The 255,502-nt window shown below is 53.3% G+C and overlaps 4 protein-coding genes across 8 annotated transcripts; 1 reads left to right on the top strand and 3 right to left on the bottom strand.

Moving 5' to 3' along the window:
* The first annotated feature begins 92,364 nt into the window (after positions 1 to 92,364).
* On the top strand, positions 92,365 to 128,009 carry LOC141978234 (glycerol-3-phosphate acyltransferase 2, mitochondrial-like). Its single transcript, XM_074940178.1, has 22 exons — positions 92,365 to 92,374; positions 94,421 to 94,575; positions 95,296 to 95,409; positions 95,786 to 95,859; positions 98,345 to 98,455; positions 103,245 to 103,385; positions 106,895 to 106,994; positions 108,736 to 108,872; positions 109,163 to 109,262; positions 110,753 to 110,962; positions 111,891 to 112,001; positions 115,758 to 115,843; positions 116,668 to 116,786; positions 121,767 to 121,837; positions 122,690 to 122,951; positions 123,338 to 123,486; positions 123,678 to 123,755; positions 124,355 to 124,486; positions 126,104 to 126,224; positions 126,878 to 126,943; positions 127,435 to 127,490; positions 127,703 to 128,009. Exons 2-22 carry the CDS (start codon positions 94,507 to 94,509, stop codon positions 127,817 to 127,819), a joined length of 2,424 nt encoding a protein of 807 aa, XP_074796279.1. The 5' UTR covers positions 92,365 to 92,374; positions 94,421 to 94,506; the 3' UTR covers positions 127,820 to 128,009.
* A 13-nt stretch (positions 128,010 to 128,022) lies between these two features.
* Positions 128,023 to 134,913, bottom strand: LOC141978237 (oxaloacetate tautomerase fahd2, mitochondrial-like). 2 transcript variants are annotated; one of them, XM_074940183.1, is made up of 8 exons: positions 134,803 to 134,913; positions 133,301 to 133,578; positions 131,661 to 131,877; positions 131,027 to 131,086; positions 130,498 to 130,660; positions 129,657 to 129,765; positions 129,270 to 129,357; positions 128,023 to 128,659 (listed from the first exon to the last, which is right to left on the bottom strand). In XM_074940183.1, exons 2-8 carry the CDS (start codon positions 133,462 to 133,464, stop codon positions 128,597 to 128,599), a joined length of 864 nt encoding a protein of 287 aa, XP_074796284.1. In that variant the 5' UTR covers positions 133,465 to 133,578; positions 134,803 to 134,913; the 3' UTR covers positions 128,023 to 128,596. The 2 variants fall into 2 exon arrangements, with proteins under 2 accessions (XP_074796284.1, XP_074796285.1); XM_074940184.1 differs by lacking the exon at positions 134,803 to 134,913 and adding an exon at positions 133,842 to 133,861.
* Positions 134,914 to 136,365: 1,452 nt separating this feature from the next.
* On the bottom strand, positions 136,366 to 216,289 carry LOC141978325 (calsenilin-like). Of its 4 annotated transcripts, none has more exons than XM_074940347.1 (9): positions 215,899 to 216,289; positions 198,997 to 199,162; positions 147,184 to 147,308; positions 145,684 to 145,753; positions 144,810 to 144,880; positions 142,909 to 143,016; positions 140,964 to 141,068; positions 139,902 to 139,964; positions 136,367 to 138,989 (listed from the first exon to the last, which is right to left on the bottom strand). In XM_074940347.1, the coding sequence occupies exons 1-9, from the start codon at positions 215,911 to 215,913 to the stop codon at positions 138,942 to 138,944; spliced, it is 771 nt and encodes a 256-aa protein (XP_074796448.1). In that variant the 5' UTR covers positions 215,914 to 216,289; the 3' UTR covers positions 136,367 to 138,941. The 4 variants fall into 4 exon arrangements, with proteins under 4 accessions (XP_074796447.1, XP_074796448.1, XP_074796450.1 ...); XM_074940349.1 differs by lacking the exon at positions 215,899 to 216,289 and adding an exon at positions 209,869 to 209,988; XM_074940350.1 differs by lacking the exon at positions 215,899 to 216,289 and adding an exon at positions 206,741 to 206,845.
* A 9,270-nt stretch (positions 216,290 to 225,559) lies between these two features.
* Positions 225,560 to 255,183, bottom strand: PROM2 (prominin 2). The gene is made up of 24 exons (XM_074940057.1): positions 254,919 to 255,183; positions 254,597 to 254,646; positions 253,149 to 253,351; positions 252,232 to 252,352; positions 246,781 to 246,844; positions 245,600 to 245,689; positions 244,922 to 245,121; positions 244,637 to 244,711; positions 244,484 to 244,547; positions 243,014 to 243,173; positions 242,089 to 242,241; positions 240,105 to 240,228; positions 237,364 to 237,455; positions 236,032 to 236,116; positions 234,712 to 234,858; positions 233,586 to 233,657; positions 233,319 to 233,411; positions 232,639 to 232,692; positions 230,821 to 230,901; positions 230,383 to 230,451; positions 228,910 to 228,999; positions 227,537 to 227,643; positions 226,213 to 226,299; positions 225,560 to 226,028 (listed from the first exon to the last, which is right to left on the bottom strand). Exons 1-23 carry the CDS (start codon positions 255,181 to 255,183, stop codon positions 226,236 to 226,238), a joined length of 2,523 nt encoding a protein of 840 aa, XP_074796158.1. The 3' UTR covers positions 225,560 to 226,028; positions 226,213 to 226,235.
* Positions 255,184 to 255,502: the final 319 nt, after the last annotated feature.

Raw genomic sequence — 255,502 nt, 5'->3', positions numbered from 1 at the left:
GGACAGGGTATTGTGTGGAGGAACTGGAAGGTTAGATTAGGATTTCAGGCCTGATTTCAGTGCCGATGTTCAGGTGATGTTCGTCTCTCTTTGGGGATGACCTGGGGAGACAGGCGGGGTGGAGGGTCTGGCCGGATCCCCAAAGCACTGGATGAAGACAGAAAACAAGACTTAAGCCAGCCCCCAGCCTCCCCAGCTCCCAGCCGCCCAAGGCCCTGGAGGTAATGCCGTTATCTCTGCATTTGCCTCACACAAGTTTCTGGCAGATATAAATATCCCAGGAGCGTCCTGGTTAATTTCAGGATTTATCAGCAGCGCTGCTACCGTCAAAAGCAAAATAAGCTGGGGAGGGTGGGGGGTGGCGAGGAGGTGTATCCTATCCCCCATCTGCACAGAAGCCACCCCTCTGTGCTCCCCCATGATAATAATACCTAGCTCTTTCCGTCCCTAGACTGCAAAGGAGCTAAGCATCATTTTCCCGATCTTTACCCATCACAGGGAGGTGACATGACTTGGCCGATGTCCCCCAGCAACGCAGTGGCAGAGACGCAAATAGAACTGAGGTCTCTTGTATCTAAGGCCTGGTCTACACATAGAGATGAGATAGACTCAGCTACGATTCTCAGAGCTGTGAAAAACATCATGCCCTGTGCAACGTAGTTAGGTTGTCCTAACCCGCGGTGTTAGGATTCGGCTTGGTCTCTGGGAGAATTCTTCTGTCAATGTATCTGCCACCTCTTGGAGAGATGGATTAATGACATTGATGGATAAACCCCTTCTGTCAATGTAGGAAGCATCTCTGCTACAGCCCCACGGCACCATAGCTGGGCTGCCGTACCTGCTGTGCTATAGACAGACTCTAGGGTATCCTTTATGAATGGGGAAACTGAGGCATCAAGCGGGGAGGTGGCTTGCAGAAAGTCACGCAGCACGGCAGTGGAATAGAACCTAGGTGTCCTGACTCCACCTCCAGTGCCCGGCCTACCCAGCCGCGCAGACTCTGATGGTGGTGGCTGGAATACACTCCTAGTTATTTTATTTGTATTAAGTAAAGGAGTACTTGTGGCACCTTAGAGACTAACCAATTTATTTGAGCATAAGCTTTCGTGAGCTACAGCTCACTTCACCGGATGCATACTGTGGAAAGACTGAAACCTGTCTTTATTTGTATTAGCATCCAAGCTGCTCTTGCTTTCTTGTAGCTAAAGACTGGCTCGCTGGAAGGGCTGGGCCTTATCAGATAAAAGAGAATCGCAGGCAACAGAGAAGGGACCTGGCAGTTTTTTTTTATTGCTGCTTGGCTTCCACCGACACCCTCCAGGGCCCAGGACATTGCAGGCAACTCATTCTCCAGCACTGTCAGCCCCCATCCTGGGGGTCTCCACCACTGTCAGTCCCTCTGTTCTCCCCAGCACTTCACCCATCGGTACTGGCCCAGTCCTGGGGGCTTCAGACCTGAGCACTGTCCAAACCGCCTTTCCCCTAAGCAAGCCCATGCTGTCTCTGTCCTGGGAACACAGTGAGCTCTGGGGGGCTCTCAGCCACTCCACTAGCCCCATCTGCCAGCCCCTACACTCTCCAACGGTATTAGGGCTGCTCCTTTCCCCAGCCCTGCGTAATCCCCCTGTTCTGCAGCTCCACTGAGCTCTGTTGTTCCCAAGCCTGCACCCAGCAGCCCCTCGGCCCTGGGCAAACACGGAGGGCTGTAGCCTCAGGCAGCGCCAATCCCTGTGCTCTTCCAGTAAAAATTAAACTCATTACAGCCGCGGGCACAGATGATAAAGGAAGCAAAGCTTTGTAAATGAAACCTGTATTGGTCTTTTGTCCTGGCCAGAGTTTAATATCCGCGGGTGTGTTTGGGCTAGATAGACATCAGCTGCTGGCTTCCACGCCTCCCGCCAGCTGGGGCTTTGAGTGCAACCTCATTTCCCCCTTCTCTACCAGGCTAGGGTCTCTGTGTGGCCCCTTTCCCCCCCATACCAGGGTCCCCCAATTCTACTCACCAGGGGTTCTGTGTGCTCCATTCCCCACTTCCTCCACACCAGGGTCCCCCATTTTCCCCTTCATGACGGGCGGGGGCTCTGTGCATGGCCCATTCCCTGCTTCCCTGCATTCCCCGCCCCAAGCTCTTCTTTCTGTCTGGGAGATAAGTAGCGTGTCAGCATGTTAAACTCTATTGGGAGGATAAGCAGAGATGAGATACAGAGGTATTGTTATGCCTGGACATATTAATTGGTGCCATCACCTCGCAGTTTGATCTAAAGATAATTGCGGAGGTGCTTGAAGTTGTAGCTCTGCTAATCAGATGGCAGGGGCTCCATCTGGTCCCCATTTCTCCCCTTTTGGTTTTCCAATTTCCCCCAAAGTCAATAGGGTTCTGGTCACTGACGCCTAGACCATACCCTGAAATTTTGGAATTGATCAGATGCGGCGTTCAAAAGTTATCGTATTACCTATGCCAAGATGCCGCTGAGCACAAGGTCTTTGCAAGCTCAGCCGACCACAGGATTACATTTGTGGTATCTGAATTAATGGGGGTCTCACTGTTCCTTATGTACCTCCAAGCCTGCTCTGTAAAGACCCCCAGGACTCAGAAGTGTGTGTGTGCGGGCGGTATTCAGGCTTTAAGTTCTCTGCTGAATCTGCTGCCAAAGGCTGTGACCACGGTGAGGTGCCCGTTGTGATATGGACACTCATCCACAAGAAAAACAGTGAACGTAACAACCTCACAAGTGGGAATCGAACCCACGGCCCATTCCGCTAACAGGCCCAGCTGCATTAGCCAAGAGGCAGTGGAGCCTTCCCACGCCAATGCTGGTGCACAGGGTGGGAACCTGTCTCTTCCTTTCCTCTCTGTCATGTGCTGCTGTTCCCACCTGCTCTATGGGGCTGAGATCCACTATTCTCCCCTCCCTGCTAAGGGCTCCTAAGGTTGCTCTCGGGCACCCTGGTTTCCTCAAACCCGTTGGTTTCCACGTGGCAGCTTCATGTTGGAGGCCATGTGGTGGCATCCAGAGTATGTGTCTCACATCTGGCCAGCGCTTCCTTCTGATTCTGGTGCCAATGAGCTGCCAGTTGGCAGCTTCTCAGCTATCTGTGCTGGGGAAGACGTCTGTCCAGCCCATGATCAGAATCTTTCGTAGGCACATATTTTCCAAGACACTTCGTTTTCTGTCTAACATAGAGGCAAGTAGCAGACATACAAACCTCCAGCCACTAGAGGGGGACAGAGAGCCACATTGGTATTAACGTGAATTACAAACAAGCCACCTAAAGTGTTGGACAGTAATCAAATGACATCACTATGAATCTGGGTTGGACGGGGACCAGAACTAAAATGTTCCATGGACTTTCATCACTCCTGATCTCCACGTCTCCTCATTGCCGGTGGTTTGGAGCTCCTGCATGCTTGGAGTACTGCCTAGCGGCTCCATACCTCCTATTATCCTTCCATGCAGGAATCTCCATCTATTATCCTATCCATGCCCCCACACCAGGTGCCTGATTCTTGGCTATTCCATTCCTGCCTTGGAGCAGGGACAGAATGAGAGGGGCTTTAAAGCCAATTTTGCATTCCCTGTATTCTAGGGCTGTGCAGAGCCCTTGCATTCCCCAAGTGTAAGATAGAGCAGCCTCGGGGTTGCTCTAATTTATACTCTGCTTTCCATGACCCCTGTGGGTCTTGGGAAGCAGAGAATAGTGCTCATGCAGTCCAGCCACACCGTGGACACACTCCCAATCCACCCCCTACAGGAGTATCTGGAAGCAGGGCCAACACAGAGGTAGTGACATTGGGGCCACACAGGTTTCAGCTCATGCCATACAAATTCACCCAGGACCCTGGGTAATTACCCGGCAGCTATTCTGTGCTGAAGTCTATGCTGCTGCAGCTTCACTTCTATTTGTACCTAGCTAGCTTAAAGTGAGCTTGGGTACATCTACAAGTGCTGCAACGCTCCTTTTTGCTAAGGATACTGGGCAAGGTTTTCAAAAGCCCCCAAGTGACTCGGGCATTTCTGAAAATCTCACTTGCTGACCTTTCTTTGCAAAGTGCGGTGAGATGTAGGGATGAAATGTAATGTGGCACAGGGGACATGTTCAACACTGTTCTTTGCCATTTTGAAAAAACCTCTTTTTCTCACTCAGCTCATAGGGTACCTGAAGACTTACAAACATTCAAGGATAAATGACAAAGCAGGCGACGGGACCTCTGTGACGTTGCACTCCATGTGTTTTATGGAAATATGCTTATGAGTGTGAATATGATGTAACTGGAATATGCTTCATGCAAAAGGTCTCTTCTAAGGCACCATTACGAAGCTTATGATCTACTGAGTGCATTCATCCCATTTGTTTGCCTGTATTATTTCTGTCTGGAGTTAGGGGATTAAGATATAAACCTGTATCACTGAAGTTAACATATTAAGTGGAAGCCATTAAGGGTGCTTCAAAATCAGTGACCTGTGAATGGCTGTTTACCTGCAAGCCTGCCTGTGTATGTACCAGCCCCTGGGTAATGAAGAATAAGGTTTTACGGTGACATGTGACCATGTCACCTAATGCTGGAATCCATCTTAAACCTGGTACTTTCCCATTTAGAAGGAGGGGTGGGGACCCAGAGAGAGACAAAGGATTCCTGTCTTGTGCCAAAGAGATAAAAGGGGCTGGAGCAGGACAATAAGGGGCAGCCATGAGGAAGCCCCTGTTTAACACCTAAGATGTCTGCTGGAACTAACAAGGTCTGTATCAGGGGAAAGGATGGGCCCAGACTAGGAAGGAGTCTAGTCTGTTAAAGAAGCTTATTGGAACATCTCTGAGGGTGAGATATTATCTGTAATCAGTTTCTTAATGTGTTAGGTTTAGACTTGCGTGTTTTGTTTTATTTTGCTTGGTAACTTACTTAGTTCTGTCTGGTTTCAGAGCAGCAGCCGTGTTAGTCTGTATTCGCAAAAAGAAAAGGAGGACTAGTACTACTTCTCTGAGTAATTACTGCGTCTCCTGAGGAAGCTCATAGTAGGAGGGTAATATGGGTGGGGAGTGTTCAACTGTTGTGACCTGCACTGGATGTGCCATGTTTGTCTTTCTTCCAGAGGACAGAAACGACTTTGTGTGTACAAAGTGCAAGCTGGTCTCCATATTGGAAGAGAAGGTTCAAGGTCTGGAGCAACAGGTATCGACCCTGCGTTGCATAAGAGAAACTGAAGATTTCCTGGACAGACGTCAGGATATGCTTCTACAGGCACAAGGTTCTGAAGATTCAGAGTAGGCTGCGCAGCGCGGACAGGAGGAGGGTGAAGAAATCTGGCAACATGTGACCTCCAGAAGAAGAAGGGGGAACGTCCATGTACCAGCAATGCGGATACAGGTAAGTAACCGTTTTCATGTTCTCTCCACAGGTACCATTGCGGGGAGTGGCCCAGATGATACGTCTGGGGGAAGGGAGCAGAAGGAGACTCCACCAGTTGAAAGGCATGAGATGCACTGTCCTAAGGTTGGGGGTTCCACGACCACCACTCCCAAGAGAAGGAGGCGGGTGGTGGTGGTTGGGGACTCTCTCCTCAGGGGGACTGAGTCATCTGTCTGCCGCCCTGACCGGGAAAACAGAGTAGTCTGCTGCTTGCCAGGGGCTAAGATTCGCGATGTGACGGAGAGTCTGCCAAGACTCATCAAGCCCTCGGACTGCTACCCCTTCCTGCTTTTCCACGTGGGCACCAGTGATACTGCCAAGAATGACCTTGAGTGGATCACTGCAGACTACGTGGCTCTGGGAAGGAGGATAAAGGAGTATGAGGCGCAAGTGGTCTTCTCGTCCATCCTCCCCGTGGAAGGAAAAGGCCGGGGTAGGGATCGTCGAATCTTGGAAGTCAATGAATGGCTATGCAGGTGGTGTCGGAGAGAAGGCTTTGGATTCTTCGACCATGGGATGGTGTTCCAAGAAGGAGGAGTGCTAGGCAGAGACGGGCTCCACTTAACGAAGAGAGGGAAGAGCATCTTCGTGAGCAGGCTGGCTAACCTAGTAAGGAGGGCTTTAAACTAGGTTCACTGGGGGAAGGAGACCAAAGCCCTGAGGTAAGTGGGGAAGCGGGATACCGGGAGGAAGCACGAGCAGAAGTGTGTGAGAGGGGAGGGCTCCTGCCTCATACTGAGAACAAGGGGCGATCAGCGGGTTATCTCAAGTGCCTATATACAAATGCACAAAGCCTGGGAAACAAGCAGGGAGAACTGGAGGTCCTGGCAAAGTCAGGGAATTATGATGTGATTGGAATAACGGAGACTTGGTGGGATAACTCGCATGACTGGAGTACTGTCATGGATGGGTATAAACTGTTCAGGAAGGACAGGGAGGCCAGAAATGGTCGGGGAGTTGCACCGTATGTAAGGGAGTATGACTGCTCAGAGCTCAAGTATGAAACTGCAGAAAAACCTGAGAGTCTCTGGATTAAGTTTAGAAGCATGTCGTGGTGGGAGTCTGCTATAGACCACCGGACCAGGGGGATGAGGTGGACGAGGCTTTCTTCCGGCAACTCGCAGAAGCTACTAGATCGCACGCCCTGGTTCTCATGGGTGACTTCAATCATCCTGATATCTGCTGGGAGAGCAATACAGCGGTGCACAGACAATCCAGGAAGTTTTTGGAAAGTGTAGGGGACAATTTCCTGGTGCAAGTGCTGGAGGAACCAACTAGGGGCGGAGCTCTTTTTGACCTGCTGCTCACAAACCGGGAAGAATTAGTAGGGGAAGCAAAAGTGGATGGGAACCTGGGAGGCAGTGACCATGAGATGGTCAAGTTCAGGATCCTGACACAAGGAAGAAAGGAAAGCAGCAGAATACGGACCCTGGACTTCAGAAAATCAGACTTTGACTCCCTCAGGGAACTGATGGGCAAGATCCCCTGGGAGAATAACATGAGGGGGAAAGGAGTCCTGGAGAGCTGGCTGTATTTTAAAGAATCCTTATTGAGGTTACAGGGACAAACCATCCCAACGTGTAGAAAGAATAGTAAATATGGCAGGTGACCAGCTTGGCTTAACAGTGAAATCCTTGCTGATCTTAAACACAAAAAAGAGGCTTACAAGAAGTGGAAGATTGGACAAATGACCAGGGATGAGTATATAAATATTGCTCGGGCATGTAGGAATGGAATCAGGAAGGCTAAATCACACCTGGAGTTGCAGCTAGCGAGGGATGTTGAGAGTAACAAGAAGGGTTTCTTCAGGTATGTTGGCAATAAGAAGAAAGCCAAGGAAAGTGTGGGCCCCTTACTGAATGAGGGAGGCAACCTAGTGACAGAGGATGTGGAAAAAGCTAATGTACTCAATGCTTTTTTTGCCTCTGTCTTCACGAACAAGGTCAGCTCCCAGACTACTGCACTGGGCAGCACAGCATGGGGAGGAGGTGGCCAGCCCCCTGTGGAAAAAGAAGTGGTTCGGGACTATGTAGAAAAACTGGACTTGCACAAGTCCATGGGGCCGGATGCGTTGCATCCGAGAGTGCTAAAGGAATTGGCGGATGTGATTGCAGAGCCATTGGCCATTATTTTTGAAAACTCATGGTGATCGGGGGAAGTCCCGGAAGATTGGAAAAAGGCTAATGTAGTGCCCATCTTTAAAAAAGGGAAGAAGGATGATCCTGGGAACTGCAGGCCGGTCAGCCTCACCTCAGTCCCCGGAAAAATCATGGAGCATGTCCTCAAGGAATCAATTCTGAAGCACTTAGAGGAGAGGAAAGTGATCAGGAACAGTCAGCATGGATTCACCAAGGGCAAGTCATGCCTGACTAATCTAATTGCCTTCTATGATGAGATAACTGGTTCTGTGGATGAAGGGAAAGCAGTGGACGTGTTATTCCTCGACTTTAGCAAAGCTTTTGACATGGTCTCTCACAGTATTCTTGTCAGCAAGTTAAAGAAGTCTGGGCTGGATGGATGCACTACAAGGTGGGTAGAAAGTTGGCTAGATTGTCGGGCTCAACGGGTAGTGATCAATGGCTCCATGTCTAGTTGGCAGCCGGTATCAAGTGGAGTGCCCCAAGGGTCGGTCCTGGGGCCGGTTTTGTTCAATATCTTCATTAATGATCTGGAGGATGGTGTGGATTGCACCCTCAGCAAGTTTGCGGTTGACACTAAACTGGGAGGAGTGGTAGATACGCTGGAGCATAGGGATAGGATACAGAGGGACCTAGACAAATTGGAGGATTGGGCCAAAAGAAATCTGATGAGGTTCAACAAGGACAAGTGCAGAGTCCTGCACTTAGGACGGAAGAATCCAATGCACCGCTACAGACTAGGGACCGAATGGCTAGGCAGCAGTTCTGCAGAGAAGGACCTAGGGGTTACAGTGGACGAGAAGCTGGATATGAGTCAACAGTGTGCCCTTGTTGCCAAGAAGGCCAATGGCATTTTGGGATGTATAAGTAGGGGCATTGCCAGCAGATCGAGGGACGTGATCGTTCCCCTCTATTCGACATTGGTGAGGCCTCATCTGGAGTACTGCGTCCAGTTTTGGGCCCCACACTACAAGAAGGATGTGGAGAAATTGGAGAGAGTCCAGCGAAGGGCAACAAAAATGATTAGGGGTCTGGAACACATGAACACATGGGGGCTGGGGCTGACTGGCACAGCTCAATCGCACGGAGCCTAGGGCACACAGGGCCCCTCGAGGTTAGCCGTAGGCTGGGCTGAGTCTCAGCTCCATTCTGGGCCTTGCAGCAGCCAGGATGTGTAATGGTGAGAGGCGATGGAGATGGGTGGGGATCCAGGGGCCAGGCTGGGAGATCGCCTCACCACTGAGGCTATGTCTACACGGCAACCCAAGGTGTGATTGCAGCTCGGGTGGGTGTCGCTGTGCCAGCTTTGAGATAGCTAGCCTGGGAACGATAGGAAAGCAATGCAGATGTGGCAGGGTGGGCTCGCTGCCTCTGTGCCTACCCGCCCACCAACTGGGGAGCCTGGATACACACCCTGGTCGCTAGCCTGTGCTGAAGTCTGACGGGAAAAGGGTTAAAATCCTCTCCCTGCCCCAGCCAGGTGGAGCCCAGCTGGAGATGATCAGCCATTAGGAGGGAATATAAAAAGGAGAGGTTGGGCTGCCTAGCTTTTCCCTGAGACAACTGAATGGCCCCTGCTTCCTAGGAGAAGACTGGGTATGTGTTCCTAGTCCCTGGCAGTTGCTGGCCTTGCTCTGGGCTCAGAGGGCACTAGGCATGGAAGGTTTCACTGATGTCAGTGGATATTTTGGCAGGCTCCTGGGCTGGGCTGGGCTGAAGCATTTGGTTTGCACGCTGTTGCTGAACTCTGGGCCCAGGGCTATAGCATCCCCCTGCTTCTATTAGTGCTGGGCCAGGATTGCCAGCTTGTGGGTGGGGAGGAGTGCTCTGCCTTGGAGTGACAAGGGGTCCCCCTCCTTGGGAGCAATGCTGTAGTCCCCCACCCTTGGGAGCAGCAGGGGCCCCTCCCTCCCTTAAGGTAGTGAGGTGTTGCTGGCCCCCCCCAACTTTTCCTAGCTACTGGGGCTACCTGCGTGGGTGGGCCGGGCTTTCTGTACTCTTGACCTCCTACTGGACACAATAGTCTCTTGGGCAGCGTCAGTGGGGCCTTCTCTGAGCACTGGGCCTGGGAACCTCTCCCCAGTGAACTGTGTGGGGCAGTTTGCCCCTCTCCGGGCTATTGTTTTGGGCTCCCTGCCGACTCAGACAGATGTAACGAGGTGGGTTATTGTTGAGTCCCGTTTTCATGCTCCTCTCCCAACTGTGAGGGCTAGAGCCCTATTTTTTTAAAACCGCTGCCGAGTTTCTAATGCTGTCACGTGACTCCAGGAGGTAGGGCCTTAAGCAGGAGCCTATAGTGCCTCAGTCTTTATCTGGCCCTGAGTATCGTATGTGTAGCTCTTCTTGTGTCCCCTGTTGTCAGTCTGTAAGTTATAGCATCTTTGGGGCAGGGATCAGCTGTGCAATGGGGTCCTGAGTGGCCTTTGGATGCTATTGTAATAGCAGGTGACTGTCTTCTGCAGCTTAGGAAGTGTGTATGGGAAAACCTAGATCCCCAAGCTCCAGAGAGCTCAGTAAAAGAGCGCCAGGGACAGCAATGCGCTCTCTGAGAGCAGAGTGCTGGGGGCTGGAGGAAGCCAGTAAGCAGCCTGTAACCTCAGGTTTCCAGGAACTCTGGGAGAGCATCCAAATTCCTTGAGCTCCTAGATGAGCAAGTGGGGCAAGGCTGGGGTACCTTGGCCTCTGCCAACAGCCCCCAGGTGCAGGGCTAGGCAGTGGAAGGTATTTTCTATGCTGGCTGGCAGGGAGCCAGAAGCTAAGGGCTGTACCGCCCCCTCTAAGTAGGGCTGGTTCAGACCCATGTTGGCTCTCTGGTCCCAGGTCTCTGTGGTTCCCTGCAGCATGTGTGATTAGCTACCCCAGGCCAAGGGGGTGCAGAGCATCCCCCTTCTTTGTTTGCTGTAGTGTCCATAAGGGCATGATGCAGGGCAGTTGGGACTCCCCCAGCCTCTAGGTAGTGTGGGGGTTCAGCTCTCCAGCTGGGATGAGATGGGGACTCCGGGGTGTTTGTAGTTGGTGTGTGTGGAGGGAGATAAGTGGGGCTCTACCAAATTCATGGACCATCTTGGTCAATTTCACAGCCATAGAATTGTATAAATCATAAATGTCATGCTTTCAGCTATTTAACTCTGAAATGTCAGTGTTGTAATTGTAAGGGCCCTGACCCAAAAAAGAGGTGGGTATGGGGGAGTTGCAAGGTTATTGTAGGGGGGGTTGCAGTACTGCTACCCTTGCTTCTGCAGTTCTGCCCGATGCAGTGCTCCCTTCAGAGCTGGAGAGCAGTGGCTGCTGGCCGGGAGCCCAGCTCTGAAGGCAGAGCCACCTCCAGCAGCAGTGCAGAAGTAAGGGTGGCAGGGTATGGTATTGCCCCCCTTACTTCAGTGCTGCTGCTTGTGGGGTGCTGCCTTCAGAGCTCGGTGCTTGGCTCTCTGGCCGCCTCGCTCTGAAGTCAGCACAGAAGTAAGAGGCGAATACCATGACCTCCTCCCCAAATAACTTTGCAACCCCTCCTGCAACTCCCTTTTGGGTCAGGACCCCAATTTGAGAAACGCTGGTCTCCCCTGTGAAATCTCTACAGTATGGCGTAAAAGCCACACACAAGACCAGATTTCATGGTCCGTTATGTGTTTTTCGTGGCCGTGAATTTGGTAGAGCCCTAGAGATGAGGGAATTCTGGATGGAGGCTTCCGATTAACCAGGAAGGGGAGGGGAATCGTTGATCTCACTCCAGCGAAGGGAGACAGCGTGAGCCCCTCTGAGGCGCTGAGCAGCGCACACCAGGCTGTGCCCCCTGCGGTACTGGGACAGGGTGGGTTGGGATCCTCTGGCCGGAAGGGAATAAGGTGGTGACTGTGTTTGCAGCCACTGGCTGAATCAGCCCTAGCTCTCCGATTACAGAAGGTGGCAGTATGAATGGGGGAAGGCAACTGCTCCCCCCACCTTCCCCTAGTAGCGGCCGTGCTGGAAACCAGGACAGCCCACGAGCTATGAGGTAGAGGGCTGCCCAGAGCTTGTGATGGGCGCCACTTACGCTGCTCCTATGGGTCCTGAGATGTTCTGCCTCACTACATAACCTCTGAGACCGGGCTCCCCACCTGAGAGCTGGCTGCCTCTTCTGCTCCACGTGGAGCAGGTTCTGCTGAAGAGCCGTATGGGAGATCGGTGGCACTAATTGCACTGCATTCCCGTCCCCGGGAGGCAGCCTGCCTTAGCCCCACTGTGCTAAGTACTGTCAAACTGGGCTAGATTTGAACTGGTTACCTAGAGGGAGAGGGTTATCTAGAGTTATCTAGGAGTTGTCCGAGCCACTGAAATCCCATAGCAAAATACCAGGATGTCCATGGTTGGTTCTGTGCCTGAGCCAGAAACCACTTCAGTCAGTTGGGATAGAGGCAGCTGGCATATGGAGCCAAAAGAAGCATCAGACAGAGGTATTGGTTCACTGTGGCATGCGAGTGGATGGACACTAAGGATAGACCCAGTGAAGGGTAGAAATGGGACCTTTGGGCTAATTCCTCTCCCTTCGCTAGAGGGGGAAAAAGCATTCACTATCTGGACACAGCCTGTGTGGCGTGAAATTCTCTCCATGCTGCTTTGTTCTAGGTCTGTGGCTCTCGGCCTTTCCAGACGACTGTACCCCCTTCAGGAGTCTGATTTGTCTTGCGTACCCCCAAGTTTCTCCTCACTTAAAAATGACTTGCTTACAAAAATCAGACCTAAAAATACAGACGTGGCACAGCACACTATTACTGAAAAAATTTCTTACCTTCTCATTTTGTCTATTACAGTTTAGTTTGTACTGAATTCACTAGTGTTTTTTTATGTAGCCTGTTGAACTTGGCAAATAGCTAGCTGAGATGATGTATGCCCTGGAGGACTTCTGTGTACCCCCAAGGGTAGGCATACATACCCCTGGTTGAGAACCAGGTTTCTAGGTGTATATGACCCCGCTTATGCCAGATCTTGGCAGGCGGATCAGAACTAGAGGTGGTTGATAATATTTTTGGTCTGGATATGCCATTTTGACATGACAGACCTGTTCTGCAAAATCACGTTGGGTTTGACAAAATTTTGTGTAGGGGGAAAAAGTAAACCCCAGGATGTCTTGATGCTTTCAACATGTTTCTTCGGACTTTTTAGAACAAAAAGGGGTTGGCTTTGTAAATGACTTTCTTTTCAGATGCCCCCTTATTTTATACTTTTGTTTTAAAATTCAAGGGTCAACATTGAAACCAACAGTGTGCCCCAGTTCAGGCTGAAAAAAAATCCCAATCTTGAAGCTTCTCTGGGATTTAAAAAAAAAATAAAAAATTCTGTTCTACCTGCTCTAGTCAGACCCGAGTCCCCAGATCCAAACAACCCGACTCCTTTTGCAGAAGTAGAAAATGTCCGGTCCGGGTGGCCACTTACTCTTTGTGGCTCAAGCTGATTTTCCCTAGTAAAAAGCTTCTCCATTCACCTTTCTGAAGAGAAGATAATTGCTGACAGACCGGTCACCAATCGAATGGCAATGATTTTATTACTCTTGTGAACTCCTGGACTCGTTAATCTTGTTGAGACCAAATGTTTTTGTTGTTTGATTTCTCATAAAATGACTTCAGTCTTAATTAACTTGTTGTACAGAAGAAATGAGGGAAGGAGTTGAATAGGGTTGTCAGTTTTCTAATTGCGCAAAACTGAACACCCTTCCCTTTCCCAAGGCCCCACCCCTTCCCTCCATTGCTCGTTCTCCTCCACCCTCAGTCAGTTTCACTGGGATGGGGCAGGGGGTTGAGGTGCAGGCTCTGGGGTGAGGCCAGAAAGGAGGGGGCTCTGGGCTGGGGCAGAGGGTGCAGGCTTTGAGGTGGGTCTGGGGATGAGGTGTTTGGGGTGCAGGAGGGGGCTCCAGGCTGTGGCTAAGGGGTTTGGAGTGGGAGCAGGCTCCAGTTGGGGTGGGGATGAGGGGTTGGGAGTGCAGGAGGGGGCTCAGGGCTGGAGCAGGGGGTTAGGGTGCAGAGTGCAGGCTCTGGGCAGGAGTAGGGGGTTGAGGTGTGGGAGGGGGTTCTGACCTGGGGCAGCTGGTTTCCCCATGTATAAAATGAGGGGTAATTGTACTGACCACCTTTGTAAAATGACTTAATCTCCAGCTAGAGCTACCTAGATATTAAAATAGCCCCTTTTTGAGTCACTGCCCCACTCACAAAGACAAGCCAGTGGTGAACTTCTCTGTGGCAGCGCTTTTACCTTTGTCTCTTAAACGATCGTGCCTACCTAATACCATTAGGTCGAAAACAACCAGTCGTGCCCTCAAGCAGCATATCAGCCCAGCCCAAGTAAGAGCAGTGCAGCAAAAGGTTGGTGCTAAAAGTTCAGTGACTCACTCTATTTCTGTCTGCAGAGGCCTGATCGGGCCCTGGCGGCTGCAAATGGAGTGGAGGTGGCTCAGATCCAGTCTCAGAATAACTGTGGCTTTGCTCCTAAAGCCAAGCCCCCTCCAGAGAGTGGGCTTTGAGTTCTCTCTTCCCACCCCTGCAGGCACAGTTAAACAGCACAGTAATAGCTCCTTGGGTTTGACCTAAGTAACATCCCTGATGTCTGGGAGCTGTGAAATGTCATTATCTTTGCAGGTAATTTCCCGTTTTTCCTAGGCAGCTTTGCTCTCCCAGACAGCAGAGACCAGAGAATCAAATTAGCCTGCTTCTTATGCTCCCCTTGTCTAGGTTTTGAGGACCTGCTCTAGTCTTGGTTTTCAAATATGAGGCAGTTTGTTAGAGGAGAGAGGGTACAGATAATGGGTGGAGGAGTTGGGGAGGAACCTCTCCCATGGGTAGTAGGTTACTCCATAAGGGTCAGACTGTCACAGGAGGACAATCTCCAGGAGAACCCTGGCAGCTACTGGGGATTGAGCCTGTGTGGAAAATCTGACCTATTGGGGCTGCTGGCACTGTCCTCCGATGCATCTGCTGCTGGCCTCTGCCCAGCACTGGGGTACTGGGCTACATGGACCTATCAGACCGCATATCCTTGTTCCTGACAGGCTCTGGCTGACTGGGCTACAGAGCCTATGTCAGGATAGTCCCTAGTGTAGACACCGCATATGATGACTGGAGTTCTGCCGTGTAGGCTCAACACCTCCCTTGAAAGACAATGGCTATGCCAGAGATGACTGGTACCTGCTGATAGTGCAGGGGTGGGGTGCAATGTAAAGGTTCCCCCAGAACAGCTTGAGTCATGCCCCCACTCAGGCGTGTCCCCCCTCTTACCCTCAGCAGCCTCTCCCTGCAGCTCCTAGCTGTTTGCTGCTTCTCCCCACAGCTGCAGCTCACCAGCTCCAGGAGCTGAGCACAAGGGAGGGGGTCTGGCTAGCAAACGCTGGCAGAAATCGGGGGTGGCAGCATGTGACCCTGCATGCCCCCCCACATCTGTTCTGGGCTACACCAACAGAAGCCCTGTTCTACTTCCCTAGCTGTGTCTACACTGGGAGTCTTGTTGGCATAGTTGTGTCACCAGGGTGTGGTTTTTCACACACCTCTGACTCTCACAGCTATGCTGATGCAAGTTTTTAAAGAGCTGGTTGACATGTAAAATGTACATCAGCCAAGCTACATGGCTCAAGAAGAAGCTTGCCCTCATCTAGTGCCCCAGAAAGGCTGACACTTCATGACCATGGCTCTTCCATAGAGTCTTGAACTCAGATCCTAGTCATGCCACTGTTTCCTTATGTCAAATAGGGATGATACGTGGTTACCTTTGCCAAGTGTTTTGAGAGCTCTGTGTCTGTTGCAAACACTGCAATTTTCCTTTGCACGAGAAATCTTCCAGACACGAATATTTCAGGGGTGTTTCCAGCAAGCCTCAAGTTTTCTCCCCTTTTGTTGCAGTTAGGTTCTCTTGTTGCTAAATTGTATTGCTCTTTGGAGGATCAACAGTGTTTCCTCGTGGCTTGGGTGTGAAACAGAAGGTGGGATACAGTCAGAGGATTCAGCCCTCCAGAAGGTCTGTTTCCTTCTCTTTCCAAGCAGAGAATCTGCTGCTTTTCTAGCAATTAATCTTGGGAACCAGAATCTCTGCCCAGGCAGCCTGATGGTGCCTTGTAGGCACATCACAGTTCAATAACAAGTGGGCTCTGTGCCCAACACAGAGTGGAGTGTGTGTGTGTGACTGCACTGCTTGGAACCAGAACTGTTCAGCTGTGTGTCATGAGCCCTATACTGCTAATGGAGATTCTTATCAGTGGTGCAAACAGTGTTCTGTTGAGTCACATGCCTTGGAACCTTCTGTGTTTGGACCTGCCCCAGGCAATGTGGAAGGGGGACTTAGCTGACTCGGGAGCACCATCCTCCCCTCCCCTACTCCCCAGCTTGCAGATAGCCCTGTTTGGCCCATGCAAGTGTAGGGGGTGGGCCATAGGGCCGTGGCATCCTCCTGGGGAATACGTTGAAAAGGAGTACAGCCCGAGGCTCTACTTAGCCTCCTGGAATCCTCTCAGCACTGGGGAACACCATTAAGGAGCCTGCCGGGGCAGCAGCAGGTAGGAGAACCCCAGGCCGCATAACTCTGGAGCTGGCCTGCCAGGGTGCCAGAGACACTTCAGAGCTTGGTGTAGAGGCACCAGGTCTCTAGTGGATCTGAGCTCCGTGGGCCCCGGGGGTGGGGGTGCCACACTAGCTGTGCCAGAGATCCTCACTCTCCCAACAGAAGGAATAGGGGGAGCCCTTCTGAGTTTGCCCCCCAGGACCCTCCTCCTGTTAGATTTTTTTTTACTTGAGCCTGGGATGTTCTGGGCTAGAGTAACCTACACTGGGTCCAGCTTTAAGCACCCCAAATCTTGTGGCAAGTTCAGCATCTGTACCTGACACCCCACCGTACTGGTATGGCCGTGTCAAGATTCCTTCCCCATTCTGAACTCTAGGGTACAGATGTGGGGACCTGCATGAAAGACCCCCAAAGCTTATTCTTACCAGATTAGGTTAACAGCTGCCACCACCAAAGTGTTACACAAAGAACAGGGAAAGAGCCCACTTGGAAGACTCTTTCCCCCCAAAATCCCCCCAAGCCCTACACCCCCTTTCCTGGGGAAGGCTTGATTAAAAATCCTCACCAATTTGCATAGGTGAACACCGACCCAAACCCTTGAATCTTAAGAACAATGGGGAAAAAAAACAATCCAGTTCTTAAAAGAAGAATTTTAATTAAAGAAAAAGTAAGAGAATCACCTTTGTAAAATCAGGATGGTAAATACCTTACAGGGTAATCAGATTCAAACCATAGAGAATCCCTCTAGGCAAAACCTTAAGTAACAAAAAGACAAACAGGAATATCCATTCCATTCAGCACAACTTATTTTATCAGCCATTTAAACAAAACCGAATCTAAAGCGTATCTAACTAGATTGCTTACTAACTCTTTACAGGAGTTCTGACCTGCATTCCTGCTCTGGTCCTGGCAAAAGCATCACACAGACAGAGGGGACCCTTTTCCCCCCCTCCAGCTTTGAAAGTATCTTGTCTCCTCATTGGTCATTTTGGTCAGGTGCCAGCGAGGTTCTTAGCTTCTTAACCCTTTATAGGTGAAAGGGTTTTTCCTCTGGCCAGGAGGGATTTAAAGATGTTTACCCTTCCCTTTATATTTATGACCGGCCGGGACCCACTTCGGCTTCCTCGTGACCCCTAAACGCCCCATCCTTCCTGTGCAGCTCACACCACATTTTCTTCTGCCTTTGCAGGTGTATTTTGTTCCTCTAGCCGTGACCCAGCTGGGGCACTGGAGGTCCTGATCGCAAGAAGTGTCTGAATCAGCCAATCGCACGTGGAGGTGGCAGTTCTCCCATGTGCTCTGAGGTACAAACCCTTTCCATTGCATCTGATTTTTCAAAGACATCTAAAGATGTTTGTGATTCTGCAAAGTCTTAAATCCCCATAGATCCTTCCCAGGATTTGTTTCTCAGCATCAGCAAAACAGCTCTGCGTTTGCTCTTTTCAGAAACACCTCGCTCTTCAGAGATGCTCAACAAAGCACTCTTTGTGCTAAGAGTTAGCATTCACACTGCCATTCCCAGCTGGCTATCTGCTGCCCTAATTAGAGAGGGGGCCAGAGCCTCTAAGCTTGGGGGCCAGATCTGAGCATTCCCAAAGTTCAGAGCACCTAGTCACAACTTTACAGACACTGGGACTGAATCAAGTCCGGGATCTCTAGCACCAAGGCTGTTAAGAGTGGTCCCTCAGTCTGATCTTTAAACATTAGATCAACCTAGCTACCTGGCTTTTTAAAAAAAATTCACACCCTGCATGACTGAGTTAGGTCGACCTAACCCCCAGTGTCGACGTAGCGAGGGTGACCTCCAGCTGGAGAGGTGGGTTAGCTAGGTTGATGAGAGGTTTTTCCAGTGTAAGAAGTGCCCACTCTATGGTGTTAGGGTGGCACAGACCAGGGGGGCCCAGGGGCCATGGCCCCATCATTTTTAAAAGGGGGAGGGCTCTGCCCTTACAGTCAGTAAAAAGTGGAAGGATGAGCAACAGGGGAGGTTGTCAGAGAGGAGTAAGTGGGGGTGGGGCCTCAGGGAAGGGGGAGGGGCCCTGGTTTGGGCCCCAGTGGTCCCCCACTTTTAGGGGGCTTCCATTGCTCCTGGCACAGACATACCCTAACTCTGGGTGACTCTGTTCTGGGTGTCTGCAGTTAGTCTCTCAGAGGCTTGTTTTCAGACAGCGTCAAGCTCCCACCACTCCAGCCTGAATCAAATGTCCTTTCTGTGATTTGCCAAGTGCCCAGTGCTGACCAGAGGGCAGGGCAGGGGTGTCTGGTTTTGTGCAGTTAGAAAGTTGGCAACCCTCGTGTACACATGCTGGTCATCAATTAGAATTGAACCCGGGCCTTTTCACAGCCAAAAGCAGCTGCTGAACAGAAGGTCTCCCCTTGAGCTGGGAGATGGTTGGTTGCTGGGACCAACCACTAGACAGAGGTGTGATTATGTGCCCTGAAGGCCTGATCCAAAACCCAGCGAAGTCCCATGGGTGTCTTTCCATTGAATGCACTGGGGTTTGGGCCAGGCCCTAGAGCCACAGTGCGTCTGAATCCTTGCACACGATAGGCCTTGGGAATCTGGCTCTAAAGCACGTATAGCTTTTCCTCATACTGCTGAGAGTCCCCAGGCCAGGGTGGTGCCAGGGACCCATGTTAATAAGTTATTAACCTGCAGGAACAGGTGGGTGCTGACCCAGGCTCAGTGCCATAAGTCTTGTTCTATCACCTGCCAATCCCCTCTGTTACCAGGGGGAGCTATGTCCTCTCAAACTGCAGCTGGCCAGAACATCGATACTGATCAATAGCAGGAGGGTAATGGAAACTCAATTAACTTTTAAGACTCTTTACAATTGGGGCAACACACAGCCCTGGTCTGATCCCTACCACAGGATCAAAATTAAGCCTGCTTAATGCAAACCAGCTCAGTTCTCTCACTGAAATCCAGAGGGAACAGCAGCCTTTTAAACTTCTCTATAGTGCCCAACTTAAACACTTTATTTTTTTTATTTTTTGTTGTTGTGCCACTTGAGACCCCTTACAGATGCCTGACTTGTCAGAGGATCAATTCTCAGCCCTTTCTAAAAGTTGGGCCCCTTTGGAGGGGGGAGAGTGGTCCTCAGGCATCTAAAATCACTAGGTGGCTTTGACAATTTAGACCCTAGTCTTTCAGTCCAGTCACTGTCTGAAAGTTTTATTCCCCCCATGACTCAAGCTGAGGGGATGGCTTTCATGGTAGGACCCTTCTTCAGAAGCGATTTGAAATCTGCTCCGGTTTCTGCTCTTGGATGAGACCATCTGCCTCACTGCTTGCCTGAAGCAGATGTGCTTGCTCACTGGGTTTAATTTTTCTATTGCGTTTTTTGCCTTGGGTGGCCCTGGGAGTTCGCAATTCTTGGAAGAGACACATGCAGAGTATTATAACAAAGTGCTTTGCAAACCTTTGTTAAACCTCACGGTGCCCCAATGAGTCAGGGAGCCGAGGCTGGCTTTAAATGGCTTTCCCTAAAGTCATCTAGCAAATTAGACCGGGTCGGAAACTGAACCCTCAGCTCCTGTGTGTGTGATCTAACTTGAGGATGCTAATTCACTAATTTAATTGTAGCTTGTTTCTGAGTGGTTAATGCTCAAATGCAGCCAGCTCTGGGGAGGGACGGGGCTATGGGTGGTAGAGTGAGATAAGGGAGGATTTGGGGGCTAATGAGGAAGCAGAGCAGGGGAGAACTCCTGAGGTCTACAACCCACTCTGACCTACTGCTGAGTTCTGGGCTGCATTCCTTATGTAGCCTGTCTCTGTTAGGAGTACTCAGCCTGGCCAGCAGAGAGCCTGCAAGGGCAGGGGTATATGTTGGTAGTGGGGTGGCTGCAGTAGAGAGATGAGGGGGCTTGGAGTTCTGTGTGGCATCGTGGGAGGTCCTGCCACTCCCAGTGGTCAAAAATCCTAAGACCGGGCCCCTGAGATCATTAGAAGCATCCAAGCTCTGTTTTTAATGTGCTTTCTCTCGTTTTGAGCTTTTTAGGGAGTGCTTGAGTTTTGTTCGCAAGCTTGTCTCCATAACCACAAGGCCAGAAATGTCTTTAAAATGAAAGCTGAGATTCTCTCAATCACATGGCTCCAGGAGCTGGGGCTTTAAGAAAAATCCCCAAATAGCAGAAGGCTTGTGAGAAAGCAGCAGCCCTGGGGTCAGGAGATGTGGAAGCTCTTTTCTGTTGGAACGAACATTGGAAAGCTGCCATGCTGCTAAGGGTTACCTGGATCACACCTTTACTAGGTGTTCATGTTGAGCTAGAGATGCCAAGCTAAGCCCTCAACTTCCTAGAACTCTATTGGTGAGGGGAATGTGGGTCAAAGGATGAGCTAAGATTGGGGTGTCTAGTCAGGCCCTGCTGATGACAGATTTGGGTTGTGGTGGATAATCTGCTGATCAAGTGCTCCCAATGTGATGCTGTAGCCAAAAACTTAAAAGGCTACTGAGATTCATTGGCTGAATAAACAGCGGAATCTGGAGTTGGAGTAGATGGGATTCCAGTCACAAGTGACTAGGACAAAGGGAATAGCCTGTCTCCTGTCCTGGTGTCAACAACTAAAGGATGTCGATAAATCAGAGAGGAGTCAAAAAGAGCCATGAGAATGATTAAAGGATTGGCGCAAGCCTGATTTCTAGTGACTGAGTTCCTGGAGTCTCTTTAGCTTAACAAAAGGTTAAAGGGTAGCTTGATCTGTTTAAGTACCTACATGAGGAAGAAATATTTTATAATCGGCTCTGCAGTCTAGCAGACCAAGGTATAACAAGATCCAATGGCTGGTAGATGACATTAGGCACGTTCAGACTGGAAATAAGTGCACATTTTAAAAAACTACTTATTTTGGAAGCTTGAACAAGTTTACAAATCCCTGCAAATGATTGTTTTGTTTGATATTACAATCCTTTAAAACAAAATCTGTTGTAAGATGTATTTTGTACACAAATATGGTTGTCGGAGCTTCCTGTTTAACAGGGTGTTACCATATTAGAGTGATCATCCTTACAACACCTATGTTGTCACTAGTGACTTTATTAAGTTGAGTGAAATCACTATATACATTTTTAACAGACCAGGTAGGTCTGAAAAATGTTAGTCTTAAATATATATAACTGGACAGGTGTACTGGTTCTTTGGCAGGTGAATGTACTTTGAGTACCGAATAAAAGGGAACAAAGTATCTACCTGTCCTCTGTCTATTTTGCTTGGTACATAAATGGTGTTAATTTTTCCATAATCTCCCATAACTTTTTTGAGCTATTTCTCGACGGTTGGGCTCTTTTTTCCGATGAGAGGCTACCAGTACCTGAGCAGCTACTAGCAGATGAGAAATGAATTCTTTGTTGTAAGGCCACTTTTACCAGGAAGGCCCAAGAGGATTACCAAAGGATTATTTTGGTAATAAAATCCAACAATTTGTGCTCTTTGGTTACAGACTGCCTTCCAATACACTCTGACTGGACATGTCCACCATATATGCATAGTCTCCCCTCTCAGCATAGCTTATCCCCCATTCAGTCTCTCTGGTTTTTAACTTGACTGGTGCAAGGTACCATTTAAAACTGTATCTTTTAAGAAATGTTTTTATTGTGCTTTAGGCGGTGGTTTCTGATCCTTTTTGTAGCTCAAACCAGGGTGTTATATATGGGCGCTTTTTTATTAGGAAAGCAGTCTTCAAGGATTGATATAAACTTGTTTGTTTCCTAAATGACCAGATGCTGTTGTTTCCATTAAAGTTAGCTTTCTGTATGGAGCAGGTTTCTGGGAAGTTGAGGAACAAAATGCCTGACTTGAGAGTACTAGTACCAGGGCATGTTGGGCCAGGTCAAGTTAGTTTTGATCTCTAAGTTAAAATTTCTTTACTGAATAGCTGGCAATAAGGTGCACATTTTAACTGGGAGGGTTATTAAGCATTGGAACAATTCACCAAGGGTTGCAGTGACTTCTCCATCACTGGCAGTCTTGAAATTCAGATTGAACTACTAAAGCATATCTCTTAGAAAAACATCCACTCAGGAATTAATCCAGGGAAGTTCTCTGGCCTGTGTTATTCAGGAGGTCAGACTAGATGATCACTAGTCTTTTCTGGCCTTGGAATCTATCAAGAGAAACAGACTTTGCTCTGTCTTTTGATTGGTACCTGGAGGGGAAAACTCCTTCAGCAGGTGGCTTCTTGTTCTTAAAGTAGAATACACAATCTGCTAAAGGCAGGATGACCCAGAGGCTTGAGACTATGGTGTTAAACTAGATAACAGCTGTCTGTTTTCTGGGCACCTTAAGGCCTCAGTTACCTCTCTGGTGGTATAAATTGCCTCTTATGTTAGTGTAACTTGGGTGTAAGGGCCCTTATGCTGCCAGAGTGGTGAGAACCAGGCCCTGAATCTCCAAGATTTCTATCTGCAGAGAAAGGCAGCCATTTTGTATCCTGCTCCCTGTGGACTGTTGCAGAGGAGACATGCTCCCTGTGCTCACTCATGGAGACTTTTCTGAGGCCCTGTTCTAAAATAAAAGGCAAAATACCTGGCTGCTTTAAGTGGAGGGAGAAGAGCAGAAATTATAGCCATGAGGACAGGCTGGCATTAATGAAAAGGTGATGGGTTAAAGAGAACTCTCCACTTATGGAAACAGAAGGATTCTGATGCAATGAAAATGAACAGAGGATGTGGAAAAAGCTAATGTACTCAATGCTTTTTTGCCTCTGTCTTCACGAACAAGGTCAGCTCCCAGACTGCTGCACTGGGCAGCACAGCATGGGGAGGGGGTGACCAGCCCTCTGTGGAGAAAGAAGTGGTTCGGGACTATTTAGAAAAGCTGGACGAGCACAAATCCATGGGGCCGGATGCGCTGCATCCGAGAGTGCTAAAGGAGTTGGGGGATGTGATTGCAGAGCCATTGGCCATTATCTTTGAAAACTCATGGCGATCGGGGGAGGTCCCAGACAACTGGAAAAAGGCTAAAGTAGTGCCCATCTTCAAAAAAGGGAAGGAGGAGGATCTGGGGAACTACAGGCCAGTCAGCCTCACCTCAGTCCCTGGAAAAATCATGGAGCAGGTCCTCAAGGAATCAATTCTGAAGCACTTAGACGAGAGGAAAGCAATCAGGAACAGTCAGCATGGATTCACCAAGGGCAAGTCATGCCTGACTAATCTAATTGCTTTCTATGATGAGATAACTGGCTCTGTGGATGAGGGGAAAGCAGTGGACGTGTTGTTCCTTGACTTTAGTAAAGCTTTTGATACAGACTTGCACGATATTCTTGCCAGCAAGTTAAAGAAGTCTGGGCTGGATGAATGGACTATGAGGTGGATAGAAAGCTGGCTAGATCAGGCTCAACGGGTAGTGATCAATGGCTCCATGTCTAGTTGGCAGCCGGTATCAAGCAGAGTGCCCCAAGGGTCGGTGCTGGGGCCGGTTTTGTTCAATATCTTCATTAATGATCTGGAGGATAGTGTGGATTGCACCCTCAGCAAGTTTGCAGATGACACTAAACTGGGAGGAGTGGTAGATACACTGGAGGGTAGGGATAGGATACAGAGGGACCTAGACAAATTGGAGGATTGGGCCAAAAGAAAACTGATGAGGTTCAACAAGGACAAGTGCAGAGTCCTGCACTTAGGACAGAAGAATCCAATGCACCGCTACAGACCAGGGACCGAATGGCTCAGCAGCAGTTCTGCAGAAAAGGACCTAGGGGTTACAGTGGACGAGAAGCTGGATGAGAGTCAACAGTGTGCCCTTGTTGCCAAGAAGGCCAATGGCATTTTGGGATGTATAAGTAGGGGCATTGCCAGCAGATCGAGGGATGTGATCGTTCCCCTCTATTCGACATTGGTGAGGCCTCATCTGGAGTACTGTCCAGTTTTGGGCCCCACACTACAAGAAGGATGTGGAAAAATTGGAAAGAGTCCAGCAGAGGGCAACAAAAATGATTAGGGGACTGGAACACATGAGTTATGAGGAGAGGCTGAGGGAACTGGGATTGTTTAGTCTGCGGAAGAGAAGAATGAGGGGGGATTTGATAGCTGCTTTCAACTACCTGAAGAGGGATTCCAAAGAGGATGGATCTAGACTGTTCTCAGTGGTAGCTGATGACAGAACAAGGAGTAATGGTCTCAAGTTGCAGTGGGGGAGGTTTAGGTTAGATATTAGGAAAAACTTTTTCACTAAGAGGGTGGTGAAACTCTGGAATGCATTACCTAGGGAGGTGGTGGAATCTCCTTCCTTAGAAGTTTTTAAGGTCAGGCTTGACGAAGTCCTGGCTGGGATGATTTAATTGGGGACCGGTCCTGCTTTGAGCAGGGGGTTGGACTAGACCTCCTGAAGTCTCTTCCAACCCTGATATTCTGATTCTGTGAAGGTGAATTAAGTGTGTCAAAGCAGGACAGTCTGGCTACTAAATTCACTGCAGCCAAGTCTTTCAGGAGCTCTTGGGACTCTGGCTTTGCATCTGGCTTTTGCTTTGGAAGGATGGTCCAGTGGTTAGGGTGTTACCCTGCGTTGTGGGGAACCTGGGTTTGATTCCCTGCTCTTCCATATACTCCTTGTGACCTTGGGTCTCTCTGTGCTTGTTTGTTACCTGTACAACAGGGCTGAGAGCACTGGTGTGAGGGTACATACACTAATGCTTATGCAGTGCTCAGGTACTGAAGTACTTCAGATGAATAGCCAGGATATTATCTTTTCAGTGTTGGGGAGGGAGGGGATGGTCCCAGGTTGGGGCTTGATGCAGGAATCAGTGGCTGAAATCCTCTGGCCTGTGTCAGACTAGATGATCCCAATGGTCCTTTCCTGGCCTTAGTCTGTGAAATCTGCCCTGGGCACTAACCCTATCCAGCTCCCTACAAGATCTGACCACAGTTCTATAGCCTGGGTGTGGTCTGCTGAACGTGGATGAAGTCTGCTCTGGTCTCCTGTGCTGATACATCGCATCTTGGCCGGCAGAGCAGCTGGGCTAAGCAGCTCCCCTCCCTCTGCCGCTCATTCCTGCAGTAGAGGAGCCGAACAGCAAGTCTAAGCTCTCACCAGCTGAAGCCCTCCACTGCTGTGAACCCCTGGGATTTTCGATCTTGTGATTGTCTGGAATGCAGGAGGAGGGGGTTGCACTGGTGCATCCTCTACTTTAACCCAGCACCGAGGAGGGGGCCAAGCAGCATTTGGGTACCACGGGGATGAGAGATTACAGGGGGGCGGGGTAGGTGAGGGCCTAGCTACAGCATTGTTTCCTCTTTGCTCACAGCCCCTGCTGGGTCACCAAGTGCCTGGGGAGTGGGTGGCTGGGAATAACCAGGCCTATCTGGTGAGATCTCCCTGCCTTTGCTTCTTTTCTACCCCTGGTCTTCGACATTCTCAGCTGGAAGGCAGCTGACCAGTCACAGGGTGGGGCTGGGTCAACCCCTCCCCCCCATTTAAAGGGCAAGCCACCCCCCCAGACACCATGCTGCTGACCTTCTATGACATATCCATCCTCCCCTTTGCAGCCCTGGTCCCTCTTACTCAGCCATATTCCTGCCCCCCATTCTCCTTCCTGTGCACCTCATTTCATGGCCCCTCTCCTAAAAACAACCCTCCTCTCCCACCTGCCTTGGATTAATGTGCCTATATTCTGCTGAAGGCTAAAGGGTGCAAGCACCCACTGTTAAATCCCATATGGATAGGGTATGGATCTGGTCCCGTCTTCAGTCTCTGGGCCTTCATGCTCTCTCATGCGTGTTGCCTCTCTGAGGTGAGGTACAATCATCCCCGTTTGCAGCTGAACCGCAGAAATACTAGGCAACTTGCTCAAGGCCACATAAAGTCTGTGGCAGGGCTGGGATTTGAACCCTTGTCTCCGGGTAGTGCCCTAGCCACCGGGCCATCCATCCGGTCTGTCTTGATGTGGGGGGTAGCGTGGCACTAGCAGATGGTGCTCTGATCTGAGAACAGGTTTATAAATGCATGGGAATGGCCTGGCGAACCCCCTTTCGCTCCCTAGCATGGAGGAAGGCTTGAAATGGCTTCCATTGTGTTACTGGACCAGGCCAGAGGTGGGGTGCTAGAGCAATGGGAGAGGTTCCCTTCCCTCCCACCCCCCCATGAGTTGCTTTGCTATTGCTTTCCAAGCAAGGGGGGACCCTGCCTCTCATCCCTCGCTTTGTAGTGTGCAGACCTCTGACAGCTGTGTCCCTGGGTGCCCAGCCACTGGAGAAAAGGGCACTCCAGGGCACAGACTGGTGAGCAGGATTGTGGGGTGGGGAACAGGTCAGGAAGGCCGGAGACAAACCCAGGGTTCAGCAGTGCAGCCAGTGTTAATGTAGCCAGAGTAGATAGAAAATATCCTGCCTGTATGGTGCACCATCTTATCTCCTCCGGCCTGGGGGCCGTCTGCTCACTCTGGCATGCTTGCTTTGCCTCTGTCCTTCAGTAGTTTCCTGCTCCCATCTATGGGACAGCAAGGTGGCCTGACCTGTCATTCAGCCAGGATCTCCTGCATTTAAGCCAAAGTCCATGCTACATTCTCCAGGTCACCCTGCCTCAGTTTCCCCATCCATGAAAGGGGAATAGGGCTTGCCTCTGTCCCAGGGGAGGGAAGGAGGAAGAGCTAGTTCAGGGGTCAAACGTGTTCTGCTGGATGGGCACAGCCAGATTGTGCAGGACCCTCCGCTTTTCTTTTTTCCCCCCTTATCTTCCTTAAATGACAGTTTCTAGTTTCCTGGTCCTGGAACAGACTCTGCTTTGCCTTCCTGAGTCTGCTGCCAGCTTGAAATGCTGGCTTGCACAGATGGGAATACCCACCTCCGTATCCATCTCATTGGAGAGCCAACTAAACTGGGAACATCATCTGTGCCCATCGCATTGCTGATCATTTTAGCAGATGGGAAGGGAGTGGGAATTGGGGGGGGGGGGGGGCGTTGTGAGGAGAGAAGATGGGGAAGGGAGACACAGGACAGAAATCTCCCAGTTGGAGGGGGTCGTACTTTTCCACTGAGTTGCACTGAAGGTGACAGTAAGGTGCTTGATACCTAATAGTAACCAGGGGGTTAATTACAGCGTAAAGGCTGGATTCTACTCCTGACCTTTGTGCTAACTTCCTCGGGCATTTTGCTGGGGATGGAGGGCGAGGAGCATGGACTCCTAAATGTATGCCCCGCCTCATCACTAAAAGTGAAATTGTCCCTCTATCCCTGAATGAATTTGGCCCCCTTTAGCTAATGGATCGTTGATTAAGCACATGGCTGAGTGAAAGCCCGGTGGTGGTGGTGTAACTGGAGATCTGTGACTCATGGGATCATTACAGTGACAGCTGGGAAAGGACCACAGGGTCAGCTAACTCCATCCTGCTATCAGGGGCCGGCCTACAGGATGTTCCCTAGGGCTTTGTCCTGCAATAATCCGACCAACAACACTTCCGCCCCTTCCCTTGGGCGAATCCTCTCCCCTCTAGTAGATGCTGCAATGGAGAAGCTTGGCTGGATACTCCGCCTGAGCTTCCCTTAATTTAATTTCCTACCCTCCCCCACTTTGTCTCACCCTAAATTCCTCTTCCCCCTCTACAGCGGCCCCCCCCCTCTGCTGGAGGAAGGTGGTTGTATCCCCACCGTAGGCGTTGCACCCACCGTACGCCGCTGGAGTTGGCGTTGTGTGACTTTGGCGCAGATGATGGAGCACAGATCAGGGCACAGAACACGGACCGCCTGATACCAAAGGGATCAGCTTGAACCCTGGTGTTATGCCCAGGTGCATTCAGCCCAGCGAGATTCGTGGGGCAGCGGTTAGAACGGGCCCTGCTGCTGCTTGTCCTGTTTTCCCATGGGCTGAGTACGGCTGCCCGGGCAGGCCCGAGTCCCGGGTCTAGCTCTGCCAGAGGCCGGGCGCTCCTGGGTAAGGCTGGGGCACAGGCGGGAATGTGACACAGGGGGGGTAAGGTGCCTGCGTTGCCCCTGCTCTCGGGATGAGTAGATCTAGCTGTCAATGGGGTGTCTGAGAACAAAGGCTCGGTGCGCCTTTCCCTTCCATCAATGTGCCAGCTCCGGGATCTCGGCAGCCAGTGAGATCAGAATCCAGCCCTCAATGTTACAGGGTGGAAGGCGTGGGTGGGCTGAAATAAGATGGCTGTGGAAATTCCTCCCTCTGCTGGAGTCTTTCCTGGACGAGCGTCCACCTGAGGAGTGAGCAGGGTAATTTTATCCCTCTGTAGTGAGCCTGGGCAATTGATCCATGCATCTGGAGTGAGCTCAGCTCCTGCTCTCCTGGGTGAGAGGGCGTTGCTTCTGGGGCCAGACCTTGGGTGAAACTGGCACCACAGTCTCCCCTTCCCCATCCTGTGGGGATAAACCGAATTCAATCCAGCACCTTCCCAAACTCTACATTCCCAGCTGGGCCGCCTGCCCGCTTAGCTCCGGCTGAACGGGAGCTGTGCAATTCTCGTTCCGTGGTCTGTCCCTTGGTGGTTGATTTCCCCGCCGTACCCACGCAGGCAATGACGGTAGGAGGGAGTAGAAGCTGCTTGACTGCATCTTCCACCAACGCAAGCTGTAAAATGCAAGTGAACAGGCCGCTGCATCGTTTAAGGCCCCATTTGCACACCCCTCCCTGGCTTCCCTTTTTCAACCACTGTTCCCGTTGCCCTGCCACCTGGTAGCTGATCTGGGTGAAACTCCAACTTGGCTATGCCACGTCAGGAGGTTTAAGCTCTTTGCATCTTTAACACTGGCCTGGATCTGAGACCTTACTTGTGCATGTGGTTTTTGGGGGGGAGTCCACCTGTTTTATATTACAGTAGCACCTAGCAGCGCCCTGATCCTGGAGCAGGGCCCCATTGCCCTCCGTGTGGGACAAAGACACAGTCACTGCCCCCAAAGAGTTTACAGTCCAAGTACAAAACAAGAGACAGCAGGTGGGTACAGACAGGGAAAGCGCAAGGAAACAAGGTAAGGCTGGTCAGTAGGATAGACAGTGGGCTCAGCGCAACAGCTGCCCGTGGCTGAGATTTTTTTCCCCCAGTCCTGGGGCTAGAAGAACCTGAAGAAGCAGGGGATTTGGGGGCAGAGGGGAGAGTAAGGGAGGAAACTTTGTAACCTTTCCTTTGCAGACACTTGTGTAAATCCTTTGCTTTGGGAACCATGGACCCAGGCCAACTGGCCTCCCCAGTGCTCTTGTGTCGAACCACCAGCTGCCGTTCCCTCATGAGCATGTGGACTAGCAAGACCCCCAGCTCTTTCAAAGAGGGGGCTCAACCTGGCCTTAACGGTGGTGCCGCCACTTGCTCCTCCATAATGCCTCGCTCTCCTATCATGCTTCTCCTCTTGACTTCTTTTCACGACTGCAGGGCCTCGGACGCCTGGTTAGGGAGCAGGATCTCTATGTGCTTTGCAGAGGAGGTCCGAATCCCCCATCTGTAAAACAGGGAGGGGGAGCTTGAGGCACCCAGAGGTACAGTGACTTGCCCAAGGTCACCCACTAGGCCAGTGCCAGAGCCAGGAGTTAAACCCAGGTCTCCTGAGTCCTATCTCGTCCCTTTCCACTCTGAGGAGTGAGGCGAAGCCTTCACCCATGCTCCACCCCCCTCACCCTGGCAGCTTCGGCAGCTGTCCATGCTGTTCCCCTTTCCACTATTTTCCGCTTTAAGGGAGGAGGGGTTATCATAGAAGATTAGGGTTGGAAGAGACCTCAGGAGGTCATCTAGTCCAAACCCCTGCTCAAAGTAGGACCAACACCAACTAAATCATCCCAACCAGGGCTTTATCAAGCCAGGCCTTAAAAACCTCTAAGGATGACAGATGTTCTGACAGAACAAGGAGTAATGGTCTCAAGTTGCAGTGGGGGAGGTTTAGGTTGGATATTAGGAAACACTGTTTCACTAGGAAGGTGGTGAAACACTGGAATGCGTTACCTAGGGAGGTGGTGGAATCTCCTTCCTTAGATGTTTTTAAGGTCAGGCTTGACAAAGCCCTGGCTGGGATGATTTAGTTGGGGATAGGTCCTGCTTTGAGCAGGGGGTTGGACTAGATGACCTCCTGAGGTCCCTTCCAACCCTGATATTCTATGGCGATTCCACTACCTCCCTAGGTAACCCATTCCAGTGCTTCACCACCCTCCTAGTGAAACAGTGTTTCCTAATATCCAACCTAGACCTCCCCCACTGTAACTTGAGACCATTGCTCCTTGTTCTGTCATCTGCCACCACTGAACAGCCGAGCTCCATCCTCTTTGGAACCCCCTTTCAGATAGTTGAAGGCTGCTATCAAATCCCTCCTCACTCTTCTCTTCTGCAGACTAAATAACCCCAGTTCCCTCAGCCTCTCCTAGTAAGTCATGTGCCCCAGCCCCCTAATTATTTCCATTGCCCTCCACGGGACTCTCCCCAATTTGTTCACATCCCTTCTGTAACAGGGGGCCCAAAACTGGATGCAATACTCCAGATGAGGCCTCACCAGTGCCAAATAGAGGGGAACAATCACGTCCCTCGATCTGCTGGCAGTGCTTCTACTTATACAGCCCAATATGCTGTTGGCCTTCGTGGCATCGAGGCCACACTGCTGACTCATATCCAGCTTCTCATCCTCTGTAATCCCCTGTGAAGAACTGCTGTTCAGCCAGTCAGTCCCCAGTCTGTAGCGGTGCATGGGATTCTTCCATCCTAAGTGCAGGACTCTGCATTTGTCCTTGTTGAACCTCATCAGATTTCTTTTGGTCCAATCCTCCAATTTGTCTAGGTCCCTCTGGACCCTATCCCTATCCTCCAGCATATCTACCTCTTTCCTCCCCCCCCCCCCCCGCAGTTTAGTATCATCTGTGAACTTGCTGAGGGTGCAATTAATCCCATCATCCAGATCCTTGATAAAGATGTTGCACAAAACCAGCCCCAGGACCAACCCCTGGGGCACTCCACTTGATACTGGCTGCTAACTAGACATCGGTTCACCCCTGTGCTGACCCAGGAAGGCAGTTTGTACCTTCCCAATGCAGGGGCTGGCTCAGCCAGGGTAGCCCTAGGCTAGGCCTCTGCTTCAAAGATCCCCATGGGGCTTTACAGCAGTGCAGAATAGGCAGGCTGTAAGAATACCCCACCCTACTCTGTTGTGGGCTCCTGCAGCAGAGCTGGGCATGCAGGGGCCACAGTTTCTTGGCTAGGGTCATTTCCCATGGCTGCCATGACCTTCACTGCGGCCATATCGTACTGATGCAGCATGGAAAGCAAACAAGCAAGCGCCAGCTGGGTGCTGAGTTGAGTTACTGGAGTTCAGCCCTTTTAAGGCCACAGTTTCTGCCCATGCCTGCTCAGCTGGAGCCAAAGGCTGCTGAAGTCTCTCCCTGCTCTGTTTCTTTCCTGGGTCCGGCTCATTGCTGGAGCTGGGGCAGTTTCCAGTGTGATTCATCATTGCAGAGCTGTCTGTGCTAAGTGTGGCCAAATCTCCGGCTATGGGAGCGCTTGTATGCGGGGAGACAGGTCTCATTAGTGAGAGACAAGCTGAGAATTTATTTCTTTTTCTCTGTGGCTTTGGCCAGAGCTGCCTGGGAATGAAAGGCTGGCCCAATCCCGGGGCTCGAATTCAGCAACGCTCTCATTACGAATCCAAATTGACTCCTGACCCATCCAGACCCGGAGTTATCTCAGTCTGCCTTTTGTGTAAATTGTTTACATCTGGACATAGGCACTGGGGAGGCAGAGGGGAGAGATTAATTGAGAAGAAATATTAATTGCTAGTTTTGAATCGAGGGCCCCTTCCCACTCCCATCAAAGGCAGGGGCAGTTGACCAAGTCCAAGGCTTTGTCTATACAGAAACTTGACCTGTTTAGTTAAACTGGTGTAACTGCTGCAGTGGAGGCTCTTAAACTGGTTTGGGACTGGCTTGCATTGAGCTGGGAAACTCTGGGGGTGGGCAACTCGCTAGATTCCTAAATCGCTGATTCAAATTCTGCCCTGGGCCTAGAAGCTGAACAACCATCAGGTGCTCTTAGCGGAGATGAAATTTTTGCCAGTTCTCAGCCTTCATCCCATTGGGCAGGTCCAGACTCAGGCAAGCCCCTGCTGCAGCCGGCAGTAACTTGCTCCAGTCTCAGCAGGGAGACCAAGGTTGAATGGGGCCTGGAGACCGAGCAGCTTTCTCTCGGTTAGCGGCCTAGTCTCCTGTTCGGGGCTGGAAGGGAAGATGCAGCAGAAGCTTGCCCTGCTGCTGTGGGAGCTGAGGCTCCAGAACTGCCACTTAATGGGAGGCTGGGTATTGCGCTGGCACGCCGGAGATGCAAGTTCTAGCCCTGGTACTGCCTTGGACACATCTCTGCCTCTACTTCTGTCTATTTCGGTGGTAAATAGATTCCTGGCAGGCACTGTCTCTTGCTGGGCAGCACCCAATACAGTGGGGCCAGATCTCAGCGGGGGTGGCTAGCTGCCGCCAATGCAATCACTGGCACTTTCCCCGCCCTAAAAGTCACACTGCAGTGTTAAAATCTCCAGCACTGAAATTACGCTGGGAGTTTTTTGTTTCATGCACAGATCTGATACCATAATGAGTGTGGCTATAAACACCTAGACCTTGCCATGGTGCAGTAGACACTTCTTCAAGACACCGCTGCAGCCTCTGAGTGCTTGTGGCTGATATTAAAGGACTGGGAATATTCTCCAGTCCCCTGACAGGGTCTTTTATTTGCTTTGGTCCCAGCTGCTGCAACATCGCTGTTCTATTCTGCTGCCGGGGAAGTGTAGCCAGATGCGAGCGTCTGACTCAGCAAAAAGCAGGTATGGTATTGGGGGTTTGACAGTGTCAAATTAAATTTCCTTAGGCAAATACAGTATGCAGCAAAATCAAGTGAAGTGCAGGGAGAAATTGAATTAGCTAATTCGGTTAAGGCTGGGTGCAGGTGTAATACAGAGGATGGGCAATGAGGCAGCAGGGATGGGGTGCATGGTCCATGGGGCTCCCAGCAAGCCTTTGAAGTCCAGGGAGCTCAGTCACTTCACACCAGCTGTGTGTAGGGCCAGGCTGCTGGATCCCGTATGACCTCACACATGCAGCTGTACTGGCTGGGATGTGGAACCTTCTGCCACCTGCTCCCGGGTTTACAGCTGTCTGAGCGTCAGCTGCGGCCAGGTTTGCTGCTGCTTGTTCGGCTTGTGTGAAGTGAGTCTGTGGGCTCTCAGCCTGGAGGAGGAAGCCTCATGATCCACTCCCCCATTTAATAGCTTAGAGGCTCGGAGGGACCGTTCAGTTCTGCAGGGTGCCCAGTAACTTGGGGCTGAGCATGACTCGAGTCAGGCCACAAGCTGCACATCAGTTGCCCATCTCAACAGCGGGGCTAAGGGTGAAATGCCCAGGCTTTCATCCCGGACGAGAGCCTCTCCAAAGCAAAGGCAGGCTAGTTGGTAGGTGCAGGAAGCAGGGGAACCCCTGATCTTGGGAGGGAGACCCGTGTCCTTGCTGCCTACTGTCAAGGGTTTCACAGCTGCAGGCACCATCACCAAGGGCCTAACCAAAAGGACACATCCAGTGTTCATAAAGCAGGACTGGATAGTATATGCCACTCGTTTGGCTCCAGCTTGGGAGTAGACCCTCTAGGAGGCTCATTGGGTGGGTTTATTAGGAACTGGATTAAGACCCTCCAGGGATAGCCACCAGGAAAGCCATGGGGTGGCAGTAGCTGCACTGGTACCAATTAGACCCCACTCCTGCTCTTGTTGGCCAGTTCTGGGGTGGTGGCAGCTTCTAGCCCCGTATGGAAAAGAATGTTGCTGTCAGCTGCTGGAGGAAGCTGAATAGCAGCTGGGGCTCTGTGGCCTGGGTGTGAATCCCAGGCTCAAAGGGAGGAAAATTGCATTCCCTGGGTTCCCCCTAGGTTCCCTCCTCCCCCAGGACTTTCTCTCCACTGCCAGGCAGTCAAAGACAAGAGCAAAGTACTTCCCTTAGGAAGGAGGGAAAAAAAAATCAAATGCCCAACTACGCCATGAGAATAATAGGGTAGGCGGCAGTACGGCAGGAAAGGGTCTAGGCTGATCATGGCTCATAAAGGGAATGAGTTGGAAATGTGAGGCCGTTGCTAAAAAAAAAAAAAAAAAAAAAAAAAAAAAGACTAATCTCGTTCTGGGGTGGGTTAACGGCAGCCTTGTCTGTGAGACGCGGGAGGTAATCGTCCCTCTGTGCTCGGCGCTGGTGGGACCTCGCTTGGGGTATTGTGTCTAATTCCGGGTGCCGTGTTTTAGGAAAGACGTGGATAACTTGGAGGGAGCAACAAAATGAGAGAACCTGGGCTGTGAGGGAAAGGTGAACAGTGGGCCTGTGCGGTCTTGAGGAAAGCAGACAGACAGGGAACCTAAGACGTCTTCCGATCTGTGAAGGGCTGTTAAAGAGAATAGGGGTCAGTTGTTCTCCGAGTGCACTGACAGCAGGACAAGAAGCAATGGGCTTCATCTGCAGCAAGGGAGATTTAGGTTAGATAGTAGGAAAAACTTTTGACCTCTAAGGAGAGTTGAGCACTGGAATAGCTTCTAAGGGCAGAAGCTCCCTAGTAGTGGGGGACCCACTGGTGCCCAAACCATAGCCCCAACCTTTTGATCTCCCCTTCCCCCTTGTTCCAGCACCCCTGTCCAAGGGCGGTTGTGGAATCCCAGAACGGGAGCTTTTAGGAACAGGTTGGACAAACGCCTGTCCAGGCTGGTGCAGGTTTACTTGGTCCTGTCTCAGTGCAGGGAGGTGGACGGAGATGACCTCTCAAGGTCCAGCCCTACGTTCCTAGGCTTCTGGGCACTCCAGCCCCACATGCACTCACTTCCAAACACTCTCCCACTTTGAATCCCCTTTGATCTGGATTCTGAAAGGGTACTTAGCGGTGGGAGTGCTCGCGTTCCCTGCTGCAGAAGGGGTCGTGCTTTCAGCTCCTAGCTCTCCCGTTGTCTTCAGAGCAGCTACGTGGGTAGGAGTCGGCCCTTGGGCCCCCAGCAGTTTTGTTCTGTTTTCTCTGCTTTACTTTATCTGTTGGTCTCGTTCTCGTTTGATCTTTCCCTCCCTACTCTCCTGTCTCTTTCTCTCCTCTTGTCTGAGCCGGCCTCTCTGGGCCAGATCCAAGCCGCCGCCTCCTCCTGGCCATTCGGTGGGCTCGGCCAGTTGAATGGGAGTTTGCTGCTCAGGAGTGGGCCCCCGCTATCGTCTGTGCTCCCGGTTTGTCTTGTCCCCCCCGCCTCTTGGCTTGTGTGAGCCTGGCATTGATTTTAAATAGATCAAACTGACAGCCCTGGCTCCAGCAGCTCTGCTCCATCTGCCCCCTGGCCAAGCCTGCCTTCATCTACCGTAACAGCATCTCCTGCTGCACCTGAGTGAGGTCCCAGGCAAGCCATGCACTGTGGTGGGGGGACAGGGATGCTCCCTCTCCCCCCAAATTCAGCGTTCTGGGCCTTGCTGGATCGTGGACAGCACGGGTGTGCCAATGCACTGCACCTATCCCCGCTCCTGCCGCAGTGGTCCTCTGGCGTGATTCAGCATTAGTGGATTGCAGCTCCCGACCACCAGCCTGCCTCACGTACGCTGAAGAGGCTCACTTCTCTCCCAGAGCCCGTCTGTGCCACCTGAGTGCCTCAGCCTCTAGGGTATTTATCCTCACGCACCCCTGGGGGCAGGGCAGGGCTGGTTTCTGTCTCCACCCAATGGGGCGATGAGGCAAGCAGAGGCTAAGTGACTTGCCCAGGATCATGTAGGAAGTCTGTGGCAGAGCAGGAATTGCTCCTTGGCCTTTCTTCTGCAGCCCAGGCTAATGCCCTGACTGCCCTCCTGTCCCTTCCAACAGCTGCCCATGCAGACTCCCAGGGAGAAGCAATGTGGCTTTGGGATAGAAAATAATGAAGACCTGGGTTCTAATCCCAGCTGCACCTTTTGGTGCCTCTTTCTCCCCCAGGCCTCCTTTTGTCTTGTCTGTTTAGAATGTCAGCTGTTGGGGGCAGGGACTGTCTCGCCCTGTGGCTGTACAGCACCCTGGGGGCCTGGTCTCCCTTGGAGCTATAACGAGGCTCACGGAACCCAGTGGGATAATCCATGTGCTCAAAAACTCTGCAGGATGTAGGCCACCCCCTGCACAGTCAGACACCCTGACAAATGCACACTTTGGGGGTGTGTGTGGGTGTGGGTGTGTGTGTGTGCACGCACCCCCCCCCATGTTTCTATGATACACAATCCAGCAGGCACTCCAAGCAACTCATGCTCACAGGTACACAACACAGCACCCACACCCTACTTACTTGTATGTCCTTTGTCTTTCTCTAGCCTTTCCTTCGCTCTCCTGTAGCTCTGTCTTTCTCACCTCTTTAACCACCCCTGCCCCCCATCCACATTTCACTTGGAAACCCTGTCAGGATAAAGCTGTGACGCCAGAAATCAAACTCTGGGTGAACATAAGGGGAAATCTCAGAAATTGAATTATAACAGCAGAACTAATAATGAATTTGGGCTTTCAGGCAGTGCCTCCTCATCCAATTAGAGCCTGAGTTTGGACGAAATGGTTGTGCAAACTATATAGGTGCACTGTACTGCAGCAGGGTTACCGTGCTTGTCCCTGAAATGCGCCTACTTCTGGGGTGGAATGTGGAGGGTGAACAACTTAGTGTGGGAAGGAAATTTCATCAGCCTGCAAGCGGGGGGGCAGAACGCAGGTCCCCCAGCGGGAATTTAGCTGGGTCACAGGAGAACATCACTTTAGGGGCTCTTTAAATAACCACAGCTGGCCACGCCCTTGCTTTGAAGTCTCAGCCCAAGGACGGCATCTCAAAAGCACAGCACCACCCTTGGAGATTGATTCAGCACCAGGAGAGCATCACCTGCGGAGTCCCCCGTGCTGGTCCCTGCAGCACTGCCCTGCGAGGACCGTGGCCCTCACCAGTGCCGGGGGGCCTCTCCCCCTGAGAGACTGCTGGAATGTCTACGTGGTGCTAAGAAACCTGCAGCCCCGAGTCTCCGGGTATGGATCAGCTGGCTTGGGCTGTGGGGGCTGGGACCATAAAACTGCCTGGTAGATGTTCAAGCTGGAACCTGGGCTCTCCAACCTCCCTTCCCCCCCCTAGAATCTTAGAATATTAGGATTGGAAGAGATCTCAGGAGGTCATCTAGTCCAACCCCCTGCTCAAAGCAGGACCAATCCCCAATTTTTATTTTTTTTTTTTTAACCCGGCAGTTTTATAGCCCTGCAATCTGAGCCCTGTGGCCTAAGTCAGCTGACCTGGGGCCATGCAGTGTAGACAAACCCTCAGACTATGAGGTCTTGCTCCTGCTTAGAGCATGGCTGTGAGATCGGACCCAGGCGGAAGGAGTGTAAGACCCTGATTTCTCCCATCTGACAAACCAGAGGGTTTCCGTCCTAAACGGCCATGGCTGTTTTTAAAACCGCTGTTAGGCGCCACCCTTGAAGTAGCTACATTTCAGTGGTGGGCAAAGTGATCCCTGTGCAGAACGATATAGGAAGTTGGTCTTGGATGATAAACTTGATCCAGTCCTCTCCTTAACCCTTCTCCAGCCTTTCAGCTCACTGCCCTCTCTCCACATCCCCTCCCCTAGCCAGGCTTAACCGGACTTCTACTTGGTGCCCAAGTGAATTGCATAGCAAAGCTTGGCTCTAGGAGAGAGGTGGGTTGAGGCAGGCACTGAACTGAACCCAGGACTGCCAGTCCCAGTCCAAATTCCCTATCCCTTTCCTACTCCATTTGACCTGCAGCGGAGGCAGGAGTAGGTGTTACATTTGGGGTTAGCCTGAATATAAAGGGGGTTACCTCTGGAATAGGAGGTCGGGGTCACGCTGCCTGCAGGGGGCTGCAGGCTAGAGTTTTGGCTTTGCAGCAGATCCCTTGTATTATTTAAAATGGGGGTTTTCTGCATTATTTTTCCCTCTGCTGACGGGGCAGGAATATTTAAAAGCCTATTAGCGCGTGTCCTAGTTTCCTGGAGATATGGAACGATTCTGAGTGGTTCACGCCTTCTGTATTGCTGTGCAAACACATCGGAGCTGGGGCCGAGGGCAGGCATGCATGGCGGGGGATTTATCCGGAGCAAGGAGACATTGGTGTGTCTCTCATTAGTTGCGTCACCGAATGCAGCTTCCTTCCTGCTTATGGGTTCCGTTGTTTGCTTTGCACGGAGCTGCTGCAGTGATTTGCCGGGGTGAGGAGTTAATTTGGCATCGGCTGATGATCTAACCACATAACCTGGAGATCAGAAGTGCTACTTCCCATGTGGGGCTAGATGGCTCCAATCTTTTCACCTCCTAAATTGCTGGGTCTAACCCAAGGCTGAAATCTATTCCCCTGAGGGGCCTGTGTGAAATGGTTTTGTTGGTCTCCATCCATATACCAGTGGGCAGGATTGGTTCAAATCATGGCCATAGTTTGGGAATGAGGTCAAGCACTGAAAGGATCATGGGGACTCAATGCCCCTCCTACTGCCTTGGGTTGGTTTCTCCTGGGCAATGTTGAGCACGTGGGTGGGACGAATTCCGTCGCAGTCCTTGCTTTGTGAGTAATAAGAAACTGACAAAGGGCACCCTTCCTGAGCCTGAAATTCTTGCATGGAGCATGGGCCAAGACTTAGCTTTGAGCTGTCTGTGAGGACAGCCCTTTTGGATGTAAAGTAAGCGAGAAGGAGAAGTTGACTGAGCAAGTCCAAGCCCTCCCTACGCTGCATACATCAAGGTGTAAATTCACAGGAGCAAACTCTTGATTGGAGCTTCTTTTGCACCCAGTTGAAATGAAAAGGAATTCAGGCAGCCACGGTCCCACCTAGCTGGCGCAAACAGCTTTGTGCAGGGCCCTGTGCAATCTTTCTTTCCTGTAGCCGTTTGCCGTGCTTTAAAAGCTACTTGTTTGCGAATGCTCCACTGTTTCATCTCCCATCATCTGGTGCAGAAGAACAGTGTCACTGAACGCACCAGCCGTGTCTTGTACTCCACCTGCTCGAAAGCCTTGGAACACACAATCAATCAGCGTTGACAGAACAGCACTTCAGAGGAGCTGTGATCTCATGCAGCAGGTATATTTTGATGGCTGGTGATTAGCTGTAGCTGTCTGCACCATCTCCAGGGAAGGGAATGAGTCTTTTGCAGTTGGGCTTTGGGCATTTTGCCCACTGCTCAAGAGCAAGGAGAAGCGTGCTAGTCTGTGAACTAACTCCCTGACGGATGGCGCGTGTAGTACTCCAGGAGCATGGCGAAGAACTCAAAGTTGGGGAGGTTGATGGGGCCGGGGGGGGGAAGCAGGGGGCTGATGCAAAGCTGCTAGCCAGCTGGGACATGCGAAACCTTGATCTGGATTTCTGTGGCATGAAAAATAACTTCATTATCTTAAGAGCTAAATCAGGGCTATTTTAACCCTCTTCCACATCTGCTTTCTAGAAAAGCGCCTCTCCTGGACTCCACTTCCTTTCCAGTGCCCCAGTGGTTACCCCTTTTTAGTCCCCAAAATGTCTCGCCCAGAAGGGTTGAGAGCCGCAGAGCTAAATTCAGGGGCGCTTAGCGGAAACTACACGGGCGAGGTGGAAATCAAATTGCAGTTCAGGCAGATGCTGGAGAAGCCCTGGCCTTAGCAGGTTGCTGTGTTACTTGCGCTCGCGCTCTCTCTCTCGAGTGGAACCCCCCCACCCCACGCACCCGGTGTGACGTTGAACCCTGGTCTTCAGCACCCCATGAACAGGCTGCTACTATTTGAGCCAAAGGAATAGCTCCCTTAGCTAGTAGCAGTTGTAGGCTATTATCCCTTAAGTGTCCCAAATGCTAGAGGGAGACAGGATGTGCTTTAGCCAGCATAGCAGTTGCACTGAGTGAACATAGGAGGGCAGGACATTATTACCTATGAACCTAGGCAAGGGTGTCATGGCTGCAGGCGTGTCTAGATTCTTCCTCGCCATGGTCTGTGAGCGCCTGTTACCTATGCAGGGCTGATTGGCCTAGTTCTGCCCCCCCCCCCAGCCCCCATCAAACCTTGAGGCTGCTAATCCCGCCCAGTGGTGTGATGGGGCCAGCAAATGCGTCTTCGGCCTCTGATCTGTTCAGACGTGGCACCAGGGATAGTGCCAGAATGCAGCGCTTGGCTTTTCGAACAGTCCCACCTCTGCCCGGGGCGGGGGCTCAGCTCGCTTAGGTGGAGCACAAGTGAATTGAGCTGAGTGGAAATCCCCATTTTTGGGGAAGTAGGGGCAGGCATGCGGTGGTGGGGGGAGATACCAAGGGAAAGGGACTTTGACTATGCGACCCTCTCGCAGCCACAGCAAAGATGAAACCCAAGGGGGTCTTGGCTCCTAGCGCTGGGTTCCAGTCAGAACAGCTGCGGCAAGGCCGTATCTGTGCCCCCGATTCACACAGGGCTTGATATTCAGGCTAACCCCCAATGTAGCACCGCCTCCCACCTCCGCTGCAGTCAGTGGCAAAGGGCTCTCACTACTGCTTTTCAGCACCTCCGGCAGCCTCTGATAGACCTGCTGCCCCTTGGGTCTTGTCTACACGCAGAGCTGCGCCGGTTTAATGTGAGGGTGTGATTTTAAAACGGATTCAGTGAAACTGGTGCCAAAGGCTGTGTGGGTGCTCTTGGGTGTTTAGTTTAAACCAGGCGTGTTCCGGCTTAGTTCACATTATGTGGGAACGGGCTTAATTGGATTAAGCAGCTCACACACCAAAATAATAACCCCTTCGCTCGTATCCAGCGCTCTTCCTTGGCAGATCTCAAAGGCTCATTAGCCTCATTTTACAAAGGGGGAAACTGAGGCACAGAGTGGGGAAGGAGCGTGCCCAAAGTCTCCTAGGAATAGAACTCCGGTCTCCAGAAGCTCTGTGCTGTACCCACTAGGCTGCACTGCCACCCCTGGCTATAGGCCAGGGCAGAGAGACACCCTAATTTCCTGTCACCCACTGTTTCTGGATCATAGGGGGGGTGCCACGAGCCCTAGCCCTTCCTGCCCTCCCCCTGTGTGTCAGTGTCTCTCGCACTTGTATTTCTCTGACGCCTTCACGTGTCACAGCAGAGGAGACCAAGCGCGATGCAAAACCCTCGCAATAATCCACCGTCGCTCTCGGTGGCCCGCAAGGCATCGCCCGCACAAAGCTATGGTGCAGGCAGCGGTCAGAGCCCGATTGCAGCTGATTTCTCCCCCCTCTCCCCTCCCATCCGTGATGGTGGTGTGTCACTGGGGTAGAGAATATCCAGGGGTGCGGGCGGGGGGGGGACAAGGCAGGGGCTGTGAGCACCCCCACACTCAGTTCTCTACGTGCCGTTTTGCACTGGTTTAGCTAAACTCTTTTTCTAACCCGTGCTTCAGGGCTTGAGTGTCAATTTCTGAGTATTAGGGGTCAAGGGGAGACCTACATGGGGGGGGCAGATTATCCCCCAACTGCTACTGTAGGGCTCTTACGCCTTCCTCTGAAGCATTTGGTGCTGCTGCTGTCCTGCACAGGAGACTGGATGAGATGGGGCTCGGGTCGGGTCCAGCCTGGCTGTTCCTGTCCCCACCCCACACACTGCTATAGGCTGAGGCAGTGTGGTCTAGTGGCTAGCGCTCTGGACTGGGATGCAGGAGAGCTGGCTTCTATTCCTGGCTCTGTTGCCAGCCTGCTGGGTGACCGGGGGCCTGTTGCTTTTGCCTCAGTTTCCCCCTGTTACATTAGTGCTTGAGTAGCCAGGCAGCAGGCGGAGTGGTAGGAAACTGGCTGAGAGGCCAGTGTTACACGCTGGGGCTTTGTTTGTCTAGCAGTAACCCAGCCCTGGTTTGCATGTCTGCGACCCCGTTCTCTCACCAATCTAGCTCCCTCCTGAACCCTGGGTCTTAGGTACTAATGTGGACCCATCACCCTAGGATCAGGGCACCTCACCATCCTCACACCACCCCTGTAGGGCAGGGCAGGGCTATGGTCCCCTTGTATGGGGGGAACAGCGGCAAACAGAGAGGCTAAGTGACTTGGCCACAGGAAGTCTGTGGCAGAAGCAGGAAACTGAATCTGGGTCCCAAGCTTGTGTCTAACTGTTAGACTGTCCTTCCTCTCACTTCCGCTCATCGTAGTACGGTAGGTGGGAAATGGCAGGCCTGGGTCTACTGTAGCTGTAGCCTGTGCAGGGATTTCTTTAACCAACCCCAGTGTCCCTGGGCCATCCCGGGGCTAGAACATGGCATACGTCAATGCTCCAAGGAGATGTGATTGCAAATCATGTAGATGTAGGCGAGTTAGATCAGAGCTAGCTGGGGTATGTTGACCCGGGCTGCAGCCACACCCCCTATTACAGTGGAGACGTCGCACCAAGCAGGGCTCCATGCAGTGGGTGACGGCTTCACGCCTCTGGCTGGGAGTGGCTGTGTTGGCAGCCTTAGGTAGGACGAGGCCTGTGAGCATGACGTACCCTTGGACTCCATCGCAAAGCTTTTATTTTGGACACAACTTAATGCAACTCTTCACTGGGGATCTGCAGAGCCAAAAGCAAGAGCTGCTCTAGCTTGAGCTAAAGAACCGAGCCGTGCAGCTGGGGGGCTAGGACACGCTTGCAGCCGCTGTGGCTCGGGCGCAGGGTGGGACCGGTAACACATGCTGACCGGTGGAGTACAGAGGCCATCTGCAGCAGTGTCAATTCCAGCACCTCTTCCGGCTAAAAACTGATGTGGTTTCCGAGCCCCGGTGAAGACCCAACCTTGTGGCTGTGGGATGGGCCTGTTTGAAGCGTGGTTGAAAAGGGGGGCCTTCTTTTTTTTTTTTAAGTGGCTGCTGGCTCTGGGGTGCCTCCCTTTTCAAACAGAGGTCGTGGTTTTGAAAAGTTGGTGTTCGTTACGATAAACGTGGTGAACATTTCGACGAGGCCCTCGTATTGTAGGGGGATGCTGCAGGTTGGAATGGAGGAGCACTGGCAGAGGTTGGGGGTGGGGCTCAGGACTGCGATAGCAAGGGGTATTTGCAATTGCAGGGCAGGACGGGGGGCAGTGGCAGAGCAGAGGGAGGCAGCCCAGGGCTGGATCAGCAGGCAGGGTCCAGCTCAGGATTTGGAAGGCATAGGGTGTGGTCAGGAGCAAAATGTGTGTGCCCACCCTGGGCCATGTGCCAGCCAATGCCAGCGGATCCCTCTCACTTGCCAAAGGCCAAATTTAACACTTGATTTTATAATCCTGGGATGCAATAAAAAGAGAAGGGGGCGGGGAAAAAGGAAAGGGATACGGTTCGGCCCCGTGTGATTGTGGAGCCCTCCCCCCCAGGTCTGCTGCACCCCACAGGTGGCAACTTCACCCCATCAGCCCTGCAGCCAGGTGTCTGCAGCAGCTGTCTGAGTGAGCAGGTCCCTCTCCTCCCGCGTGGGATTACTATGGCAACACCGCTCTGGGGAAAACAAACCTGCCCTGAGCCGGTCGAAACCCGGCTCACGTTCCCCGTTAGCTGGTGAACAAGCCAACGCTTGATGAGCTCTGCCTCGCAGGGAGAGGAAAAGCTGACACCGACGGATCCAGAGTGTTGCTGATGGGAACGCTTCCCCCCACTTCTCCCCTGTACCTGAGCCTGTTAAAAACCTGTCCACGCAGAGAGCCCCTCGTTCCTCCACCACAGCGGGCTGGGCTCTGGCTCTGTTGCTGGTTCTGCTGCGGGGTGACCTTGGGCAAATTGCGCATCGCCCCGGGCCTCAGTTTCCCCTGTCTGTTCTCAGCGGGGCCTGCCTGCTGCATCGCTTATCGCTTCTGACAGGCTCTCATGGTTCTGGTTGTACACTGCGACAGAGACAACCGTGCATGTTGCATCCACACCCGATGCCCAGAATAATCTAGGCCTTCTCTAGATGGGGCGAGGGCCCTAATTCAGCAGTGAGGGCTGATGCCTTGCGTAGACAAGGTAATGCCAAGGTTTGCACTGATTAACTCACTCAACACCCACCCTGGCTTCCCCTTGTCTATGCTCGGGAGGCCACCTAGGCTCGGCTAACGCTGAGTTCAAACTGCTGCAACCCCTCGTGCTATTTGCAGCTCTGGGAGAGGCAGGTCTAGGCCCACCCGGAATTAAAGGCTCCTCAGCTAAGGAGGAGGAACCGCTAAGGCCAGGCTCCATGAGTGAGCTCAAAGGTTGAAAATCCAGGGACCCAGAAGGAGACACTGAGCAGAGACCCCCCAGGCAGCGCCCACCACTCCTCAAAGGCATCTCAGGAGGATGCTGCCCAGAGGGACTCTGCCGAGATTGAACAAGGAAACAGAAATAGGCCCTCCAGTCCAGCTTCCTCCTCCTGGAGCCATCTCGGCCAGCATCAGGAGAAGATGTGCAACCCTCCCCTATGTGGACACACGTCTATTGGTTTAAAGCTGGTTTACGATCCAGATCCAGATTTGGGCTGGGCTGGGCTGGGGATTCGATTCCAAACTCAAACAGAGCTAGGGCCTGTAGTTAGATGGTGCCATGTTCCCAGGAGCTGTTCCCTTGGGATCTGGTCCTAAAAAGTCTCCTCTTGTGAGTTCACTCCTTGCAAGCCCCATGTGGGTCAGGTCTGTATTATTCCTTCCTTTTCATGGAGCGGTAGAGAGGAAACTGATCTGGCCAAAGTCACAGTGTGGGTCAGTGGCAGAATGGCAGGGTGGGGGCAGAACGCCACATCCTACTTGGAAATCCTCTGCTCTGACCCATAGATTGGGTGTCCCCTCTAAGCATTAATCTACTGTCCCTTTTGGGAAGAGGAGGGGAGGGAGATGGAGCTGAATGACAAGGGAGGGGATTGTGTTGCGGCCATGGAAGGAAAAGGTTGGGTGCTCAGATACCACAGTGATGGGCGGCAGTGGGAAACCCGAAGGTGGCTGGAGATAAAATCTCCACCTCTGCCACCTGCTAGGTGATGAACAAGTTTAGACAGTAAAATTGATTTGACTCGCTCGGAGGACACTAGCACTGGGCTCTCATCTCCCACACTCCTGCTGGTTGAAGTCACCCAAGGATGTAATCGCCTGTGTGTGTATCCAATGTAGATAACTTGGCTTCAGTGCTATTGACTCCTCGACTCATGGACCAGAACGGGCCCGGTTTTGGCCCCATCTAGCAGCTCTTTATCCTCCTCCTGCCGGCAGGCCGCTTTCAAGAGTCTGTGACAGTGCAGGGTGTTTGTTCCTCTTGCTGGCTACGGTGGTGCTCTCCCTTTCACGTGAGGGTTTGATTGCTCATCGGACATCTGTTGTTTTCCTCTGCAAACAAGGGGAGGCTTTGAAATTCAGAAGTGTCTGAACTGGAAGTCATGCTTAGCAGTTTGAACTAGATTTAAGCAGCAGAGATGAGTTACGAGGAGAGGCTGAGGGAACTGGGGTTATTTAGTCTGCAGAAGAGAAGAGTGAGGGGGGATTTGATAGCAGACTTCAACTACCTGAAAGGGGGTTCCAGAGAGGATGGAGCTCGGCTGTTCTCAGTGGTGGCAGATGACAGAACAAGGAGCAATGGTCTCAAGTTGCAGTGGGGGAGGTCTAGGCTGGATATTAGGAAACACTATTTCACTAGGAGGGTGGTGAAGCACTGGAATGGGTTACCTAGAGAGGTGGTGGAATCTCCATCCTTAGAGGTTTTTAAGGCCCAGCTTGACAAAGCCCTGGCTGGGATGATTTAGTTGGGGATTGGTCCTGCTTTGAGCAGGGGGTTGGACTAGATGACCTCCTGAGGTCCCTTCCAACCCTAATCTTCTATGGGATGGCGTGTTGGGGCATTTGCTTTGGCTGTTAAAGTCCTGTGTGCTCCTGTATTTCTTGCTCTCCTTTATAATCTGTAGCACAGGGGTTCTCAAACTGGGGTTGTGAGGGGGTGGGAGTTTGGGAGCTGTCAGCCCCCGTGCCTGCCGGGGCTCCGGTTAACAGCCATGTGTGGGGGCTGATAGCCCAAGCTCCTCAGCAGCAGCGCAGAAGTAAGGGTAGCATGGTATGGTGGGGCATCACTTTTGGGGGGGTCATCACAGCCTGAAATATTTTCAAAGGAGGTCCCAGCAAAAAAAGTTTGAGTACCCCTGATTTAACACTTTACATTGTCAAAGCCCTGGACAGACACTGACTCACTAATTCCTATGATGCTCCTGGGGGGCTGGTGATATTAACCCTCTACCGCAGGCAGGGAAACTGAGGCAGGGAGGTTGAGGCCAATATTCTCACAAGTGGGTACTGATTTTGGGGTGCTTTGCATGATGGTGCATTCCCTGGGAAAGGCCATGACTTTTAGAAAGTGTTGAGTACCCGTACCCTGGAAAGCCAACTCCACAGAAAATGGCTAGCCACTCCTGAAACCCTCGGGCCTGATTTTCAGAGCGGCCAAGCACCCACAAATCTGGGTGACCTCGATGGGAGCTGTTGGGTGCCCAGCATCCCTGAAATTTGTGCCCAACGTGGCTCAAGTAAGGCAGCCGAAATCAGTAGCCACTCTTGAAAATCTTGGCTTAAGTGGCTTGCCTTAGGGTTAATGAGAGAGATCCAGGAATAGAACGCGAGGTTCTAGTCCTCTGCTCAGAACATACCAGTCCGGCCTCTCTCTGGGCTGGGATCTACTAATGCGATAAGAGGGGCCTAAGACACAAAGTTCCCATATGGATGAGAACTTTCCCCGCTTTTTGGGCAGATCCACATCTTGTGCACGTCTGTTTGAAGCCCGTCATGAATACAGGAGAAAATGCTGAGCAAAAATTATCTGAGGGGTTAAAACTTCATTGGGTGTAGGGCACTGTTGTGGGCTGATAAGCGCCTTTCTCCAACAGGTGACATCATGTAGGGGTTAGAGCAGGGGAGCTGGGTCTCAGGACTACCGGGTTCTAATTCCCAGTGTTGGGAGGGGAATGTTATCTAGTGGTTTGAGTGTCAGGTCACCTGCACTTAGACAGGCCCAATCAACTTATCTGATGAGTCTTGCAATATTTTATTTTGGAGGTTATTTTCATGTTAATACACCCGGACCTCAAAGAGGAGTATTTGCGCCATGCGAAGCCTCTGAGTTAAGTTTTATTGAGCAGTCCAAGAGGGGAAACTGAGGCAAGGGGCTGTTTGCAGGGCTCTCCTGGGGCCACCAGAAGGCACTGAGGTGACCACTTGTTCATAAAAGGTTTGAAGTAACAAAATGTGTTACATTTGCTGAAAGCCAAAAAGCCTTGCTAGCTTTTTAAAGTGAAAAAACTTCCAGTTTGCAGTGACAATCTGAAAAGCTTCATCAAAAGTGGGAACAAATTGTGATGCCAAAATCTTTCGTAGTGAAGAAACATTTTCCTGGCCAGCTCTGGGCATGGATTACAGTTTAAGGGAGATAACCATCTCTTTCTCTGGTTGGAGGCTGAAGGAACTTTTCTGCGAAGATGCAGTCTGTTGCGGTCCATGGAAACCTGCTATGTATTAGGTTAGGGCTCAGCAGTGTCTTTTAAACTGACATTTCCTTGCCTTTTAAGAGTTTGCATTGAGGGATGTTACACCTTTCCAATAAAGTTCCTTGTTCAGGGTTTGAAAGAAAGAAACACTTCTCTGATCCTTGACTAATCTCACATGTCAATGCGGTTCCATAGATCTGAATCAAGCAAAAAGTAGAATTTGTAACCGTGGGGGGCTTGTAAGATTTTTGCGTTCGCCTTTATCTTTCTCTGTAGCAAAATTTTCCATCAATGAACAGATCTGGCTGGCTTTTCTGTGTGTAATGCCTCCCCCCCGCACCCCCATCTCTTAAAGCCTAGGATTGGCCAGTCAGGTTAACAAACATATTTAATGACAGGTTTCAGAGTAACAGCCGTGTTAGTCTGTATTCGTAAAAAGAAAAAAGAAAAGGAGTACTTGTGGCACCTTAGAGACTAACCAGTTTATTTGAGCATGAGCTTTCGTGAGCTACAGCTCACTTCATCGGATGCATAGCATATCGTGGAAACTGCAGAAGACATTATATACACACAGAGACCATGAAACAAAACTTCCTCCCACCCCACTGTCCTGCTGCTAACAGCTTATCTAAAGTGATCATCAAGTGATCATCAAGGAAGGCCATTTCCAGAGAAAACCTTGATTTGTGCTGGAAATGGCCTTCCTTGATGATCACTTGATGATCACTTTAGATAAGCTGTTAGCAGCAGGACAGTGGGGTGGGAGGAAGTTTTGTTTCATGGTCTCTGTGTGTATATAATGTCTTCTGCAGTTTCCACGATATGCTATGCATCCGATGAAGTGAGCTGTAGCTCACGAAAGCTCATGCTCAAATAAACTGGTTAAACATATTTAAGCGTATTCCCTCCTGTAGGCATGTTATCCGAAAGGGACCCAGTCTATTACGAGCACAGAAATTCTGATCTGATTAGCGGGACTAACAGGGGTGTTTGGATTGTCCCATGAAGCCTAGCGGAAACTCCTGTCTCCGTCCCAGAGAAGCCAAGGAGACTGTACCATTGGGGTGCAATCCTGGGTGCGTGTTAAAGGCTCTTGGGGATGAGCACTATAAGGGATTTAGATAATACCTACTGAAGTCAATGGAAGAGTCCCATTGACTTCACTGGGCTTTTGATCAAGTCCTATATGCATATGGTACAACTGAGGCTCCTGCAAGAAAAGATTGAGTTTGGCCTAATGGAGAGGTCCTTTGACTGGGTCTTCAGAATACTGGGTTCTGTTCCTGGCCCCGGCCTGTTGGGTAAATCACTTTTATGTCAGGACTCTCTGCAAACTTTGCCTGCCTGCCTGCCTGTTTTTTGTGCTCCTTATTTGGGGTCATTGCCCCATGTTTGAGCCTTGGCAGGCCAAGAAGTACAAAACACGAACAGGATTGTTAAAGCTTTAGGGCCTTCTTTATCCGTCATACAGAAGCAAAACCAAGGGCCCGAGCCCGGTACGTTTTTTGTCCTTCGGAGATTGCCTTTCAAACGCTTTTGGAAGAAGCTTGTCTCTGTGAAGGAGGTTTGACTGGCAGAGTGTCTTGTAGAACATCGGAGCCCATTCTACGAAACGGTGAATCCCAGGCTAGGGAAACATGGCCTGCCATTGTTTGTTCGCTGACATTTTGAACAGATATCTTGTGTGTTTGATTGAATTGCAGATTACAGAAGTAATTGCAGACAGGAAAAGTTTGTAACTCTTTCTGAGACAGATTCCTACCTTCCTGGTGAATTAAAAAACAAAAAGTTCTGATCAGGGATGGATTAAGGCAAAGGCACCATACGTCCATGCTTCGACTCCAGAAGCTGGGGGTCAGGTAATGAATGCAGAAAATTACCTTTAAAGAAGGTTTCTAGCTTTTATGATCGCAAAGAAAAGCTTGAAAATGTGACCTGGGTATATCCGATGCAGAAATGCCTACCTGAGTTTGAAGAAAGCCTGGACCAATAGCTCTCAGAGGTGTGAACTGCCCCATGCATCTCTAAGGTGTGTGAGCTCTGTAACCCACAGCTGTAGGGGGCCCCAGCAGGGAGCTCTAAGTGGCAGGAGGGGAGAAGTATGACAGGCCTGGACCACCAACTCATCCAATAGTTGGGGCTAATATTAGGGTGCGTCTCTACTGCTCCTCCTGCCTCTCATGGTAAGGGAGGGTACTAGAACCCTGCTGCCATCCCAGCTGCTCCCTGGGGGAGGAAGGTACCTATAGCTGCTTCAGGGGCGTGCGGGGAGGAGGCCCCATGTATCTCTGGGGGGGTAGAGCCACTTGAGGCAGGGTGCAGGTCCCTGGGCTCCCCAAAGCCAGATTGCTTTAATCCAGCCCTGTTTCCATTTGGGGGAGTTATGGGGAAGAGTTGTCAGCTCCTCACCAGTGTGCCGCACATCACGCTGAGCCGATTTCTTTGCCTCCTTTGTTGGAGCAGGACGCCATCAGCCTTGCGTTTAAACGGGCAGTGAGCGGTTTCTGCCAGGAGCACCTCCCACCTGTTCCTTTATAATCCATTAAATTGAGTTCCTATAGGGTTAGTAATGGACGGAGCCCATAAATCATTGAGAATCTGTTACGTCGCCAGTCATAGGTAGGCACGCGGGGTGGGCTCCTTGTTTTTTAAATAATTTGCCTTTCTATAGCAATTTTTGTCTGAAGATCAACTATGCTTTATGATGTTACACCTCAGTTCTCCAGTGGGAGCCTCGTGTGACGATGGGGAAAGGAGAGACTGGGTTACAAAACCCTACTGTGTTGAGATGCATCAATTGTGTTCCTCATCATTTCAGAGGTTCCTAGGTCTTTCAAGGCCCATTGTGATCACTTTCTCTGACCCCCTGTATGACACACAGTGGAGAATTGTACCTGCTATCCTGCACAGAGCCCAATACCTAGTGGTAGAACAAGAATGCATCTTGTGGGAAGGATTCCGGCCTTGATGGGCAGACTCCAAGTGATGGAAAATCCAGCACGCCCTTTGTTACGTCATTCCCATGGTAAATTACCATCGCTGTTTGGAAATAAGCTGCAGAGTTTTTTGGGCTGTGTTTTAGTTTGAACTGGTCCAGTTTGGACTGCCAACCGTTGGCCTTGTCTTGCCTCTGCTAGATGAAAGAGCCCGTCGTCAGAAATATTGTCCCCCTAACGGGTACTTCCTCTCGGGTCACTGTCTGTAAAATGGGTATTGACAGCCTTCCTGTCTCCCAGCTTTTTGTCTGCTTGGATTGCAAGTGGTTTGAGGCAGCGACTTTCTGCGTCTGTGCAGCGCCGGGCACAATGGGGCCCTCATCTCAGCTGGGGGCTCTAGGTGCTACTGTGATACAAATAATAACTACTGATGGCAAAGCAATGCTAATTGACATCTGGGGAAAATCATAGAAAAGGGTTGGAAGGGACCTCAGGAGGTCATCTAGTCAAAACCCCTGCTCAAAGCAGGACCAACACCAACTAAATCATCCCAGCCAGGGCTTTGTCAAGCTGGGCCTTATAAACCTCTAAGGATGGAGATTCCACCACCTCCCTAGGTAACCCATTCCAGTGCTTCACCACCCTCCTAGTGAAATAGTGTTTCCTAATATCCAGCCAAGACCTCCCCCACTGCAACTTGAGACCATTGCTCCTTGTTCTGTCATCTGCCACCTCTGAGAACAGCCGAGCTCCATCCTCTTTGGAACCCCCCTTCAGGTAGTTGAAGGCTGCTATCAAATCCCCCCTCACTCTTCTCTTCTGCAGACTAAACAACCCCAATTCCCTCAGCCTCTCCTCGTAAGTCATGTGCCCCGGCCCCCTGATCATTTTCTTTGCCCTCCGCTGGACTCTCTCCAATTTGTCCACGTCCCTTCTGTAAGTGGGGGGACCAAAACTGGACGCAATATTCCAGATGTGGCCTCACCACCGAATAGAGGGGAATAATCACTTCCCTCGATCTGCTGGCAGTGTTCCTGCTAACGCAGCCCAATGTGCACTTGGCCTTCTTGGCAACAAGGGCACACTGCTGACTCATATCCAGCTTCTTGTCCACTGTAATCCCCAGGTCCTTTTCTGCAGAACTGCTGCTTAGCAGCAGGGAGGATCTGGCCCATTAACTCATTGGCTCTGAGTATCTCTTTTTTTCTTCTTTTTCTTTCTGTAGCCTCTTTGCAAGTCTCCCTCTTTCTCCGCCCGCCCCATCTCTTGCTCTCTTAAGCACAGGTTATTCCCAGGTGATCTTCCCTCTCGTAATGAACCTGTTTCGCGCCCAGGAGCTGCCAAATTACGGCACTGACCCTCTGCGGCTTCACGGCATTATCAGCCGCAGCTGCCCCATGGCGTTGGCTCCTGCTCCATAAAAGGAATAGGCGTGGCCACCGGCCTCCGCCCCCTCCAACCTTGCGTGGAGCTGCAAAGTCAAGTGTGTGCAGGGTGGTGGGGACTGTCAGGTCCCGCCACTCACGGCCCCTGTGTAGATAAGGGAGGCAGCATGGTCTGATAGAACGGGCCCAGGGTTGGCCTTCTGCAGATGGGAGTTCTCTGCCCCATTCTGCTGCCAAGTGGTGCTTGTAAAGTACTAAATCCCAAGCTATCCCAGAAGGGGGCACCGCATAGGGAGTGAAGTCCTAACCTTGGGGCCGGTGCACTTGCTCCCAGCCCCAGAGATAGCATGGAGATTCCAGGCTGCTCCATTTCCAACAGCTCCCAGCAGGAGGTGCTGTAGACACTGGTGCACTTGCTGTCAGGGGAAGCTCCTGGCTAACCCAGACTTTTGGAAGTGTTGGTTGTAAATATACCCCGTCGTGTAACACGTTTAGCACATTAATCCTCCCCCGCTTGTGATGAGGCCATATAAAATCCATTATCAGCCCCTCACGGTCACGCAGAACTTGATGGTGGCGGCGTGGTTAGAACTCAGCCCCTCTTGCTTCGGATGCACAGACCAACACTTGTGCTTTAAAGGAGAATCTCCTTGCGCTAACAGTGCAGGGCTTATGACACACAGTGGATCAGTTCTTCAGGAGAGGACAGTGACACGTGTATGCACGTACCTGTTCCCGTTTGATTGCCCCAATTTTACTAATGCAGGAAACTGAGGCATGGAGGGGACGCAAGTTACATAAGGCCAGAGATGGCAGGGAGGGTGGGGAAGCCAGCTGTGGGACTGAGGCCGAGGAGTGCTGTCCGAGCTCAGGAGCCCTTGCTTGCTTCTCCAGGGCTGCTGGCTGACTGCGTTAGATTTTCTCTGGGTGTGAGTCCATGTCGCACAATGAAAAGGGCTCAGGAGAAGGCCCAGGTGCTGCTGTCACTTATTAAGACTCGTTAAGAGGCTCCAATTGAATCTCTGCGCCTGGCCCTGGCAGAATATGTCTGCGGCTCTGGTTCCTCGTCTCTGATTCAATTATCGGAGCTGCCCTGAGATGGGAGCCCGGACGAAGGAGCTGGGAAGCAGGTAACTGTCTGAGCTGCTGCTGCTTTTCCAGCCGTCTCTAATGATGGTTACACACGCAAGGGCTCCTGCACGTGCCACTTCAATCCATTTTGAGCAGAGGGCTTCTGGGCCAGCATCTGGCTGGAGAGCATCCGTTACGGATGCAGAACGGAGCTGTCCTTGGGACGGCTCCTGCCGTCGTCTGACCCCCTAGTGATTCAGGGCTTTAAATCCTGAAGGGACCCTTATGATCATCCTATCTGACCTCTTGCATGGCCCAGGCCAGAGAGCCTCACCCAGTGACTCCTGCATTAAGTCCAGTTAACACTCAGGGTGTGTCTACCTTAGGGGGGCTGGTTTTTGACCTGAAATTCCGATTGAAAAGGGGACTCAACCATGTCCGGTCAGATCTACTGACCGGACACCCAATGTGCGGTTACTCCGGGCGCGGGAGGCAGGGAGGTGCTGGATCATCACCACTGCTAGCCCCTACTCAGCCAGGGCTGTCTCCTACCTGTGATGGGTGGTTGCAACTCCCAGCCCTGCCTCCGCAGGCAAGCCCCTCCTGACCCGAGTTGGGGGGGTTGGGAGGGGAAAGCAGAGAGCGACGGGGGGGGGGAAGAGGAGTGGGCGGGGCCTTGGGGAAGAGGCAGGGCATGGGTGGGGCTTCAGGGGGGAAGAGGCAGGCCTGGGGAGGTTCCGGCACTCCTGGTGGAGTGTCTGGTTTTTAAATATTACAAGTTGGCAACCTTAGTCTATTCAGCCGCCCCAGATCTTGGAACCAGAGTCAACTGACTCGGGCTCGTGGGGCTCCCGCTACCGAGCTGTGTAGACATTTGGGCTCAGGCTGGAGCCCAAGCTCCGAGACCCTCCCGCCTCGCTGGGTTTCAGAGCCCGGACGTGAGCCCGAGCCCAAACATCTATGCTATTTTTTGGCGACAAAATGCAGTGTTGAGGATAATTGCAAAGCAATGCACGCTGGGAAACACGATCCCAACTCTGCGTACGAAACAATAGGGTCCAAGTTAGCTGTTGCCACTCAGGAAAGAGATCTTGGAGTCGTTGTGGATAGTTATTTGAAAACATCCACCCATGGGCAGCAGCTGTCAGAAAAGTGAACAGACTGTTAGGAACCATTAGGAAAGGGATAGATAATAAGACAGGAAAATATCGTAGTGCCACTATATAAATCCATAGTACGCCCACACCTTGAATGCTGCCTACAGCTCTGGTCACCCCATCTCAAAAAAGGTATATTAGAACTGGAAAAAGTACAGAGAAGGGCAACAAAAACGATGGAACAGCTTCCATATGAGCAGAGATGAAAGACCGGGACAGGAAATGTTCATCTTAGAAAAGGCAGGTTTAAAACAAACAGAAGGAAGTACAACTTCACCCAACACACAGTCAATCTGTGGAACTCATTGCCAGGGGATGTTGTGAAGGCCAAAAGTATAACTGGGTTCAAAAAAGAATTAGATACATTCATGGAAGATAGGTCCACCGACAGCTATTAGCCAAGATGGTCAGGGACACAACCCCATGCTTTGGGTGTCCCTAAACCTCTGACTGCCAGAAGCTGGGACTGGATGACAGGGGATGGATCACTCAATAACTACCTGGTCCTATTCATTCCCTCTGAAGCATCTGGTACCAGCCACTGTCAGAAGACAGGACACTGGGCCAGGCGGACTGTCGATATTCTCCAGTATGGCCATTCTTATGCTCTTAATGCTGCCAGGACTCGAGCCCTGGGAGCTCTCCCTGATACCAGAGACAACAGAGCAGCTCAGACCCGACGTGTAAACTCCCAGCATACTCTGTTCTAGGACCCCTACCGTGCTGAGCACCTCCATGCTGAAGGACACCTAGCAGATCAAGAAGTGCTGACCTGCCCTAGGTGTGACTCCCGCACCAGGCATAGATGTGGGGTCAGGAGATCCCAGAGGCAGGTTCTGCCTGTGAGCACGTTGCAATCTGTTGTCTGACACGTCGGGGCTCACTGATGTTTCCTGATGGCGCCTGTGTCATTTACCGCGAGTGCCATCAGCAGGTGACATTTCAGTTGTGTGCACACAGTTTGCTGACAGTCAATTAACTCCAGCCAACAGCTGTTCGACGGGGGCTATCGCCGGCTGGGAACGGCTGCGGGCTGCGCGTGGGCATTCGAGCAGGGGCATACGACAGCTATTGATTAGCGCTCCTATGGCAGCCACATCTGCAGGTGGCATGCATGCCAGCCTGTCACTCACGGGGGTCACCATGGCAGAGCAGACTTGCTCCAGCCCACCTCCTGCTGGGTCCTACACCCTAGATCTCCAAGCACTTTATGAAGGCGGGTCAGGCGATTATCCCTGGTTTACAGCTGGCGAAACTGAGGCATAAAAGGGGGAGGGACTTGCCCAAGGCCATACAGGGAGTCAGTAGCGGAAATAGAACCCAGGAGTCCTGACCCCTGAGTCTCCGTGCTCTAACCCCTAGATCCCCACTCCCCTCTCAGAGCTTGGGCTAACATGATGATGATTCCTCTGAGCTGAGTGGAACCAGGAAGTAGTCAGTGATTCAGAGCTGCCTCATGGGAGCTCATTTCATTAACCCTCTCCCATAACAGTTCCGTATCGAATGCCAGCTCTGCGCTTGGCACCGTCTGAGACCCAGAGCGAGGCACAGCACCTGCTTCCCTGGGCGGGGTGGCTTTGGGAAGGGAGGCTGGAGCACTTGGCCCCGTCTCGTTTCCTGTGCCTTGAAATGGATTGTGATGTGGTTTGTAACCCAAGTGCTTTCTACCCTGGCTCTTTGCAGACCACAGGCCTGGGGCTCCGTTCCCTGCACCTTGTGCGGTCGCTTATCTGGGCAAAACCTTTCCATTCTGATTTGCTGCTGCTTTGTGCAGGTATAAATGACCCCATGAGGTGCGGGGGAACGGAGAACCAGGGCTATGGTCTGTATGGCACCTTGGGAAGCAAAGTGCTATGGAAAAATCTGGTGCTGCTACAAACTGCATCCCAATCCATTTCAAGTAGCTCTGATCCACCCTTTCCATGACAGTTTGAATCCAGATTCCAGCTCTGGCCTCCCTTAAAGAAAAGGGACGGTGCGTACTGTCTGGCCATCCAAAGGAGCATTGGCATCCTTGGTGCCTCTGGCATTTGCTTAAGGAACCTCTCATCTTTTGGTTTGTCTGATTGAACAGAGAAGCTAACCGAGTCCTGGACAGAGAGGCCGCTGTGAGAGAGCCTGTACTGCTCCATTTCAGCGTTATCTCTGCGCATGTCTTCACACGGGTGCTGCCTGCCAGAAGTGGGTGACCTGGCCTCTGTGGACACGTTAGTCACAGTGTTGCCAACTTTCATGTTATTTGGTGCTTTTCTTAAAGCCCCAGCTCCCAGAGCAATGGGATGGTGAGACTCTCCGCTTTCGTTTGTTACAATAAGTAATTTTCTAGCCCCCTGGGACTCCTAAAGACTCAAAACTAGAAAGCAAACAAAAAGAACCCAAAATGTATTATTTTTTTTAAAAATCCTCATCATTTCAAAGCTAATCTCATGATTTTTGAGATCGTGACTCATTATTTTGACCAATTTGGCGATCTGTCTTCGCTCGCAATGTGCTTCCAACGTATCCTTATACCTAGTTCTTTTCCTGTTTAAAGGGAGAAACTTCTGGTCTTATTTGCACTAGAGAAATGTACTATGCTATGTATAATTTGTACCCTAAGGGACAAGTTGCTTAACCACTCAGTGCCTGAGTCTCCCCAGCTATCAGATTGAGATATTTGTCAGATTTTCAGTGGGGGTGGTTGTGAGACTCAGCTAGTTAATATCTGTAAAGTGCTCATAGGTCTTTGAATGAAAAGGTTTATAGATGGACAGGGAGGTATTTTTATGGCTGTCATAACTGATTTTTTGGGTCAGGTGTAGGTCCAAAGAATCAGTAGGGGGAGGGGAAAGTGAGTCATCCTGAAACCAAATTATTCTGAAACTTCAGTGAACCAAAATGTCAAAAAAAATTCATTTTGATCTAGAGAGTTTTTTAAAAATAAAATTGACGGAAATTCTGAAACAAAAAGTCCAAATGCTTCAGAAATGCCAAAACAAACCATTTCAAACAGGTCTTGGAATTGGAATTGGAAAAGGTTCAGAAAAGGGCAACAAAAATGATTAGGGGTATGGAACAACTACCGTATGAGGAGACTGGGACTGTTCAGCTTGGAAAAGAGGCGACTAAGGGGGGATGTGATAGAGGTCTATAAAATCATGACTGGTGTGGAAAAAGTAAATAAGGAAGTGTTATTTACTCCTTCTCATGCAAGAACAAGGGGCCACCAAATGAAATGAATAGGTAGCAGGTTTAAAACAAACACAAGAAAGTATTTTTTCACGTAACGCACTGTCAACCTCTGGAACTCCTTGCCAGAGGGTGTTGTGAAGGCTAAGGCTATAACGGGGTTCAAAAGGGAGCTAGATAAGTTCATGGAGGATAGGTCCATCAATGGCTGTTAGCCAGGATGGGCAGGGACGGTGTCCCTAGCCTCTGTTTGCCAGAGGCTGGGAATGGGCAACAGGGGATGGATCACTTGACGATAACCTGTTCTGTTCATTCCCTCTGGGGCACCTGCCATTGACCACTGTCACCGGGCAGGATACTGGGCTTGATGGACCTTTGCTCTGACCCAGTCTGGCCGCTCTTATGTTCATATGTTGTTCTTATGTCTGAACATTTTTCTTACCCGAAACAATTTGCCAAAATCAACCCAAATTCGCAAAATTGTTCCAGTTGACCCCAATCTTCATTTTTTTGGGCAAAAAGAAAAAGGTTGTTACGCAAAAAAGTTCAAATTATTACAGGTTCCTCTAGCCCTACATGTGGTTATGACCAGTGTGAGCCAATTCTGCCCTCCCTCATACTGAGAGATTTTTCCATTGGGGGGTGATTGGGGCCAGAAAGCTCTTATGGAGCTGCTATCCCTGGGATATGTTGTAAACAGTTACTGACTGTAGTGATATCACCCTGGGAGCCCATGTTTGACGGATTATCCACCATGACCCCCAGATCTTTTCCGGAGTCCCTGCTTTCCAGGATAGAGCCCCCCATCCTGTAAGTATGGCCTGCATTCTTTGCTCCTCCATGAATACATTTACATATAGCTGTATTAAAACATGGATTATTTGCTTGCGCCCGGTTTATCGAGTGATCCAGATCATAGAAGATTAGGGTTGGAAGCACTCTCGGGAGGTCATCTCGTCCAACCCCCTGCTCAAAGCAGGACCAATCCCCAACTAAATTATCCTAGCCAGGGCTTTGTCAAGCTGGACCTTAAAAACCTCTAAGCTGGGCCTTAAAACCTCAAGCTGGGCCTTAAAAACCTCTAAGGCCACCACCTCCCTAGGTAACCCATTCCAGTGCTTCACCACCCTCCTAGTGAAATAGTGTTTCCTAATATCCAACCTAGACCTCCCCCACTGCAACTTGAGACCATTGTTCCTTGTTCTGCCATCTGCCATCACTGAGAACAGCCGAGCTCCATCCTCTCTGGAACTCCCCCCTTCAGGTAGTTGAAGGCTGCTATCAAATCCCTCCTCACTCTTCTCTTCTGCAGACTAAATAACCCCAGTTCCCTCAGCCTCTCCTCATAAGTCATGTGCCCCGGCCCCCTGATAATTTTCGTTGCCCTCCGCTGGACTCTCTCCAATTTGTCCACGTCCCTTCTGTAAATGGGGGGACCAAAACTGGATGCAGTACTCCTGGTGTGGCCTCACCAGTCTTGAATAGAGGGGAATAATCACTTCCCTCAGTCTGCTGCCAATGTACCTACTAATGCAGCCCAATATGCCATTAGCCTTCTTGGCAACAAGGGTACACCACTGACTCATATCCAGCTTCTCATCCACTGTAATCCTCAGGTCCTTTTCTGCAGAACTGCTGCTTAGCCAGTTGGTCCCCAGCCTGCAGCGGTGCATGGAATTCTTCCATCCTAACAGATCGCTGAACCAGTGACCTGTCCGCTTCCTTATTTCTGACTCCCCTAATGTTTGTGTCAGCTGCAAGCTTTATCAGTGATGGTTTAAGTTTGCTTCAAGATTATTGATAAAAATGTTCAATAGCATAGGGCCAAGAACTGATCCCATCAGAAACACACCCACTCAGTGATTGATTTCCCCATTTACAGCAGTCTGTCTGTAAAGGGTAAGGTGGGGTGAGTTGTGCCTTGCTGCCTTAAGGAGCAGCCTGGTTTGTCTCTTTCTGTATTTGGTTCTTATGTGTTGATCTGGATTTTAAACCATAAACTAGTGTTTTATGTTTTTGTTTAATTTCTCTCTGTGTAGGTCATGAACATAACATGGCTTGGAAGTGAAAGGTCCATTACCAACCCTTAGAGTCGTTCAGTCCCAACTAACCTTCACTTTTGAAGGCAACTCTCTCTCTCTCCCCACTTTTCTTGGGATGGCACAGGTAGAATAACAGGCTCAGAGATGCAGGCTCTATACAAACATCAAGTCTCCTGTATCTTCTCCCACTTCGCCAAAGAATACATGCAGTGTGAAACCAGCTTTTATCACACATTAGCAAGGTGTCAGTCTTTCTCCGTGTCTAATATTCATGTGTCGTCTCTCTTTCTCCATTTATAATTGGCGAGGCAGATGGGACAACCTGCAGGGTGCTAGTGGGAGGGGAATGTGTTTTGTGTGTCGTTGGATTGGAATTGGAGAGGATTATGTACAAGCGAGGCAACAGTCAAAAGAAAAAGGGTATCACTAAGGTGATAAATATTAAGGTACGTGTTTAGATAACTCCTTGGCGCATCGAAGACCCGAGGCCCCAGTTCTCCCTCACCCCTGGAATATTCCAGCTGAAGGACTCACTCTTCAAAAGAGGACTGGAGAAGGTGACAAAGGCTGCTCCAAAGCCTCCACCAAGGTTGGGCAGGCCCTGGCGTGGGGTAGAGCAGCTCACTTGCTGGTTTAACCTAGAGTAAATGGTGGACTCTCTGTAACTTGATCTGAGGACGTCCGTCACTCAGCCAGAGGTGAGGAGTCTATTACAGGAGTGGGTGGGCCAGGTTCGGGGGCCTGTGAAGTGCAGGAGGTCAGATTAGATCAAGATGGTCCTTTCAGGGCTTAGTCTATGAAGGAGAGTGGTGCTATGGTTGGAGCAGAATTCCAGGGCTCAGGACACCTGGGTTCCAGCTCCTGCAGCTGACTCACTGTATGACCTTGGACAAGTCATTTCACACCCTGTGTCAGTTTTCCCATCAGTCAAATGGGGATAATAGTCGTCTGCCTCGCAGAGGAGTGCGGGGAGGGGTTAAGGTGCAATTAATGTAAAGCGCTGAGATGCTCGATTGAGACACTAGAAGGGCCAAGTGTGATTTGCCTAGACTCCGTCTAATACCCAAGCGAAAAGGAGTGGCAACACTTTAGGTATGTCTACACTGCATATTTCTTTCAGCTGCATGGGTAGCCCCCCTCGCATGGGGATAAAGAGCAGTGTAGACAGGGAGGCACTGCTCAGGGGAGTAAGGCGCGGCCTGCAGCCTGTGGAGATGTACCCAGGTATATACCCGACACAGCTCGCTACTCGCCCAAGCTGTGCCACCCCGTCTACACCGCTGGTTTTAGCAGTGTCATGTCCCACTGCCTCTTCCCTGCTGGAGCCTTTCCCCGCCTCAGGAAAAGACAGGAGCCAGGAAAGGCAGTGGGAGCACCCCAAGGCCTTTCTCTACAGCCTCCCCCTGCCAGAGCCTTTCACAGACACATGTAGCTACACACATCAGTGTGGGGACAGCCCACTTTTCCCTGCGGTGCTTATCTACACTGCTGTGCAATGCAGACGTACCCTGTGTGTGTCTGTAGCACCTCTATGAATCCTGCTCCATACATAGTCCGTGTGCTCTCCATTTTCCAGATGGGGAAACTGAGGCCCAGGCCCCCCACCACCATTCCGCAAGGGACTCGTCATCCAGTCTATCCCAGGTCCTGATCCTGAGTGGCCTGATCTCTCCATCCCAGTGCCCGAGAGAAGAGCGAGCGTGCTGGGAGTCACAGCCCTACTCTGCAGGCTAAAGGCGCTTGCACTTGTAGGTGTCAGCACATTTCCAGAACAAGGGGAGTCACAAGGGGAGCGTATCTCTGCTTCTGATGCTTCCAGACACTTTGACGAACTGATTTAAAAGGTCGTGGGATGTTGGCTTCAGCCCCGCTACGCCTGCTCCAATTGGAGAACACGCTATGTGATGTATAATGTATGCCAGGCGGGCCGTGGAATGCCAGTCACATCTGCCCATCATCATCCATATTCAGAGCTCTGGAAATTCACGGCTGCCTACCCTGCCTCTCCTGGAATTCATTCATGTTCCCTCCCCAGGGTGAAAGCCCTTGCTGGCTTTTTATTGTTTCTTTTGCAAGCCTCGGCACTTGTTGCTCCATCCATCTCTTCATGTCCTGCTGACAGATTTTTTCAGTAAGCAGGATTTTTCTTTTCATGTGACGGTGTCTTGTGATGGTGGACCAACTCCGAAAAGCCAGGCCAACTGGCTGAATTATTATTTAACAGAGCTCAGCCCGATCCTTACCGTAAAGCTACTGGAAATCCTAGAAATAACAGAGGAGGGTGCTTGGCCTCTGGGAAAGTTTTGACAAGAATTGACTCAAATGTAAACTTTGTTTTCCTTTGCCCTTTTAATGGGAAGGTCAAAGACTCCTCCAGGGTCAGACACTGCATTTTCTGGAGGAGTCTTGCCTCGGGCTGTGATTGTGTCCAACCTAACCAGCTACACTCAGGCCTGGTCTACACTAAAAAATCGGGTCGACCAACCAACAAAAATCCACCCCTCCCCGAGCGACATGGTTAAGCCGACCTCACTCCTGGTGTGTACGGTGCTAGGTCAATGGAAGAATTCTTTTGTCCATCTAGCTGCTGCCTCTCGGGGCAGTGGCTTAACTACGCCGCCGGGAGAAACCTTCCCGCCCGCATAGGTAGCGTCTACACTTCAAACACTACAGCGGCAGAGCGCTTTAGTGTAGAGCCCTGGTCTACATGACAGAATTACGTCGGTATCACTCCACCGACTGAAGTGCTGATCGCGAGAGAGTTTCTCCTACCAACATAGCTACCATCTCTTGCGGTGGTGGAGTACCAAAGACAACGGGAGAGCTTTCTCCTGTCTGCTTAGAGAGTCTTCCTTCAAGACATACAGCAGGGTCGACCTGCCCTGAATCCGATTTATCACGTGGGAACTGGCTGTTTGTGGTCAGTCAAGGTCCCTCTGCGTCATCCGTAAGACTGGGATTAAAGCTGGCGGAAGATTTTCCGATGGAACAGTTTTCTGTGGGAAAATGCTGATTGGACCAGATCTCAACTTTCTGTGGGGATGTCAATTCTGTCCGACCCTCAGATGGAAAGCCGGCAGGCGGGGTGGCCAGCATACAGATGGGCAGCCGGCCTGGCTCACCAGCAGCCCAGCTTCCTGCCCAGCATTTCCCCCCCCAAACCGAATGTTTCCAAAATTTCTGTTCTTTGCCAAATTTTGCATTTCCAACGTTGTGTTCTGATTTCGGAATGAGAGAGATGCAGAAATTTCTACTGAACGGAAACTCGGTTCCCTCGCTGTTCTTATGGCTTGTTCGTATCTCGGCGATGTCTGGCGTCCTCAGGCGGGTTCAGAACCCCATTGTGCTAGGCGCTGTATGAACACGTGGCAAAGACGGCCCTGGTGGCGAAGAGCTTGCCATCTCAGTAATCAGGGGGAGAAATCACGTGATCCCGTTCTTCCTCCCCCTGCAGTATCAGGCGGTGTTCTTCCGTCTCCAAGCCAGAGGCACGGATCTCCCCTTCCTTGTATCTTTGCAGCTCCATTGGAGGGGGCGGCCTCAGGTCAAAACACTGAGACAGGGGACCAGCCTCTGAAATCTGATTGTTGATTCTGTAAAACCACCCCACGGGCTGGATGGTTGGTTCCCTGGGTACTAGTAAATAAGAAATGTTCCTTGACATGCTGGGATTTTCCCTTCGGGTGAAGTTCACCCCAGTATCAGAGTCAGCAGGGGGTGTCACTGACACTTCAGCCCGTAAGCGGTCCTCATGAAAATCGTCCCCGCTATTAGACGGGGGATGCCCTGCTTTGGAAATCCTGCTGAGGCTTGGGGGTGATGGTGGGTTACGTGCCACCCGGCTCGGTGTCAGGACTGAGGCAGGTGCCTTGGGGACTCTACCAGTGGGCACGTAGGGAATTTAAGTCCCTACAGGGTTAAGCAGCCACTGAGCAGGGGCTTTAAGGATAACATTCTGGACATAGGCGCTTAAAGTGGGTGATAGGCACCTAAATCTCCTTGTGAACCTAGCCATAGGCGCTCTGGGGCTGGAACACCCATGGGGAAAAATTAATGGCTGCTCTGTACTCATTGGCATCCAAGCTCCCCCTGTCTCACCTCACCTCCTCCCCTCCCCCCTGAACGTGCCACATCCCTGGTCCTTTGCCTACCTCCCAGCGCTTCCTGACACCAAACAGCTGTTTGGCGGGGCTTAGGACTTTCCAGCAGGGAGGGGGAAGGAGCGGGGATGTGGCGCGGTCAGGGGAGGATGCAGAGAAGAGGCGGGACGGGGTGGGGACTTGGGGGAAGGGGGTGGAATAGGGGCTGGAAGGGGGCGGGGACTTTGGGGAAGAGGTAGAATGGGGGGGCGGGGCCAGGGGCGGGGGTCGAGTACCCACTGGGAACAATGCAAGTTGGTGCCTATGAACCTAGCCCTAGGTGCCTAAATGCCATGCAGAGGGTGAGTCCCAAGGCCAGAATTTGCAACAGTGCTCCGCTCCCACTGAGACAGCAGAACAAGCAGCTGGGGTTTCAAATGAGCTGCCGTGCTAGGTGAGGGCTTTTTGGGAAATCTATCTGGAATAGAGAAAGGATGCTCCAGTCCTTAGGGGTTGAGTCAGGGATGCAGGAGCCCTGGGCAAATCCCACAGGTCCAGCTCCTCAAAGGTCTTTTAGGCTCCTAGCTTCCCTTGATTTCAGTGGATGTTAGGAGTCTAAGTACCATTGTGGATCTGGGCCTTAGCCTCTCTGGGTATGTCTACACTGCACATTAAGCCTGGGCTCTGACTCAGGTTTGAGCCCAAACCCCCCTTCCGTCCACACACAAACCAGTCTGACTCGGATCCAAGGCACTAGGGGCCTGGGTCCTAGGACCCTGCTAGGGGGGTAGGTCAGAGCCTGAGTCCTGCTGTGACTCGGGTCCAAGCCCTGTCGTTCTGCAATGGGGATGCAACTCAAGCTGCAGAGCTGAGTGTGTAGCATTGTATGGACGTGTTAGCACGGCTGTGAGAGCTGGGTCCAGCCGTTGCCAACCCAGGCTCACAATGCAGTGTGGATGCTCAAGCGTGGGTGTGGAAATGTATACTCCACAAGCCCTGCCTACGCCTCTCCGTACAAAAGGAATTTTCCCCTTTAGGCCTGGACTACACTCAGTGTTCGTATCCGTATAATTGTGTCAGGTTTTTTTTACCAATATAGTTATACCAGTACCACCCCCTGCGTGGATGCGGTTGCACGGGTATGAAGGTGTCTTTTATACCAGTATTGCTTATTCCACTTCCTCTATGGGAACAGTTCTGAGCACTTGTATACTGCTAAAAGTTCATCTGTTTCCAAGTCGCTGAGAGAACAGAGGGGATTTTAATCACTTCTGCTACCTCAGGGAATGCTGTTAAGTTGAAAATAAATCACAGATCCTTACACAAATTCCCATCCCAGCATTACAGATAGCTCCACAGATTAAATCTGAAAGAATTTTAAGTATCTCGGCAATTTTTCCCTGTTTATGCTCCCTGACTATTTCTGCAGTGACAAATGGTCTGGTTAGTTTCACATGTGTGTTACAGGCAGTTTGTCAGTTTCACTCGCAGGTTGGGGATGCGGCAGGGGAATATTTGTCTCCATTAGAAAGATTTAAAAATAAAAATCATGGTGCCATTTCCCAGCTCCTTTGGCTTGGTAAAAGCTTGTTGTTTTGTATTTGTTTTTTAAAGACAGCATGCTTCAAGCAAAAGGGGAATATTTTAACCTGATCTGTTATCCAGGAAACTCACTGCCTCGGGCCATTAGTATAACCTGTGTCCTAGCAAGATGAAAAAAGGGACTAGCCTTTTATACTGAGTGGATTTAAAAAACAAACAAAAGGTATACAGGGTATAAAATGCTCGTTCTTCATGAGGTGCTACCATAATACAAAGGCTACCCGGCGTCAGGCTATTGGACTGGGTGGTTTTTGTGTCTGACCCCAGTTGGTGATTGCTATGGTTACAAAACCTAAATGTGGGGGTGGGGCAGATTGGACTAAATGAGCATAAACCAAGAGGAATTATTGGGAATAGTTAAAAGCATTTGCAAGTAGATGCTTAGGAATGAAAATCTCCCCTCTAGAACTGCTCATGTAGCCCCCATAACAAAACACTTGTAACACCCCAAGTGTTACCATCTGCGAGAAAGTTCCTAAAACACACACACACACACTCACTCACTCACACTCACACAGACACACACACACACACACACACACACACAGAGCCTGTTTAAACACCAGCAGTGCCCCAGCCAAGCAGCGTTTCGGCTTCGTTCTCAGGTAAAAGATTCTAGGCCAGATTCTCCTAGTGCTTACCCTGGTGTAAATCAGGAGTAACTCCAGGGAAGTCAGTGGGACTTCCCTCAGTGTCAAGGGAGAGGCGGATCAGGCCTGTGGCTGAGGTGCAGCTGTGAGTCCAAGTGGGTGCAGCCATGGCTGGAGCTTGACAGCTGGGGGTTTTGGGCCGTGACTACCTGGGATTTTGACAAAGGCCTTGATGCGACTGGACAGATTTGTGTCTCTGGGCAGAGAGCTCCATTGATTGCAGTGGGATCCAGCTGTGAGTGTCCCAGCCCAGGATCGGGGCCTCACTCATGCATTTAGGGTGAAATCTCCCCTGGCACTGGATTAAGAAGGGGGCTGCAGGGGTCCCACCCCTGCTGACTCCCAGGAAGTCAGGGGTAGCTGGGGGGTCCTCTGCCACACAGCTTAGAAGCCCTGAGAGCTATGCAGCTCCCCATATCCCCTGTACTTTCACCTCCACGAGAACTTAATGCAGGGGAAGTGAACGTGCATCCTAGGAAAATGGTGCGTTTCCTTAGGGTAGGCAGGTCCCTAGAGCCGCCTTTTATTGATGTAAATGTTTGCAATTGACTAGTTCTATTAATCTGCTCGCCACCCCCTGGTTCCTGAACAGCACGGAGTCCAGGGCATCAAAGCTCTTCTTTCTAGCCACAGCATCAAACAGCTCTCCTGCTCAAAGAGCACCCACGATGGCTCTAAAGCAAGAGAGTCCTCTTCTGAGAGTATAGAGGGAAGTGGCATGTGATAAACCTTTTGCAAATGCCTCTTAAACCATCGGGGAGGAAGCGGGGAGGGAGGGAAGGCTTGAGAATCTATTATGAAAGTTTTCAGAGTAGCAGCCATGTTAGTCTGTATTCGCAAAAAGAAAAAGAGGACTTGTGGCACCTTAGAGACTAACAAATTTATTTGAGCATAAGCTTTCATGAGCTACAGCTCACTTCATCAGATTCATTCTGTGGAAAATACAGTGGGGAGATTTATATACATAGAGAACATGAAACAATGGGTGTTACCATACACACTGTAACCAGAGTGATCACTTAAGGTGAGCTATTTCCAGCAGGAGTGGGGGGAAACCTTTTGTAGTGATAATCAAGGTGGGCCATTTCCAGCAGTTGACAAGAACGTCTGAGGAACAGTGGGGGGAGGGGGAATAAACAAGGGGAAATAGTTTTACTTTGTGTAATGACAAAACAAAATAGTTTTACTTTGTGTAATGACCCATCCACTCCCAGTCTCTATTCAAGCCTAAGTTAATTGTATCCAGTTTGCAAATTAATTCCAATTCAGCAGTCTCTCGTTGGAGTCTGTTTTTTAAGTTTTTTTGTTGAAGGATTACAACTTTTAGGTCTGTAATCGAGTGACCAAAGAGATTGAAGTGTTCTCCAACTAGTTTTTGAATGTTATAATTCTTGACGTTGCCAACTGTGTCCACATATCTATTCAGGGGACACCATCATAGGGCCTAATCACATCAGCCACACTATCAGAGGCTCGTTCACCTGCACATCCACCAATGTGATATATGCCATCATGTGCCAGCAATGCCCCTCTGCCATGTACATTGGTCAAACTGGACAGTCTCTACGTAAAAGAATAAATGGACACAAATCAGACGTCAAGAATTATAACATTCAAAAACCAGTCGGAGAACACTTCAGTCTCTCTGGTCACTCAATTACAGACCTAAAAGTTGTAATTCTTCAACAAAAAAACTTAAAAAACAGACTCCAATGAGAGACTGCTGAATTAGAATTAATTTGCAAACTGGATACAATTAATTTAGGCTTGAATAGAGACTGGGAATGGATGGGTCATTACACAAAGTAAAACTATTTCCCCTTGTTTATTCCCCCCCAGGCACCCGCCATTGTTCCTCAGACGTTCTTGTCAACTGCTGGAAATGGCCCACCTTGATTATCACTACAAAAGGTTTCCCCCCACTCCTGCTGGTAATATCTCACCTTAAGTGATCACTCTGGTTACAGTGTGTATGGTAACACCCATTGTTTCATATTTTCTATGTATATAAATCTCCCCACTGTATTTCCACTGAATGCATCCGATGAAGTGAGCTGTAGCTCACGAAAGCTTGTGCTCAAATAAATTGGTTAGTTTCTAAGGTGCCACAAGTCCTCCTTTTCTTATTATGAAAGTGTCTCTTCTGCTTGGTGATCTAGCTGGGATTCTGGGTCTTAGGCAAGTGATCTTCCTTTGAATTGGCAAAGGTTTTCTGCTTACCCTGCAGCCCTGCACAGAGGAAGTGGCCCTTAACGAGATGCAGGGCCAAAGCTGGGAGTTTGCTGCATGTCGCTCATGTGCACCCCCCATAAGATAGGGGAGGGTGAAGGGAAAATGACCCTGGAGGGTGGGAGAAGAATTTTAAGCTATAAGTAGGTGGTAGCAAGATATCAGCCTCATTAATGACTGGGGGGGTGGGTGGAGCCTACTGAAGCAATGGATGGCCCCGCCCCTTCAGGTGAGGGGTCACAGAACCAAGGCATCAGCTGAGCACAGGGGACAAAAGATTAACAGAGTGGGGGTGTGGGGGAGGTCACAAGGTCAAAAGGCGGGATCCAAAAGGGGATACTAGTCAGAGAACCCCAGACAGAGCCCACCGCTCCACGGTGAAGTCCAAGCCCAGCCTGGGCAAGCTTCCCCCAAACCTGACCTAGACTAAAGCTCTCTCTCGATGAGGGAGGCAACCTAGTGACAGAGGATGTGGAAAAAGCTAATGTACTCAATGCTTTTTTTGCCTCTGTTTTCACTAACAAGGTCAGCTCCCAGACTGCTGCGCTGGGCATCACAAAATGGGGAAGAGATGGCCAGCCCTCTGTGGAGATAGAGGTGGTTAGGGACTATTTAGAAAAGCTGGACGTGCACAAGTCCATGGGGCCGGATGAGTTGCATCCGAGAGTGCTGAAGGAATTGGCGGCTGTGATTGCAGAGCCCTTGGCCATTATCTTTGAAAACTCGTGGCGAACGGGGGAAGTCCCGGATGACTGGAAAAAGGCTAATGTAGTGCCCATCTTTAAAAAAGGGAAGAAGGAGGATCCTGGGAACTACAGGCCAGTCAGCCTCACCTCAGTCCCTGGAAAAATCATGGAGCAGGTCCTCAAAGAATCAATCCTGAAGCACTTACATGAGAGGAAAGTGATCAGGAACAGTCAGCATGGATTCACCAAGGGAAGGTCATGCCTGACTAATCTAATCGCCTTTTATGATGAGATTACTGGTTCTGTGGATGAAGGGAAAGCAGTGGATGTATTGTTTCTTGACTTTAGCAAAGCTTTTGACACGGTCTCCCACAGTATTCTTGTCAGCAAGTTAAGGAAGTATGGGCTGGATGAATGCACTATAAGGTGGGTAGAAAGCTGGCTAGATTGTCGGGCTCAACGGGTAGTGATCAATGGCTCCATGTCTAGTTGGCAGCCGGTGTCAAGTGGAGTGCCCCAGGGGTCAGTCCTGGGGCCGGTTTTGTTCAATATCTTCATAAATGATCTGGAGGATGGTGTGGATTGCACTCTCAGCAAATTTGCGGATGATACTAAACTGGGAGGAGTGGTAGATACGCTGGAGGGGAGGGATAGGATACAGAAGGACCTAGACAAATTGGAGGATTGGGCCAAAAGAAATCTGATGAGGTTCAATAAGGATAAGTGCAGGGTCCTGCACTTAGGATGGAAGAATCCAATGCACCGCTACAGACTAGGGACCGAATGGCTAGGCAGCAGTTCTGCGGAAAAGGACCTAGGGGTGACAGTGGACGAGAAGCTGGATATGAGTCAACAGTGTGCCCTTGTTGCCAAGAAGGCCAATGGCATTTTGGGATGTATAAGTAGGGGCATAGCGAGCAGATCGAGGGACGTGATCGTTCCCCTCTATTCGACACTGGTGAGGCCTCATCTGGAGTACTGTGTCCAGTTTTGGGCCCCACACTACAAGAAGGATGTGGATAAATTGGAGAGAGTCCAGCGAAGGGCAACAAAAATGATTAGGGGTCTAGAGCACATGACTTATGAGGAGAGGCTGAGGGAGCTGGGATTGTTTAGTCTGCGGAAGAGAAGAGTGAGGGGGGATTTGATAGCTGCTTTCAACTACCTGAAAGGGGGTTCCAAAGAGGATGGCTCTAGACTGTTCTCAATGGTAGCAGATGACAGAACGAGGAGTAATGGTCTCAAGTTGCAATGGGGGAGGTTTAGATTGGATATTAGGAAAAACTTTTTCACTAAGAGGGTGGTGAAACACTGGAATGCGTTACCTAGGGAGGTGGTAGAATCTCCTTCCTTAGAGGTTTTTAAGGTCAGGCTTGACAAAGCCCTGGCTGGGATGATTTAACTGGGAATTGGTCCTGCTTTGAGCAGGGGGTTGGACTAGATGACCTTCTGGGGTCCCTTCCAACCCTGATATTCTATGATTCTATGATTCTAAGGGAAGGTGAGGCGCCACGGCCCACTCTATCCTTTGCTTCTGTGCTGACACTGATGATAAGGGGGCTGGCTGGTGCAAGTTACAATGGTAGCTATTGTGCTGTGGGTACCTGTTCGCTGGCACCGACCAAGCCATATCCCCAGGGGTCAGCGCTGGGCCCAGCTGTGGCACCATCCAGCCCAAGAAGCTAAGATTGTTTCCCACGCACTGGGTTAGAACTCCCAACACCCCAGCGGGTGGGTCAGCATCATTAGTTCCATTTTACAGATCAGGGAAACTGAGGCACTGAGAGAGGATGTGACTTGCTCCGGGTCACACGAGCTGGGGACAGAACCCAGGTGTCCTGTACTTTAACTACAAGTCTATCCTGCTCAAATTAGGTCACTGTCAATCTGGGCTGGATTTGAACTAGTGACGTCGAGTCGAAAGGAGATCAGGCAGTTTCTCCTTTTCAAAGGTGGTCCTATTTAGTAACTGCTTCTAATTCAGTTAGAGCAGGTCAAAACTCAGATTTCCCATTCCAGGCAAATTCTGACACTTTGCAAAAGTCCCCCCCCCCCCCCCCCGGCTCCGATTTGGAATGAAAAGGACAAATTTTGGAAATTTCCCATGGAAAGGAAATTCCCACATTGTTTTGGAAAAATCAGAATGTCTGTGTGCTCCCCCTCCCCAAATGGAGCAGCTGGCTCCAGGGGTGTGTGTCCCCCTCCCCATCCCTGGATGACTCCCAGGACATCAGGGGTAGCCTGGGGTATCCTCCGCCCTGAGAGTACTACAACGCCTTATCTAGTCATACCTATGCATGCTACAGTGCTTTCAGTTTAAGCACTTCAGAGACATGAGCTATTCCTCAGCTGTAGACACATGTAAGTATTATTATCACTGTTTTTCAGATGGGGAGACGTGTAGTCATTTGCCCGTGATTTCGAGCCTGCTGCTTAAGCCAGTGGATCATGCCACTTTCCCAAAAGAAGCTCTCCAGACACCATTCCGAGGGAGAAATCTTGTGAGCCTTAAGACAGAGGCTATGCAGAATGGCCCAGGCTAGATCAGGAGCGCGGCGCCTCGGGCCTGCCTTACGTGAGGCTCCAGATTCAGAATGCAGGTCAGGGTTTGGCCCGTTATCCTCGCCCTCCCCACCACCAGCATCCATGAGAACCGCCTGGGGGTGCCAAGAGGTCCCTGCCCTCCGAGCCAGCCACCTTTCAGCACCTAGCAAGAGGAAGCCCCTGGCAGCATGTAGGAGACGTGGAGGCTTCAGCAAAACACTCGTCTCTGAAAGCGAAACCTGTTATTATCAGCTACGGAGAACTGCCTATTATTATTACTCCGCCGTACGCCTGTCAGCATCTCGCTGTCGCGGCTCCTTCCCGCTCCCAGGCAGCGGTGCTGCTAAGGGGAACCGTTTGCTGACAGCAAGCCGGTAACCCTCTTGCTGCTGGACAAAACCGCACCTGGGGTCCCAGGAGAAAGGGCCTGATCCACTGCTGGCCGAGACCTTATGCAGGGGTCATTGACACCCGTTCAACGTGCGTTGCAGGGACTCGGCTCCTACCGGCCCGCGAGTGCCCGGGCCGGTGCGGCTGTGTTTTATATCCAGTTCGCGCCGGTCTGGCCCAGTGTGCACAAGGATGGGGAATCAGGGTGACGGAGCCGTTCCCATCCTCTGCCCCTGTATGTCACTCCAGCAGCATACAGAGGCAAGAACTCTGCTCCAAGGGCGAACTGCCCCCTGGCGCGGGCACAATGTGAGGGCGCCATTAGCACAGACCTAGGCTGACCCCCTCACAAGCGATGGTGCATGAGGCATGTTGGGGTCGGAGCCAGGGACAGGAAGGAGAGGCTGTAGACAGGAAGGGTGGCTCAGTGGAACTGCGGAGCCTGCATTCTGCCACAGACTCCTTGTTTAGCCTTGATCAAGTCCCTTAGTCATTCTGGGCCTCGTTTCCCTGTCTGTACAAAGGGGCTAATAGCACTGCCCTGCCTCCTTGGGCTGGGTGAGGATAAATACATCACAGCCTGTGAGCGATTCCAGTGGTATGGTGTCATAGATCGAGCTGGAGAGCCTGGCTTGCAAAACAGCCCTTGGGAGGCTGCCACGTAGTAGAACCCCCCCTGGGGTTGCTCTAATTTATGCCAGAGGCATTTTGGCTCCCAGAACAGTCTGGAATCCCAAGAATGCAAAGGCAACTTAAAGCCACCTTTGCCCTTCGCTCCCTTGGGCTGCACTTTCTGTGCAAAAGAAGCACAGCACAACAGAACCACAGCCGATGTCTTTAGTCCAATCTCGCTCTTGCTCCACGACTCTGTCCAGAGCCCTTAGCACACCTGCTTTGCCCTGACAGAGATGAAGAAACTAAACCCAGAGAGGCCAATTCTGCTCTCAGCTCTGCCAGTCCACTGCCGGGTTAGCTCCAGTGATGCTGTGAGAGCTGCTGCCCTGGTGGGAAGGAGAACAGCCCAGGAATGAGCAGCCCCGCAGAGGTCCCTTCAGTAACTGGTGTAACTCTGTTGCTAATGGGAGCTAGGTGTGGTACAAAGGAAGCCTGCCTCTGAATGATTGAGCCCTGGGTCTAAACCTAGCTACGTTGCTCAGGGGTCTGAAAAATTCACCACCTTGAGAGACATAGTTTAGCCAGCCTAAGCTGTGGTGTAGACGCTGCTGGGCTGGCAGAAGGATTTTTCCATCTTCCTCTTGAGGGGGTGGATTTATTACAGTGACGAATGCCCCCACTCCCCCTCCTCTATAGCAAGTGTCTGTGCCACACCAGAGTAGCTGCAGCTGTAGCCTGTGTAGCGAAGACATCCCCTAAGGATTGACTTACGAAAGCAATATGGCCCTGCTGGCTCGTTAGTGCCTGAGAGCCCTGTTCTGACACCGGGCAAATTTGTGTCGCCCCATTTTGCTCCTGGCTCTTGTGGTAGGAAAGTTGGACTTGAATGCGGGCATTATTGGCTTCATGTTTTCGCTTTGGAAAGACTGTGGTTTAAAAGAGGGTGAGGCTCGGGGGAAAGGGAGCAGGACACAGAGATGGGGGGACTCCAGTGTGGGCAGGGAAAATAGGGTGAAAAACAGGGCAAAGTGAAAAGACACCCCACAGAGAGCGTGAAAGGAGGAGGAGAGGAACAGAGAGACCTAGTTCTCAGATGATACTTTTCACCAGTAGGTCTCCAAGCGTTTTACAAAAGAGATCAGTATTTTACAGATGGGGAAACTGAGGCACGGAACAGTGCAGTGACCTGCCCAAGGTTACCCAGGGAGATGTGGTGCAGGAGTGGCTCAGTAGGGGGCACTGTCCCCCTTTGAATGCTGACCCTCCCCTCCCCAGTGCCCCAGCATGGCATTAGGGGGTGCTGTTGTGCAGGGAACAAGGGACTGGCGATCTTCTCCTTTAGTACACTGCTAGGGGGTGCTGTGCTGATGGAGGGGCTGTACTTTAAATGAGACCGCAAATGAAGGCTCCTTATAAAGGCTGTGGGAACGTTTGTCAGGGTGTCAGTCCAGCTGTGTCTGGGCCAAATTCCCAGGTACGCACTTAGGGTCTTCCTAGCTAGAATACCCCCTCCGGAACGATTAGTTCATTGCTTCCTGTCCTAAGCTGTCCTGTAATGTGGCTGTACTAATTGAAACAGTTGCAGCTTTCTGTCCCAGAGGTGATTTTTTGAGATCCAAGCTAATTCACGGATTAACTAGAATGCTGTAAGGAGTACAGGCTCTCTCGTGTGTGTTAAACTGATGTATCACTGCCCTCTGCTGGAGGGAATCAAAACTGCTCATCTGTGTGTCATAGGCCCCTATAGGGCTCTGGGCTTGTGGTGATTCTCCCTTAGCTCAAGTGGATGGAGCCTGGGATGTTGTAGCAGGAGGGTCTGCATTGCACCCCTGCTCTCCCCCATGTTTGTTGGAACTGCTATTGCTGTGCAACGTAGGGATGCTTTGTCACTGTATTGTTCTTTTGTGCAAAAGCACAACAACTAGAAACCATGTAACGGCCTGTCTTGGAGACAGCAGGCAAGAGATCTCTCGGGGGCTCATTCCAGGTGAGAGATCCCTGACACGACACTGTCAGGCCCGTGCGTTCAGCGGACCTCGCAGTGCCTCACCCGCAGAGGATCCGAGTTTGCTGCCCTGAGGGCCCCTGATCCTGCAAAACGCTGAAGCACGTGTGCTGACTGGGGTTGCTCCTGCGGGCAGAATTAAGCAGAGGCACACGCGTTAGCGGGATCGGCCCTTCGCCCGAGCTTCAGCGGCTCCTGCTTTTAATTCTGAAGGTCCCTGGTCTGACCCAATGAGCTTTGTTACATCTGTCCCGTTCGAGCCTTATTTCGAGGGCTTTCTGCACAGGGGTAGATTTTTGGCCCGGAATCATGGGGAAATGTTTCTGAGCCCCAAGCATCAGTGATTGTAGCCAGAAGGATTTTGCACTTATCCATGGCCTTATGTTGCTTGTTTTTCCCAGCAGGCTTCGACACCCTCACTGAAGGTTGTCTGGGTTAATAACTTACATTACAATAATGCCCAACTGAAATCAGGGGCCCATTGTGTGAGAGACTGCACAGAGACACAGGCCCTGCCCCAAATAGCTTACGGTAAATAGACAAAGGGGTGGGGGGGAGGAACTGAGTCACGGAGCGGAGAAGTGACTTGCCCAAGGCCACGCAGAAGAGCAGGGAGAAGAGACCAGGTGTCACAATTGCCCTGGCCACGTGATCACGCTGCCTCTCTTTTTTTCCAGTTTCCAGCCCACTTGACCCTGCCGCTGGGCGTCAAGTGGATTTTCCTTTTCATCGCTGCACCCGCCCGGCGGGGATGATTCAGCGCTGCCCACGTGGCTGGCTGGTTCCTGTGTCGCACCGCTCGTGTCTCTCTGTCCTTTCAGCCCTTCGCTTCACAAAGGCTCTGAGTGCTGGAACAATCTGCTCTTCACCGGGGAACAATGTGGGAGAGCAGGCGGGGAATTAATGTCGAAAGAGCATCCAGAGCAGATGTTTGTCGGCATCCGTTCAGCTAGCGCTCTTGTTTCCAGGCTCCAATGGCCGCGGGAGCTAACAGAGGATCCTTGTCTTGCACGGGAGGGAGCCCAGGGCCAGGGCAGGGTCCGGGGCCTTCTCAGCCCAGCCACAGTGACTGGAGGGGAGGAAGCACAAGATTATATTGGGCCCTGGCTAGCCCTATGTTTGTCTCCGGCAGCTGCTTCGGAGCAAGGGTCAATTGGAGGGCTGCCCGGGGTCCTTGCATTGGGGTCTTTGGATAACCCTGTGGCACCTTCCTTGGTGGGGGAGGGAGGGTTGAAGGCCGGGGGAGAGTTGAGCCGAGCCCCATGGATAGAAGCTTTTTCCCCCTTTGGGCTTATTGTATGGAAAAGCTCCTTTCACCTGAAGGGCTTTGCAAGGGTGGGCTGGCAGCATGGTTGTTTTTCAGAGGGGAAAATTGAGGCACAGACTTGCCCATGGTCACAGGGCATGCCGATGGCAGAGCCGGGAATAGAACCCAGGCGTCCTGTCTCCCAGCCTCCTGCCTGAGCCATTAAACCACATGACTCTTGTGCAACAGGAAATAGAACCCAGGAATCCTGACCCTCCTGGTCTAACCACTAAACAATGCTGTCTCCCTAAATCTTCTAAGCCATCAGCCAGTGACACAATAAAGCCCTTGGCATTTACAATGCACTAAGTCAGCTGGTTTTCCAAACATCCTCCCCCCCAACCCTCCCTTCCTTATGCTTCTCTCTCTTCAAAGTAAATAAATCAAACTGCTGCTTTATTTTCTGAAAGACAACTATTAAGGGATAAAAAGCTCCCAACTGCACTTAAACGAAAGCATTTCAACTCCAGCCCACAAGATGGTTAAAACATCAAGCTTTGTGAGTCAGGTGGTAAATTGCTACCTTAATTCGACGTCTTTTTGCTCCTGAATCGGAACCAGGTACAATTAAAGAAAGCTCATGACTGCTCCGATTTTGTTTAAGACTCCCTTGTCTTTCTCTGGAGTGTCAATTTTGCAAACTATTTCGGTGACTTGCCAATTTGGCCTTTCTCTGGAGTGGATTTAAAGAAAAAAAAAATGTTCAGCTGCACTGCAATAAGCCATTTGCCTCAAATGAAATCAGAAACAAATTGACTTTAATGCTTCGACTGACATTTCTTCTAATCCTGCTTGAATTAAGCCGAGCAGTTCTGTCCCCAGTTATGGCTGCTGCCTGTCCCTGCTTCGTTCACTTCCCATTCCCATGCCCTTGCGTCAATTTGCTGAAAAAGCCTGCTGCCATCTGGGCATCTGTTCCACAGACAACAGCGGGCAGTGTTTTCTCGTGGCTCAGAGCAGGGTGCTGACTGGAGCCAAGCAGGGCTTCGTCTGTAATGAAAGAGGTGCTGGGGCTTGAGCAGTTTTTTTTGGCTTTCATAACTGACGCGGCAAGCGCAGAGGTGCCGGGGCTCTGAACTGCGAAGCCGAGAGGTGCTAGGGCTCAGCCCTGGCAAGCCCTGGCACAAATTAAGCACTGGATCTAGAGTACCTGGGTTCTTTTGCCTATTCTGTATCTCACTTGCAGTGTAACAACATACATAAGAACAGGAGGGAATGAACAGAACCGGGCAATTTATCAAGCGAGCCATCCCCTGTGATCCAGTCCCAGTTTCCGGCTGTCCGAGGCCTTGACCTTTGGCAACACACCCACGCCTTTGAGGATGTGGGCCTCCGAGCCCAGTTATCATCAGGAGTGTGGTTTCTAGTGGCTGGAGCAGTGGACTGGGTGAGGGCCAGGACAGCTGGATTGCTTGTTGCCAGACCCTGCGCAAGTCAAACCCACGTTTTCGAAAGCACCCTCTGATTTTGGGTGCCTTAATTTCGGGATTCCTAATTGGAGCCAACTGGGGGCCTAAGCTGCAGAGGTGCTGAGCAACTACCTCTGCCGTTGAGTTCATTGGCTGCTTAATTAGATACCTAACGATGGATCTGGCACCTTGAGCACCTAAAATCTGAGCCATCTATTGACGGCACTTTGGAGCAGGCCGGGCCTCAGTCTCTCTGCACTTTGATCTCTCCACCTGGTAAACTGGGACAAAAATATCTAATCACGGCGGGGAGGCCTGAGGTTTGCCAAGAGCTCAAATAGCCTGTAATGAAATCACAGATAATTAGAGGCCAAGATTCTGGATGCTTCTTTCCCATGGGAGGCACCTGCTGGGGCTGAAGCTCTGAGCCCCAACGAGCCATACCCCAAGACCCCCCTCTCCACTGGGAAGAAGCCAAAGGTGATGGGTGGGACATTTTTGCCAGGGTTTGCTGGCCCCGCTTCGTCACATAGTGCCACCAGGCCATCTCCCTGCCCGGCAGCTGCTGGAGCCAGTGGCCCCTCCCAGCAGCTCCCAGCTGTTTGCCACTACTAATTCCTGGGAGCCGCAGAGAGAGGCTGCTGAGGGTAAAAGGAGGGGCATGCCTGGGGGTGTGTGACACAGGCTGTTGGGAGGGGTGGTGGTCGAATCTTTAAATTGTGCGCCCCGCCCCCCCACCAGGCACCAGTCATTTCCGGCAGAAGCCCCTAGCCCCACCACCCTGCTGCAGAAATCTAGGAACCCCTTCAACCCTGGTGCACAAAGTGTTGTATATGGGCCAGATTAGCATCTCGCCGACCCCCGTGTAAATCCAGAATTAACGCCATTGATGTCAATGGAGTTTCTCTGGATTTCCACTGGCATATGTGAGATCAGAATCTGGCCCCGGATGGCTATGTTTGTCTTTGGATTCTCCAAGCTCTTGAGCACATTTTATTTACTTTTAAAGGCCCTGCGAGTGGCTATACTCTAGGCCAGTGCTTCTCAAGTTCTCTGATGTGGGAGACTGGCAATTTTTTCCCCCAATGTGCGCGCAGACCGGCAGCCGATGGCTCGTGGACCGGAACCGGTCCGCGGACCACCACTTTGCGTAGCTCAGCTCTAGGCATCTATCATGTCTCCAGAGTCCTGTCGGGGCCGTTCTTTATCCTTCCAGAGAGGGATCGAATGCAGAGCCGCTGCTCTAGGAGCTTCAAAAGCTCTTGTTGCTCATTGATTGTTGGGGTTATTATCGGAGAGAACATGCGGTCGATGGCTGCTATTTTGGAGTTGTTTTTCCCTGCCATGTTGAGTGGCTTCTTTCTCCTTTCCAGTATATTGAGCAGCGGTACCTAGAAGGCAAAGCAGAGTGCATTTGGTTTTGTGGTGGTGGATATAGGGAGGTGAGGTTCATAGATTTTTAATTCACAGGTTTTAAGGCTAGAAGGGACCTCCTGCATATCACAGGCCAGAGCATTTCAGCCCGTTGCCCCTGGACTGAGCCCAGTGACCTGTGTCTGAATCAAGCCTAGCTTCCAGAAAGCCATCCACTCTTCATGTGAAAACAGAGATGGAGAATCCACGGCTTTACTGGCTAATCACCCTCACTGTTGAAAATTGGCACCTTAGTTGTAATTTGAAGTTGTCTGGATTCAACTTCCAGCTGTTGGTTCTTGTTCTGCCTTTCCCTGCTTGGTGAAGATCCTTCTGTGAGAGCTGGTTATAAGGTTATTAAGAACATTTGCCTCCCATCCAATGATCTGCGTGTGATTAGCAAATATTAGTTAATTCCGCCTCACAGCCCCTCCAACCAATCTGGTGAGATCTGGGTTCAATTCCTGACTCTGCCACTGACCGCAAGTCATTCTCTGTGACTCAGTTTCCCCATCTGTAAAACGATATTGGTTTGTAAAGTTCTTTGAGACCCACTGATGACCAGTATTAGATAGGAGTGAAGTGGTATTATTAACACCTCTCTCGTGAGCTAGTGAATATCATCAGATGAGACAAATCTTACATGGCTCCTGTTATTGTAACATTTGAACACCTCACCATCTTTAATGTATTTATCCTCTCAACACCCCTGTAAGCGAGGGCTGTGCTGTTATCCCCGTTGTACAGATGGGGGAACTGAGGTCACACAGGGACTCTATGGCAGCCTAGTGCGCTAACCACTGGATCACATCTCCTGAGGAAACTGAGATCCAGAAAGGTAAGCTCAAGGTCGTTTAGTGAGTTTCACCCATGCAGCTCTGTTGGAGTAAAAGACTAAAAGGTATAACCAGGGATGGAATAAAGAAGGGATTGCCTCTCAAACTCCGCCCACAATCCCAAACTAGGGTGTTTTTGCAAAAACTGACCAGTGCTGAAATGGTTAACATTGTTGCTATTTAAAATTTTATCAAACTGCTTCAGAATTGAAAGGGACCCGCACAGTAAAATAAAACTGTGATTTTACAATGCGTAAAGAAGACCTAAAAGGTGTTTTAAAAATAATAATAATTGGCTTGTCTTTCAACATCAGAAAATTATATTTTATCCCCTTTCCTGGAAGGATCTCTGGGCAGCTGGGTTTGACATCAAAAACCTGAATTTGGGAGGGAAAGGTGCAGTTTTTTTTTGGAGGTCCAATCAGGCTTATTAAAACTCTGTCTTTTGGGTAAGCATTATTTAATTCAAATGCTTGATAAACAGTGAGGAGGAAAGATCTCTTGGTGCAAGATTTGCCATCCCAACTGCTTGAATGGAGGGCTGAGAGAGATTTCTCCCTGGCAAAAATAGAGATGGTGGAACTTGCTATTTCTCGACGGTCAGACAAAAGCAAGCAGGAAGATTGTAAACTCTTTGGAGCAGAGGCTCTCTTTGCTTTACAAGTGTGTACAGTGCCTAGCACAGTGCAGCCCCAATCCTGACTGGTGCCTTGAGGTGCTACAGTGATAGAAACAAATAATCAACTATTTCAGGCCTGGAACAAAATAGGGCAGAAGCCCAATGTTCTTTTCCCGGAGCAGGTCTCCTTTAGCTGAGAGAATGCCCTGCAAACAGCCACTGAGCACTACAGACAGGATAAAGGAAATGACCTCGTCTCTGAGAAACCGCTCACCTGGAACCAACACCTGAGTTCTCAGCCCAGGTATTATAGAGAGGTTTGGGCTTTCATTTAATCAAGTCCAGCGAAGCCTTTTAATGATCAGATTAGTGCTTTCCTATTTTCTGAGTCAGTAGCTCGAGAGCTCCAGGCCAGTGCCTGGATCCAGAAATTAACAAACTTGGAAGAGGCTCTGCCTCTCTGAACTAATTAATATCTAGCACTCCAGCGAGCACACCTCTGGGATTGTCTGGGCACCGTGACGGTGCTCCCTAGGCCGCAGCTCCCAGAGACGGAGTGGGGAGCTACACCTGTGAGCCCCCCTAACTCCCTGTGCGCTCTTCTTCCCTGTGTCACACCACTGGGACTCTGCTGAAGGCTTCTGGAAATGGGCTGTTAACTAGAGCTCATCGGGATCCCCGCCCCTGAAAAGGTGCAACAAAAATGAATGTTTTTTCATTTTCCTCTAATTTTTTTGAAATGTTTCAAGATTTTGTCCGAAAAGCCCCCCCATTCTTAGCTTAAACCCCAGAACATTTAGATGACCCCCCCCCAAATTTGACAAAATCATTTTCCATAAAAATGTCCATTTTGTCCAAAAAGCCACGTTCCATCATGGTGAAAACTGGTTTTGGACAGGACATTTTCGACCAGTTCTACCCTTAGCCTCTCCGTGCCTCGGTTTCCCTGGTGTAAAAACCCAGGTCGGGTTTAGGAGACTCATCTACTGATTCTTTGTAAAGTGCTTTGAGCTCTTGGGAGGGAAGGAGCCGTGTCATTTTCCAGCTGGGCGGCTGCATGGATGACATTCACTGTGGGAAAAATTAACTGAGAAGCGACGAGGATGGAATTAGTAGGACAGACATCTGCATCGACATGTGGAGTGGCGCGGGTTAGCGCCAGGAGCATGGGGAACGAACGGCCGGATCAGACTTGCAGAGAGCAATGCTGCACTCGAGAAATGATTGTGCCCTGGAGAAACGTATCGGAATGCTTGAGAATTGGAGCAAAGGGGACACTCCCAGCCTGAATGCAGGGTTCTGACCTTGGGGGACTGCAAAACTGCTGGAAACGGATGCCGTGTGAAGGATCTTCCTGAATGAACCATGGAGAGGGAGCGTCGTGAGGGCAGGAGAGAGAGACATGGGGTGACGCTGTGATTGTCACCTGCAGAAAGAAAGCGCTGAAAGAAGGGGAGGATGGAGAGAAGAAAAAGAAAGAGAGACACACACAGCACTTGCCTCTGGACATTCAGTTCCCTTCATGCGAGGACCAAGGTCTCCTTGTTAAACACTGGCCTGTCACTGTAACTAACCCCGGTGCAGCCAGTGAGGGGCACCCCAGGGAGCTGGTCTGGGGGGTGACAAAGGGCTTGTCTACACAGAGACTTAGTGTGTGGTGAGCTGGGGTGGAAAAGGGCCTTTGATGTACAGCTCCGAGCGCGCTACGGAACAGTCGCCATGTAGTGTGCGGGCAGGCTAGTGCGTTTTCCCCAGTGTGCGCCCTTGCAAGCTGAAGTGGCTGCTCAGCCAGGCAGGGCTTGTCCCGCTTGCCCCCTCAGCCAGCTGGGGCGAGAGTCGCTATGGAGCCAGCACACTCAGCTCTCCACCGGGAGGGAGCGTCCCCCGTCGCATCCCAACGTCCCCCTCTCCTAGCGATGCTCTGCGTGGTACTGATGAGCTGGGCCTAGCACTTGGGTATGAGCCAGACAGAGGAGACTCCCATTGACGTCAGTGGCCTGTGAGCCAGGCAGCGGGCAGGCCACTCCGGTGAGGAGCCCATGAGATGGTTTCTCAATACGTCTCCCTGCATCGGCTGGGGTGGGGTGTTGGAAAGTGACAGGGGCAGGTTCTGGGGCCTTCTGTCTCCCAGTGCAAGGTGCTGTTAATTCCTGTTTTAAGCCCAACTGGACTCTCGGCGTGTTCTTTCTCTTGAAGCCAGTGGGATTTATTTGAATCTCGCAGCAGAATAGGGGCCCTGGGTGAGAATCATGAGCCCCTTCAACTGCCGGGGAAACTGAGGCACAGAGCGTGGATGTGACTTGCCCAAGACCATGCAGCAAAACAGTGGCAGAGCCAGGAATAGATGTCCTGGGGCCAAGCCCCCATCCTTGTTCCTGTGATCACACAGCCTCTCCGTTTGCCATCCTTGGTCCCCCTCAAGAGCTGTCCTGGCTTCCCCAAAGGTCCATCACGAATCCCAAAGCCAGCTATGCTGCAGGGTCGGGCTTCAACCGTCAAACATCCTCTGGGTCCACCAAGCCCACCATCTGGCTTGCGTCATACCTTTCAGTGACCAGTCCAGCTGATAGCACTGGGGGTCAGATTCTGCACTCGCTCACGCTGGGGCGCATCAGAAATGACTCCCAAAGTCCATAGTGTTGTATGGTGCAGTTCACCCTCTGTGCAAAAGGCCCGCAGTGAATCTGTGCCCCACTCAAGCCAGTACACTAGATGACAAGCGTATTAGAGAGGCAGTGTGAGCCGAGGAAGGTGAGTGGAACGGGGAGGCCGGAGACCTACTCTGACGCTGACTTACCATGTGACCTTGGCTCTGTTGGCCGGTGATCAAATGAGACATTAGTGGTGTATATAGGCTCTGTGCTGGGGTAAATACCATCTTCCATGAGAGCAGAATCAGATCTCCTGCCAACGTGGCCGGCCCTAGACCAAATGGTGCCCAGGTGAGGAGCATCTTCATTTGTTAAACTTTTGAATAACTTACAGGCAGTCGCTTGCCCCTAAATCCAGCCCTGCCTGCAGATCCTTCTAGCCTGGACCCTTTCTGCTGGGTGTTCCTTCTGTGTGTTCACCACCCACTCTTGCTTCTCTCCTCTCCGTATTACCGCTAGATTGGTGCAGCGGGGTCCGCCTTTGCTATACGTCAAACCGGCACGTGCTGTTCTCCTCCATTTACTTTTCCGCACCATTTCACCGCCTCTGAAAATGAAGAACTCTTCCTGTCAGCGCAAATGCTCAGAGTATTTATCCTCACGCCAGCCTGCTGGCGGCGCTGCAGTCGAGACCATGGCAGCGCTTAAAATATCCTGTTTTCAGACGTCTTTAACTCTGCCATAATAATTTGTTCCACTTTGAAACTTGGCATAGAAAGACACTGCGTTGTGCTTTTCTCCTGAAAACCAGCACATTTTGGGCAAAAACCCCCCCAACCCCAACAACAAATAGTTTGGGCCATTTTTATGCTGACGGCAAAACGTATGGATGTGTTCGGAACTATTCGTTTTTTGTGCTTGTTATCAGTAAAAACGAACAAACCAACCCGTGCTGATGTCTTTGGGAGTTCTCAATGATTATTCTTTGTGCTTGTATGAGTCAAAAAAATCCAGAAAACCCAAAAGGCCATTTTTATTGACAAAGCCCTGGCTGGGATGATTTAGTTGGGGTTGGCTCTGCTTTGAGCAGGGAGTTGGACTAGATCAGTGGTCTCCAGACTTTTTGGCTCGCGCACCCCCAGGGTGAAGACTGGACGACCTGCCACAGACGTGCCGCCGACGGAAGAAGAACAGAAGACTTATCGCAGGTGGGCCGCCGGCGGGGAACACCAGCCACGGACGTGCAGAGCTGCCACCAAAGGAAAAAAACGGCGGAGCGCCATCCAGCAGCGCTCCTGCTGCCGTGCACCCCCTAGGATCATCTCACACCCCAGTTTGGAGGCCACTGGACTAGATGAGCTCCTGAGGTCTCTTCCAACCCTAATAGTCTACGAACGGCATTTGAGCTGTGCTTTTCTCTAATTGCTTGTTGTCTGGGCCAAACAAACTGAAAGAAGCCAAAATATTGATGATCGAAAAGGTAGAGTTGCACAAGTCTGTCACTGCTTCTAAGAGTTTTAGTGTGTTGTATTGGGCCCTGGTTGGGTACAGGAAGAGAAGCTGAGTTGGTTGAAAGATGCTGTTTCATCAAAGCAGAATTTGTTTCAGTGACGTTTGAGATGGAGACAGAGACTTCTTCCTTAATAAAGTACATTAACTGCTTTACAGAGGGTGATTTCTAAAGTTAGCTCTGTTTGCCAGAAGCTGGGAAATTTCGACAGCGGGTGGATCACTTGATGCCCTGTTCTGTTCATTCCCTCTGAAGCACCTGGCATTGGCCACTGTTGGAAGACAGGACACTGGGCTAGATGGACCTAGAGTTTGATCCAGTGTGGCCGTTTTCATGTTCTTAGTGCAGATTTTGCTGCAGTATTGTACTTTGGGGAATATTGCAAAACTAGCTTGTACATTCTCTGGGACAGGGATTGGCTTGTGAATAAATATTGATATCACGCTTAGAAGAACAGAGCCTTTATCTCTGATAAAAGAAAAGGACATCCGATGAAGTGAGCTGTAGCTCACGAAAGCTTATGCTCAGATAAATTGGTTAGTCTCTAAGGTGCCACAAGTCCTCTTTCTTTTTGCGAATACAGACTAACACGGCTGCTCCTCTGAAACTTATCTCTGATGGGGCTCTCGGCACTATTGTAATGCAAATCATATTAAGCTTAATTAACGTTTGTAAAGGCCTTTGAATGCCTGAAATGAAAGTTACCCTCGCAGATATTGTTTATTAGTATGGGCTGCACCTGTGAAATTGTTTGTAGGACGTGCGCGTTGGAGTCTTCCTTTTAATGGGGCTCCTTGGAAATCTCCGCCTTCACAGCCTCAGGACTGCAGCCTGTTCCCCGAGATCTGTAACGTGCAACCAAGGCCCAAATCCTTCAAGGCCTTCAGGCTCCTAACAGTGAAATCAGTGGAAGCTGGGGCCTCTTAAGGATCTGGGCCCAGGAGAGGAGGTAAAAACACCCTTTACAATGGTGTCGCCCCTCGGTGGGGGGAAACTGAGGCAGGTAAATTTGCGGCAGGTAAATGGCCAAATTCCTTGCCCAATCCAAGCAACCCCCCCCCCAATATACAATCCCTTCCTGCAGACCAGGAGGGAACCCCCCCCCCTTTCCCCTGGTGATGGGGGGGGATGAAAAGAGACGGGGGGGGGAACGCGAGGCCTGTTGAATATATTTCGCCCCCCCCCCCCAGCACCCGGCTCCCGCCCAGACGCCCCCGTGATGGGACAGGCCCGAGCCGCCCCGCGGCAGGGAAAACGCGCCCCGGGCTCAGGGATCCGGGCCGGGCCGGGTCTCGGGCGGGCTCTGCCGGCCGCGCACGTGGAGGGAGGCGGAGGCGGAGGCGGCGGCGGGGTGAGCGCGGGCCGGGCCGGGTCGGGGGGGACCCTGCCCGCGGGGAAACATGCACCGGCCCCCCCCGGACCCCTCTGGCTCCCGCCCTGGGTCCCGCACTGTGCCCGGGCCCCCCCCCCGCCCCTTCCCTGCCCCCCTGGGTCCCGCACTGTGCCCGGGCCCCCCCCCGCCCCTTCCCTGCCCCCCTGGGTCCCGCACCGTGCCCGGGACCCCCTGGCCCCCCGGGTCCCGCACCGTGCCCGGGCCCCCCCCCGCCCTTCCTTGCCCCCCTGGGTCCCGCACCGTGCCCAGGCCCCCTGCCCCACCGGGCCATGTACTATGTATGGGACCCCTGGCCCCTTCTCTGCTCCACCTACAGTGTCTGGGACCTCCTCATCCCTTCCCTTCCCAGGCCCCGTACTGTGCATGGGACCCCCTGCCCCCTCCCCAGCTCCACCAGGCCATGTACAATGTATGGGACCCTCTGCCCTCACCCCAGCTCCACCAGGCCACATACAATGTATGGGACCCCCTCCCCAGCTCTGCCAGGTCATGTACAATGTCTGGGACCCCCTGCCCCCTTCCCAGTTCTGCTGGGCCATAGACAGCGCATGGGACCCCTCCCCTGCTCTGCCAAGCCACATACAGTGTCTGGGACCCTCTGCCCCCTCCCCGACACCCCCTGCTCTTCACCAGGTTGTGTATTCCATAGGGCTCCATTCGTTCGTGCAATGGTTCCAGCCTGCTGCTTAGGATATAGGTGCTGTGTAAGTGGATAACGGTGTTGCTTGGGTCTGGGCTACACCTACAAATTGGATCGGCCTAGCTACATCGCTGAGGGCTGTGCAGAATTTTGAAGAATTATTCTGTTGACCTAGTTACCGCCTCTGGGAGAGGATGGAAAACCCGCTTCCATCGGCGTGGGAAGCATCTTTGGTATAGCTGTGCTGTGTTAGTGTAGACGTACCCTTAGGTGGTCAGCCGGGGGGGGGCAGGGACCACCATTTTGTTCTGGGTTTGTACAGCGCCTTGCACAGTGGGGTCATGGGCCGTGTAATACTATTGCTTTCCATGCCAAAGTGTGAAGGAAAATAACGGGCGCCTGTAAAGCTGCTACCGGTGGCTGTTCCCAAATCCCTCAGCCTCTATCGTTCCTAAATCAGATCCTTGCAAATGAGGCAGACGGTGCGTTCCTCCCAAAGGGCCTTAGCACGGGGTGTACGAATCCGGTGCGGCGGCTGAAAAGAGAGGCGGTTTTTCAGAGATCGGAGGGCCGTGAAGATTCTCATTCTTAAACTCGGCCTTACGCTTTCTTAACTGATCTAATCACCCGCTCTGCTACCTTCTCCCCAGCTCTGCGCTTGAGTAACTGAAAAATGGCTGAAAGCTTCCAAAATAAGGTGTCCGTTCATGCAAACACTTACACGCATGTGTTATTATTCGTTGTTGTTTATACTGCCCAGCACCCAGGAGCCTTGGTCATGGCCCAGGACCCCACTGTGCTGGGGCTGTGCAAACACCGAGCAAAAGGGCAGTCCCCGCCGTACGCAGTGGACAATAGAAGTATTAGTACCTCTCCACCTCGGTGGCCTCTGCAGGGCTGTTGACGTGTTAAGTGTTTTGCAGGGCCATGGCCCAGGTCACTGTAAAAATAAGCAGGAGAAATTTCAGACCCTAAATCATTTTTTCCGGGGAGCAAGTTCTAAGCTATTGAAAATAGAGATTTGCCACAGAAAGTGGTTTCCCCTCCAACTTTAAAGGGACACGATCAGATTAAAGTCGTTGTTGTTTGTTTTTGTATTACAGTTATACAAAGCCCTAGCTGAGAACTGGCCCCATTGTACTAGGATGTTGTACATGCACGCATCAAGAGACTTGAAGAAGTTAGAAAAGGCAGACACAGGGTGGGAGGGGAAGCTGAGGCCAGAGAGAAGTGACTTGCTCAATCCTTCTGCCTTCCAAAAATTATATAACCAATTTATATAACGTTATTAATAGTAACAAATTCTTACGAATAAACCACTTACAGTATTTAATATACATTTCATCTTTTAGGTTGTTACCTTTTTTTATTCTTTTGCATGTTAGTCAATTTGGACAATAGTTTCTCCTTTGTTTCTGGCTGATTTTTGCTTTCTGGCTCTCGTGCTAGCACGATGCTGCAGTGTTTGGGTTGCAGACACTGCAGTGGGAATGCTTAAATCAAAACTCTTCTCAATGGGTTTTTTAATTTTTATTGAAATATTTCACTCGGCGAGCATGTTTCCTGGGGACTTTCTCCCATTTCTTTTTTTTATTTATCATCATTTACTTGTTTGTATCTCTTAGGCTGTTGAGAGGTTTGTTTCTTCTCCCCTCTAATAAATGGTGCTTTTCTGGTTTATGGGCTAGCAAAATCATTTGCAAAAAAGGGAAAGTGTATGAGGTGAAAACTCTTCCACGTTTTAATGTCTAATTTTCAAACTCGGGTGCCTTAAAATGAGGTATTCAGATCCCTATTTAGACCCTAGTTCGGCAGATTGCTTCATCTGCATGGCACTCTGCAGAAGACAGGGGTCTGTCCACGTGTAAATTACAGGATTGGGGCCTTGAATGCATAGATAAGAGTCTTAACCTACCATTGAAATTGAAGGGAGTCCAGTATCTCTGAAATCAGGCCACTTATTTTGCTACCTAAGACCCTGATCCTGCAAGAATTATGCACGTGCTTGATTTTATGCCCTGTGAGTAGTCCCATTGAAGCCAGCTGCCATTGGGCTGTGTTGCTTAGTGGGAACTTGAAATGCTTAGAATCTGTTCCTGGCTCTACCAGTGGCCTGCTGGGTGTCCTTGGGGAAGTCACATCGCCTCCCTGTGCCTCAGTTTCCCCATCTGTAGCTTGGGGATAATGGTACTGACCCCTTTTGTAAAGCACTTTGAGATCTGTGGATGAAAAGCACTGTAGAAGAGCTGGGTAGTATTATTATTTACAGGACTGGGGTGCAAAAATAGAGATGGAGAAGCCTAGCTTTAGGTACACGTATTTGAAAATATTGGCCTGTTGTAGTTAGACGACTTAGTGCTCGTTTAATTATATCCTGTTGTCAGCCCTGCTGCTTTGACCCCAAAAAGGAATGTTTCACTTGTAATCAATCTTTATGTATTCTTAAGGCATGGCTTTATGCCCAGAAAGCAGTTTTTGCTTTCTGTAATCTGTATTAACCGGTTATTTGCCAAAGTAGCGCTATCCTGCTGCGAGCGTACTTAGGACCCGTACGTGCGGGCGTCCAATCTTTACAAGATTCCTATCCCAAATCCAAATGGCCATGTCACGACCCTGTGCCAGACTGGTCTGACTAATGCTTGGCTAATGGCTCCTCTCTGGCTCCCCAAACTATGTTGACTAAAAGCATAGCTAATTGTTTTGATTACATGCATGGTTCATTATTAAAAACGTTCAAGAGACCAAATCACCAAACGTAGGCAAACGGATTGTCTCCAGATAAAACAGTATAATACAAAAAGCCTACGTACCCTCCACCTGGGAAGCAATTCTTATCATGTAGCGTGTTCCCCTGACCCAGAAGGCGTGCTTCCGAAATGTGCATTTAAACTAGCTATATTTATAGTATGGTTTTGCAAGTTACATCACTAAAACCCAACCCAGCAGTTTGTAACAGTTCCTTAACTGGTGGTTTATTCTGTATTTTTCTTATCTTCATTTTGAATGCTACATTCTGAACCAGTTGCCCATGTCGGTTGGTGCCTGCCCTAAAATATAGAACAAATGTGTCTTTGACAGATTTCATATTTGCTAGCTCCAAAGCTGACTTCAGCTTTGCAAAACGCTCTGGGATACTTAGCATAAGTGAATAAGAGTAAGCAGAAGACCATTCAAATATGTGCTGGCATTTATCTGTAAAGTAATGTGCAATACATATTACAAATACGTGCTGGCTAACAGATTAAAACAATTCCTACTGGTGTTAGATTGCTGTGGCACTATCTTGCCCCCAAGTCTAAATGTTGCGTTGAAAGTCTCAAGCATCCCTTTATAGAGCTGTTCCTGAGATGCTGTGTTAAAGCAGAGTTTTACTGACATTTGGAGGAATGTCAGATATGCTCCAGCTGGGGCCACAAGGCGTGAGTTGGCTGCAGCTGTCACTGGGTGAAATGTTATGGCCGGGGTTAAGCAGGAGGTCAGATTAGATCAGAGGTGGGCAAACTATGGCCCTCAGGCCACATCCGGCCTGTGGGACCGTCCTGCCCAGCCCCTGAGCTCCCAGCCAGGGAGGCGAGGCTAGCCCCCAGCCCCTCCCCTGCTGTCCCCTCACCCCTGCAGCCTCAGCTCGCCTTGTGGGCAGCGCTCTGGGCAGCGCGGCTGGCTGCCGCTGGGCAGCGTGGCTGCCAGTCCTGCCGCTATGAGCGGCATGGTAAAGGTGCGGGGAGCGGGGCAGGAACTCCTGGGGGGCAGTCGGGAACGGGGCGGTTGGATAGGCATGGGAGTACTGGGGGGCCTGTCAGGGGGTGGGGGTGTGGATAGGGGTCAGGTGACAGGGAGCGCGGGGGGGTTGGATAGGGGGTGGGGTCCTGGGGGGGGGGTGCTTAGGGGCAGGGAGTCCTGGGAGGAGACGGTCAGGGAGCAGGGGGTTGGATGGGTCGGAGGTTCTGAGGGGGGCAGTCAGGGGGTGGGAAGTGGGAGGGGGCAGGGACCAGGCTGTTTGGGGCGACACAGCCTTCCCTACCTGGCCCTCCATACAGTTTCGCAACCCCGATGTGGCCCTTGGGCCAAAAAGTTTGCCCACCCTTGAAATCTGACTCTTAAGTCTCTGGTAGAGATGGGACTTAACTGCACGATTTGGGGCATTGTCTAGGCCCAGGGCCTTGGTACTAACTGGGAACATGGGTAAAACACAGGTGCCATTTAGCGTGGAGTAATAGGTTCCCAGGCATAGTGGCTTTTGCTGTGAAGCTGGGATGTTAGGAAGGAGATGCCATACCCGTGCTTGGGAGAGGCTTGAGAAATGCCATGAAAGACACTAAACACTGACAGTTTAAGCCCTAGAGCCTTACGGATTTTCAGAGCGACAGATTTTGAAGAAGCAGCAACGGGGAGGCGGTGGGGGGGCCTTAAAACTTTCCTTTATAGGCAAGATCATCTGGGTGACGATCCAGTTATAATCCTTTCCCCCAGACTAACCCCTTTCCACTGCACGGCCCCATTGGAGATGCTCAGCGGCTGGTCTGGGAAGATTAAGTAGTGGAATGACTGCCCCGCTCAGGAGCGGAGCTGCACTGCAAGTCAGTTCGATCTCCTTGTGCGATGAGGGCTCGTCTGGTGGGTTCAGCTTCAGTGGTGGTGGTTTTCATGCAAATGCTGGATGATGATCTCTGGACTCCTAGGAATCGATATGAAGGGATTGAATATTTTGAGATTTGCATTGCAGGCGTGTGATTAGCCGCAGGAGAGGAAAGATGGTCCACTGGGTCGGGTGCTAGCCTGGGACTTGATCTGGGTTTGAGCCCCGCTGCCACCACAGACTTCCTGTGTAACTTGGACAAGGCCGTAGCCTCTCTGGGCCTCACTTCCCCTTCTGTACAATGGGGATACTGGCCCTGCCCTGCCTCACAGGGGTGGGGGAGGATCATTATGTTAGAGCATGAGGCACTCAGATACTAGGTAATGGGAGCCATATACGTACCTGAGGGAGATGGGTACTGAGTGTGCTAAGCAGGGTGCTAACGTAGAGCAAAAATGTCCTTTGTATTATAGTAGCGCTAGAGATCAGGGCCCCCTTGTGCTAGGTGCTGTACATTCACATCGCAAGAGACTGCCCCAGAGGCCTTAGAGTCTTAAGAGAAAAAAGGCAGGTGGGGAAACTGAGGCAGGGAGGGGGATGTGAGTTGCCCAAAGTCACCTGCAGAGCTGGGAGTAGAACCTGGGTCTCCTGACTCCCAGTCCAATGCTCTGTCCACTAGGTATCCCCACCTCTCCTAATATATGGGTAAAGTAACGGATGAGACTTAACAGGAATCTCTCCAAGCCTGTCTAAGTTCTTCTGTGGTGCCCACCCTGTCTCTGTAGTATCTGAGCATCTCACATACATAAATGGGGTTGCTCTCCTAATGCTACCTATGCGCTAATAAAGTGTTCTCCCCGTTTGTGCAGAGGGGGAACTGAGGCACAGAGAGACCCAGGGCCAGATTTTCAGAGGCACTGAGCACCCGCAGCTCCCCTTAACTGCAGCTAGCTCAGCGTATCTGAGAATCAAGGTCTCAGGTGATTTGCCCAAGATCATGCATGCGGTCAGAGGCAGAGCTGGGAGCTCCCCCCGACTCCCGATTCCCACAAATCTACAGCCTGATTCTGCAGTCTTGTGTTTTACAGATCTCTTGGCAGGGTCTGCGAATTTTTCACTCTGTTTTCATTTTAAATGTTTTGTTTCTGGGAGCAATTATGCAGCTTTGTCTTGCTTGTCAGCTCAATAAGGACAAAGAACATATGTTAGATCGTGGGCTGCTTGCATGGATCTTCCACAGTGTAGTGTGAGCATAGCGTCGCAATTGCGGTTTGCAAGGTGTTGGGACAGCTGTCCTGTCTGTGTTTGTGTTGTGGGGGAAGAAGGGAATAACAGGAGGCATAATAACATATCAAAGGGCTTTTGCTTAAACCAGTGTTTTCCAAAATGAGAGGCACAAAGGAGACTCTGGGGGTGTATGGACAGACCTCTCCGTTGTTCTCCAGGGTCTCAACTTTGTTTTCTTTTCTTTTTTTTTAAAGTAAGTCTCTAATTTTTAGACTTGAGAGGGAAACCTTCAAGGTGTGAACTGAGTGTAACCGATGCGGCGATGCCTGCCTGAATTTGCAGAGAGCCTGAAACAATTGCTCAGAAGTGCGAACCTCTTTTTGTTCTGGTGGGGGCTGACTCAGATGTCAGTGGTGATGTGTGAGGAAGGAGAGGAAGGACCGTTTGAAGATTTATGCTGGTGGTTCCCCGGAGGGACATGAGAGGGTTGCAAATTGGATGTGATAGGTTTCATTTCCTTGTTTGGTGCGTGGGGAGGACTCAGTTCCCAAAAGTTTGGGAAATATTGGGTTAAACCCCAGGGTCTGAACCTGGGTGGCCCAACAAGTTAGAACGGGGTGACCACTATGGGTAGATGGGGGAGGGTAGTCCTGACATTTTTTTGTGATGGAGGGGAAAGGGGGTGTGTGTGAAACTTTTTTCTTCCGTAACAGAGCCACGGTGTGTTAAAGGATGAAACCCACAGATATTTTAAAAAATCGTTTTGAGTGAGTACACCGCTGTGCCAGATTCTGCCCTCTGAGAGCTGTGCCTTCGACTCCCAGAGGTTCCTCTCGATTTGCACCTTGGGTAACTGAAAGCAGAAGACGAAGGGTCCAAGGGGTGCAAAGCGCAAGTCAAATGGGACTTGTTTCCACACAGAGGCCAGGCAGGGGTTGAATCCAGGGCCCTAAGCTTGGAACGTTACAACTCACAAGGTGCGTGTGTGGGAGGGAGAGAACGTTTCAGAAAGTGATCAGCCTGTGTGAACGGGGGCTTAGAATGGAAACTCTTATGCCACGTTAACTCTGGGCGCTGGTGCAGAGCATTCACACTGCGATACCACGTGCTTCCCATGGCTGGCTGGCAGTGAGCCTGTGTTACTGTTTGAGGAAGCAGGATTCTGTCTTTTTACTGAGGAGGCAGCTTGGAATTAGACACGCGGGAATCTGACCAGGGCACTGGGGTTAGTGCCCTGGGCTCCATGACCCCAAATAACCATGGTATGTTTTAATGGTATCACAGTAGCCCATCGGTGAGACCCACTAAGACAGGGGCTCCATGTGCTAGGTGCTGCCCGTTCATGTAGCGAGAGACAGTCCCCACCCCCAAAGAGTTTGTGCTCCAAATAAACAAGGCCAGGGAAGGTTTATTCATCTCCTGCCTGTGGGGTGAAGTGCCTAGCCCAGGTCTCCTGCATGCCCTGTCAGTGCTCTTTGCCCTTCTGTCCAGCTCTGCTCCCTGACTGCTTTGCAAAATACCAGCAGGTGATGTCAGCAGCCGGAACAAATGGGACTTGGAGGGAGTTCAGAGCCAAGCTGCCCATGAAATGATTAAGGGGCTGGCGGGATTGACTTAAGGGGGGGAAAGATGATCCCCTAATGGGGCCTGGCTTTGGAGGAGTGCAAACGCCAAGAAGGGGAGGGTGCTTTGGGGTGTGTAACTCGTAGGAGGGATGGGATGGAACTAAGCAAAGGGGAGTGTCAGTTAAGGTCTGTTAAACTGTGAAGTTGTATCCCAAGGGGCAGGGTAACATCTCTTAAGAGCTAGGAAAATATCCTAAAGGGGAAACCTGCTTTCCTTGTGTTTGATTCTGTATTTTAGGTATGGGGGCACTATTGTACATGCCCTGGAGAGCTGACCATCTACACAGGCAAAGCATAAGGAGAAACGGAGGCATGGACTGGGGAAGTGACTTGCCCAAGGCTGTACAGTGAATCGGTGGCAGAGCCAGGGATAGAGCCCTGGTCTCCCACCTCTCAGTCCATCCTCCTGCCTGCTGGGCCACCCTCTCTTTGTCCTGCCCTTATGTTCCCAGGGATCGGCTTTGGTTGGTGGAGCCGAGCACCAGCTGGGACGCAGTGCGGGGCAGGCTCCCTGCCTCTGTGCTCCAGGTGCCATCGGCTAGAGCCGCAGTTTCCTGGTAGAGATTGGCGTCTCCATGGGAGAGCGAGGAGGGCGTGGGAGGGAAAAGTCAATTGTAACGATATTGGAGTTGAATTACAAAGAGAATAAACTCTTCTCCTCAGGGCTTTGGGCGCATTGGCTGCTGGGTTTTTTTCCCCTCTCTGTGCGGTAGACGAGCTGCAGAACAATTGATTTCTCAGCCGAGGAGTTAGCCTTTCCCCTTGAGAGGTCTCCAGTTGTGAAAGGGAGTTTTCCTCTTGCGGGGGGGGGGGGGTGGAGATCTGCGGCCCAGCCTTGCCCATGTCTGGCTAAGACCATCTCCCAGGCAGCGAGCCAGAGAGTGCCGTGAATACAGAAGGTCGAGCCTCCGTGTGTGGAGGGCATGGGGAGTTAGTACGATTGCTTGTGCTTGAAGCCCTACCTGCAACGGCCACGCAGGGCCATTGGAGGGGTCCATTATACAATAAAGACCCCCGGTGCTGGCCAAGGCGAGGTTCGCCTCCCTCTGAGGCGTTAGGCATTGGCCACAGGATTTGGCCAGGCCATTTCACAGAAGCAGAATGTCCGTTCCAAGCGATCTCTTCCTGTCTGAGCAGCGGCTGGGTGGCTCTGTAGATTGTAGGCCCGCAGTGTCTGAGGGCAGGGCAGTGCTGTTTATACAGATGGGAAACTGAGGCACAGATCTAAATGACTCACTCGAGGTCCCCCAGGGCCTCTGTGACAGAGCTGTCATCCCGGAGTAGCAACCGAACCACTGGGCAGCCCTTCCCCTTTGTGGTGCTTCGGGTAGTGAGATTTCTCCACCAGCCTCCTTGTCTCTCAAGCCAGCCGGTGCCCTCTCCTCTGTGTCTTTCCAGCTTCTCTCACCACGCTGCCCTCCGTGGACACTGCTGCTGGTCCCAGGAGCCCGCACCCAGCCTGTGCTTCGAGATCGGGGCGAGCCATGGCTCTGACCCAGCGGGACTCCACCACCCGCATCCTGCTGGCTGAGAAGAAGTCACCGCAGAGACACGTGTGTGATCCCTTGGAGGGAGGGTACCCGAGCAGTGGCACCGCTCTCCCTGCCAGAGCAGGAGGGAGCTGTGAGCTGGAGGATAGGACACTCAGTGTCACCCCCGCATATCCAGATGGGACTGGCACTTGGGATCTATTCAGATCAGTGGGAGTCAGAGCAGGAGCAATGCCAGGGGGTGCAAAGGCTCCAGAGCCTGCGATGAGCGTCTGTGTTATTGCAAGAGGCGTCATGTGACAGCGAGTGCTGAAAGCCTTCGGTCTCACTGGCTGGATTGGTCTCCAATACAAGGCTCATTCTCTTGCAGACGAGGGCTGAGATTGTCTACGTTGCCCAAGGGGTTTAGGTTCCCACTAAAACGAATGGGAATTGAATATCCAAATCCACGTGGCTTGGTGCTGGCTGCTGTGAACCATGAGCTACGTACCCAGAAGTCTTTGTGGCTGGGTGCAGCCCCAGCATGGACAGGAAACATGCCCGCAGCACACAGAACCCGACTGCAGCTCTGCGGTGGGGTTGTGATCTCTTGAGATTGCGGGTAGCCAGGTGACTCCCCCATGATCACAGCTAGGCAGCAGTGAAGACCCAGCCAAAGTGATTTAGGAACCTGTCTCCTGGAAAGGCGATGGGCTGCGAGCTTTTATTTCCTGTGCTGGGGTTTCGGGTTATGGGGTGGGCGGGGGGTTGGGATAAATAGGCTTTATTTCCTCTCTTCCTCAGATGAAGACCTGGCCCTTGGGCTTCGGGGTGAAGCTGGAGATTGTCACCCCTTTTCTGGGCAAGTACCGCCCGTTCGTGGGGCGCTGCTGTCAGATCTGCACCCCGAAGAGCTGGGTAAGGACAGGCGATCGGAAGAGGGAGGGGATCAGCCTGGCGGTGGTTGGTGGCTTCTGCTTTCAGAGGGACTTACTCCTAGAGTTGGTCCCTCCTGGGCAGGGCTAGAGCAGATTGGCAGGGACAGATGTCTGTGAATCTGGGTCTTCCCAGCTGCAACCTTTCACCAGCACCAAAGCAGATTCTGGCCTCTAGGCAGCACCTGTCGCTGCTGGCAGCTGCAGGGCAAAGAGAGAAGGAACTCGCCCTCCCCACGCTGGCAGGGATGGAGGGTTCCTGGGTTATTCTTGGCAGAGGAGTGAATTCCCAGGGGAGAAGGGGGAGCCCTGCTATCCAGGATGTGTTTCTACTAACGGCCGTGCCTGTCTGCTTTCAGCAATCCTCCTTCCACAAGCACCTTCCCTCCCTGGGCTTTCATAATGTTCTCCAGGTGACGGAGGAAGATACCAGGTGAGTATTGGAGGGGGCTGGGGAAGGGGTGCGGGGTGGGAGAGGGTTGGAATGGGGCGATTTCCTGGGCACCATGCTGTGTCGATGTTCAGCAGAGGGAGGACATACTCTTCTCGCGTTATCTCCACGTGCCTTTGAGGCTGGAGATGTACTCAACCCTGGCAGCCTGGACTCTTGGGTTCTATCCCCAGCCCTGCATGGACTTGCTGTGGGATCTGGGGTGAGTCGCTTCTCTCTGCGAACAAAAGCAAGAATGATATTCATTTCTCTGACTCACTGGAGTGATGGGAGGATTCATAAGTTAGCCTCGCTTGCTAATTAGTCTAATAACTAAATCGCTTTAAGGATTGTTTGTAAAGCCTTTTGAAAGCTGCAGGCCCATAAAGACTAAGTGTTATTAACAGGGAGAGGAGAGTATTTGATTCGTTCCCATCCACCCACCCACTCCAATGTAATGTAACAGCCGCAGCAAAAGGGGAATAGAGATTCAACCGAGTAGTTAGTTGTTACCAAAACATGTCGATTCCCACTCTGGTGTGGAAGGTTGTATTCAGAGATCAGAGTTTCCATTCTGATCCCTTCCCTGGGACCAGCGCAGGGAAATGCTTACAAAGCATTTTGGGTAGGGCTGCCCAAGCTGTTTCTAGCCCTGGCAGTTTGTGTGACGGTGGATGTTAAAAACTCGGTGGTTCTGGTTCCTTTCCCTGCTACTCTCACGTGCCCGCACTTCAGTAGCAATGTACGTACGTCCGGATCCTCGGCTGATGTCAGTCACTGGCTTCCCACAGAGATTGCTGGAGCTCCCCCGGTTTACACTGGCTGAGGGTTTGTCCCCTGATGTTTAACTCTCCAAATGCTGATTTTGGAGCATGCAGGGCTAAGCCGCTGCAGCTCCTGTCAGTTTCTGTGGGCTCCATGGGTGTTCCACGCTCTTGAAAATGGGGTCACCGTGCTTCCTGCTGCTTGAAACCTCACGGCTCCAGCTTACGAAAGGGTCTAAATAATTCATCTCGCCTCGTAGCATGTCACGAGTTACGGATGCTAAAACTGGGGGCGGGGGCGATGGGAATGCAAGGTAGTAACCAGAGGTGTGTGATGTTTAGCGTCTGACATCTCATCAGTGCCATGGGCAGGTTAGAAACGGAACCTCTATGTCACTGGGCTTCCAATATTTCTAGCGGAGTTCGGTCTTCATTCCTTGTCCTGGTGCTTGCAAAATGTGGGGGGTTAATGAAGTTCTTTAGTAGTCTCTTAGCATTCCCTGGTACTGATTGAGGACTGAACGCCTGATTGGAGACCTGATGACATCAGGGATCTTGCATCAGTCTTGGTTAATGTTAACAGGACACTGGTGCGGGTCGTGGTACAGCGAAGGCTGCATTGAACAGAGTGCAAAGTTTGTGTCGGGAACGTTTGCCCTTCAGGAGCGCTGAAGTTAGAGCTGGGAAATGCCAATGCAGGAACATCCTGGATGTTCTCCTTTCCTAGAAGGAAGCTCTGAGACCTGTGGTTTCATGGTCGAGAGAGAGCTCCCTCAATCGATATGGTTTTTAGCATGGGAATGCCACTGCTGTACATTTTCTATAGTTCTTTTCCTCCTTAGATCTCGCAGCGCTTTACCAAGCGCCAGTAACCCCATTTTACAAATTGGGAAGTTGAGGCGCAGCAGCCACGGTGTCCATAAATGCCCAGTGACCTTGGGGCTGGCTCAATTATTGGAGCCCCCACCTTGAAGCTTGTGAAAGGAGCCTGGTTTTGAGAGGGCAGGTGCTTGGCCCTTTGTGAAAATCAGACCCAGAAATGAGGACTCTGGGGTCACAAGTCGGTTTTGAAATCTTGGCCAGAGGGCTGAGCTGACTCCAGCAGGCTAGGGGTTCTGGTTCCCAGCCCAGCCCAGCACGCCGTCCGCTCGACCATGCGACGGTAAAAGTTATTTCAGCTATCATTGGGCTGGAGGTCTGGCAATTACCAGAGCATGAAGGATTAAATACAGAGATTAGACCCCTTCCAACACGCTCTGACCTACATCAATCGTTTCCAAACGGGAGGACGTTGCGAAGGAGGGATGGGCTTGTTAAAAACATGAAACACTTGAACGAGGGGACATGTCAAGGGACTGATCCGACACCACTGGAGTTAAAGGAAGGCTCCCAGTGGGGATGCAGTGTTTCCTAGTGGGTAGAGCAGTGGCCTTGGACGCAGGAGACCTGGCTTCTGTTCCCAGCTGTGCCACTGGCCTGCTGGGTGATCTTGGGCAAGTCATGCCCCCTTTCTGTGCCTCAGTTTCCCCTTGGGAGTAATTATCCTGACTTCCTTCCTTTGTAAAGTGCTTTGAGATCTACATATGAAACGTGCTATATATATTATACTTGTAGCTTACAAGTATTAGAAGTACCCCGAAAGGATATACCTGGATAATGGCATGCATGCAATGTATCACCTGTCTATAGGTTCCGTAATTCCCTAGCTGAGTGTCTCTCTCTAGGTACAGGGGCTGGCTAGTAAGAAGACTCTGTTACTTCCTTGCGGTCCTCGATTGGAAAGTTCATTCCGAGACCCCACAAGACCTCCAGGAGAGAATCTTCTGCAGCAAAAGGTATCGTTCCTCATGTGAGAGCAACCTGAGGTTATTATTTACCCTACGGGCTGGCACTGGAGTTTTGCTCTTATGTCCCCTCCTTTCTCAGCTGTTCCTCATGGTATTACAGCCCTACGTTGTTTGGAGCCTGCCTCCGGGTCTCTGCTGTTCTGACTGCAGCCAGGGCCGGTTGGTTTAGGTTTTTGAACAGGACATGGGCTGCAACAATGGGAGAATTTGGCCCAAATCTCAGGTGTGGACCCGGCCCCAGTGTCCTGTTCTAACCACTAGACCACGTGCTCTTGTCACCTTCAGAATAAAGTAGAACTGACATGGGGCTATAAACCTCAGGCCAGGGAGGGCATCTGAGTAAGGACTCCTGGGTTCTATTCCCTACCCAGCAACTTATGCCCTCTCTAGCAGGATGCCAGGGCTGTGCGAACTGTTAGGTGGGGCTGGTTTAAACATTTTTTTGGATGGAAAATTGGTTTTTTGATTAACTGAATTTTTTTGTGAAAAGTGTCTGCTTTCCTTGGAAAAGTTTAATTTTTGGATAAAAAATCTGGATGCTCGAAAATTTGAAATATTTTGCATCTGAAATGCCGCTGTGGTGCCTCATGGGAGTTGTGGTTCGGTTACCTCATGCTTCTATCCGCCTCCATGGGACAGGTGTTGGTCCTGCTGGACTTCAACTCCCATGATGCACCATGGCAATATGCCTGCCAAGATGTCCCACCTCCACTCACCAAGCAGGGACACTGGTGCATCATGGGAAATGTTGTCCAACCAGGGAGCCAGGCCTCTAGAAGAGAATAAGAGTGTGAAGTACCTGAACTGGCCTTTTATGGGAACTCTCCAGTCCTTTCTTGGCCTCTAGCGGGCATGCTGGTATAGACAGGGCCCCTGCTACTTGTATCCTGCTCAGAGCATCTCTGCTCAACACCATGGTTCAGATGTTGATGGCTGCCCTGCCCTAGTGCCCTTGCCATATTTAGGCCTGGCGGAATTAGTGTTTTTATTTTTTTTATCATTTTGATGGCTAATATAATGTTTATTTTAAAGCATTTTTTTCAATTTTTGATTGAGTTAAATTTTCCCAGTTGCTGGAGTGAGAGTGCAAGCTGGAGTGCACCCAAGCCAGGCAACCTAGATTCTAGTCCTGGCTCTGTCCTTGAATTGGGCAGGTCACTTCCCTTTGCCTCAGTTTCCCCATCTCAGAAACGGGGAGTCATAGCTCGAAGGGATCGGATGCTGCTGTGACAAGCACAGTGTAAGCACCTGACTGCAATAGTGGGGTACGAGCAGAGAACGAGAGAGGCATTGTCCAGCATGGCTCACTCTGCTGTTATACACCCACCCCGCTTTGCATTGCAGTCTTGGGTAACTTGGGGCTAGTCTACTTGGGAAATGTACTGGCATTACTGTACCCCTGTAGCTATGCTGAGATCATAGAATATCAGGGTTGGAAGAGACCTCAGGACGTCATCTAGTCCAACCCACTGCTCAAAGCAGGACCGACACCAACTAAATCATCCCAGCCAGGGCTTTGTCAAGCCTGACCTTAAAAACTTTTAAGGAAGGAGATTCCGCCACCTCCCTAGGTAACGCATTCCAGTGCTTCCCCATCCTCCTAGTGAAAAGGTTTTTCCTAATATCCAATCTAATCCTCCCCCACTGCAACTTGAGACCATTGCACATTGTTTTGTCATCTGCCACCACTGAGAACAGCCGAGCTCCATCCTCTTTGGAACCCCCTTTCAGGTAGTTGAAGGTTGCTATAAAATCCACCCTCACTCTTCTCTTCTGCAGACTAAATAACCCCAGTTCCCTCAGCCTCTCCTCATAAGTCATGTGCCCCAACCCGCTAATCATTTTTGTTGCCCTTTGCTGGACTCTCTCCAATTTGTCCACATCCTTTCTGTAGTGGGGGGACCAAAACTGGATGCAATACTCCAGGTGTGGCCTCACCCGTGCCAAATAGAGGGGAATAATCACTTCCCTCAATCAGTTGGCAGTGCCCCTAATAACGCAGCCCAATATGCCATTGGCCTTCTTGGCAACAAGGGCAGACCGCTGACTCATATCCAGCTTCTCGTCCACTGTAATCCCCAGGTCCTTTTCTGCAGAACTGCTGCCTAGCCGCTCGGTCCCCAGCTTGTAGCGGTGCATGGGATTCTTCCGTCCTATGTGCAGGATTCTGCACTTGTCCTTGTTGAACCTCATCAGATTTCTTTTGGCCCAATCCTCCAATTTGTCTAGGTCACTCTGGACCCATCCTTACCCTCCAGCATATCTACCTTTCCCCTCAGCTTAGTGTCTTCCATGAACTTGCTGAGGGTGCTGTCCACACCATCCTCCAGATCATTAATGAAGATATTGAACAAAACCGGCCCCAGGACCGACCCCTGGGGCACTCTGCTTCATACCGGCTGCCAACTAGACATCGAGCCGTTGATCGGTACCCGTTGAGCCCGACAATCTAGGCAGCTTTCTATCCATCTCCCATGTGGGCACCCTTATTCGGAATACCATGGCCTTGTTTCAGTTCAGTTTATATCACTTTGGGCACGTACAATTTTTCAGTTATGAGCCATCCACTAACCTGAACAAGGTCTATTTTGATCAGGCGTGTCCAATCACAGGGAGTTATGCTGGTGTAACTATACCAACATAGCTTATAAAGCCAGAAGGGACCGTTGTGATCATCTCATTTGACCTCCTGTTTAGCACAGGCCAGAGGACTTTTCTGAATTAATTCCTGTTTCAATGAGAGCGTATCTTTTAGAAAAATAGGTATTCAGATGAAAATCGCCAGTGACGGAGAATCTACCACAACACTTGATAAGTTGTTCCAGTCGTTAATAACCCTCGCTGTTAAAATCGTACGCCTCCTTTCCAGTCTGAGCTTGTGCAGTTTCACCTCCCGACCCCTGGTTCTTGTTATCTCTGCCTGTTAGGTTGAAGTCCTTTATCAAAGTAATGCTGGTAAATTTTCCTGTGTAGACAAGCCCTTGCCCTGTGCCTCTTTTCCCACATGTACAAGAGAGAATTAATGGGCCAGAGTCTCTCCTGGCATAACATTAGTGGATCTGTGCTGTTTTGCGCCTGCTGAATTCCTGGCCCACTGTTTGTAATGGGTTTTGTGAGCCTCTGATGACAGGCACTGTAGCAGGGGCCAAGAAAGATTGTGATATCTCTAAGGAATATTTTCGCAAAGGGCCCTCTGTCTATACTGATGTCCAACTCTCATCTGCATTTATTTAGCACCTCTCTGGCATTCCCCCCCCCCCCCCCGCACTTACTCTGATAAATTACGAGCTGCGAATTTGTCTTTGGTGTCAGGCTGAGAGTTTAGATTACGAAAGCGACGGTGCAGAAGTTGAGCGGGTGGGAGCAGTGCTCTGGGAAAGGCATGGTTGTGATGCTTTCATTCTCAGCCCCGAGCTCACAGATAGGGGAGTGGTCCTGTAGACCACCGAGGCGCGTGATCAATTGAATTATTCAGTGTCCTCTATAATAGAATCTATCAGTGATGACAGCACAGCAGCGCCTAGCGGGCCCCACTGTGTTAGGAGCTGTACAAACACAGAAGAGGAAGATGGTCCCTGCCCCAAATTGCTGACAATCTAAGTCTAAGACAAGAGACAACAGGCGGAGACGCACGGTCAGGGGAGTACAAGGAAACGGAGACATTAGTGGTCGGCCTGATGGGGCCGTGGTGTGACCGTTGTCACGCCGTGGGGTGTGAGCGCCTTTCAGAGGGATTGTGCTGCTGGGGTTGCTACCTCCTCAGCCAGTAGCTATATCCCTTCCCCTCACAGGGTGCTGGACAGAGATGGGGAGCTCCAGATGGAAACAGCTGTGAAGGAAGAAAACAATTCCAAGTGTTTCATAGCAGCAAAACTCTCGGGCAGCTGTCAGTTACAGGCAGGCTGTGGTTAAATCCCTGTCACCGCCTGCTCCAATCTGGCCGCGTAAGAAACGGCATTGGGCCCAAGCCCGCTGGACTCAACGGGGTCTTTGGATCAGGCCTGTACGGATGGATGCTCCTTTCGCAGATGGGTCAGGAAGGAAACGAGCCAGCACGAGCCGAGTGACAATTGGCTGCACGCGTTGATTCAGCCAGGCTGATCCCGAATCCTGTGACATACACACTGCGCTCTGTGGCCCTGTCTGGTCTGGTCGCCCTTCTGGCCCGACGCAGAGCCTATGGGACGACACCCCTGGGCTTTACCTGCCCTTTGGACAGCAGCAAACTGCAGTCTGTTGTCTGGGGAAAGGCGGCATCTAGCACCGTTTAGGACTGGCGGGGAGCTGAAACCTCGGGGGACATTTGGGGCGGCAGAATATAAGTGACTGCAGCTGGAATTTGGCCAGGACTTTGGAGCTGGCAGCCCGGCTCTTGGCAAGCATATTCACCTGGCCTCAGATTTCTCATCTGACAGCAATCCAGTGCCCCCCTAAATCTGTCCCCGCCTGGACTAGAACCCAGATCTTGTCTGTGCCCTTTGCTCTGCCCGCCAGAGACGCTGCAGCTTTCCTGATCACTGAGTTTTCCTGGGCTTCCCACCCCAGCCTGTCTCAGGCTGCATGAGATCGCAGTGTCTCTCCGGCATGCAGCGTAATGTGTCCATGATCTCGGTTGGGGTCTCTCCTTGCCGCCCCCGATAACGGTTAATACGGTGTTGGCGGCTGGCTGTCCTTAGGCTATAGTCGCTGGGATGCATTAGGCGCTCTGAATAGCGTATTAAATCCTGCGGCTTTGCTTGGTGTTCTTGTTTTTCATCTGCTCTCCCTTTCTCCCCAGGGTGCAGGATGTCATGGCTCTGAAGGTCCCCCAGGCAAGAGGGGCTGGCTCCGTTGTCAGCAAATCCCCGGCACAATGGAGGAGCAAAGTGCTGCAAATCCTGAGCCAGATTCAATCTCCTCTCTCCCTTTTCATACTAAGGTATGTCCCCCCCACCCCTCCCCCCCCGCCCTGCGGAGAGGGCCGGGCAAGGGCTACAGGGGACTCTGGCACCCATCCTGCTGTGTATACGGTGCTGGTTTAAGGCAGGGGAGCAGCAGCAGAATTGCCTGAGGGGGCTGGTATTAGAGACCAGCTCTGCCATGTACTTGCTGTGTGTAACCTTGGGCAAGCAAGACTATTGTGCCTCAGTTTCCCTGTCTTCAGGACAGAGAGAGTGACACAGCCCTTCCGTGGCAAAGCACTCTGAGGTCTAAGCCTGCAAAGCAGCAGGTAGGTGATTAGAGCAATGGGTCTGGCATCTTTCCTTGTTACGAAATTAACACGCCCGGCAGAAAGCCAAGAGAGTGTGTGAGTGCATTCTGTGCCCCCCTGCCCTGTGGCTTGCTCGCGGAGGTGCCTTGCAGAGACGTGGGCGGTAGGGGTGATGACAAGTCAGATCCCTGCTAGGAGCCTGTGTGTGTGTGTGTGTGTGTGTGTTTGTATTTTAAGTTTCTTGCAGAGTCGGGGATGTTTTTCCTGTGTTTCAAACTTAGATGGTAGTTGGGGGGCTGGGAAGTGGAATCTTGCTTGGGTCCCCAGTGAAGAGGGTTTGGGATCGGGTGGTGGTTCAGAGATTTGTTCGTCTCAGGAGAGGTCCAGGACTGGAGTAGCAAGGGGCTGCTGGTCGCCATTGAGGGGTACCCAGCAGAGCTAGTGGGGAGGGGAGCCTGGGGCTGGGGTACCGGAGGGCTACAGGTTGGGATTGAGGGGTACCGATGGGAGCTAATGGGGAAGGGAGCCCAGGGCTGGGGTCACAGGGAGCTAGTGGGGGAGACTGCTCATCCTGTATTAAATTGAACAGTCCCCTGCTTGAGGGGTTCGTCCCCTATGCAGGACTGCGAGGAGACCAGATGCGGTTTTGACAGGTAACCAACAGGCGGCGACATTTTTAAGAGCATGCTAATCTTCCCCCTCCAGCATGACCTCAAATGCATGGTACATGTGGGGTCACACCAGCGGGGTTAGGGTCACGCTGTTCCCGACGGTACTGGCACGTCCAGTGTTCTGGGAACGTGTCCACGGCCACCTTAGCTGCAGGTCAGGATTCAGGGGCAACGGCAAAGCTGGTGGAGGAGGGGAGCCAGGGACTGGGGGGTCAGGGGATTGCAGGTCAGGATTGAGGGGTACCAGCAGAGCTGGCAGGGGAGGGGAGCCAGGGGCTGGGGGACCAGGGGATTGCAGGTCAGGATTGAGGGGTACCAGCAGTGCTGTGCGTGAAGCAGCTCAGGGCTGGAGCAGGGTGGGCTGTGGGTTGGAACCGAGAGACGTTAGCAGAATTGCAGGCGGGTTGGGATGGAGTGGCGCGTTGGCCGAGCTTCATGGGGAAGCCCATACAGCACCTCCATGCGTTATTCTGGTCCGGAGCCAGGGTAGCCCCATCCTGGTTTAACGAGTGCTAACATTTCCCACTGGAAGTGAACATCAAAGACTTCACCTAAAAGAAAAGGGGAACTTTTTTTTTTTTTTGATTGTTGAGAAATTGGCAGTTAAAGTTTCCATTGAGGCCTAATTGCTTCTCTGATTGAGCTGTAATAAAAGAACCTTTCCGAACAGTCTGAGTATTTAAAGTGGGGAAATTGCCCAAGGGATAAAAGCATTTAGAGATTTCTGGTAAACATCACGCAGGAGCTCGGGGGTGGGAATGGGGGAGATGGGTTCTGGGTTTGCACGCTGGGGTTATTTTATTTTTATTGTATTTTTTTTTTTTTGGCCTAATCACGCAGGGGCGTTAATTTTTTTTTTGCAAACAGAGCTCCTGTTTATTCATTTACTTTGTGGGAGCTTAAAGACGTGGGTTGAACATTGAAATGTGATGATAATGCCTAGCTCATGTAGCACTTCTCAGCTGCAGATCTCAAAGCACTTCACAAAGGTGGGTGAGTGCCATTAGCCCTGTTGTACAGATGGGGAAACTGAGGCACAGATGGGGGGACCTGACTTGCCCAAGCTCACCCAACAGGCCAGGGGCAGAGCGAAGAATTGGGCCCAGGTGACGTGAGACCCAGTTTAGTGCTGTAACCACTAGACTGCACTGCCTTTGAATGAACTCTCGCTCTTAGGATGGATTTTTCACACCCCTGAGTGACGTAGTTAAGCCAAATTAATTTCCTCATGTAGCCCTGGCCTGAGACGCAGCAAGTCTGCATTTTGAGTCTTTCCCCTGTCACTGAGTCGCTTAGGTAAGTCATTTAACCTCTCCTTGCCTCCATTCCCCATCTGGAAGATGGAGAGTGTAATACAGTGTCAGCGCTGCAAACCCCAGAAAAATTACAACATTAAAAACTAACCAGTGTATTTGAGCATAAGCTTTCGTGAGCTACAGCTCACTTCAGATGCGCCACAAGTCCTCCTTTTCTTTTTGCGAATACAGACTAACATGGCTGTTACTCTGAAACCTAACATTAAAAACAATATCGAGGGGAGGAGGCCTCTCCTTTTGGCTTCTGAGCCACTAGGCTGTGCTGGGGTCCTATTTTCATGCTTTTCTACCTCTACTACAAGGGCTGGAAATTTTTGCTCAATCAAATCAATCAAAGAAGCTGAGATTCTCACGCATTCCCATGACTCTGGAAGCTGGGGCTTTAAGAATCTCCAGGGGGGCGGAAGAGGTATCGAAGCCCAAGGACCATGTTTGGCCCAAGAGCGAATGGGGATAAACTGGCCATGAGGAAATGTAGGCTGGAAATGAGGAAGGTTTCCTAACCATCAACAGGAGTAGTGGCGGGGGGAAACAAGCTGAACTAGTTCTAAAATGGACCTTGATACGCTGCTAAACGGGATGACCTGCCGGGTGGCCTGCGACACCACGGGACTGCTGATGACCTCGGAGGTCCCGTCCATGCCTAGGTTCCTAATATGACAATTAGTACAATACTTGCAATCAAACCATGAGAGCTGCCAAGGCCGTGCTTCTCTCTCATGTGTATGTGCAGCGCCTGGCGCGATGGGGTCCCTGGCGCATGGAGAATGAGTGGGTGCAGCTGTAGCGCATTGATTTCAGCAGGGTCTGTCTGGGCCCCCGAGTGCCGGGTGGGGCGGTGTTGAACTAGGATGAGTTTCCCAGCCGCTCTCGCGTGCAGTATGCGTTTGAATGGTCGCCCTGGCACCGGCTTATGTTCTGGATCAGGCCCGGAGGGGGCAGGGAGGAGCGAGGCTTCTGCAAAACGAGTTGGGAGATTCTCAGCCCAGCCCCCATGGGCAAGCGGCAGGGAGGAGCGAGTGAATTCCCAGCCCTAGAGGTAGTGAGTGTGTGGGGCTCGGTGGGGAATACAGCAGCCTGCTCTGCGGGGAGACGGGAAATTGAAATCCCTAGAATCAGTGGTTACTGACCATGGTATAAAAGTGTAATGCGATCCCTCCTAGTGTAGGACACAGAGACTGGGGGGCGGAGGGGACATCCGTGGGCCCTAGAGAGACCGATCTCTGGGCTTTCTTTCCCTCTCCCCCAGGCTCTGCAGCTGGGCTCTGCTCAGACTCCTGAACCGCGTGTTCCTCAACTTGCTGCTCCACAAAGGGCAGCTGGAGATGGTGCGCAGGGCAGCCCAGACGGTAAGGAGCAGTGGGGGGCCTGAGACAGCTCTGCCAAGAGCCCTGTTCCTTGTGTTATCTGCCTAAGGCACTTGGGTGGGCCCCGCCACCCTAATGTCTGAGCGCCCGTAATGCCTCTAGCCTCATGCTTGGGGGCGGGGCGGGGCTGATATCTCCATTGTACAGGTGGGAAACTGAGGCACGGAGCGGCTAAGAGATTTGACCAGGGTCACACTGGAGCCTGTGGCAGAGCAGGGGTTGGAACCCTAGCCACCAGACCATCCTTTCCCTTCCTCCTTAGGCAGGGTACTTGGCACCTCTCACTACGCCAGCCCCTGCCGTGCTGGCGCTTGTGGTCACCATGCAGTGGGCTCAGCACGGGGCGTAGAACTGGGTTCCCTTCCCAGCTCTGCCTTCAATCCTTGTTCAGCCTGGAGGCAAATCCCTTAGGGTCAAATTTTCAGCAGGGCCTAACTGCCTTAGGAGCCGAAATCCCAGTGAGTCAGTGGGGCTTAAGTCCCTGAGTCACTCAGCCCTTTTGAAACACGTTTCCCTAGATCTCAAGCTGGCAGCAGTTGGGTGCCCTGGCCCCTGAGCGCCCCCGCCAGACTTAGGCCATGTCTACACGTGCAGCGGTGAAAGCGCTCTCTGACTCTGCCCCCGGCCTCAGCCCTGGGCTGGGAATGGAGCCGCGGCCAGTGGCCGAGGGCGGGAGTGGGGCCAGGCACGGGGCCGGGAGCTGGGGATGTGGCTGGGGGCCGGACCGGATCAGAGCTGGGGGCAGGGAGGGGCTGGGTGGCACTCCCTCCCCGCTGCTTGAGGGGGCTAGCCCGGGCACCCCCGCATCTCCCGGATATTCCTCCACACCCCCCTAGGGGGGTGCGCCCCACAGTTTGGGGACCTCTGAAATAGCAGATGTGGCAGTTGCAGACGGGGGCTTGGTCTCCAGGCGGACAGAGCCATTGGCAGAGTGCTTTGAGAGCCCATCTGCGGGCAGGGTGCGCCGTTAGCTCGCGGGGCCACACATCTGATTCCTTGGGGCTTCAGGCTCCGCTGTGCCTCTCCACGCTGGGGCCTTTCCAGCTGACATCTAGAGCGTGGGGCTCGTCTCCGGTCACGACGGCCCCATTTTCTATTTAAGGGTCTGATCAAACACTCATTGAAGTGGATGGAAAAATCCCTGTGGGTTTAGGATTGGGCCCTGGGCATCCGGTGACTTGCCAGGGGGCTGTTTGGGGAGTAGTGGCCAAGATCCTGTACGGGTTTGCAGTATGTTGCCTGCAGTGGGTCCCCCTTTGTGTGCTTCGCTCAGCCGGCATCACTTGTCCTGTGGATACGTCTGTAGTGTGGCCGAAGGCTCTGATGCAGGTATAAGCCCAAATCCCCCTCCCGTCCGCGCACGCGCTTTTCCACCGCCGCTGGGTCCCTGGTCCGTTTCCTGGAGTGTCCCCCTGCAGGTGGGGGCGTTGACGGGGTAACCGCGCTTCTGCACAAGCCTCATGGGTTCTCATACGCCGTGAACCCTGCCCTGGAGTGGCCACAGCCGGCCAGGAGCTAAGAGAGCCCTGGGAAATGCTCCCGGAAACGCCTGTCCCGTCAGTTCACTGCCAGTGTGGCCGGGCCTGCCTGGGGGCCAGGGGGTGTACACGCCGGTGCCGCGTGGACGCTCCCCGAAGAGCGTGGGTAGCCCGGGCTTGCCCGTGCAGGTATGCAGCCTCGGCTGCACCCTGCACACCCCCTGTCGTTTTCTCCTTCTTCCCAGCCCGACGTCCCGCTGGTTTTCCTCTCGACTCGCAAGTCCCAGCTGGATGGGCTGCTGCTCCCCTTCCTCCTGTTCTCTCAGGGCCTGGGGGTGCCCCGAGTGACCTGGGAATACCAGGCCTATACCCCAAGCCTCAGGTAAGGCTTAGCGCTGGGGTTACGGGCATCTGTCTTCTGCATGGCCAGCACCCAGCCTGCACTCAACCTGCTTCTCGCCTCTCCTGCTCGTCTGCCTGTTACTTTCATTCTTCTGGCCTCTCCCTGGGAACGCTTCTCCCACCGGGAACAGGTCCCGGGGGACCACGGGCAGTGGGGCTGGGAGGGAGAGGTGACTGTCCTGTCTCCCGGGGCGGGCCAGGCAGGATTGAGCAGTTGGGAGGTCGGGGGCGCTGGCCTCTCTGCAGTGTCTGTGCCTGTTTTGTCTGCAGGGCCCTGCTGAGCCGGCTGGGAGGGGTTTTCTTGCCTCCCGGAACGGAGCACACGCCGGACAGCGAACGGGGCGCGCTCTCCAGGGCCATCCTCACCTCAGTAAGTGGGATTCGTGCGGCTGAGCCGTGAACCAAGGGGTGGTGTGGGACTGTACTCTGGCCCTGCGTGGGGGGGGACAGAGTGAAAGCCTTAGCCAGTAGTTTGAGACTCCTAAAGCACTTGGTTAAGGATTTCATAGCTGACTGGGAGACTTAGACACCCAGCTTCCATTCCCGTCAGTTGGCGCTCGGGGTATGGCTCAGTCCCCTCCCCAGCTTTGCAGATGCCAGCAGTTGGAGGGGAGGGGTGCAGGTCGCTCCGGAGTAAGGGTTAGGATCAGAACAACCCCCGCCCTGCTTAGATTGACCCTCCTCGTAGAGTGAGCACAGGTCTGGGAGCCAGGACCTCCCCAGATTTGATTCTCGTTCATTTGTTAAGCACCGCCCGGGCGCTTAGCTTAATTCCGCCTCTGCCACTGACTCACTGTGGGACCTGGGCCGAGTCGCTGACCCTACCTCGGTTTCCCCACCTGATCAGTGGGGAGGGTGCGGGAGTTGTGTGTGAACCCAGTATTGTTATTTAGGACAGTTGTTGGGGGCTCGTGCAGGAATCCCACTCCTTTGTGAAAAACCAGAGCGAGCCCCCCAGAATAGCTAGCAGCCCAGTGGTTAGGGCACTCAGCTGGATGGGGGAGGCCCAAGTTCAAACCCCCGATCTGAATCCGGCAGAACGGGGATTTGAACCTGGGCCGCCTATGTGCCAAGCTCATGCTCACATTGGCTATTCCAGGGTCTTGCTCTGGCTTTTTGCAAAAGGACGTCTAAAGTTCTCGCTTGGGTCCCACGTGGAACGGGGTCTCTAGATCGTGGTTGGTTTATTCCCTGCTAAATTCTCTAGGATTTATGCGTAAGGGGGGGGCCAATCCGACGCCCGCTGAGCTCCATGTGAGTCTTTCCATCGCGCTTCACATCAGGCCCCTTCGTGGAGCATGGCCCGACCTTTAGGGCATTGCGTAGATTCTTCGGTCGCTCACGCAGGACTCTGCAGGCGTCAGTCCCGGATCTTGCCCGGGCAGATTTAGGGCCTGGTTCCGGCTAAGAGCCATGGGGTGGGCGGGGGCTGCCTGAGTGGTAGTGCCTGGTGGGGTGGAGAGCAGACGTCGCGGGAGGACATTGGGGCTGGATCTCGGGAAGTGCTCCCTGGCTGTGAGATCTGTCGGGCCGTGGGATTGCCTCCCAGGGGGATGGGGCCTTTGGCCCGTGGGAAGAGGGGAGGGATTGGGGGAAGCTGAGATGGGGGCAGGAGATGGGGTGGGGTGGGGATGCGATTGGCTTGGGGAGATGTAAGGAATGAGGGTGGGCAGCAGGGGTGAGCCTGACGGGGTCACCCGGGGTGGCAACTGGAGCAGACGGTTCTATGAAGTAACCACCACTTCTCTGCCACCTGACAGGGGGTGGAGGGGGGGATATTCTCTGCCCCCAAGTCTTAGGGCGAAGGGGAGCTCGGCTGCATCCTGTCCCCAATCCCATGAGGTCCCTTCCCACCTGCAGTACATCGAGGAGCTGCTGAAGAGCCGGCAGCACCTGGTGATCTTCCTGGAGGAGCCCGTCTCCGGCGTGTCCCGGCTCTCCGCCCCTGGCGGGGAGTGGCTGTCGCTGGTGCTGGGCGCTGTCCGTGCTGGAGCTGTCCCCGATGTGATGCTGGTGCCCGTGGGCATTGCCTACGACGTGGCCCCCAATGCGTCCCGTGGTGGGCTTTCAGTAAGAACCACCAGCCATTAAGGGGAGTGGTGGCCAGAGCAGAGCAGCTGGGAGCCAGGACTCCTGGGTTCTGTTCCTAGCCAAGGGAGGGGAGTGGGGTCTAGTGGTTAGAACAGGGGGCCGGGAGCCAGGATTCCTGGGTCGTGTTCCCGGCGCTAGTGAGGGGTGGGTCTGGCATAGACACTGACAGTTCTGCCCTACGCTCACCCCCTTTCCCTTCACTTGGGTACGTGCTCTGCACCTTGCAGGGGATACCCCCGATAAACCCACTTTCTCCTGCCCTCCTGATCGGGGCACCCCACTTGTAGCTGTACCAAACCCACAGTCCTGGGCATGCGTCTCTGTCGTGACCCAGATCTCACCCCTTGGCCTCTGCCTCTCTGGTCTGGCTGGGCTATTCCCAACAATCCAGCTCCTCTCCTCAGACACTGGGCACCCAGGGCAGAGGATCTCTCCAGGCATGGTCACCAGCCCTCTTCTCTCTCTCTCTCTCTTTTTTTTTTTTTTTCTCTGCCTGCTCCCTGCCTCCAGTATTGGCTGACCAGCTGCTGGCTCTGGGAACCAGGCCAGCTGCCTTTCCCAAAGGACTGGAGGGGGGCACGTCCCAAACCTCTGGAAGCCGAGGGCTCTGGTAGCCACGACTTTCAGTTCTGCAGAGCACCTGAGATCCACGCCCGGGAGCCCCCAAACTGAGCAGTGGTGTGGGCGCAGGGCAGCTCCCCTCCTGCAGAGCGGGGGCGTTTAGGTTGAGCACCCTGCAGAAGCAAAACTTCACCTGCCTGTCCCCTCCTAGCCTCCTGCACCACCACCTGCAGCTCTGCAATGGAGCAGGCCTGTTCCTCTACCGAGCTAATGTGCCTTCTGACTGATAGAGGCGATAAACACCACCAGCGCCCGATTAACAGACTCTGCCCATCTGCTTTCCTAGGGCTCAGCTCAGCCTTTTGGCCTCTGGTCCTGTCTCCTGGCCGTTTGCCGAGCCCTGGGTCGGGAGTTTGGCTGTGTCCGGGTGGACTTTGCACAACCTTTCTCCTTGCAGGTATTGGGCAGCCTTCTGGGGTTCTTGGCCTAGGGCTTCTGACTGTCCAGGCCCGGGGATTTGGCAATTCCTGGCTAGATCTTGGGGAATCTAGTGGCACAAGATTCTTGGGTGTCATGATCTTGGTGGAATTTGGGGACTAGGGGTATGTCTCCGCTGCAGGTTCGAGCAAGCCTGAGGAGATAGACCCAGGCTAGTCCGAGCCCAGACACTGCAGTTAAACAGCCAGAGCCCTGCAGCGCTCCAATGAGCCGAGCGAGTGCGAGTCCGTCTGCCTGGGCTGGTCGGTGGCCAGCTGCTGTGTAGACATGCCCTAAGTGGCTTGGGATGATTGGCATGGGGAATCCGGTCGTCTTATGTTTGGGGATTGGCCTGAATATATGGGATCCAGGGACCTTGTGGGGGCCCCACTGTGATTGTAGCTTGGGATTGGGCAGATGGAGGCCTGGGGAATTCGTGGCCTCGCTGGCATGGCTTGAAATTAGCCGAATGGGCCACACAGGGTACGTCTCCACTGCAGTTAACCTGCGGCTGGCCCGTGCCAAGTGACCTGGGCTCACGGGGCTGCTTAATTGCAGCATAGACGTCCGGGCTCAGACACTGAATGCAAACCTGAGACGAACCTGCAGCCGGAGCCTGAGCTGGTTTGTCTGCACTGCAGTTAAACAGCCTGAGCCCGAGTCGGCTGGCACGGGCCAGCCGTGGGTGTCTAGTTCCAGTGTAGACATACTCCCAGACTCCTTGGGTGGGCCACGGGGGGGAGCGAGGAGGGCGCAGGTTAGCGAGCGCAGCATGGGGGCTCCCTTAGCACCGCCGCTCCTGATCGGCCTGCAGAGGCCTTGGGAGCCTTTGGCTGCCTGGTGTCTAGCCAGGCCAGTAGCGATTCATAAATACTAAGGTCAGAAGGGACCATTATGATCATCTAGTCCGACCTGCACAACGCAGGCCAGAGAATCTCACCCACCCACTCCTACGAAAAACCTCTCACCTATGTCTGAGCTATTGAAGTCCTCAAATCGTGGTTTAAAGACTTCAAGGAGCAGAGAATCCTCCAGCAAGTGACCCGTGCCCTGTGCTACAGAGGAAGGTGAAAAACCTCCAGGGCCTCCTCGAAGGTGAAAAACCTCCAGGGCCTCCTTCAGGAAAGCAGACTTCGACTCCCTCAGGGAACAGATGGCCAGGATCCCCTGGGGGACTAACATGAAGGGGAAGGGAGTCCAGGAGAGCTGGCTGTATTTCAAGGAATCCCTGTTGAGGTTACAGGGACAAACCATCCCGATGAGTCGAAAGAATAGTAAATATGGCAGGCGACCAGCTTGGCTTAATGGTGAAATCCTAGCGGATCTTAAACATAAAAAAGAAGCTTACAAGAAGTGGAAGGTTGGACATATGACCAGGGAAGAGTATAAAAATATTGCTCGGGCATGTAGGAAAGATATCAGGAGGGCCAAATCGCACCTGGAGCTGCAGCTAGCAAGAGATGTCAAGAGTAACAAGAAGGGTTTCTTCAGGTATGTTGGCAACAAGAAGAAAGCCAAGGAAAGTGTGGGCCCCTTACTGAATGAGGGAGGCAACCTAGTGACAGAGGATGTGGAAAAAGCTAATGTACTCAATGCTTTTTTTGCCTCTGTTTTCACTAACAAGGTCAGCTCCCAGACTGCTGCGCTGGGCATCACAGAATGGGGAAGAGATGGCCAGCCCTCTGTGGAGATAGAGGTGGTTAGGGACTATTTAGAAAAGCTGGACGTGCACAAGTCCATGGGGCCGGAAGAGTTACATCTGAGAGTGCTGAAGGAATTGGCGGCTGTGATTGCAGAGCCCTTGGCCATTATCTTTGAAAACTCGTGGCGAATGGGGGAAGTCCCGGATGACTGGAAAAAGGCTAATGTAGTGCCAATCTTTAAAAAAGGGAAGAAGGAGGATCCTGGGAACTACAGGCCAGTCAGCCTCACCTCAGTCCCTGGAAAAATCATGGAGCAGGTCCTCAAAGAATCAATCCTGAAGCACTTACATGAGAGGAAAGTGATCAGGAACAGTCAGCATGGATTCACCAAGGGAAGGTCATGCCTGACTAATCTAATCGCCTTTTATGATGAGATTACTGATTCTGTGGATGAAGGGAAAGCAGTGGATGTATTGTTTCTTGACTTTAGCAAAGCTTTTGACACGGTCTCCCACAGTATTCTTGTCAGCAAGTTAAGGAAGTATGGGCTGGATGAATGCACTATAAGGTGGGTAGAAAGCTGGCTAGATTGTCGGGCTCAACGGGTAGTGGTCAATGGCTCCATGTCTAGTTGGCAGCCGGTGTCAAGTGGAGTGCCCCAGGGGTCGGTCCTGGGGCCGGTTTTGTTCAATATCTTCATAAATGATCTGGAGGATGGTGTGGATTGCACTCTCAGCAAATTTGCAGATGATACTAAACTGGGAGGAGTGGTAGATACGCTGGAGGGGAGGGATAGGATACAGAAGGACCTAGACAAATTGGAGGATTGGGCCAAAAGAAATCTGATGAGGTTCAATAAGGATAAGTGCAGGGTCCTGCACTTAGGATGGAAGAATCCAATGCACCGCTACAGACTAGGGACCGAATGGCTAGGCAGCAGTTCTGCGGAAAAGGACCTAGGGGTGACAGTGGACGAGAAGCTGGATATGAGTCAACAGTGTGCCCTTGTTGCCAAGAAGGCCAATGGCATTTTGGGATGTATAAGTAGGGGCATAGCGAGCAGATCGAGGGACGTGATCGTTCCCCTCTATTCGACACTGGTGAGGCCTCATCTGGAGTACTGTGTCCAGTTTTGGGCCCCACACTACAAGAAGGATGTGGATAAATTGGAGAGAGTCCAGCGAAGGGCAACAAAAATGATTAGGGGTCTAGAGCACATGACTTATGAAGAGAGGCTGAGGGAGCTGGGATTGTTTAGTCTGCAGAAGAGAAGAATGAGGGGGGATTTGATAGCTGCTTTCAACTACCTGAAAGGGGGTTCCAAAGAGGATGGCTCTAGACTGTTCTCAATGGTAGCAGATGACAGAACGAGGAGTAATGGTCTCAAGTTGCAATGGGGGAGGTTTAGATTGGATATTAGGAAAAACTTTTTCACTAAGAGGGTGGTGAAACACTGGAATGCGTTACCTAGGGAGGTGGTAGAATCTCCTTCCTTAGAGGTTTTTAAGGTCAGGCTTGACAAAGCCCTGGCTGGGATGATTTAACTGGGAATTGGTCCTGCTTCAAGCAGGGGGTTGGACTAGATGACCTTCTGGGGTCCCTTCCAACCCTGATATTCTATGATTCTATGAATCTGCCCTGGAGGAAAATTCCTTCCCGACCCCAAATATGGCGATCAGCTGAACCCTGAGCATATGGGCAAGATTCACCAGCCAGATACCCAGGAAAGAATTTTCTGTAGTAACTCAGATCCCACCCCATCTAACATCCCATCACAGGCCATTAGGCCTATTTACCATGAATATTTAAAGATCAGTTAATTACCAAAATCATGTTATCCCATCATACCATCTCCTCCATAAACTTATTGAGTTTAATCTTAAAGCCAGATAGATATTTTGCCCCCACTGCTTCCCTTGGAAGGCTATTCCAAAACTTCACTCCTCTGATGGTTAGAAACCTTTGTCTAATTTCAAGTCTAAACTTCCCAATGACCAGTTTATATCCATTTGTTCTTGTGTCCACATTGGTACTGAGCTTAAATCATTCCTCTCCCTCTCCGGTATTTATCCCTCTGTGTTCCTTGATCCCAGGAGTACACAGCAAACAGTATCTTCAGACGGAGCTGCTCGCAGAAGTCCCTGGAGGAGCTGCTTCTGCCCGTCATCCTCGGCAAAAGGTAGCCCCAACCCAGATCCCAAGGGGGGCAGGGGGCAAGGGGAGCTGGGGCCATTGGTCAGAGAAGACCGCAAGGAAGGGGCTGCAGAAAGACCCTCTGGGTGCATCGGGTGTGTCACGAACCCCAGCTAGATTCACAGCCCATTTAGCCGGAACTGCTCCAGCTCCCACTAGCAAAGCCCCGCTGGGACCCTGTGCTCTGAGCTAGGCCTGGATACCCGCTCTGCTGCTCAGCGGTGTCCCTTGTCCTCTGGGGTGACTGACCCTTGCTGTCGGTTTTAGCAGGAGCTCAGCCTGAGCCTGGATGCCCAAAGAGCAAGGGAGGGGCACGCGTGGCCCGGGCGGCTGGTGATAGAACAGAGAGCCTTTCACCGCCGCGTTGCTGGCCTTGCTCCGGCTGGCTGTGAAATGGGTTTGTTGGGTTTCAGGCCGGTCCTGGCAAAACCCACCCGCCCTTTGGCAGAGAAGCCAGGGGCTGGATGGGCTGCTCCCTAGAGGTGGATCCAAGAGACTAAACCTCAAACCTCAGGGGCTAAGCCAGTCTGTGCATGCTCAGGTTTAGGGGACCTGCCTCTGAAGACTGGCCATTGCCAGGGGCAGGAGCCAGGCCTTGGTCCAGACTGGCAGTTCTCTTCCTAGCTCAGGCCTGAGGCATGGTGAACGCACCTGGGGCAAGCGTGCTTTGCCACGGCTCGTGCTCAATGTGTCCTGTAGCTGGAAGAATTGAGCCTCTAGGGCTTCCATCGGCCCTGGGTTTGCTGCCCGGGCGTTTGCGTCTCTCCTATGTCAGCCATAGGTCTCACCCGTGTCGTCCCATTTCCGCAGCCCCGACCTGCTGGACTGGGAGAAGTGGGAGGAGTGGTACCCGGGCCTCGGCGCTGCCGCGGAGCTGAAGGCGGACGAGCGAGTGCTAGTGGGCAGACTTGGCCTGCACTCCCTGAGTGGTAGGCGCTAACTCTGCGCTGATCTCCCGGGTGGCCGGATTTGGGGGAGGAGGCGTGGGAGCGGGGAGCCCCCTTCCCACCCCCACCCCCATTCCCTGCCTCTTTCCACCAAGCTGTTGAACTAAATAACTGAATGTGTCCCTGCGGGAGCTGGGAGCCAATGGGTCTGCTCAGCACGGTTCTCTGGCAGAAAAGAGGAGGGAGCAGGACTCTCTAAACCCACATGTTGGGTCGGTCTGCGCTGGTTGCGTTGACTGTGTCTGCGTGCCCTGCCTTCGGGGGTCTGTCTCAGCGGAGCAGGGTGAGTGGAGGAAGGGGGCTCGTTTGGAGACTGGCCATGGGCACAGGCGGGGCTGGGCCTTGCCCTCAGCAGCAGGAGGTCTGTGTACCTGGCCCCGTACTTGCTGGGGGAGGAATGGGAGGGTCCAAGGAGACACCCTTAGAGGATACTTCACTCCACACTCCCCATTTAGGCCTCAGCAGTTAGCAGGACCCCTATGCTCCAGCCGCGCTGGATGGGACCAAGGCCTCTGAGGGAGCCCCAGATACCTGGAGAGACGGTCCTGGAGCCTTCAGTCTGCATTGCCCCTGCTGGAGGGGGCCTGTCTTGGTGTGGCCAGGAACTCGGTGGGGTTCAGTGGAACCTCCCGGCAGGACAGGTGGGATTTGTAAGCTCCACGCAGGGCCAGACCTCCTCTCAGTTACACTGCGGTTAATCCAGAGTCACTCTGGATTTACACCAGATTGAGGTCCAAATCTGGCCCACAGATGCCTCCAGGGCAGCCGTTAACGTAACTAGGAGAGAGGCAGAGCCGGGTTCCCAGCTCCTCCCCTTTCTCCATCGTTCTGCTGTTGCGAGGCCTTGGTTTGCTGCTGCCGCCGTTGCCGGGGGGGGGGGTGCGGGGGGTTGTACCTGGCGCGGCTGTTCAGAGAGGAGAACCGCACAGATCTGAATCGCAGACTTCAAGAGGAGCTGCCCGGCCGGGGGGATCCCACTAGTGTCCTTAATGGACGAGCGTAGCGGCCTCCCTGCGAATGCAGCCACGGCTCTGGCCCAGATTGTGTGAGCTCCTTGGGGCGGAGTCCTTCCTTGCATGATGTCTGTACAGCACATGGCATAGCGGGGCTCTGATCCCAGACTGGGGCCTCTCGGGGCTACAGCAATGTAAATAACACGTGGAAGCACATTAGCAGGAACGTCCCAGTGCGCCCAGGGCTGGAGCGCTGAGAACGTCGGATCCTTGCCTGCCCTGCGTCCAGCGGGCAGGTGCCCGGAGGATTTCAGAGCCAGGTGATCCCTTACAATCTGCATCTCCTGCATCTTTCCTATCCCCGGACTTGGGCTCCATCATTTCCTTCCTCATCTAGGCTCCGTGACAAGAGGTTCTCCAGCAGCTGGGTCCGAAAGCAGATCCCTTCCCTGTGGTTGCCTAGCGCTGTCACTTCCTGGGAGTCTGTGGGAGTTTTGCCTGAGGAAGGAGGGCTCTGGTTTGGGCCCTATCTGAACCCCAAGGTCTCCTTGGCCGACTGGCCTGGGCTCTATTCCCCACCCTGCCGCTGGGTGACCATGGGCAAGTCACTGCACCTTCTCGAGAGCGACCGATGGAAAATGCTCAGCAAGGACTAGGCATCAAATCAACTGGACAGGCAGGGACTCAGGACTCCTTGATCTGGCTGCACGAGCTGTAGCTCTCTTGGGTCACGCTGAGAACTTCCTCTGCCCTATTCCCTGCTCTGGCCTGGGCAGCTTTCAGAGATCAAATGCACGGCTCATCCCTCTTGTGATGGTGGGAGTTCTGGCTGCCGCGAGGCAAACTGGAGCGGAAGATTTTACCCTGCGCTGAGACTGGGAGAGAGGGTGGGCTCAGCTTTTCCTACTGAGCACAAAGCCCATGAGAAGGGAAGGGTCGTTGTCCCCGGCAGAGTTTCCAGGTCTGTTTTTCAGGCCTGCTGAGCTACTGTCTGGTCTGAGAATCAAGTGACTTGTCCCAGGCCAGCGAGTGGCAGAGGGGATTAAACCTAGATCTCCTGGCTCTCGTTCCAGAGCCTTCACCGCAAGTCCATCCTTTTTCTCACCCACCGAGAATTAACTTTATTCCCGAAAGTTCAGCTAGAGAGCGCAGAAGCCGAAAAGTTCCTCCGAGGGAGGCTGGGGAAAACAATAGGCTTGTTAAATTGCCATCGCAGTCGCCTGGTTACATAAAGGCTGCGTTTCACGTGTCGCGCTTGTGTTTCAGTTTATCGCTCTCTCCCGTGGTGGATGTGACTTTCCAATTATCTGTCATTTGAGTACAACACTCCACACGTGCTAATGCACCGGCTGCGTGACTGCTTGCGCAGAGCGGCTGACTACGCAGGAAGCGAGAGCCCAAACAACAACGCGGACGGGAGGCAGGGCCGCTGCAAAACAGAGCCTCGCCTCGATCGATTGCTTCTGCTGTGCGGAGAGGTGCCCGCAGCGAATCAGTCCCCTGTAGGGCTCGGTTCTGGCAGGTTAGCTCTGGCCCCACGGTAAATTTCCAATGGAATTCCGGGGATTTTTTTCCCCTCCCTTTCTCCAAACAGCTGTTCTCTCGCTGTATCTGCTTCATAGCTGTATCACCCACCAGAGCTCAACTCCCTGGGGAGGATAACAGTGTGATTTGCCGGTGGATCACACTGCCACATGATGCCACTGAGGCCAAGAGGCAAGGATTGGAAACTTTGCTAGCTAATGAACAACATCTGCACGCACCCGTTTCTGTAAAGCCCCATGCTTCAGGGCGCGAACCAGACACTCGCGGATAGAGGTCAGGAAGAAACTTCCCCTCTGGGCAGGTTATTCCATCAGTGTCCACTAGGGGGCACTCGTGCTCCTTTCCTGTGAAGCAGCTGGTTCTGGTTTCTCGCAGAATGGCTGGCACCCTGCACTGGTTCATTCCTAGGCAATTCCTAGGACGTCCTGATGCTGCTGTTTCTAAGATTAAAAAACAAACCGGAGGAAGAGAAAAACACCTTTTTCAGGCCTTTCTTCTTTATACAGCACAAAGGCCCAGATGCCAGTTTTTTCCACGTTTGCAGGGGACCTTTAACGAGCACCGTGGTTCAGGTTCTGTTAGCAGCTAGTTGCCTAAGGGTTCTCATGCCAAGCTGTGCCCCTTTGATGGCTCGGAGCAGATTGCTTTCCATCATGCCTCGGGCACGGCCAGCTGGATCGGGGCTGACAAAACGACCGTACCACCGGATAGGCCTGACTTCCGAGACTCACCCGTGAGCTTTGCCCTTTCAAGTCCTCCTTTGCAGGCAGGGATCCTCCAGCACCAGGTTTTAATCTTTGTCTGACTCGCAGCCCCAGCCGCGGGAGCCCCTCCCGTCTGTTGCCAGCCGCGTGTCCGCTGGCTATGCTGACGCACTGCCGGCGTGAGTGCCAGCGGTTGGCAGGACAGGGCAGGGGCTGGGCTTGATGCAGCTCCTGGTGCTGCACTGGGCGGGTTGGCGACGCTGGGCTTTGAAGGGCTATGAAATGCTCACTCTTCATTACGGCTGCGGCAGCCTTTAGATGGTGGTGTTGGGATAGTCCCTGCTCTTTGCTACGTCTGCGGTAAATCGGGAGCAGCGCCCGGATTCTGCTCCGTGTTACACCCTCGGGCGGTCAGAGACGAGCACCCGTTCTGCTCGGTTCGGTGCCTGCTGGAAACGGGGAGCGTGGAATTACTGGCTTGACACTGAGCTCCAGATCTGGCCCGTTCTTTCTTTCCTCTCTTGGGGTTTCTCTGCTTCCAGCAGAGGATAAATGCACTCCCATCTCCCGGTGCTGGGGGTCATGGCTGGAAGTTAGAGCCAGCTGGAGGACAACAACCCCATTGGGCAACTTTCAGGAGGCCGGCGTTTGTTTTCCTTCCACGGCGCCGTGACGAACGGTGGTGTGAAATGGGACGAGGTCAGAACGCCTCTTGGGCTGGCCAGGTTTGGGATCCCTCCTCCCCTGGTCGCTGGATGCGAGCGGAGGCCCTGCCCTGGATCTCCCAACCCTTCCCGTTGGGCACCCTGCACCGTACGCTGATTGAAAAGGACGCAGAGATGGGGCTGGAGACGCTGCGTGGCCCCGTGTCCTGCACGCAGCATGCTCTGCCTGGCCTGACGCGGCTTGTGATCCACGCTGATCCCTCTCTCGGCACTGGTCCTGCTGGGGAAGATGCATTGCTCCATCTCCCATTCTCTCCTTCCTGATGGGTTTCTTCTGTGCTGGGTTGGGTTCTCCAGGGCTTGCAGGTCAGTTTTCCTCTTGCGTCTGAGTCGGCGTCCATGAATGGCACCCGCTGACGGAAATGGAGCTTAGCTGCTCAGAACAGCCTGTCATCCTTTTTTCTTCTGGAGATCTCCGAGCCTTGCAGAGAAGAGCCAGCGTCACCTGCATTTCACAGCAGGGGAAACCGAGGCACGGAGCGGCCAGGCACCTTGCCCCAGGTCACACAGAGAATCAGCAGCAGATCTGGGGATGCCACCGAGCCCATCCCAAATCAGTGCTGCATCTGCTCTCCTCTCCCATGGCTCTGACCAATCGCCTGGCTCTCTCCGTGTGGGATCGGTGCCACATCTAGGGATGTGGTGGCTTCTCTGGCACTCGGCGTCTGGGGTGTGTTTCTAACTGACTCGCTCAGCCGCAGGTCAGTGGGCCCAGGGATCCCCGGGGGAGGGTCTCCGGTCTGGGATGATCACAACTGGTCTGGCCTTAAAGTCAGTGACTTTTTAATCCATCCATCTCCTTTGCCCTGCCTCCATCTCTGCTCCCACCGCAGCCCCGCTCAGGGCCCATCCCACCCACGTACGTTTCCTGGGGTCACAGAAATGTCTTACCACAGGGCTTGATCCTGCGAGGCAGTCGCTGGGCTTTCCCGGAGGCGCTCGGGCCCTGGCTAAGGGTCCTCCCAGGGTGAAAGAGAGCGAGGAGGGGACTGTGTGTCGAGGGGGATAACGGGACGCTCCTTGATCCCCTTGCAGCCGGCGTCTCCTGCTCTGCCGTCATGGCCGTGGCGATCATGTCTGCACTCTTGCTGCACAAGCACCGTGAGGTAGGGGGAAGCGGGAGTGTGCGGGGCCTGGAAGGAGAGGGAGGGGTCCTGGAGGCAGGTGTGGGAGGAAGCTGCTTGCTTTAGGGGGTGGCCTGACCGAGGGGGGCAGGTTGGGGATGACCTGCTGGATGGTGGTTTCAAGGGCCCCCACGTTACAGGAGAGCTGCTATCTGGATGGTGGTTTTAAGGGACTCCTCTTTACGGAGTCAAGGCCCACCTTGATTATCATACACATTGTGAAGACAGTGGTCACTTTTGATGGGCTATTACCAGCAAGAGAGTGAGTTTGTCTGTGGGGGGGCGGAGGGTGAGAAAACCTGGATTTGTGCTGGAAATGGCCCAACTTGATGATCACTTTAGATAAGCTGTTACCAGCAGGAGAGTGGGGTGGGAGGAGGTATTGTTTCATGCTGTGTGTGTATATAATAAGATCTTCTACACTTTCCACAGTATGCATCCGATGAAGTGAGCTGTAGCTCACGAAAGCTTATGCTCAAATAAATTGGTTAGTCTCTAAGGTGCCACAAGTCCTCCTTTTCTTTTTGCGAATACAGACTAACACGGCTGTTACTCTGAAACCTGTCTTTATGGAGTCAGTTGCTGAATGGAGGTTTCCGGTCTTCCCGTCTCCATTGACGGGGAGGAGGGGGGATTTGTTGTTCCCCTTTCGCGGGGTGCGTCCTTCTACCAGGCGATTTTCCAGCTTGGGGCTGGTTTCAGAGCTCCCTTTGCCTGGGGGGAGTGGATTCTTCGTCTCCCTTTCTCTGTTGCCTGGAGGGGGGCATGTCCTGCTGGCTGGTGGTTTCAAGCCCCCCCCCCTTTCTTTTTCTTCCTTCCTTCCCACCCCACCAGGGCGTCTTCCTGTCCCGGCTCATGTCCGACTTCTCCTGGCTGGTGGAGGAGACCCTGCTGCGGAACCGCGACGTGGGCTTCTCGGGGCGGCTGCGCGACCTGGTGCTGCACGCCCTCTCCCTGCTGCGGGGCTGCGTCTCCCTGCACCGCCTCTCGCGGGGGGACGTCCTGGTGGCCCCCAGGGAGACGGAGGCGGCGGTGAGGGAGCTGAGCTGGCACAGCGCCGCCCTGCTGCCCGTCTTCACCTGCGAGGCCGTGGGGGGTGAGTGACCCAGCCGGGAGAGGGGTCGGCAGGGAGGGGCTGCCCACAGCCCCCACACCGTGTGTATGGTTGTTGGGGGGCAGGTGACCCCGGGGAGGGGAGGGGCTGTCCATGCCCCCTCCCCCGCACCATGTGTATGGGGTTGGGGGGCGGATGACTTGGAGGGGCAGGGGACTCCCCATACCCCCCCGTACCATGTGTATGAAGTTGTGGGGCAGGTGATATGGAGGGGCAGGACTGCCCATGGCCCCCCGCACCATGTGTGTGGGGTTGGGGGGCAGGTGACCTGGGGGGTGGGCTGTCAATTGCCCCCCGCGCCATGTGTTTGGAGCTGGGGGGCAAGGGAGGAGACCGGGCAGTGACGATGCCCCGAGCCGCCCCCGCAGCCTGTGCCATCAACGCCCTGCTGGTGGAGATGCTGCCCTTCCTGGGCCCCGCCGAGCTGCCCGCGGCTGTCGTGCTGAGCCAGGAGGAGCTGAGCCGCAAGGCCCTGGCGCTGCTCCAGCTGCTGCCCAGAGACTTCCTCCTGCTCCAGGTAGGGCCCCCGCGATGCCCTGGGAGAGGCCAGGAGGGGCTGCTCCATCGCATTGCCCCTCTTGAGGGGTCTCTCCCCCACCCCAGTGAACTGATTCCCCCCCGCCATTCTGTGTGCCCACCCCCCAGTGACCCTCTGCTCTCGCTCTGCATCCCGCCAGGCCGCACTGACTCATTTGTCTCCTCCCGCAGCCCTGCCAGTCGGTCTCTTGCTACGGCCAAGATGTGCTGGACAAGCTGATCCAGTGTGGGCTGCTGGTCGCGGAGGAGGTAGGTGAAGGACGCAGGCCCTAATGTCCCTGGCACCGAACACGCCCCCTGCAGTCCGGGGCCGAGTCCAGCCTCTGGTGCCTTCCCTTGGCTCAGCCGGTCGCCCGCCTGCCCCGTGCAAGCTGCCAGGCCCTTTCCCAGGGCACCGTCGCCCACCTGCTGCCTGCAGGGGAATTCTCAGTGCTGGGAAAGGTGCCCGCTGGGAGACCAAGTCCTTTGGTTAGCCATGGGGCCCGGCATCCCCAATCTCTGCTGAACAACGTGTTCCTGGCGGGGGCGATCCCCGCCAACGGCCATGGCCAGCTAGTTCGGGCTTCCCGGCCTTGCCCGCCAGGGAGGACGCTGGTTTGAGAACCCACCGGTGGCTGAGTCCGAGAGGAAGGTGTGTCCTGGTTCCCGGTCTCCAGAGCCGTCTGCTCTCCCCCAGGCTCTGACACGAGGATGGGGTCTGGAGGTGGCACCACCTTGGCAGGAGTGGGGAGCCCTGGGTCTCTTTTCCCCCCCCAGGGTGTGCATGCCGGGTGAGCTGCGCCCAGAGGACTGCCAGCCACTTGGAGTTCCCAGCCCCAAGGGCTCAGGGCAGCCAGTTTCTCCCCTAGGCCCCCAGCGAGCGGCTGGCCTGCGACACCGCCCGGAGGCGCTTCCCGCGGAAGCTGCTGTGGAAGGAGATGGAGGACTTCAGCGACAGCGACAGTGACTATGACGAGGACGCTGGCAAGCGCTGCTTCAAGGTACCACCCTGGCGGGGATCAGGCTGCCTGGCGCTAGCTCCTCCTCCATCAGCTTCCTCCTGCCCAGCCAGCCCTGCCCCTCCTGCCTTTCTCCAGACCCGAGGGGCCATCCTTCCTACCCGTCTGCAAGGAAACTGCCTGTCCAGCTGGTCATTGCACCTCGCAGCCTGCCAGGGAGGTCTCCTGCTGCAGCTGGGTAAACTGAGGCACGGCTGAGGGGAAGGGACTCGGCAAGCTCGTGTAGAGCCGGGACTAGAACCCAGAAGTTCTGAATCCCAGCCCAGCCCTCCCCTTCCGACCATTAGACTCCACTGCATCTCCCAGAGCCGGGGATAGAACCCAGGAGTCCTGACTCCCAGCTTACCCCCCTGCTCTAACCCCACTTCCCAACACTGCCGTCCTCTCCTAGAGGTGGGAAGAGAACCCAGGAGTCCTGACTCCCTGTCCCCTTCTCAAAGCTCAGTGCTCAGATGGCACAGCGTCATGGCAACATGGCTAACCACTAGGCATGCTCCCCCTGGCCTGGGCTCTCCAGTCCCTGTGCCCCAGCATCCACCTACCCCATGACCCCCCACGCTCCTGCACGGGGGGAGGGCAAGGCCTCTCTGGGCTGTCAGTTCCCTGCTGCTGGGGAAACACATTCTCCTTTTGGTCTGGCGGCACGTGGGAGGGGATCTGTCGCACTCCCACCCCAGCCTCATTGTAAGAGAACATCAAATTATCATATTAATTCCTGCTCCTATTGTTTTCCCCACGATCACACAGCAGAGCCCAGGTTCACAACCTGTCTCTCGAAAATGCCAGCTGCGTGGGCTGCTCCTCCAAACTGGAGCAAAGTTCTCCGTAATTAACTGGTGGGTGGGACGGGGGCTGAGAACGGAGCCCTCTAAACTTGTCACACTTGTGCACGGGCTGCGGGAGCCTGTTGCCAAGCGTCTGGCTCTGCAGCACCATCTCCTGGTCAGCCGGAGGCTCTTCCCCTCGTGTGGATCCAGCGTCTGTCCCTGACACTGTGGCAGGTGGTTACAGTCGCTCGGCTCAGCGAGTCGTGGTGTCACTGAAACTGCCAGGCTAGGAGCCAGGGGGAGCGGGAACAGGGGCTGCCCCAGCCCCCCTAGTTCAGATCCACCCGGGTGTCTCCTGCCCTGTGAGCTACCCCCAAACCCTCTCTCTGCTGTCAGGGGTCGGGTGATGTGGACACTGAGAGCAGACACCTCCCTTCCCCCCCCCCCCCCCCCCTGCAACAGACAGATGGGGTGGCCCTTGGGGCAAGATTCAGACCAGCCTGAGTTGGGGACGTAAGGTAAATAGGTGGTGAGGGTCAATCCTGACCCACAGCCCTGGGCTCCCCATACGCACACAGCTCTACCAATTCCCCTTACTCCTGACCTGCTGCCCCCCAATAGCTCTGCCAGTGCCCTTCAGTCCTGACCCACAGCCCCGTTGTCCCAGCCCCGGCCCTTCCCTGTTGTATGTGATGTTGGCAGCTCTCCCCTGGAGAGGAAGTTGAGTCCCACCAAACTCATTTCACTTGTGACTAGCAGAACCATATTTCACCACCTCCCGTCCAAGGCTAGGTCCAGCCAGGCTGAGCCCAGGCATTCCTTCTCCCTGCAGATAAGCCAGCTGGACAACTGCCCCGATTTCTTCCTCTTCCTCTGCGGCCTCCTAGGCCCCCTGCTGAAGACCTTTGAGAGAGCCGCTGCCTTCCTGGCAGAGTCTGGCTGCCCTGAGCGAGGTAGGAAACCCCACCCCGCACCTTGCATTCACCAGTGTGTGTTAGCAAAGCCAGGGGCTGAGCTCCTCTTCTAGGCCTGTAAGATCCAAGGGGAATTGCACTGTATGGGGTCAACGAGAGCAGAGACTTGGGGCCTGACACCCAAGGGCGGTGCTGGGTCCAGCTGAATGGGGGGGGCTTGCCGGCAGCAGCTCAGACCGTGTCTGACAGCCAGCACTGGGGCTCCCCGCCAAACCCCAAATAGCACCGGGCACATGAAATGTGGTGCTTTCCCCCTTAACGGCTGGACTCTCCTAGCCCTGGGATCTACCACCAGGGAAACCGAGGCACAGCAGTGACACGCCTTGCCCTAGGTCACTCAGCAGGGCTCATGACCCACGCCTGTGCTGGGAGAACAGCCACGGCTCTAGCTCCTTCGGGGGCATGCAGCTTGGGTCTCCCGCTGCGCCTGGGGACTCATTTTCCTGGCTGGGCTTGTTGTATGGAGACAGGGGCTCTGAGCTCGTGGAGAGGGGGCCGCCGCTGTAAATCAGTGTAGCCCTACTGAGGTGAGAGCTGCCCCGATGTCCCTAGGCTGAGGAGCAGACCCAGAATGTTGGTTCCTTGGCTGGGCTGTGGGTTCCTCTCACACACTCTCTGCTTGCCTCCCCCAGAGCTGGAGTACCTGGAGAAGCTGCAGCGGTTCCTGGTGAGGAAGGCGAGAGAGGACGGCTCCTTCGGTGAGTTTGAGATCCAGCCTCCCTGTGCTGCTAGGGAGCTGCTGCCCCGCCCCGTGTCCAACCCTTTCCTTGCCCTGCTAGGGAGGCTTCATCGTTCTGGGGCAGATCGGGAACAGCACCAGGAAGTGACAGGCTTCTCTGGGCATGTGTCAAGAAATCGCTCTCCCCGTCTGCCAGCTCCAGCTGCTGGTGGGCAGATACGGAGCTGGGCTGTAAACCTGCAGGGGGCAGGAAGGGCCTTCGATCCACGGAGTTACTGGGCACGGAGGCAGCATACTGGATCGGGGGGTCCCTGTCTTCCCTCCTGCAGCCCACAGGACCCCCATGCGGACAGCTGAAATGGGGTTTTACCTGCCCAGGCTGCGTTGTAGGACCCAGACCTAAAGGAGTGGGAGTGAAACAACCGGAGGAGGTGGGTTGGGAGGGTTGCTTGGGGCTGGCATGCCCTGTGCTGCGCCTGGCCCTCGCGTTGTTACTGCGTCTCTTTCCAGAGTGCACGAACAGGAGCCTGGCTGCGAGCTCCGTCCGCACCTTCAAGGAGCTGGGGGTGAGTGTGCCCCACCTGTCTGTACCCTGGTGATCCTGGGGAGGTCGGTTCAGCCCGTCATGGCAATTTAGGGATGGCTGCTGGGATGCTCTAGTCCCTCCCTGTAATCTCCCCTCAGCCTGGCCCACCAGGCAGATGTGGTCTCTCCTTGTGCAGCCCCCACCCTTTCCCGGGTGGAAAGTCCCAGTTCCTCTGTCCCTCTCTGCCCCCAGGTGCTGAGAGAACGGCCAGGCCCAGCGGGGCCCATTCTCCACCTCTCGGAAACCTTCAGCACCAAAGGGAACCAGGAGCAACTGGAGAAGTTCATCGGGCAGTTCACCTCCAGCTAGAGCTGCTCTGAGCGGGGTGCGAGGAACTGTCCTGCCACCTGGAGTGACGGTTTCAAAAATCCCCTTCTGCAGGATCCCCTGTTGAACATCTCCGGGCCGGGGGTGGCATCCACCCACCACAGCACGACCCCTGTTGTTTGGCTGAAATACCTGGGTTGAGTTTGAGATAAAAATAAATCGCCTCTTGATGCCTGGGTCTCTGTCTGCTTTTACTGGACAGGCTCATGTCAGCAGTTCCCCCCCGAAAACCAGCCATGGTGGGCTCAGTGTTGCTTCCTTTCGTGGGTGTTACTAGAGATCAGAGCGGCAGGGACCACCCTCCTGGCCACTAGACTGGACTGTGGGCCCAGGATCTTCTATGCAAATGCAGCCCCGGAGGAGGGATGTTGTATAATAAACTCTGCCCCCAAACTCATTCCCCATGACAGAACAGCTGGGGGGACCCCATCCCCATGGAGCAGGGCTGGGATGTGCATTTATTTGCCTTGCTCTGTGTCTAATCCTAGGGAAGCAGCCCTCTAACAGCTGCCTGGCAGCATGACCCCCCCCCCCCCCGTGCTGGGTGTTTGAATGGATTTCACACCAACCGTGCTGACAGGTCAGCCCAGTTTCTCTGAGCACAGAGTGCGCCCAAAGCTGGCACTGGCGCGGCAGGGCCGAGGGAACAGCTGGCAGGTCCGGCCCTTCCGCGAGAGCTTTATTGCAAAATCCCACTGTGGAGTGCCACGCGCGCCAGTGTCCATGATCCGCCCCGGGGACCGCGCTGGTAGGGTGTCCTCAAACGACCTTGTTTCGGAGGGCTCCCAGCTGGTCAATTTCACACTGCACCACATCTCCTCTCTGCAAAGCAGGATACGCAGGGGAACATTTCCATTAGGAGCTACCAATTACAGACTGCAGGCCCCCCTCAGCCCCCCCAGTGCCTTCCAGAATCCTTTGCACCAGCCCCTACTGCAGCAGCACCCCGGGGTTCATGTCTGCCCATCATCAGACATGGCCCTAGCCTTGCCCACCAGAACACAGGGTGGGACGAACCCCATCATGCCGAGAATGGACAAACTGCAACTGATACACAAAATCCAGCCGGGGGGGAGCATCTGTCACCCTCTGCTTCATCTGAAACCCTGGGAGCTGGATGCTTCACATGCAAAGTGACTCCAGCCTCCAGCAGCTCCTCAGCCCCCTCCCCCTGGGAACACGCTGTTGACAGTAGCAGTGATGTGCATCCCCTCGTGGGGAAGAGGCTCGGCTCAGGCTGTCACTCCCTTGCTGGAATCTCTGAGCCTGGTGCTGCAAATCCAGCTGCTCAGGCAAGCCCTCGAGTCTGTGCTGAGCGGACGGGCTCCAACAGCAGGGGCCATGTGGGACACCCCATGTCTCCTGTCACAGCCCCTGCTGTAGGGAGTCCGGATCTCCAGCTCTCACTGTCAACCCCAGGACTGACACTCACCTTCAGGAATATGGGGGGCTTCCGGAAAGCTCCAATGCCAGGGGGGGTCCCGGTGAGGAAGACATCTCCAGGGAACAGTGTGACAAACCTGCCACGAACCAGGTACAGCCCTTCAGCAGAGCATCCCAACACAGTGCCCCCAGCACGCACGCACCCCCCACATTAGGGCCACGGTTGTTCAGACGTGCCCAGATACCCGCCAGGGGGCTGAGACTACCCCATGCATAGATCAGCACTAGGGATCAAACCCAGAGCCGCTGCTAAAGACTAGGGCCAACAATGACCCTGCCACTAGAGAGGGGCAAAGAACCGCACTGGGTTACCATGGCTCCCAGGAACAGAGTGGTTGGCTGCTCCCAGGGCAGGGGACGCAGGGGCTGCACCTACCGGGAGACCCACACGACCAGCGCCTGCGTTTTGAAGATCATCTGATTGGTGTTGCTGTCCTGGACAAGTTCCCCGTTCACTTTGCAACGGATTCCCAGCTTGTGAGGGTCTGAGAGAGACAGAGCAGTCAGCTCTGCAAAATAAACCGGGAGAGTGGGGCTGTTCCCTGTACAGACCTCCCCTGCTGGGCGAGAGTGGGGATCCAGGAGAGGAAGCCTCAGATCACAGGAAAGATCCCAATGTGTTGGACAAACCATATCTAAGGGGCTGCTGTTGCTCACCGCTGCACTGCGGCCACCTCTGGGCTGGAACGCGACAGCTGTTTTGACAACTCACAGCAAGTCTGCAGAACAGGGTGGGCCACAAAGCAAAGGATGCTGGGTCCAGTTGAGGCAGCAGGAAGAAACGTAGGGCGCAGAAGGTAATTGCCCCAGTTGGATTTGGGCTGGGACACTGGGATTCCTGCTGGGAATAGCATCCTGAGCGCGTCAGGAGCTAGGGGTCACTATGGGTCGCCCCTAGCACCACACTTGGGGAACTGGTTCAGGAATAACTAGGGAAGGACACCATGTCCTGAGCCACCCGCCCCAGTCCCGGCGGCGCTCTGGGATTTAGGGGGCTCCTCTGCAAATACTGATCCAACCCGACCACACATGGCCTGGGAGCTCACCCCACGTGCCCAGGGCAGTGACGGAGCAAGCAGGAGGAATTGGGGACAAAGGCTGCTCATGCATCACCCCGGAAGCCTCCGCAGCATGAGGGCACCCGTGTGGGTAACCCAGCCCTCCCTCTGGCAACCGCAGCCCGGCAGGCAGGAGAGACCGACGGGCCAGACACATACCTGTCACAGAGTCCTTGGTGACAATGGCAGGGCCCAAGGGGCAGAAAGTGTCAAAGGTTTTCCCGAGGATCCACTGATTCCCGTTCCTCTTCATCTGCCAGTCCCTGGCGGTGACGTCATGGGCAACCATGAATCCCACGACATGATCCATCGCGGCTGACTCCTGGACGGGAAGGGAAAGGGGACGGGAGTTGCTGCACAGCTGCACGCAGGAGCCACTGCTGGAGAGACTGCAAACGTGGGGCTGCCTGACGACTCCGGGTACAACGGTGCCGAATTAACATACACGCCGCCCCCAACAGGCCCCGCCTCTGACCGAGAGGGATGCCCTCTAGTGGTGAAAAGGGAGCACGTTCAGTTCAATCATCAGCCTGGCTGCTGAGCTTGCCAACCAGCAGGCCGCGGGGGTGGCTTTTGCCACATGCCCTGGTCTGAAGTCACCAAACAGATGGCCCCGTTCAGCTGGGGCTGGGTTTGAAGTACCAAGACCTGAAGTGGCACCAGAGTCCGTTCCCAGCTCCTTTCGTACCTTGATGTGCTTCCCTTTCTTCCCGATGACAAATGCCAGCTCCACCTCCCAGTCAACTTCCTAGAGAAGGAAACAGGCAAGTCTGAGTCTCTGCCCCTAGTCCAGAGGGCACAGAGGCAATCAGGGCTCAGGTACACAGGGAGAGGCAATCAGAGATGCCCGAGATCACTGTTCCCACACCTGCGAAACGCCACTCATGATACGGCAGGGCCTGCACTTACAGGTGGGCAGGACCCTCTCAGCGCAGAGACACCCCCTGCTTATGGCCCAGCAACATGGTAGCTCCCCTAAGCAAGATATTTGGATGTAACTTTTGGGACTGTTGGCATCTAGGTGGCTCATTACTTGACACAGCCAGCAGGGGGCACTTGCACAAATAGCGGCAACCGTCCTTCCTAATTTCTTAGTGGTGGGTCTTTGGATTAAACAGATCTCGAGGCAGCTCGTGGCCAACTCAAATCCGGGCCCACGCTCTACTGACAGCAGCATTCTCCATGGCCGGCGTGGGCACCCCCGGCCTTTGCTCCCACAGTTCTTTAGCTGGAGCCTTTAATGGACACATCCTCGGGTGGGGCTGGCATGTCTTGGCTCAAAGGTCCCCGAGGGCACAGCAGGAGGAGCAAGGGATATTTACGTTGCTCTCGGCCGGGTGGATGATGTCGTCGTAGGGGCCAGTGATGGAGCTGGGAAACTTGCTGAAGATGATGGGCTCCTCGGGGATGTTCATGTTCTGCTCCCGGCAGTGGTCTGCGTAATTCAGCCCCACGCAGATCACCTTCCCCGGGTTGGTTATGGGGGCCAGGAGGGTCACCTGAGAGCGTGGCAGGATGTGCTGGCCAGACTCCTGAGCCCTAGAGACAGAGGAGGGAAGGGGCAGATATAAGGGATGCTGAGAGAATGGGGGAGGCTCTTCACTGGGAAAGCCAGGGACGTTGGTGTAGTGGTCAAAGCAAGGGACTGGGAGAACTGGATCCTCTGGATTCTACTTCCAGTTCTGGCATGGATTTCCTGCGTAGCTGTAAGCAATTTCTTGCCCCTCCCTGTGCCTCAGTTTCCCTCCTGTAAAATGGGGCTCACACCTAACTCTTGCATAGACAGTGCCTTGAGAATCCTGCACTGAGAATGACCAGTCAGAGCGTGGGTCCAGGACTAGGACAATCCCAGCTGTACACATCCACCCCTTTCCTAACCAGCTTCCAAATCTCAGGAATAACAACTGCGCCCCATAGTGCCCATCGAAGGATGTCCTGTCCCTAGCTCTAAAAGTGCTTTACAAGGAGGAGAGGTTCATTATCCCCTTGTTTTACAGACAGGAAAACTGAAGCATGAGAGTGGGAAATGCCTTGCCCAAGGCCATGCGCTGAGTCCATGGCAGATTTGGGACTAGAACCCAGGGCTGGAGCACCCACAGAAAAAGAAATAGTGGGGGCTTAGCACCCACTGGCAGCTCTCTTATCAGCACCTCCCTCCCGCCCACAGGCGGCCCCACTGATCAGTGCCCCCCCCCCCCCCAACAGCACCTCCTGCCCATCGTGATCAGCTGCTCCGTGGTGTGCAGGAGGCACTGGGGGTGGACAGGGCGGAGTGAGGGCAGGGCACAGTTGGAGGAGGGAAGAGGCAGCGCCTTGGGGGAATGGGTGGAGTGGGGGCAGAGCAGGGGGGAGTCCCCCCCCGGCACATTAGAAAGTCAGCGCCTCTGCCCAGGGCTCTTGACCGCCCAGGGCTCTAGCCACTGAGCCATGCTTCCTCCCAGCTTTGGGATCACTGCGATTTCTGTAGAGGCACTAAGGGTTATTAGCATAAGGCTTTAAATGTAGCCTGCAGAGACACCGGGCATCACTGAGAGAATCTGACTTCTCCATTCCCTGCTTTCTAGTCATTGAAGCCCAGACCTTCAAAGGTATTTAGGCACTTCACTTTCACTGAAATCATTGGGAGGTATGTGCCTAAATACCTTTGAGGATCCGGGCTTAAATCTGTAACTCTTCACGCTGTGCAGACAGGTCAGATCAGACAGCGAGCCCCAGGCCTTCACCTCTTGTGCCTGCCTCCACTGCCCCCATTGGTTTTTGTTTGTTAAAGCCCCCGTTGGCACAGCTGCGGCAGGTGGGGGGAGCCCACAAGGGTGTCAAGCGGCAGGGAAACCCAAGCACCAACGCACAAGAAGGGGACAGCCTCTGGATGGGGAGCTTGTTAGCGTGAGGGTCTGCTTGGCCTTTCAGGATGGAAACAGCTTCTAGCACCCCTGCAGGGTCGCTGGAGAGCCGCACTTACCGTCTCGCTATGGCCAGTGCTGCGTCCCCTTCCTCCAGGAACTCTCTCATCCTTCTGGGCAGGGAGGGGTCGAAAGCATTTAAATCAATCACGTTGCCACCATCTTTCTCCTCCAGCCCAATCCTGGGCCCATCCGAGCCGGTTTGGAACTGGACCAGCCTCATGGCCCCAGCTCAATGGGAAACGTCCCTGGCCTATGTCCTGCCCCAGCCAGGCAGCCTCCAGCTCAGTCTCAGACTCGCTGGAAGGGCTCTTAGGACCAGCACCGGCATCAGATCCTGCAGGAGAGAGACAAACGAGCATGGACAGGTCATCCGTCCACGCGGGTTGGATCTCTGCCCAGCAGTGGTAACTATCATTTTTTTGGTCAAGTTCCAAATTCTTGGTCAAGGTCCAGACTCCAGAGAAAATACAGGAATAATAATGATGACAGATAAATAAATAAATTAAAAATATTTCAGGGTCTGTCTGAAAGTGTCGGGCAGCCCAGGTTTGGCTGGCAGGCCCCCTATTGACCGCCCCAAGGGAAAGTAACCAGAACCTGAGATCTCGCTCTACCACGGGGGAGAACTGGTCACACACAGGGCTCAAACCCTGGGACACCCAGTTGTTCGCCAGGGTCACGCACGGCTGCGTCCGGATTCCCATTGCGCCACAGAGGCCCGGGCTGTGAACCCGACGGTGTCACGGGGGGGGGGGGGGGGGGCCCTCGGTGAAGCTGAGGGGGTGAGGGAGGCGGGGGGGAGTCCCCTCTGTGAGGCCGGGGGGGGGCAAGAGGGGGGGGGTCGCTCTGTTAGGCCGGGGGGGGCGAGGGGGGGGTCCCCTGTGTGAGGCCGGGGGGGGCAAGGGGGGGGTCGCTCTGTTAGGCCGGGGGGGGGAGAGGGAGGCGGGGGGTCGCTCTGTGAGGCCGGGGGGGGCGAGGGGGGGTCCCCTGTGTGAGGCCGGGGGGGCGGGGGGTCGCTCTGTGAGGCCGGGGGGTGAGGGGGGGTCGCGAGGGAGGCGGGGGGGGTCCCCTGTGTGAGGCCGGGGGGGGGCAAGAGGGGGGGGTCGCTCTGTTAGGCCGGGGGGGGAGAGGGAGGCGGGGGGTCGCTCTGTGAGGCCGGGGGGGGGCGAGGGGGGGTCCCCTGTGTGAGGCCGGGGGGGGGCAAGAGGGGGGGGTCGCTCTGTTAGGCCGGGGGGGGGAGAGGGAGGCGGGGGGGGTCGCTCTGTGAGGCCGGGGGGGGCGAGGGGGGGTCCCCTGTGTGAGGCCGGGGGGGGGGGGGGCAGGGCCGGAGCCGCTGGGCAGACGCGGGCCGAGGCGGGGCTGGATCTAACCGGGCGGGGCGGGGCCGGGGGCGGGGCCGGAGCGAGCGGGCGGGGGGGGCCGGGGGCGGGAGTAACGGGCAGTCGCTGAGCCCAGCGAGCCGGTGCTGGGGGGGGAGGGGGGGCAGCGCCAGGCCGCCCCACCCCCGGGAGCGGGACGGACCCCCCCGCACAGGGCCCGCCGGCCCCTCCCCCGCTACCTGCTCAGCGGCTCTGCGGTGGCTGCGGACCTGCCGCAGCTCCTGCGGTCGCTCGCCGATGCCGTCACAAAGCCGAGCCACGCCCCCGTCACCGACCTGTGACGCCATCACAGCCTCCGGCCGGCGGGGAACCAATAAAAAACCTACCACCCCTCCTCCGCCTCCTCTCGCAACGAGGGCGGTGGGGGACCCAACATCCAATCAGAGAGCGGCTAGGGCGGGACTTCACGCGCTGCCACCAATAAACCGCTAGCTAGTAAGTCCCGCCCACTCTTCTGTGCCCTCAGAGAGCGTGACTGGCTGTCACCATGACACCACGGGCAAAGCGTGGGGCGAGCGAGGCTGGGCGCCATGACACTAGGGGCAAAGCGTGGGGCAGGGCAGGCCCCAGGCTGCGCCATCATAACTAGGGAACCAGTTACCTTCCATAGGGGTCGCCCTGTGCCCCCTCCCCGCCCCAGCAGACGCCCATGGGCGCCCCCATCTGCAGGGCAGAGCAGCTCCCGGCTGCACCCCAAGGTGCTGCACCCCGTCGGCCTGACACGCCCTGGCCCGGCTCACGGGGTGCATCCCCAGCCGCTCAGGGCCGGGGCTCTAACGCGGCCCCCTGCGGGCTGTCACGCTTCCTCCCGCTCTGCCACTGCAGGCCAGCCCCCTTGGGAGAGCGCGGGCCCCCCTCGGCGCCGCTCCCCCCACCACGTGACTCCAGAAGCTGGGGCATGCCCCAGTGGCCAGGGCCCACAGGGAGCCCGCTAGCCCTTCACGCCCCCCCTCTTTACTGTAGGGCTGGACAGAGCGGCCCCGCCATCCCCCCGCACCCTGCTCCAGAAAACCCACTTCCTCCCGCCCCCAGCAGTCCTTGCTCCCTACCTGTCATCTGCCTCATCTCAGCCCCCTGCCCTGCCTCCCCCCCTGCTGTCAACCATCCCCCCGCCTTTCCAACACAATGGAAGGATCAGAAACCAGCAGCAGTGGAAGGCTTGTTCTGTGTTTGTTCACCACCAAGCCCGTGTCCATGACTGGGGCGCCTAGGAACTGTCATTAAAATAACACATTAATAAACTAGGCACATGGCGCTGGGTGCTGCAGGCGCGTGCCGAGCAAAGCAGGGCGGCACCGTGCATCAGGACTGTCTCCTCGAGGGTGATCCTTTCTGTCACGTTACAGCATCACTTCTTCCAAGCACAGCAGCCCACAGGCAAACGGCTGAGCTTGTCCAAAGGCATGAAGCAACCAGCGCTGCACGGGCTAAACTGCAGGCATCCCCCGCTCTGTGCATGGTGCTCAGCAGAGTTATTCCACACCTCCAGGGTCTCCCATACTCAGCCTCCGTAACACTGCCCATCCCAAGTGGATATGGAAAGAGAGGCCCAGGATAGACAGCAAGAATGGAACCGTGTTCATGCTATCAGCTGTGTTTCATGGCACGGGAAGGAATTGGATACAGAACCAGCTGGGCTCTGCGGCCAGAGAAGGAAGCAAAATGGATGGGAGCCTTTTCTTTTTCTTTTTTTTTTTTCAGTTTATTTTATTAAAATATACAGTGACTGAATATCAAGTAGTTACAGAGAACAGGAACCGACGACTGTCTCCCCAGGTTGTGCTGTGAGGGTGGGCGTGAGATATGGGGCACTGGAGTAAAGGCTACTGCTAGTCAGACATGCGGCCATTCCTTATACTGTACATATGTCAGGAAGTATCGAGTGCAAACTCACAGCCTCCGGGAGAGGGCTTAGGGTAGAGGAGAGGGAGAGACGGCCAGAATTCAGAGCCTTCTTGGCAGTGGGAGACAGAAACAGACCAATCTGGGCCTTGGGCAGAGAGAGAGGCGGCCTTTGGGCACTGAGAGAGGTTGAGAGGAAGATGAGGACTGAGTGAATGGTTAAAAGTCTGGCTCCTGGTGCTAGTTCAGATCTGGGAAGTGGGGCTGGAGGACTTGGGGGTCGTGAGGGATAAAGGTGGATCTGGTTGTACCCGAGGGGGAAGGCCTGTGAGAAAGAGGCAGAGCCTGCATTAGCTTAAGCATCAGTGACAACTTCCACCAGGACATCTTCTCTTCCCCAGAGTGTTTGGTGGGCTCTTCCCCACTGCAGACCCAGGGACTATTTCTCAGGCTTGGTGCTCTTCTAACCAGACACTGTTCCATCTGCAGCGAGACGGGGTCATTCAGTAACCAGACCCATCCAAGGTTACTGAAGGAACCGAAAGAGGAGTCTCTCTAGGGCACCTCATCTAGGGGATTTCTATTGGCATGGAAACAGATAGCCCCATGGCTCTGACTCTGACATGGCAAACAGGAAATCCCAGTGAGATGGAGCAGCCAGCTACTTAGAAAGTTCCTCATTAGAGACTGTACTGACTTATCCCTGACTTGGATCTTGAGGATGACACCCTCTTGATTGCAGAGCTTTCCCTACCAAACCCAATGCCCAGTGACTTGTCTAGCCCTACATGCGCTGCTTTCCAGCTGGCTTTTCCAACCCTCTGGCTTCTTTCAAGACTTGTTCGCCCAGTGGCAGATCTCATCTCAGTCCTGGAAATAGTCACTTGTTAAAAAATCCAAAACAAAACACAGTCCCTCAAACCAAACCTTGAAAACGTCCCCCATGGATAGGTGATATTTCACGCCCTATTTGACTTATGACTTTCAACTGCAGCCTGGAGCTTTGGGCATATTCGTAAGTCATCGCCCATCAGCTTCCAGTGTCACAGAAGAGACACAGTGGGTGAGGTAATATCTTTTACTGGACCAACTTCTGTTGGTGGAGAGGACAAGTTTGAGCTACACAGGGCTCTTCCTCTGTCTCCGTGTATCTCAAAAGCCTGCCCTCACCACCAACAGAAGCTGGACTTAAACTAGGTTGTACCTCACCCGCCTTGTCTCTCACACACCTGGGGACCAACGCGGTTACACAACACTGCCCATCCCACAGAATAACAGGTTCCCAGTGTAACCCTCAATTCCAATCAACAGATATTCAAGCCAGGGCTGATGGAGATGATGGACCGGTGGAAAACGATGGAAAATTTCAGCTCCAGAACGTAGCAGCGAGGGCCCGTCTCCTCCTCCAGTTTGGAAGGGCCAGGGTATTTGTGCTTGTATTTCTGCTTCAGGAAATTCAAATCCTGTTTCTTTGTTGCAGATCGCCCCATTCCAGTCGTCTGAGTGAAGATACCTTGTTCTCCCCTACCGCTGCGGGTGGAGGGACATTCATTCTCACTGTGATTGGGGAGAAGGCGTGCTAGCTTCTTCCTTTGCTTCCCTTCTCTGGGGACGCTACCGAGGAAGTCTCGTCAAAGGCTCTGTACACTCTAACATTCACACACAATGTGGAACCTGCCTTTGAATGGACGCTCTTGTGCTTTTAGAACTGAAGTTCTGGAGATGATTCCCAACAGTCAGGAATGTCTTCTATTTAGATGTCCACCAACCGTCCTCTCTCAGCTGAGAGACATTCAGGCTCCAGGATCTTGGCCCAGGAGCTACCTGCACATGGAAAAGTGGGGAGCAGGTCCTCAGCTGGTAAAAATTGATGGAGTTCAGTTGAAGTCAAATTTCGCAATGGGGGTATGAAGTCCATGGAGTTATGCCAAATTGTGCCAGCTGAGGATCTAGCTAGAGACCTATTTCTTCTTCAGTAAATGCCTCTCCCTTGTTTTCCTGATGGAACCCAGTAACTGCCCCATTGCTAGGGTCTCACTTGGTGCGAGTGAGAAGAACTCCACCTCCCACATGTAAACGTCTTTTCCATCCAGCTACCATGTGAGAAGTGCTGAGCTTAATCCACGAGGCTGGTCTCTTTCCCATGGGTGGTATTGGACGCTGTGCAGCAGTCCCTTGCTATATCCTAGGGGAGAGCTAGCCAATCCCTCTGCTAGGTCAGACAAATCCATGAAACCCAATCTCTCTTTGTCTCCTCTTGCCCTTCAAGTGAGAATCCAGTCAGTGTCGGGAGCAAACATGATCACGTCCTCTCTTTTTTTTTTTTTTGGTTGTTTTTTTGTTTGTTTTTAAATATAAAAAGAGTTTGTTTTTCTTCTCATAAAGATGTGTGTGTGCTTAACGAGAGAGACAGACTGAGGCGTCCGTCTGCGTGCAGGCCAGGAGGCAGCCGCGCTGGGAGAGATGAGATCGCATTCTAGATCACATTCTCGAACAGCTGCATGGAGCTCATGATGTTCTCGTCCTGGAAAGGGAGGAGAGAGAAAGGCCAGGGCAACGGTTCAGAAACAACACGATCAAGGGAGATTTGTGGTTCAGTGAATGAGGAAGCGGCTTGGGAGACAGGAAATTTGAGAGCTAGTCTCAGCCCTGCTGTGACACCTTGGGCAAGTCACCACCCTCTCCATGCCTCAGTTTCCCTCCCCTGCTCTTTGGCTCTGTATAGATTGTAAACCCTTTGGGGCAGGGACTCACACACGTCTGTTCAATGCCTACCAATGGGCAACTGGTTGGGTGGGGCCTCTTAATCGCTACTGTAATAATAACAATACATCTGACAGAGACAGCCTACTGGGTGAACTTGGGGAAGTCACGTCCTCGCTCTGCGCCAGTTTTCCCACTAGGGATAGTAGGACTGACTTGCTCTGGACAGTGCTTTGAGATCTGCCGATGAAATTAGCTAAGGATCGTTACTGAGCCAACGTGTGTCATCTAGCACTGCTCATGTGCTACCACCCACACGTGGGCATGCTCCAGGAGTTAAATCAACCTGCCCTTAACGGAGCTTGGTCTGGTTGCCTGCCTCCCTACGGCCGCGCCATCCCCTCTTCGCTTATGCAGTAAGTGCCTCCGTGGCAGGAATCACTGCATGGAATCCCACAGCCCACATTTCACAAGAGGAGAGGATCTGGACAGGGGGAAGCTGCAGTCAAAAGGGATTAGAAATGGTGTGACTGGAATGTGGAGGGTCAGATGAATCAGTGTCCTGGCTGCAGAATGCACTGGGCCAATCGGTAAGATGGACACTAGGAAAGAAAGATGGGTAAGATGGGCTCTGAATCCAATAGAGGGGCCAAGGATGTGGTCAAGAGGAAGAGGAGGAGGGGTCTGCAGGACCCGGAGGGTGATGAAGAATCCACAGCAGCGACCCGCTCACCTTTTGACAGGTCTCTAAAAACTCCTCGATTGTCACCACGCCGTCCCGATTTCTGTCCATTTTCTGAAACGGAAAAGCAACGCTCAGCAGGCGCGGGTGCGGCGGTCCCGGCGACTCTGGGCCTATGTGCAAGAACGCGCTCCCCCCCTCCACCCCGCTGCGCCCGGCTGTACCCTAAAGTCCACCTTCCTGCGATCCTGGCAGGCCTCTGTGCCTGGGGATGGACTCTCGCTGCCTGCATTCTGCCCTGTGGCTGTGAGCCCCCATCAGGGATGCTCCTCCCAACCTGTGCTCCTTCCTGCCTGCCAGCCCAGGCCTAAGGTCTGTAATGGAGCGGCCCCCCCGGGACCGGAGTGTGTCTGTGGCTTGTAACCCAATCTCAGTGAATCCGCATCAGGAGTCCCTAATGGGGCCCCCGCCTCTGCAGCTGCCAGGGTCTGCGGCAGAATTTCCAGCCACGGCCCCCGCCCTCTGCCTCCTGCCCGCAGCCATGTGGGAATCTGCGTCTGCCCCTGTGTCAGTGAAACTAATCCCACGCCCACACCCTTTCCACCCCAGCATAATTCCACGCATAGGCGCCGACTCCGTGGGGGCTCTGGGGCCCGAGCACCCAGGGGGAAAAGGTAGGGGGTGTTCAGCACCCACCAGCCACACTGGCTCCGGCCCGGGGCCCTCCCCGGATCAGCTGTTCGGTGGGTGGGAGCTGCTGAGTGGAGCCGGGGGGCGGAGAGGAGGGGGCGAGCGGGGCCTCGGGGGAAAGCGTGGGGGGGTAGCGGGAAAAGACAGAGCAAAGGTGGGGCCTTGTGGGACGGGGCGGCGCCTCAAGCGGAGTGGGGGTGGAGCACCCACCGGGAAATATACAAGTCAGCACCTGTGATTCCATTGACTTCCAAGACACCATTTCTGAGTTACACCAGGCTAAGCAAGACCAGACTCAGGCCCTCTGCGGCCGGGCTTTTGGAGGAACCAGGCCCTTCTGCCCTCTGGCTAACTCGGAACCTACGGGTGTGTGGCCCAAGCCCACTGCCCTGGTTAGCAAAAGGCGCCTACGAGCTGACTTACCTGGAAGAACTTCTCCACGTGCTCTACAGGGGCATCGTCCCTGAGGACCGGGTACGTGTAGCGGCCCATCATGTCATAAATGGACTTCATGATTGCCAGCATCTCCTGGCAGAGAACGAGGGAGACGCGCTCAGCATGGGGAGGCAGCCCAAACAAAGCCCACCACCGTGCTCCGGTCTCGGCCAGGTTCAGGTCGGCATCAGGGCCAATCGAAAATCATGAGGGCGAAACAATGGGTTTCCCGGCAGGCCCTATGAGCTGCATCCCCGCAGAGGGGTTAACTCCATTGAGTGGGGGAGTGGGAGAAACCATTGCGCAGTGGGAGCCCGGGGATTTTAGGCGTATCCCAGCCACAATACCAGACGTCCCCCATTGCCCACCTCCAGGCAAATGGCAGCAATACGGTCTAGTGGACGGAGCACTGGACTCAGGAGACCTGGGTTTAATTCCCAGCTCTGCCACTGGCTTGCTGGGTGACCTTGGGCAAATCACATCGCCGCTCTGTGCCTCAGTTTCCCCATCTGTAAAATGGGAAGAACATTACTGACCTCCTTTGTAAGGGGCTTTGAGATCGACTGAGGAAAAGTGCTAGTTAACAGTCATCTATTCTCTTGTGCTGTGACTTTGTCGAGCTAAGCAGGGTAGGTCTGGGTTTTAAACGAGAGACCTCCACGGAGCACCAGGGGGCTGCAGGAAACGATTCTGAGGATTGAGGAGGGGGGTACGTGCATTCAGGGTCCCACAGCCGTGTTAGGGATACAGCAGGTGGGGTCCACCATGCGGGAAGGGTGCTGTGGAGGTCTGTGCTGTTGGCAGTGCATCAAGACACAGACCCCATGTCCTGACCACTTGTGGTCATTAGTTATCCTAGGGCACTACTTCCTAAAGCTGGAGTATTCAGCTCAGGATGGCTCCTTCACTGAACTAACCCCCGAGGTCTCCTGGCAGGCAGCGCTGCGTCCTGCTGAAGCCTCTGGAGATGCAGCCAGTTGAGGCTTTGCCATCTAAGACTCGTACAAACCTGAAGAGGGGGGAGCTGTGTCTAGGTGAGGGACTGTCTCCTGCTTTGTTGCGCTGCGTGGTGTCATAGAGATTATTGCCTCAAGCCTGTCCTCACATATGGCAGTTGAATGCACGACCAGGGGGCAGAATTTTGGAAGTGATCTTTCAGTGTCGCAAACGTGGCCCCTAATATGGTACCACAGATCATAGCCAGGGACCAAATACTTCCATAAACTGGCTCAGTGCATGACGTGAACCTCGCTTTGGTAAACAAACCACAAGGGAGTGGAGCATCGACACAGACCATGCTAGGGCAGGCAGTAGGCTCCGGATGCCTCGACCAGCAGCACCAAAGCAAACCAGTGCTCCTCGCTAGTGTGGGGAAGCTAGGCCAGTAGGGTGTGGAGGAGGTGGCTTCCAGAGGCTCACAGCAGGAATAGCCAGCACGGGAACCTACAGAATTCTGCTGACTCGGCAGACTTGTCGCACAGGACCAAGTCGTGGACCCAGTGACGTCAACGTGAGTTTAGTCATTGATTTCAGTGGGGCAAGGATGTGACCCACAGGACGTGAGAAGCATTGCAGGTTTAATGAGTAAACCAGGTCCACGTCAGGTAGCCATACGGTGCACCATCAAAGAAAGCCACATTTGCTTATTGTTCTCTCCCAGCCTCAGACATATGGTCACGGCCTGGCCTGGTGATTTCAGCTGTTATTCTAGCCCTATGGGCTTCACAAGGGCTCACGCGCTGATCTAGGGGAAGGGGGGCAAACTTGGGGTTTTATGGGCACTTGGAAAGAGGCTGTCGCCTTGTCAAAGCCATGGAGGTGGATCTGAGGTCTCACGCTTGGCAAAACTCAACCAGCCACTACCGCCAGCTGGTCTCCTTCCAAACCTCACGCATACCCGCAGCCACATTCCCCTCAGCCCAGCTGCAGGTACCTCCTTGGTGATGTAGCCGTCCTTGTTAATATCATAGAGGTTAAAAGCCCAGTTTAACTTTTCGTGCACGGTCCCACGGAGCAAGATGGAGAGGCCGACGACAAAATCCTGGAACAGAGACCGAAGCAGAGACTTAGCAGGACAGGCAAACAACCCAGCACATGGACAACTGCAAACATATAGCAAGCAACCCCCACCACCACCCTCCAACCAACGCCCCAAGGAAAACAACAGTTTTGCAGCTGGTGCCTGGGACTTGCTCTTTAAAAGGGGGCGGCTCATGACCTTTCAAAAGGTGAAGCGGAAATGTTATCGACCATGAAACTCTCCTGGTATTTTTCCTATCGATCCTGTTTCTGTTCTCTGCCGGGTCTATTTTTAGTCACCTCGCTACCCACCTGAGGCTGAGTGCCCCTCGCTGACAATAATAATACAAAAAAACCCTCTTTGGTTCCTTACTGCTCAACGCACCTGGCACAGAGCACAAATAACCAAATGAAAATCGTTAACTGCCCCCTCCCAAGTTGGAAATGAAATAAAAGGCATTTTGGTGGCTGGCTGGCTGAGAGATTTGTGTTACATCCATTTACTAAATAAAAGAATGATTTTATATAGACACACACACACTCACATGAGTGTGATCTTATATTTATATATCGTCTTTATTTAAAACAATCCCACAGTTCTTTGGAAATGTTACTAACTATTTGGACAATATATATACATTGCGTGTATGTATGTATGAACCAAATAAGAAAAAACAGCTCATGGCTTTTTGATCTTATGATCTGCTAATTTTGAACGGTTAACAAAACGGGGCCTAGTCTGGTTATAGAGTCTTTCTGCCCCACAATAAAAATCCCGTCTGACGTATTACCCGAAGCATGTTTAGTGTACTCTGCTCAGATAGATAGCAGGCTATATCTCACGCTAAGCAGGCATGCCCCGAAAGCAGTACAGTAGAACCTCAGAGTTACAAACACCAGAGTTACGAGCTGACCCGTCAGCCGCCCACCTCACTGGGAACCAGAAGTACGCAACCGGGCAGTAGCAGAGACCAAAGAACCCAGGAAATACAGTACAGTTCTGTGTTAAATGTAAACTAGGAAAATAATAAAGCGAGAGCAGAATTTTTCTTCTGCACAGTGACATTTCACATCTGCGTTCAGTCAATGTTCGGCTGTAAACTTTTGAAAGAATGCTTTGTTTAGCGTTACGAACATTTCTGAGCTCCGAACAACCTCCATTCTCCAGGTGTTCGTAGCTCTGAGGTTCTACTGTACTTGGATGGGAGATCGAGGGTGGCAGGACAGGTGCTGGTGACTCAGGAGGGGCTTATGTTCCTGAACCAATGCCTCCATCGTGCTACGGGACACAGCACTTCCAGTGGCGGGGCCTTCTCTGGACAAGATGTAACGCTGAGGCCCTGATTGCTTGTTAAAGGTGCGTTGTCACTTTTCGTATATGCGTGAGTCACTCCACTCAGCACTGAAATGCAGCCACCTCTGGGTTGAACGCAGCTGCTGTTTCACAGTGTGCAGCAGCCACCACACAACACTTTAGGACAGGGAGCCAAGAATGAGTGGGCCAGATTTTTCTCTCACTTGGGCCATTTTTAACCCCCATTCCCTCCGATTTGAACAGTCACTTGGAGCTGGCAGTCTCCGATTACAAACTCTCCAAGGCAGGGATCTGTGTTAGTGCAGCACCTAATACCCAGATCAGACCCTGTGGACACTACTGCAATACAAATAATAACCAACCACAACGGGGAACCTTTTCCAAACTCCCAAGGGGAGTTAGGCGCCTAAATACCTTTGAGGATGTGGGCTGATTCATTAGGTTCCTAAATACCATTTAAAAAACACCTGGCCCTTTGAAAGGGGGAGCTGGGATCTTACCTCAAAGCAGATGGCTCCGTTCCGGTCCACATCAAAGGCGTTGAACAGGAAGTGGGCGTACATGCTGGCATCTGGGAGAGGAGAAACAAGACAGACCCAGTGAAAGCGTTGGCACTTTCCTCCCCATCCCCGCCATTATCGATGGGACTTATCTGAGCACCTCACACTCTTTAAACACATTTACCCTCACGCCCCTGTGAGGCCGGTACTCCCCATTGCACAGAGGGGAAACCGAGGCACAGACAGGCCCAAGGTCACACAAGAAGTCTGTGGCAGAGCAAGGAATTGCACCCAAGTCTCTCACGGGCCCTAACCATTGGACTGTCCTGCATCTTCGCTGCTGCCCGTATGGAAACCCCAGCGGATAAGAGTAATCTCACAGCACAGTGAGGGTGACCGGGGAGCTCGCGTCCTCCGATCCGAGCGTGGACGTAGGCAGGTTTCTAGGATAATTATTTAGCTAGCAACGGGAAATGACATGTAAAGCTACAGCTATTCGGGGTGGGGACCAGCTCTGCATTATCCAAGGGTACCGCGCCTAGCATGACGGGCTTCTAGATGCTGCAAAATACCAGTGCCTTTATCACCCCTGGCTACTTTATGCCCTGCTCAGGCCAGGTGTGGGGCTAGGCGCAGTGCTCAGCTGGCTCCTGCTGTGGATATTTGCCGACAAAGGAGCCTGGGGCCCAGCCTCAGTGGAAGGACTTGGGAACTTTGCAGACAAGAGTCTTCTCCTCGCAGTGGGACATCAGCAACGTTGGGACAGGCCTGGGATAAAGGCTCTGGGCTCCTGGTGCCTCGCTAGATATTACCCTTTCCCTGCTCTGGGAAGGTCACTGGGGTGGGGTGGGGGGAGGACTGGTGCCAAACTCACCTCCCTGAGGGAAGAATTGAGCATAGATCAGCTTGAAGGTGTCTTCGTCTACCAGGCCACTGGGGCATTCCTACGGAGGGAAGTCATCGCCAGGAGGTTAGCCCCCAATTGGTCTGACCATCACCCTCCCCACAGATCAGGCACCGAGATGTAGCCAGACCGGCCGGACCCAAGACTCTCCTCTCGCCCCATGGCTCTGCCATGCAACAAGCATCTGCCCTGCAATGCACCCAGGACGTCCGTCCTCCTAGGGCATAAGAACATAAGAAAGGCCCTACTGGGTCAGACCAAAGGTCCGTCTAGCCCAGTATCCTGTCTACCGACAGTGGCCAGTGTCAGGTGCCCCAGAGGGAATGAACAGAACAGGTAACATCAAGTGATCCATCCCCGTCACCCATTCCCAGCTTCTGGCAAACAGAGGCCAGGGACACCATCCCTGCCCATCCTGGCTAATAGCCATTGATGGACCTATCCTCCATCAACTTATCTAGTTCTTTTTTGAACCCTGTTATGGTCTTGGCCTTCACAACATCCTCTGGCAGGGAGTTCCACAGGTTGACTGTGTGTTGTGTGAAGAAATACTTACTTATATTTTTCTCTGCTCTTATGCTCCCTCCTTGAACCCTGACCCCATGCACCTTGGTATTCCTGGCCCCCCTCTCATGCCAGTGCACCGCCTCTCCCCGCCGATACGCCCACCCCGTCCCCATGGTGACAGATGTCTCGGTGCATTGCTTAACGCACGGCTGGAAGGCGCTCAGGAACAACAGCGATGAGCGAGGTAGAAAAACCTACCGAGAAGGAACAGAACCCCCAACCAAGCACACTCATGCTAGGTGGCTCGGGTCTGTAATACATCCTCCTCCCTCCCCGCCATCCACTCCGCTCTCAGCCTGCGTCCCCCAGCCTATGCTGCAGGCAGAGGTGTGACCGCAACATGGGCAGACGCTCCCGCGGTAGCTTTGATCGAGCGGCGTAACGATAGCAGGGAAGCCACAGCAGGACAGGGGGTGGCTGCCCAAGGACACAGCCAGGGAGCGGGCAGGGTGAGCCCGCATAGCTGCCTGTGCTTTTGCTGCTCGCTCTAAGCTAGCGGGAGGATATCTACCTGGGCTGTAATCACGCCCCAAAGCAGGGTCAACGTACCCCGAGTGTTCGCACTTCGCATTAGGAATCCCCTTCACCCAACGCCCCGCTCCTCAGTTCAGTGAGCGGGGGATGAACAAGGCTCAGGCCAAAACCACTCCATCTCCTATCAGATCCGTTAATATCTCGCCCTCCAAGCTTCAGCAGGACTTAAATGGTGCCTCGGCCTTGTGCGCGCACTCGGCACCGGGATGAATTTCCTGAGCCCCCAAGGCTGCATCTCAGCCAGCTCCCACCTCTCCAGGGTTCGGTTTCCAGTCTCATACGGGCAGCAGATGGAGCCCAACAGAGGCCACAAGGCACAGCTGTTCTCGGGGATCATTGGGCTGGGGGAAGGACCCAACAGACACTCACGTTCTTGAAGCCCCTGTACAGCGACTGCAGCTCCTTCTTGGTGAATTTGGTCAGCTCTTGCAGCTGGTCTAGCCCTTCTGGCTGGTGCCGGACAGATGAAAGTTCAAGGTCACTGTCGCTGGTGTCTGGAATGACACAAGACAAACTCTGTGAGCGAGCAGAAAGGGAGACACAAACTCCCAAAGTCCAACCCCAGCACAGCGGGGAATAAGGAATACGGTTGTGCTGGAGAGGGTTATTGGTTGCCAGCAATCAGGTGTTTGATCTAAGTATTATTTATTAATTATTATGATGATGATGATGATTAGATCTATGGGCAATCACAGACCTCGCTGAAGCTGCATGCTATCCATCTTTCATTCAGGCTAAATGAGGGAGCAATTAAATACCCATTTGTTTAGCTGGGACATTGATTTGGTTGCAGATCTGTGTGTGTGTATGCATGTAAGGGACCAGAGGAAGCCAGCAGAAAGCAAGAGATGCACTGGCAGCGAGGCCCTGGGAGGAAGTCAAGTGAGAGAGAGCTTCTTCTGGGCAGAGTGCTGGCTGGAACAGCAGGCTTGGAAACTGTGAGCAAGGAACCTGCCTGCTGTTGTTTGCTTCTACTGCGTTCCGGGAAACAGGACTTTGTGCACATTCTTTGAAATAAACAGGCTTGCACCAAAGAAATGCCTGACTCCCGTCACCAATTTCTCCTCCTAATGGAAACAGCCTGGCAAAGCCCCAGATACTGACTCACCACTCAGGCCAAAGGACAACAACACACAGACCCACTGTGCACGGGAGTCGTAGACCCTCCAGTCCAGGGGAGCAGGGGGCTCCAGAGAAGCACCCCGTAGGTGAGGGGTATGCATCCAGGTTGGTCTGCATAGGGCTGCTAGCCGGTCTTAATAGCCCAGGAAGAATTCAACACCATGACAAAGCCTCCTGCAGTCCCTTCCTTCAGGGCACCATTTATTAATTCAAATAGAAAAATTACAAAGCAAAACAAAGCTATTCCCCTGATCAACACAGGCTGCAGGGGCCTCTAGGCACTTCTCTTTGCTCCAGGGCCAGTCACAGGTGCCACCCTCCCTCCTGCAGCTTATTCTCTCACCTGAGCCCTTTACAGCTGGGACTGATAATTGAACAGGACTGGTTGGTCCTAGACCCCTGGTCCTTAAAGGAGCAGACCATCCTCGAAAAATCCATGCCCCTGAGCCCTGTAGTGACACTGACCTAACCCCTGGTGCAGATGGAAGAATGCTTCATAAACCTAGCTACCATTGCTCGGGAAGGTGGTTTTTCTGCAGTGATGGAAAAACCCTTTCTGTTGCTGCAGGATGTGTCCATACTAGGGGGGTGACGCCGGCTTATCTACGCACCGTAGTAGTGGAAACAAGCCTGGAGGGAGACAGGGAAGCAGGCACAGCCTGAGAGCACCGTAATGTGGCCCTGAGACAAAGCTAAGAAAAAAAGCTTTTTGGGCACAGAGTGTTGGCTGGAAAGGCAGGCTTGGGACTGCGAACAACTCGCAGGGCCCTGAAATCAGACAAGGCACTTGGGTAACATTATGTTCAAGGCACAGCTGCGACCGATCCTAAATGCTCTGCCAGGCTCATATTCCCCAATGCCTTTCACCTCCCGGTAAAACTTAACAGGATGAAAGATTAGTTCAGTCCTTCGCATAGAACTGCCCTGGCCCCAGCTCCGTATCCCAGGGACAAGAACCATGAAATTTCTAGCACACACAGGACCTGCCAGACTGAATCAGAACCAAGGATCGGGCCCAGTACCCAGTCTTTGACAGAGGCCAGCACCAGCTGCTCCAGAGGAAGGTGCAAGAACCGCAGCAGAAGACAGTGATGGGACAACTTGCCCCAAAGGAAAGTCACTTCCAGACCCCCCAATAGGTTGTTATGGGTTGGATTAAACCTCATTGAAACTGGAGGGAGCATAACTGCCATGCTTCACTTACGATAGTTGCAAGACACCATTAAGGCCCAGATGTAGGTACTTAGCAGGGTGATCATGCCTACCATTTTGGCTGGGACAGTCCCTTTTTTAAGCCCTGTCCCTGCCATCCTCACTTTTTTGGCAAAACTGGGCATTTGTCCCCTTTGCTTTTGCCCACTGATCATCAGCTGGCAAGAGCAAACGGGACCAATGACCAGTTTTGCCAAAAAAGTGGGGTGCGAACCCTAGCAGGGCACAGAAGAACTTGCAGGGGGGCGACACCAGCCCCGCGGGGGGGGGGGACAGCGGGGAGCCCTGGGGTAGCTTCAGGTGGTGTCCCATTTTCCCCTTTGGAAAATATGGTCACCCTAGTACTTAGGCACCTAAATCTGATTTCCTTCGAGGATCTGGGCCTGAGCTTCTTTGTGGAATCAGGTGGCTGAAACAATAGCAGCCTGCACCCAAAACATAGGCACATAGGAGGGTGCTCAGGACCTTGAACTACATGGGTGAAGGGGCCTTGCTGGGTATTGTTTTGAGCAGAGGGGTGTGTGTTTGTGAGACAGAGGGACAAGGAGAAAACAGACCACAAAGATGGAGCAGAGAGCTAAGGACAAAGCCTGGAGAAGCACTGGGAACGTGGCTCTAGAGAGGGAGCTTTTGGGCAGAGTGCTGGCTGAAAGAGGCTTGGAACTGTGCGCAAGGAAACTATCTCCAGTTTCATTCCTGCTGTGCTCAGGGGAACAGAACTTTGTACATTCTTTGTAAATAATCAGGACTGAAAGGAGTTGACTGTGACATTGTGCTCCATAATGTTTTATGGAAATATGCTTATAAGTGTGAATATAATGTAACTAGGATATGCTTTATGCAAAAGGTCTCTTGTAAGGTATAATTACAATGCTTATAATCTACTGAGTGTGTTCATGCTATTTGTATGCATGTATCATTCTTGTATCTGAAGCTAGAAATATGAAGTATAACTCTGAGGTCCTATTGTAATTATGCAAAGTGTGGGCCATTAATGGTGGCTTAGAATCTTGATGGCTCCCATTGACTAGGACAATTGGTTGTAAATGGTTTATTTACCTGCAAGCCGTCTTGCGTGTGTGTGGGCCAGTCCATGGGTAATGAAGAATGAGGTCTTACAGTGACATGTGACCATGTCACATGATACTGAAATCCATCTTAAATATGGTACTTTTCCACTTAGAAGGAGGGGTGGAGAGCCAGAGAGACAAAAGATTCTTGCCTTGTGCCAAAGCTATAAAAGGGGGTGGAGCAGGACAAGGGGGGTTCCAGTCATGAGAACACCCCTGCGCTTCACCTAAGATGTCTGCTGGAACTAACAAGGACTGTACCAGAGAAAAGGATTGGGCCCAGACTAGGAAGGAGTCTAGTCTGTGAAATAAGCTTATTGGAACATCTCTGAGGGTGAGATTTTACCTGTAATCAGTTTCTTAAGGTATTAGGCTTAGACTTGTGTGTTTTGTTTTATTTTGCCTGGTAACTTACTTTGTTCTGTCTGTTATTACTTGAAACCACTTAAATCCTATTTTTTATGCTTAATAAAATCACTTTTGTTTATTAACTAACTCAGAGTAAGGGATTAATACCTGGGGGAGCAAACAGCTGTGCGTATCTCTCTATCAGTGTTAGAGAGGGCGGACAATTTATGAGTTTAACCTGTATAAACTTTATACTGAGTAAAACAGATTTATTTGGGGTTTGGATCCCATTGGGAACTGGGTGTCTGGATGCTGGAGATAGGTGACCTACTAAGCAGTTTTTGGTTAAAGTCTGCAGCTTTGGGGGCGTGGATCAGACCTGGGTCTGGGTTGCAGCAGGCTAGCGTGTCTGGCTCAACAAGGCAGGGTTCTGGAGTCTGAAGCTGGCAGGGAAAAAGGGCTCAGAGGTAAATTCAGCATGTCAGGTGACAGTCCCAAGGGGGTTTCTGTGACCAAACCCGTCACATTTACATCCTTTCCAAAACTCTTGTTTGGAGGCCTGTCCTGCCCGTAAAAGAGCACTGGGCTTGGTGACTTATGGAAGGGTTACAGCATGTTTGGAAAACAGAAAGCACAGAGAATCTCCTGGAAATCTGGAAAAATGAAATTTCACCATTTCTGGAAAAGAATGGGGTGGGGGGAGTTTGCAGCAAAAAACCCCAAACCACAGAATAATTTGCTAAATTGCCACATGCTTGCTCAACATAAAAGAACCCTCAGAACTCCTTAAAGTCCTTTGCAGAAGCAACCTGGTTCAAAGACATTGAGGAGGCTATAGGGCTAGCATACAGACATCTTTAAGTCTGCCGCTGACCTAGCTGGGTTGAAGGACTTTTAGAAGTCTGCCAGGGCAGTTTGCTGACCTCTTAGTCTGGAGCTGAACTGGCTGGGCTGGATGGCATTAAGAAGGCTGGAGAAACTTTGACGCAGTTCTGTCCAGCAGACCATTGTATGCTAATGAACATAGCTATCATCTAGAATATAATACAATTTACTTACTTGGTGGAGAATAAGTACTCCCACCCAGCACCGGTGGCTTTTCCCTATAGCTTTATTTTCAAAAAATAAGGAAATTCCAGACAAATAATCTTGTTCAGATGAAGTTATGATTACAAATTGCTATCATTTTCTGAAGGAAAAACAAGACTTTTCTCAAACATTTGAAATCTGAGAAATTCTAAGTTGACATTAACCTTCAATAAACAAGATGCGTGAGAGTCTGGAAATGCACAGTTATGGTTTCATAAGTGTAACTGACATTGTATCAACTCCCATTCTATCCAGCAACTCCACCAGCTCCTCACAACCCCCTTCCGTCGTTTCTAACCACCAACCCCCAGCTTCGTTACTCTAAATACAGATCTGCACCATGCCTGGAGCTCAGCACAGAGGTGCTCCAGACCCAACCACAAACCCTGCTCTTCTTCAGTCACCAACATGTTGAAAATGAGAAACAATGATGCCTTCTTTCTCATTTTCATATACATTCCAGAACAATGTGATCTATCTATCCATTCATCCATCCATCCCCATACACACCCCTCTATCCATTCATTCTGAGACACATCTATCCATCCATCTCTCCACCCACCCCCATACACACCCTTCTATCTCTCTCCATCCACCCTGATACACACCCACCTATCCATTCATCCATCCCCATACACACCTATCTATCCATTCATCCTCAGACACATCTATCCTTCCATCTCGCCATCCATCCCCATACGCACCTCTCTATCCATCCATCTCGCCATCCATCCCCATACACACGCCTCTATCTCTCGCCATCCATCCATCCATCCATCCATCTTATCCTGCCACTCATCACGTAGTATCTGAGCCCCTTCCATGTAAAATCAGTGGCAATAGTGCAGTCCCTAGCAGACTACACGGAGTCTCTGGCATTTCTCCCTTTTTTGGGGGGGTCGGGGGGGGGCGGTCTGTGTTTGGGGTAGGGAGTTTGGTTTTGATTTTTTACATTGTTTGTTTTCTGGTGCTGAGGTTGATTTGTTCTCACGCTGGGTGGGTGGGTCTATCTCAGTCCACCCTCCCGGTGGGATAGTGGCTGTAACACCTTGTACTAGTTCCCTTCTTCATCAGCTGATAACGGTTGAGGATTCTGCACCATAAGAGAGTTGCCCATGTCCCAAGGCTGAGAACAGCTGGCAGAGCGAGAGGTAGACTCAAGGATTATGATACCACCAGGGCTGCAGTTGGGCATGACCCAAAACCCATTGAGGTGAATGGAAAGATGCCCATTGACTTCTATGGGTTTTGGGTCAGGTGCTAAGTGAGGGATTCATTCCCCATTCAGAGACGTGGTCTGATACCAGAGTGAACTTCCTCAGTGCAGACAGGGCACCAGACTCAGCAGCTCGATTTGCAAGGACTTTCCACTGGGATTCCAGCCAGCCTTTAATTCCATATCCCCTTTCTAAAAGGGGAGGGATCCCTCCCACGTATGTAGCGCAGCAGAGCATGGTACAGCCCCGTGAGCAGGGAGACTGGCTCATCAGAAACTAACAGAGGCTGGAACCGCGACTCCTTCGCAACCCCCAAAGCCAGAGCCTCAATTGTGTCAGCAGCAAACCTCTGTGAGGGGTTAAGGGCTCTTGGAAGTGCCTGCAGTTCACAAACATTAAAAAAAAACAGCCTGAAGATCTGTGCAAACTTCGTGAGGCTATCTGCCGTCCCCCCAGCCCCGAAAGATTAAGTTAATTCAACTTTGCCTGGGAACCGGACACACAGCAGGCAAATACAGCTCACAATATCAGGCTGTACACTCCATCTAGATAACGATTCGGCTGATCACGTCAATCATCTGCAGCAGCCGGTGAGAGAACGGGTACCACACAATAGACAGAGACATGGGGAAGGGGCAGGAAGGCAGGCACTGCTGGGTACATGGACAAGGAGAAAATGACAGGAGATGAGGATGATACAAGCTGGATGTACTGGGTCAAATTTAGGCCTGCCGCAAACCAGTGCATTGAAGTCAATGGAGTTGTGTGTCCTTACAGCAGGGCTGAATCTAGCCTGTTGCTGAAAGGCTTTGGCCTGACCCATCGAACCGAGGTGAACTTCATCCAAGCAGCATAAGACACATGAACATATAACCCCAGATCAATGGTCAGTACAAAACAGGGAGGCATGGGAATAGATGCATTTGAATAGCTGGAGATACTGCACAGTACAGGACGCAGCGGTGGAGAGACAGACAAAAAGAACAGAACAGGAGGATGGAAATCATTGGAAATGTGGGCCCAATTCCTCCGCTGGTGTAAATTAGCATAGCTCCACTCAAGTCTGAGGATCTGGGCAGAAGGGAATGGGTCAATGGAGATCTCTGTAAGCGGCACGTCCGAGACAGGTGACCAAAGATGGCTCGAACAATAGTCACAGAGATCAGGCCACGGAAATGAAGAGATACCGCTGGATTCAGACACTGCAGCCTAGATCTCAGGAGCGAACCCTGCTAGGTGCCTGGACAAACCCAGCAGGGCTGGGCAATGCATTTCAACAGAGGCGATGGAAGTACGTTTGTACAACTCCCAGCACAATGGTGCCTCACTGCTGACTGGGGTCTCTTGGAGCTACAGTCTTAACAAGGTTGCAAAATTTAGACTGAATTCCCAACAGCCTGAAGTCCAAGTGTCTTTGGAGCTGAGGTTTGAGCCCTTCTCTGAACACAAGACAGGAGAGCTGCTAGGAATGGACAGGCGGATACGGGGACAGATCCGACGCCCACTGAACACAATATAAAGACGCAGAGGGAGTTAGATCATTCTGCTGTGTATTTTCCAGTGGGCCAGGAGAAGAGCCAGGATTTCGAGGGCTGTGGATGAAAGCTGCTAAGTTATTATTAATTAGTATTAACACACCACAGGTGAAGGTGCATGGGCTCTGGACTGTCACAGTAACGCACAACAACTCCCAAGCTCTTTGCCTGAAAGGGCCAGATTTTCAGCTGGTATAAACGGGCAAACTTCCAGTGAGGTCAATGCCAATGTACTCCAGATGAGGAGCGCTCCCTAAACATACTGGTTAATCCGCCAGTCGCTTTCAGTGGTGCGTGCCGGAGCAGGGGGCAGGAACAAATCACGAGGTCATTCGGTTAATGAGCACAAGCGGCTGCACCAGAGACAAGAATCTGCGCAGACGCCCGCTCGGTTGCAAACTCAGGGGGAAGGTTCAAGTTAGGTTGAATAGCTGGAGGTACTGCACCTCCTCGATCCATATTCATTGCATCTCCTGAGGAGGGGTCAGCCGAGGCTGCCCGTCAGCCCGGTGCTGAAAGCAGTGCCTGTTTGCAAGCGTGCATTAACCAAACAAAGGTTTCAGGGTGATTACTGGCCGAGATTTGCTTCTGCATGCAACTCAGGCCTGGGGTGCTCCAGGAGAACCTTGGAAATCAGCCTGGGGATTCCCTGGAGATGATGCTGTCCCAAGTGACTCATCTCCTGAGATGCCAGACACCATGTTAATTGCACAGTACACTAAATAATTTGGAGTCAGTCATACTGAGTGAAATCCACCATGTGAATCCTATTTCAAGGGCTGCTACATTGATTTACACCAGTTGAGGAACAAGCCCCTAAGCCCAGAATGTCCTTTGCAGCTAAGAGTGATTCGAACCAAGTGACATTTTTTGGCTGAAGCTTTTTGTGAGTGTGGCAAAAATGCAGATTCAGAGACACTGAAACATTTCATGAATATGCGTCAGTTACGCCAAATTGTTTTCCTCAGAACCTCTCCCCACCTAGGGTGACCAGATAGCAACTGTGAAAAAACGGGACAGGGATAATAGGCGCCTATACAAGAAAAAGTCCCCCAAAATGGGACTGTCCCTTTAAAAATGGGACATCTGGTCGCTCTATCCCCACCCCCAAAAATCTGACAAAAATCAAAATGTTTAATTCCAACATTTTCGAAATGAAATGTTCCTATTTTCGGTTCCAAGCTTCCTTCCGTTTTATTCACAAACCCACTCCAAATCTCCATCAAACGGTCGCAATCAAAATAAAACGTTGCAATTTTGTCAAAACGAAACGTGTCACTTCACTTGAAATCAATTTTTTTCTGACTTTTCGAGGTGCCAAAAATTTAGGGAAAAAAAGGTTTCCAGTTGAACCCCAAACGATTGACTTTTTTCGATTTTTTTCCCCCAAACGGCCAGCAAACCAAAAGATCCATTATTCACTCAGCTCTAGTGACCACAACAAACCTTTAGTGCAATGGTCAGAAAAGTACCCGTATAAGAATGGCTCCTCCTTACTCAATCAACCTACTAGCTGGGCCAAACTCTGGAGTTATTAACACCAGGGTTCACAGTTATGAATGAGAGCGCAGGACACATCTGCTGACTGTAATGACAACAAACTAAGCCTGTACTTCTTTCGATTCCCATTAGCCCTGCAGAGCTAACCTGGCTACAGGACAGTGCACCAGAGCCTAAACTGTCTGATGCATCGTCAACAGGATTGTTAATTTAATCCCATTTACAGGACCTTTACTGCCGATGGTGATGCATGAGCCAGAAAGAACACCATGCTTCTCCCAGAGGGAGTCTGCACGGCCAGTCAGCAGAAGTGCTGAGTACCCACAATGGTAACTGAAGTCAATGAGAGTTGAGGCTATGCAGCCTCAATGGAGATCATGCCCCCTTCTTCTTTCCTGAAACCTGAGGGTATTTCAGTGGAGCTACACTGATTTACACCAGCTAAGGATCTGGCCCCGTGCATTCAGTATGCTCCAAAATGATCGCCATAAAAACGGAGCATCCCAGCTACTCCCAGCAGGACAGACCCACAGCAGAATCACTCTGAATTACACTTTAATCAGTATTGATACAGAGGGTGGTTTTGCAGTTCATGCAGTGGACTGGGACTCAGGAGATCTGGGGTCAGTTTCTAGCTATACCACAGACTCTCCTTGTGACCTTGGGCAAATCATTTAATTCCTCTGGGCCTTTTTCCCCTTTGGGAAAATGGGGATAACAGTCTATTCTTTCTCTCACCCTTTGTCTCGTCTATTTACGGCCTGATCCAAAGCTAGACTTCAACATGCTTTGGATGAAGCCTTTAGACTGTAAAAACTGTATGGGGCAGGAACTGTCTCTTACTATGTGTCTGTCCAGTGCCTGGCACAATGGGCCCTGATCTTGGCCAGAACTTCTAGGCATTTATGTAAACCAAATAACCAATACATAATAATAGGCCCAGCCGTTCCCTTTAAGCGCAGGCACAGATGAGGGGATTTTGATTCCTAATTACCTGATCCGTGGATGCAATCAGGTAGCTAAAAGGTCAAAATCCCATGAGTGGCACGCGCAGTTAGCTCTGCCCACAATTGGCTGGTGCCTGGGAAGTTAGAGGCGTCGTTAATTATGTGGCCCCTACAGAGCTAATTATTCTGTATTCAGGCAAATGTTCCATGTAATGAAAACTCAGGGTTTGCCACCATAGCCCACAGTTCAGTGCGTTCCACATCCCCCTTTGTGCCTGATCCACTCAGCATGGGACTCTAGAACAGGGAACAGCTAGGGGAGTTACTCCTTTAGCACAAGGGGAAGCTCACGTTCTTCAGCTCCAGAGGTCCTTAGTTCAATTCCCGGTGGTAGCTCAGATGATAGTTGTGTGATGGGGTAGGCTTACCCCATAAAGGCAATACTGCCTAATGGTCAGTCCACCCCACCGTCTGGCTATTTAAGAGCTGAAAGGGTCTTATCGAGTCAAACACCAAGAGGATCTGAAGTGGAGCTCTTATTCCTGAGAAGAGAAACCGAGGCAGGAAGCATGTGCAGGCCCACTCTAATTCAGCAGGGGGTGCTGCAGGGCAAGCACACCCTACAATGCTAGCATTACCTCCACTGAACTTGAGCGCGAAGGGATGGAGCCCTATTGTCATGGCTGCCGAGTAACGGAGTCAGATGGTCATTCCCAGGGAACCATGCCACCACAGCCCATTCCTTGCACATCACCGGCGCTTCTCCTGTCTGCTGCTGCCGCCCTATAGCTGTATGGTTGGAGGCAGAGCCTCGTGTCTCCAGAGCCAGCTTTACACACTGGCCTGGAGCATGACCTTCCCCTGGGGGGTCCTGGCTGATGTCAGGCGTCCCCACGATCACACTGACTGCTTTAGGAAAACGGCTGATGGTGGCCGCAGCCAGAAGCAGGGTACTGGGTCAGCTGGGCCAATGATCTGGTCCATTGCTGCATTGCTCAGCTTCTCTACCAGAGCATGTTCCTTTCCCCCTGGGAGGCAGGGTCTTTGGGGCACCCACTGGCAGAGCAAACAACTCACTGGGTCTCTTACCATCGCCTCTGTATCTGCTCCTGTCCATCCACCAACCTGTACCATGACCACACACTCCTTCCGCTCAAACATAACTGCGTGCAAGCCAGAGCTGTCACCCGCTTTCGCACACTCATCTCCTCTCTGGCTGGTCCCAGTGGTTCTCACAACAGCCATCCATCCATCCAGAGAGGCCTTTCTAACGTTACTATCAGTGGGGCACTAGGTGACAGCAGTGGGTCTGGGGGACTGTTCTCTCCACACACTGCTTGCTCCTCCAGTCGAGCCCAATCAACCCTGATAATACGCTGTCCTGCTTTCTTCTATTTCTAACCGTTCTGTACTGATGTGGCATGCATCAGACTGTATCAGCTACTAGGACACGGACTCTTATGGGTAATCACAGACACCTCATGCAAAAACCAGTACTCTTGTGCAATTCAAAACCAATACAAGGAAATATTCTTTTTCCTCACAGCACATGATTAGACTGTGGAACTCACTGCCACCAGATATTTTGGACAGGCTATAAACCCTCATGCTTCAGGATTTAAGCCAATCTCTAACAAATTAGGGATCAGCAGGAGACTGTCCTAGGGGACAAATTAATTCACTGCAAGGTTTCTTGCTCCTTCCCACTGAAGCAGATGGTACTGGCCACTATCAGAAAAACTGGACTGGATTAGATGGATCCAATAGAGCAGTTCCTATGGGCCTAGCAGATTTGGGGTCTGTTCGATGGTCAGACCTTGCCCAGCTCACTTCACCTCCGTACCAGGGGGCTAATGATATGATATTTTCCCACCTCCCAGAGTGCAGTGAGGATTAATTCATAAAGTCCCTGATTCAGGTAAACACATAGATCATTGGCTTCCGTGGAGCTTAAGCACGTCCTTGAGTATATTGCTGAATCGGGGGCTTCAGTACTTCGGGCCTGTCACATTCTCAGAGACCCGGTACACATCAAAAGCTCAGATCCAAATCACCCCAGACTTTGAGGAAGTTGAATTCTGGGTCAAAATTTCACAGCTCAGTCCTACTTCTGTCTCCATCACTGTCACGGCTACCACGAATAAAGCTCGATTTGCAATGGGACAAACCCAGAGCTCCTCGCTCAGGTTCACAGGAGCAAATGGGAGTTTGGATTCCAGGCAGTTTTAAAGGGACACACATTTCAACTCCAGAGACAGAGCAGACTGTGGATCTCATTGCCACAGGATTATTGTTGAGGCCAAGAATTTAGGATCAAAGAGGGGCCAGCCATTTATATGAATAAAAAGCATAGCCACCGTTTGAGTAGTTAGTGCGGATGGAGTTTTGGAGGGGACCTAACACCTTCAAGCCAATCACTGACATTTAGGGATTTGGAGGAAACCTTCACGGTGATCATCACAGCTTACCACGGGGATTCTCCTTCCATTGTATGAGGCGTCTGGTTCTGGCCACTGTCACAGACAGGATGGGCCATGGATCTGATCCTATGTCTCTAAAACACTGTCCCCAGCCAACGTGACAAACACGTCACAGCTCGCAATACTGTTTAGTGCCAGGTGACTCATACTGTAGGGGAAAGGCAGTGAAGGGCTTGTTCCCTTTGAAACACCATACTTAGCACTGACTGGACAGCAAACCACTCTGCTGGGATGAACAGCTACAAGATGTTCCGACATATCCCTTAGCAGCAGAAGGCACTGTGGTATTTTGCAGCATGGTAACACACATACCTTCAGAGCCAAATTCAGCTCTGCGGTAACTGCCTGCCACGGAATTGCGCCTGGGATCAACTTCCATCTGCTATGTCTTTGGTTAGCGCGGTCCAACAGAATGGTCCCTTCCCACCTGAATCTCTCCCATTTACTCTCCCTGTCTCCCATCAGCCACAGCCATGGCTGTGCAAATTCAGCCTCCCCGGACAGAATCAAGGCCACACACACGCAGCAGTCTCAATGCGGGAGTCAATGACCTAATGCAACCTGCATTCCCTCTGCTCAGATTCTGGGGGGAGCTAATGCTTCCCAGCTGAGCGGATTGGTCTTTCTGCCTCTGAACAGCGCAAATATTAAGCATGCAATTAATAAATAATGCCAAGCTACAATCTCCAGTAACAGAGTCCCACGATGGGCTCAGAGCTGAGTCAGGGGCCTACGTCACATTCTCTTTCAATGGGAACTATCCCGCTCCAGAGAGAGCCTGAAATTCCATGTCCACGCTCACCCCTCCCTGGGCTTCCTCTGACCCTGCTCCACCAATGCACCGCCACCGTGACCTGGGGGAGAATGCCCGCTACTGGCAGGAGAGGGGAACACCGCCGCCACTCACTGCTCCAGCACCCTCTCGCTCTTCTTCCCACCATATGGATGGGTCAGAAGTCAGTGGGGCTCCCCCCAGTTCCACCAGCTGAGGATCGGGCCCTGGGAGTTCTATTTGGCGGGTACAGGTCGAGATCTTTGGAATGCAGCCTGCTTATCGCTGTAATCAAAGAGCCGGGGCCACCGCACGAGATTCCCCTATAGCAAGGTCAGAGCATGGCTGGGACATGACAATTGGTCAAAGCTACAGTGGCACAAATGACTCGGCGAGCTGCCAGCTCAGCAGGGGGCTGCTCGCACTCAGGGTCCTGCCTGCTGCTGGTGCGGCGAGGAGGGTTGCGGGGGGGGTGGGCGAGGTGCTGTATCTTTCGAAGAAGCTTGGGAGTTAGCAAGCATCTGCTTTCCTCTTCCTCCTCCCCACCCAGGCTGGGCTTGTGCCATGGAAATGGTGCAAAGGGAAGACGGCGGGGGAAGAGCCGGAGCTGCAGACGAATTGCCCTTGAGGGGACGGATCCAGTTTCTTGATTTAAGAGTCAAACAAGCAGGTTTCGCTCCTTGGTTAATATTTCATTGGGGCCACGTGACGCCGAGATGGCTGTGTGGTTACTGAGACGCCTGGCTCTGCACTTTGCAGCGGAGGGGGCGGACATGGAAATACAGAGAGGATCGTCCCGGGGTTGGTGGGGGGGGAGATCGGGTTTGGAAGTGGGGACTCCCAGCCAAGCAGCAAGAGACCCTCCACGAGGAATGCTTCCCCTGTCACTAGTGCACCAGCATTCACAAGTCACGCGCACGTGCAACCCCTGGTGAGTGAGCATTACAGGCTCCCCTCCCCTCATGCCCAACTCACAGAGGATATGAGCCTGTTATAGTCCCAGTTAAGGAGCCTTGCTCTTTAGCTCAAACTCCTGCTTTTCGCTCTGGAAGTCCCTGGTTCAATCTCCGGCCAAGATGGTGGCCATCACATGTGTCCGTGACATCTCCTCCTGGGGTAAGGAACAAGTTCCCACTCATCCCAGGTGTGATCCTGAGGGACTTGCACTCAGGGGGAATTTGGCCCTATGCATCCCAAAATATGCATGGGGTTTTGATAGGACTTCCCTGGAAGTTTGCCTACCTGGAGCACACAGGAGGAGTCAGAGAAGGTATGGATAGGTTGAACTCCTGGGCCCGCTGACCCCGCGGAGCGGCTCTCACTGGGCACCAGTGAGAGGAGCATTTGTGCACCGGGGGTGGGGGCATTCACGCCTGTGTGGAGAGTAGCAGCTCTTCCCCCTTCATTTCCAGATTGGGGCCTTTCCTTCGGGTGGGCAAGGGCGAAGGGGGCCCTGAATGTGCCTTCAGAGCCTGGTCAGCTCAGTCAGCAGGAAATTCACACCCGAGGGGCAGGGCTCCTTTGCAGGAGACTCGCTCTGCATTTCCAGCCAGGGAGAAAAGGAAGCTCGGCCCCGGCAGGGCAACCGCACAGACTCCTAGTGGGGCCAGGGGGCAGCTCAGGGTAGAATTTCCCCTTATCACCCCCCTACACACATTGCCCTGAAGTCCCACCGGACCTAGGGACCTCAGCCCTCTCAGCTGTAGTGAAAACCTTCCCTCCCGCTAGCCTGGCCTGGAGAGGCCACAGAACAGGGAGACGCTTGGGGAAAAGACAGGCGGTTTCCCCTGAAAAAACATGGCCCAGACCCTGGGGAAAAGGCTGTTCTAATCCTGTACCCCGTCCCCCTCCACCGCCTGGGGGAACAGCACTAGGAAGGAGTCGGTTGCTGGACAGTGCTGTACCCCCAGGGCACAGGAGTTAGAAGGGGTCAGAGGAGGGGAACGGGGGGCTTGGCTCCAGGAGTAGGGGGAAAGGGAAGCTGGACTGACCCAGGTCCCGGGGTCGGGATGGGGGTGGATCCAGGCTGCAGGGAAATGTACCGTCAGTAGTTACCTTCCATGGACATGGGCTCCAGGATCCCGAACTGTTTGAGGACGGCGATGAAAAGCATAATGACCACGGCCATGGCACAGAGTTCCATCCCCTGGATGCCCATGGCCGGCCAGCGACCCGCGACGGGCGGTGCAGCACCAGGGGCATGCGACTCACGCCCCCCGGGGCCAGCTCAGCTCTGCCAGCGCCCGGAACCAGAACTGAGGGGCCAGGGAGCAGCCGTGCAGCAGGAAAGAGCCCGTGGTTCCCCCCCCCCACCACCACCGGCCCCTCGGCAGCCTCACATCTCCAAGTCCTCGCTGGAGACAGATGGATGAGTAATCTCCTTTGGCTTTCCCCGCGGGGATGGGAAGAGGGGAGACGGGAGCTGGCAGGGGAGTGGTGCAGTTGACGCCTTGGTAAAGCCTCAAGCGTGAAGGAAGAAAGAAATCAAACTTTCCGAACTTGGCTGGGCAAACTTTCCTAGCAGCAGAATCCCGGCACGACCGGCTCCTGCCTGGGGCCCATCTCGCTTGGCTGCTGCAAACTCCCGTTGCTCCGGTGTGTCTCTGATCAACTCAGCGCTCCGTCAGTCCGGGAGGCTGGCTCGCACGGCAGGGTCAGCTGGAGGTTCTGAGGGGCTCCCCCGTGCCCGGTGATGATGCACTGACGGATGGAGCATCCGCCCGGCGCCTCCATCTCGCCTCTCCGCAATGCCATTGGCTGCAGGGTGGCTATAAAATTCCACACACTCCCCCCCCCTTCCTTCCCCCCCAGCACACTCACACCCTGAGACCTCGGAAAGGGGGAGGAGGCTGGCTGGGTGTCTCTCGTTGCGGGGCGGCATTGATCCAGACGAGAGACGCGCTGGGCCCCAGCTGCGTCTCCGAGCGACGAGCGATGCCGGCGGTTGCAGACAAGCCGTTTAGTTGGTGTGTTTTGTGTGGAAGCCGCGGCACGTGAGAGCGGCTCGGGAAGCCCGGGTGGAAAGGTGACTCTGCAGTGCCGACACCCTGAGCTCACCGACCTGGGGTAAATCAGAAGCAACTCCCCTGGGGCCAAGGGAGCGACGCTGGAGGAAGGAAGAGCAGAACCGAGGCGGGCACCAGCAGTTGAATGAAAGGCGATCGAGTGCGCACAGCACAGCTAAACTCTGGGGATGCAGGAAGCATCCCAGACGATTCCTCCCCATTGCAATACAATCATGGGGGCCGCACTCTCCCTGGGTATAAACGGGGTGGGGGGGGGAGGGGGGCTTCACTGACTCCACTGGAGTTCTGCCCCTTTGCACCAGCTGAGGATCTGGCTCTTGACCTCTGAAAATCTCCCATGCCCTGCAGTGGAGTTTCTACCTTGCAGGGGAACGTTATTCACCAACTGCGAGCTCCTGTGAGACAGACAAATCACTTGCTCTCTCTCTGCAGGGCAGCCTGGATTTTAAGGCTGCAGGACTGTACTTCTGCCAGGCCACACCCCACTATTCCACAAGCCCAGGAGATAAAATGCTCCTAATGTCACACAACAGAGCGCAGTGGGTCTGTACAGGAGATGGACCCAGGGACATGCTCAGTATTTCACACACACGCCCTGCACGCATAAGGTTGTGCAGATATTCATAAGCGGATGTAGGGCCCCAGACAAATCAGCTCGCCTGTGGCCCTGTATAAAACATGCAAAGAGCATGAACGCTGCATGCACACATGGCCGTGTGCCACGCATGTTCACACGTGCTGCAGGGGACAAGGCCAGACAGTGCAACAGGATCACAAGTGGAATGGCAGCATAGCACGAGGTAGCGAGTAGGGTCCCCAGGGGCGTTAGCAGGGAGCTGGGTGGCATGTGAGGGGCACTGGGATGCTGCTACTCCAGGAATCCACAGGTAAGAGATGATCCATTCTAGTTGACGCGTTGATGGGAACTACGGTAAGAGAGACAGGTCAGCGATCCCTAAAGCACGCACCCGCTTTACAGTTGGCATTGCAGTGGGCCAGATTCTGTCCCCACTCGTGTGCAATAACTCCAGTGAGTCTGTGCAGACAGAACGGAAACCCACCATGGTTTCTGCAAGGGAAGCCAATCTCCTGATTTATGGGAGAGGGGCCTGACTGGTGAGTTTTGAGCCCTCAAGCTTGGCCCCGCTCCGTCCCGCCGCAGGAAGTGAGGCTGCAGGAGTACAAGGGAGGGCACCCCATGTCTCTGGGCCTCCTTGCATATTGGGGAGGTGGCAACACCCTCGGCTCAGCTCTAGGCACTGCGGGACGTTCTCCTCCTTGTGACACATGCACCCAGGTCACTGAGTATCTAGATCTGTTTGCATAGCGAGACGTTCACCTGTGCGTGGAAAGGCACAGAACTTCTGTGACGCGCTGCATACCCATCTATACAGACGATTGGGCTGAGGATTTATGAACCTCTCGGCACTTATAACCCCACCCACTGACTCCAGTGGGAAATCAGCGAGATTATGACTCCACATGGGACACAAATGATCTAGCAAAAGTGTTTGTCCCAGGGTATCATTGCCCCAGGCCTCCCATTCCTACAGGGTTGCATGCAAGAGGTGGCTGCATTTCAGTCACTCTGCACAGATCTATAGATTACTCACACGTGCACCTTATAAAATGGGACACTAGGAAGAAGTGACCAGATCAGACACGAAATCCATCTAATCCTGTACACTCCCCCCAGATGTTTCAGAAGAATCTGTATAATCTCCGTAACACAGAACTATCCAATAAATCTTGCATAGAAGACAGATTCTTCCTATTCCCAGCCCCAGCGGGTTAATGTCCTTCATGCATTTTTAGCATGTAGCTGTTTTTAAAAAATTAATTTAGGCCCCGATTCCTCCCAGTACTCAAGTAAGGAAATAAGTTGCATTGAAATCAACAAGACACGCACATGCTTAAAACTAGGCTGAATCAAGGCCATAAACAACGAACCCCTTTTTGACCTCTTTCCCTCTGACATCCACTGGCCATGAGTTCCACAGGTTAATTACACATGAGGCAGGGAAATAGCCTTTAACAGCTCGCAACGTGTTTGCCTTCTAATTTGGTCAGGTCCTTGTGTTAGGGTTGTGTGCCTGACTGACCGTCTCTAAACCATTCATGATTTTATATTTGTCTATCGTGTCATCCCTTATTCATCGCCCGTCTAAGCTAAATAGTCCTTTCCCGTCCCGCAGCGTGAGAGCTGCAAAGTGTAAATTATTATTATTTCAGTGAGAAAGCAGCTGAGCTCTCAACACACCCACTCCGTGGCTGGGTATTCACCCCATTCCTACACATCCCTCCTCCCGGGAAATCTGCTTGCAAAGGACAAAAGCCTGGAGCAATTCCCCATGAATGCGGCGCTATAAACAAGACATTGATCCCTGTTTCTCTCATTGTAAAATATTAAAGATGTTTAAATGGATAAAAATGCCAGCCTCCAATCATTTCCAAGCAAGTCTGCATTAGCAGCTGCAGCAGCCAATTGGTTTAATGGATGGGGCTTGGAGCCTCTCCCCCCAGAATCTTGCCTGCTGGGGACTGCCTGCCAGTTTGGGGTTCGGGTTCTTTTTTCCGCTGAGACCGAAAGCTTGACTTAGAAACTTTGTCAGAGGCTGGTATTGGGGGAGGTTCATTTGCAGCTGTCAGAACAGGATGGGAGATGCAACCAGTAACGTACAGGAGAGCGCAGAGGGCTGATTCTCACTTATGCTAAGCTTGCCTGACAGCAGGCAGCTTTCTGGGAACACCGCTGTGCAGGGGGGCTTCCTGTCTGGTGTCAGGGGCTCCCCACCTGCCCTGCTCCCAGTCCCCAGTGTGGCCAGAATGCCCCAACAGAAGGGCCCTGAGAAGCAGAATGCAAGTTAGAGCAGCCATGTGACTGCTCTAAATTATGCTAGAGGCCAGGCAGGGCTCTGAAGAGCCTTGAAACATGGGAAGACCAAAGGTGGCTTAAAGCCACCATCTCCCATCCCCTACTTCCCTGCCCCAAGCACAGGAAGGGAGTAAGAGAGAACCAGACCCATGAGCTCCGGGCTAGGGCACCAGGAAGCATATTGCTCAGAGAGGAAGTGGTAATTGCTGTCCCATGGCTGCAAGGCCACCAGACTTGAGGCTTCCCATGTGGGGATGGGTCGTTTGGGTGCCAAAGCCCCTCAGGGACATAGGTTTAAGCGAGAAGCATGCTGCAGCCAGGACTGATGCAGCAGCGTGGTTGAGGCCAAGCAATGCTCTTTGCAATGAGGGAATGTTTGCTCATGCCGGGAGGCTGCTCCTCCCCATTGCCCACCAGCCAAGCGCCGACTTCAAGCAGGGGGGGAGTGGCGCTCCCAGTGCACAAGCTAGATGGGGCTGGGGGTGGGGATCTCTCACCTCTCTTGCCATTCAGTTCCCCTCTGCCAGTGGCTGCAGAGGAAATGCAGGTGAAGAACAGCAGAACCTAGATGCAAGGTACCCTCCCCTCTGGCAACGTACCCGCCTCTCCAACAGGCAGAGCAGGGGCTGTGGGAGGAGGCCAGCAGGATTAGCTGGAGAATGATGTGGGGGGAGGGGGGCATGGCATAGGTCTGCAGCAAGGGGAAGGGGGCCAGGGTCTGGGATACAGAGGGTAGTTGGCATGAAGCCGCCTGCAAAATAACCCTCCCTGGATCCCTTTCAAAGGCAGCTGCCGAGAGCCTTACAGAGAGGCCGGGGGGTGGGCAGGGGAAAGCTGAGCCCCAGAGGTGGCTGGGAGGAGTGGGGAGAGCGCTCTGGCTTGGGGCAGGGGAGGCGGACAAAGAACCGCGAGGGCCAGAAGCCCCCGGGGAGGGAAGCGAGAGAGACGGGGAGGGCAGGGGCAGAGAGCACGAGCCCAGCGCCTAGGCCCTGTGGGAACCGGTGCTCTGCGGGCTCGGCCGCTAGACCAGCCAGTGGTGGGAGTGCTTTGGCGGTTTCGTTAGGAAGCGTGGGAAGGGGGAAAAGCCACGTTGGAGAGACGGACTCTCGCATTCACTCCTCCACGCCGTCCCACGCCACAAGCTGCTGCCAAATCCCCGTGCCCCGGCCGCAGGGCGTGCTAGAGCCCATCAGGCAGTCCCCTGCTGCTGCGCTCGCAGCCTCTGACCCTCCCTCTAACCGGCGGGACAGACCCCACGGGAACTCTTCGCAGCTTCCCTGCCGGACGCTCCCCTCCCCATCCCGAGCGCCCCACGACCCAGGAAACTTCCCCGGGTGCATCTACACTGCAAAGAGAAACCCGCGGCTCAGAGCCCAGGGCAGGTGACTCAGGCTGTGGGGCCAAAAGGAGCTGTGGTCCCTCCGGCTGGAGCTAGGGCTCTGAAACGTAGCCAGGAGAGGGTCCCAGAGCCCAGGCTCCGGCCCGAGTGGGAACCCCACACGGCTCGTTTTGGCCCACCCGAGTCCATTGAGCTGGGCTCTGCACCTCGGTGGCTTTTCTTTGCAGTGTAGACGCACCTATGGCTTAAAGCTCAGGTTAGAAAAGCCCAGTGCCAGATCCTCAGTGGCCATTCACATCGGTTGAGAATCTGGCCCTGAGCCCCCTTCGCCTTGTCTACCTGCTAGGCAATGGGAAACCTCCCACTCTTGCTACAGAGGGAATGCCAGCAGAGAAGCAGGTTCTGGATCACAGGTTCAAAGCCAGGCAGTGTCCTCTTCTTCCTTCCCTGGGGGGATAAATGGCCCCCAGCTGCCAGGGTGAGGCTTTCAGTGGAGACCACAAGGAAACCTGTGTGCCTGCTGGCTGTGTGTGGATGCTCAATACCTCCCCATACCTCTCCTAAGAGTTGGGGTTTACTCCAGTGGCCTTGGCCAAAATCCCCCTTGCCTGCTGCATCTCTCGTTCCCTGGCTGCTGCCCTCCAGCCCAGAAGCGGCTGCATTTCAGCAGTATTATCGAGAGAGAGACTGCAAAGCACCTTGGGAGAAGGAGTCAGAAAAACGCAAGGTGATCCAGCAGATAGAGCACTAGACTGGGACTCAGGAGATCTAGTTCTAGTCCCAACTTGGCCTCTGGCCTGCGGGGTGACCTGTGGGCAAGTCACTGCATCTCCCTGTGCTTCTTCACCCCTCCCCCCCATCTGATCTATTTAGACCGTAACCTCCTTGAGGCAGAGACCATCTATCACTGCGTGTTTGTTCAGCGCCTAGCACAATGGGACCCGATCACTAACCACTGCCGTAACGCACATAGAGAAGATGATTCACTTTCTACTTTAGGCACCATGCTGGGTTCTCAAGACCCTGGACTCCTTTTCCTTTACGTTCCGACTCCCTGTACCAAGGGGGAAGGTGTCAGCAAATGTAATAAAAGCCCTCCACACTGACCTCCTGGCTTTTGCGTTGAGTTGGAGGACCAGGTCTGGCTCAGCCTGTGTGCGTGCCAAAGGCACATGGGTGTGGAATGGGGGCTGACAGAGCCCTGGGCTGCTAATAAACTACCGCTCCTGTCTCCCCCTTTATGGCTGCGCTGGCTGGGGCCCTGCTAAATAAGGAAAACCTCCATCCACTATTCCTCCAGCCCTGGGATTCTCTAGCACCTGGTCCTCTCCACACTGGTCGAGGGGAGGGGTGAGTCCAGGATGGAACCGCCGCTCGAGCCCTTTCTCAGCCCCAGTCCTGGATGCATCATGCACGTGACCTCCCACCTGCGAGGATAAGGGGAGGTTTGCAAGGATGTTACAGCTGGGACTGCTCCCCACCCCCAGCTGAACAGCGTTGCAGCAGGTCCCAGATTTGCTTACTTCAGCCTCGCTTAAGACTCCTCCACCCAGAACTCCACTCCCCAAGGAATCCCTCCCCTTCACTCTTCAGAGAAGCCAAGATGCTGGATTTTGCCTGATCCCGGACTCAGCTCACTCAGTCTGCCACAGCCTGGAAAAGCCGGAGGGAATCTCCAAGGTGAAGGGGGGATTCTCAGGAGCCCTCCTCCCCTCCCCCCGCTTTAACACTGAAGAGCCCCCGGCAATCAAGCGTCCATCTGCTCATCGCCATGTGAGAAGCTGGAGATGGGGCTGCGGGGAAGGATGCGCGCTGATGGATAGGCCATTAAAAAGCTTGGCGGTTCAGTCTGGATGAGCCGTGAAGGACTCAAATGATTAGCTGAACCGTATCCAAAAATTTTCTCATTCTCTCCCTCCGCACCTGCCCTTCTCCCATTCACCTTCCTCCTCACCTAACAGACTTCTCTGAATCCCTTCCCCAAACAGGGGACCCCAGCCCCCCGTACCTCTGCGAGAGCTCCGCAGGAAATTCTCTTCCCCTCTCCTCTAACAGCCCTTAGGGATCCTGGCATTGCGGTTCCAGCCAGGTGCAATGACTAGCAACTTGGCTACTGCTGGGGATCCAGCCCAGGACCCACAGAACGAAGAACACCAGCTGAACAGGAACTAACTCCCCGAGCTAATCACAGTAGCAGGCTCTTGTCCTCAGCGGCTTGGGCACAGAGGGGGTTGACACATGACACACAATGAGCGGTGGGCACAACCCCTTCCTGGCACCCACGGTTCCCTGAAACGAACCCGGGTTATAGCCGAGTGCAGCAGGGGAATAGGACGCACTGCAGGACTTGTCGGACCTTGGAGACAATCTAGGGAAAGCTAAGAGAGGAGATGCCACTGAGTCAGCGTGTGCAATGCCGGGTTCACAGTGGCTCCATGGAGCCGGGCCCGTGCTCGGAAGGGGCCCCGGCCTGCACCACTTGCACCGTGCCCTGAAACCCCGCTGGCTCCCCCCGCCCACTGCTTGCTCCTCTTGGCCTGCCCGCTGGTTGGCCGAGGGCTCCTCTCCCACCCCGGCCCCACCCCCTGCTCCTCTCTGCCCCCCGGCCGGACCCCAGTGCACCCCGGCTCCAGGCAGTCTCTGCTTCCCACCATCTGTGGGGCCCTCCTGTCTCCCCGGAGCTGAGCCACCTGGGACTGGGGCAGAAGCCTGGCCAATCTCAGCCGGGCGGGGAGACAGTGTGGGGGGCTTGGCTGGGCCCCTCCAGGCAAGGTGTCTTGAGGGAGCCCGGCTGGGGCAGGCTCTGGCCTGGCTAATCACACCACTCCCGAGGGGCGATTCCCGGCCCCGGGACCAGCCCTGGCTGCGCTGCCGGCTCATCCCGGCAGACACAGTCGCCTCCCAGCAGGGCTGGTGAGTGCGGCCGGGAGGCAGGGCAGGGGGGAGTGGGTCTGTGGGAGGTCTGGGGGGTGCTGGGCTGTGAAGGGGCGGGGAGGATCTGTGTGTGTTGGGGCACAAGGGAGTGCGGGTTCTGTGGGGGGTGCTGGGGAGTTGTGGTGGGGCTGTGGGCAGGGGTGGTGTTGTGCACGGCGCTGTGCATTTGTGTGAGGGGGATCTGGGGGAGGTGCTGGGCATAGCGGGTCCAGGGGGGTTCTGGGCATAGGGAGTGATGAGGTGTTGGGGGGGGGCTGTGTGGCGTGGCGTGGGCCCACCCCAGAAGAGAAGGGGCACGCTGGTGGCACAAGGACAGGCCGGCCACTGTGCATCTGGCAACTGCCAGTTCGTAACTAGTGCCCTCGCACTGGGCTGGGCGGAGCGGGGCTTCCCCTGCCGTGCCCATTGCCTCTGGCTGGCCCCTAGCTCTGGGGACTGACCTCCCCGCGCCAGGCGCCATTGCTCCCACAGATACGTTTGGCACCGGGCTCACAAAAGGTTCATCCAGCCCCGCACGTGTGATCAGTTTCCTCTGCAAAGGGGGGCGACGACGTAGGCCTGGCAGATACGGGCGGATGTCCTGAGTGGATAAGGCCACGGGGGCTTCCCCAGCAGATGGGACTGTCACGCCGCACATACAGGGCTGTGAGACTTTGGGAATTCCTGTTTGCAACGCGCTTTGAGATCCTCCGAGGAAGGGAGCGTAGGGCAGAAGCAGTGCGTGCAAAGGCTCGTCACAGTGCAGTCTGCATCATCCTCGGAGCGCTCTGAATTCTGCCCTGCAGGGCAGCCAGGCGTGTGCTGCAGGGGCTGGACTCTGGCTCCCTGGGCTATCGCAGAGGCTGGGTGGGCTGCAGCCGGCGGAGCTGAGAGGACATCGCTCTACAGAGGGGCTAAGCTGGAAGCGTTCATAGGGCCCCCGTCAGGTCTTCCTTGGCCAGAGAAAGGTCACTGCAGCTCCGGGAGCTTGGGGAACAGGGCAGGCAGGCCAGAGCTAGGCAAAAGTGTGGCAGGAGAGAGATTCCCCGCTGCCCTCGACCCCAGTCCCCAGCCCATATATGCTGCTCCAGGAACTTACAGCGGCTGTATGCCACTACAACTAGCCAGGGACAATCGCCCGGGGTAAAAGCAGAGTAAAATGCCATAATCAGTCCTCTGCCGCTTCTCCCCCAGTCTCTGGCCCAGCAGCCTTGAGAGGGCGTGTCCTTAGCACGTGATGCTGCCGAGATTCTGGGCCCCACAAGCAGCTATAAATTAGAGCCACCCCAAGGCTGCTCTATCTAATCCATGCCAGCACCAAAGTGGCTCCTCCCAACAGCCCTGAATCTGGGCGGCGAAGAAGAGGCTTAATCCTTTGGTTCCCTGCACAGAATGGGAGCCGGCTTCCAAACCCGCGGGCTGTTTTTAGGGATGATTTCCCAAAGTGATTAGCGTAAGAGCCATTTGCGGATGCTTCTCCTAACCTTCAGGCCCTGCTACTGCAGATATTTTTACTCATTCGGAGTGATAGGCTCTAAATTAATGGTGAGCACTCAGGAAAGAGCCTTGGGCTTCATTGTGGACAGCTTAGTGAAGAGCTCCGTAGCAGCAGGGGCAGAGAATAGAAGCAAACAAAGTTTTAGGCGGCCTAAGAAAAGGTAGGGACAAAAGAAGGCTGCCCATGTATAAATCAACCAGGGTCAGTAGGGATCACCCCATCTTAAACAGGGCACAACAGAGGAGGCTCAGAGATGGGGGACAACAATTATAAGGGACCTGGAAATAATCTCCACCAAAGAGAGACTGAAAAGACCCAGTCTATTTAGTAGGGAGGAGTCTCATAAGAGAGGATACGGTAGAGGTCTATAAAATAATGATTGGGATAGTATTCTGATATAGAACTTTTCAGCTGTAGATCTCAAAGCACTTTACAAAGGAGGAAAGCGCTTTTACAGATGGGGAAACTGAGGCACGGAGGGGGGAAGTGACTTACCTAAGGTCACCCAGCAAGCCAGTGGCAGAGTTGGGAATAAAACCCAAACATCCCAAGCACCCGTTGAGTGCTCTGTCCAGTAGGCCAAGGGCACACCTCTTTTTCCTCTCTCATAATACAAGAATGGCGGAAGGAGATCGAATGCAATCAAAAGGCCTCAATTTTAATATTGAGAAAAGCAGTGGCTATTTCACACCATTGCACGGTTAACCTGCGGAACTCACCTCCACAAGAGTTCACACAGGCTAAGAGCTTAGCAAGAATCAAAGAACGAGACTATCCAGCTCGTTCGTAGTGCTTGCAGATGGCAAAGTGCTTGACAAAGGAGGTCAGATACTTCTATACAAAGGATTAGACACGTCTATATGCTAATGAGCTACCCGATGCAGGGAAGGGATATAAACTCTGGTGCATCAGGACATAAGCCCTGAGGTTGTGATAGGACTGTCCGGTACTCAGCACAATGCGTCCCTGGCCTCTAGGCACTGCCAGGAGACAAATAAAGAGAAGTCAACTCTTGATTGGTGGGTGCAAGAAGCAACTTCCCTATGTGCAAGTTATTCCACTGATATCCCATTATAAGGTTTCTTCACCATTGGAGACGGGGCACTGGACTGCACCCCCAGGAGAGGATTTACCATGAAACAAACCATGCGGTGGCCCCTGCCCTGGGCAGTGCACCCAGACCTGCTGCCCCCCTCCCCCAAGGGGAGCGCAGAGACGTGCCAGCCGCAGTGCCGCAGGGCTAAGGCAGCTCCCTGCCCGCGCTGCCTCCCTCACGCCGCACCGCTCCCGGAAGCAACTGGCATGTCCCAGCGGCCCCTGCAGGGGGGTGCCTCCGTGTGCTCCCTCGTCCTGAGTGCCGACTCCACAGCTCCCATTGGCAGGGAACTGTGGCCAATGGGAGCTGAGGGGGCGGCACCTGCAGGCAGTGGTGTGCGGAGGCCCCCTAACCCACCCCGCCTAGGAGCTGCTACCGGGGTGGGGGGGGCGGGTGCTGGTCGCTTTGGGAGCTGTGCCACCCGAGGTAAGCGCTGCCCCTTTGGCCCCCTCCTGCACCCCAACCTCCTGCCCCAGCCCAGAGCCTTCACCCAGCACCCAAACTTCCTCCCAGAGCCTGCACCCTTTACCCCCTCCCACACTCCAACCCCAACCTCCCGCCCCAGCCCAGAGCCTGCACCCAGCACCCAAACTTCCTCCCAGAGCCTGCACCCCTTACCCCCTCCCACACCCCAACCCCAACCTCCTGCCCCAATCAAGGTACCTCGCTTTGTTTTCATTTACTTCCCATTTCTTATAATATAGGAGGAAGATGAAGAAAAAAAGAATGAAAAACGGGGAGGGGGGGGAGATAAGAGAGAAGGTTCTTTTTCTTGGCTAGGTCCCCTGGGGACCCCCCCCCCCGACAATGAAGCTGCGCACAGAGCCCCACTAACTCTAAATCCGCCACTGTGGACCCCGACTCTGACCCACGTTCCTTCTTTCTGCCTGCTATCCATTTCCTCGTCAGGCTACCGAAGGGAGCGTGTGGTGGGAACACGCCTGCCCCTGCCAGGACACAGTCTACGGGGCTCCCTCTTAACGGGCTGGCTCCCCTGTCTTTGCGACACCAGGAATAAAAGTGGGGGGCGGGGGGGATGGATAGCTTAGTGGTTTGAGCATTGGCCTCCTAAACCCAGGGTGGTGAGTTCAATCCTTGAGGGGACCATTTAGGGATCTGGGGCCAAAATTGGGGATTGGTCCTGCTTTGAGCAGGGGGTTGGACTTAGATGACCTCCTGAGCTCCCTTCCCGCCCTGATCGTCTCTGATTCTATGAAAGGGCCAAGCAAGCAGGCGGAGAGCCCCCCCGCGCCCACGGAGGCGGGGAGGGCCCCTGAAAGACATTGGTGGAGCACAAGCCGTGTGGCGCTTTCGACAGCAATGAGCAGCCGACCAGGAGCACGGGGGGGGGGGGACCATGAGGATGAGCCCTTTAATAAAGCAGCTGGGTCCTGTCGCTCCACCCACTTGGGAGGAGCCTTGGAGCCCAGGGGAGGAACCATGAAGGACAGATTTCCAGCGGGGCGTGGGGAGAATCTCCCCTCTCGTGGTAAAGGGCCTGAAAGGGAAAGACACCCGGGTCTTCTCTCTCCTCCCCCCGCAGGCTCCTCCTAAAGGGGTGGGGTTACTTGCAAACCCCGCCTCCCCGGTTAAAGGGCCAGTCCTCTTTTAACCCACTTTATTCTCCTGGTGTCACCTGAAACCAAAAGAGGCAAATGACATTTTAGAAGGGAAAGGAGCAGCTGGCTGTCAAATTGCACCAGGCCATAAAAAAAAAAAAAGGTTGTATTTGATCGCCCCCCACACTAATTACCACAGCTTGGATTTCATCAGCAGCAGATCCCGGTGCTACTCTTTGAGAAAGCCTTTTAACTCAATTAGCTGCGGCTTTCGTTAGCGAGTTGCGTGTTTAAGCGAAACCCGAGCGATGTTTATTTCTGCTCTAACAGTCCTTTGCAGGCAGGGCCTGACGCGGATCCGGGGCTAATCATAATCAGCGACGGGGCGGCTAATGCAGCCTGGTAGGCTTCGTTCCCCTTTGCCTCTCTCATTGAAGGCAGGGAGGAGGAGAAATGAAAGGGGCGGGAGAAAAAGAGGGAAAAAAGTGAGACCAAAAAGAGGAGAGCGCAGAGAACGTGACGGATGGAGAGCTGTGGGGAACCAGGGGGCGTGGAGGGGGGGGCGTGTGGAGATGAACTCACTGAGTTGGCATTTTAAAGTTTGCGTTTCTAGACAATTAGCGCCGTGAATTATTAAAGAGCAAAAAGGAAAGAGGTTGTTTTTAATAAAGTATGAGTAAGCAAGTATTGTTCCACTGGGGGGGCAGGGGAGCGGGATCGAAGGTAATCAATCAGCTCCCTGCCCCATTCTAATGGCTGCAAATATTTACTTGGTTTTATTGTTGTGTGTTTAGCTGTGTCCCTGGGTCCCAGCCAATCGTGTACTTAACACAGGCGGTCGATGGGTAACACGGGCCAAATTGGGCCTCGGAAATGCGGGGGGGAGGTAGGGGGGGCGGGGATCTCAAAGCTGAATGTCATCATGCGTCATCTGCGGCCCTACTGCTGTTACTATTAGTCTCAGTGAGATTGCAGCCCCATTGTGCTAGGTGCTGTACAAACACAAAGCAAGAGACCAGTCCTGGCCCCGGGAGCTTGGGCTCTAAGCAGACCCGACCAGAGCAAGGAAGGATTTTTATCCCCCATTTTACAGATGGGGAAACTGAGGCACAGGGTCAGTGATGTGCCCCAACTCACAAAGGGAGACTGCAGCAGAGCCAGGAACGTTTCTCAGGAAAAGTGAGTTCAACTCAAGCACCTTAGCCCCAAGATCATCTTTCCTAGCTGCATGCAAAATCTGAACAATCATTGAACCTGTTTGGGTTCACATGGGATATAGCTGACCAGGCAGGATTCAAGATACCACTTAAGATGCACCTCAGACCGGCTGAGCCCAAATCCCCGTGGAGTACCAGTAACAGGCTGGCTTTGTACATGTGACCATGTTTCCCTGTATAAAGACTAACCCCAAGCTGCTAAGTGACCTCGCATAGGGTCAGAGAGATGGAGGACTGGAAGGGACCTCGAGAGGTCGTCTAGCCCAGCCCTCTGTACTATGGCAGGACTAAGTATGAGCCAGACTGTCCCTGGCAGGTGTTTGCTTGACCGGCTCTTAAAAGCCTCCAATGATGGAGATTCCACAACCTCCCTGGGCAAATTATTCCCGTGCTTCACCGCCCGGACAGTTAGGAACCTTTTCCTAATGTCCAACCTAGATACGGTAGAGGCCGGGGGCTTTGGTACTGAAGCGAGCAGGGTCGGTCCCCACCCATGCCTCTGTGGGAGGGGAGCCCCGAGGGATCGCACCTGCTTGCTGAACTGGACCGACTCCCATCTGGAGGCTATTGTGGAACCCATAGCGCCGCGGAGCTGCCCAGGCACCGTGTGACTAGGCGTGGCAGCTCCCCCAGCCTTCCCATTAGCCCACACAGCCACGGCTGCCAGTTCTCTGTGGCCCACAGGTGAACCTGGCGCTTGCAAAGTCTGTGCTGGTTCCCTAGCCAGGCTCTTCTGCGCGCTGGGACCCGGGCAGGCAAGATTCCCCTGAAGTCACAGCGCGTGATTGCACATTAACTAGGAAACCAGGCTCGCTCTCCTCCAGCAGCCCCCATGCGATCACCAGGGGTAGAGCCGGTCCCCGGAACAGCCAGGGATCAAAGAATGCAGAGCGGCTCCCAGGCCTCTGCTGCTCCATACAAGTGCATAGGGAGCCAGCGACGTCGTATCGGACCTAACAGCCCCCACCCCTCGCTGCATCGGGTCAGAGAAAGATCCCCATGCAGCTGTTTACCTACCACACTGGGGTGCAGGCCCTGGTTCCCCAGCTCCTGGCCCCATTTCCAGCCCATCTGATACCCACTGCACTGCCCCCGGCCCCTCCCTGGCCATGAAGCAATGGGTTGAGTAAGTGATTAATACCGGGGGGGGCAAACAGCTGTGCGTATCTCTCTATCAGTGTTGTAGAGGGCGGACAAGTTATGAGTTTATCTTGTAGAAGCTTTATACAGAGTAAAACGGATTTATTTGGAGTTTGGATCCCATTGGGAACCGGGTGTCGGGGTGTTGGAGATAGGTGACCTACTGAGTGGTTTTCAGTTAAGTCTGCAGCTTTGGGGGCTTGGTTCAGACCCTGGGTCTGTGTTGCAGCAGGCTGGCGTGTCTGGCTCAACAAGGCCGGCTTCTGGAGTCCCAAGCTGGCAGGGAAAACGGGCTCAGAGGTAATTCCAGCATGTCAGGTGATGGTCTCTGTGACCGAACCCGTCACAGTAGGATTTTAAAAATCGTACATTTCATGATTTCAGCTATTTAAATCTGCAATTTCGCAGTGTTGTAATTGTAGGGGTCCTGACTCAAAAAGGAGTTGTGGGGGGGTCCCAAGGTTATGGGGGGAGGTTGCAATACGGCTACCCTTACTTCTCCGCTGCTGCTGGTGCTGCCTTCAGAGCCGGGCAGCCGGAGAGCGGTGGCTGCTGGCCGGGAGCCCAGCTCTGAAGGCAGCAGGGAAGTAAGGGTGGCAATACCGCGACCCCCCTAAAATAACCTTGTAACACCACCCCCCCCCGCAACTCCCTTTTGGGTCAGGACCCCCAACTGGAGGAATGCTGGTCTCCCCGTGAAATCTGCTCTTTTGTGTGCTTTTACCCTATACTATACAGATTTCACGGGGGGGGAGACCAGATTTCACGGTCCATGATGCGTTTTTCACGGCCGTGCATATGTCGCTCGACAGACGTTTTCACCGCCCAGTGCCAGCGCCACCAGTGCAAACATCCTGCGGGAACCTCCATGCATGAGGCACGAGTTGCTCCTCCTGCTGAGACAGTCAGCTAGACAGTTGGCAGCTCCAGCTACAGAGCCCCCAGCCAGGAATCCCAGCTGAGAAAGCCTCAGGAGCGGAGAATCTTTGACTGCAGCCGATAGGCTAGAAAACACGGTCTGTTACCCGACCTAGCCGAGGGGGGATTATTTCCGTCCGATGGCTTCTCCTCTCGGTGTGGGGCTTGGAAAGCACAGAGTGTTTCATGGAGAAGCTGCTACTGGCAGGATTTTGCTGGGGCTCTGAAAGCCGCTGGGGGCTGCCTGGGAGGAGCTGGTGAACACTGAACAGAAGCTGGGGGGATGGATTCAGACACGTGAGGGAGGGATAGTACAGCAGTTTGAGCATTGGCCCGCTAAACCCAGGGTTGTGCGTTCAATCCTTGAGGGGGCCATTTAGGGCCAAAAATTGGGGATTGGTCCTGCTTTGAGCAGGGGGTTGGACTAGATGACCTCCTGAGGTCCCTTCCAACCCTGATATTCTATGATTCTAGTGAACATTAAGGGGTCCCTGAAGCCAGTCTAGCGGCTGGGCTACTAGACCAGGGGTGTGGAGATCTGTGTTCCAGTCCCACCTTGAGCAAGTCCCTGTTTATGCATCTGTAAAATGAAGAAAATACAATCTATGCCAATAAGAGAGAGGCAGGGAGCAAGTTCTGTGGGGAAGTGACTGTTTCTGACTACGCATATACAGCACCTAGCACAATGGGGGTCACGGCCGGCGTGTGCTACTGTAGTACAGCCAACCAAGGCCGCTGCACTTGGTGACTCCTTGCCTTATAGTCCATCCTCTAGACTAGGGGACTGGGCTAGGATGGGAGAGACCCAGATCAGACTTTGTGTGGGACCTTGGGCATGTCACTTACTTTCTCTGCACCTCAGTTCCTCATGTGTACAATGAGGGATAAAGCCCTGCCTCATAAGGGCATTGGGAAATAGATTGTGAGGCACTCAGTATAGCAGAGAAGTACTTAAGACAGACAGGAGCATGCCGTCGCATAGAAAGCAGGATTATCTTTAATAAGGAAGTTTCCCCGGCTGGTGTGGAGATTTAAAAGCGATTTGCTGGCTGCAACCATTCCCAGACGTGCCTATCGAGCTGTTTAGCCATTCACGTTAATAGGAAACAGTTTGCCCACTCTTGTTCAATACAGAATACACACAATACAATAGAAGTGTCCTAGAATGCAACAGAGGCACCTTGGGCTAGCGCGGTGAGATCAGAAACCACGTTGCACTTGTGGTTACGGTGACATCTCAGCAATGATCTGGGTTGCTATAAAGGGAGACGTATAGCAATGGTGCACCGCACACAGTGAGATGCCGTGAGACGGAATGACAACATCTACCCAGCCCCTCGCCTCCCGGCACAGGTTACAGTGGGATGCTAAAAACAGCCTGAGGCAGAGTTAAAATCTGGCTATGAAGAATCATGTTAGTGATATTAACAATATTAACCAGACTGGGCACTGCTGCCCTCCAATGGATGGGATCAGAACTGCTCAACGGTGTATCCTACACCCCGGACTGCAAATGGCGATTCTCCTGCACTCCAGTAGTAGGGGCCTGTGGGTTTGGAGATGGGGTCCATGACATTCCATGTGGCAACAGAAATGCAGCCTAGAGAAGCTTAAGGTAGGCACACATGGATTAGTACATAACTGATGGGAAAATACAGCCAATATTATTGGTATTAGCTCACCTTGCAGGGTAAGGGTTGTTGGGCTTTGGCCCCGATCCTGTCAGCTGAGCTGCATGGGCTGGAATCAGAGAAGCTGCGTAGAAGGGATCCCCCTTGCATGGGCCAGAAAGTGTTCCTGGTGGCACCCTGCTAAGCACAGGCCGATTCTGCTCCCCTCTGAAGCCACTGGAGGGGCTTGTAGGCAGGCGGTAGCAACGGTGAAGGCTGCAATGTAGGCAAAACTCTGGCATTCTCAGTGCTGCCAACCCCAGCCATCCACAAATAGCGAGGCTGGCCCCACACCATCGGGATTTTAAAAAATCGTGAGTTTTAAAAAATAGTAAATGTCGGGCTCTTTCCATGTACCTGCTGGTGTCTGAGCTTTGCTGGCGCAGTCTCGATACATGGGCAATCTTTTCTCCGCGGACCAGACGCTTTTTTGAAAATGAAAGCCGAGATGCTCACGCCATCTCCTGATTCCAGGAGTGAAGGATTAAAAAAGAAAAGAAAAAAGAGCCCCAAATATCCGACTCCGCAACCTCTATTCTGTCCTGCCTTCCTCTGGGACTTTCACCATTCACGGCGATGGGAGCAGAGCCCAGGTCTCAAACGAGCCTGCTTTGGAGCCGTTTTTATGCTGCAAATACTCGCTTTGGGGTGAAATTCACCCCTGGCTTGACGGCCAGCGCTCGTGCCCCTGTTAAGTCTCACTTAAGTCTGTAGCCATATAAGTACCCAAGAGAGGTAGGCCAGTCACTCACTCGCATGGGGCAGATTTCATCCTTGGATAATTAGCAGCACGGCCCCCTAATGCGAACGAACAGAATGAGTCTCACATTTGTAAGGTACCCGTCACCGGGGTCCCCAGGCACCAGTCCATTTATAACCCACACCTGCTCAGTTTGGCCCTCTCTCCGTCCCTCTAGTGGTGGCGGGCCACATATACAGGCTGAAGAGCCTGCTGCCGCCTTGGCTAACACAGATGGGGCTTTCAGCAGAGGTTCCTGGTTTTAGCTACAGAGAATGAACCTGGGATCTACACCACCAAAGCTACACCCAGGGGTTGCTTACAGTATGTTGACAATCCCTACAAGGAAGATCAAGGGGGCTGGGAGCCAGCAGTGCCCCCCCCACACACTTAAAATATAAAAAGTCATGGAAATGAAACTTCAGCGCACTCTGCTCAGCAAAACCGGTGATGCTTTAATGGTTTCGAATCGTTCCAGGTACGGTTGAAGTTTCCTTCAAGTTGGCACTTTTCAGAGCCATCCATCTCGCTGCTGCTTCTCCAGCCAGCTATGAAGCGAGACACTGTCAGCTCATCTCCTGCAAGATGCATGAGCACAAGGACTTGGGGTTCCTGGCGCAGACGGGGGAAAGTGGGAGGGGGAAGACCAAGCCCATGTGGAGAGACCCAAGAGTTTGGGGGTGGATCTAAAACTCAGCCAGGCTTCTTTGAACTGAGAAATTGGGTCGGGAATGTGGCTTGATCTGGCTTTTCCATTGTCAATGGACAGACAATGGTGGTGGGGCAGGGACTCACTCACTGTGAGGAAGTTGGCAGGGAGAGATCTCCATAGGGCCGTAAAAGCAGGTAGGGGTACACCAGCCATCGAAAGTCAGTGACAGTTGTGCCGATCGCCCATATGGCTTTGTACAGCACCTAGCGCAACAGGACCCAGATCCGCTTGAGGCCTCGAGATGCATGTGAAGTGCTGGCTTGTACCTAGACCACACGGCCACAGCCAGAGTCTCTTTCCGGGTGGGTAGGTTTTCCAAATACAAACAGTTCCCCAGCCCACACTGGGCTATAGCTCCAAGGGGATTTTCCCCCTTCGCCTCTCACTTCCTCCAGCAGGATTCTGCCTTGTTCTTTCAGAGAGCACCACCCTGGATGTCCTTGTTCCCTAGCAGGTTCCCGCTGTCCCAGGGGACTGACTTCCTGTTCCTGCGGCTTCTGCCACTCTTCCATTCTGCCAGCTCCTTAGAGAGAAACCCCTGTCCCTTCCTCAGCTGCTCCGGATTCTCAGGGCTGGCTGTTATGCAGGGACAGACCACCCTCTTTGCAGCATGACTGTAAATGTCATAAAAACAGCTAATATTTTCAGGTTTGGGCCAGCTCTGAAATGTAGAGACAACCACCTAGTCTCCCAAGTAGGGACGTATCAGCCAGTCCAGACGTAATCTCCCGCCTGAATCCGCACTAAAAACACAAGCTGAAATCTGGCGACCGTTCCCAGGAGAGCATGGCTTCTCTTTCCTTTCCATGCATTTCGGGCAGAAATGACAACCCGCCCAGCAAAACCCTGTTTTCCTGAGATCACGAGCCCTGCTTTGGAGAGAGAGAAACTTGTATAGCTCTGCAGCAGAGTTGCCCCTGGCCCTGGTGCCGTGCCAGGGGATGGTGAGTTCTGAAAGCAGGCGGGTGAAACTGACCTGGAAAGTTGGGCTAGGAGCCAGCCGACAGCCCCAGAGGAAGATCACACTGACTCTCAACAGGAGAAAACGTCCATCCTTCTTGCCCTGAGACGCTGCCAGTGCAGTTATGAATGAGGGATGGGAAGAAATTAACCAGAGGAGTTTCGCCTAAACACCTGGAAAGGTCTCAGAGAAACGAGATCTAACAGGCTGGGGCATCATCTCCCCGGGGGGAGCGGGAGGAACCTCATTACTTGAGACTTTTAAATCTACACTGAACGAGAACACCAGAAAATGAGCTGTAGGGGACAGTCCCCCCCTGAGATAGGCGGGGTGGTCCGTGCTTAGGGCACCAGCCTAGACCCACATTCAGTCCCCTGCTCTGGCATGGACTCCCTGGGTGATTTTATGCCACTCACTCAGCCTTTCGGGGCCTCAGTTTCTCCTCTGAAAGATCAGAAGACAGCCCTGCTCTGTTGTACAGGAGTGTGGCGAGAATCAATATAGAAAGGTTGAGGTAAGACCCTACAATAGAGGAGTCCCGGGGCATGGGCTAGGTGAGATCCGACAGCTGTCCTTGTGTCCTCTCAGTCCCACGCTTTATAGCAATGGGATGAACTCTGCCACACGGCCCTTCCCTATACCTTGCGAAGGGCTGATCGCTCCTGGAGCAGCTGAGTGCGTTTAGCACCTTGCGAGAGGGGGCCCACTATGGGGCAGAGTTAACGGCATAGAAAGCAAAACAAAATACCGTGTGCAAGCCGGGAACAAGAACAGCAGCTGCTGCAGGAGGCTTGACCCCCCACGTCTGTGCGCAGTAGCAGGCTGCCTTCACACTGAGCTGGAAGCTCGCTCTCAATTACTCTGGTGCAACGCCCTGCAATCGCCAGGGAGGCACTGGCATAAGCAGCGGTGCAAGGGATTTCTGCCAGCTGTGAGCAGAGAGCGATAAGTGCTGGAATCGGTCTGCAGCTGCCGAGGGCCGTCTCTCACCATGACAGCAACACCACCCCCCAGACCCGCTATAGCCCATTTCACCCATGGATTCACACTGTTATCACTGGTTTACAGAGAGGGACACGGGGATGGAGGGAGGGAAAGTCACTTCCAGTGTACGGCCATGAGATTTCTGTGACCTGTGGGTTTGTTCCTCATTCCTGCTCCAGGACGCAGCGTCCGAGTCTCACTAAGGCACAGTCCCCTCGGCAGCCCCATACCAGCTTCCTTGGAAGCCTTTATGTGGACGGAGACAGGGACACCCCACTCTAGCCAGCAGCGGGGCTAGAACTCACGGCTTTCGTCTCCAGAGCCCCAGGCCTGAGGCTCCATTAGCAGTAGTGGGGCGTCTCTTTTCTTTAGGCTGCAGCCACTAGGTGGTGACCTGGGCAGAGAGTAGCCAAGGGCTGCAGGGCACTTGGGGCTTGACCGGATGCCTTCTGAAGTCAATGGGAGTCTTTGCATGGGCTCGAGATCAAGCCAACAGATGTGACACCTGCTCCTGGGGTTGCATTTAACCCTAGGACATGGGCTGGCCTGCGGTTTAGTTTCAGAGCAGAAGATGAATGGGCAGGGGAGACGGGAGAGGAGGAAAAGCTCCACCCTATTAATCCATAGCTCTCAGCCTCCGTCCTATCCCCCTACCCCCTTCTCATACCCAGGCAGGCTGGTCCATCTGGCACAGGGGAGAAGGGGCAGCTGCTTCTCTCCTTGCTGGGCTCAGAAGAGACAGCAGCACCAGCGATGCATTTGGATGCACTGCTCCACACACAGGCCAGTCTGTCCAGGCCAGGGCTCGGAAGCTGTGATTCAAGGCCTCAGCCTCCTCCTACCACGCCTGGAGCCAATCTGGAAGCAGCCAGCTGGCTGCGCTGCATTAGCCAGAATTGGAGAGGACTCCTTGTCCCACAAGGAGACATCTGATCTTGCTATGCTGGTTGCAATTACAGCAGGGCCAATGAAGGGACTCACTTCCCCATGTCCTCAGCAGAGACAAAGCCAACATTGAAAGAGGTGAACCTTCTGCCGTAAACCCCCATGAAGCCGAGGAAGGTCAATACGAATATCAAATGGCCTTTCCAGCCCAGCTCCCTTCATCCCAAGGGCTCCCAAAAGCCCGACGCAAACTGTTTGGGAATCATTTCAGCTGCTGCAATGCGGCCACCTCTGGGGTGGAACTGGGCAGCGTGTATCAGAGCAATGGAAGAGTATGGGAGGGGAAGTGTCAGGGAACAGCTGGGACAATTCAAGAGGAAGGAAGGAAGCTGAATTTAGCCAGGACATAAGGAGTAAAAAAAAATACCCCTCAATGCTGCAAACAGCAGCCAGCCTGGTGGTAGGGGAGCTTTCGTGCCAAGCAAGGAAGAGCTCCGTTTTACATCTGCCCAGTAGATGGCGAGACACCACCACGTAGCACCTGGCAGTAAGCTCAGTGCTGCCTCAGATGGCCCTGCTGAATCACCGATACCACTTCCCAGGGACAGATCATACAGACCCAGACCCCCGCCTTTAGGTCTCTCTGCACCCGCTCTGCTGAGCTAGGGAGAAGTGGGGGCTACAGGGCAGTGGGAGAAGGTAACACCGGTTCAACCTGCCCGGCCAGCTCCTGCAGCACAGGGCCTCGTAGCATCATGCTGGGTCATGGACTAAGTACAGACTCTGAAGGGGATGAGCTTCAAGCCTTCAGCATGGTGGTAGGCCCACAGGAGAGGTCTCCATGGCACATTAAGCCTGGGTTCGGACTCAGTTTTGAGCCCAAGCTGCACCTTCCGTCCAGACAAATCAGTCTGACTCGGGTCAGCAAGCACCCAGGACTCCGCTAGGGAGGTGGGTCAGAGCCCAGGTGCCACTGAGACTAAGGTCCAAGCCCCGTCAGTTTTCAGTGTGGACACAGCTCAAGCCACAGACCTGAGTCCAGCAACTCTAAGCCCAGGTTTACAATACAGCGTGGATGCTCAAGCGTGGGCTTGAAACACTGAGTCCACAAGCCTGGGCCCCAAAGACCCAGGCTCAGCATGCCGTGGTATCTGTAGGTCTCCATCGAAGACACCAGCCCAGAGTTCTTGCACAGGTGCCCCGGTTACACGGGCTCTAAGCCCCCAGAGCTGCAGCCACCCCATTGCATAGCCCCATCTGCTGGTCGCCCCCAACCTGGGAAAACACCCCATTGCTGACCTCACCCGTTATGGACCCTAATTCCCTAGGGCTGCCCTGATGCCCCTTGTTCCCCAGCCTCTGGTCCCCGTTAAGCTGCCGTGTCTCACCCTGGCATGTCCCCTTCCATGTCTGCGAGGAGCTAGCTACAGACACGCTCTGAGAGACGCTGGGAGGAAGGGGAAAGTTTTCCTGCTTCCCTTGCATTTCTCCGCTCCACTGACGCTGGCTGCGTCTGTCATTTGGGTCACTTCTTCCTCATGCAATCGTCAAGGTCCCAGTGGGGCTCCGACACCAGAGTTGGCTGCTGCAGCGAGGAGATGCCCAAGGCTGGCCTCAGAGCTCGCTCGGAGCATCCCACCCAGCGACGGTGGATTGCTCCCCCTTGCAGCCATTTCCGGTGTGGGCCCCTAAGCTGGGATCTGCCTTTGCTGGCTGCCACGTTCCCCAGAGCGCCGTCTGGCCCCCGCCCAACACCAGGACAGGAAGCAAAGGACCGGACCCGAAACCATTGGTTACTGGGGATGGGAATATGCGGATACTTTGCACTTGGGAAACTGAGGCACAGAGAAGAAGGGGAAAGACTTGCCCAAAGTCATGTAGTGAGTCAGTGGCAGAGTCAGGACCCTTGGCCCCGTGGTGGGAACCCAGGACCTCTGACACCAAATCTCCCTCTTCTGAATATGAAGCAAACACCCTTCCAGAGCTGGAATTTACAGTAGACTCAGGAGCACAGGACCGCGAGGGATCTACTACAACAGGTCCCAACTCCGTTCCCTGCTGTTCTGTTATTTATATCACAGCAGCGCTGAGCCAGCTGGCCCACTGCGCTAGGCGCTGTACACACACACAGGATGAGTGTCTGCACAGAAGAGCTTTGCAATCTAGAAACAAGACAGGCCAAGGGTGGGAGGGGAAACTGAGGCACAGAGAAGGGAAGGGACTTTTGCCAACAGTCACACGGGAGGCCAGTGTGAGAACTAGAAATAAAACCCAGGTCTGCCACATATCCATTCACCACACCATGCTATAACCACTCCTTGCTGCATCCTCCTTGCAAAGTCAACTGGGGGGCGGGGCAGGTGGGGAGAGAAGGAGTTATTCTCTAAGCAAGCATAAAGACTCAATAACCCTGTTTGTTTAGGTGTTCACGCACCACCCCCCTCTCCATCAGCCAACAGTAGATGAGTCACCCCTGTGGATGACTCATGACAATCACTGCCCCTTCTCTGCACACCACAGCCTGCCGGGAGCTTGCCAGGATGGGCTTGAATGAAATCGGTGAGCTTTACGCCATACCCCAAAGGGCACTAAACTCAGCAGCAGTTTGTCCTTCCCCTGGAACGCCCCGCCACCAGGCTGGGAGAGGTCTTATAACAAGAGCTGACAGAGCTTTAGTGGGGCCGAGATGCTGCCATGACACAGAAACAGAGGCTGGCTCTCAGGCGGCAGAGAGAGACAACCTGCACCACACAGCCCTCCCAAATCCCAGGTTTATCTCCTCACTTCGGGCCTCTGCTATGACCTCGCTATTTTCAATCAGTAGAGCCATCTCAGGGCAGTATCAGCTCCATTTTATAGATGGGGAAACTGAGGCATGGAGCTGGCCTGAAACTGGCCACCCAGCAGGCCAGGGCAGAGTTGTTCTATAACTCAGGTCTCCTGAGGTTCAGTCTAGTGTTTGATCTACTAGGCCACACAATGATATTGGCCCACACAGGCACTTTAAGATCCAGGGAGGAAAAATGCTACCGTCCAGCTAAGAGGCTTTATTTCCAGAACTGTATATGGGACAACCCCCTGCTTTCCCCACAATTAATGTTACTTCCTAAAGCCCACCGTGCCTTGCTTTTTATGCAACATCAGGACGGGGTGGAGAGAGAGAGGGTCAGACTAAATCCACCTCGATGCGCTCCAAGAACAGATGCAGTTATTGCAAGGGGCAAGTTTGTCACCCCTTCATTGTTGCAGTCACTGGGGAGACGGCCATTGCGTGCAATCACCCTTTATATTAAAGGTCCCCGTAACCCTTTCTAAGCTGTTTATAACACATGATTAATAGAGGTCTTAATAAATGGTACAGAGCAGGTGAACATTTTGCCAAAACATTTTTGACCCGCCCCCACACCCCACCCCCTGCCAAAAGTGACTTTTTGTACAACATGAAAATGTTCAGAAGAGATTCAAGGGGTTTGGGGGGAAAAAGACAATATTTCTCTCCTCCCCTCATGTGGTCCTTTGGCTGGCTGGGTTTGATTCTGTCCTGACTCCAGTATAAGTCAGGAACAAAGACCTATTAAGTCCCATCTAATTCCCCTCCACCCCATACAGTATCAGCCCCTATTGTGCTGTTTACTAGCATTTTGTCCAGTCCAGCTGCAAATGCCTCAAGTGATGGAGCATCCATTGCTTCCCTGGGGAGATTTATGTAACAGCCGGGCAGATCTCACTGCCAGGAAATCTGGAATTCAAGGGCGAGATCTTGTAAGGTACTTGGCTTCCTCATAGCCCCCCCGCCCCATTGGTTTATCTGTATATTTAAGGAACTTGCATGATTGGTTTCTATGCTGGTAATTAACTAAAGATGCCCTCTCCATAAGCACTGCCTGGTTATGTTAGAAGAAACAGATATTCATTCATTTTTGGCCCACAAGTTGCGTACATTTTTAGTTGCTCTCCTTATACTGATAATTTCTGGGCCATATAGGCAGGTTACATCAGATACTAAGTTTTGCTACGTGCTGACTAGTGTGTTTGTGCAGCTCTGCCCTCTACTCGACGAAATCAGAGCTGCTCATCTTTGTGTCATAGGCCCTATACTGCTAATGGGGAGTCTCCATAACTTCTAGCCCTAGGGGCCTGCGCTTTAGGATCAGAAGGGTGAGAGTTCTACCACCGCTGTCACCTTGAAGCTGTAGCCCTGGCATGCAGCAGCATTACAAACGTGGGGTCTTATATATCCACAAAAATCTGCAAGTCATTCATGTTCTACGCTCCGGCTGCAGATCTAAAGTGTACAGATCATACAAACAAGAGCCAAGGAGTTCTCACTTGGGGAAGTAAGTGGAGACTATATTTAGGATTGGGGGATGGATTTTGTTGTTTTCAAACAGCTCCCAGAAAACATGGGGCTGTCAACCCACCAGCAGCCACTGGCAAAGATAAAGGCAGAATCAGAGCTGCAAAGGGACACTGTGCATCTCATCGGTTTGATCATCTCTGCCTCGCATGCAGCGCTCAGAGTACAGAGACTGTCTAGCAACTGTCAGTGAATCCATGTGGAATCTGAATTTTCAGGTGGACTCAGTTAAACTGGAAAAGTTACTTGTGCTTAAAAACACCAACCTGGAGCAATCTAAGTAGACAGTAGCTCCGGCTTTTCAGTGCAGTCCCTGGAGACGCAGAGGTTCATGGGTCTGAAATGTTATTTTCTCCACAGCCTATAGAGCATCACGTAAGTGGCATAGGGTTTCTGATGCAGCTACGGAGAGGCTCTGGCAATGGAAAATAACTTCCAAAATTAGGCTCCCTTCTGGTCTATTTTTGTGTCTTTTGATCATCTACTCCAGGAGTGTCTCTTTCCCTCCTCCACCCCCAATACACACCTTCATTTTCATTTCTGTGGGTTTAAAATTAATTTAGTGCTGGTGAAAGAAAACAAGTACAGACAGCAGCAGCACTGTAAGCTTTCCCAACCAGCTTGACCTTGAAATACCAGGTGTAGCAATTGGAGGGGAGTTTGATCTCCACAGTCCATCAAGCTCTCAGCTTCTCTGCTGAAACTGACCATATAAGGACCTCTTGTTATTAGCAGAGATCTAACCTGTAACTTGCAATATGACCCTCTGCCACTTGAGCTAAAGTAGGAACTCCAATGGCTGGCAGCAGTAGTAGGCTGTCACCTTCTAGTAGCTGGTGCACATAAAGGACATCACAACGTGTTATAACAGGACCAGTCAGAGCAATTGGTGCTGGTGGTTTTTTAATTGTTTGCTGTTTCACACAAATAAATTGAAATGAAAACTTCCAGAAATCTCTCATTTTGGGGCCAATCCTGCAGCCCTCACCAAGGCCCCCATGGAGGTTAATGAGAGCTCTGCCTGAGGAAGGACTGCAGGCTTGCACTCTTAATAGCATTTCTAACACTATTAAACTTATGGAAGGCGTGAAATGTGTCCATTTTGCTGGTCGTGATCCCATTAATCAAGGGCAAAATGGGCACTGAATTCAATACGATCAGGACAAGGCATCTCACTGGGGTTAATACCTCTATGTACAGAGTGTAACAGCCACACTGGGCCAGAGCATGAATGGCTAAGCAAAGGGGTAACCAGAATCAGAGCCTAGAGCAGTGATGGGATTAGAAACAGGGCCCAGGCAGATATGGTCAGCCCCAGATCCCAACTTCAAAGGCCAAGTGGTCCAAGGCTTGCTTTGGCTCAGCTCCACAATAGACAGGCTGAATCTTATGGTAAAATGAGCCGTCTTAGTTCTTATTATGCTGGCCCCCCATGGCCACCTCAAACTTCACAGCAAGAGCAGGGCTAGAACTCTCAGCCTCCTGCTCTGAAAGCACACGCCGCTAACACTTGAGCTAAAGGAGAACTGCCATTAGCAGTAGGGGGTCTAGGATGTACAATTTTAGACTCAAACTAATAGACTAGGGGGACCAGATGTCCATATTTTATAGGGACAGTCCCGATTTTCGGGTCTTTTTCTTATATAGGCTCCTATTACCCCCCCACACACATACACACAGTAAATAATACATGCATTAACAATGATAGATTGAAAACCTTGTTATCTACTCTAAGTATTGGATCATTATATTACACCTACTAAGAGTTTCTAGTTGGGGGGGGGGGGAAATTTACTTAAAATATATTAAAAATGAAATAGTTAATGCACAGAACGTGCTGGCAAATAACTGTTCAGGATTTCTCTTTCTCTAAATAGGGACAATTCATTAGAGTATTATGGCAATTAATTTATTTATATAATGCTTTCAATCATGCACCACTGACATGCAGCCACCTCTGGGGTGGGGCATGACAGCTGTTTAACAGGATGGAGCAGTGCATGACATCAGATTTTCAGGCGGATTGAAAAAACTTCAACTAAGCTACACACAGAGTTTTGGGGAGGCAGGAGATAATTAGTGCTCGCGCAGGAATTTGACCAAGACATCGCTGTTAACAACCCATTTCTCCTGTTAGAGCTACAAAAGGTCAAGACACGATCACATCTCATCTAGAAGATGGCAGTTCCAGTCCCATAGCGGCTCCTAGCACCAGGCTGGGAGCATTGGCTCAGTAGCAGCTGGAGGGCAGTGCACCACCCACTGGATCAGCAACAAGAATATTTGGTTATGTACATGACAAGTGTACAGCAGGAATATATTTCCGGCCCTGATTTTTCACCTCCCAGGCCCTGCGTCCTGTGTTTCCCAGCCTAGAGCTCCCACTACAGAGAAATGTTAGGCAAAGCGTGTGTCAGCTGATCAGTGCCTCTCTTATCTTAGCATCTCAGAAGCACTTTACAAGCCAAAAGGACCCGATTCTACTGTTTTTACATGGAGTAGCAATTACTATTGAGTACCCCCTCTGGTTTGGCAGGTCCTTTGAGATTGTACTGACTAGTCCCTGTAAGGATTGCAGAATCAGCCCCTAAATAATTCTCCCGTACAGCATCCCTATGAGGTAGGTAAGGTATGTGGCTCACCATTCCCCTGCCTGCTGCAAATCGCTGATAGGCAGCTACTTCTGGAGTGGAACACAGCAGCTGTTTAACAGTGTCCAGAAACTCTGTATAACAGATTAAGACAAAGTAAAACAAACTCCAGTTCATTCTTCAGGGGTAATTTCCCTTGATGGAGTTTGGCCACAAAACAGTGTTAGATGCTTTCAAAAACAAGGGTTTTAATGTGCACGAAAGTCAAGGACCGTGGCTTTACATTGCATCCACAGGAGTCTTTGCTGGTTTCTCTATGGTGCTTGTCAGTAGAATATGCGTCCCTCACACACCATTCGTGAATGTATCCTTCTGGAACACCCTGCTAGTTAGGAAAGCATTATTATACCTATTTCACTGATGGGGAAACTGAGGCACAGAGATTTAATTGGCAACAGAGGTAGTCTTGGGACACAGCTGGAATTGAACCATCCCAGGCCTGTGCTTTAGCCATAAAACCACCCTTCCTCTCTACCACTATCTCCCCAAGAGCTGTGACAAAGCCTGCCCTGAATTGGAATATGAATTGGAAAGCAATGCTGCTTTCATGTGATTTCGTTTGCAGTTTGACAGAGTTCTTCACTGCCCTCCTCTTCCTCCATCCATGATCCTGCCTCCTCTGTTCCTTCCTGAGCTTTAGAGTCAATTAAAAAACCCCACCACAACAAAGTTTAGCCACGAACCCTTCTTTGGAAACCTGCACCGACCTATGCGTGCAACTTAAGATGAGGCCACATGAAGGCCAAACACATTAGGAATTGAACCAGGGACAGCCAGGGCTAACAGCTGGAGCTGCTTGTTTGAGCTAAAGCTCCCTAGCCGGGGCTGTAGCAGACTCACATCCACTTGGGATCAGGCACAGAAGGATGCTTATAATACACTCAAACCAGAGGTTACTTTCCCTTCTTACAATGTTAAAACCCCCTCTAGAAAGTCCCAGACACACAGGTGAGAGACTGAAGATGCTTCAAAGCCCTTAGTCGCCATGCTTGGAGAAATCACCACGGGAATACTGCCAGCCCCCTGCCAAATCTAGGGGTGGCTAGAACCCCCTCTGTGAGTAGCTGCAGGAATAGAAACATCTCCTTGAGGTAGCATTGCCCTGCTATGCAAGGTGATTACAGTGATGCCCGGAGCAGGGCCAATGGATTCCGCGGTTCCAAAGGAGGGGAGATCCTGCTCTGCCCAAATGAAGGGCACGGAATGAGCATGCTCCAGCCGGCTGCTTGATTGAGTTAGCGGATAATCTCTGGGCTTCTCAGTTGCAGAGAGTTTCCTTAACCGGGGACAGAACCTCCCATCTAGTAGCCCCTTGGCTATTTGAAAAGATCCCTCTGGACCCCAGTGAGAATCCATCCAGCTCAGACAGAGCAATGAAGGGCGGGTGGATGGAATTACCTGGTCAAGCAGGCACCTAAGCTTTACAATTGTCCGTTCTCCAAACCAAGAATCCCATTCCTCTCCTGTCCCTTTCTCACCATGCCAGTTACGTCCCCAGCTCCATCCCTTTCCCCACAGGATGGTTCCCCCTTTCCTTACTCCTTCCATTGCTTGCTGCCCCTCACATCGAGCCCTGCAGGGAGCTCCATGCATCTTTTGAACACAGCCCCTCAGTTCCTTCATCTCTCCCCACAGGGGACATCCAGCACATACCCAGTGCTCTATCTATTCAACACACTGTGCAAACATTAATAACCCTGACCACCCCCATGGGAGGGAGCCTTTTGCCACCATTTTACAGATGGGGAAACTGAGGTACAGCAAGGGGACGCAGCGGGCCCAAGTAGGTCAGAGGCAGAATACGAACTCCAGATTCCCTGGCTCCCAGCCACACTCAGGTCCCTCATCCCCCACTGCTTGGGCTCTACAAGCCACCAAAACACCATTGGCCCACACTGACTGCTCCCTCCAAATGCCTCGCAGCTGTGGGTGCACTGCTGCACATCTTACCTTGGGACAGGTCCCCGGAGATGAAGCGGAAGAAGTAGCTGATCAAATTGCCCAGATGTTTCTTGCAGCTGAAGTCCCAGATCTCAAGGCGCACTTCCAGGAAGCGCACTGAGGTGTCTACTTCTTTGGCCTCTTTCGGGGGCATCCTGTCTCGCTCCAGCAGGCCTGAGCACTGCCCCACACCCCTTCCGTTCATCCTGCCCTGGCTCGCTGGGCCAAGTTGTCTCGGTTTCCTTAAGGTAAGTGCTTTGTTTCTGCTGCTCTCAGCTGCACTGACCTTCTCTCCCACTTCACCTGCTCTGACTCCTCCTCCGCAGGTCTCTCCTCCCGCTCCGTGCTGGAGTCTCTTGCAAAGTTGTATTTTCTCTAGCTGAGCGCAAGGTATTTCTCTACCTTCCACAGGGTGTTCGGGAATACAGGCCCCTGTCCAGGCCCCTCTGGCAAACACCCAGCAATGCCAGAGGGGCACAACGTCATTCTTCTTCCTGCTGAATTCAGGAGTCCCAAAGCTCCCTGTCCTCAGAATATCACCTACTTTCTCCTCTCCCCCTTCCCATCATGGTACAGTTACTACTCCCTAGATTTTAGTAAGTTTAAGGCAGCACGGTCGTGTGCTGGTTTAGCCTTTTCTGGCCAAACCCGCATTGAGTCCCTGAATTTCAGATTGCCTTCCGCCAAGGAGCTGCGTACCACAAAAACTCCCGCTCAACCCGCCATCCCCTGGGAGCAGAGGAGAAAGCTTGCCTTCCATGTTAACCCTAGCCGCCCTGCATGCTTTGCAATTCTCTTTGTGCCAGTCTGTCCCTTTGTCTCAAATGCCCCAGAGTCCCCGCCGCTCCCCAGGCCAGGGACATCTCTCAGAGCCCCACCAACAGATGGACAATTTGCTTCAGACTTCTCATTTTGCTTCAGGAGAGGAGCTCATGAGTCTCTGGTCATCAGCTGTCCCCACAACTATGGCCTCCACTCCTTAGAGGAAATAGAACTCATAACCTTCTAGTCCAAAGCCACAGCTCCCTACCCCTTGAGCTACAGTCCCTGCCCTGATATTAGGGCTTATTTCCTGTTTAAACATCCAGCCAGCCGAGAGGCAGGAGTCACAGCTGTGCAGCTCTGACCTTCTCCCCAACGCAAGGTTACCAACATGCTCCGCCACTGCATTGCAAATCCCTGCTCCTCCAGTGTACTAAGTATCCCTTGTCCCCATTGAATCAGGATGGGGATCTCCTGGTCTAGATGTTTTATTCCCCACCACAGCAGAACCTTCTGGCCTAACAGGCCCTGTCCCAACAGGCATTGGGGAATGCAGGCATTTGGCCAGAGGGGCCTGGACAACACCCATCAGTGCCAGAGGGGCACAACTTCTTCCTGAGTATCTCAAAGCTCTTTAAGAAGGGGGCATCGTACCCATTTTACAGACAGGGAAAGTGAGGCAGAGGGAGGTGGGGGAGGGACTTGCTCACAGTGTACAGGAAGTCAGCAGCAAGACAGGGAATAGAACCCAGGAGTCCTGATTCCCAGTCCTGTGCTCTTTAAATCCTCCTGGGCACTGCAGGAGGACATGTTAGCAGGAACCTGTGGTTCGTGTGTTCCAGGTGGATGTGGCAACCTTGTTTTTAAGCAAGGCCAGGGGGCGGAAGAGGTCAGTCCACATCCCTGGTGGCACTTCCCCCTCGCCCATATTTCGCCTGCATCAAATCCCCCCTGATCTCCACATCTGTTCCCATCCCCCTGGCCTGGCCCGACCCTTAGCTGAGTGGGGAAGTTTGCCCTGAGCAATGAGACACCCCCACTGCCCAGACAAGGCTGCATGTCCACCAAGCGAGCATCTGGGACTGGGCACCCAGGCTACATGGGTCAGAACCGAGTCCCCAGGATGCAGTGGTTCCCAGGAAGGGCATGCGTGGCTCAGTGGGAACTGAGGGCACCCATCACCTTCCCTATTCCCATTTCCACTGGAAGCCAGTAGGGCCGAGGGGCTCCCTGCTCAAGGGAGGGGATCAGCTCCTTCCCCCTCCCACCGGGTCTCAGGCTCCCTCTCCCCGTCTGCTCTCCTGACCTTCACGGGGCGAAGACAATTCCCAGTGTAGAAGCACGGTTCCCAGAATACTGGCAAGGTATTAATAACTGTGCTTAGCACTGGACAATTCCTGCTTCCCTCGGTGTAATCAGACCCCCAGCACCTGCGGCAAGGCTAAGACATCAATTCCTAGCAGTGCTGAGCTCGGTACAGGCCCCCCTCTGTGCTAATCCACAGAGGATCTGACTGACTGCCGCCCCCCCCCGACACACACACTTTGGAGCCTGTGCTCTTCATTCTCAAGCTTGTAGCTCTGGAGGTCCCTGGTCGGTTCAATCCCAGGTTGGCCAAGAGGGTAGCTGTCACATAGAGGCGACCTTGACCCAACCTCTCCTCAGCCACTTCCTTCACTGCAGCCCACTCCCCCAGTGCCTTATCTGGACACATCCTCGCACCTGGCACCCCGTGGTGGCAGCTGATAGAGGGTTCATCCAAATGAACCAGGCAGGAGTGAACTGCAGCCAGCCATCAGAGGAGGTTTTACAGCGAAGAGATTTCAGCCCCTGCCCTTTGAAGGGGATGTATTCCCCGATTCCAAGGCCAGAAGGAACCACTTAGCTCTAATCTGACCTTCTGGATAGCACAGGCCATAGGACACCCCCCAGTTCATTCCTGTCTCAACCAGAGCAGAACTTTGAAAAAAACTTTCACTCTTGGCTTTAAAATGGCCAGTCAGAGAATTCACCACAACCCTTAGTAAGCTGTTTACTGTGGTTAATTACCCTCGTTGTTAGAAGTGTCTGCTTTATTTCCACTCTGAATTCGTCTAGCTTCTACCTCCAGCCACTGGGCACCGCTTAGTTAGCAAGTTACCAGCTCGCACCCCCTGCAGACAATTCTTTGTATACCAGGTGCTCCCCAGTCGAGATCAGGGCCACATTGTGCTGGTTCTGTACATGCTCATAGCCCTGAAGACACTCCCGGCCCCAAAGAGCTCATGATCAGACAGACATTGGGAGGGGGAAACTGAGTCACAGAGGAGCAGTGCCTAAGGTCAGGGGCAGAGCTGGGAATTGAATGCAGGTCTCCTGCCTCCCAGTCTGATGCTCTGTCTGCTAGATCCCACTGCCTCCCACAGAACAGATACTGCCCTAACAGGGCAGGGGAAATGTGCCGTGTGCCTCTGGCTTGACCAGGAGGATTAAGGAAAGAAGAGTTCAGTCCTTCTGGCCCATTCAGTTCTAGGCCTCTCTGCTGATGCTGGTGACAAGCAGCCTGATTCCCTGTTATCCTGCATCTTGGGCCCTCATTCACACTCAGACAAGCAGTCCCAGTTACAGCAGTGGGGTTTTACACTCCCAATTGCAGGGAGGGTCTCTGCCTGCCTTTCACCCTCTCTTGGGGTGAAGCTAAGCTGGGGAGGCCAGTTTTGCATGGGTCAGAGGTTCAGGGCAGTTCTTGTGGCAGTGAGTTCCAGCTGCTGGGAAAGTGCCCCCGTAACCCACGTTGATATGAGCCTGGCTCTTTGTCCCCGTTAGTGTCTACATGACATGGAGGTTTAGGAGTACAACGGGAAAGGAATTTTTTCCCACCAACTTTTTTTGTTGTTGGAAAATGCATGTGTCAAAACCAAAATTCTGTAGGAAAAGGGCCATCGTGGCAAATTTCCCATTTTGGGGAAGAAAAGAAAAAAAGGAAAGTTTCAAAGTTGTTGAAAGCCCCATTTTGACGTTAACAACAACAACAACAAAGTTAGGTTTTTGGTTCCAAATGTCTTTTCATTTTGAAATGTTAGCTAATTTCTAGTTAAAAAAAAAGTTGATAAACCTCAAAATCAAAACCAGAACACTTCAGTTGACTCAATCCAACTGTCCCTAATGGGACAATTTTCAAGAATTCAGAATCCAGACAGGAATTTGTCCCCCACCAGCCCTCAAACCTCAAACATTCCCATGGGACAGAAAAGCTATTTTCCACCCTGCTCTATGGAGGAGTTTGCTACTCATGAGCTAAAGCAGTGGGTTTTGAAGTTTCATTCGTGGACCCCTAAAAAATTTCAAATGGAGGTGCTGACCCCTTTGAAATCTTAGGCATAGTCTGAGGGCCCCCAGGGTTCTGCAGACCACAGGCTGAGAACCAGTGAGCTAAAGGATCTGGTCCTTTGCTTCCGGCAATAGCAGCTCATGCTTTTAGATCCAGGGTTCAGTCCCTGCACATTGACCCTGCAAAGAGGACATTATTAACACAGGATCAGGACTTCCCCTTGTGATGAGATGTTTCCTGAGGAACGCAGCTGTGGTGTTAGGTTATGGAGTGGGATGGCCGAGGTCTAAAGGCTTGATTCCGGCTAGAATTTACCTGTCTGATTAGAGTTTAGCCCAGCAGCCCATGTATAGCACACCTGACACCCAGCATCTGAACACAACCTCACACCAGCAGAGGAAGACATTCCAGCGTCTCCCAGTAACATCTGGGAGACGGATGAAGCTAGGACAAGCTGAGTATTTCTTTTGGACCATGAGCCATGAACAGGGGAACCGTAGGGGTTCTTCCACCCTTGGCTAACCAGCAAACTTCTCTCCCCACCCCAGCTGGGAGTGAGCCACAAACACCCACATTGAACATTTTGCTCCTTGCACACATTTGCATCCAGCCATAGCTTGCAGAGCCGTAGCAGGAATGAATCTCTCCATGCTGCAGAGCACCCAGGCTACCTGCAGAGGGAAACAGAGCTCCATCCAGCTCCATATGCAGAGCTGTTTTCCTCCCTCTCAGGAGAAGAGAAAGCCTTGCTCGGCTTGAGTCAGGAAGCAAGTTCTCAGGTGCAGGTGGGTGATCGCAGTGGTTTCCAGGGCGTGGGAGACAGATTGACCGGATCCCATCCACCCAACAATTCAGACTCTGGGGTGATCACACCCATTCCCAGCCCCTTCAGAGTAGATTTCTTTTACACTCAAAATGAATTCCAGATCCTGACTCTTCCTCAGTCGGGAGATTCGGCTGCAACATTAACCCTGGAATAGCTACAGATCCATCACTGACCAGAGGGAGTTGCCCCCACACACACTCATGAGCCTACTTCTGCCGCTCCAGACACACGTCTGGCATGACCAAAGCCCCCATGGAACCAGGTAACGATGCAGGGTTAGAGCAGACACGCGTCATCCCCTGAGCAAATGCACAGGCCAGAGTACAACCAGAAGGGACCTGCAGGGAAGCCTCCGAGTACAAGCAACTGCCTGGGGCCCTGTGCTTCTGAAGGGTGGGAGGGAGATTTTGCTCATGGGCCAGCCTGAAGCTGCTTCCATTGGTAGGGATGAATCATAGAATCCTAGAATATCAGGATTGGAAGGGACCTCAGGAGGTCATCTAGTCCAACCCCCTGCTCAAAGCAGGACCAATCCCCAACTAAATTAAAAGCTGGAGACAAGTCACCTTCTGATCCCGTTGGGCAGCTCGTGGGTATCACGCTGCGTTGCTGACCCTGCATTCACACATGTCATGGATAGGAGGCAGCAGGGCTGGACTGGGCGACCCGTGCTACCGAGGCCAAATTGGAGGAGGAGGGGGTTCCTCCAGAAGCAGCACGGGGACCTTCTTTCAGGAGTCCACCATTTCCACAAAGGGCACAATATACCCCGGGCACAAGCCACTGAAAGAAACCCCAGCAGCACGTTCCATACAGGAACCTGGGAAACAGCCATGGTGACCCAGGCTGAAATTGTGGGATGGCGTAAAAATAAGCTGGGCGACGGAGGGGCCTTCCAGGTCTGTCATGTTCATATGGCCTTATAATGCTGCTCCCCTGCAGCCAATCAGATGGGACCGCCGGGGCGGGATGGAGGGAGGGGGCCACGGTGGGGGGACAGTGGGATGTTGCACAGATCCACCTAGGGGATTTGAAGCCCAGACCATTCTGGATCTCGACAGCTGCTCCCGGCATTAATCCTCAGAGCGATGTTCTAGTAAGGAGCCGGGGATTATGCAGGATTATGACCGGCCTGGACAGGAGGCGGATAAGAGACTGACCCTACCCCCCCCCACCCCGATTCCCACCTCCAGGGCAGGAGTGTCTCGGCAAGGCTGCTCCAGGGAGACTGGTCGGATGGGGCCGGTGGGCAGGGCCAGGCACAAAAGGGAAGGCGCTCTGCCAGCGTATGGGGGATTGGCAGCATTGGCACAGATGTGGGGGCAGATGGATTCCCATTCCCCACCCTCCCTCGCCTGGTGGTCCCAGGTGGAACTTTACAGGCTTGGGAAGTTCTCCATGTCGCTGGTCTGGAGGGGAGAGATTCCCAATCCCTTATCCAGAACCTGACACCAAACGGAGACAACCCAGGCCCCAGCCCCAGTTCCCAGCCCCATCTCCGTGCTCATTACCTGATCCCTCGGGCACTGCGCGGGAGAGGATCCGCTTCACCAGACAGCATTTCAGCAGCGCCTTGCGCGTGAGCCGCGGCTTCTGCCACTTCACATGCCCCTTCTTCCCTGGGGGAGTGTGACCTGGGTCGCCCAGCAGGCTCCCGTCAGTCTCCTTGGTCTCGTCCTGCAGCGAAACACAGCCCAGGTCAGCGCCCAGAGGTGGGGAAGTCACATAGGCAGCCAGGTTCCTACTCACCACCTGCAATTACCCCTTACGGTGCCCCACGCAGGTGGGCATGGCGAGCTAGGAGATATCAATGCATGACAGCTACCAGCAGAACTGGGTCCAAGCCCCAGAGCTCTGATTGCCCCCAAAGTCAGGGGGACACATTTGACCCCGGGGTTCGGACCCCATCTGTAATAACTGCTGTTCACACACACACACTGCATCTTCATGTCAGGCATCCTCTCTCATGCCAAGAGGATGTGACAATCCCCCCCCCCCCCCCCCGAGTTAATCAACACAAGAGCAGAGGGAGAGGGCTCTGTGGGGCTAATGCAACATCAGCCTGTGGACTAGGGTGACCAGATGTCTTGATTTTATAGGGCCAGTCCCAATTTTTGGTTCTTTTTCTTAGAAAGGCTCCTATTACCCCCCACCCCTGTCCCTATTTTTCACACTTGCTGTCTGGTCACCCTACTGTGGCCCCTCCATGCCAGCTCGATTGGAGCAAAGGGGCCACAAAGCAGGTACGAGGCCTCTCTGCAAACATGCCCATGTCCCTGCACCACCTCTAAGCACAAGAGGCATTCGAGTGGGGGGCGTGCCGAGCAGAGGTGCAGCATGAGCAGGCAGGGACACAGTGGGGGTGGACCTGCACCCCAGCCATTCTGCACCCCGAAGCCTCACAGCGGACCCCAAAGCAGGGGCACAATTTGCAGCAGAGCGGCTCCAGGCAGCAGATGCAGAGGAGGTAGCTCTTGCACCGGGAGCCGCAAGGGGCGGTGCAGAGACTTGTGCGAGCAAGCAGGGAAGCTGGCACGAGCAGGCCTCCAATTCTGCCCTCCATTACACCCCCGCTGGCTTTAGCAGGATAGCGGAGGGCTGGATGCGGCCAGTTTGGGAACCAGCTCCTGCAGTGACTGGGCGCAGCGTGGACCACACAGGGACAGAAACATTCTGCCTGTCGAGCAGGAGCTTTGGGAGTTGGCGGGGGAAGCTGTCCCACATTGGGGTCGGAGAGCGGCAGCAGACTGAGATCAGATGCGAGATGAACGGGGAGCCGGGCAAGCGCTGCAGAGGAGGCGGCTCTCGCACCCCCAGCGACAGGTTTCAGCAGACGCCCAGGAAACCGGAAAACCTCTGGCCATCCCCATCCCTGATCTCCAGCCCATCCCTGCCCCGTGCCATGGTCTGCACAGAAACTTCCCCAGAGCATTCTGCCTCCGGCCAGGACCATTACGGGTGCATTCCCAGTCCCCATAGCTGTCACCCCCCCACAGCCCCCATTCTCATCCCAACACACACACACCCCCTTCCACCCCACTTTAGCCTGCCTGCAGGGGCAGTTCTGAAGAGATGCTGCCACAGGGATGAGATGATGGTGGTTTCCTAAGGCCCAGCCTCTTCCTCTTTCCTGAGGAAGGGGTGGCTTGGAGTTGTAGGAGTGCTAGACTGGCAACCAGGTGCACCAAGATCCGATCCTGACGCTGACACAGACTCAGGGTAGCCTTGAGCCTGTTTCTTAGCCTTTGTGCCTCAGTTTCCCCTCTGTGAGGCCAGGATAACAGTTACAACCCTACTTCACTGGCAGGTCGAGACATCTAAAGTGTTTTACAAACACTGAGCTCTTCCAATGGGAGGTGCTGCCCTTTGCCCAGTGCCCAAATACCACAATGATGGGCACTTAGAAACACATGTAAGGAATTCAGGCTGGCATAACCGGTGCCCAGATTGCGGTTTCTAAACTCCAAGGAGTGCATCTGTAAAGATAACAGAGCTGCATGTCTGCTGAATAATTGATGGTTTTATTCCATCTCCCACTGAAAAGAGAACCGACCTCAATCCGTCTGTCCGTCAGAGCCAGCCTCTCTTTTCATTGCACGCAAGGCGATGTGACAATGCTTCGGTATGGGGGGGCTGCCTGGAAGTGATAACGGCGTATCATTTGTGCCTGCCATCCAAGGAGCTCAGAGCCCTTGGCAAGCATTGATTAGCCAGCCAACGTCCCTGTGCCAAGGAAGGTAGACAGATACCGTTATACCTGTTTTACTGAGAGGAAAACTAAGGCACAGAGCTCAAGGCTGATATTTTCCAAAGAATCCACTGCTCTGGGGACCCAGCTTGCTACACTTCAGGTGTCCAGCCATGTAGCCAAAACGGAGGCAGGCCAAAAGCTTTTAAGTCACTTGCCTAAGACATCCCAGGACGTCAGTAGAAGAGCTGGGAGCTCCCAATTCCCTGCTCTGAGCCACTAGATTTCACTCCCTGTCTCTGGAAATATTGATTTCCCACTGCTGTCTGCAATTCACTCTGACAGTAATGAGGACTGTCTCTTTAGTCAGGCCATTCAGTTATTTGTGGCTTCATGCCAGACACACAGAGCCAGGGGCTGGCTTTAGCCGATCAAGCCCCAGGACCTCGCATGGTCTCACCTTAGGCCGTGTGAGCCCTTTGCAAGTGGTTCTGCTGCCAGGGCACCGTGCAGGGCATACCAGCCACATGAGTGGGTACGACACTCTCGGGAAAGGGCAGAGTTCGGATTGCAGCCACCTGTCCTCAGGGCAATTTGGAGCCTGGGTGGCTTCCATCCACACCCTGCACTTCCATGTGAATAGGGCTTTAAAGCAACCCTGCTCACTCCTTCCCCCAGCCTCGTCCCCTCCCTCTGGGTGTAACCCACCACTCCAGCAAAACGCCTTTGACTTCTGTGGGCATCACGATGGTGCAAAGATCACAGTACGGGAGCCTGTGTGGAGACAGCAGCCTCTCTAAGCTCCAGCTGGAACAGCATCTGGACCTGCCTCCTCCTTCAGCTTTTCCTAGCCTGAGTAGTTCAGTGTGATTGGCCCAAGATGCCAGGGGAGATGCCCAGCTGGTAGGGAAGCAGCTGCCACCTATCCCATCAGTCATTCCCACCAGCCTGGCTCACCGCTGGCACAGAACCCGTCCCCCAACGGACACAGGCAAAGTTAAGAAAGCCAAGCCACCAAAGTGGGGGAGATTCAGCCAGCTCCCACGACGCGTCTCTCTTCAGCTCGAGTCACCTCGCTCGCAGACAAGCTGCCGCACCCGCACAGAACGTGCGTCCTGGATCAGGGCATGCTCGCTGCAGTGACATGCAATGCACGATTCAACAGACCAAAGGGGCTCTGTGTTACCAAAGTGATTTGAGTAGTTCGGAGCCAGCTAAGCCCAGCAAACAGATGGCCGGGGAGTCACGGTTTTTAAAGCACGTTATAACTACAAACTTGACAAGCCGGGTTTTATTTTTAAATTACGGATTTTTCCAGCTAAGCAAAGTCAGGCTCGCTTAGGCTGGTGGCTCACAACGAATTCACCAGCATGTCCCTCGGATGGCTGCGGGGTCGTCTGCTGGAAAGGCAGAGCGGGGGGAAGCTAACAGGTTTCCTGGGATTTGCCCCCAGAGGCTCCTGCCAAAAAGATATCGGGGCATCCCAGACTCTGAGAAGAGAGCCGATGTAGCGATGCCAACAGGAGAATCTGAGAGTCTGGGATAAGGGCTAAGACATGGCCCAGCACAGGGCGTCGAATAGAATTCAGAAGAGGGGAATTGGGACTCAGGACCCCTAGGTAAGTTTCTTCTTCATGACTGCGCTACTGAGTCAAGTCCAGTGAGCCCACGCTGGGGCAGAGTCGGGATCCAGGAGGAAGTCACTTATCTTGGTCTGTAACCATCTCCCCAGCGCTTCCTTTCTACACATCAAGCTATTTTCTAGGTGGACCAGGCTTCACACATCACACCCAATACACCATCGGCAGTGGAGAAAACCAGAGACGCGCACCAAGGGGGCTAGGTGGGGGAGGGGGAAGAGCAGCTCTGGTTTCTGAGAGCCGGTGAGATATTGATGTGTTGCAGCTGGAGAATCATCACTCCTGCCAGATGGTCGTCTCCCCCCCTCCACCACCCGTGCAGCTGAGCCAGGGGGTGAGATTATATGGCTGGCAAGTTTGGGGGGGAGGTGGATTAGTGCACATACGGAGCAGAAGGAAAAGCTAAAGTCTTTCCTGCAGGAGAGCGCCCATCAACCAAGTAAGGCTGGAGGGATCGGGCAGGGAACACAACATGAAGGGACACCAGAGTCAGAGCAGCTGTTGGGCTAGAAGAGAGGAGGTTTGGCAGCAGTCTGGGCGGACTTGAGAGGAACCAGCCTGGATCCAGTCTGACCGAGCGCTCCTCCATCTACTGAGCCCATCGCAGGCTGCTCGTGGGACCCTCTGCTTAGCCTGATTGATGATTTTACAGAGCCCCAACATTGGACCATCGATTGCCTGCTGAGGGGTGGGGGGTGGGGGAGACGACAGAGGAGGAAACTGACTTTCATGGCTTCACCTCCAGAAGAGAACATAAGAGCGGCCAGACTGGGTCAGACCAAAGGTCCTTCTAGCCCAGTGTCCTGTCTGCCAACAGTGGCCAGGGCCAGGGGCCCCAGAGGGAACCATCAAGTGATCCATCCCCTGTGGCCTATTCCCAGCTTCTGGCAAACAAACAAACAAGAGGGGTGGCTGCAAGGCTGCTGAGGGTCCTGTTCCCAAACCTGCAGGGTCCCTTCCCACCCCTTGTCTTGCTTTAAGCATCTTCCTGCTCCACCAGGGTTGAGAAGTGACGGGGAATCTGGGCAGGGGGAGGCATGACCCATATGGCCTGCTCTGTGCCACGCTTGACACCGGCAGTGCAGCATCTGTCCCTCCATGTGACGAGCCCCTCATCACAGCCTATCAATAATGCACAGCGCTTCCCCTTTTGTTGTCAGCTTTCCCGGCTTGTTCATTATTTATCAGCATGGGCTAATTCCACCTGACAGGTGCACCTGTTCCTGGGAACCTTAGCCCAGCCAGATATCGCCCAGGTCAGAACTAGACAAAAGGAGACATGGCTCATTGGAGACACATCCCAAGAGCCTCCAGCACAAACGCACACTTCCTAAACTTCTGCTGGGTGTCACGAGTCTGCCACTCTCAAGCACAGAGGCTCTCTGATGCAGGCATTTGTTACACCCATGCCCTGGCATCCAAGTACATTTCTAAGGCCCTGTTTGAACAGATAGATCCCAAAGTACTTCAGCAAGAAGCAAGACTCCTTTCTGGTGTAACGCCATTGGCTTTAGAGTTTGGCTCAAGCAATCCAGGATTCACTTTGCTCACCACTTAAATGCAGCCACCTCTGGAGTGGAAGCTGACAGCTGTTTAATGTGACTTGATGTATCCATGACGAACCACATGACGAACTGGAGCCATTCCAGAGCAGAGCGCAAAGGACGAGAGATTTGGAGGAGCTGGGCAAGGCCACGCTGCAGAAGGAACGGCTGTGGGGAGAACTAGAAATGCAAGGGATGTTCTAAAGATGACAGGGACCAATTATTCTCATTAGTGGCTGAGGACAGAACAAGTAGGGATCGGCTCAGAGCTGCAGCAGGGGAAACATAGGTTAAATGTTACACAAAACTCGCCAATCCTTTGCCCTTCTCCTAAGCCCTCTTGGCACAGAATCTCCCAGGGCTTTGGGGACATTAACTAGTTAATAACTTCCAGCTCTCCTGCAAGCTGGGTATTCTCCTCATTATACAGATGGGGAAACCGAGGCACAGAACTTCAGTGACAAAACTCACCCTGCAGATCAGTGGCAGAGTTGTGACAAGAACCCGGGAGTCCTCGCTCCCTGCTCTCCTATCCTAACCATGCAGAAACTCTCTTCTGAAGCAAGGAACTGAACCCAGGAGTCCTGTCTCCTAGCCCATGCTGTGTTTGCTAGGCAACACTGGCTCCCATACAAACAGCTGACTTCCCCTCCCCAGTTTATCATCTGAGCTGCCTTGAGCCTGTGTCCTTTCGGCTTTCTTCCTTCCCCAGGACTGGTCCTGCTTCTCAGACCCCATGGGAAATGCTAAATGGGGCGCAATTGCAAACACCAGTGAGGGAGAAAGAAATACACAGGGGATTTGGGGCTGGACCTAATGGAGGCTAGCAACTGGGAATACAATTCACCATGCTTTCACCTGTTAGATACAAGGGAGACCCTAGCTAGTCAATGGAACAAGCTGCCAAGGGTGGTCCTGAACTCACGGTCTCTGGAGGCATTCAACACTCAACTTTTTGTCCAGTACTCGGTAGGGCTGGCTTTGTAACACCATGAACTACATCACTGGCTCTCGTGTATACCAGGGGGTGCCGCTCCAAGCTCTCGACACTCCCCTCAAATGCTCATGGAGCCTTGCCCGCAGCCCATCTCCTTCCCTTGAAGTAGCAATTTGGTTTGGAACCTCAGAACATCCAGAGTTTCATGGCACAGACAACAGAAAGGGCAGCAGTGAGGCCCGGGGGCAAGACTCCAAGCTCGTTGCTAAGGGAAGGGGGAGAACAGATCATAAAAACATGAGAACGGCCATCCTGGGTCAGACCAAAGGTCCATCTAGCCCAGTACCCTGCCTTCCGACAGTGGCCAATGCTGGGTGCCCCAGAGGCAACGAACAGACCAGGGAATCATCAAGTGATCCATCCCCTGTCACCCATTCCCAGCTTCTGGCAAACAGAGGCTAGGGAGAAGAGGTTCTGCATCTCCTTGTCTGGCTTCAGTGAATCCCGTTGGCTGGGGAAGGCTTCGCGAGATTTCAGCCCCCCAGAGCCTGCAGAGAGCAAGTAGCACGCGCTGCTTCCCAAGGAAGGGGCAGGGATGCGCGGCTGGGTAGAGGGAGGATTCGTACGGGCTGCACTGGGCCGGAACTCACTTCTAGCATTGCCACCACAATGCTGCCTATGGCCTCTCGCTGCCCAGGACAAAGGGCTCTGGTTTCCCTTCTTCCACAGGCTGTCCAAGCTTCTCTGCACTTGCAAGGCCTCTCTGCAACAACCCCCATCTGCAATTCCCTGACTTAGATCATCTACCCAGCCTGTCCCCTCCACTTGGCCATCACTCCTGGCTTTCTTCCACCTCCACAACAACATCTCAAGCCACCCCTGAAACCATCCGTCCCATCCTGCATTCTGCCCCTAACACTCCCCCATCACTCCAGTTTTGCATCCTGCTGCATCAGCTTGTGCCCATGGACTGTTGCTCATTGGAGCAGGCACCCTGCTGATGTGGCACTGCCTACCTACCATGCCAGGCTGCCCCTGCTTGCTTCATGTCTAAACAGCTCATAAAATCTCCAGCAGCGTGCAGCTATCCAGCGTATTATTAGGGCAGGAGAGGGAATGGGGCAAGGGGAGGTGGGAATGGGAGCTGTTTACTCAATTTACAAAGCAATTACAGGAGCTAAAATTAAAAGCGATCTGGAGGAGCCCAGCTGGGACATCAAAAGCAAGCACGGAGGTTGGAAATGGCACACAGGGGCTTTGCATTAGCACCTGGGTGCAACATTCTGCCTTCAGCTGCAGGTATGCGACCCCATTCGCTGTCTGGGATTTATTCTCGAGAACCACTCAGAGCTCCTTTCTAGAACCAGACTGCAGAGCTCTGAGCACCAGGGTTTTGCAGTGCAATTGCACCATCGGCCTCCAAGTGTGGGTTGTTATAAAGGTTACCATTCATCTGAACTGGAATCCTAAATCCACCATCCCCCGCCACTAGATTTGGGATATTCAGATCCTCCAGCGCTGGGTCAGATCCAAAATGGGCCTGTTTTCCACAGCTAGCTTGGATGCAGTCCACACCTGGAAGAAGTCCCACAAAATCAGCCTGTTGGATTTTAGGGCACTTGAACCCATGCTTCAAACCCTATTCCAGGTCCACACCCCTCCTCCTCAGTCCTCTTTTGCTAGCCCTGTTAGATCAACCTGGGATCGGGAAGTCAAGACCTTTGCAAAAGGTCTCTGGTAGTAAAGATCTGCCCTCAGTTACCGTCCTGCCTTGGAGTGGGACAGCTCAGTGTGGCTCTTCATTTGGGAGCGTAGTTAACAGTTCTACCAAGTTTTGCCTCAGGCACACGGCTATTTTTAGGCACTAGTGGGGCACAGCGAGCATGTAAATATCTACCCGTGCTGGGGATTACACCTCAGCCAGAGTGTAATCACCCCCTAAATCACATGAGCCAGCAGATCTGATGGATACACACTCAGGGGCAGAGGCCGTGGGAGTTCCAACGTGCTATTTTTGTAGCACGGTTTTTACAGGGTGGAACCTGCACTTTAAGTCACCAGGAACCAGGTTAGTTCCCCCCTCAGTAGTTATCACTAAGCAGTGTGAAATGGAGCAAGAGTAGAAAGTCAGGGGGAGAAGGGACAAAGGGTTCTGCAGGAACGGGGGGTTGCTGAGCTAAGACAGACTGGGCTGCAGGATCTGAGGCAGGAGGCGAACAAGTCAAGGGATGTCAGAGTAAAGGAGAAAAAGGACAGGGTGGGATAAAGGGCGTGTGAGGGGGAATAGGATTTAAAGGAGAGAAATTGACTAGAAAGTGAAAGGTAAGGTAGAGTCAGATACTGGGGGGGGGGGGAGGGGGATATAAGAACTTGGCAGGGCAAGTGGAAGAGGGGGTAACCCAGAGCAGAGGGGGGGAAGCAGGAGGGGGAGCATGAAGATCAGTACCAGGAGGGTGGTAAAAAAGAGGAGCACCCATTCAAACCCAACAACCACCCCAGGAGGCTGCCCTCTGTCTAGAAATGGGGCTGGGGTGGTTACAGCAGCACTTGGCAAATATAGGGGGATCGAGCAAGACTGATCACTTGCAAACCACACAGTGCCGGGCTGCAGAGAGCTTTAACTCCACTGGCAAAGCTCCCAGCTCAGGAGCCGCTTCCCTCCCCGCGGGGGAACAAGCCCATCTGCAAGTAAGAGACCAACGTCTCAGCCAGCTGCGAGGCTCCAGGTGGCACAAACAGAACCAGGACCCTCCAGCTAAGCTGGAAAAGTGCCTAGATGCTGTCTTTTAATAGTGCAACATGAGGGTCAGCTGACCTGTAGGCCTTCAAGTGACACACACCCCAGGACGGCGCTCCATGCCCCCAAACATTCCTATTTCCCAGGGGGCTGCCCAGCATCTTAATATTAATGCTTTAAATATATATATCTCCTCTTTCTTGCAGGCTCATCAGCAAAGCATAGGGCACAGGGGACCACACTGGAAGGAGCTAGGACACCTAGGAAAATGACACCGGTTGTCTGCAAAGCATCCTCTTCTACGCCAGTACCTATCAGCTAGTATGACCGGCTAGTGCCGATGGGACCTAGTAGCTTTCAGCACCATAGCAAAGCATGAGCGAGACCACAAGCAGTTAAGCTGGGCATCTCCCCGGGAGAAGGGCTCAGTGGCTAACAATCCATTGCCCAGTATCGTCCGATCTTGTTAGGTCACCAGTTCATACCCAGCCCAGGTCAGCAGTGACTGACGGGCATTCAATGGCTGCTCGGTGACCTACATAAAATAAGGTGGAAGGGGTGAAACATGATTTGGGGTGAAAAGCCATTTTGTGGGCCCTCCCCCCAATGTTTTGATGAAAATTTTTCAATCAGCTTGAGGGGGTGGGGGTGGGGGCTGTGAGCCCAGTTCCTTGGGGGAGGGTATATACAGCACAAAGACCACAACTCAGGTACTTAGGGTGACCAGAAAGCAACTGTGAAAAAACGGGACGTGGGTGTGGGGTAATCGGTGCTCATATAAGAAAAGGTCCCCAAAAACAGGACTGTCCCTATAAAAGCGGGACATCTGGTCACCCTATGGGTACTGATTGGTTCCCCCTACCCACTGGAAAGTCTCAGTAGCCAAGGGATGACCAGGCCCTGGAGACCCATCTCCTCTCCGCTCCCTACAGGGCTCTCTCCAGAGTTAAGAGGTGCTGATGGGGAAATATCCAGGCTGCACCTGTTCTGGGAGGTAATTAGAGGGATCGGGACCCAGGGCTGCCCCGCCATCAGCTAGAGGGAATGGGGTGTGTGTGTAAGGACGGGGAAGAAAGGGAATAGGAATTGGAGAGAGAGCAGAGGGATGGAGGGAGGGGGATCCGAGATTTGCAGGGAGCCTGGGCAGGTCCATGGGGTGGAAGGAGAACAGGAGGGGGTCAGAGTAAAGGAGAGGAGTGGGTGGAAAGGGGAACCTCAGAGCATGGGTGAGGGAAAGAGGGGCAAGTGATCGGTGCTGGTGGGAGGGTGAAGGGGGAGAATGGAACAAGGGAGCAGGGCGGGGGATAAGGTGGGAGGGTCAAAGCCCAGCGGGTCAGGAGGGGAAAAGGGAAGGGGCTGGGGTGGGCAGCGGGATGGAGGTAGGAGAGGGGGCTGAGGCAATGGGACAGACTGGGAGTCGGAGACTCCCTGGGATCCTGTCCCTGGTCAGTGTCCTGGGCGTCCCCCCCTGGACTCCTGTCCCCTCCTGCCCCTCTAGGATCCAGCCCCATGGCAGGGTTTCAGTGCTTCCCCCCACAGCGAGGGAGGGGGTGGCCCTGCCCCCCACACCCCTGTCCCCCAGGGCGCTCTCAAGGCAGCCTCTAGGGGCACGCTCTTCCCGGGGTCTCTCCGCAGACCCCCGCCCTGGGCACCGCCAGTGGGCATGGGGCAGGGGCAGGGGCAGGGGCAGGGGACCCCTCCCCTGCACCCAGCCTCTCCCCCGGCCCCCCACCCAACTTCCCCTGCCCGGACGCCCCCGACGGGCAAGTGTCCACGGTGCCCGCGCGTCCCCCCTTCCCCGGCCGGGCCATGCCCGGTGCCGGGCGCGCCCCGCTACCTGCATGGCTCGCTCGCGGGAGCCTGCCCGGGGATCGCCGCTCCGAGCCGCCTCCGGCCCCGCCGCCCGCGGGACTCAGCGCCGGGACTCCGGGCCAGCGCTCAGCCCCCGCCCAGCGCCGAGCCAGCCCCTTAACCCTCCCGTGCCCGGCCCTCCCAAACCCGCCCCCCGTCTCCACCAGCCCGCACTGCAGAGTCCGGAGCCAGGGAGAGCGGGAGGATGGAGAGACATGGGTGCCCGGGGCAGGGGAGGTGTGGATGGGGAGGGAGGGAGAGAGCCGTGGGGATGGAGAGACAGATGGGGGTGGAGAGAGGCGTGTATGGGGAGGGCGAGACAGAGGGATGTAGCCACGGGGAAGGAGAGATGTGCATGGAGCCAGGTAGGGATAGATGTGTATGGGTTAGATAGATGTGTATGGGGATGGGTGGATGGATAGATTGATGTGTATGGAGATAGATTGGTGTATATGAGGAAAGATAAATGTATATGGGGATAGATCGATGTATATGGGGATGGATGGATAGATAGGTGTCTCTAGGGATGGATAGATGTATATGGGGATGGATGGATAGACAGGTGTCTATGGAGATGCATAGAAAGATATGTATGGAGATAGGTGGATGTATACGGGGATAGATCGATGTATACGGGGATGGCTGAGATGTGTACGGGGATAGAATAGATGTGTATGGGATAGATAGACTGCTTATCTCAGGCTGTATAATTCACAGGCACTCTCCTTAACCCTTTCACTCGCTCCCATCTCTAGTTCACCTCCTTATCCCTTCCATCCCATGTGTCACAGTGCTCTTACCTCCACCCCCACCCCACTTTCAACTGCTCCCCTCCTTCTGCCAGGCTCCTGGGTCGCCCTTCCCCCTTTCCATGCCTCATGGCTCTGCAGAATGCACACCCAGAGCATGGAGCATGGCCCCTGTGCTGGCTGCCTCTCCCGCCCTTATGCACGTGGGGAGCCAGTGGACAGTCTGTCCTAAGGCAAAGGGGGTGGCATACAGGGTCAGAGGTGCTGGAACTAGGGGTATGGGGGGTGCTGGAGCACCCCCGGCTTGAAGTAATTTCCATCATACACAGGGTTTACAGTTGGTTCAATGGCTCTCAGCACAATTGTTCCAGCACCCTGTCCAGGGTGGACACTTTGGGGAGGCAGGGTTGGCTTTGGAGCAGACACTCCCTTCAGGGTACCTGGCCATCAGGCGAAGGCCTTTCCTCTCAGTGGAGCGATGGTACTCAGATCCTTACCCCCTCATGGGATGGGCATGGTGGCCGAGCGCATGGCTCATTCCTTCAGGATTCATGATACTCACTTCTTTCCCTCTGTGGGCAGGAGAAGCAGCACCTTCCATGAAGGCAGGGGCCCTTCCTGTGAGGGGACCAGGACAGGTGCCCCTTCCTTCAGAGCCTGAGATGAGGAGAGAGGTTTGGATGCTGATGGACCAGGAGGAGTCTGAGCTCCCAGGTTGGAGGTGATGGGAACTCAGGAGCAGCATCTTCAGAGAATGCACGAGGCACAATTGACCAAATCCTACATTTGGCCAAATCCACCAAATGTTGGCCCATTATGGCTGGAGTAAGGCTTCAGTTGTGAGCACTGGAGGAGGGGTTTTTTCCTCATTTGCTGCTATAGATTAATGGCAGCTTGTAGTTTGTCCACCAGCTGGGGACTTGGGAGCCCTGGGCTAAATTCCCAGCTCTGCCACTGACCTGCTGCATGATCTTGGGCATGTCACTTCATCACTCTGTGGCTCTGTTCTGCACTGTAAAAGAGGGGCTAACAAACCTCCTTCTCTACCCGCCCCCCATGTCTGTATTGTCCATTGAGAACTCTTCAGGGCATGACCACTCTCTCACAATGTGTCTGTACAGAGCCGAGCATGACGGGGCCTGCAGGTGCGTCTGTGATGCAGTTAACAATAAAGATGCCGAGATCTTTTATGTGGTGGGTGCAATTCACCGAGCGCCTCCTGGGACTGGAAATATAAGACTTGGCAGGCCGAACCGAGCAGTCAGCAAAGGCACAAAATACCAGTGTTCAAAAAACAGCCTGGGGAATCTTTTGTTCTGCCGACTGCATGCTGCTTGGCACCACCTCCCTCATTAACCCACCCATCCCCTCCGCTCCGGGCCCTTGTTTGCACTGGGTAAACAGCTCCTAATAGCACCTTTGCTCTTTCATGCAAACAATGGCGTCTGGGCCCAAAAAGAACATTAAGAGCCACTGAGGGCCCGTGTTTACTGGTTGCGAGACCAAAATATTACAACCCTTAAGACGAGAGTGTTCATTTTCCCTTCACATCCACTTGTAACTCCTCAGAGGCAGGCATGAGAGGGTTTTGTGGGCCACATGCTCAGCTGGTGTTAATCAGCGAAGCTCCATGTACATCAATTCACACCAGCTGTGGAGCTGACCCTCTTGGTTGCTTCATCTCAGCCTTTTGGCTTTGAACCAGGCTGTCGTTGTCGGTTTCACCCACATCGAAACGTCTCCCAAAACACGTTGCTTTTTGATCAAAATTCACGTAGAGAAAAAGGAAAGGAAGCCTTTTGATAACATCCCAATGGCTTGTTTCCACCTTTCTGGAATGGAATAGCTCAAAAAGTAATTTCAAAATGAAATTCACTGTTTTTTTTTATCATAAAATCGTTCTTAAAAAGCTCAAAATTGGAACGCAATGGTTAGATTTTATCTCAATAAAAGGACAGGCAATGAATCCTCCCCCCCCGAATGGGCCTGTTGACTTCCGTGGGACTGAAAATTAAGCATGTGCTTAAGTGAATTGGGTCTGAAAACTTTAACCCCAGGGGGATAAACGAACAATCCAATAGAAAAGCCAAGGGGTCTGTAGCAAGGTCAGGTCCATGGGCTGATCTGATGAGTACAATAGAGGCTCAGCACCACATAGGATTCCACTCATTGTAGAGCGGTGAAAACAAAAGTCAAACCGTAAGATCTTTGCTCTTTGGAAAATGTTTGGTTTTGTAAAAAATCAAAACTGCGGAATTTCCCATGAGACAGAAAATCCAGACACAGAGAGAGAGAGAGTTTACAATCGAAGAACTCTAGAGAGACAGTCAATGGACTCAAGTGTGGTGTAATATGTGGACTACAAAATCAAGAGAACTGGGGGCTATCCCTGCCTCCATTCCAGACCTAATCCAATTTGTAGGGTGGCATTTGTGGATGCAAAGTGATGACGTTGTGTCAGTTTAATATCAGATCATGCAAGTATTTCTCTTATAGGGGGCTCCAATCTGGCCTGACTGTAGAAGAACAAACTCCCTGACCAGTTGTGATCCTAAATGCATGCATCTCTGAAAGCCTTTAGAAGCACTCAGAGCCAAATTTACAATGGCATTTGGGCACCGAAGCACCAGGGTTTTCAAAATCCAGCCCTTCCTACTTTGCCTGCAAGTGCTATGAGATGGATAAAGACACCTCCTCTTCCTTATGTTCTCAGTGTTACATGATGAAAATATATGAGCTCACTGGGATCTGGCAACACAGAGCTGGCAACCCTATTGTATTTATTTGGACTGAGAGCTATAATTGCTTCTGAGGCTCCCTCTCTGACAGCAAGTACCAGCTGTTTGTGATCTGCGTAGGTGTCTGTTGGTGGAGCAGGCGTGGGGAAGTGTATCCATAAGAAAGGAGTCCCGGGTCAGTGCAGTGGGGCTAGGAAGTGAATCTTTAGCCCTCTGTTCTGGAGAGAGAGATTATAATAAGAAATTGAACACAGTTTGCATTAATAGCAAAGCAACTTGGTCTGACAGTAACAGCAAGGATCTCAAAGAGTTTACAGCAAGAACCTCAAAGTGTTTACTAGCTCCATTTCACCAAGGGGGAAATGGAGGCAGGAAGAGAAGAAATGATTTGCTAAGGTCCTATGGCAGATCTGGGACCAGAACGCAGTCGTCTCAAGTCTCAATCGAGGGCCACACTCATAAGGATAAGACAGTTTGGTTGCGCACTAACCAAGATCTGAAATTAATAATTTGCACTGGCTTGGGGGTCTAGAAAGCAGGGCCCTGTTGTGCAGGGTGGTGTATAGACACACAACAAAGATCTGGTCTGAAAAGCTGCCCATCTGAGTGCAAGACAGGCAACAGTTGACTAGACACGGGGAGCACAAGGAAACAAGGAAACGACAATGCCCAGTGTGATAAGTAATGGTCACAACACACCCACTGCCTAATCACTAGCAAACTGTAGAGCATTGCTCTCTTTAGCTTAAGCCATAGTAACTCGTGCTTTTAGTGCTAGAGGTCCTCAGTTCAGCCCCCAGTGTATCGCAGCCATGGCATAAGTATCACCGCAGAGGAAGGCTGGAAGGAGGACAGTAAAATGGCCTTGCTGCGGATACTTACAGGCAGCCTCTCCTATGAGTGGAAGAAAGCGTTCTTCCTCATGATTCATTTATTTAAACTTAACAGAACTAGTTGAATTGAGCCAAACTTTGATCGAAAAAAGAAAAGAGGGAAAAAATTCAAGCACATTTTCACGATTCCCCCCAATTTTTTCAACTATCTGATTGAAATTTTTCAAGTTTGCAAATTTCCATTGAAATTTCTAATTTCTTCGGGAAAGAATTTCAGTTCAAATGCCCCAAACTATTTTCATTCCTATTTTTCAATCAGCTCTAACCTTGCATTTGGTCTTTTTCTCCTTCTCTTAGCTATTTTCTCCTCGTCAGGCTGGCACTTTTGAACTGTCTTAGCATCCAAGGCCTTAATTCAGCCAAGCACTTAACTTTAAGTATGTGAATGGGCCTGTTGACCTCAGTGGGACTGAAAATGAAGCACGTGCTTAAGTGAATTGGGGCTGAAAACTTTAACATAAAGGGGATGAAAGATAAGGAACAATCAGACAGAAAAGCCAGGTGGTCCGTAGCAATTTCAGGTCCAGGTGCTGATCTGATAAGTAGATATGCTCAGTATCTGCTCATCCCAGATGATGCAAACAAATGTCATACCTAAGATCTTTACTCAGCTCTACAGCTGGGTTTTATTATTCCCTGTGACTAAATTATCGGATGACTTAAGCCCTGTTTTTCTGGTCAAGAACCATTCTCAGATGGATCAGGATTCCTGTGAATAAATCCAGTATCATTTTGCATCCACCAAATAGTCCTCACAAACAGGCTTTTACCTAGAGGATGTTTGCAACCAGTTGCTACATGGCAACCCTCTCTGCTCCCTAACTAGATGACTGAAACTTTTCAAACCGGAAGAGAGTGAATGACACCCTTTCTCGTGAGAATTTTTGTTGTCAATATATGAAAGTTTCCAGATCAGCAATGAATAGACCATTTGCCCAGATACTCACACACAACAAAAAACCCCAATATCTCACTTATATAGCACTCTTCATCAGTAGCTCTCAAAGCGCTTTACAAAGGAGGTTGGTATCATTGTCCCCTTTTTACTGAAGGGGAAACCGAGGCACGGAGTGGCTAAGTGGCTTGCCCAAGGTCACCTGGCAGGCGAATGGCAGAGCCACCTCAATCTGCGTCTCAATCCAGCACTCTAGCCACTGCAGCTGCCAGCACAGCTGATTTGCTGCAGCTAATCACAAAGATATTCACCAGCCACCATTCCCATTGTTCAGCCGGCTGTATCCAGGCAAAACGCTCAGTGACTGGCAGTGGGAGGTTTGCCTGAGTAGTAAGGACCATGCAGCATCTGGGTAAAGGAGCTTGGAAATTGGTCCAGGGTATTAGATTCAGGTTCATGGGCAGAGATGCCTTAGAAGTAGGCCGGGGAGCTGCTCGCATGCTCAAAGAGAGGGTCACAACCACCCGACGCCTGACCTGCCCCTTTATTGCCATTCTCAGTGCTCTTCAGTGCCGCCTACGGGAAGTGTTAAAGAGTGACTTTGTGCCCCGCTGGTGCCCAGATGCCAGTCTCGGCCGTGCAATGCTGGTGCGTCATTTGGGACAGTTAGCCCGCCTCGTGTCGACATTTGCTCCTGATCTCAGCCTGCCAAACCCGGGGCAGGATCTTATTTTTACTTACCCTGTCTTCAAACATCTTCTTATGGGGGACTGATGGATGACTGTCAGTCAATGTGCAGCGGAGGCGGGAGTCACTGGACAGCCCAGGGTAGGTGACGGGCAGATCCAGAGTCAGCCGTGGCAGTTCAAAGCGTTGCTGATGCTGGCTGCGGATCTACAGTTATTCCCATCTGGTTCCTCTTGCCGTGCCACATACAAGATGCAAATAGGGACAGAGAGATCCTGGCAGCTGCTTTTGTCTTTGTTCAAACATCCCCGACAAAGGAACCATCCCTATGCCAAGTTTACCTTTTGGGCCATTATTCCCTCTCTGTGACATGCAACACGGCCAGCCTACGGCTGCTAGTTTCCATGGAAACAGAACCCATAGCATCTCCCTTCCCTCTCACTCTCTCTTTTTTAAGGAAGCCAATTAGCCTAAAATAAAAATCCCTTTAAAAACGGGACTGGAACTAGCCGCTTCCTAGCATCCACAGAAAAACTTAAAGGGGAAGTTCTCCACTTCCAGGCACTGGAGGGAGAAAGACCTGGGCTCTGGGGCCCAGGAGATCCCAGCAAGTCTATTTTAGGTGCTTATCTGGCCCCCCGTTGTTGTTTTATCCACACAACACACCTGTTGAGCAAGGCAGTGCTGTTAGCCCCATTGTACAGGTGGGGACCTGAGGCACAGAGTCATAGAATCATAGAACCATAGAATATCAGGGTTGGAAGGGACCTCAGGAGGTCATCTAGTCCAACCCCTTGCTCAAAGCAGGACCGATCCCCAACTAAATCATCCCAGCCAGGGCTTTGTCAAGCCTGACCTTAAGAACTTCTAGGGAAGGAGATTCCACCACCTCCCTAGGTAACACATTCCAGTGTTTCACCACCCTCATAGTGAAAAAGTCCCACAGGAAGTCTATGGCAGAACAGGGAGTTGAATATGGGTCTCCCAAGTACTAGCCCACTGCCCTAATCTTTCCTCTGAAAGAGCTTGGCATCACAGGAGATGCCTGCAAACAGATCCCTGTGCTTTGGGTGGCTGCATGCACGCTGCCCTAACTCACCCCTGCAAATAGATCCCTGTGCTTTGTCACAGGAGATTCCCACAAACAGATCTCTGGGCTGCAACAAAGGAGATCCCTGGAGGCGTTTCCCTTGTTACTGTGTCAGAAGAGATCTCTTGTCTGTTGCGTCTTAGGAGAGCCCTGGACGCAGTTCCCTGTGCTCTGTGCTAGAAGAAAGCCCTAAAAACAGATCCTTATTTTAATCCACTTTCAAAAATTCGCCTAAGGAACCGATCCCTGTTTTCTGCCTTGGAACAAAAAGACTCCCAGGGCGGGATTCCTGGATAACGGCAGATTCACACTGGCTTCACCGAAGCCTTAATTATAATGAACAACAACATGAACTGGGTAGAATCTCAAGAGCAAACGTTGTAAACAGAGGAGCCAACTTCATGCGCCATTAGACACTGGGGCGGGTGCAGTCTGCTGCTTTCCAAACAAGGTTCCCGTCGAAATTCTGTGCAGCACCGTTTCATGCTGACATCAAAGGCTTGATTCCAATAAACAAGCCGGAACACCCTGGCTGCAGCGATAGAAGTCAGCTTCCTTTGAAGAACATCCAAGCCGTACAGCTGTTTCACTGAGCCCTTCTATCGGGCTATGCATATGAGGGTCTCAAAGCACCGTACAAAGGCATGACTGTTTTAACTATTGTTTAGAGGGGGAAACTGACGCACAGGAAGGCCAAGCGACTTCCCCAAAGCCATGCAGTCGGTCAGTAGTAGGAAAACAAACCAGGTGTCCTCACTCCCAGCCCTGTGCTGCATCGACTAGCTGTGAGTCCTTTCTGTTCTCCAGGCCAAATTCTGCAATGTCCTGTCCCACAATTCAGCTGCTCATTTGAGTAAGGGCTGCGGGATCGGGCCCTAATTTAAGAACTGATCCTGAAACGTGCTGGGCATCTTTTCTGAGTACTCTCAGTACCCATTGACTTTAGTGGGAGCTGAAAGCCCTTCAGGGACCAAGTCCTTAGGCTGTCGGCTCATTATGGCGGGGGCTTTGTCCTTCTCTATGTCTGTGGGCAGCCATGGACAGCCTGGAGCATCGTGGAGAAATAAATAACAATAGCCACCACTAGAGTTGGTCCAGGGCAGTTACTTCCCCACCTGGACTGGGAGGAGGGTGAGGCGGGGGGCTGAGTTTGGGTTTTTTGAGGCTAACCCAGGGTTTGGATCCACATCCCAGTTCAGATCCCCCAGGAGAGCCTGGGCCCCAGAGGAGAAGGCAGGCGTCGTGTGTATTTCTTATACACACAGGCACTTCAGTTTGCCAGCGTGATGTTATCCTGCCTGGCTGCAGAGAGTCAAATCAAAGGGAGGAAACGGACAGGAATCGAAACAGCGAGAAGGGACTACCATAGGCAATATCAAGGGGAAACACCGGGGAAGGTATTAAGTGGGAAATGGTCCCAACCTGGTGCCCACTAGGCAGGCGGAGTTTATCCTTTCCAGGCCAAACCGGGGATCAAAGGGGCTTTGAAAACCTCAGAGGGGGTGTCTACACTGCAGCTGGGAGCATGTTTCCCAGGGCAGGTGGACGGAGGCGCTAGCTCTGCTCGAGCATGCTAAAACTAGCCGTGTGGCTGCAGGAGCATGGGCCAGCCGCCCCAGTCCAACCGGGCCTGAGCCCCCGGGTACGTCCTCGGGCAGCCGGCCTGAGCCACCATGGCCACGCGGCTATTTTTAGTCTCTACCCGGGCTGGGAAGCAACCTCCCAGCTGGAGCACAGAGGTTGCCTGAGAGATGCACAGAAAGACACAGAGGCTGCAGTGGCGAGATGGGCGTAATTGGGCAGAAGGGAGCTTGCAAGGGAAGATTAAGTGGCAATAAGCAAATAGGCCTGTTTAGCTTTCGACCTGTGCTCTGCCTGATTTGCTGAGACGATGCGGTATCTGTGTCACTGCAAAGCCTGGACGATGAGGTTTGCAGGGGCTGAACCCAGTTGGGCCCGTCATGTTTGTACGGGTGAGAAATAGAAAAGGCTGCTGCCCAGAGATTCAGAGTGCTTGACCCGCACAGTTCCATCTTTGAGAGAGGTGAAAGAAGTCAGGTCTGCCACCCACAGGGTGCCCTTGAGAGAGACCAAAAAACTCTAAAGCGCAGGTCAGCCTGTGATCACGACAGCCCCACCAAGTGGAAATCTCAGCGACTCGTAAGACTTTGGCCCCATCTGAGCTGAAGATGGGCTGTGTTCGGTCCAGCTCCGAACAGAGATGGGGATTTGGACGTGAGCCCCCTGAAATGCTGAGTTTGGGGTGCTGGTTTGGCTTAGTCTCTCCTGACAAGAAATACAATGCGCTGAAGGGCCCACAGCCAAGGCCAATGGAAGCAGACAGCTCGGCAGGGACCCAGGAGGGGTGCGGAGTTTGCATTTCACAGGGGCTTTGTCGACAGAAAGGCCATTTCAGAAGAGTAAGAGACAGGCAACGCGCAAAGACTCAGGAGTTTGGTCAGTTGGGTCACACGGTAACTGTGTCTGCTCCCCGACTGGATGAGTGAAAAGTTTGCAAATTTGGGTTCTGCTCGGGAAAGCATCAGAGACCCTGGGCTCCTTCTCTGTATCCCCTGAGACTGCAAACAGGGACCAGAGATGCCAAGGGAAGCATCGGCCCATCTCATATTCACACCTGATTTCTGGAGCTCCTTGCTCCAACTGCAGTGAATAAATTCTGCAGTGGGATTTTGGCTTTTCGGAGCCCAGATGGAAGGGCAATGCAAGAACAGGGCAGAAAAAGTTATTCTAATGTTTCATCTTGTCTGGGTTGAGTCCTGCAACTAGCCTCAGGATCAAATGGGAAAATCCTTTTAACTTTACCAAAAAACCCACATTTTTTCATTTGTGGGCAACGCTAACGCTGTGTGTGAAACTGAATGTCACTAGCGAGCCATGGGGGGCCTGGGACCAGATCCTTAGCAGATATAAATTGGCACCGTGGGCAGTAGATTTACACCAAGTGAGGGACTGGCTCAGACTTCCAAGGCTCTGGCAGTTAAAGCTCATTGAGGGCAACTGGAAGCCAGCAGACCTGAAATGGGCCAGAGGGGGCAGAGTCTGACCTCAGTCACACCAGTGAAGGCTCTTGGCTTCACTGGATTTCTACCCTGGTGTCAATGACCCCACATTCAGGTCCAGTCTCTCCATTTGTACAAAGCACCACAGCAGCTCTCTGCTACCTGAGGTGCCTGTTCTTAATACTGCCCACCATTCAGCTCTCACAGCACCGTACAAAGACAGGGCACAGGGCCATTTTCCACATGGGGAAACTGAGGCACAGCAAGAGAGCAAATGGCTTCTCCCCCCCCCCCACTCAGCAAGCTAATGGCAGGGGCAGGATGAGAACCCACATCTCCTGATTTACAACCTCACCCCCCCGACTGCGGGAGCCCAGCATCCGTATCCAGAGAGCTCCGGTCTTTGGCTAAATGGGACTCCAGGGGCAGGGTTTGAAAAGGTTCAAGCCTCTGCTGAGGCCCCTGGCAGCATCATTTGGGGTGACATTCCACCCCCGCCATGCAGAGGGCCAGCCTAGGCCTCAGGCTGGCCCTCTGCCCAGCGGGGAGCTTTACCCAGCACGCTCAGCACCTCTTCTGATTTGACCCTAACTGCAGGACACTCACTGGCCGCTTGCCTGACGGGCTGGACATCTGCAGTGGAAACTGCCGCTGCCCACCCCCCTCGAACGGCGTGCGGGGGCGGGGAAGACAGAAATGCTTCCCACCCCTTGCAACCCAACTCTCCCTAATCCACCTTAATCTCAGCAGCACTGGTTAAAACCCACTCTCGCTTTTTAATCTCTGCCTGAACCTTCCTCACTCCCCCCCTCCTTCTCCTCCTGAAGCCAGCTCCAATTTGTCCTTTGTGCTGCAGCACGTGGCACAGCGCCCCCCTCTGGTGCGCACGTAAACCCCGCAAAGCCCCTAGTGCTAGCCAGCATTATCTGCCCCTTTTCTGTTTTAAATGCATTTGCTCTTAATCACCGTGCAATATCCAGACACTGGACTGGAGGGGCTTCATCGCTACACAGAGCAAGCGAGTCATGGGATGTAGGATCAGAAGGGATCAACTGGATGATCAACTCCAGTGCCCTACTATTTCAGCCAGCCCTGTCATCGTCCGGTTCATAAACTTATCACGCTCCATCTTCTGCTCCTCTTGGGAGCCTGTCCCAGACCCTCCATCCTCCGCTGGTTAGGAGCCTTTTTTGGCTGAAAAAATTTCACCAGGCTCTGCTTTTTCATAGCCCCTGCTGCCTCTGAGCACAGCGGCAACCAGAATGATTCCAGAGCACACAGCCCAGAAGGAATGCCTGACCCACCAAGAGGCGGCAGAGGAAATGTATGTCCTGGAGGGAATGGCTTAAGGCTAGCTGAGCCACGGGTTTGAATTACACAGATTTCCTGGGACCGTCAGTTCCAGCCCCACAGCACTGAGCCAGCCTGACAGCCGGGTGCGGTGCTTACTCTGAGATCCAGTTCAATCCAATGAGAATGTACGTGGCCTGCCGTGGAAGCGTTGGAAAAGGGTGTGAAAGAGACAGATCCCTGAAGGGGTCTGTCAGAGGTTCTAGGCCAGTGTATGTGGGGTGTGGGCGTGTGTCAGTGTGTGTGCGCGCCCGTGTATCAGCAAGGACGTGTGTACTGCTGGGTCAGTTTACACGTGCGTGTTTGAATCAGTGTGCGCATGTGTTCATGCGTCCGTGCGCTCACAAGTGTGTGTGCGTGTATCCGTGTGTGAATGTGTGCCAGCTAGCGTGTGTGTGTGTCAATGCATGTTTGCGCATGTTTGTGCGTGTGTGGGCATGCACCTACATGTCTGAGGCAGCGTGGCTTAAAGACTCACTGTGTGACCTTGGACTGTCACTGCTCCGTGCCTCAGTTTCCCCAGATGTGCAATGCAGCTCCCTCTCAGGGGATGGGAGGGCTGAAGCTATCAGCATCTGTGGAGGGTTTGGAAGAAGCACAAATGGGGAGCGCTGTGGCTGCTAATGAGCCCCTTTCACTGCTGGGATGAGCCTCTCTGCTCAGGCAGAGGAGCTGGCTGGAGGGGCCCTCGCTGGGCGGACGGGCTGGGGAAGTGTTGACATGAGGGTCTCCTTAGCAGAGTGCTTTCCCTGGTAACTGGGGCTGTCAGCGGCTCTCTCCAGTTAGCTTCCCCCTGCACGGCTGACTTGAGGGATGTCAGAAAGAGAGCAGCTTCTCCCCAGCCCGCCCCCACTGTACAGACACAACCGCCCAGCAACGCTCTTGGAGGGGAAGATCCCTGCCACGCTCCTGGAGCCCTTTGGCTTTCCTGAAGCATCGCGGCAACCGGGGAGTCCTCGGGGCCAAGGTGCTGCCTTCTCCCTGCACCAGCCCATCAGGGGCAGTCAGAGGTTAGAGCCGCGGGACGTTAGCGAGAGTCACTGTCCCAGGAGAGTAGGAACAAGACAGGGTGTGGGGGGGTGTCTATTACCAAAGACAAAGGCCTAGGTCCTCAAAGGTATTTAAGCGCTGAACTCCAATGGGCCAATGCTCTTTGCACTGATGCAAAGCCTGCAGACATCAGTGGTAATACTTGGTCCCCCATCCCTTCTGCAGCCTCTATTCCTGTAGTATCCGAGCACCTCCCAAACATCAGTGTTGGCACAACCGGGACATGGGCGGTCCGGCCTAGCGGGTAGGACCAGGAGTCAGAACGGTAAGAGCAGGAGCCAGGCCTGGTGGCTGGAGCAGGAGCCAGGGCCAGAAACCGGGAGTCAAGCCAAAGGTCTGAACCAGAGTTAGGAATCGGGAGGCTAGTCAGAGATCGCAGCTGGAGTCAGGGATCAAGAGTCAAGCCAAGGAACAGAGCTGGGCTCCGAAGCAGGGAACAAGGGCAGGGTACTGCCAGGTTGCACAGACAGCTTCCTGGAGCACCCTCCGTGGTTAAAGGGCATGCTTGGCCCAATCAGGGGCCATGGGGGGCTGCCGATCAGGTTTGCCTTGATGGTGGCTGTGCTGGGAGTGGAGGTGTGTCCCAGGCTTCTTTGTGCTGAGACACCCGAGGATTTTCTCCCCCAGTCAATTGTGGGGGAATTTGTCGGTTCATTGGGGACAATTCTGGGAAGGGCGCTGGAGGATTGGAAGCACTCAAGTGAGTTTTGCCTGCTTCCTCGTTGCGGAGTGGTTATGGATTCCAGCCAGAGCTCTAACCCATGCTCAAAACTGGATCGGCTAGCCTGGACTTAAAGCACCTCCAAACCCGAGTCAGAGGTACTGTGTGCACAGTAGGGAGTTTGGGCTAAAACCCAGATAAGATCCTGTGACCATCTGAACCCCTATGTTCACCCCTTTTGCAAGACTGTGATACATTTTGTGAGGCTGAAAACTCATAATTTGCTGATTATTATTGTCCTAGTAAAATATGTGTGGCGAGTGTATGTAAAATTGTAAGACTCTACTGTGTGATATTACTAAGGCATGTCCCAGGTCTGGCAAGCCGTCACAAACCAGTTCCTCAGAGACAAAAGGCTAGCCGACACCTTGGCCAGAAATCAAATGGACCATCACTTGGTTAAGTGATCATTCTTTGGCAGGAAAGAGGGTGTGGGTGAAAGAGCAACATCTTGACATAGAAACAGCTTGGGGTTCCCGTCTACACAGACTTTCTGTCTCCTCAACCTCAGCCGGAGGTGATTCTCAAAGAAGAGAAAGCATTATAAGAAGGGAGAGAAGATATCCCAAATTATCTCCCCCTTTCTCTCTACCCATAGCATCAACAACATCTGAAGAACAAGGAAGCAACACTGGACTGGGGGAGAGAGCCTGACTGAAAGAAATTCAGCCAGTGAGACTGTTGGAACATGGGGGGAGAGAGACTTTGCTTTGAATTCACTTAGCTCATTAAGTTGGCATTAGTTGCATTTTATTTTTATTTTCTTGTAACCAGTTCTGACTTTTATGCCTCCTTACTTGTAGTCACTTAAACTCTATCTCTGTAGTTAATAAATTTGTTTTATTGTTTTATCTAAACCAGTGTTTGGGAAACTCCATTTGGGAGAACAGAATTTGTGCATATCATTTTCTATTAATGAAATGATGGACTTTATATGAGCTTGTATTGTCCAGGGGGGAGCTGGGCAGTACAAGACACACATTTCTGCGGGAAAGGCCAGGACTGGGAATTTGCTAGTGTTGCTCCTCAGTGTAATTCATGAGTGGCTGCCCGTAGCGCTCAGACACTATGATTAGGAGTAACTTACATGCTGGAGGCTGTGTGTGGGCAGACCAGGGGTGGTAGCTCTCACAGCAAAGCAGTGTAAAAGGGTGGAGAACTGAGGGATCCAGATTGTACCCTGGGTAATGTCACAGATCCTGGGCTAACTGTGCAGTGAAGACATACGCTGAGAGGTTAAGTGAGTTGCTCAAGATCACACACAGAGCCTATACCAGAGCAGGACATTTGTAGTCTCTCCCCAGTCCCTTCCTCTCCAGCCTGGCCCTCTGACATGGATCCATGAGGGCGGACGCCTTAGGAACCCACTGTGTTTTGAGAAAATTTAGAGGATTTACCCCAACCACCACCGCCCCTCACCTATCCCTCCCCTCCAGAACATAGAGCCAGAATGGATGTACAAAGCAGCAAGCAAGCCACAGAAAAGGGGCCAGTGCTTTAATGGCATCAGCATCCTCCAGCACTGACACCCCTTTGTACCCTAAATCCCAATGCTGAGGCTTTCTAGGATGGGTTAAAATACAACAGGACAGTGGTAGCCTGCCCTTTGGCAGAAAGAAGTCCAGAGAAGCATAAGGACCCATCTTCACCCCAGAGAGAGTCAGACCAGTTTCCTTTCGGTGCCAAGAGTTGGGGACAGAAGGGGCAATCTCCCAGCTGGGGTCGAATTTAGACCCGTGTCCTCTCCTCTGGCAGCAGGGACCCTGCACCACCTGGAGAAGTCTCCAAAGACCCAGGTAGGTTTTCACCCAAGCAGCAGTGACAGGACGTTCTGTGAGCCTGGCGCTCCAGAGCCAGCCGGGGACAGCAGACATAGAAGCAAGAGTCCCGGCGAGAGCCCTGACCTGGGAAGCAGAGATGAGCCCAAGCTGCAAAACTGAGATCTGGATTTCACATCCCCCCTTGCCCCATCTGGTTGGATCTGTGGAGCGGAGGTTTGTGTGTGGTCCATTAGCGAGACAATGACTAGGGTGCCGGGTTCAGATCCAGATCTGGGCTTTGGCAGCACTGGGGAGTGTTTGGCTCTGGGGATCTGGTCCAGGCTCATCTCTAAGGGGATGAGCCCTGACCAGTCATCAGGTCGTATATGCATCCTCTTAACTGCCAATAACCTGAACGAGTGAGAGCCCTGCATTCTGGCAGTGCTGCCTGTGGGATACACGGGCAGGGATTGTGCATGGTGGATTTAGCATTACAGCCCAGTGCGTGTGTGTTTGCAGAAGACCAGGGAGGAAGATGAGAGCCATGCAGGCTCCCTCTCAGATCCTAAGAAAAACTCGCTGGAACCATAAAGCAGCCTGAAGCTGGGAGGAAGCCGCAGACATGAATTAACCCAGGAGGTAACATGGGTATCGGGTGGGTTTTAATGGCTCCCCTTTGGGATGGCTGGAGATGTCAAACCCTGGAGGGGTGCTGCTATGCGGCAGGAATTTTCCCTTCTGCCTTGCCATGCTGGCGCTGCAGGGAGTGGGGGTCAGCAGAGGGGGGTGCTTGGGAGAAAGAGCTGAGGGGTGGGATATCCAACGCGGGAGTCATTGCAGGAGTCTCTTCCAGCAGCTCAGAAGTAACATGGGGAGGGCGAGGCAGAGTGGAAGGGAAGTGTCTCTGATGGGGGCGGTTCTGGCATTGGGAGGAATCCAGGCACTTTCCCCAGGAGACCTACAAGTGAAAGGACTCCTGAGCAGTTACCTGGGGAGATATGAACAGACTGGACCCCCCAGAACACCTGTGATGGAAACCTATGGGAGAACTCAGGGGCAGCTTCGACTCAGCGGGGTGGGCGACCTCCAGAAATATTTGCAACATGACAGCTTGGTATCCACAAAGAGTCCCATGGCACTGAGGATCCCCAAGAGAAACCTTGGTTCAGGGGTCCAGGAGCTCTGAAGAGGACCTGCAAAAGAGAGGTCCAAGAACGTCCATCCCCAGGTGACATCAAGGTCCAAAAGCCCACCTAGAGCTTGCCTGGGACCAGTGGTCTGGAGTTCCAGGACTCCTGGGGAGCCCCAGGACTCTCAGATTCAGGAGTCCTCCACCACAGAGATTGGAGTGCCCAGATTAATTAGTTTCCCCCTTACCTGGAGATGCCAGAGACCTCTTCCTATAGCTTGAGAGCTGTAACGCGGGGGATGTGGAAGGGATAGGTCTCCTCTGAGGCAGTAGAGCTGCAGGTGGTGGGGAAGAAAAGGAGGGAGCTTAAGGGAGAAGCCAGTATTATCTCTGTTGTCACCTTGCAGCCAGATAAACAGCTGCCAGGCTCTGCCCCAGAGGAGGCAGCATTACTCTAGTGGGTAAAATGACCTTCTCTTTGTAGAGGACTTCAGGGGCCATAAGAACGTACAGTAACAAGGGGCATGGGAGAATTCAGTGAGCTGAGCTTGGATAGGCCTGGGGCAGGCTGTGGTTCAGGACGGTAGTTACCCGTTTGTCCTTAATCTGCCTCTGAATTATGCACCGCAATTCCTGGATCTATCCCGTCCTCTCAGGGAACTGAGCCCTGGGCAGAAGAGCTGACAGAGCCTTGCAGCACTTAACTAACCCCTGTGTGCAATGGTGCGTGGACCACACGCAGGTCCAGTGCACAGGGGTGGTGTTCACCCTACGTGTACGGGGACGAGGGCCTACGGGCTCCAGGCATGTTTGAGGGGGAGCCCTCGAGGGCAGTCGGGTGGAGTGTTGGGGGGTTAACCCTTTCTGCTTTCCTGGGCCAACACTCCAGATGTGGCTGCACCTAAGAACCGGAAATAAGTGCCCTGCACTCGTGCCCCCTGCAGGCTGCATCAGGCGCTGTCACAGCATTCTGCAAACAGGTAAAGCTCTGTGTATGCACAAGAACCATGATTCTGTGTCCAAGGATTCAAGGAGCGCACAAAGGGGGACACGATCCAAGGGATAAGATGGATCTGTCCAATGGGCTTACTGGACACAGGATTGCAGGGATCAGAGATCCATCCAGTATGCCTGTAAGGCACAGGACTGGATCAAAAGCAAATGGAACTTTATCCATCTCCCTCTTCGCTTCCTCGACCCCTGATTGTGGCCCTTGGCCTCAGTCCATCCAGCCTATAGGTAAATACCCCTCTGTATCGAGGTGCTGCTGGGCTCCTGCCGAACATCTACATGGAGAGACGCCGGAGGACCCTAGCTGGGCATGTGCCCAGGGTTGCCAATGCTGGGCCTATTGATGGGGCATTTACAGGGGTAGCTCAAATGCGGTCCCTCTAGGAGCAGCAGCCAGGAGGTGTGATTCCCAGCTGTGCCCGTACGTCTCCTCCAGCTGGGAACAACACCTGCCAGCTGCTGTTCGGTGCGTTCCCCCTTCCTGTGGGTCCCTTGCTGTCCTGGCATGGGGAGGACACGGGCGGAGCACAGGGCCCAGCACCCACAGCGCCTGCCACTTACATTAGCCGGTTCCTGATGGGGCGGAAGTGCTTGGTAAGTTTGATGGCGAAGATGATGCTGGGGATGAGGAATAAGGTGCAACAGCCCAGGCTGAACCAGAAGGCGTTCTGGAAGGACACAACAAACACCCTGATCGGCTCCATTGGGCGGGGCATGGGGGGGAGAGAGCGAAACCCCACCCCGGGGGGGAACCAGCCCCTCGGTTACTCTGGATACAGATGGAAGCAGGTTGGACAGAGAGCCTCTAACCCTTTGCTCAAGGGACAATTTCTGGGCCTGATGAAGTCAATGGAAGTTTGGTCACTGCCCCGATGCCATTAGCTTCTGGCCTGCAGTCGCCACCTTACTCCATAGAGGGGCTGCAAGAGGCATGCCCTGTGGGGTCCTAACTCCTAACTCAGAGGGATTCACTGGCTGGTAGTAGGGAGCCTATGACACACAGTGGAACAGCTCGGAGACCATCCAGCAGAGGGCAGTGGCATGCATGTGCTCGCACACACACAGTAGCCAGTGCATGCCAATATTTATCGTTTCCTAGGTCCGTCCGTAGACGGTCCCCCTCCTGCTGCCAGATCAGGGAACCTGGAAATCCTGCCATTCAAATGAATCTTTGGAAGCCCTTCTCCCCACTCTGCTGAGGAGAGCACCCTGCGCGGTACATAGACACCCCCAGGCTGGCTGCTTTCGTCTGGCACTGGCCTATCTCAGCAAAGGCTGCATCTTCCCCTGGGCAACTTAGGCTGCTCAGACAAGATTAGACAGCCTCATTTATCCCCTCTCTGCATCTATTGGCTCTGGCAGCACCACGACTGGGCAATGAGATAGAGGGAGATGGGGTTACAGGAGACAGGGTGGGGTGGAGGGGCTGATTTCAATTACTAACAGCTGTGGAGGACACGGTGTGAGAGGTCAGTCAGGGTGGCGCCCCCGTCCCCTGACATCAACAGGAGCGGATCTGGCTTATGCCAGGACCGAGATAGTCGCAGCAAGGACCGCGCTGGCCCCCGGGCTGCATCTCATTTCCTGTTCCATTCACATCCCTTTGGTGGAAGCAGCATGGCCTAGTGGATCGGGCGCTGGATTAGGTGTCGGGAGACCCGGGTGCTCTCCCTCAATCTGTCAGTGACCTTGGGCAACCCACTGTCTGTGCCTCAGTCTCCCCTCCCATCCCATGTCTATTTAGACTGTGAGCTCTAGGGACAGGGACTGTCTTACTATGTATCTGTGCAGCCCCTTGCACAGTGAGGCCCCAATTTTATGGCCCCAATTTCATGCCCACTCAACCCTGGCCAGGAACAGATTCCTCGGGGCAGGGTGGAATGGGGTCTAAGCCCAAGGCAGCAGCAGGGAGTGGCAGGTCCCGCTGTCCTTACCCAGGGCTCGGCGATGCGGTCGCACAGGATCACCCGGCCGTTATCCAGCGCCGTGGCGAGGGGCTGGCAGGAAGCCACGTCCTCAGTCAGCTAGAACAAAAGAGGAGACAGCGAGTTATCCAGGCAGTGATGTGGGTGGAGGATGACACAGTCACCAACCCAGTTGTGCTCAAATACCCAACCAGCTGGTCTTTGCCGGCCAGCTCTGATGCACTCTCGGGGCTCGGTTCTCCGCAGAGCTGGGCATGGCAGATGTTGCGCTGGCCGTGACAATGGGAGCCAAGCCCTTGACAGGGCTCACTCAGGTTCACAGTTGGCATCCATCACCCTAATCTCCGAGCACCCCACAAGGACCTGGAGGTCCATCCCCATGGTGGAAGGTGTTCTGTGGGGAATCAGTGGAGAGGGCACTGGAGTGGGACACAATTTCCATCTCTGCCACTACTGTGCTGAGTGATCTTAGGCAAGTCATTTTGTTCCCCGTGCCTCGGTTTCCCCTGCTGTAATGGGGGGCAAAGACACGGACGTCATTTGTAAAATGCTTTGAGACCTATGGCTAAAAAGTACTGGGAAAGAGGTCGGGATTGTTATCTCTATTTCAAATCAGGGGAAACCGAGGCACAGAGCGACAACAAGCAGCTTGTTCACGGTCACACAGGGAGACCATGCCAGGAATCGAACCCACGCTGCAGGCCAGCCCTTTAACCACAAGAACATCCCATGGCGTACTTGCATAACCGCCCCACTCGGTTACATGCTGCCCTGTAGCATTGGAGGGGGCTTCAAAATAAGAATGCCTTCGGGGAGATCATTCTCCAAGCCTGTCACTTCGACCATAATGCTCTTTGTCGGCTCCTTCTCTATTGTACCGAACATCAGATACTTGTCCTCACTGTCCAGGACCTTTGTGACCTATCTCCGTCCTATCACCTCTCATTCAGTATTGAAAGGTCGATGGGCCACGATCCCACCCACCACTGCCCACTCATTACATTTCAAACAAGCCCCTTCCTGCTTTCTCCCGCGCTGCCCCTCACTCTGGGCAGGCGCTCCCTGGATTCATCCACAAAACTCACTCACTAGCCTCCTTCAACCTCTCCTTTGCCTTGATGCCTACAAGAAACTTGACACCGGTTAGGCTGAGACCCCAGCTGCCTGCCTCCATCTGCTGTCTCTTGTCTTACGGCAGGGCTGCATTGAATTCTTTCCCCGACTTCGCTGCCGCCTCCCGGGGACGTGGATTACTGGGGAACGCCTCCCATCACGGCAGTAAGTGTCTACACTGAGTGCAGCTGCAGTGTTTTGAAGATACAGCCTTAGATTGTCACCACTTTGTTCTGTGTCTGTACAGCACCTAACGCAATGTGCTCCTGGTCTGGGACTGGGGCTCCAACCCGCAATGGTAATACAAATAAATCACAACAGCAGCAACCCTTGCTCTAACGGGGCTCCTCTGAGGACGTTGGCACCTACCGTGCGTCTCACCCAGCTCAGGTACTGCGAGAAATAGCCCAGTTCTTTCCTTGTGAAGCAGCTGATCTCCTGCAGGAACAGAAGGCAGCCTGAAGGACACACATTGACTCCCAAAGGGCTGGTGAGGAATTCAGGGCCCCAGGGCGCAGCCTGGCCCAGAGTAGGCTCACACAGGCTTTGGGTTTGCTGGCTGGATCTCCAGTTACCTAGGATCTGCCCCAGTGTAGGTCATGCTGCCTCTCTGGGTTTGCAGTCCCAGATGCCCTAGCAAGCATTGGGTTCGTAGGCAGGGCCCATGGAGCTGCTTACGGAGCAGGAGTCGTCCCCCTCCCCCGCAGGGTCTCAGTGCTGCTATGCAGCCATCTCTGCGGTTTCCTCCAGCTGATTGCTGCACCCCAGGCCAGCATGCTGCAGGGCTAAGGTCCCCTCCTCACTCACGTGTCTCAGGAGCCGCTGCGCCTGCCCCGGGAGCACGGTCTCGACCAGGGCGATCTCAGCCATCGTCCGTTTCAAGAGGGGCTGGTGGGAGAAAGGGGGTGGGGAGGAGAGAGGCACCTTAGAGGGCACTGGAGAGCTGAATGGTGCTAGGAATCATGGGGAGGGAGGGAGATTGACCTCTGAGGTGGGGAATTCTGGGAGCAGAGTTTCTAATTAAGGATGGAGAGGTAGGATTCTCATGCAGCAGCATGAGCATTAACTCGCTGATCCTCACACCAGCCACAAGAAAGAGGTAAATGTCACTATCCTCATGTAACAGGTGGGGAAACTGAGGCACGGAGTGGGGGGCGGGGGGTAGGGTGGGACCTAGGACACAGGAATTCCTGGCTTCTGACACCAAGCTCAGACTGATACATCACACTTAGCTAGGAATGTATCTAGGTTCTTCTATGGCGCCAGGAATCTCCACTGGCTCCTCGTGTGGCTGCTGGGGGTTAACCCCATGAAATACCCCCTGACCCAAGCCACCCTCTGAGCGACACAGGAGCTGCGGACAAGCAGCCATCAGGATGGAGAATCCGCTTTACTCTTCTGTCATTGCGGTGACCCCGGTAGGGTGAGACCATGAGGCTATCCCATCCCTGCTGGGTTCCTTGCACCTTCTACTGACGCAACTGGTGCTGGCCACTGCCGGAGATGGGAGTCTGGGCGGGATGGACCTTGCGTGTGACTGGCTTCATATACCTCAGCAGGATTATTATTACTGAGCCTTGATTGATAGGTCAGGGCTGGGGAGCAATGTGTGGGTGTAGCCCAGGACTGAATAAACCCTGAGGGATGAAATGTAATGGTAGCCTTATTGGTACCTGGATATTAGAGAGAAAAAGTGGGGCCGGTGATATCTTTTACTGGACCGACGTCTGTTGGTGAGAGAGACAAGCCTTTGAGCCACACGGAGCTCCTCCTCAGGTAGGACTGCGTGGCTCGAAAGCTCGTCTCTCTCACCAACAGACATTGGTCCAATAACACATGTGACCTCACCCACCTTGTCCCTGAGGGAGGGGGTTTTTTAAAGTACCTAAATGACTTGGGAGCCCAACTCAAGGGGACTGAAGTCTCTCCATTCCCCAGAAGGGGGTGGTCCCTGGCAGCCGGGGCGGGGAGCAGGGTAGAGGGCAAACCCAGCTTAGGTGAACAGAGAGAATAGAAGGCAAATGTCCTTCTCTCCAAGGGCTCAGATTGAGGGAGGTTCGTAGAGTAAGGAGCCACACACACACTCACGGGAAGGGGACACACAGAGAGGAAGAGCGTGTCCTGACCAAGGGTGGGTCACCTCACAAGAGCGGGGTCCCTTCAGATCAGGGTGGGAGTCAATGCAAGAAGCCATCTGAGAATGAATGACCCCGGGGACTGAATTCCCCTCTCGCCCCAAGAAAAGGAGCGGGGGGTCCCTGCAGGTCAGGGTCGGGCCCTGGATGATGTCCGTGAAAGCGTCTGTGGGGTGTTTCGTGCACACACCCAGGCTATTGGGTTGCCCCTCTGAAGGCACCTTACCTTTGCGCCAGGGGGTTGGGAGCTCCTGGCCATGAAGCCACCGCTTGCTCCCCATCTCCCTACAGCAGTGGTAAAGTCCCTGGGCTCCGCTGGGAATGGAGCCCCAAGGCCTTGTTCCTTATGGTCACTACAGGGCCGGGCAGGGTGTTTTGTGCCTGTAACTCCCAGGACCTGGGACCACCACTGCTCACCCCCTTCATGTGGGATCATTCCCCCTCCCAGTGGCCTTTCCATCAGATGGACGGTCTCCCCCGGCAACTGTACCTGGAGGTGGGGTGCCATGGTGGACAAGAACTGCACGCTCTCATTCAGCTTCACCTGCAAGGCAAAGGGAGGCTCAGCTGCGTCCCCTCCACTTCAAGGGAGGGCGGGGGGTGACAGCCTGGTGCCCAACGGCCTCAAAGGGTGGACAGGAGGAGAGCAGCCATCCCTCCCCACCTCCCACCCATAGGCCTCAGCCCTGGCCCTGCCCCGGGGGGGTTGCTCTTCATGGCCATTCCCAATGTGAGCTCTCAGCGGTGGCTGCCCGGTCGCATGGGCAGGTTTTGCTTCACCTGCCCGGGAAGGACTGGACCAACTCCAGCAGCCCACTGGGCGCAGCTGGCATATGCTCCCCCCCCTCCCCCAGCCACTTTTCAGTCACTGCTTCCATCCCTACTCCCGTCCACAATGTGGGATCCAGGAATCTTCCCTCCACCTTTCCCCCATGCCGGCTAGTCTGGGATTCACGCCCCTAGGGGTCTGTCATACAGCCCCCAGCCCCCGCCCCGCAAATGACACACCCCCATGGAGGCTTCCCGTGATGCCCTGTGCCCTTCCCACGCATCATGCCACTAGGGCTAGGCCTGAGCCATGGCCCCTGCACCCCAAAGCTCCTAAGCCAGGGATGGGGTCCGGCCCTGGCCCGGCCTGGAGGTGACCGCTGCTCAGTCCATCACACTCACCACAAGGGCCTCCTGGATGAGCACGGTGGCGTTCTGGATTTTCCACAGGGCCTGGGACTCGTTGGCCAGCCATCCTGCTATTGTGATGTTGTTCTGTGGGGGACACCAGAGTCACTGATGGCTTTTCTGGTCAGCTGGGAACCACAGAAGCCCTTTGGGGGGGAGAGAGGTGGCATCGCTGGCAGCAGGAGGCAAAGCAGATGCATCTCCCCTCCCTGCCCCTGGGGATCACTCCTTCCTTTTCCTCCAGGTCGCCTCTGCGCTCACCTGAATTTTTCGGAGGCCCTCGAGGTCCCTGGCTAGGTCTTCCAGGCTCGTCCTCACCACAGGGTTCTGCATCTGGAGAAAGGAGCCAGCCGCATGAACAGCCTCATGTCAGCCAAGGGTCCCAAAGTGCGGGGCACCTTTTATGAACACTCCCTGAGCTCCAGCGATGAGCCTCCAACCTGCATGTTACCCCACAAACCATCGACGGGGCCCTGATTTCAGCTACAGCCGTGCCGCCCCACAGGCTTCAACGCTCAGGGGTAACTTGGGGCAGAGCGTGGGCTGAGGGCACAGGGATCCCTCCCTCACCCTTCCCTTTACAATGAACCACCAAGAGGGAGTGTTTTCAGGTGGTTAAAGTCAGGGGTTCAGGACTCCTGGGTTCTATTCCCAGCTGTGCAACTGACTCCCTGTGAGATCTAGGCAACTCTGTCTAGCTATTTATATGGCCCCCATCACAATCATTAATGGACGTTACCCTCCCAAAGGGCCCTGTAAGGTAGCGAGTCACTATTACCACTTTACAGATGGAAAGCTGACGCATGGGGCAGATTATGTGATTTACCCAGAGGAGTCTGTGGTTGACCAAGGACTTGAACTGTGGTCTCCCGAGCCCCCAGTCCAACGCCTGAATCCCCTACCCAATATGCCGCCTCTGTATGCCTCAGTTTCCCCATTGGTAAAGCTGGGGAGAAGACTATTTCTCTAGCTCACACAAGGTGCTCAGAGTCTGTCCGAGAGAGTGGGAGCAAGGAAGGATAGGAAGACAGGACGGGGTTGGGGTGTCTGCCTGGGGGTAATTGCCACTGTGAGGCAGAAGGGAGCCAGCTGGAGAACAGGCAAAGGGAGTGGGCGCATATTGACAAGCCTTATCCAGGAGTGGGATGGGCTCAAAGGCAGTAGGAACAGGCAGGGGATCTGTACACGGGGCAGATGCCTCCGTCAGGGTAAGGGGAGGGTTGGGAGTGGACCCAGGATCTGCAAGCATGAGAGCCAGGCCGGAGCAGCACGATCAGCCAGCCTCAATTCCCAGACACCATGGGAGGAAGGGCTGCTGCAAACCGAGAGGGCAACCCACTGCTTGATGTCACCGCACTGGCTGCAGCTTTGCTCCGGCACCCCTCACCTCGGCCTGGAACGTGGGGTAGTCCAGCTGGTCGATCCCGCTCTGCCGGAAGGTTTCCAGGTCCCGTCTCCCAGCCCCGTCGAGGAAGTGGATTTCTTCAAATTGGAGGTTGAAGTTGTTGAGATGCTTCTGGAAGTCTCTAGTGTACTGAGGGCAAGGCAGGGCCATGACCACCAGCCCCATGGGTGCTGGTCCTGGCTAGGGCCCTGACCCACAGCGCAGGGAAGTCCCGGGGAGCCTTTCCATTGATTCCTGATTTGGATCCAGCCCTAGTTCCTTATAGACTGGGTGACCCTGCTCCTACCTAGCAGCACAAAACCAGTCAGCCCAGAAGAGCTAGATCCATGGAACGGCCTCCAAACCAGTCAACCCAGTAAAGGCAAATCAGATGCCCCCCAAACCAGTTAACTCAGTAAAGGCAAACTGGTGTGTCCCATCCTAGTGCTATAAAAGCAGGACAGCGCAACATTAGAACCTGTATCGTGCTTCACGCAGCATCTGAGAGGTTCCTCCCTCTTAGACACACACTTCATCTCAGACCCAGATTTCCCATTCGGCCCGCTTAGGCCAGCTCACTGCTGGGGGATGAATTACTCAGCATCCTTTGGAAATGCTGAATGTTGAACCTGAACAGATAGGGCCCATTTTGCATGCAAGAGAAATTAGTCTCATGCTATTTTGCAGTGTTTAAGGGATGGTTATCATCCAGGCTGATACACTGGGGACTGAACCGGGGAACCTCCAGAGCTAAAGCATCCTAACTAGGACTGTTAATAGACTCACACCCTCTGTGGGTTAGGCAGGGAGCTATAACAAACTCAGTGGGTTATGCACACATTTGTATTTTTCCTAGGCCCCAAGTTTTGCATCCTGCCCTTTAAGCCTCATGCATGAGCCCTCTAGGTGAGGAGTGGCATGGTACATTATATGCACAGTACTGCAAGGCCAAATTCCCTTCCCACCACAACCTCTCCTGGAAGCCCAGAACGGAGGAAGATGGAAAAAAAAGAGTCTCCCCTTGTGCTAGGACAAATGGTTCCACCACGTCTGTGCTGGGAGGGGGAAGCTGGAGGAAACCCAGGACTGGATGGAAAATGGAGACTGGATTCACCGGGAAAGAGAGGCCAGGAATTGGGTCCCTTGGAGAAGCCCTTGGCTGAATCAATGTACAGACTAAATCTTTAGTGGACAGATCTGGGGGCAACGGACAGTGCAAGACTGTATGAACGTGGAGGTTTGATTCCCCTCCTTGCTTAGGGATGCTAAAGGGCTGGCGAGAGTGGGAGGACAGGTGCCCCCAGGGGAAGAGCCTCTGCTCACCTGGCTGAGGTGGAGGTGATCCTCGAGATTGTAGGCATCTCTGAGCTGCAGAACGTCCCAGAGGCCTGTGCCCTTCTTACACACCCTGGAACAGAGAGGGGGGAGGGAGTCAGCGTGGGCGGGAGAGGTGAGAGGAAACTCCCGAGCAGTGCTCCCCGAGGGGATCTGCCTAAAGCCAGACTGTGCCTTGGCTCCACATGGCTACTGTAGCCCCACACTCCTCCCGAGCGCCCCGAGCCCAGTTTGGCACCAAGCAGCTCCCATTTCAGTCCACGGGAGGCTTCCCACCGGATCAGATTCTACTTGTCTTCGGGTCCCATTTCCTCCCACTCTGCTGTCTCCATTAGACCTGGTAGGCCATTGCCTTGAGATTACTGGGGATGGTAATAACAGAAGGTGCATCAAGAACCTCTGCATCCACTAAACCCTTGTTCCTGTCCCAGGGATACGGCCAGACGGTGAAGGGCTGAGACTGTCCGTTGGGGGCTGGGATGAATTGCTTCCAGCCGGCCCTGCACCCTGGAGCCTGTCTGGTACCAGAAGTGCTGGCTGCAGGTTCCACTACCGTAACCCTAAAGCCAGGGAAGTTGGCAGGTGGCATAACAGCCAGTCACTGGTGTCAGCAGCAAGGTGAGGCAATTTCAAAGGAGCTCAGAATGGGCCAGGTGGGCTGGAGATCGCAGTTTGCTGAACTAACCGTGTGAGGTGTTTTCAGGTCAGCGAGACTGGCCCAGGTTTGGCCCTCAGTTGTATGAGGGGCAACCAAAGGTGGCATCTGAGCTGCTATTTAAGTATTCAACTGTTGGACACTTAATACATATGGGGGCACCTCAATGAAAGGCATCCTGGTGCACCCACAATACGAGCTGGCTGGAAAATGAATATTTCCGCCCCCGGAAAACGTCAATAAAACTGAAAACCAAAGAATTCCAGCCTCACCCTGCTAAAAGCCAGAAATGTTTTTGACCTGGGCTGAAAATGTCTGATTTTTCATCAGAAAAAATCCAAACTTTTCGAGGAACGCCACGGCTCCTTCCTGGGAAAATGCCCATTTAGCCAAAACCCCAGTTTTTCAGTCGAAAAAGAGTTTCGCTGGAACATTTTTGACCTGCCCCATCCACAGAGGTCGGTGGGAGCTGGGACTTCGGAAAATCAGGGGACTAGTTCTGATTTAAGCTCCATCCTGAGTTTGAGACGGTGGGCCTTCGTTTCAAGGAGTTTCCTAATGAGGCCAGTCTGATAGGGAGCAGCCTGACCGCATTCAGGATGTCGGGGACTGGGGGGTGGGGTGGGGGAGGGGTCTCCTGGGCAGCCCCATAGCAGAGTACTCACTGGTAAGCAGAGGTTAGGTTAAGGTTCCTCTTCAGGCTGAGTAGCTGGGTGAGGTTCATGGATGGAGGCAGGTTCCCGGGAGTGTCGATAAACTGGAGAACAGGGGGAGAAATGAGTCATGAGGAGGGTCCCGGTCGGGGAGAGCGGGGTGTGTTGGAGTAGAGAGGGAGCACCGCTGTGCTGATCCCAACAGCATTTCGGGAGGGAGAAAAGAGTGATGAAGGGATGTGGTCCTACTTCCGGGAACTGGCGGGACCAACGTGGGGCTAAAATCACCCCTAGCAGAGAAAGCCACTGACGGGCTTTGGAAAGCAAGAAGGAGAGGATGGGGTTCAACATCCATACCTTTAAGGATCCCCATCTCCAACCTAGTACTATCCCCTGGGGTACCCGCTACTACTGCAGTACTACACCTGGGGGTACCCACTACCATACCCCAGGGAACCCAGTACTATCTCAGTACTACCCCCTGGGTACCCTAATATCACACTACCCCCAGCGAACTCCAACACCGAGGCACCACCCTCTGGGGTACCCTGTCCACTATAGCCCTATGCCCTGGAGAATCTATACGACACTCTGGAGTACCCAACACTACCCCTGGGTACCCTAATACTACAGCGATCCCCCCTCAGGTACCCAGTGCTTCCACAGCACTACCCCCTGGAGTACTGTGCATAGCTCTGCCTTAGCACTAGCCCCTGGCCCCTCCTCTCCCTGCACTTGGGGTGGCCATCTTGGGGTTCATCAATGGTCCGCGGCAGGTTGACAGACCTGGAATCCCTCCCTCGGAGCTTCCCTGCTATGCTGCGAGCCCTGGCTCCCTTTAATCCGCGTGGGAGACTTGGTCTTTGGGCAGGAAAAGGAGCCTTGCTAGCCCTTCTGCATCCAGATCTGTCCAGCCCCTGCCACTCTGGGCTGGGCAGAGTCCCTCAGTGCATCTCTCTACTTCCTGAGCTCCAGCTGGCCAATGGTGGCGGGGAGGGCGGGGTGGGGAGCTGCGGTGACAGTCGGCTTCCAAACAGAGATCAAACGTTAACCGTTGTTTGAGGAGGTTTAATTAATTCGCTGGAACGATCCGTGCGCATCAACTATGCCCGGGGTAAAGCAGTGGAAAGGGCCGAACGTGGGCATAAGTGGATCATTCTGCAGCATGCAGCAAGCGTGTTATTAGATCACACGCAGGACGCTGAGGAACAGGGTGAGGTGACGGGACTGATCATCTCCTCATTGGGTCACGTTCATCCCTGGGGGAACTTGGCTGATCTCGGTGGAATTGGAGCGAGAGACAGAGCGCAGCTCCATGGAGAAAGGAGGCTGCATTTGAACCGATTTACAGTATTGCTGTGTGCACACAGCTAAATGTATCCATGTACGACAGCATGCACCTGTGCAGGTGTGTATGTGACACGATGGGCCAGATCCTCAGCCTGCCCTCCAGCTCCTTTCACTACGCCACGTGCGAGGCAGACGAGAAGCCAGTGTAACTGGCCACTGAGAGAGATTTCTCAGCCTCAGGGAGCAGGCTGGAAGCCTGGTGGAGGGAAAGGGGCTGTAACCCTGGCTGGACACTGAGCGGGGCAGATGTGAGCCTGGATCTCTTCCATCACACCATGTCACACAAGATATTGTCATAAACCATGCACGCTCACACGCGCCTACATTGATTGCACACTCACAGGTGCCTGCACTGATTGCACGCTCACAGGCTGACAAGCCCGCAGCTCGCTCAAGGTGTGTCTGCTCTGCAACCAGAGCCTTGGCTGCAGCTCATGTTGATATACCCAACCTAGCTTATATTTAGCTAGCTCAAATCACAGCTGTGAAGCCACGGCAGCCCAGGCTAGCTGCTCGAGTCCATACCCACGGTCCTGGATGGGCTTGTACAGGCTTCCTGCGCTACCATGGCTTCACTGCTATTGTTATTTAAGCTGCTAGATCAAAGCTAGCTTAGATATGTCTCCATGTGCACCTCTGGCTGCGGTGGAGACGTACCCGACACGAATTATTCTGGTGATGGAGAAGAGAAGTTTTTTACAATGAAGCAAAAAGCTTCCAGTCGAGGCGTCAGTAGCCCGCAGGTTGCTACCTGCCAAGTATAGTCATTCACGTCCTGATTCATACACTTATACACACTTGTGCAAATGGTTGAGTCTAACCCCAGGGCCCCCCACATCCCAGGGACCGGCCCCAGGATTAGATCTGACAGCTTTATGGCCCCAGTATGTCAGCAGAGTATAGCGGCCATAGGGCAATGATAAACGAAGGCCAGAGCGTGCCTTTGTGATTGCGTTAGAGAGCGGGAGTTTGCGATGATGGTGCGAGTCCGCTGCAATGAGTATGTGCGAGAGAGCTGACTGTGTGTGTGAGATATGGCATCTGCAGATGTGTGTGTGCACTGAGCATGCAATAGTGAGCATGGTAATGGGTGTGTACATATGTGGTAGGAAGTATGCAGGTGCGTGTGGTGATGAGTGTGTGATGGGGGTAGGAGGGTGAATAATAAGGACAGTGGGTACGTCCGGCAGTACAGAGTGCACAGGTGTGAGTAGATGGTGTGTGTGCATACAGTAATCAGCACAGGGTGCGTACGGCAATGAGTGTGTGTGCTGGGTAGCTTTGTCTGGTTAACACAGCCCAGCCCAAGCTGGTTCTTCTGCCTGGGGAGCTTACTATCCCCTTTATCCTGTGCCTGGAGCACAGCTCGCCAGGCTCGGCACACCAAGAAAGCAGGGACCCACCTTGTAAATCTCCTGATTGGCCCAGTTCTTACATAGCAGCGTCTGGACATTGCCCCCAACCAGAAACGTGGCGAAGACCAAGAGAATCAGAAGCCAGGAGAAGAGGAAGCTAAAGCCAACGCCCCTGCAATAGAGAAGGAGATGCGTTACAGGGAGCGCCCTGCCAGCTAGTCCTCCATCCTAGCATGCAGTGACTCTGCAGGAACAAACGGGGAGGAGGGCAAGTTGGGAGCTGCTCTGCTTCTCTTTGGAGTCCCTGGCATCCGCACACATGTCTCCGCAGCTGCATGGAACCATCCCCCAACACTGCCACGCCCGCACCGGAAGGCACTGACCACAGACCTGCCAGGCCACTGAAGGGTCCCAGGTGGGCTTGTACTGCCCAGGCTGCTGCGGCTTCACTGTTATTGGTACCTGAGTTAGGTAGAGCAAAGCTGGCGTGGCTACATGGGTCTCCATGTGCTGAGGTCACAACTCTGATTACAGTGTAAACATACCATATGTCTCATGAGGTTCCTTAGGCCTGCGGGGTCCCTCTGCTCAGAGGGAGTCCAGGCTCCAGCGTGCTCGGCGGTGGATCACAACACGGGGATAGTGAGAAAGACTCTCTTTCATCCCCCAAGTGCACAAACCAAACAAGAAACTCACTAAGGCCACAGGTAAATAGATTGTAAGGCCAGAAGGGACTGTTGTGATCATCTTGTCTAACCTCCTGCATCACAGAGACCAGAGAATGTCACCCAATGATTCTTGCACCAAGCCTATAACTTCTGTTTGAGCAAGGGCAGATCTTTTAGAAAGGCATCCAGTCTTGTGTGAAAGACTGCAAGTGATGGACAATACACCCCGCCCTCAGTCACATGTTCCAATGGTCCTGTGAGACCACACACCCCAAAGGGGAAACATCTTAAGTAGCACTGGTTGAAAAACATCAATTATTCTTTGTGGGGAAATTTCAGAAGTGTTTCTTTTATTCACAACTTCTTGGTTTTTCATTGAAAAACTGAGTTTTTAACCAACATTTTTCAGTTGTTGGTTTAAACTGGAAAATTTTGACCAATATAAACATTTTCCACACAGATTTTTGGTCAGAAAGCTATTTTCCATTGAAAAAGCTTTCCGTGAAAAAGTTTCATATTACGTCTGTACAACTTTAAAATTAAGATGGGTTGAAACATGCTGTGGTCATGCCAACCATGCAAACGTGACGTGAGACACACTGTGGCCACGCAAACCACACAAACATAACAAGAAGTGCCGTATGGACAGATTCACATTAACTGAACAAACTTCACATGAAACATGCGGTGGTCAGGAGAAGGATTCATTGTAAAGATCAACTAGCTTCTGTAAAGATGGGCCCAAACCCAAGCCGTGGCTGGGAACACCCTAAACTCGGGGGAAGGTCAGATCTAGATACAAACTTTGCAGCCCAGACCGGTCTCTGACATGAATCGCGCAAACCCAAGCGTGAAGCATGTACTGCCAATAAGGAACCTGCTGCTGGTATCAACCATGCTCAGGTCACCTGGCATCAGATGTCCACCGGGAACATTTTAGTGAGAGGTGGAGCTGCCTCTTAGCCATCCCCGAGGAGACCCAAATGGGAAGAGAAGAGAGAAGTGAGTGCCTAGGCAAGCTCCTGCATCTGCTGGGCTTCACCTACCACCCACCCAGAGGACCCCTCCGCTCCCACCCCACACTTTGACTGTGACACCATCCACCCTTTACAGTGCCACATCACCATGGAGAGCCTCCCCGCTGACAGCAGAGGGCTGGACTCCAGTCCACTCCCATAGCCATGTGCCCGTCACAGAATTTAGAGGCCAGATGGGACCACCAGATCATGTAGTCTGACCTGCTGTGTAGCACATGCCACCAATGCCACCACATCACAGAGATATTCTCTCCCCATCACCCCCAGCTGAGGCGTAAGGGCCCTGAACTTGCCCCTGCCCCACCCAGTACAGTAATAGTCCCTTACACCAAAAGGAGTTTGGCCCCAGCTTCTCCCCTGCTTTCGTAGTCGCTTGGATCCTCCCGCATGGCGAGCCCACAGGCCCCAAGGGACAGCCCCAGGAGGTTACAGGCTACAACCAGCAGGATCACGGAGCACAGCACGATGCCCACAATCCACCTGCGGAGAGAAGAGGTCAGAGGAAGTCAGGAGCCACAGGGTCAGTTAAAGAACGAGCCCCCCACTTCTGGTTCATTCCCCCATCCCAGGTGGCAGCCTGCACCGTCGCCTGCCACGACTGGGAGTGAACCCTAAATTCAGCCTCAGACCCGAGCCAACAATCATTGTTAGTCAGCGGAGGCAGGAAGTCAAAAATGACCCTTGGAGAGAAGGAGATGGGAGCAATGCACCTGTTCCTCTACTTCAGATTTCTACACTAGGCTGGATTTGAACTCACTGGGATGGGATTTCATGACCCTGACACAGCATCAGAGCCACCCAGGGCCTGCTAGCAAGAAGTCAAGTGATCAGCTGGAAGGTTTTGAGGAGAGCCCTGAACTCCTCAGTGGACTATCAGCAGCCGGGGGGCTTCAGTCCAGGAGCAGCTAGGGCTGGTACGATAAATTCTGAACCCTCTTAAAGAAGTGTGACACACTGACAGTGTGTGTCTGTTCTCTTCTGCTAGTGGTGGTCCACCAGAGGATAACAGCCTACTACTGCTTCCTGCTAATAGAGTGGCTCCTTTAGCTCAAATGGTAGAGGGTAATACAAGGGATTTAGCCATTCCCAGAGGTTGACCCGGGAGAATTGTTAGCCTGCTTCTGATTTCACTTCCCCTGGTTTTATACAGGTGTAACCTGCTTGACTTCACTGGAGTGACTCCTGATTCACACTGGTGTGAGCTCAGAATCAGGTCCATCGACTCACACAGCTGCAGCCACTCCCCCATTACCTGTATTTCTCATAGTGTTTCACCTCCTGGAGGTAAGGGCGGCTCTTGTTCTCCGCGTGCATCAGGGCATCATTCAAGGGCTGAGTGTAATCAGAGACTGGGAAGCTGTCTGCAATAGACTGGACCTTCTCACTGACCTTGTTCACTTCGTCCTTTAGCTCTGCAAGGTGAGAGTGGGAGATGTAGGGGGGACTTAGTGGGAGCCCTGCAGCTGGCAGGGACGGGCGTAGGCAAGCACTGGTCCTTCTCTGCGGCCTCAAGGAGCTGGATCTTACAGGACCATTCACAAAATACACCCCTCCTCTGTTCAGGACAGACCCTCTCACCCAGCCTGTGCTGAAGTCCTAGAAGTGTCTGCCCCTTACCTGGTGCAGTAAACACACCCTAACCATAATCTCTGACTGAACCTTTCCAAAATGATTTGGACAGGGTTTGGACTCAAGTCTCAGGTACAGACCAAGCTCTCGGGCTCAGACGGGTCCTAGGACCCAGGTCCCGAATGCTTGTTGACCTGTGTCAGAGCGATTTGTGCATGGACAGTAGGGGGGTTTGGACTCAAACTTAAGTCTGAGGCTGGGCTTACAATACAGTGTAGACATACCCTCAGAGACTCATATTACCCCAGTTTGAGTCCCCTGTAATGGGTAGGATGCTGGCCTGTGTTTCAGGATACATAGGTCCTACGCTCAGCTCTGCAGCTAGGGTTACCAACTTTGGTTGGATGAATTCCTGGAGGTTTCCTCGCATGACATTATCTTTAAGTAAAGATTCATCTTTAATTCCTGGGGACTCCAGGGCAACCCTGGAGGGTTGGCAACCCTGTCTGCAACTGATGTGCCGGGTGACCCTGGGCCTGTCACTTAACCCTCTCACTCTTTGTCTCTCCTGTCTATTTTGACTGTAAGCTCCTATAGGGAAAGGCCTGTCTCCTACTGTAACCACACCAAGCACAGTGGGAGCCTGGTCTCTGCTGTGGCTCTTTGGCTGAGTCTCTCACTTCCCTAAGGTTAGGGCCTTTCAATATTGCCACCCTTCACTCCAATTTCCAAGGGTTTATGACCCCAATATAAAGATTTTCTTGTTTCTTGCAGTTCCATTGAATACAAGCGGGACCGTTTCCCGGGGCAGGTATTTTGGTGCCTAACTTCCACTGAAATCGGTGGGAGTTAGGTGACTAAATACGTCCGAGGGTCTGGGCCCCAGTGCCTGGCAGGGGCATGGATTAAAGGAAACAACAAAGTAAGAGGGAACAAAAGTAAAGTTCCAGGAGGAGAGCACAGGGGGTGCATATCGTAGCAGTCTGAAGCCATGCTGGGAACAAAATGGCTGCTGTCTCTGCAGGCCGGCTTTTTTCTTAGGAATTTAAAAGCGGGGCAGCTCTCAAGAACCAGAGGCATTGTGGTTGCATAGCTGCATGTATCAGAGTTTGGAAATGCAACACCCTACTGACCACAGAAGAGTTTTGCTCACCCTGCACAACCTGGGCCATCTTCACAACAGCTAGGTCTGGCATCGAGTTGAACGTGCTGTTGCCCTGGAAGAGCAAAAAGAGCCGTTTTCTCCCCCAGAATCGAACCAGCTTTCACATTTGCAAACAGGCCCCAGGCCTTGTCCGTCACATACCTTGTCAATCAAGTCTGGGAAGTTAGCTTTGGGGAGACCAGACAGCGTCTTCAAAACCTGTTCCACGGAAGGAACCTGCAGGAAGAAACCAGCATTCCATGAACAGGTGAGTTCCCCTCCTCAACTCGGCAGTGTCCCTGCTGAGTCAGCGTACCTGGGTGGAGCAGCGTTGAGGGATGTCCCGCACCAAAGGAATGGACACAAAGGTGCTCAAGTGGCAAGAGAGACCCATCCCTCCATCAGACCTGGGAGGAGAAGGCCCTCTCTCTACAACCCTGCACTCACCCTTCTGTAGTCAGCTCCCGGCTCCAAGCTCTGGGCTTTGCCCAGTGCCCGGGCACAGGACGTGCAGCGCGGACTGTCCAGCAGGGAGACTGTGCTCTCCTTGCGATCTCTCAGCGCCAGGCCCAGCTCATCCTGGAAATGGGTCAGAGTCCGCACGGTCTTGTTGAGAATCTGTAAATGGTGCAGCGAGTTCTGTAGGTCTTAAAGAGAAAACCCAAGGCTAGTTCTGGCGCTCCGCTCCGTCTGTGCCACGAATGCTATTCCATTCGCTGGCCCCCGCCTTGCTACTACACGAGTAGCTACGGAGCTGCTCAACAGACGGCCATCTTCAGTGCAGATGCCACCCCCCGGGCCCCAGCCTCTGGCTAGAGATAGCGTGTCTGGCACCAGAAGAGGGGAGTGGAACAGAGGAAGTTCTAAGGGTCAGAGGCATCTTCAGGATATGAGTGTGGGATGAGATGTGAAGCCAGCATGCCCAATGCAGGGCAGAGGAAGGGGCAGGGATCCCAGCATCAGGCAGAGGGGATCTCTGGGAGGTAGAGGTTTGGACCTGTCCCCAGCCTAGTCTGGCATAAGGAGGCTCCAAAGACTGGTCTGAAGGACTTTAAAGTCATCTCCTTTCATTTCTGACAGTGAAGGACAGTCCCACTCACAGGAGAAGGTGAGCCTCCATCTTACCTTGTGCCCTGCCCTGAATGGCCTCCAGCACTGAATACACCTGCTCCTTCAGCAGCGAATGGATGGTGAGGCCAATGGTGCGGCTGACATCTGAAAAGCACCAAACCACCCTTTGTGAGCTGCTGCCTCCGCCCTGCGCGGGGCAGGTGCTGCTCTGACTCGCAGCAAGCGGGAAGAAGCTACGGGCTGCAGTCAGGCTCCATTGCGGCAGAGTCTCCCGCACATGGGGAGCTGGAATTTGGAGTCTGGCACCCCAGCATAATAAACACCAGACCTGAGCGTAAGGACACCTCCTACAGCAGGCTGGAGTGGCGAGTCTCTCAGCCCCTGTGGGCTGCAGCCATTAGATGGTGCCGTCCCTCACTAACACACACAAAGCCAGTATGCCGCAGAATGCAAACTTCAACGACTGCCATGATGTTGCGCTGATAACCGAGAGCAGGATCTGGCATTATCTCCGGCTTTTCCTCCCCCTCGGGGCAAACTTTGGAGATGGCCACGCTCTCTCCCTGCCCTCGTGGGGTAAGAGACCCAACGTCCACCCAGGCCTGCTCAAAATCTCTCTACGGATTGGACAACTGATGCTGATTTGAACCAACAATGAAGACCCACTCCCAGCTCTGCAAAGGGTTCGGGAGAGTCTCCCCCTGCCCCAAAGGGGGCTTTGCTTAGGGTTCGGGCGAGGGCTACTGACATGCATGCAAGATGCCCACTAGAGCTTGGGGCAGGGCTGAAGCAAAGCTGATGAGAAATCGCTCCTTGCCGTTTCAGAAGGCTGCTACGTGGTCCATTGGGAATTTTCCTTTTGTAGGGCAAGCACTGAGAAAGACCCAGGTGCCTGGGATAGATTTTATTTGGGGTGATGGGAAGCGTTTTCCCGCACGATCAGGATAAGTGTAAGGGTGATCAGGGAGTCCAGATGCTGTGGATACAGTTGGGGTTTAATGACTTGATTCTGCTCCTGTCCAAGTCAGTGGGAGCTTTGCCATGACGTCGCTGGGAGCAGGGAATGGTGGAAGGGAGTCGGAGTCATGCAAAGAAACATGTGCCAACTGCTCAGAGAAGAGAGCTGGGACCAGGGGTCACGGAACTGCTTTCCTCTCCCGCAAGTACCCAGCCTCCCAGGAATAGGGGAGACTGCTCTGGCCTAGAAGAGGAAAGGCCAACAGCCAGACACTCACTGTTCAGGTCGCCGATTATTTGCTGTCTGGGCACCGCAAACTGGTCCACGACAGACTGCACCCCCTGCCGGAGAGAGAGAAGCAGAGAAAGGTCTCACTCAGCTTCCTGGAGGCTGCATCAGCATGGTCAGTTGGCTTGGGACCCACCATCGCTTGGGCCCATAAAGCCTGGCTGGGCTCTGCCTCTGAGCCTGGGCACGGTTCGTTGTGCTTTTGGCCCCGGACTGGGGTCCCCCGGGTGAGCAGAAAGCCCCTGGGTTTGTTCCATTCCATGTAGCCATCCCAGTTTTGCTCAGTTAATTCTCCTGGACCCCAGCACCCTCCCATTCTCTGCAGGCAGTAACGCCCCACCCGGTTCTCATGAGGGACTGTCCCACCTCATGCCTCGTCCTATTGCAGTGTATTGTGACCATAACGAGCCGAGTCAGCTGACCGTGGCCAAGGATGGGTCGTGGTCTGCATTGTGTTGTGGCTAATGGCTGGTCCCAGTGGGGTCTAATCACAAGTAACATCATGGCCGCCCAGGGAAGGCACATAACTCCCCAAGATCCCCGGCACTGGCTTCTCCATCCACCACCCAGAGGTGGGAACCCTGCTTCCTGGGCAAATCTCCATGCAGCCTTAGTGAGTGGCGCCTCCCTAGACAATAACCGATAAACTCCATGCAACCAGGGCGCTCTCTCTACTCACACAGCAACTGAGCTGCCCGCTTGGCCCTGGGCTCTGTGGCCAGGTGCTGGGCTGGGGACCCAATGCCCTACATGGGGGACTTCTGGGAGAGATGTATTTATGGCGCCCTCCTGGACCTCCCTTCAAACACAGCTCCCAAATCATCGCCTGGCCCCTACTGAGGTCACCGCTGGATCAAGCCCTGGGCAGCCAGGGACGCTCATGTCTTTAGCCTGCCCCAATCAGCGCCATGGGGAAAATCCAGGTCCCTGGGCAAAGCCTGAATACATTGGAGAACTTGGGTGTTTGAAATCCTACTCCAGCGGCAGGCCCCAGAGAAGCCACGCTGCCCCTCACCAGCCTTGGGGCTGAAGTACCCTTTACGTGCAGGGTTATTTGCAGCATCATACTGGCTTTGCTCCCGCCAACACCCAAACCTCAGCTCTGCCGACGTGCCTTAGGGGCAAGGTGGGCCACAGGGAGTGGGAGGGGCCCCCCAGATCAGTGGGGCCACGCCAGATCCACTGAATTGAGGGCCCGAAGGATTTAGCCGTAAGGGAATGAAAACGCCATTGCATTAGAGCGCTGATTATTAAGAGCTGTGTATCTCATTAACCCCACCCTCAAGCCTGTGGCTTCCCCGCTGGCTCCCACGTGTGTACCAGAACCCCGGCCGGATCAGAGCCCCTCCTTGGCTCTGTTCGGCTGGACGGGGCTGTGCAGCAGTGCAGAATGCAGATTGAGCAAACAGCCTGGCCAGGCGGCAGCGGGGAGGGAAAGAAACAACGCTTTGCAATTAAAAATGAATTTTTAATGAAGCTGCAGCACATTGTGCCTGCTCCAGCAGTGAAACCCGGGCGGGCCCCACCACGCCGACAGCTCTAGGTCCGAGGGGAAGCCCATAGGACAGCCGGGAAAGAGATGAAGGTCAGAGGCTGGAGCCGGGGGGTGTAGTATGGTATTTTCCCTCTAGAAGAGCCTGATTAGACCGGGGGCCCAAGACAGAGAAGAGGAGCAGGAGGTGTTGGGAGAGAGCAGGACCCCAATCTGCCTTGCTCTGGAGAAAGCAGTCGGCACCCGTAAAACCTCCCCGCACTTGCTCTGGCATTGGCCCCTACGCCAGCCATCCACAGCCACTTCCTGTCATGCCCGGCCAGGATGCTGCCCTGTGAAGGAGGGGTGGGTGCCCAGAAAGGCGGATCTGGACCAATGTGGAGCTGCTGAGAACTTGGGCTGAGACCCCTCTGCTCATCTCACATGGAGCCGGAGGAGTCTCCGCAGGGCCCGAAGGGAGCTCCGGCTCTGTCCCCAATGCAGGCGGGCGAGTGAATCCAGCAGCCGCATCTAGTGCCGGACAGGCTGCTGCTGAGCAGCATGGAAAGCAAAGCAGCTAACTGTAGCCAAGCTCCATCTGGGCAGTTAGCAGGGCAGAGGAAGGGGTCCCCTGTGCGACCGCGGCACAGGATCATAGGAAGGGGACGTGTCGGATCACGGTGAACTATCCTGCCCCACTGCTAATATTCCCTGGGCCCACAGGAAAGCCAGTGCAAAGGGCTCCACCATGCTGCCAGCACCCCAAGGCACAGCAGCCCACTACAGCATCCCATCCCGAGGCACAGCACCCCAGTACATGGTGCCCCAATGCACAGTGCCCCCAGGCATCCGACCGCCCGTGCACAGCGCCCCACTGCACCGTACCCCGTTCTGCTCCACCTCCCCACACAATGGACCCAACCCCACTGCAGAATACTCCGCCCACCTCAGCAGCACCCTTCTCCAGTGCTCCAGACCCCACCTGGCTGCTATCACCCCAAAGCACAATCCCCACCCCACTCCCCCCAGCACTGGACTCAGCGCTCTGCTCAACCCCACAACGTACTGTACACTTCATCCCATCCCGCAGCGTACCCCATTCCACCCTGGATCACCCCGCTCAAAGCACCTGACTGGCCATGGATCACCCCTCTGCACAGCACCCCTGGTGCACCTTTGCCCAGCTGGCCAGGCTGAGCATTGCCCTGGCTGCCAGGCCCCTCCTCGGCCTTGCCCCCGCTCAGTACTTTCCCCAGCACACTGCAGAGGTGACATGTGTCATCTCCAGGCTCGGGGGAGGTTCGTGCTGTTTTTCATGCCCTGGATTCGCGGCTGTCTCAGAGGGTGCCCGCCAGTCTCCTTGCATTAGTGCACCAGCCTTTCAGGAGCCCTGCCACTGCGGTGGCCGGGCAGCACGCTCAGCCTGCAAGGGGGGGTTCTTAGCTGACTAGAGCAGAAAACTCCACATTTGAGCAAGTGGCTGACGCACCCGCCGTGACAGAGCCTCCTCTTGCGCGGCAGCGGACACTTGCTGACAGAGACACGGTGCTGAGTCGGCACCTGCAGCATGTGCAGGGGTTGCAGAGTGGATTGGCTCAGACAGGATCAGACCCTCCCTACGGATCTTGAGGCCAAATCTATCCAACCCCATACATACCCCCTGTATCGACTCATCCCCATAGACACCCCTCTACCATCCTTCTATCCCTATACACCCCCGTCTCTCATGTATCCATCCATCCCCATACACTCCCCTTTATCAATCCATCCATTCATCTATCTATCCATCCGCATACACGCCCCGCCATCTATTCTTCCCAAGATTTCGATCATCTATCCACCCACCCACCCTTCTTCAGGTATCTATCTATCTAATGTGCCCATCTGCCTGGCATCTGACTGCTCTGGCTGGCCTCAGTGAGTGCAGATTGTTGATTTCAATGGTTACATCCCCCTGTTTGTGCCACATCTGAGAGTATGAAGAAGGGCTGGGAACTCACTTGTTTTCCTGATGGCACAGTGCTCTGCGCGCACTGGTTTGGTCCAGGGCTGGGCCTGCCGATTCCTGAGAAGGGCAGCCCCAGCTCAAACCAGGAGGTACCTGTGATGTTTCACTCCATATTCTTTAGGAAAATATTCTTATGAAATGAATATGACATCACTGAGATGTACTTTATGCACGATGGGTCTTGTAAGAGATCATTGGAAACGTCATAATTTACTGAATGTGATTATCCAATGTGTACACCTGTATCATTTCTGTATCTGAAGTTAGGAATAGTGACTATGTATCTGTATTTCAATTATGCTCCTTTGGGTGATGCCCACTGCTAACACTTCAGGTACAACAATGGAAAGGCCAGACAGGGCGGACGGCCCATCAGCGAGGACAATGGGCTGTGAAAAGTTTTGGCCCTCCTACCGACCCTCCATACTGCCACTGGATGCTACAGAGTCAGGTGGTCTTGTCACCCGATACTAAACGTTACCTGGGACGTCTTGTAACTTTCCACTGGAAGGGAAGGGGGTCAAGTTTGGGAAAAAAAGGATTCCAGCTTTATGTAAATCCTATTTAAGGGTGGGGAGGAAGGCAAACGGGACTCCTCCTCTCCATGGCCTGTCTGCCTAAGAAGAAAAACTGCTAAAGGCACCTGAAGGGAAGGCAAGGGGAGAGTCCAGACTGAGACAGGGGTCCAGTCTGAAAAGGAATATAACTGCAACTTTGAACCACAGAAACTTTGCAACCTGCCTAAAATAACATTTAGGGTGAGAATTTACATTTTGTATCCTGTTTCTTAAGTATACAGAGCTTAGCTTGCGTACTTTTTTTTATTTGCTCAGTAATCTGCTTTGTTCTGTCTGTTCTCTCTTATATCCACTGAAAATTCGCCTTTTGTAGTTAATAAACTTAATTCTTGTTTATAATATAACCCAGTTTATGTAATTTCTAACGGGGCTGGGGGAGGCAAGAAGTTGTGCATATTTCCCTTCATATTGAAGGAGGGGGCAAATTTCATAAAACCTTTGGGTTTGTACCCCTTAAAGGGAGCGGGCACCAGAGTGTTGGGGCAAGCCCCTAAGGCTGAATCATTCCAGAGCAGATCCCTGTCTCTCTGTGCAGCTGGGTGTGGCCCTGCCTATGTGCTTGGCTGGAAGAGGCTTGTGAGCCTGGTCCAGCCAGGCCGGGTAAAGGGGACCCAGACTGGCAGAATAAGCTCACTCAGTGGCACCCCAAAGGGCCCAAACCCATCTCAGTACCAACCTAAGAGAGTCGCTTTTTATCAGCCGTAAGAGCAAGTGACGGTGGGAGGGAGCGAAGAGGAGCGAGCAGCAGACAGGGTCTTGGGGGGGAAGAGGCGATGTGGGGGGCAGGGCCTCAGGGGAAGGGGCGGCAGCCCCCCCCCCCCCACTTTTAGGGAGCTTCCACCACTCCTGATCCACAGCCCTTCTCGATCCAAGTCCTGGGCTTCCCCCTCCTGCTGATGAACCTCAGTCCTGACCTGGATCCTCTCCTGCTGTCCCTGGCCTGGGTTCCCTCCAGCATGCGTCTTAACCCCATCCGCAGCCCCTGCTGTCCCAGTCCTGGGCTCCCTCCCCACTACCATGCACTTTAGTCCTTACCCACAGGACCCTCTACAGCCACCACTGGGGATCCCCTCTTCGCTAGTGCTGCAAAGCTGGGGCAGAGTTGCCCATCCGTCCCGTCCCCAGCCAGCAGGCAGATGACGCCCATCTTGCCAAAGTCTGCACAAGCAATGGGGTCTTGGAGGGAGACTTAGGGCCTAGACAGGATTCCAGAGGCAAGTAGGATGCCTCAGCGCCCCTGATATGCAGCATTGGCTACCGGGACCCATACCTGCATGCCTCTCCGTCTCCAGCATAGGCACATCCCGAGATCCCTGCGCGGCTGCTGTTCTCAATCCTGGCCCTGCGAGCTGACAGCCAACAGGCAAGGCGGCTCCAGCTTACCTGTGGGATGCTGCCAATATTCTTCCTCAAAGTGTGTAGAGTGGCTGGCACGGCTCGGGCCCCAGGCTCCATCTGCTCCGTCACCCGCTGGTTGGCAATGAAAGCACAGATAACACCAGCCCTGCGGGAGACGAGGCCAAAGCAGGTCACCTTAGTGCTCCAAAGAGCAACCAAATCTACTTGTCCAACAACCCTCTGACATGCAACGGGCCAGAACCAACCCCAGAGATACGGGGGGGTCTTCAGATCCAGCTCTGGGCTCCATGGCTGGTCCAAACTCAGTCCTCAGGTCTATGCAAATGACCCCAGACCTTGTCCTGGTTCAGAGTCTCATCCCAACTCTGTATCTCAGCTGTTCTCTGTGCTCTCAAGAGCGGGACAGAGGTGAAGAGGAATAGGAACCCGGGGGCAGGTCAGAGGGGGATGACAGGGTGAGAACAGGGGGATGGGCCCCTGGGGATTGCTGGGGTGAGGGGGAAAAGCTGGGTTGAAATTCAAGGTTTCAGCCCATGTTTTTCATATGCAGCCTCTGATTTGGGGTGCCTCCGTTTCTGGGTGCCCTACTGCCAGAATCAGACCTAGCCCCTGCTGTGATAGCCGGGGTGCCCTTGCCCCAGATTCTCTCCTGAATGGAGGGCCCCTAATGCCCCTTTTCCCTCAGGCCCTGACGTGCCAACCCTAGTGCCCAGGAAATGCCCAAAGGGAGATTAGCCCCCAGTGGCCCCCGCCCTACCTGGAAAGACCGGCACTGCCCCCATGTGGTGCCCTATGGTACATTGTCCCCTCGTGGTGCCCCCTGGACTAGCTCCCGTGTCCCATCCCCAGTGAGCGGCCCATCCGCCGTCTCCGCTCCCCTCCATCCATTACACACCTGCCTGAGCCCCGCACCCCCCAGCCCGGCGCTGGCCCTCACTCACAGGAGGATGGTGGTGGTGAGGGAGAGGCAGAACGTGAGAAGGTTGCGCCGGCAGGCGAGGGAGCGGCGGTCGGCCTTGATGCGCCCCCCACAGCGCCGGCGGCGCCGGCAGCAGCAGAAGCACAGACCAGTCGCCGGCACCGCCACGAAGAAGAGCACAGCGATCATGGCGCAGACGACGTAGCCGGCCTGGTAGCGGACCACCTGGGGGGAGCGAGCAAGGGCCTCCTCATGGGGGGGTACCTCACCTGGCCCCCACCCATTCCCCTCACCCTCCCCTTGCCCTGCCTCCCCACCCATCTCCCCCACACCCTCCCCTTGCCCTGCCTCCCCACCCATCTCCCCCACACACCCCGCTCTCCCACGCCCTCCCCTTGCCCTGCCTCCCCACCCATCTCCCCCACACACCCCGCTCTCCCACGCCCTCCCCTTGCCCTGCCTCCCCACCCATCTCCCCCACACACCCCGCTCTCCCACGCCCTCCCCTTGCCCTGCCTCCCCACCCATCTCCCCCACACACCCCGCTCTCCCACGCCCTCCCCTTGCCCTGCCTCCCCACCCATCTCCCCCACACACCCCGCTCTCCCACGCCCTCCCCTTGCCCTGCCTCCCCACCCATCTCCCCCACACACCCCGCTCTCCCACGCCCTCCCCTTGCCCTGCCTCCCCACCCATCTCCCCCACACACCCCGCTCTCCCACGCCCTCCCCTTGCCCTGCCTCCCCACCCATCTCCCCCACACACCCCGCTCTCCCACACCCTCCCCTTGCCCTGCCTCCCCACCCATCTCCCCCACACACCCCGCTCTCCCACGCCCTCCCCTTGCCCTGCCTCCCCACCCATCTCCCCCACACACCCCGCTCTCCCACGCCCTCCCCTTGCCCTGCCTCCCCACCCATCTCCCCCACACACCCCGCTCTCCCACACCCTCCCCTTGCCCTGCCTCCCCACCCATCTCCCCCACATACCCCTCTCTCCCACGCCCACCCTTTGCCCCGCCCCCTCCCACAGCTCCTTGCCCCGCCCCTACTAGTCCCCCCCACCCATCCCCCCCACCCTCGTCTTGCCCCGCCCCCACTAGCCCTCCCACACCCTCCCCTTGCCTCACTGCCACCAGTCCCCCACTCCCTCCCCTTGCCCCGCCCCTCACTTACTCCTTGCCCCAAACCTTCCCTCCCATTCACCCATGCCTTCTCCTTGCCCCATCCCTCCCATGCCTTCCACCACACCCTTCTGACACCACCCCACACATCTCCCCCTGCCCCGCATTTCACTCAGCCAGCCCCAGTTGTCCTTTGCCCTCAGGCCCATCCTTCACCCGCCCCACCCCTCACCCCTGCGGTAACCCAAGGAAATCCCGGTGTCCGCCGTGCCACAGGTGGGCCCCCAGAGGAGTAAGTGAAGTGGGGCCACCCAGGACAGGTACAAACCCCCCCCACCCCGGCTCACCTGAGAGGTTCTGACTGACGACGGCTCGTTCAGGGCCACCCGGAGCAGCTCTGTGAAAACAAAAACCAACGGCCCTTCAAACCCCCGAACCCGACCGCCTTTCCCCCTCCTCGCCTTCCCCCTGTTACCACCGCCCCATCAGGATGCGCCAAGCTGCCGGGGAGGACGCTCTTCCCCTCCATCTTGTGCCCAGCGGTGGGGCCAGGTCTCCCAAGGACTCGGAGCCGGCATGGCTCACAGGCCCCCGTCAGGGCCCGAATTTCAGGCACACACAGTACCCGGGTTGCCCCAGGGCTCTCTGCCCCGCCCCCATCTGGCTCACCTGTGGGGAAGGGGTTCTGCTGGACCACATCCAGGTAGCGCCGGACGACACCGTAGAGCGGATCCAGCGAGCTTGGGACCCGGTGCTGGGCGGGGACCTGCTGGTCAGCGCCTATCTCCATGAACTGGTGGACGAGGAGAGGGTTTCCAGGCGGACATTTCTGGGAGCGAACTGGATCCAGGAGAACCCAGGCTAAAGCCAGAGACAAGTGCAGAGGCACAGCTGAGGCTGAGCCCCCGACGCCTCTGGGCTGAGGGGCCTGCATTGGTTCAGAAACAGCCCTGGGGGGGGCTCTACCGCCTGGATTGCAATGGAGCCCCAAGGAGCCCCAGCCCTCGGGGAAGAGAATTCCCTCCCGCAGGGGCTGTGCCTGGAAGCCGCTGAGCCGGGTGGTCTCCTTGGAGGGGCCCAGACCCCCTCAATGCTCCCAGCTCCCACACACAACGCGGGGCGCACGGAGAGGCATCCCGGGCTCTGGCGCTCCCTCCTCTTCAGCTGATTGTCCCTGCAGCTGGAGTGCCTCTGAAACTGGCCCGACTGGTTTGATGCCTCCCGAGGGCCCAGGTGCTGCAGTGGCTGGCTTC

The sequence above is a fragment of the Natator depressus genome, chromosome 26 (assembly GCF_965152275.1).
Source record: "Natator depressus isolate rNatDep1 chromosome 26, rNatDep2.hap1, whole genome shotgun sequence".
In the NCBI taxonomy this organism is placed as follows: Eukaryota; Metazoa; Chordata; order Testudines; family Cheloniidae; genus Natator; species Natator depressus.
The sequence above is the reverse complement of the archived record's forward strand: the minus strand, read 5'-3'. Positions and strand labels throughout refer to the sequence as shown.

Excerpts from the sequence above, each read along its gene's own strand:
- LOC141978237 (XM_074940183.1), bottom strand. The coding sequence starts at position 133,464 with ATGAGGCTGGTCCAGTTCCAAACCGGCTCGGATGGGCCCAGGATTGGG. Across the intron at positions 131,878-133,300 it reads GCACTGGCCATAGCGAGACG|GGCTCAGGAGTCTGGCCAGC; the intron begins GTAAGTGCGGCT and ends CTCTGTCTCTAG. Across the intron at positions 131,087-131,660 it reads TCCACCCGGCCGAGAGCAAC|GAAGTTGACTGGGAGGTGGA; the intron begins GTAAATATCCCT and ends TTCCTTCTCTAG.
- LOC141978234 (XM_074940178.1), top strand. The coding sequence starts at position 94,507 with ATGGCTCTGACCCAGCGGGACTCCACCACCCGCATCCTGCTGGCTGAG. Across the intron at positions 95,860-98,344 it reads GTGACGGAGGAAGATACCAG|GTACAGGGGCTGGCTAGTAA; the intron begins GTGAGTATTGGA and ends GTCTCTCTCTAG. Across the intron at positions 109,263-110,752 it reads CCAGGGCCATCCTCACCTCA|TACATCGAGGAGCTGCTGAA; the intron begins GTAAGTGGGATT and ends TCCCACCTGCAG.
- LOC141978325 (XM_074940346.1), bottom strand. The coding sequence starts at position 192,792 with ATGAACGGAAGGGGTGTGGGGCAGTGCTCAGGCCTGCTGGAGCGAGAC. Across the intron at positions 143,017-144,809 it reads ACGGAGCCATCTGCTTTGAG|GATTTTGTCGTCGGCCTCTC; the intron begins GTAAGATCCCAG and ends TCTCTGTTCCAG. Across the intron at positions 141,069-142,908 it reads ACGGCTACATCACCAAGGAG|GAGATGCTGGCAATCATGAA; the intron begins GTACCTGCAGCT and ends GTTCTCTGCCAG.
- PROM2 (XM_074940057.1), bottom strand. The coding sequence starts at position 255,183 with ATGCAGGCCCCTCAGCCCAGAGGCGTCGGGGGCTCAGCCTCAGCTGTG. Across the intron at positions 253,352-254,596 it reads CGTCAGTCAGAACCTCTCAG|GTGGTCCGCTACCAGGCCGG; the intron begins GTGAGCCGGGGT and ends CGCTCCCCCCAG. Across the intron at positions 226,300-227,536 it reads CCCATCAGGAACCGGCTAAT|CTCTACTGCCTCAGAGGAGA; the intron begins GTAAGTGGCAGG and ends CACCACCTGCAG.